The 233,416-nt window shown below is 64.5% G+C and overlaps 10 protein-coding genes, 1 long non-coding RNA gene and 1 other non-coding gene across 37 annotated transcripts; 9 read left to right on the plus strand and 3 right to left on the minus strand.

Moving 5' to 3' along the window:
* Positions 1 to 1,371: 1,371 nt before the first annotated feature.
* On the plus strand, positions 1,372 to 3,475 carry LYNX1 (Ly6/neurotoxin 1). 3 transcript variants are annotated; one of them, XM_053208203.1, is made up of 5 exons: positions 1,376 to 1,522; positions 1,961 to 1,998; positions 2,415 to 2,616; positions 2,826 to 2,927; positions 3,141 to 3,475. In XM_053208203.1, exons 1-5 carry the CDS (start codon positions 1,405 to 1,407, stop codon positions 3,335 to 3,337), a joined length of 657 nt encoding a protein of 218 aa, XP_053064178.1. In that variant the 5' UTR covers positions 1,376 to 1,404; the 3' UTR covers positions 3,338 to 3,475. The 3 variants fall into 3 exon arrangements, with proteins under 3 accessions (XP_026919551.1, XP_053064178.1, XP_026919552.1); XM_027063750.2 differs by lacking the exon at positions 1,961 to 1,998 and having other exon boundaries at positions 1,372 to 1,522; XM_027063751.2 differs by lacking the exons at positions 1,376 to 1,522; positions 1,961 to 1,998 and adding an exon at positions 2,013 to 2,178.
* On the plus strand, positions 3,475 to 13,121 carry SLURP2 (secreted LY6/PLAUR domain containing 2). The gene is made up of 3 exons (XM_027063755.2): positions 3,475 to 8,335; positions 12,484 to 12,582; positions 12,813 to 13,121. The coding sequence occupies exons 1-3, from the start codon at positions 8,239 to 8,241 to the stop codon at positions 12,947 to 12,949; spliced, it is 333 nt and encodes a 110-aa protein (XP_026919556.1). The 5' UTR covers positions 3,475 to 8,238; the 3' UTR covers positions 12,950 to 13,121.
* Positions 13,122 to 17,758: 4,637 nt separating this feature from the next.
* LYPD2 (LY6/PLAUR domain containing 2) lies at positions 17,759 to 19,708 on the plus strand. The gene is made up of 3 exons (XM_027063753.2): positions 17,759 to 17,929; positions 18,893 to 19,012; positions 19,438 to 19,708. The coding sequence occupies exons 1-3, from the start codon at positions 17,869 to 17,871 to the stop codon at positions 19,641 to 19,643; spliced, it is 387 nt and encodes a 128-aa protein (XP_026919554.1). The 5' UTR covers positions 17,759 to 17,868; the 3' UTR covers positions 19,644 to 19,708.
* A 4,064-nt stretch (positions 19,709 to 23,772) lies between these two features.
* SLURP1 (secreted LY6/PLAUR domain containing 1) lies at positions 23,773 to 25,018 on the plus strand. The gene is made up of 3 exons (XM_027063525.2): positions 23,773 to 23,904; positions 24,262 to 24,381; positions 24,685 to 25,018. Exons 1-3 carry the CDS (start codon positions 23,838 to 23,840, stop codon positions 24,870 to 24,872), a joined length of 375 nt encoding a protein of 124 aa, XP_026919326.1. The 5' UTR covers positions 23,773 to 23,837; the 3' UTR covers positions 24,873 to 25,018.
* A 3,114-nt stretch (positions 25,019 to 28,132) lies between these two features.
* On the minus strand, positions 28,133 to 31,194 carry THEM6 (thioesterase superfamily member 6). Its single transcript, XM_027063756.2, has 2 exons — positions 30,540 to 31,194; positions 28,133 to 28,407 (listed from the first exon to the last, which is right to left on the minus strand). Exons 1-2 carry the CDS (start codon positions 31,050 to 31,052, stop codon positions 28,294 to 28,296), a joined length of 627 nt encoding a protein of 208 aa, XP_026919557.1. The 5' UTR covers positions 31,053 to 31,194; the 3' UTR covers positions 28,133 to 28,293.
* A 4,989-nt stretch (positions 31,195 to 36,183) lies between these two features.
* On the minus strand, positions 36,184 to 39,401 carry PSCA (prostate stem cell antigen). The gene is made up of 3 exons (XM_015087881.3): positions 39,035 to 39,401; positions 37,612 to 37,719; positions 36,184 to 36,960 (listed from the first exon to the last, which is right to left on the minus strand). Exons 1-3 carry the CDS (start codon positions 39,084 to 39,086, stop codon positions 36,746 to 36,748), a joined length of 375 nt encoding a protein of 124 aa, XP_014943367.1. The 5' UTR covers positions 39,087 to 39,401; the 3' UTR covers positions 36,184 to 36,745.
* A 5,971-nt stretch (positions 39,402 to 45,372) lies between these two features.
* On the plus strand, positions 45,373 to 50,573 carry JRK (Jrk helix-turn-helix protein). Of its 2 annotated transcripts, none has more exons than XM_027063757.2 (2): positions 45,373 to 45,521; positions 47,390 to 50,573. In XM_027063757.2, exon 2 carries the CDS (start codon positions 47,826 to 47,828, stop codon positions 49,449 to 49,451), a length of 1,626 nt encoding a protein of 541 aa, XP_026919558.2. In that variant the 5' UTR covers positions 45,373 to 45,521; positions 47,390 to 47,825; the 3' UTR covers positions 49,452 to 50,573. The 2 variants fall into 2 exon arrangements, with proteins under 2 accessions (XP_026919558.2, XP_053064117.1); XM_053208142.1 differs by lacking the exon at positions 45,373 to 45,521 and adding an exon at positions 46,870 to 47,017.
* A 5,226-nt stretch (positions 50,574 to 55,799) lies between these two features.
* Positions 55,800 to 58,255, plus strand: LOC113600534 (uncharacterized). Its single transcript, XR_003421519.2, has 2 exons — positions 55,800 to 56,269; positions 56,717 to 58,255. It is a non-coding gene; the product is annotated as an uncharacterized LOC113600534 (long non-coding RNA).
* Positions 58,256 to 80,164: 21,909 nt separating this feature from the next.
* On the plus strand, positions 80,165 to 81,699 carry ARC (activity regulated cytoskeleton associated protein). Its single transcript, XM_053208086.1, has one exon. It carries the CDS (start codon positions 80,315 to 80,317, stop codon positions 81,503 to 81,505), a length of 1,191 nt encoding a protein of 396 aa, XP_053064061.1. The 5' UTR covers positions 80,165 to 80,314; the 3' UTR covers positions 81,506 to 81,699.
* Positions 81,700 to 81,952: 253 nt separating this feature from the next.
* Positions 81,953 to 83,549, plus strand: LOC113600536 (uncharacterized). The gene is made up of 3 exons (XR_008292681.1): positions 81,953 to 82,109; positions 82,368 to 82,492; positions 82,698 to 83,549. It is a non-coding gene; the product is annotated as an uncharacterized LOC113600536 (transcript).
* Positions 83,550 to 103,947: 20,398 nt separating this feature from the next.
* On the plus strand, positions 103,948 to 134,617 carry LOC106989384 (maestro heat-like repeat family member 5). 11 transcript variants are annotated; one of them, XM_053208236.1, is made up of 29 exons: positions 103,993 to 104,121; positions 107,550 to 107,590; positions 107,747 to 107,864; positions 109,798 to 109,946; positions 111,019 to 111,102; positions 112,036 to 112,152; positions 112,532 to 112,651; positions 113,181 to 113,330; positions 113,429 to 113,548; positions 113,656 to 113,732; positions 114,157 to 114,292; positions 117,965 to 118,060; positions 118,533 to 118,680; positions 119,035 to 119,170; positions 119,254 to 119,344; positions 120,565 to 120,714; positions 121,546 to 121,700; positions 122,220 to 122,327; positions 122,715 to 122,859; positions 123,178 to 123,362; positions 123,725 to 123,862; positions 124,052 to 124,163; positions 124,407 to 124,550; positions 125,113 to 125,289; positions 126,102 to 126,257; positions 128,301 to 128,423; positions 133,822 to 133,924; positions 134,123 to 134,197; positions 134,448 to 134,617. In XM_053208236.1, the coding sequence occupies exons 2-29, from the start codon at positions 107,573 to 107,575 to the stop codon at positions 134,546 to 134,548; spliced, it is 3,432 nt and encodes a 1,143-aa protein (XP_053064211.1). In that variant the 5' UTR covers positions 103,993 to 104,121; positions 107,550 to 107,572; the 3' UTR covers positions 134,549 to 134,617. The 11 variants fall into 11 exon arrangements, with proteins under 11 accessions (XP_053064207.1, XP_053064211.1, XP_053064208.1 ...); XM_053208233.1 differs by lacking the exon at positions 103,993 to 104,121 and adding an exon at positions 105,816 to 106,178 and having other exon boundaries at positions 133,864 to 133,924; XM_053208228.1 differs by lacking the exon at positions 103,993 to 104,121 and adding an exon at positions 105,821 to 106,178 and having other exon boundaries at positions 113,184 to 113,330.
* Positions 134,618 to 149,873: 15,256 nt separating this feature from the next.
* Positions 149,874 to 228,899, minus strand: ADGRB1 (adhesion G protein-coupled receptor B1). Of its 13 annotated transcripts, none has more exons than XM_053208162.1 (32): positions 228,728 to 228,899; positions 214,727 to 215,717; positions 205,158 to 205,319; positions 203,774 to 203,884; positions 203,167 to 203,331; positions 202,868 to 203,032; positions 202,252 to 202,416; positions 201,809 to 201,973; positions 201,509 to 201,610; positions 200,174 to 200,280; positions 199,776 to 199,970; positions 199,558 to 199,626; positions 198,798 to 198,906; positions 197,438 to 197,581; positions 196,864 to 196,939; positions 196,639 to 196,741; positions 195,799 to 195,842; positions 180,446 to 180,587; positions 173,279 to 173,382; positions 171,074 to 171,176; positions 170,272 to 170,422; positions 169,496 to 169,547; positions 167,977 to 168,043; positions 165,851 to 165,936; positions 160,957 to 161,124; positions 160,306 to 160,477; positions 157,210 to 157,305; positions 155,585 to 155,639; positions 152,683 to 153,365; positions 151,470 to 151,505; positions 151,163 to 151,267; positions 149,874 to 150,680 (listed from the first exon to the last, which is right to left on the minus strand). In XM_053208162.1, exons 2-32 carry the CDS (start codon positions 215,520 to 215,522, stop codon positions 150,480 to 150,482), a joined length of 4,899 nt encoding a protein of 1,632 aa, XP_053064137.1. In that variant the 5' UTR covers positions 215,523 to 215,717; positions 228,728 to 228,899; the 3' UTR covers positions 149,874 to 150,479. The 13 variants fall into 13 exon arrangements, with proteins under 13 accessions (XP_053064137.1, XP_053064135.1, XP_053064138.1 ...); XM_053208160.1 differs by having other exon boundaries at positions 169,478 to 169,547; positions 203,774 to 203,881; positions 228,728 to 228,898; XM_053208163.1 differs by having other exon boundaries at positions 149,874 to 150,677; positions 151,184 to 151,267; positions 169,478 to 169,547; positions 228,728 to 228,898.
* Positions 228,900 to 233,416: the final 4,517 nt, after the last annotated feature.

Below are 233,416 nucleotides of genomic sequence, written 5' to 3' on the forward strand. Positions count from 1 at the left end.
ATCTGCCCAGAGAGGTGGCCTGCTTGGATCCAGAGGTACTCCATCTCCTTCAAATGAAGAAAGAAAAAAAAAAAAACTTTTATGGTCAAAAAAACCGTGTGTGTGTGTGTGTGTGTGTGTATGTGTGTGTTCACATTAGAAAAAAATGGAAAAGGGCGCCTGGGTGGCTCAGTCGGTTATGCCTGTGTCTCTTGATTTCGGCTCAGTTTCATGAGGTTGAGCCCCGTGTTGGGCTCTGCACTGACACCGTGGAGTCTACTTGGGATTCTCTGTCTCCTTCTCTCTCTGCACCTCCCCTGCTCGTGCTCTGTCTCTCTCTATCTCAAAATAAATAAACACGAAAACAAAACAAAACAAAAATTAAAGAAAAAAATGAAAAGTTTAGGGCCCATGAAAATCCTAAATTTTGCTCAAAACAGAAGAAAACTAAATGTTGAGAAAGTTGTATATTAAAAAAAAACACCACAATTATTTAATACTGATATTATTATGGTGGGAGGGGTCCGTGAAATAATGGGATCCTTTCAAGGCTTGATTTTTCACTTTTCTAGATGGGACCAGGTGTGGGGACGGAAGCCCAAAAATGCTAGGTAAAACGCAGAAGTCACTCAACAGGGAAGGCAGGGCCAGGTGGGGACGCAGGCAGACTGAATAGGGAGCCGGGTCCAGGGGTCACTGCGCTCCTGGGGGGGGGGGGGGGCGGTTGTTCCACGCAGCAGCTCGGTTGAACTGGGCTCAAGGAATGAGGAGCCCGGTGATGGCGGGGGTGAGCAGGCGAAGACAAGCTGCCAGAAGCAGGAAGAAACCCAACATTTGGGTGGGTGACAGCGGCCAGATCCCATGGAGGTAGTCCCTGAGCGGTGCGCGTGCATCTGAGGGGATCGCGTGGATGTCACTGGGGGGCAGCATACATATCTGGGCGTGGCTGGCTCTCCGCGATGCCAGGGCTGGGTGGGGTTCGAGTCCACGGGGAAAGAGGAACCCGGAGGCGGCGGGAGGGACGAAGCTGAACAGGACCTTGGACGGAGCCTGAGCGGAGAGGCGGCGGGCCTAGGGCGGAGTCGGGACTGGGCGGGGCTGAGGGCGGGACCGAGGCGGGGCTAAGGCGGGGCAGGAAAGGGGATAGGCGGAGCCTGGGCGGACGTAGGGCGCGGGGGAGGGGGAGATGGGCGGAGCCTGGGCGGGGCCTAGATGAAATAGAGTTGGGGGCGGAGTCGGGAGGTTCCAAAGCCGGCCGGGAGCGGACCGGGGCGGGGCTGGGGCCTGTCCGAAGCCGGCCGGGGGCGGACCGGGGCGGGGCCCAGGGGCGGGGAGGGTCCAAAGCCGGCCGGGGGCGGACCGGGGCGGGGCTGGGGCCGGTCCAAAGCAGGCCGGGGGCGGGCTGGGGCGGGGCCTCCTGCGGGGATGTCAGGCCTGGCTGGCAGTTTCTGGAGGCCGCAGAGGGGCATTCCGGCGTGGTCACTGCGGGGCGCCCGTCCGGTCGCGCCTTCAGACCCAGGGAAGAGCTGGCGAGCGGCCGCGGGTGAGTCCTGGGCGCAGCGGAGGCTCAGCGTGCTGAAGGTCACGGTTTAGGTTATCCCGAAACCTCCCCCACTCTGCTTGGGACCGCAGTCTTCGGGGCGGGGCTCGCGGGCAAGGGGCGGGAAGCGGAGCAGCCAGGCCAGTCCTCCCTCCGCCGCACCCTGAGGGTGACTCTTGGGAACTGGGTTGACGGGTTGGTTTGCTGTTCTCCGGAGGGGCGGAGGCTTGGCCCTCTGGGACGGGACGCTGGGCCCCGAGAATCCCCGCAGGGGGAGGGGAGGGAAGTCGTAGTCCAGACTCCCCCCACCCCCCCAGCCAGAGGTTGGACGTGTCCATCCCGAGCACCATGTAGGGACAGGGAAGTTCCTCCTGCTCTCCTGCCCGCGTGGACGCCCCAAGCGCATTTCCCCACAGGCTGATCAGAGCCTGTTCCTGCCAGGAGCTCCCGCCGGGCCAGGACTCAGACCTGAAGCCCAAGTAAGACTGGGCTCCGGAGGTCTTCCCGGGAGAGCGGCCCCCGCCTCGGCCCTGAAAGTAGCGGAAGTGGGGGACCCACGCAAGGACACCCCAGGGGCAAAGCAGAGGGGAAGCAGTGAGGAGAGGCCCACCCTGGGGCCTAGTGGTGCCCTGGCCGCTCACCTGTACTCAGGGCCCTCGGTGAGGAGGAGCTGTGTGGCAGGCTCGGTGGGGCCCCTGCATGAACCCTCCTCCTCGCACCACCCCTTCAGCCTGCACCACAGATCTGTTTGTAGACACCAGTCTCTCCACTTGGACTGTCCCCCCGCCCCCCGCCTCCTTCTCTTTTTGTGTCCCCGTCTTCAGGAAACCTTCCCACCAGCACCCCTGCCCGGGTCCCCTTGGGTGACCACCCTCTTTTGTCCTCCTCTGTGCAGGGCCACAGTGCCTCCAGTAAACCAAGAGCCGGGGAGGGCAGGGGGCTGTCTGACCCGCTCTGTGCCCCGCCCCTGACCCAGCCTGAGTTGAAATCAAGGACCAGCTGCCATTCAACTCCCCACTGCCACTCTGTCCTCTCGCCTCCATCCATGGCGCCCCTGCTCACCCTGTTCCTCATGGCCCTGGTGGGCCTCCCTCTGGGTAAGATGGAGAAGAGACAGATGGACAGACCCTTGTTGGGGGCAGGATGGCTGGGAGTGGGGAAGGAGGCCAGGCTTCCTAAAAACCACCTCTGCCTCCAGCTGTGCCGGGGGGAGGGGATGGGACCTGGGGCCTGCCGGGCTGGAGGAGGGGCCTCCCCCCTGTTGTGCGACCCCCATCCAGCTCCCACCCCATCCCCCGGCCCCCAGCCCAGGCTCTGGACTGCCACGTGTGCGCCTACAACGGCGAGAACTGTTTCAATCCCATGCGCTGCCCGGCCATGGTCACCTACTGCATGACCACACGCACTTGTGAGTCACTGGGGTGTCCCCGGGGAGCAGGAGGGGGTGTTCTGCCTGCCCCTAGGAGCGGCGGGGCGGGGGGGGAGGGGGGGACTGAGGAGGGAGGCCCCACCTGCCCTGGGGTTCTTTCTGGGAGCACCTGGCTGAGGGAGAGCCTGCCCTAAAGGCCCTGCATGTCAGAGTCGGGCCAACGTGGGGTCCTAGCCCAGCTCCCCCATGCAGACTACACACCGACCAGGATGAAGGTGAGCAAGTCGTGTGTGCCCAGCTGCTTCGAGACCGTGTACGACGGTTACTCCAAACATGCCTCCACCACATCTTGCTGCCAGTATGACCTCTGCAACAGCGCTGGCCTCGCCGTGCCGGGGGCCCTGGCCCTGGCCCCCATCCTCCTGGCTACTGTCTGGGGTCTGCTCTAAATCCCTGCCCCCCACCAAGACCCACTCAAGGACGGAGTTCTGAGAGGCACAGCCCTACCTTTTCACCCTGCGTCCCCCACCCACCTGGTGCCCTCCCCCCAGCCACACCCGGGACCGTCAGCTTCAGGACTCGTCAGCTTCAGGACTCAGGGACTCGCGGCCTGGGGCCTCCTCCCAGACCAGGACTTTCATTCTCAAAAGGTTGATGTGGGACCAGCCCTCCCAAAGTTGTCTGGCCTTGGTGGGAGAGCTCGCCCCTCCTCTGCCCAAGGAGAGGGGTGTCTGGCAAAATGTGCTGCTCAGTTGGGGTTCTCAGTTGGCTGAGGAACACTGATTTGAGGGGAGACTTGGCCCACCTTCCTGGCAGCTGCCGCAGTCTGCCCAGTAAGGGTGCGGAGGGGTGGGGGACAGTAGGGACCCAGGATGGGTGGGGGGCACCCTAGGAAGAAGGGCTTTCTGGAGGCGCACGAGGGCTGTCTCTGTGGGCATGCGAGGAAGGCCTTTGTCCCTGTCAGCCGTCCCAGGGAGTAGTGCAGGGAAGTCCTGTGTCTCCAGGCGGCCCTGGGCAGGGGAGGGGGCGGGCCCGTCCTGAAGAGAGCCCTGAGGCCCCCAGCCCCAGAAGCCTGGTGAGAGGTTCTTCCCCTTCTTGCCAGGCCAAACCCTTGACCTGCCGCATGCCCCACCCTGGCCTGACACTGCAGGCACTTGGCAGGGCAGGCAGGCTATATTTGGTGGAGCCTGAGAGCTGACCGGGGGCTATTTTTGGCAAGGAGAAGGTGGGGCCAAACAGCTTGGCCTTTCAGCCCTCTCCTGCCCCTTCACGGAGTGGGTTGAGCAGCAGCACGCATCCCGGTTGGCCTGGGGTGGAGGGGTGAGTGGGGCAGGGCGGGGGGGCGGTGGGGGGGGGCGTGTTCCTAAGAAGAGAAAGAGGAGGTCGGGGACAGAGGCTGGAGGAGGCAGGGTCTGAGATTCAGATGACCAGGCTCCCTCCAGAATCCCGGAAGTCCCTCTGCACCTTCCAATCCAAAGGACCACTGTCCACACCCACTCGTGGCTGGTCCCCACCTGCTCTGGCCCGAGGGCCTGGCTGAATGAGAGCCGGTGAGCCGGCCCCGGCCCAGAGGCTGAGCCCACCAGCCTGAGGGTCTCCATGGGACCCTTCACCCTCTGACTGCCCAAGGGGAGAAAGAGAAGTCCTCTCCGGGCTAAAGAGCTCCTTCCTTGATTTGGGGAATGGTCTCCAGGTGCCCCCAACCCAGTGGGGTATTGGGGACTCTCGGGGGCCCAAGAATTGGCATTATTAAAGGGTACCCAGCCTAGGTGAACCCCATCTCTGGCCTGGTTTAGGAAACAAGAGTCACCCAGCAACAACAATCCTGGATAAGGGTGGCCCAGGAAACATTGGCCCTCCTTCCAGTGAAGTCAGACTGGACATGCGACATTGTGGCCCAGGTCACACGGGGCCTGAGCGTCCTTACCTAACCAGTGTCCCCAGCTCAGCATCTCTGGAGGGGCCCAGGAGTCCCTTCAAAGCTAGTTGGGCCCAAGTTGGCAGCATTACAACAAATGCCTGTGTGGTGGGACAGTCCCCGGGACTCAGAAGCCCTTGCTCCGAAGCATGGCCCTGATCGGGGAGCCTGTGCTAGAGATTCAGCCTGGAGAGCTCCAAGCTGTGATTCCAGATCTCAAGGGATCAGGATACCCTAGGAGAGCCTGGGCCAGCCTGGGTAGGGGTCCTCAGGCCGACCTGGTTGGACCTCCCAGAAGGTCTGGGAAGATGGGTCTCATCCTGGGCCAAGAGGCAGGAAGGAGCTGTACCCCAAGGAGTGTGAGGTCAAGAGCTCAGCCCCCACAGGAGACTTGGGTGTCTCCTCCCCCCGAGGACCGATCCTGTGTGAGCCCTTCCCTGGGGAGGCTGGGAGCAAGCCAGACCGCCGCCCTGAGCTCCCACAGATCCAACGAACCCCCGGGAGTGGTCAGCCTCCTGGAAGTGACAGCACTGCCCCCACAGAGCTGGCTGGAGGGCCAGCACAGGCCTCTGGATGTGGAAGGGGTGGACATGGGCCTCCAGCCCTAGCCAGCCTTGACCTCCTGACTCAGTGGGAGAGCCTTGGGAGCCGTCGTTATATCACTTGTGTAAGACCTTTGTCCTGGGCCAGCTGGCATCATAGGCCAGAGCTGGGAGGGGCACGGGGTCAGTCCTCCCTCCTCCATCACAGTGGGGATGAAGTTAGAGCCTCACGTGTCCCCCTGTGGGCTCCGGGGTCACTGAGAGCAGGGATCCAGCGAGCTGGGCTTGCCATGGTATGGGGGTGCCCACACCTGCCCTCTGCACCCCTCTGCCCATGCTCTGCCACGACCTGGTCCAAGGCCAACACCCACAACATCGCACCAGGTCCCCCAGGACCATGCCACCCCCTCCACCGCCACAGACAGGGCTCTGCCTGGCCTGGATGTCTCTGAAACCCAGCACAGAGCCCCCGGAAAGCCCTCAACCAATACTGGGCCAGGCCCCCAGTGGGAAATGCCAGTGGGGATGTCGCCGACGAGGATGCTAACCCACATCTGTCTGGTTTCCCTGTGGTCGTGGCTCTGAGCGCTCCACGACCACCCTGCAAGGTGGAAGCCATTATCGTGCCCCCTTTGCAGGTGAGGAAACTGAGGCACGGAGCAATGATGTGGCGGCCCGCCTGGCAGGCTGGCTGGCCACCTCGCCCGACCCCCACAGGCCCGCCCCACTGCGCACTGTCTTCTCCCAGCAGCTGGGAGCTTGAGAGGGCGAAGCCCAGGAGGTGGGTTTGTAAACGGAAAACAATCTTAGCCTGTGAAGTCATTACAAGAGTTTAGGGTCAGGAAAGCTTCGCAGGAGAAAAGTGGAACCAGAGATCTGAGAAGCCGTGAGGACCAGCGGCAGGGCGACCGGCCCGCCGTCTGTGTCCCGGGCCGTGGGCTGGCGTCGCCGACGGGGGAGAGCGCAGGGGCGCCAACGTGACTCCAGGATCCTTCCGACAGAATCGAGCACCCCCTGGGTGTGAATAGATGCTCGGGCTCCTCAGAGGTCTTTGTGGCGTCTCAAAGCGGCCTGGGGGTCCCTCGTGCTGGCTGTGCTGTGCCCCCTCCTGTGGCTGTTTTGTGCCTTGTCCTGGGGCACAGCTGAGAAGCTGGGGCTGTGGGTGCTCACCTAGAGACACCGGCCCTGCGCGGAGAGAAGGCGTCAGGAAGGTGTGCGTCCAGGGCTGAGGTGCCCTGCTGGGCGGGGGGCAGGGGGCGGCACCAACCGCGTCGTCATCCCCTTTACAGCGGCCGGTTTGTTCGGTGAGCGTGTATGTTGTTCTTGCTTCTAAACCTCTGGAAAGGGTACAAAGAAAGGGAGAGGCCTCTTTCTGCCTCGTGCCCTCTCAGTGCGTTTTGTTAGCTCCCACCACTGAACTTGCCGGGAGTTCCCCGTTCACATCTCTGAGCCTCCGTTGTCTCACTGATAAAATGGGAACGACCGTCCCCGCCGAGCTGAGGCCTCGTGGGGGTTAACGAGGCTGTGGGTGTAAGTGACCAGCACACAGGAGGCCTCAGACGGACAGATGGATGGGTTGACGGGTGGCGTCCCTTCCCTTCGTCACACTTCCCAGGCCGTGTCCCTGTCAGACGCTAATGCTAACTCCTAGCCGTGACCTTGACCTTGACCCTGACCCTGACCGGCACAAGCATCCGCCTTCCCCCCAGAGCTCCCTCCTCTGCTTACACTCTGCACCCGAGGGGTCCTCTCCGTATCTCACGGAGTGAGTGAATAAATGGATGAATAAATGTGTCTGCCCTGCTCTCTGTCCTCACCAGCCACCTTGGTCTGAGCTCAGGTCCACCTTTTGGGTCTGGCATGGCTGGTCACGCCGGCTCTGTCTGTCCCAGACTCCTGTTCACCCTGGCTCATCCAGTCGACGTCGGAGCCCGGACGGACGCAGGCAAGGGGACGACCCGCGGGAGGGGACCAAGCAGGACGGGAAGGAGGCGGGCCCAGCAACTCACCCAGCCCACCCTTTGAGAGGGGCCCCTAGAGAACGCTGGTGGGGGGGGGTGGGACCCCAGGAACCCACCTAGCACCCCAGTCTTCTGGCTCCTTCTCCATCCCTCCAGCCCCCAGCCCTAAGGAGCCCACCAGCTAGAGGGGTGGACAGAAGCCACCCGGGAGCCAGAGCAGATGCACGGGGATCCCCGCATGGTGGGGCCAGCTCCCCACGGACAGCCACCTGCACTGCCCCCGTGGTGCCCCAGCCCCGACAGCTCTTAGCAGAGCGGTGTGGCTTGTGGGTCACCCTGGCATGTCTGGCTGCTGTCGGGTGTCACCGTCACGGGACCCTTTCAAATACCCTTCTGCTCTCCCCCCACCGTGGGGGAAAAGAGCCGCAGGTCTTGGGCCCTGCGGCGTGACCACGGCAGCGAACGTGAGCCCTCAGCACTCTGGCCGGGCGGGCGGCTCCCAGCTGCCACTCGTGGGCAGAGGCCCACCGGACAGGCGGCCGGCTGAGGAGGCGCATGCTCCGGCCCTTCGGAGGGAAGCTGGTCACCTGACACCCCGGGGGCAGCGCTGGCCAGGGCTCCGGCCCGGCCGGCCTCGGCTTCCTCGGCGTGTCTAGGGGGAGGGGTGACCCTCCCGCGGGACACGAGAGGCCGCGTGCTGCCTGTGCCTCCTTGCCGGGTGGGCTGGCGTGATCCCCGCCCTACGACCGGAATTATCCTACCTGCTGGACAGGGAACGGTTGATGCGGTAAACTGGGCTCGCCCTCCAGCCTGGGGGCCGGGTGGCCCAGCGCCGCGTGGGCCCCAGCCTGGCTCCGTGGCTGAGTCAGCTGGCAGGCGAGTCAGACGGCGGAGCCCAGCTGGTGCAGGGTGGGAGCGGCAGGTATAAGATGCCAGCCTGGCTGCCCGGGGCACCAGCCTCTCTCCGGGACACCATGCGGCTGCTCCTCGGGCTCCTGCTGGCTGCCGCCCTGAGCCTGGAGCTCGGTGAGTCCCGGGTGCCGCCTCCACCCCCCACCATTGCTCTAAGCCGGTCCCCCGGCCTCAGCCACCACCGAGCCCCGGGATGTGGCTTCCTACCTCAGAGGACCCCGGTTCCTGCCCCCTTGACCCCCTTTTCTGGGGCACCGGCCCCGCCCCACCAGCCAGCTCCTACCCTCTGCCCGTGGGCAGCACCCGGTAGTTCCCCCGGCCCCTTCCGGGACCCACAGGCCCGTCAGCCGAGCCCCGAGCGCTGTCCTTGTGCCCTGTAAGAACCGCCCGCCTCTCTGTGCCCTGCCCCAGCTCGACACCCCTCCCCCGCCGACCTCCCCCACAGGCCTCTCCAACTCAGCAGCGATCCCCCCCCCCCCCCACACTGAGTCTGACGGCCCTCCTCCCTGGCGGGCACTGTCTCCTGGGCCCACCCTCTCCGGGCCCCCTCCTAAGTCCCTCCTGCTGGGACCCCGGCCTCCGCTCCCTCGCTCTGGCTTCCATCTGGGTCCAGTCACCTCACTCGGGCCATTTCCGCACTCGGCTGGGCCCACCTCCGCCATCGCTGGCCCCGGCTGGTCGGCTCCAGGCCCTTCGGGCCGGATGCCTGCCTCAGGGCTCCTTGGGGACATCTCCCTCAAATGGGGCTGTGCACACCCGGCCTCATCATCTTTCCTCCCGGCCGAGGTGGATGGCATCTCCGCTCACCCACCCAGATGCCCGAACGAACCCAGCTGGGCCCCTGACCCAACCCCGACCGGCCCCCGGCCCCCGGCCCCTCACCTGGCCAGGCCTCTGTTTCCACATCTGGGCTGGCACCCTCCTCGCGGCCATGGCCTTAAATGAGATGGACAGAGGGAGTGTCCGGACAGCCCCTGGCGTGGGCACAGGGCTCCACCCGCCACCCTCTGGGGTCTGCCAGTGTCTCTACCTGCTGGGACCCTCCCGACCATGCCCGGGCCCTGTGCAGGCCCTCTGTCCGGCGGGGAACGCATGTGAGGCTCGGGACCCGGGTCTCATCGATGGCCCCTAAGAACTGCTCCTGGGTCACCAGTGCCGACGGACAGAGGTTTGGGGACCTGAGCTCCACACGGGGAAAGTCTTTGTCACCGCCGGGACTAGGTCACGGTGGGGGGAGGGGGGGTCGGGTGGCATCTGGGAGGGGCCACCTACAGGCCCCTCCTCCCTCCCCTGGCTTAGCCCAGGTCCAGTGGATCACAGGAGCCCCACAGGCCACATCATCGTGGGCGCCCTCTCCCTGCTACCCCTGGGAAGCACACTCCCCCCAGTCCGCACGCCAGTCCCGGTTTAGAACCAACAGGGGCAGAGTGGGAGGTGTCCTGCCTGCTGCACCGATCGGGAGACGACACGAGCCCCCGGAAGCCTGCACACCTGGCCACCCTTCCCCCTCCCTCCGCCCTCCCTTCCCCCTTCCTTCCTTCCCTCCTTCCTTCCTTCCCTCCTTCCTTCCTCCTTCCCTTCCCCCTTCCTTCCTCCCCTCCTTCCTCCCTCCCTCCTTCCTTTCTTCCTCCCACCTTCCCTCCTTCCTTCCTCCCTCTTCCCTTCCTCCCTCCCTCCCTTCACCTTCCTTTCTTCCTACCTTCCTTCCTTGCCTCCTTCTTTCCTTTCCTCCTTCCTTCCTCCCTTCCTTCCTTCTTTCCTTTGTCCCTTCCTTCCTTCCTCCCTTCCTTCCTTCCTTCCTCCCTTCCCTCCTTCCTCCCTTTCTTCCCTCCTTCCTTCCTTCCCTCCTTCCTTCCTTCCCTCCTTCCTTCCTTCCTCCCCTCCTTCCTTCCCTCCTTCCTCCCTTCCTTCCTTCCCTCCTTTCTCCCTCCCTTCCTTCCTCCCTCTCTCCCTTCCCTCCTTCCTTCCTCCCTTCCTTCCCTCCTTCCTTCCTTCCTCCCTTTCTTCCCTCCTTCCTTCCTTCCCTCCTTCCTTCCTTCCTCCCTCCCCTCCTTCCTTCCTTCCCTCCTTCCTTCCTTCCTCCCCTCCTTCCTTCCTTCCTCCCCTCCTTCCTTCCTTCCTCCCCTCCTTCCTTCTTTTTTTCCCTCCTCCCTTTCTTCCCTCCTTCCTTCCTCCCTCTCTCCCTTCCTTTCCTTCCTTCCTTCCCTCCTTCCTTCCTTCCTCCCTCTCTCCCTTCCCTCCTTCCTTCCTTCCTCCCTCCTTTCTTCCTCCCTTCCTTCCTTCTTTCCTTCCTTCCTTCCTTCCTTCCTTTCCTTTTTCCTTCTTTCCCTCCCTCCACAAACTTCTCCTCAGTCCCACTAGGTACAGAGGAGGGGTGCTATGTGAGGGATGCTCTGGGTCAGAAGAGTGGGCGGAATGCCCGCTCCTGTCCGTCACATCGGAGGCAGCGGGGATGGGGAGCCAGCCCTGAGTGAGACCACGTGGGGGCAGGGACCCCATCACCAGGCTGGGGCAGAGGCATCAGCAGATCGTGGTGGGCGTGTCAGACGAGGAGCCATCAACTCTGCCCGGAACCGCAGGAGACCTCCCTAGCGGAGTGGCATATGAGCTGGGCCTGTTTTGCCGGAGAGCAGAAGGCACAGCATGGGCAGCGCAGGGAGGCATCTGGGGGTGGGGGGTGAGCAGAGGAGAGCAGGAGGCAGGAGCTGCTTCTCTCTCGCTGATGCCCTGGAGACCCAGACTGCCCGGGTCTGCCGGTGACACTCCCCTGTCTGTCCACTAGGTGGCGGCGTATGCAACGTACCACACCGTCCTCAGGCCTGATGTGAGGGTGGCTCCAAGCAGCTTTGCTGGGCTTTGGGACGGGAACCGTCACCTCTCTTGGTCACATGTGGGGTCTCGGATTGCTCTGTGGGGCTGGCGGGCGAGTCTAGGCTGACGGTGGGCGCCCCGCCATGGTGAACACGTCCTGTCTCTACCTCCGGCTCTGTGGCTCTGGGAGGGCGCCGCCCACAGCCACCGGGGGGCGGGGAAGGGAGCAGAGGGTGAGGCCGGGAGGGGGCCGGGAGCCCCTGCCCGGGTGTGCGTGCGAGTGCCCGTGCGTATGTGGTTTGGCTCAAGTGTGCCGTGCACCATCAGGGTCAAGGACCCGGGCCTGAAAGTGTGCCGACCCGGGGCAGAGCCAGGGCGATGGGGGGGCGAGGCCGGAAGGGCTGACCAGGGAGTGAGGGGGGCGGTGAGCGTGTTTTCCTGGACTCTGGTGCGAGCGTCCTGGGGCTCCGAGCCTGCACACGGTGCGTGGGGGCAGTGCGGGCCTTGCGGCTCGCCCCGCTGGCCCTGCGTTTGTGCCCAGATGCGCGGGCAGCCAGGGCAGGGCCGGGCGCCGTGGCTCGACCTCCTGCACAGAAGCTCAGGAACCAGAGAAGGGGGGGGGGGGACGGGAAGTGTGGGGAGGAGAGGGACAGAAAGACAGACAGCCAGGCAGGCAGAGCGGCTGTGGGGCCCCACGCAGTGCCCACGTGGGAGGGCAGAGCCGGCAGACATTTATGGAGTGAACTCAGTGTTCCAGAAGAATCTGTGATGGCCTCACAGAACAGAGCCATGCTGGCCTCCCTCCCGCCTCCCTCCGGCCCTTCCCTGCCCAGCACACCTGCCACCCTTGGTCCCCACTCCCCACGGAGGCTGGCAAGGCCCCGTGACTTTAGCCACTTGAACTAAGGTGCCGGTGGGCCTAAGGGGGCCTACCCAGGCCGCCCCCCCCAAGGTGAAAATGGGCACGGTCGCGTCTTGGGGAGCCCTCACCACCTTCCCTCCATCCCAAACTCCCTCAACTCTCAATTCCTTCAGGGTGCGGCCCTGCTCCGCTCCCCTGGGATGCCACAGAGCAAGCCCAGAGGACCCCATCCTGCCCCCACCCCGGGCCAGCGCTCTCCTGGCTGGGGGACTCAGAAGAGCGGCCTCCGGTCGTAGCACCCATCCAGTCGCGGTCCCAGGCCTGGCCCCCGCTTCCCGTGAAGAGCGCGGTCCCACAGGCTGGAGCCTCGGGACCTTGCCCGGCCCTGGGCTGATGCTTCGTACATGGTGACCTTCCCCCACCCCCCCATCTGGGAGGTCTTGAGGGCTCGGCACCCCAGGATGCGGGGCTAGGGCCCTGAGAATGACAGTGGGGTGCTGGGTAGGAGTAGCGGGTGCTATTAGGCAGGACTTGCCCACACCTGTGTCCCCGTCTGTCCATCCACCTGTCCCTCCGCCCGCGGCTGCAGCCCAAGCCTTGATGTGTCACCAGTGCAAGGACTTCGGAGGGTGCACTCGTGCGTTCAGATGTCCACGGAACTCCAACTACTGCGTCACCATCGCCACCCGTGAGTGGGGCACGTGTGGGGTGGGCCAGCCGTGGCCCCTTTGCCCAGAAGAGAGCCAGGCTCAGAGGGGGCGGAGCTGGTCCAGGCTCCCAGCAAGTCAGGAGCAGGGCGGGGGGAGCACCCCCTGGCCTCAGCCCCGGAGAGGGCCCGAGGGAGGGGGGCTGCGCTGGTGGCCGGTGGGGCAGGGGGCACGCAGTGCAGAGGCTCAGGGAGCCTTCCGTCCACCCCAGGGGTCCCCTTAAGCCTCATCGACCTGCCTATGGTGACCAAGTCGTGCCAGATCGGCTGCCCCGACGTCTCTACCCTGGGCCTCGGCCCCCACGTGTCCATTGTCTGCTGCCAGTACAGCCTCTGCAACCATGACTGAGCGCCCCTCCACCCGCAGCCGCTGCCCCTGCTCACAGAGCCGATGTCGCGCCCCGGCCCCCAGGCAGACCCTGCTCCACCCGCGGCTGAGATGGGGCCCCGGGGCCGAGGGGCGCTCCAGGAGCATCCCGGGCCGCGCAGGGGGGTCAGGGGGCCCAAGGGTGGCACTGCGTGGGTCTAAGGAAGGGGGAGGGGCCCTTGGCAGGGGGCGGGGACTTTGGGGGAAGCAGGGGAGAGGATGGAAGGGACAGAGCAGCCAGGTGAGAGGGTGAGGCTGGAATCAGCCCCCACCACAGGTGCACCCGCGCACACTAACCCACACCCCCACGTGCACACACACACCCATACACACGCACGCACACAGACACACACACTGGCACACTTTTAATCATGGCTCCCACCAGCCTCGGGCCGCAAAGTGGAGCACGGGCTCACCGCCCGGCCCTTTCCTTGTTCTTACCCCGGCCACGTTCTCCCACGTTCTTGAGAAGACGTGGAAAAGCCGGTGCAGTGCGGCGACAGCGTCCTAGCAGAGCGAGCGACCCCACACGGAGGCGCAAGGAGGGCCCTCGGCCCACGGGAGAGGCCCCTACGAGCCCCCAGGCGGGACTGACCGTGGCCACCACGGCGGTCACAGGCCGGAGGTGGGGAAGCTGACCCCGCGGGAGAAAACCACGCTGGCTCCCGGCCTCCGCTCCCCTCCTATCGAGAGGCGGTCCCACTGAACCCGAGCTTTAAATGTCAAAAGAGAGATAGTCAACACGATAGACGGCTCGGCATAGAAAATCAAGACGCGTTCTTCGAGCAGTTACACGCGGTCACAACACGCCCCACAACTCCATCCCCGGGGCACACACCCGGAGAGATGAACACTCACACGTTCACACCGCGCTCACGGCAGCGTCGTCACAAGAGCCAGACGGGGAAGCCGCGCCCAGCGCCTCAGCGGACGAGGGGACAGACACACTGGACTCCCCAGGCGCGGGGATGTTTCCAGAGGCACCGCCACGGCGGGGACGGGCCCCAGGACGTCAGGCTGAGGGAAAGAGGCCGGATGCAAAAGACCACCTCCTCTGTGAGTCCATTTCCACAAAATGCCCACAGCAGGCAAGTAGGCCAGGAGGCGGGTGGGTCCCTTTCTGAGGTGAGGAAAGTCTTACACTGACGGGGGGCGGTTGCACAAATCTGGGAGCACACCGAAAACGCTTGCAGTGGGTGAATCGCGTGCCATCAGAAGCGCATGCATTAAAAGCTCTTACAAATTAACAAGAGAAGGAGGATTTCGGAAACCAAAGCAAGATTGAAAATCCAGACTGAGAAAGAGTCATGATTCCACACAAATCTAAACAGAACGACACGAGGGGCTCCTGGGCGGCTCAGTCAGTCAAGCGTCCGACTTCAGCTCAGGTCATGATCTCGCGGTGCATGGGATCCAGCTCCGCGTCGGGCTCTGTGCCGACAGCTCGGAGCCTGGAGCCTGCTTCGGATTCTGTGTCTCCCTCTCTCTCTGCCCGTCCCCCGCTTGCCCTCTGTCTCTCTCTCTCTCAAAAATAAAGATTTAAAAAATTTTTTTAAATTAAAAAAAAAAAGAAAGGGACAACGTAAAAGCAAGTGGCACTTTAAATGCAGGGGAGAAACAGAGAGAAGCGGGAGGAGAGGGAAAGGCTGGAAGCCAGCCCCGTGCGCACCGTGCAGGGTGCTCCCCGGGGCAAGTCGGCCGCGTGCATGAAACTCTAAGATGCCCCAAGAATGTTGCTGAATGCTGGCCCCTGAAATGTCACCCAGACGCCTGTGGACGGGAGGGAGTGCCCGCCCCCACAGAGCCACCGCCTCCCGTGGTTGGTTTAAGGCAGGTGCCCCAACGTGGGGGCCCGCCGAGGGCTGGGTAAGCACCCGATAAGACCTTCAGGCTTCCCAGGCAGGGGTTCTGAGTCTGGAGGTACAACTGATGTCTAACGGTTTTCGTCGGAGAGCGGATGGGTCATTCCCCAATGCCTGCAATGGACAGTGGCCATTTGCCAGCTCTGCCTTCCTGCGAATCTCCTGGAAGGGTCAGTGGTGACGGAGAGCGGGGAGAAGAGAGCCTGACCAGGGGGGCAAGGAGCCCCGTGGCGCGGGGGGGACACGAAGGTTCCCAGCTCTGTGCCTCCGAGCACACGACCCACAGGGTGTGGCTGCAGTGGAAGGTCCCCGCCGCGGCGTGGACGCGTGCGGGTGCCTACCAGTACACGTGTGCCCACGCGTCAGGGCACCTCCCGCAGGGGCCTCAGGAAGGGCACGGCACCGAGGGTTCCGGGCCTGCCTTGCAGAGAATTGAACCCTGTGCACTCCCTTCACGGCGTAGAAACATCGGCTTACAGGGGAGCCGCTGAGCGGGAGCCTGGGCCAGGACACCCCCTGCCTTCCTGGGGCCCGAAGACACTGCCCAGAGGAGGTCACCCACAGGCAGGCCGGAGGGGAGGCCATGCCGTAGATGGGGCAACAGCAGAGGGGCCCTGGCTCCGGTCACACGCTCACCCTGACCCCGGTCACACCCTCAGCCCTGACCCTGGTGACACTCTGAGCCCCGACCCTGGTCACGCTCTGAGCCCCGACTCTGGTCACACCCTGAGCCCTGACACTGGTCACGCCCAGAACCCTGACCCCAGTCACACACCGGGCCCTGACCTGGAGGCATCCTAGACAGAGCCCACCCAGACCCTGCCCGGGTCACATCCCTCCCCGACCTAGGTGGACAGCTGACACTTCGCGGCCGGCTTCAGCCTGGCTGCCCAGGGATCAGGCGGAAACCGCGGGAGGAGCCAATACCGGGGGCCACGGGTGCGTTCAGGAGGGAGGGCACAGGCGGGGCCCTCGGGTCCGAGGCCGAGGGGTTGGGCTGGTGTGGCTGCAGCAAAGGAACTGGGCTAGACCAGGAGGAGCCTAGGGTGTGTGCGGCCGGTGTCTGATCCGGTTAGCCGCGTCCAACATCAGCGCCGAGCTGCAGCTGTGCGGTGTGGTGAAGTGTCAAATCAGACAAGCCCGGTCGCCGTCTCGGCTTCCCCAGCCCACGCCAGGTGACCCGCCCAGGGCAGCTCCCGCCAAGGCCAGGAGCCCCTGACCCTGTGTCCCGAGTACAGGCGGTGGTGGCGTGTGCCTGGAGGGCCGCAGCGAGGACGCTACGACCCAGCAGGTGAAGTGGCCGACACGCGCCCGGTGCTAAGGGTCACCACGCGCCTCGTCCTCAGGCCCCGCCAGTCCCCGCCAGGGACACACAAGCGCCTCCAGCTCCCTGGAGCCGATCTCAAAGGAAAAGTCCAGAGACCATAGAAAGGCGCTGGGGTGGGGGCGGGGGGAGTCCCCAGACAGAGAATTTCAACCACAGGAGAGCACGGGGGAGGGGAGGGGAGGGAGAGGCGTCTCTGGCGGTAGGAAGCAGAGCAGGGGCAGAGTCTAGGAGGGACCAAGGTTTGGACCCTGTGGGAGAAGACGGAGGAGGTGGGTGGGGTTGCAGCGTAGCCCCAGTGAGTCTGGGCACCACGGCCTTGACCGCCAGGCAAGAGGCGGAGGAACCTGTCAGCAACCCTCCCCACCCCACCCCAGCGTTCCCCATAGCTGCTGTGGGCTTGGTGGAGGGTGTGACGGGGTCCCAGGCGGAGTACATCCTGTGGAGGCTGACGTGCAGGCACCCTCGGGGGTGCACGTGTGCACGTGCGTACGCGCGTGAGTCTGCACATATGTATATGTGTGCAAGTTTGCATGTGTGTGCGGGCTTGTGAGTGTGCATTGTGTGCGCACGAGAGTGCACACGAGTGTGTGCATGTGTCTGGCACACGTGTGTGCACGTGAGAGTGCACTGTGTGTGTGAGTGTGCACGCGTGTGCAGGTTTGTGAGTGCATGTGTGCACGTGCGAGAGTGCACACGAGTGTGGGCATGTGAGTGTGCACGGTGCATGTGAGTGTGCACGTGTGCGGGTCTATGAGTGCATGTGTGTACGTGCGAGAGTGCACACGAGTGTGTGTGTCTGGCACGCGTGTGTGCACGTGAGTGTGCACGCGTGTGCGGGTTTGTGAGTGCATGTGTGCGCGTGCGAAAGTGCACACGAGTGTGTGCGTGTGCATGTGTCTGACACGCGTGTATGCGTGTGAGTATACGGGGGTAGCAGTGGCTGGAGCCACACTTGAGTCCTGTCCGAGCCTTGGGCAAAGCCCTTCCCATCAACTTCCTGACCTGCGCTGGGGCCCCGTGAGCCCTGCCCGAGGGGCAGACCCTTTGGCCCCATTAGAGATCAAGGTGTGCCCGCCCCTCCAGTGGACACCGGGATTAGCGTCCCCAAGGCGACTCTGGCCCTTCCCCACCTCCAACCTCCCTCCAGGACATTTTTGTTGACCCAGCACCTTCCTGTCTTTGTCCCCTTAAGCCTCCGAGTACACCGTGGCTGGTTGTCCAGGCGGCAGTCCGCCCCCATCACTGTGCCCCACGAGGGGGTGTCCCGGGGCACCCTGGTAGCATTCGAACCCAGAGCCACTAGACCCGGACTCTGCCCTGGAGATAGGCATGGGGACCCAAGGCGGAAAGGGTGCCGGGCAGAGGCAGGAATGGGGGAGGAAGGAGAAGATGGGGGGCCCAGGTAAGGGAGTCACAGGGAGGTGAGGGCCCCCAAACGGCAGGGAGGGGTCATCAGGGGCAGGGAGGGGCCCCAGGCTGTGGGAGGTACGGGAGTGGGGAAGGGGACAGGGAGGGCGGGAGGAGTGGGGTGTCTGGTGGAGGCGGGAGGGGCCCCAGGGGGCGGGGGGTGGGTCTCCACGCCCCAGCCGCCCACAGGAAACCCAATCGCACTAATCTGCTCGGCTGACCGGTCGGGTGGCTGCGCCGGTGTCTGCTACCCCTCGGGCAGGCCGAGGGTGAGGGAGCAGTGGCTGCGGCGTGAGGACTGGACCATGAGGGGGGCACGGCCGGTGCTGCTGGTGCTGGTGCTGGCGGCCTGCAGCGGCGAGCTCGGTGAGGGGTGCAGGCAGAGGGGCCCGAGCAGAGGCGAGGCGGGGCGGGGAGGGGGGTGAGTGCGGAGGGAAGGGCAGGGCCCTCAGCCCAAGCGAGGGAGAGGTGGGTGCAGTACCAAAGGGCCTGCGCCCAGGGCTGGGACTGGCTGGGCTGGGGCAGCAGCAGAGGCCCCGGATGCCAGCTGGGGACCTGCCTGTCACTGGGGGCCTCGGGCCGCAGAGGGCACCGTCAGAATCGTGCTCCCTGGTTCCGGGGCCACGGTGGAGGCGGGCCTTGAGAGGCGTCTTGGGAAGACCAGGAAGCCTCTGGGAGGTCCGAGTCACCAGCTAGGGGAGACACCCCAGCCCCTCGGGGCCCCCACACCCAACCAGGAAAGGAGCTGGGCGGAGGGGAAACTGAGGTCAACCTGAAGACAGAGGGCCACACGGTGGAGGGGAGGGCCCTGCGGCCTCACTGGGCTGGGCGGCCAGGCCCAGCTGGGCTCCTGCGGTGGGACGGGACCCAGCAGAGGAGGGGAGGGCAGCACACCCGGGGGCTCCCCCCCCCGGCCTGACCTGCCTGGCCCCTGGGGCCATGGCTCTCCCCGCCTCTGCTAAGCCGATGCCTGTGGATGCACGCAGCCCGCACCCCTCCTCACTTGTTCCCGAGGCCCCACTGCACCCCTCGGTCGGGTGCTGCTCTCTGCTGATGAGGACCCCGAGGGGGTGTCCTGCCGCACCAAGGCCCTCCCTGACCCCGCAGGCCCCCCCTCAACGCCTCCCGAGCTGCCCAGTCCCCACCTCGGCCCGCCTCCCCTGGGAGGGCACCTTGTCCCCAACCTCCTGCCCAAACCTCCTGAATCCTCCCAGAGTTTCGGTGGGCGGGCACCCCCCGGGTGGCGTCATCCCCCTCGAACCCGGGCCTCCAGGACAGAGGGCTGGGGAGGGGCAGGGCCTGACGCGTCCTTTGCCGCTTCTCACCCAGTGGGGGCCCTGAGATGCTACACCTGTCACGAGCCCACCAGTGTGTCCAGCTGTGTCACCATCGCCACCTGCGGTGTCAACGAAACCATGTGCAAGACCACCCTCTACTCCTTGGAGATAGGTCAGCGGGTGCTGGGCGGGGCAGGGCTGGGGTCCCAGGGTCAGAGCTGCCTCCCGGGTGTCACCCCTGGCCAGCTGTGGGGGCCCCGTGCACAGCGCGCAGCCACGGCCCCAGCCGTTTTGCAAAAAGGGCTTTTGGTGGAAGCACTTCGCGCCCCCCCCGCCCCTGCCCCCCTCTTTCCTTTAACGGAAACGCACCTTCAGCCTTGCTCGAGGCACCTGGAGAGGAACTGCCTCCTCCAGCCAGGAATCCCCGTGTCAGCCGCTGTGTCCCTGGCACGTAGGACCCCCACGGTGGCAGAAGGAAAGAGGAGGGGGACTGAGGTGCAGCAGTGACCCCCACCCCCACCCCCACCCCGGGTCACGGGGCCACGCCTGGGGGCCCTGGGGTTCGGGAGCTGACCGGGCACCCAACGTGGCCCACAGTGTACCCCTTCCTGGGGGACTCCACGGTGACCAAGTCCTGCTCCAGCAAGTGCGTGCCCTCGGACGTGGACGGCATCGGCCAGACGCGGCCCGTGTCCTGCTGTAACAACGACCTGTGCAACGTGGGCGGGGCGCCCGCCCTGGACGGCCGCCGCAGCCTGGCCTTCGTGCTGGCGCTCCTCCTGCTCTGGAGCTTTGGACCCTAGAGCCCTCCCCCCCCGCCACCCACACCCCTGCAAGCCAGCCCCAACCGCTCTTGAAGAAGCACCACCCCTGCACCAGGCGTCCTGTGTCTGCTTTTGGGTGCCCTGCCCACGGGGGGCCGGGGGGCCTACAGCTGCGTCTCCGGCTCCGTCAGCCTCCTCCTGTGTCCCCCAAGGTCCCTCCCCAGCCCCTCCCCTCCCCTCCCGGTCTGCCTCTGGGCTGTCTCTAGGGGCCTCCTCTCCAAGTCCCATGACGTGGTAAGCGAGGACAGCCACTAGGCCCGTGACACCCACGCAAACCCTGTGGGGGAGGGGGCCTGACTGGGATGGGGCAGAGAGGGGGACCCCGCAGGCAGGGCAGCACCTGCCTGCCAGGGCCGAGTCACCGGTGGCTTCTCGGAGGAGGGGCCCTTAAGACCAGGCTTTGGATGACTGAGACATTGGTTGGGTAGAGGAGGGCAGGCCAGGCGGAAGGAAGCCCCGGGCAGGAAGAGTAACCTGGGATTGGGGATCAGTCCACGAAGCACCCACCGCCCGCTCACCTGGCCCCCGGGCAGGGCTCTTCCCTGCCCGTGCTGACACGATCCCCTATGTTGGGTGGCGGAGAGGGCCACCAGGCACGTTCTGCCTTCTCCAGGCTCGCCAGGCCCCGCTCCCTGGGTGCCCAGGGTGGCCCAACTCCAACGCGGAGGGGACCTTCATTCCACCACGGCCTCAGGCCAGCACAGAATCCTCCAGACATTTTCCCAGGAGTCACCTGTCCGGCAGGCCTCTGGTCCCCAGGGACCCCCAGGCCTGCACCTATGTTGGGGCTCGATGCTCTCACGTACACACACACGTTTGTGCACACACATGCGGTCCTGGGGCACACACGGCAAGGGCTCCGTGCCTGAGGAAGGCAGGCCCCAGCCCCCCAGCCCAGTGCTGACCTGCCCCCAGGGCCACCTGAGGGACGTGAGAAGGGGAGGGGAGGGCCCTCAGTCACCCCGTTCCACCGGCCTCTCCTGGGCCCCTGGTGAGCTGGCTCAGTCCTGGGAGGGGACACAGCACCAGCGTCCCGCCACGCTGAGATGGGGCTGGGAAGGCCTCCATCTAGTGTGCCAGTGCGCTCCCCGCGGGCCCGTGGCCCCGAGCCCAGAGAGCCCTCACAAGCAGCCATCACCCCTCCCGGGGCTTCCTGCTCTTGGATGGGGGACGGCAGCAGCCAGGACCTGAAGCAGGTCTGTCCTGGGGTGAAGGACACCCCGGGCCTCTGAGAGAGGAGACGCAGGGCCTGAAGGCCCCAAATCCCCAGGACCCCAGGACCCCCAGACCTCTGCTTCTTGTGATATGACGTGCAGTCTCAGGGGCTCTGTGGTCCTGAGCCAGCTCCTGGGGGACAGGACCCCCACAGCCCAGCAAGCCCCACCCAAGTGGCCAGCACAGACTGGCCACGTAGCATGACCACCATCCTCCAGAGAGCCCAGGCAGACTCCAGGAACAGCAGGGAACTCAGAGGTCAAGAACGGCCAAGAGCTGACCAGATGCCTCCCTTTGGGGGTCAACTCTGAGCTGTGACTTTGTCACGAAGGAGGCGCTGTCCACATCCATTCAACACACCCTCACCTGGCTTTTCTCGCGTGTCTCACAAGAGTGAGGAGAGTGGTGGGGACTTGAGACTTACAGCCTGGGCTGAGACTCGATACACACACACACACACACACACGCACGCACACGTGTGCACGCACACACACAGCCTTCCAGCCAAACACGGGAAAGCTGTGCACCCCTGTCCTGGCTGTGCCCCTCCTCCCTCGCCCGCCTCTGCGGACGGCCGAGCACCCTCTCTGCCATCCACATCTTCCAGGCTTTCCCTGCCTGGGCAGGGGCTGTGCCATGCCACGTCCACCACGACTCCCTCGTCTTTACGGCTGCCCTCGCGGCAACGACGCTCCGCCTGGTTTACAGGTCAAAGAAAGGGGGTCAGAGGGGCTTATGGCCACACAGGTGGAGCCGGGACCCACTCAGGCTGCCAGGCTCCACACCAGACACTCCCTGGCTCCTCTCGCAACATCCTGGGCGCGACTGTGCACCAAGCCCTGGGGAAGGGCTGCCCTGCTGCTGCCTGTGCCTGCACCTGCCAAGTGTGGCCCAACTGGTGGTTTGCAGCAACCGTGGCCTCTTCCTTCCCAAGTAACGCCCTCCCTTTGTTTCCTCGGTCCACAAGGCCAGCTCACGCCTGCCCTCGAAACTGCCCTGGGTCCTTGGGCTCATCCTACAAACAGGAATGCAAAGTCCAGCGGGGCAAGGGAGTCACCCCGAGGCCACACACGGAGTCAGCAGCGAATCCAAGACCAAAACCTGGGCCTCCTGAGTGCCAGCCAAAGCTCCTCCCAGCACGCTGTCCCTTCTGGAGACTGGGATGTAACTCCATACCCTACAGTAGGGCCCACCCGCCCTCCACCACTGTGCCTGCTACGCATTCACACTCCTTCATCTGCCGGGTACTCCCCCGTCTACTCACCTCCTGCCTCCCCCCATCGCCCTCCCTCCACTCACGCACTGCCTTCTACCCATCCACTCCTTCAAACATCACCCACCCACCCATCTATCTACACATCCACCCATCCATCCATCTACCCACCCATCTACTCATCCATCCATCCACCTGCCCATTCACTCGTCCGTCTACACATCCACCCATCCATCCATCTACCCTCCCATCTACTCACCCATCCATCCACACATCCACCCACCCATCTACTCACCCATCCATCCACTCACCTACTGCCCTCCCCTATCTCCCTCACTCCATTCACACATTGTCCTCTACCCATCCACTCCTTCAAACATCACCCACCCACCCATCTATCTACACATCCACCCATCCATCCATCTACCCACCCATCTACTCATCCATCCATCCACCTGCCCATTCACTCGTCCGTCTACACATCCACCCATCCATCCATCTACCCTCCCATCTACTCACCCATCCATCCACACATCCACCCACCCATCTACTCACCCATCCATCCACTCACCTACTGCCCTCCCCTATCTCCCTCACTCCATTCACACATTGTCCTCTACCCATCCACTCCTTCAAACATCACCCACCCACCCATCTATCTACACATCCACCCATCCATCCATCTACCCACCCATCTACTCATCCATCCATCCACCTGTCCATCCACTCGTCTGTCTACACATCCACCCATCCATCCATCTACCCACCCATCTACTCATCCATCCATCCACCTGTCCATCCACTCATCTTTCTACACATCCATCCATCCATCCATCCACTCACTCAACCATCTACACATCCACCCACCCACCCACCCGTCTACCCAGCCATCTATTCACCCATCCATCCACCTGTCCATCCATCCATTAGGTCCTCAGAGGGCTGAGAAACCAGAGAGGCTGGAACACCAGGAAGACCTATGGATGAGGCAGCTCAGTGGGCCTCAGAGCATGTGGAAGATGTGGGGCTGGGATTGGGAGACCAGAGAGGGTGCCCGCCGAGAGGCCGAGCACAGGCAAAGGTGTGGGTACGGGAAGATTTGCGGTGGGGAGTGGGCAGTGAAGGAGGCTGGCAGGCCAAGCGGGGGCGGGGACGCTGAGGGGTGGGCAGAGCCCTGCTGTCTGGGGCCTAAAACTGAGGGAAGCCCAGGCTAGGTCTAAAGGTCATTTGCACGGAAGGGGCTGGCAGTGATTGAGGGGACTCTCTGGAGCCCCACACCCATCAGCCTGGGAGGAGCCTGGGGGGCCCAGACCATCCGACCTGACACGGTCCCTACACCTTACCAGGCAGGCACTCACCCTCCTCTGCACGCGGCCTGACTCCCCACTCCCTCCGGACCTCTGGTCTGGTGGGCACCTACGCCAGGGAGAGGGACACCTGGGTGTGAAGGACACTGGCCTTGGCCCTGGTTGGGCGTGACATACACCTGAGTCTGGGCCACAGGGGGCTCAGCACCTGTGTGGTGCTTGTGGGCCAGCACCAGGTGGCTAGAGCGAAGAGGGGTCCCGGTCCCCAGGGCCTGTGAATGATTGGCCCGCCCACCCGCTGTGCCGCCTCCCACCTCCGCCCTGTCCCGCACCACCCTGCTGACTCACACGCTCCCGCCACCACCCGGCAGGAACCACAGAGAGGGCAGGGTATAAGTGCCCACAGAGGCGGCCGCTCCCCGCTGCCGAGCACGGCAGATGGGGCGGATGGCCCGGTGCGGGGCTCTGCTCTGGCTTCTGCTTGCAGCCTCCTGCCTGCACGCTGGTGAGTGGGTGCCTCCTCTGCGGGGAGGGGGGCCTCCGACACCCCCCACTGGGCTCATCTCCCTCCCCCTAAATGAGCCTCCTGGATCCTAGAGCCTTTGCTCGGGACGGGCTTCGAAGCCCTACTCTCCAGGCAGGAAAACCAAGGCACAACAGAGGAATGCGGCGTTCAAGTCCACGGGTCGGAGCCCTGGGCCTTGCAGGGTCGCGGCGAGGCGAGCCGCGTCCCCCAACAGGGATGGCGAGGGAGACACGCCAGGGGGCACGTGGGGTACGGCCCAGGGGTTAGACCATACGTGGCCTCCTCCCAGATGGGTCTCAAGGCCAGGCGACGACGTCTGCCCCATCCCTCGCCCAGGTGAGGCCTTCAGATGCTTTACATGTGAGCAGCCCACGGCCATTCCTTTATGCAAGAACATCACTCGCTGCAAGCCGGAGGCCACGGCCTGTATGACTACGCTGGTGCTGATGGAGGCCGGTGAGTCTGGCCCACAACAGGCCCGGGGGGGCCGCAGTGGTCACCTTCCCCCAGAAGGCCCTCGGGACTGGGGGTGGGGCCCCGAGGCGGAGCCCCCACAGCCTGCCTCTGTGGTGCCGCACGAGGGCGGCATCGGCCCCGGGGCCCCAGGCTCCCACCTCAGGGCTGGGACAGGAGCACGGACGGCTTCCTGGCCCAGCCATCAGTTTGGGGGCCGCAGGGTCAAGGGCGTGGAGGTCGGGGCAGCCGGGGAGGGCAGCGGGCCGTGGCGGAGCAGGCGCTGACACCTGCCCGCCCTGGCAGAGTACCCCTTCAACCAGATGCCCCTGGTGACCCGGTCCTGCTCCAACTCCTGCTTTGCCACTGACCCCGACAGCATGGGGAGCACCCGCGCTGTCTACTGCTGTTTCCGCGATCTGTGCAACTCCGTGCAGGCCACCAGGCTCGGCGTCAGGGCCCTGGCCCCGCTGGGGGCCCCACTCCTTCCCTGAAGGGCCTGCCACCACCAGAGGCCACCCGTAGCCGCACGCTTCCAGAAGCTTCCGGTTAATCATGGGACTCAAGGGGTGAGAGCCTTGCCAGGGGCCTCCCTGCCCGCCAACCCCCACACTTGCAGAAAATAAACAAAGTCAGGGCAGACACGACCTCTTTCCTTCCCGGGTGCCGAGAGCCCCCGGAGCTGGCCTCCAGGGGAGCCGAGCTGAGTCGGGCCCATTCTGGGCACCTGGCCCTTTTCTCATCCAGGGCCGTTTGGACTCATTTCACAGAAGGGGAAACGGAGGCTTGGGAGGAGAAACGCATCCTGGGCCAGACTTCCTGCAAACCAGTCCCACGGCCCCGGAGACCAGGACAGGCTCCCTAGCCCAAGGCAGATCTGTCCCCACCCCCAGAATCTCCCCCGAAACCCCGGGGGCATCGCCCCCACCCCCGCCCCCTGGGTGGAAGGGAAACTGAGGTCAAGAGTGGGTACGTCTCGCTCCACACGTCCGGCACGGGGGTGCTGCAGCCGCAGCAGGAGGCGCTGGGCAGAGGGCACAGGGGGGGAACAGGCTGCCTGCCCCATCGGCCCAGGCCTTCCCAAGTGCACGTGGGGTGCCTCTGGGCCAGCTGACGCCCACACATCTCCCGCGCTTCAGCCACCCCGCCCCCCCGACATTGGGCGTACCATGACCTTGGCCCCGGGGGACAGCTGGAGTGAGAGACCATGCCCGTGGAGCACTGAAGACGTGCCAGCTCATCCCAGACACCCAGGGCCAGTGCTGGGCTCCCTGCCACGCCCCCAGCCAGCCAGCCGGGCAGCAGCAGCCTCGGCCGCAGCCGAACCTCAGACCCCTGCTTCCCCCTCCTGAGGCCTGCCCCCCACCCGCGGGCCACGGCCTGGCTCGGCAGCGCTGTGCAGAGGTGGAGGCAGGAGACACATCCAGTACACTGCACATCGGCAGCCTTGGGGCCTGAATGACCCCAGGGTGTCACTGCCCCTCTCCAGGCCCCAATTCCCCTCGCTGCCCTCTGGCTTAGGCACTTTCCAGACTCCGCATTATGGCCAGGCTTCCAGAGAGTCTCTACCAGGCCCGGGATTTGGAGGCAAGGGGCCCGGGCCCCTTGGGGACCACGGGGACAAAGTGAGACATCACTACAGCCTTTCTTGGCCTCAGCTTCCAGTGGGGCAGCAAGGATATGGCTTCTGAGCTCTTCAAGGTGCGGGGAGGGGGGCGGTGAGCCTGCGTGCCCGGCTCCACAGCCACCCCATCCCTGGAGGAGGCAGGTGGCTGGCCAGGCGCACCCGCGGGGTCTTCACACAGTGCCAGCCTGGCAAACAGAGGGCACCCCTGCCCCATCACCACCTAAGCACGGGGCTACCCAGCCCTCCCCTGGCGGGAGTTGCCAAGTGACCTGAGCCCAAGGAAAGCCCTTGCTCTGTCTGTAGCCCTGAGGACACCTGAGGTCAGATCTGCACATCCCTGTGTCCCGCCCCCCATCCCCAGGAGCTGGGGAGGCCACAGGTGGGGCCCCGGGAGGGCTGGCCCTGGGGTGGCCGCACCAGCTGTTGACACTTGGGGCCTGAGGATTGAGGAGGTGGCGTGTGGGGTCACAAAGAACGCAGAAAGAGGAGAGATACCCCCCCAAGGTCACCCGGTTCCTGGGCGGGGAGGGTGGGGCAGCCCAAGCCCCACCTTGGCCAGCCCTGTGCCCTGGACACGTGTCCCCTGGTCAGCAAGGACCCCTCTGTGGTCAGACCTTCTCCAAACAGAAAGAGCAGGAGGGAGCCTCCCCTCCCCTCTGCCCCCATCTGGCTGGGGTGTATCTCCCTTGAGCAGACAAAGAAACTACTGCGCCCCCAGGACACAGGGACGTCCAGCCCAGATGCCCCACCACCCTGAACACCTCACACAGACACACAGACCCGTCCTGCCCCCCCCCCCCCCAGCCCCTGCCCTGCTCCGGGATGCCAGCTGGCAACTCACCACCACCGGATGGACCTGCTGGGACCCAGACCCACTGTGCGCAGCTTCCCGTCCACAGTCCCCGTGGGGAATCTGTCCTGACACCTGTATGGACCCCCCAAGTTCCCCCGCCCCAGGTTGTCCCCGGTCCTTCACTCCCTGCAGAAGCCCAAACACCCTCGCGGGCTGCGGGCCGCAGGCCGGCTGCTCAAGGCAGGTGGGAGGCCCGGCCTCCTCGCCAGCCATGTGACCTCAGCCGGGCCGCATCACTCCCCCATCTCCGAATGCCATGTTGCAAACCCAACTTTTCCAACTACCCATTCTTTTCTGGGCCCCCGGACTGGGGCCCTCCTGAGCAAGTGGTCAGAGCACGACATGGCCCATGCCATTGCTCACCTGTCTTCTATCCCGGTGGCCACACTTCCTGTCCTCTTTGAGGGGCTTGCAGAAGGGCCCCTGTGCTGTCCCACCCATTAAGGTCCACTGACCTTCTGCCCCACCTGCTGTCCCACTTCCCCGCCCCAGCAACCCCAGAGTCTGAGGCCTAACCTCCCAAACTCTGGAGGATCACGGACTGGACCCTGGGGCCAAACCAGAAACTTGCACCAGCCATCCGCAGACTGGGACATGGGACAGCAAACCCCCAGAGCCGGGGACAAGGAGAGCACCAGGGTCTGCAGGGGGAGTGGGGCAAATCCTTCCTGGCCTCGGTCCCATGCTCTGTGCAAGAGGGGCCAGTCCTGCCCTGCCCACCTAGTCCCTAAGTTCGTGGGACCCCGAGAAGCCTAGCCAGCCCCCACACCAGAAAACACCTGTGGGGGCCCGCTGCTTCCCTGGGGGGTGGGGGCTTCAGAAATGAGGTCTTCCCCCAGCACACTGACATTAAAAACCCTTTAATCTTGGGGTTTCTTTAAATAAAACAGAAACATTGCAGCTTTCCCGTTGCAGCTGTAAGGCAGAGATCAGCGTGGGGGGCAGGCAAGGAATCGGGGGGCATCCCTGCGCTCCTGGCTCCAGCTGGCGGCGGGGTTCCGGGACAGGGTGGAAGGAGGCAGCTCTGGGGCCCTGGCGGCTCTGACCTACACCATGGGGCCCCAGACTGGCTTCACCCACAGGGTGGGGCCGAACTCCCACCCCCCAAAGCCCACGCCCTAAGGGTCCTGGGCCTCCCACTTTTCCCGTCACCTCCACCCTGAGGGCAGAGCTGTGTCAGGGCATCTGAGTCACCCCCATCCCGTGCCCAGCACAGTATGGGGGAAGGGGACATCAGTAATGGGCGGAGGGGGAGGCCTGAGCGGGCTGGGGCGGTGGGGGGGGGGGGGCGGTGCTGGGCCGACAGGGCTGGTCGTGGACCGCTCCAGCTGGGAGACGTGGGCCTGGCGGGTCCATCCCGCACCCTCTGGCCCTGGCAGGCAGGGACCGGCAGGCAAGCGCCCCCACGTTGAGGCTGGCGGGCAGGGTGTGGTGGTCATTGGTCCTTGACGACATCACTGAGGCCGCTCTCAGCCCTGAGCAGCTGGCTGCTGGCCTCGTTGTAGGCAATCCAGTGCCGTAGGTCCTCTGGGAGCTCGGGGGGCTCCACCTGCAGGGCGACAGGGGGACATTCCCATGGCCCCGCTGTCCGGGGGACAAGCAGGGGTGCAGGGAGGGGTGACATTCCCACGGCCCCGCTGCTCCGGGGACGAGCAGGGGTGCAGGGAGGGGTGGCCAGCCAGGGCACGGCCTTCACACCTCTGGGCCTCTGCTCACGCTGTTCCCCCTGGAACGTGTCCTCCGCCTCCCCTTGCAGGTGGCCCTCCCTGAGGCCCCCAGTGCCATTCATCCTCCTGTCTCGAGACACCATCCTCCTTCCTCAGGCCTGTCTCCCCAACAGGGCCACACCGGAGCCGTCCGTGCGTTCCCAGAACCCAGGCAAAGCCCTCTGAGGACAGCTGGTTGGAGAGGGGTGACGCGTGACCCGGAGCAGCCAGCGGCCTCAGGAGTCTGGAGCAGGGGAGTGGAAGGGTGGCTGTCAGCCACCCTCTGCTGGGAAAGTGCTGGACGGGGGCTGCCGTGAACCTCTCTTCTCCAGCATACCACGAGAAGCTGGACCAGAAGCTCTGGGCCCACTGCTGCGATCCCCCCGCCCCCCCTCCACCCCCATGCAGCCAGCCATCATGGGGAGGCAAGAGGCTGCCGGGCCAGGCCTGAGAGGTCACAGGCCTCGGGGACGGGCTTCGGGTGTTCCCAGGGGAAAGGGGACAAGTAGAGTGGCAGCCCTGGCCTCCCCCGGAGTGAGGGGAGCTCTGCTCAATGTCCAGGCTTTTGGGATCACTCTCCTCCCAGCCAGCGGTGGCGAAACCGGACTTGGAGCATTTCAGCCCAGACACTGGGCTCAGACTGCCCCGTGTAGGCTCTGCCTGGGGCCCACCTCACCTAGCCTAGGCACCTGGGTTCCTCCTGGCCATGCCCTGGCCCTCCCATCTGTGGCTGGGCATCCTTGGGCACACCTGCTGAGCCTCGCTATTGGCTCTCTTGGAAGTCACTTCCAGCCCCCACCGGCCACGCGGCACCCTCTGTTGTAGGAGAGACTCCCTCTTTTAGTCCCAACTCTCAGTCCCTCGACTTAAAGCCTCCGTGACCAGAGACTCCCCACGCCGGCCTCCTTACATGTGAAAGGGCGTATGGAGCATCTCTGTCCCTATGGGGTGGGGGACACCCAGGACCTTTGGGGGGGTGTCCAGAGACAGAAAACCAGGGAGCTATGCCCATGGCCTCTGTGAGCCTCAGTTTCCCCACCTCCAGTATGGGGGAAAGACCACGCTCTCACGATTAACATGAGACCATGTCCCCCCTTGTTCAGGAGGCACCTGTTCAAAGCCAGAGAGGGCAGCGCCCTCGTTTAGAGCACCCAGGGGTTGGGGCAGGCCCTGGCTTTGGCACGGAAGCTCCTGAGGCAAGTTTTCGGGACGCCGCCTCAGGCCGGAGCCTGCCCTGGAAACCATTCCAGTGGTGGCGCGCTGCCGTCCCCAGGGCTGCCGTCCCCAGGGCCCCGTTGCCACGCCGCGGTAGCCAGGCTGGGCTGCGCTGGAAGGAGCAGGCCCTGGGGAGGGTCCCTTAGCCCCACACGGGCACTGCGGCCCTCTCGCCAACTGGAAAAGGCAGAAGGGCTTGCAGCTCTGTGAGTTCAGTCCCCCAACCCCAAACCCAGGTGGTGGTGACCCAAGCCCTCAGCTCCAAGCTGTGTGCAAAGGGCGGGGGAGGGGGTGTCCTCGGGTCCTTGGGAACTCCCAGTAACCTCTCACGGACACCATCCCGCCTGTTGAGAACCAAGGACCAGAGAAGGTGGCTACACACTCCGAGCCACACAGCAGCATCAGGACTTAGATCCCCGGGAGAGGCCTGGTCAGGGCTTCCCTGTCGGCGCAAAAGCGGGGGGTACCGCATGGGGTGGCATGGAGTCCTGAGAGGCGAGCTTAAGAAGTGGCGGGCGGGGAGCACGCTAAGAACGTGTATGAGGAGTGGATTCAGGGACCCTGGGAGCTCCCAGGGAGAATGGCCATCAGTGAAGTGAGGCCCTGGGTCCAAAAGTAAGGGCTGGAGTGTGGCACTCAGCGGGACAGGAGCACCCCAAGGGGGTGGCCTTCCCCAGAGGAGGGGGCAGGGACCAGGAACCCTCAGGGCCCCGCGGAGGGTGTGCACCCGGGCCCGGGGAGGGGGGAAGAAGGTGCTCACCCTGTGTTTGCACAGGTGCTGCACGACGCGCTCCGGTGAGGTGCCCAGCACATGCTGGCGGGAGCGCAGGAGCGCGCACACGAAGCCATCGCGCAGGCTGATGAAGCGCGCCTCCAGGTAAAACGCTCGCTCGTCCCAGCCCAGCAGGCGGGTGCGCACCTCGAAGGGCTCGAACAGGCGCAGCGAGCGGCGATAGCGCGCGCACGAGGCGGCCAGCACGGCGCGGGCCCCGAGCGCGCGCAGCGCCCCCAGCACCCCGCAGCGGGTCAGGTGCGCGGCGCGCGCCACGTCGGCCTCGCGCAAGTAGCGCGCGTTGTTCATGTGCAGCAGCAGGTCCAAGTCCGAGGGCAGCACGCGGCCCGCGTAGCGTTGCTCGGCCAGCAGGTCGCGGACGCGCGGCTGCAGCAGGCGCGCGCGCAGCACGGCGCACGGCACGCGCACCAAGTACCAACCGTCCAGCAGCGCGAAGTAGACGAGCGCCAGGACCAGCGGCGCCACGAGCAGCCCCAGCATCGCGGCGGCAGGCGCGGGGTGCGGCGGAACCCGCGGCGCCGGTGCCGACCGGGGCGCGCTGCGCTGGAGTCCGCCGCGCCGGTGCCCGCGCCCCGCCTCGCCCGCTCGCCGGAACCGGCGAGAGCCGAGCTACCGGAGCGAACCACCTCGCGAAGCCGGCTGGGGAGGGACGCGCCGGAGGCGGCTGGTGCCGCAGGCCAGGGCCCCGCCCTCCCCGCGCCAGCATCCCCCCCCCCGGCGCCCTCAGTGGTCCGTCCCCCCCCATGTCCGCGCGCCTCCCGCCCCGCTTTCGCTTTCGCTGCGCGCCGCGCCACAGCGGCATCTGGCGGTCGCGGCCCGCGATGCAGGCGCAGGAGAGGGCGAGCTGGTCCGCGGCGTCTCCCCCCCCCCCCCCCCCCCCCCCCCCCGCTCGCTGCGAGCCCTCTTGTCTCTCCCCAGCCGTCGAAGATTCGGTCCCTGATCTGAGCAGAGGCAAAGGCTCCAGTACCTCCCGGCCCAAGTTGCAGGACTTTGCAAAAGAAGTGGACGCCGCCGTCCGCAGCGGCACTGCTTCAAGACTGTCCTGGAAACCGACCTTCCGACGCTCCAAAACATCCAGGGGCTCTCCACCTTTGCAGGGCGCCCCAGCCCCAGCGCGCATGCGGCCGATTCAGGGCGCATCACAGTCTGGCCCCTAAGCCTTTCAGTCCCAGCTGGTAACCTCATTACCCCCACCAGCACCACTCCCACCCCCAGGTCCTGGCAATCTCAAACTCATTCCCAAGCATTCCCGTCCTTGGCCCGTTCAGAAAGGGAGCATATAACGCCCGCAATGGGGGGAGAGGACTCTGCAAATGTAAAGGGCTCGACAGGGGCCTCATAGGTGTCACGAGCACATGGGATGCGGACCCAGCAGTGTGCAGCAGGCACTCCAGCGTCCTCTCTGTCCCCTTCTCGGCAACACTGGGCAGGAAAGCCCGGAAGAGGTCCATCCAGCTTTCCCAGCCCGCCCCCAGCTTGCCAGTGACCTGGGAGGCCACCTCCTTAGGTCCGCACTGGGGCCCTGGAGAGGTGGAGGCGGCTCTGAGAACAGCACCCCCCAGCGGCCACACTGAGAGGGCTTTGGTCCAGTCCACACCGGGTTGGGCTCCCGGCGACCGCCAGTGCCACAATGGCAGGTGGCTTCCCTTCCCTCGGGCACCATCGGGGCAGAATTCTTTGCTTTTCTGGCTTTGCTTCTGGGGCCAGCAGTTGGGCAGAATGGGATCTGGGTTTTCCTGGGTCCTTGGATCTGCTTGGATACTCCGCGGACAGGAAGTTCATTCTCAGGGCGGACCCAGCTGCCCCAGGAAAGCCTGGGGGTAGGAAAGGCCTTCCCCACGCATTGTTCAGCCTTGTCCCTGCCCTGGCTCAGCTCCACACCATCTGTCCCTGAGGCGGGACAGCTTCTCGGGATGAAGGTGTCCTTCGAGCCCCCTTGGCAGCTGCTCTGTGAATGCAGCCTGGTCACCTCCTTGTCCCACCCCCACAGCGGGGGCCTGCTTCTAGAAGCCTGTTCTGGAAATGTCAGTGAAGGTTGGTAAACAATAGAATGGGGGAGGGTGGGGGATGCTTACAAGACCCCTGCCCCCATCCTCTGACAGCCGGGGCTCCCTCTGCCAGGGACCCTCCCCTTCCATCTTCCCCTTCCCTGACCCCCAGACAGTCTAGATGCCCAGAACCTGGTCTCACTGTGCCTTTACGCACGATTGATTATGTCAGCAGGGACTGCCATCTCCCCGCTGGACCCCGAGGCCAGGAGGTCGCTTTGATGGCCCAAACCCAGGGCCAGCACAATCGATGCTGGCCAGGGGCTCCCCAGGAACCAACTTCTTCTTAGCCGCCCACGTCCGGCTGCATCAGCACCAGATGCGGGCATGCTGTGGTGGTCATGGCAGACTGGTGGGGGTCTCGGGCAGGTCAGGGACTCCTGGGCATCAGACCTGGAACCCCTCTGCTCTGGCTTCGTATCTGAGAGGCAAAGAGGGAGGAGGGGCTGGGAGACAGCTGACAAAGGTGGGGCCCCACTCCCCCGCTGCCAGAGAGTCTGACATGTGACCCCTGCGCCCCCTCCAGTAGAGCCCCTGCTGCACCCCAAGTCCAGCCAGGGAGGAGCAGGACTCACAGAGCAGCGCCCAGGCCGCTGACAGACACTGCGCCCTGCCCACCCAGTACTGTCTTTACAGACACCTGAGTGGTCGAGGGTGGAGACATCAGCAACCTGGTCTGGGGGCGTCAATCCCAGCCCGAGAGGGGCCAGGCAGACGGGCCTGGGACTGGCGTTCCGGGGAAGGGAGGGCTGCGCCAGACCACCTCCAGCCTGGGGCTGAGGGTGCTGCTAGGGTCAGAGATGACCGCTCAGGGAGCGCCCTTGGAGGCCTGACCTAGGTGACCGAGCCCACAGAGGAGGATGGCTAGGCGCCAGCTGTGTGGCCTCAGGTCAGTTCCTTCACGTCTCTGTGCCCTGCCTCACCGGGTGGTGGTGAGAATCGATGAGTGATTGCACGGGAGACCCATGAGAGCGCACCTGGCCTCTGGTAACGGGGATACGTGCTATATTATCTCCTACTGTGACAGCCGCAGAAGGCTCGGACAGTGTCCCTAACACGGAGAGTGCTCGGGAAATGGCACCTTTTTTTTTTTTTTTATGTTTTTTTATCTAATTTTGAGAAAGAGAGAGAAAGAGACAGAGGGCAAGCAGGGGAGGGGCAGAGAGATTGGGAGACACAGAATCCAAAGCAGGCTCCAGGCTCCGAGCTGTCGGCACAGAGCCTGACGCGGGGCTCGAACCCACAAACCGTGAGATCATGACCTGAGCGGAAGTCAGACGCTGAACCGACTGAGCCCCCTAGGCGCCCCTTGGGAAATGGCATCTTAAAAACTAACGTAAGTCTGTCTGTCCAGGAGACCACCTCAGCCACAGGTGCAGCCGTGAGGGTCTCTGTTCCTTACTATGGAAAGATACATGTTTAGAAAGCAGTTTGTCGGGGAGCGTGTGAAGCATGACCCGGGCACAGATTCACAGTGCATCTGCGCGTGTTTGCACGTGATGCGTCACGAAGACGGAAAACGGTGACCCACGTTATCCTAGGGTTTGGGGAGCCGAGTCCTGTATGCTTTTCTTTCTCGCCGTTCCCTAGTTTGCGAAGATGAGGCGGTGTGGGGAGAGGGAGGTGGGGGTCCCAGCCAGACCCTGCCGTGGGCCCGCAGCTGAGGGGCCCTGGGCCTCTGCAGGTGGACCCCCTGCCGTCCCCACCCAGGGGAGCAGGAGGAGGCCCCAATGCGCTGCATGTGCGGAGGGACTCCTGCCCTTCCCTCTGTCCTGGAGTGAGGGAGGGGCAAGGCTGGCCCCCTCGGGCTCTCAGTTTGAGGCCACACGAACTTGGGAATGGCTCAGGAGGTCAGAGGAGTCCCCAGTCCGGGGAATGGAGGACCCAGCGAGGTCTCCCACTTCTCAGGGCCCGCCGTCCCTCTCCCCTCACCCTGGCCCAAATGTTTCAAACCCAGAAGCCTGGGACAGGGTCTGGGGGTCTGGGGCACTGCCTCACTTCCCGGAACCTCACCCCGGAGGAGGACCCCTGCCTGAGAGTGTGGCTGACGTGTGGGTCGCCGTGGGCTCCCTTCCCTGCTCGGTGGACGGAGGCCTGTCCCTCCGGACTTCCAGGCCCTGCCGTGGCCCCGGTCACACTGGTGTTTGAGATCCTCTCTGTGCTTTATTCCTTTTCGAGCTCCACCTGCTAACATGGCACATATTTCTGTATTTACCCTGTTCACCTGACCCCCTCGTCCGGTAAGCTCGGTGAGCGGGGGTGGCTCTAGGGCATGGAGGGAGGTTGGGGAAAATGCATCCCAGCGTGGGAGACCGCTGATTCTGGCGTGCCTGGAACAGCGCCTGGAACGTAGTAGGCGCTCCACAACCACTGGCAGGACAGATGCACCAGTGTCCTCTACGGTCACCTGGCCAAGGTGGACAAGCCCAAACTCCAGCCTGGCCAGACCCTCATGGGCCTGAAGCTCTGCCTGAGCCCCCCCTCCCCCCCCCCCCGCCCCGACCCAGTTCTATGGTGCCCTCTCAGGAAACAAAGCCCCAGCCCTGGACCCTGGACCCTGGACCCTGGACCCTGGACCCTGGACCCTGGACCGGAGCCAAGCCAGGTCTATGTGCTGAGCGTGCCTGGGGCCCCAGAGGGGCGGGCGTGGGAGAGGCCAGAGCCTGCGCGGAGCCGGATCTGAGCTGGGCCCCGGAGGCAAGGAAGAAGCGGGGAGGACCAGCACTGGAGGTCACTCGGGACGTGCACAGGGAGACTCTGGGCCTCCGGTCTGGACTTGTTGGTCAGTGTGGCCCTGCCCCAGCCCATCCCTGAGCTCCAGAAGCCGGGCTCTAATCCTGCCTCACCCACCACTCAGTAGGGGTCTTGGCCAGAAGCGCCCCCCTGTGCAGGTTCCCGCCCTGGCTCCGCTCACACAGCCCACCCCACGTGGCCGACAGGTCCTGGCGCTGGAGCCCCCAGGGGCAGGGAGGCAGCCCCTGTGTTTCCCAAGGGGCTTTCCCAGGAATTGAAAAGGCGAGGCTGGGACCCTAGGCTCACAAGCACTGTGAAAGGAACCCCGCTCCTGGACAGGAGGGACCTGAGGTCACGGGGCAGGGGGCAGCTTCGCTGGGGACCCTTTTGCATAGTTTGAATTTTTCACCGTGGGTGTGGAGAACTTACAGCGGACAAAACAAAACATTTAGGAAACAGGCAGAGGGAAAGGACAGGGCGGGGACGCCGAGGAGGCCTCACACAGTAGCAGCCCCTCCCACCCAGAAACCGCTGAGTCCTGTGGATCCTCAACGCTCGCTCGCAGCAGAGGGGGGTCCCAGGTAAGTATCTGAGGCTCAGAGAGGTCGAGTGATCTGAGTGAGGCCACACAGCAAGAGACGGGGTCCCCAGGGATGCCGCCCTACCTTCTGCAGCTGTGTCCTCCCTTCCCGGTGTCTGACATCTGTTTCTGCCCAGGCTTGGGCTCCACCCCATGTGGCTGGCTACGGACATGGCCACAGCCCACGGATGTGGATCCAGGTGGCATCCAACACAGCCCTGGACCCCAACCCTGACTCCCACCCAGGGGCGCGCGAGAACAGAGCTGTCTGCAGGTAAGTCAATGGGACTTTATTAAGGGCCTACTGGGTGCAGGGGTTACTGCTCCAGGACTCCCAGGGACATTGGGAGCTGGACCCCCTCCACACCCCATCTCTTGGGGCTCCCAGGACCTCTCACTCCCTGCCCCTAATTCTACTCAGTACATCTCATCTCAGCCTTTGTGGGGCCCTCCTGAGTGCCTGCTCCTTGCTGGTTACAGGTGACCCTATGACTGGGACATGGCTCGGCAGGTAGAGGTGGAGAGAGTGGTCAGGGAAGGCTTCCTGGAGGAAGAGTATGCCTAAGCGAGGATTAAGGAGTGGGTTGGAATGTGGGGGTTGTGTGGGCCGTGTGCAGGCTGTCGCACATCAATACAGCCCAGCCTGCTGGGCAGTGGGAGCTGGGCAGGAGTCCTAGGGAGCCATGGAAGGCTAGAAAGGGCAGAGGGGCATGGCCCGACCCGAGTTAGGGTCCAGGAGGGGCCTCGACTGGACCAGGTGTGTATGAAGAGTGCCCTGGGGCCCCTGGGACACAGTGGGGTCCTCCTGCCTCCTACATCCGGCTAGGGCCCCAGAGCAGCAGGCCACCGAGAGCCGTGAGCAGCGCCAGGGTGACAAGAGCTGGCTGCAGGGCATGGGCCCCGTTGGCATTGCACAGGTCACTGGAGCAACAGGTGATGTTCTTCTTGCCCAAGTAGTAGTTCTGGGAGTCATCCACACAGTGCGAGGTGCAGCCCTTGCTAATGACGGTCAGGAAGCCAACAGCACCTGGGGGTGGGGGCCGCTCAGCTAGGGCTGGGTCCCGGGTGTTCGCCCACCCGGCCTTGTCCCAGCTCCCACGGCCCTCTTCCTGTCCTGACTCTGAAACTCTGGAGTCATCCCAGGTGACTGCCTCAAGACCGCCAGCAGTGCGAGGGCAGGCGCTTGGGCTCATCTGTATCCACATGCCCAAGGCAGCCAGACCTTCTGCTGGGCACTAGACATGCCTAATGAATGGGTGAATGCAGGGATGGATGGATGGATGGATGGATGGATGGATGGATGGATGGGTGGGTGGATGAATGGGTGGATGAATGCAGGGATGGATGGATGGGTGGGTGGATGGATGGATGGTAGATGGACAGATGAAGGGTGATGGGTGGACAGACAGACAAGGGATAGGTGGGGGGGGGGGATGAACGGATGGGAGACAGAACACCTGTATCCATGGGTGGGTAGATGAACAAGTGGCCAGGTGCACAGAGGATGAGCAGTTCAGTGGCGGAGACCTAAACCCAGGTGCTCTGAGTCCCTGCCAAGGCAGGGAAGGAGATGGCAAAAGGCAGGGCAGAGCCACACCCAGCCCGGGGCGGGGTGGGGGGTGGGGGGGAGTCTGGGCAAGGTCACGCGGAGGACTCGGGGGGCAGCAGGGCCACTCACGGATGCGCTGGGTCCAGCACTGGGTATCAGAGTGGGTGCAATTCTTCACGTGCAGGCAGTTCTGGTTGCTCACCTGGGCCTCGCAGAAGTAGCACTGCAGGGCACCGCCTGGGGGGTGGGGGCGTGCTCAGAGGCTGCCCTCCCACAGAGCAGGAAGGAGCCTCATTTTCTCGTCTGTCGCACTTTCCAGGCTGCTGGGAACGTGCAAGAGCACAAGAGCCTGCCGCAAACTGGGACATCCTCACGGGGAGGGCACTGCGCCCATCAAAGCCCACCCGGGAAGGCTCCAGTGCCCGCTTCCTGTCATGGCGTCTGGAATCCACCAGTAGAGCCCCAGCCCACCCCTCCGGGTTTTAAAGCTCTGTTAAAAAGCCTATGGTCCAAGAGGGAAGGGGGTGACGCACCCCTGGGTGGGAGCTAGCTGGCTCACCCCACTTGGCAGCCAGCCCAGCTGGGCACGGGGCAGGTGGGCGCAGGGTGGACACACCTGCTCACGTCCTTCCGTCGCTGTCCCTAACAGCCTGCGCAAACCCCACCCAGCCTCCCAGGCCTCCCTGGTGCTGCGTGATCGGCACGGGCCCCGGCCTGGGTCCTGCTCTGTCCCTGGGAGTAGCGGCCCCAGCTGTCACACGATGTCTCCTCCGATCAAAACAATGGTGGAGCTGGGATCCAAGTCACCCAACTGCAAGCAGGCCCCGTGCTGCCAGCCCTGTGCTCGGGCACCACACACACCAGCTGACCTCCAGCAGCCTGTCGGGCCATTGTCATGATCCCCACTCTCTAGCAGAGGAAGCTGAGGCTCTGAGAGGTTTAGCGATTACCCAGGATGGGAAGAGACCGAGCTAGGCCTGGAGTCCAGGCCAGAGCAGCGAAGGCCCACACCTGCCCCCTCCCCCCACCGGGTGTCTCCTGTCCTTGCTGCCCACAGTGGACCCCAGGGCTGGGCCTGGGGAGGGGACCTGGGTCCTCTGAGGACAAACCTCAGCCCTCTCCCGGTTCACTCTTCCCTCCTGCCTCTGTGGCACTTCCTAACTTGAGGCTTTTTGCCCCCGTGCTTCCTCTCTACTCTGCAGGCTCTCAGTGCCTCCCTTGTCCGTCTGCCCTCCGAGCGCCAGGCCCTGCGCACGGCGGTCAGGAGAAGAGCCCCCGCGTGCCCTGCCCACTCTGGGTGAGCCATTACTCCATCCTGGCTGCACTGCGAGCCGCCCCAGAGGGGGACGCGGGCAAGGACAAAAGTCCCTTCTTCCTGCCGCCGCCTCCGCTTCCTTCCACCTGACCTCCCTGCTCCCTGTCCCCCTCCTCCACCTCCTCTCTCTCTGTCCTTCCGGGTGGGTGCTCTCTCTGAGGGCCCCCCGGTCTCCCTGGATTGCCCCCACCCCAGCCCTGTTCCCGTGGCCCTGCCCCGGGCTGGGGGAGGTCTCACTTGGCTGCAGGGCCAGGCCGATGGCCAGCAGGGCGAGGACGACAGCCTTCATGGTCACCAGCGGGCAGCGGTGGCGTGGACCTCGGGGTGGCTTTATATCGCTTCGGCTGGCAAGGCGGAGGCTCCACTGCCCACTGTCAACACGGACGGGTTCCCCGCGGCCAGCAAGCACCACGGGTAGATCCCAATCTCCACCCGCCCGGCCGGGCTGCACCCGCCACTCCCTCTGTCCTCCCGTCTGCTTCCGGAAGGCAGAGCCTGCCCAGGGAAGGGGCCGCCCTCCCCACCTGTGGCCATTTCTTAGCCACCCCAGGGCGAGGCGCCAGGCTAAGCCTCTGCCCACCTCACACCAAGCGGTGAAGCCAGAGAAGGGTGTGACCACCTTGTGCAAGGTGGAGGGCGACCTCCCTGGGCCTGTGGTGCTCCTAGGGCTCCTGGTCCCACAGGAGCGACAGACCTTGGACGGCTGCAAACAAGAAGTGCCTCGGGAGGGGGCCGCCCTGGGAAGTGCCCCGGAGGCTTGGGGGTGGGGGGCTGGCACAGCCAAAGTGCACTGTCCTGCTGCATTGGGCTGGGTGCAGGCTCACCCCTCGTGACCTTACTTAATCCCCATACAACATGGAGCTTTAGCTGCAAGAGAGGCGGGGAAACGCAGTAGGAGGAGGAGGGGGGGGTGGCAGAAGGCAGGACATTGCCTGCACGCCAGACCCACTCTCCCCCTGTCTGTGTCCTGGGGTCCCACAAGGGTCCCAAGGGCTTCCCCTGGCTGGTGACCTGAGGGCGGGAGGTTCAGAGGCCAGGCCATCTCTCCTGCTGTGCCCTGACCGCGGGGTGCTCTGTGCAGTGAGTGGCTGCATCCCCATGGGCCAGCCTGCTCCCCTCCTGCTAGCCCTGCCCGGCCTGTGCTGACTGTTCTGTGCCCTCACCCCTCCAAGCCCAGGGGCCCAGTGCCTTCCTGCTGCTGTTGGCCTGGGGCCCTTTCTCGGTCCCCATTGTCCCTCCAAACTTGCCCCTCCCTTTGTAAACAGTCTCCCTGTGACCCCTTGGAATGTCCCGCAGGTGCTGGCAGGTACAAGCCACGCTCACTGCCTGCTGACCCCAGTGTGTCTGGGGGCGGGCGGTGAGGGGCCTCTCCCATGGGGGGAGAGGACCTTTCACTTCCTGATGCCCTCCTGGCCCAAAGATGGCATCTTTGACCTCACTTTACCATCTGACCTCATGCCCTTGGGCTCCTCCCTGGGAGGAAGCCCCAGGGTAGAGCAGGGGCTGCGCTGTGGTGCTGGCAGGTCGCTCCCGGGGATGTGTCATCTCCCAGCCCTCTGGGACAGGGATGGGGGTGGGGGTGCGAGAGCAGAGCGACCCTTCCCGGTGGGGACAGCTTCCATCCTCTCACCCTGAGTCCTGGATCAAGATGACACAGTGACATGGGCCCAGGGTGAGACCCACACCTCCCCAGCACTCGCTGCACCGCTGGGGTCTTTCCTGCCCAGCCGCCTGGCGCCCGCCAGTTTGCACGCTTTCCCCGGGAGGTGTCTCTCCTGAGGCCCAGGAATGGACAGGACCTTGCTCAAGCTCACACGGAGGTGAGCACGGTCCCCCCACTCCAGCTGCCTTCCTCCTCTTCTGCCTGCTCCGAACTTTCTCGCGGAACACCCCCACCCCCACCCCCCCGCCCCCAGCCCGCGATCCCACCAGCTCAGGTGCCTTGGAAGGTAAAGTGTTTGTGACTTCACTGCGCCTGGCCGTCTGCCTGTCTGCCCACCCCCAGCTGACCGGGACTGGGGGCGCCCCAGACTGGAGCCTTTCTTATCTGTCTCTTTTTACTCAAGGCACCCGGCACCTAGCACCAGCCTGGGACATTCAGTCCTCAAATATTGACAGGTGTATGAATGTTTGTTAATCTGATTCGATACGAGGCGATTACTCTCTGGCCGTGGTCTCAAGCAGGGTGCTTCTGTGCCCCGGGGCACGTTTGGCCTAATGCCTGAAGACATGGTCGGTTGTCCCAACAGGGGGGTCATCCTGCACAGGACGCCCCCACCACAGAGGCGCTTCCAGCCTGAGGCCAGCAGAACCACGGGGCAGGAGGCCTGCCCAGGGCCGTGGGCACGAGGCTGCTGTCCCAGCGTACGGGCGGCAGAGAATTAGACCAAACAGGATCGCCTTGAGTCTAAGGAGCCAATGAGCTCTGCTGGGCTTGGGACTTGCCTGGGACCCACCCCCGCTTCCTTCCTTCCGACTGCTCCTTCTTGGTGGGAAGGTCTATCCGTGTCTGTCTTGTCGCTGCATTCTGGAAGCGCATGACTTGTCTGATTTCCCAAGTGTGCAGCCGGAAGGAATCATCGTCTCCCCCAGACCTGATGTTGGGGCCGATGCTGGCATGAGTTAAGGCTTCGGGGCTGTCGGGGAGGAACGAGTGAGTGCACCTTGCCTGTGAGAAGGACGTGGGGTTTGGGGTGCCGTAGTCAAATGCTACGGTCTCAATTGTCCCCCCCAAATCCCCACACTGAAGCCATAACCCCAATGGGATGGTACTTGGAGGCGGAGCCCTCGGGAGGTGATTGGGTTCAGACAAGGTCATGCGGGTGGGGTCCCCCCGATGGGCCAAGTGCCCTCATAAGATCAGACACCAGAGCTCCCCCCACCCCCTGAGCCCACAGCGGGGAGGCGGCTGTCTGCACGCCAGGAAGGGGGCCTCCCCCTCACCCGGCCGGCCGACGCACCGCTCTCAGACTCCCAGCCTCCAGAGCCGCGAGAAACAAACTGTGTTGTTTACAGCTCCTGGTCTGTGGTGCTGTGTTCGGGCCGCTGACTGAATATTGAAGCCCATGGCACGATGCCCTAGATAGAGTCCTCGACTCCACCTTTGACCCTGTCAGCCCCAAACTAAGTCCTCACTAGGGTCACAGCCTGAATCCTGACCCTGCTCACCGAGTAAGCCCTGACCCTGACCGTACCCTGAACCCTGACCCTGGTCACTGACTGTGCCCTGTCCTGTCATCCACGCTTTGGGCACACACTGAATACAGCCCCTCAGCCTAGACTGAGCCTGGAAAACCTGTCACAAAGGGATGGGACTCCCTGCAGTGGACGGGGTCAGGGTGTGGCTTTGACATGACTCACCCTTAGCCCTGCTCTGGTGTCACCTCCCTGGGCTCCAGATTTTCCTGTTCTCTTTTGGCTTTCCACCTACCTGCCCAACCGGTTGGGTTCCCTGGAGATCCTGCCCGCCGCATTGCCCCCCACCCCCCGCCAGGATGGGGGGCTGGTGGGACCGGAGCAGGGCCAGGCCCTGGGAGGAGGCAGGATCACTGACCCCCCCCCACGCCCGTTTTGCAGACAGACCGTGACCTCCTATGGCTGCCACCCTGTCCCACACTTGAATGGATGCCCTTTTTTTTTTTTTTGGATGAATCTTACATTTTATGCAGAATTAATTAGAAAAATTAAGATGTTATGTGAATTACAAAACCACAGTTGATTTCACCTTCTACTTTTATAGACCTTTTCCTTTAGAAAAATGCATCCGTAACTCGAGAGGATAATTCTACTTGCTGCCAGGCCACTGACGGTCAGGGGACGCATGCTCCGTGCCAGGCCTCCCGTTGTGGGTTCTGGAAATTAAGGCCATGTCTCGCAAGCTCCGTGTGTGTGTGTGTGTGTGTGTGTGTGTGTGTGTGTGTGTGTGTGTGTACTGGGGGCACCGAGTCCCATCAGGGGCTCTGGGAGCCCGCTTCTCACCCCCAGCCCACCAGGGCCAGGCTCCCAGGGCATCCTGCCACCCCGGGCACCAGTCGGTCTCTAATTGTCTCAAGGGTCTTGCACCCCAGGGGAGGTGCCTCTTCCTGGTTCTCACAAAGGTGTCCTAGGCACCCTCAGTGGCTCTGCCCCAACCTGCCCCCTCCTGCTGTCCCAGCCTCAGCCCCTTGCTGGTTCTCCTCTTCTCCCTCCAGGAGTGCAGTCAGTGAGCCCAGGAGACCCGGCCCACCTCAGGCAGCGCCGCCCCCCTTCCAGAGGGTGTGGAATTCACAAACACCCTCAGCCTGGAGCCAAAGCCCCCCTCTGTTGCTATTAAGAGACTTGTCACCCCAAGACCCTCCCTCTGGGGACTGACTGGTTTCCTCACCCGAGGACTCCAGAGTCTCGGGGAGACTTTGCCGCCTCCAGGCTGAGTACAATGTATGCAGGTGAAACGCTATGGGCTCAAAGGAAGCAGTGAGAGCAGGGCCTGGTGGGGACCCTTGTGTGGAGCCCACTGGGAAGCCAGGGGTGGGGCAGGGGGTGACCTGCTCAGACTGACCCTCTCAAGGCCACTCTGGCTGCGAACGGCGATGGGGGGGGGGGCTGCGGTGGCGATCGGGGGTGGTCTGGGGGCCCGATCCTGTGCACTGGGGGTGCTCGGGGGAGTGGGGCCCTCAGCGCCAGCTCCCAGGAGACACCAGTCCTTTCCCCTCCTCTCTTTATGACCCTTTCGCCTCGGCCAGAGTTGGCTCCGTCCCTGAGATGAGCCCCAAGGGCCCCAGAGTGTTGGTGGGAGCATCTGGGGGAACCCCATACATCTTGGGGACCAAACCCAGGCCCCTGCCAGCCCCATGCCCGGGGCGGAGGGTGGGGGGAGGTGTGCTGCATGTGAGCCCGTGTCCATGAGGTGGCAGCACAGTGTCACAACACAGGGATGGAGCCAGCCTTCCTGGGGGGGCCACCTGGCTGCCCCAGGACACCCTGCTTGGTCCCCCTCACGTTCGAGTTCTGCTCAGTGCTCCGGTTTTCTCCTCTGTCAAACACGTCTGCCTCTAGCACGCCCAAATTCCTCACCCACAGGACCGTGTGCAGCAAAATGGCTACTGTTTCAAGCCCGAGTTTTGGGGATGCTTCATCGTGCAGCAGTGGATGGCTGATATGGGGGCGAAGACAGATGTGAGGGGGCCAGGGGGGCTTGGGCCAGGGAGAGAGCAGTTGGTGGGAGTGAGGAGGCCCGACGTGGCACGGATGAGGAGGGCAGAGCCAGGCAGAGCTCCTGGTCAATCTGGGTGTGGGGCGTAAGGGACAGGCGGGTCCAGTGTGACTGAATTTTTGGCCCGAGTGAATGGAAAAAGGACCCTGCCACTCACTGAGATGGGGACTGTGTGGGTGGAAAAGGCTGCGCGGCGTCAGGAGCTCAGGTCTAGAAATGCTGGGCATGAGGTCCTCACAGAGGTCCACGCAGGGATGCCGGGAAGGGCACAGGCGTCTAGAGTTCTCAAGAGGGGTCCCGGCAAGGAGACAGGGATGTGGGAGCGGCCAGCCCCTGCTGGTATTGTCACGGGAGTGGAGATCACGGAGGGAGTGGGTGTGGGTAGAAGGGGAGAGCCCAGGAGTGAACCCCGCAGGTCAGGGATCCTTGGGGGGGGGGGCGAGGAAGGAGGGCCTGGGGCTACAGCATCCTGGAAGCCCAGGGGAGAAAGTGAATGAAGCCGGAGACAGCTATGGACATCCGTCTAGGCTCCCTGCGGCTGCTGTGACAAATAACCCTACACTCGGAGGCTTAAAATAGGACACAAGGTGTCGGCAGCTGGATCCTCCCTGAGGATCCAGGAAAGAATATGCATCCGTCGCTGGCAGCCCTTCCTGGGTCTACAAAACACACACTCCGACCTGTGTCTGTTGTCACATTGCCTTTTCTCCCTCTTCTTCCTGAATCACGTTGTCTTCCCGACTCTGTCCCTCCTTCCTCCCTCTTATAGGGACCCTGTGATTACACTGCACCCCCCCCCCCAGTCCCCCACCCCTGTCCCTGTGATAATCAGGATAATCTCCCCATCTCAAGAATCTTAATCACAGAAGCAAAGCCCCTGAGGTCACGTGCTCATGGGGTGGGGGATGAGAGTGTGGGGCAAGGGGCGGCGGTGGGGGTGGTGGTGGCTGGGGCGGTGCTTTATTCAGCCGCCACGGCTGCCCTCTGGTCCCCAAAGGTTCACATTTGTCCCGCACGCAGAGCACATTCACCCCATCCCAAGGGCCCCCCAAAGTCTCAACTCCTCTGACTGCATCAGGTCAAGTGTGAGTCTCATCAGCTCTAAAGTCTCAAACATCAACACGCAACCCCTGCAAATTAGGTGCGGATGAGGCGCCAGCTCAGCAAGAGGCCGAGCGGGAAGGAAACCGCGCTGGCCCCTGGATTTCACCGAGGGAGGGGGGCTGCGTCACCGTCCTCCTGCCAACCCTGGCCGGGACTGCAAGGGCCCCCACGTCCTTCCGCGCAGGGCTCCACTCGCGCGAAACTCGAGCCTCCGACGCCCCTGCGCCCGCCCCACGGGTGCACAGGGAGAGGCCGCCCCGCGCCCCACCCACCGGCTCCGCACCGGCCCGCAAGGCCAGCGAGAGGCCCAGTCAGTCCTCCAGGCTGCCTAGAGCGTCCCGGAAGTGGCTGGGGGAAGGCGGCCAGGCGCGGACCGGCGGCGCGGGGAGAGGCGGCACTTCCGGCGGTGGCGGCAGCCCGGGTTTGCAGGTGAGCGGGACCTGGGGGCCGGGGGGCCGGTAGGTGGGTGGGGGCGCCGCGCAGTCCGTGCTCCCCGGGCGGAGGCTCCTCCCGTCCCAGCCCCGCCGCGGGGCCGCCCCTCGCAGACCCCCGGGGACCCCGCTCGAGGAAAGCATCGGCCACGGGCGCCCCGCCCCCCGGCGCAGACTTGCACTTTTTTTCGGTTTTCCCTCTTTGGGTTGTTCCCGTGCCCGGGACTGAGCTTCCACCCCAAACGTGGTCCCGGGAGAGAGACGCTCTCAAAGCCGGCGTGTCCTCAAACCCGACTGCCCCTCGGCTCCGGGTTCCCGCGGGCGCCCCGGGTGTGGCCGCTGCGCCGCGCAGACCCCCCCGCCCCAACCCCGCGCCGCGCGCCGCGTTTCTGCGGTCCCGGCCCTTCCTGCCCCTGCACGCTACGGCTGCTCCCAGGGGAAGGCGGTTGCTCGCTTTTTCTCCTGAATCTCTGCGGCTCTTTTCTAAGGACAGGTCCTCCCCCCCGCCCCGCGGTCCCGTCTCTGGCCCCTTATGCCCTCTCCCCAGCTTCTTCTCTATCCTTTGGGCACAGGAGGATAAGATGTTTACGTGCACGTTCGTGTGCTTACTTTGAATTCACAAGGCTACACCCTCACCCCACCCCATTCTCTCCGTATTAGGTTACCCTTTGGTTTGAGAAGTTGTTTCAGAATATCGGAGTATCTGCCTTTCAGTTGTAAAGGGAGTTTTGCCTCGCAGGCTGGTCCACAGTGTTCTCAGCTACCTTATGTTACTCTGCACACACCTGCATGTGCACAACAGGAAACGTCCTTAATGGCCCCATTTCAGGCGCTGAGCCTCCACCAGGAGGCCTTTTCCACAGTCCCAGCTCCTCCTCCTCCTCCTCCTCCTCCCCCGCCCCCCTCTTCTCCCTGCTGTGCTTAGAGTTAGTTCCTGTCAGGTTCCAGGCCCCTCCTTCCTGGGGTGCTGTCATATGGAACTCTCTTAGGGGTGGGTGGTGGCCTTTTACTTCCCCCGGTCTAGGTCCAAGCAATCCGCTCTCACACTGTCATTCCCAGTAAGTAGGATATAGGTAGGATCCGTAAAGGAGCAGCACCCTCACTTTGCAGACCAGGAGACTGACCCAGAAGGGGGAAGGGACACACCCAGAGCTGGCTGGTGATGTGCCTAGAGTTTGAGCTCAAAGGGCTATGTTTTTATGTTCCGCATAGGCTAGTCTTTGGCCTCACGGTCTGCATATCTGTGGGAAGACACGGCCCAAATAAGGGCTTGGGTGAGAGGTGGGGTGGGGAGTTGCTAGAAGCCCGTGGTGAGTACTGCCTGTCTTTCGTCGCGGGACAGCGAGCTGGGGAGGGGAGTGAGGGCCACATGACCAAGTCATGAAGGAAGTGAGGGGACCCTCCCGGCAGACACTGCACGGCTGGCGGGCCGGTCGGTATCAGGGCACCAGCTCTCTACTCCTCGCAGGCTGACGAATGTCAGTGTCTTCGCAGGTGAAGTGTGGTGGGTAATCTCGAAGGGTCCAGCAGGGATGCCTCTGCTCCGCCCCGCAAGTCTGCTCCGCGAGGCAGGGAGGGCTGGGGTGTTTGGGCAGATGTTAGGAAAGAGTGGAGCTGTCTGGCCTGAAGGAGCTGTGATGGCCGAGAGGTCACTTGTCACTTGGTAGGGCTGGGAAGAGCCAGCGCACCCGGCGGGGCGGCCTTCCCGGTGCCACGCCACCCGGGCCAGCTCATGTGCTGGTCTCCCGTACCACACTTTGGTTTCCGCTGCAGCTTCCCAGCGGGTCTAAACTAACGGGGGCATGTGTGCGGGTGGCCCAGGCGCGTGGTCAGTGACGTTCTTTCTCCCCTTGTTCTGCTTTCCAGTTCCTAAAGCGAGGCATGTGGGACCATGCCGTGAGCCCAGAGGGGTGTCCCCAGCACAGGCGGTGCAGCCTCGATTAACCAGAAACCGGCTCCCAGGACCCCTCTACTCTGTGGTCCATGTTTGAAGGGAGGGGCTGCCGTTGTCCCCCTGAGAGAAGGCCAGAGGTTCCAACAGTGTGGATGAGTAGGGGTGTCGTGACACCGGTCGTCTCCTGCGGAGAGCACCGGGAGCCGCCAGCGTCGCTAGGAGCCCGGAAGCCGAGGCGCCGCTGACGCCGCAGGGAGGAACAGAGGAGCCGCGGAGGCTCACGGTGGCCCCTGGTCAGAGGGACGGGGCAGGCAGGGGCGGAGCAGAGGAAAGGGGCGGGAGAGGCAAGAAGTCCGCCAGGCCCCGGGCCAGTGTGTCCCCACCCACCGGGGACAGGCCAGCCTCCGCATGGCCTCCAGGCAGGCTGCCGGCAGGAGCCCGGGGCAGAAGCGCAAGAGGGTGGTGCTGACCCTGAAGGAGAAGATCGACATCTGCACGCGCCTGGAGAAGGGGGAGAGCAGGAAGGTCCTGATGCAGGAGTACAACGTGGGCATGTCCACCCTGTACGACATCAAGGCCCACAAGGCGCAGCTGCTTCGGTTCTTTGCCAACTCGGATTCCAACAAGGCCCTGGAGCAGCGGCGCACCCTGCACACGCCCAAGCTGGAGCACCTGGACCGCGTCCTGTACGAGTGGTTCCTGGGGAAGCGCGCCGAGGGCGTGCCCGTGTCGGGCCCCATGCTCATCGAGAAGGCCAAGGACTTCTACGAGCAGATGCGCCTGACGGAGCCCTGCGTGTTCTCTGGCGGGTGGCTGTGGCGTTTCAAGGCCAGGCACGGCATTAAGAAGCTGGACGCGTCCGGCGAAAAGCAAGCGGCCGACCACCGGGCGGCAGAGCAGTTCTGTGGCTTTTTCCGGAGCCTGACCGCCGAGCACGGCCTGTCCCCGGAGCAGGTATACAACGCTGACGAGACCGGCCTTCTCTGGCGGTGCCTGCCGACTGCCAGCCCGGAAGGCGGGACGGCGCCCGGCGTCAAGCAGAACAAGGACAGGCTGACCGTCCTCATGTGCGCCAACGCCACCGGCTCGCACAAGATCAAACCCCTGGTGATCGGGAAGCGCGGCGGCCCCAGGGCCTTCCGGGGCATCCAGCACCTGCCGGTGGCGTACAAGGCCCAGGGCAACGCCTGGGTGGACAAGGAGATCTTTTCCGACTGGTTCCATCACATCTTTGTTCCCTCGGTGAGGGAGCACTTCCGAGCGGTGGGCCTGCCCGAGGACGGCAAGGCCATCCTCCTGCTGGACGGCGCCCGGGCGCGCCCGCGGGAGTCCCAGCTGGTTTCCGACAACGTCCTCACCGTCTTCCTGCCCGCGGGCGCCACCTCCTCCATCCAGCCCATGGACCAGGGCATTCGGAGAGATTTCCTGAGGAATTTCATCAACCCCCCCGCCACGCTGCAGGGCCGTCACCCCCGTTACAGCATGAACGATGCCATCGTCAGCGTGGCCTGCGCCTGGAGCGCGGTGCCCCGCCACGTCTTCAGCCGGGCCTGGAGGAAGCTGTGGCCCGCGGTCACGTTCGCCGAAGGCTCGTCTTCTGAGGAGGAGCCGGAGCGTCTCCAAACGAAGCCTCACGACCAAACTTTCGCGCACATCCCGGAGCTCGGGAGAGAGGCCCCGGCCCGCCCCGGCAGCCGGCTTCACCGGGGCGCGGCCGCCGAGGGAGACGGGCTGGGATGCGAGGCCGGGGAGGGCCTGGCCCCGTCCGCGGGGGGCCCAGAGCAGGTGGAGAAGGATGGCGACGAGGCGGCCTGGGAGCAGGCGGCCTCGGCCTTTGACTCTGTCGTCCGCTTCGCCGAGGGACAGCCCTGCTTCACGGCGCAGGAGGTGGGGCAGCTGCGCGCGCTGCGCTCGGTGTTCGCGAGGCAGCGGCAGGCGAAGGGGCGGCGCGTGGCCCTCAGGGCCGCGGTCAAGCTCGAGGCCCCCCAGGAGCTCTCCCCTCTGCCCTGCTCGTCCGCGGCGGCCGAGGACTGATGGCTGGGGGCGCTGTAGAGCCGGGCAGAGCTCGCCCAGGAGGCTGGGCGCCCGGTGTGGGGTCTCGGCGACTTGGGGCGGCCCATGCCGCGTGTTCTGGTTCGTCGCGGGCCTGTCGTGTTTTCTGGCGCGTGAACGTGAGGAGCCCTTTCTGGAAGGGTCCGCCAGACCGAAAGTCTAGCGGAACATCCTGTGACCGGAGCCCAGGACCGTGCCGGGCGGACTCTGGCCTCGTGCGCGCTGGCTGAGCCCTGCTGTGTGTGCGGGTGGAGACGTCTGTCCGTCCGGGAGGAGAAAAGCCGGTCCTTGGGCCAAGCAATGGCAGTACCTGCGGCCACTGGACCGGGTCAGCGTCACCCACGGCCTGCCCCTCCGTCCCCTCGGGCCCGGGTCTGCCGTGTGGCCGCCATCCCTGCGTCAGGTGGGCGCGACGGCTGGGACTCCGCTTCTGACCGTGAGTCGGCAGAGCCCTCGCCTGCGGCTTCGAAGGCACACGTCGTCACCCTGTTCGCGTGTCCCTACTTCAGTCGCGGGCTCACTCAGCCGCCCCGGCCTCCCGCGCGTTCCTCCTGGGACCCCAGGGCGTGGGGGCCGCACGCTGCGCTGGCGTGACAGAGTCACTTCCCACAGCGCAGGCAGGACCGTCGCCCCGGGCTGCCCGCTGCCCCGAGGGGCCCGTGGTGCACTGCCGGCAGGCCTGGTGTCCGGGCTCCAAGTTCACCATTCGCTCCCGGGGATTCTGCGCTTCCCGCCTTCACGCTGACGAATCTTGAGGAGGCGCTCGGAAATGAGGCTGAGGTTTGCGCACACGCGACCCGGCGCTGGAACGAGCTGCTTAGGTTTCTAGCGATGCTTGAACTCCTGCGGTCGGCCCTTCCCACCTCTGTGCCGCGTGCGGGCAGGAGCCGGCGGCACCACCTGGCCGTGGGAAGACGCGGTCCCTCCCGTGTCTCCCGGATGCTTCCGGCCTCGCCGGCACCGCTGCGGCCCCTTGCCGGCCGTGCTCCCCTCCCCACGTGTCCTCTCACCTCCGTGCCCCTGGATTCACGGCCTGGTGGCCGAGCTGGCGTGACGTTTTCCTTCCTCCGTTTGCCGTGTGTCCCTCCGGGAGCCGCGGGAACGGTGCTTTCACGTCTTTCTGAACACGGGAGACGGCTGCTGCTGCTGTGGGGCAGCACGTGGGCCGTGCGTGCTTTCTGTGCACGTGTGAAGATAGTGAACTAAGCACGGGCCTTTTTAAGAGTCTCGTCGCCGAGTCCTAGGGCCGGATGGCTCCAGGCAGGGCTGTGTCGCTGTCGCGTCCTCTCCTTCGTGTGTGTTGGGGCCACTGCTGTCGAATCGCAGCTGCCTGCGGCCTGGAGGGAAGTTCGGTGTCGGGAGTCACCGGAGCGCTGCCCTCGGCGGTGGCGATGGGCAGCGGAGAGGCGGACGGACGTCCTGAGAAGCTCTCCCCGCACAGCCCGGCGTGGTTCTCGACTGTGCTGGGCGGTGTCGTGAGGGAGGGGAGAGCAGATGGGGTTCCTGGCCGCCTCCTAGGTCCCCTGTGGATGCCTTGTCCCCGTCAGACCCTAGACCCCAGGCCATGGATTCTCTCAGCGCCCTCACCACCTGCCCCGTCCTGGCCGTTTTGGAACCTAACGATAAATGCTCGTCACCAGATGGCCTTTGGGGGGGGGGGGGGTGTCTGTCCTCCAGGCGCTCCTTCCAGAACCAGCCACGGTGCCGCGCTGCTCGGAGGTTCTGGGCGGAACAGGACAGGCAGGCCTCTGGCGAGCAAGCTTCCCTGGACCGCAGACCGAGGTACATGGCCACGTGCAAGGGCTCGCACAGGCCTCCACGCCCACCTGTCCTCCGAGGGCCCTCCCAGCTGCTTGCCCATCCCTCCTTGCCCAGCTTCGGGCTCGGTGGTCAGAACGTTTTAGCCTCAGAATCTTTTTTCCCAAACATTGCCGGGTGGAACCCTGTGAGACTGGATGTGAAATTGGAACAGGGTAGAACCAGTCCCCCCTTCCTTCCCCCCCCCAGTTGCTGCTGAGGCAGGAAGCCTGGGCTCCCTGTCCCTGCGAGCCCTGGCCATCTTGTCCTTCTGGCCCAGCCTGCACCTCTTCTGCTTAGTCCCACCTGGGCCAGAAGGCAGCCCGGGGCCACGGCAGTCAGACGTGGTTCTGGAGGGATAGGGGTTGGAGGCGGGGGTACGCAGAGAGGCAGACTGGGTTCTTTCCTGGCAGCCCGTGCCGCAGGGGAAGCAGAATTTGGGGCGAACAGGACCCACCCATGCTGCCTCCGAGGGCCCGCCTGAGCATCTCTGGGGAGGAGGTGCCCCGGGTGCCAGCTGTGGCGGGCTCTCCTGGCGTGGGAGCATGCGGACGGTTCGTTCGCAGGCGTGATGTGTGTTAAGTGCCCGCCCTGTGCTGGGCGTCGTGCTCAGCCTGGGGCCGGCGGGTGATCAGACAGGGCCCCTGTCCTGCCTTCAGAGAGCACAGGTTTCCCGAGAAGGGCCGGAAGTTGGGGAGGCCGGAACACAGGTGAGGGGCGGAAGGTGGCTCGGTGGGGGTGTTAGGGGGTCCATGAGGGCGGTAAAGAGAACAGAGGTCCTGCCTGCTTCGGCCCAGCAAGTCCAGGAGGGGGATCCAGGGCAGTGAGGCGGCCGTGTGCGTGCAGCCAGGCTCCTCTGCCATTTGTCACATGTGGCTCCCGCTCCACGTCAAGACTGGCCTTCCAGTCCCCATCCTGGTGTCTTCTTCCAGCCACCGGGAGCAGGAAGTGTAGCACCTCCTCCAAGAATTCCCTCAGCTGGCACACATCCCTTCTGCTCCCGTCCCTTGGGCCGGGTCCCAGGGACATCTGGGCCTGCAGTTGTGGAGGACGCGAGGGCCCACGCTGGGGAGCAGCCCGGGAAAGCCGGGGCCAGGTCTCCTCACCCCCACCCCCACCCCAGCACCCACTCTGGGCCTCGGCCCTGCTCCCCAAGGCCATGGAGGGCCCGGGGTGTGGAGGAAGGGGGCGGGCAGTGTGTGGGCCTCCACTCGTGGGGCGGGGACCCCGCACTGCAGCAGGCCCAGAGGACTGAAATTGCTGTCCCCACCCACCCACCCCCGGGGCCCAGGCCTTCCACAAAAGGACTGACTGCGTTTGCACAGAGGGTGAGGTTCAAGGGTGCTTGTGGAAAGTGGAGCTCGCAGAGAACAGCACGTGGGAGGAGCGGTGGATCGACTTGGGGACACAGGCTGAACTGTAGGCTGGCCAGGGAGAATGTCAGACACCGATCTCAGGAGCTGTTCTTCCAAAGGAGCCAAATTTGGCTGGGTTAGTCAGGGAAGCCGTTTATGCCCAGGGTGTCAGTAAGAAAGACAGCAGAGCACTCGGCCGGCAGGGAGAGGAGTTCAGGGGCAGGGAAGACAGCCAGAGCCTCCGTCCTCCCAGGGTGACTGCGGGCGAGCCCAGGGCTGCGCCCCTGGCCAGCAGTGGGAGGCTGGAGCAGAAGCTGTTGGGGGAGGCCGCCCCACCGCCCCCGAGATGGGACTGCTAACACGATCTGGCCTGGGTGGCCCATGCCCAGAACTGCTGCAGCACATTACCTAAAACGACGAGTCTCCTACCTGGACGTGCAAGGAAACAGCGCATGTGGCCCAGACCCCAGGAAACAAAGGCCACAGAACTGGCAGCGTGTGAGTTAGATTGAGCAGAGGAGACTTGAAAGTGGCCGCCGTAGATACAGTCAGAGGAAAGAAAACCAGCTTCAAACAGGGAAGGGAAAGTAGTGAAGGAAGGTGCCGTCACAGCGACGCAACTAATGGAACCAATGAAAAGATCAGAATTAACTGAACCAAGTGGGAATTCTCGAGTTGTGAAATACAGCAACCACGATGCAAGGTTCACTAGAGGGGCTCAACGGTAGCCATGAGCTGGCAGAAGATCCATGATCTTGACCTAGAGACCCACGGATCACACAACGCAAAGACAGTGACGGGAAAGGAGCAAACAGTCTCGGAGAAACAGGGACACCCAAGTGCATCGTCGGAGCCACAGGACGGGGAGGGCAGGAGACAGAAGGGAAAGAATACGCAAAGAAACAGTGGCTGAAAATCCCCAGATTTATCAGGAAACGTCCACCGACAAGTCCAGCCGGCTCGGTGAGCTCCAGTGGGACCAGTGCTACGATCCAGAGTCCGGGAAAGCCCTCCCTGGCCACGAGAGCGCCCCACGAGGCTGGCAGCTGACCCCAGGCGCAGGGACGGCATCGTCCGAGTGCTCGAAGAGAACCCACAGCCAAGACTCCTGCGTCCACCAAAACTGTCTTTCCGAATAAAGAGAGAGAACGACGTTTACAGATACACAAAACCCGAGAGGGTTTGGTACCAGTGGACCCACCTTCCGAGAAACACTGAAGTTCCTCAGGCTCAAAGCAAGTGACCCCGACAGTAGTTCAAATCCACTCAGAACAAAAAGAAGCTTGGGGAAGACAGTTCTGTTCTGATGGGAGACCTAGGACACTGTGTCCAGTTGACCCTCGGGCATCTCTGCGGTTGGGGTGCCCCCCCCCCCCCCCGCTATCCTTTCCTCTGGCAGCTTCTCTAAAAGGCATGCCATTGCACAAGGTGGGCGTCTTGGCCCCGTGTCGTTGAGTTCATCGCGTTTACAGTGTGCTGTGTCTCATGGTCACACCGGGAAGGGGTGTGGGGCTGCCGTCTCCAGCAGGAAGTGAGCGAGGGCACATCCGAAGTCCGTTCTGGCCGGCCTGAGAGCGGCTGCCCAGGAGGTAACTCAAAAGTAGCGACAGATGCATCACAGGAATTAAAGTGCTACGTTAGAAGAAAACATAAAAGCAGCAGATGAGGGCTGGAGGGACCGGGAGGCCTGGGACCCTCAGCAGCGGGACCTTCCAGCCTCCCTGGCCCTGGCTGAGGTGACAGCGTGGTCCCCGTTGTGCAGAGCAGGGGTCGAGGCCCTGAGCTGGTCCGCGCCATGGCAGAGGTCTTGCTGCGGCCCCTGGAACCCGTCATCCCGCAGAGGGGGGCCCCGGAGTGCGCCAGCCGCGGCCGTGCTTGTGGCCTCAAGGGCCAGCGCTGCTGTGCTCCTGGCCGCTTGTCCCTCTGGGAGCCAGGAAGGACGCCGTGCCGCCACTGCCATCTCAGGCCGCACGGAGCCTCCAGGCACGCTGATTTATTTAAAATTGACCTTTGTCGGTAAACTTGCCTTAGAGAATGTGCTCTACGTTTTGGCGACGAAGCGCATCTCGTGATGGAGTGAGACAGGCTGCTGTTCTGCAGGCACCCACACGGGGCAGCGTGCGCTTACCGCCACCTGTCCCAGCGGGGGCCCAAGTCCTCACCTCCGCAGACAGCGCCCCCCACCACCTGTGCCCCTCTGTCCCACCCCAGCAGTTTCCAGGGGGTCAGGCACGCGGAGCAAGATGAGAGGTCTCCCACGGAGCACCGGGAAGGGCGCTTCAGGGCAGGGGGCGCGGGGTGGGGTGGCTCCCCGCGGTGCTGCAGGACCCCGGAGGGGCCGATTGCCTCCTCCCCCGGCCAGTCCCTGCTCTCCAGCCTGACGCTGGGTGTGCTCCCTGCTCGAGGACTGGGGTCCTGGATATCTACACCTGTGCCTATCCATCTGGACCGGGGACTTCCGGGAGGCCGGGACAAGCTTCTCCTTACTGGATGCCATGTGGGCCTGGCACAGGAATATTCAGGGAGGCGGGGGGGGGGGGGGGTGGCAGCTGTTCTCGTAACCAAGAAAGTTCTTGGCTAGGAGCCACAGGACAGGAGGTGTGGCTCTGGCCACCCAGTCCCCAGGGCTGTGCGTGCACCCCACCCTCCAGTCCCAGAGACCCACGGGGTGGCAGGAGGGAGAGGGAGCCGGATCCGAGGAGCAGACGCCGAGTGGGCACAGCTAAGAGCCAGACGAGGTTTAGGGACCCAGCCAACCGCCCGGCAGAGAAGACGGGCAGCATCACAGAGCCAATATGGACTTGGGAGCCAGCGGGGCCTAGGACAGTCTCACGTGCCCAGAGTGAGCAACGGTGGCTCTCCCAGCGCCTGTAGCTGAGGATGTGGGTCACGTACTCATTTCTCGGGTCTTTATCGAGGCTCTTCGGGTCCTGGGGGCTGCCTGGCCGCTGGGACAGAGGTGATCGGGATGAGGGCTCAGAGAGCTCGCGGTGTCGCCCGAGGCAGGGGGTGCTCAGCCTCGGAGCGGGGATTGGGGTGCAGGAGAGGCCTGTGGGAAAGCAGCCTGGAGAACAGAGAGGGCTTCGTGGAAGCGGCAGGCGTAGGACTGGGGCCCGGGAGGGTGTGGAGTTCTCCCGCTGAAGTTGGGAGCAGTGCCCTGTGGGGTGAAGTGGCAGGGCAGGACCCTTGGGGCCCAGCGGGTGGGGTCACGGGCTGCCTCCCACCCTGCCCTTCCCAGTACTGCTCTGGCATCTGTCTGGGCTCCTTCCTCGCCCCACCCCCCCACCAGGGCAGCCGGCCAGGGAGCCCCCGTCCCCCGTGCTGCAGCTCTCCTTGTCCAGGGGCAGGTGGCACCCCTTCACTGTTTCAGGCCGTGACTCCTGATGACCGAGAACCTCGGATCCGCAGCAGGATCTCTGGGAGAGGCAGAATCTCGGGGGAGATTTTGGATACCCTAGGGACCTGAGTTGAGTTGACTGAGGGACCCTCGGATGGACAAGAGGGAGCCTGGGCAGGAAGGCAAGGCCCTCGGGAATGTGACTGTGGGACCACCTACTGATGTAGGGCCCCTGTGTGGACGTGGCCCCCCCAGAACTGGACATCAGAGCACGGAGGTCACCAGGCTGCCTGCTCGGGAGAAGCCCCACAGTAGGGCCAATGGTCTGGGCTCGGCCACCCGAGACGGACATGGCCTTCTCTGGTCCTTAGGTTCTGTTGGAAATGAGAAGAGGTCTGGGGCCTGCCAGACCCCCTCCCCCTCCAGTGCAGACAGGTGATGGGCTGGGGGCTAAGGGGAGAAGTAAAGGGGGTGGACTGTGCTGTTGTCATTTGTCAGGAGGTTACCCAGCTGGGGCCAGTCCCCTCGTCTGGACAGCTACCAGGTGGGCCAGGCGGTGGCCCTGTCTGGCTACAGCCCGCCTGCTGCTTTCCTGGGTCAGCACCTCTCCGGCCGGCCCCGGGCAGCGAGGGGCTCTCTCCTCCACCTCAGAGGCTTCTGGGCCCTTAGGGGACCCCATGTCCTGGTTTGCCAGGGGTGGAGCTGGTAGGCACCTGTTGTCTGGGTATAATCGTCGGTAACACCCCTTCACTCTCCAGGGTCTGAGTTTGGACAGTACATTTCCTGGGGACACCCCGCGGAGGCCCTCTCTTCACGTGATGCCCCACCCCCGGTCAAGCACACAGGCCATCTCACGCTACGGAGGCAAGCCTCGGCCTGGCCCGTGTGTTGAGAACCATTGTCACGAGGTCCACCTTGAAACGTGAACCGTGGGCTCGCTGGGCTGGGCGGGCCCGGTGCGTGGTGTTGCCGTGGGCGCATCAGCTGCTCTGGGGGCCCGAGGCCAGCACTGTTTGCAGCTGGTCCAGAAGGGTACAGTGGCTCATAGACCCCGTCGGGGAGGCTGCAGGGGACTTTTGAGCACGTGACCCCCAAAGTCAGTGTGAGCCCCCACCAGTGAGGGGGCCCCTGTGGCCCCCAAGCCAGTGGAGGAGGTGCTGTGTGTGGTGACACTGAGGTGGCTGGGGAGGGAGGCGGATACACTTCGAGACCTATTTCGAGGGACCTGATCTGCACAGCAGGGACTCGGCCGCCGGGAGGAGGGGAGTCCAGTCTGGAGACGGGCATGTGGGGGCGGCCCACTGGTCGGCCCCGGGTCAGTGCCCCCCTCACCTGGTCGTTGTGGGCTGGCACTTTCCCTTCCCCCTCCCCCTTCCCTGCCAGCCACATCCCTGTCCCGCTTTCTGCTTTGGGCCCCGCTGCTGCAGGGGGCAGGGGTGGGGGTCCTGGCCGGACACGGGGAGGGGGGTGACAAAGATGGCGAGACACGCAGTCTTTGGGGGAGCTCTGGTCTCCCCGGCAGGAGGCTGGTTGAGGGGCCGTGGCGGCCGAGGCTGGTGGGTCCCTGGGGCCGCCTCCCACTCCTCTGGCAAGCCCACCACAGCATGCTCCTGCTTCCCACTCGAATACGCCATTCTGCCCCTTCTATGGGGCAATAATTTTAATAAACGGCTTTTTTTCTGTGAGCCCAGAGTGTGAGGCTTCCTCTTAGCTCAGGAAGATGCCTGTTGCCAGCAGCTCTAACGAGGGCACCCATAAATCTCTTATTTGTGGCTCCAAAAATGAGGTCATGGGCTCTCACTGTACCTCATTATTTAATTAAACAGATATTAAGACAACAGAGTGGGGCCAGGGCTCCAGGTGGGGGGAGGTATCAGAGGGAGGAGCCCGGGACTGCGGGGAACGTGCTGGGGGTTCGGTTCGTTCCCCCACCCCCACCCCACCAGCCCTGCGCCCTCGGAGGTGCTGACCCTGTGGCCTCCCGGGCTGGGCCAGCCGTGCCCTGTGCAGGACCCTCCGCCCTGGCCCGCCCACAGGCTTTTGACTGCGTGGAGGATGCTGGCCTGGAAAGAGAGCTGCCCCCACCCCCGGCTGCCCTGCAAAGAGAATTGCCGGCCCCCCACCCGCCACCTCCGGAAGGACGGGAGATTCACGCGCCCGCGCCTGTTTTACTGCCACTGAAACAATTAAGTTAATAAAACAGGCTTCCTGTTTCTTGACCTCCATCAAAGACCATCAAATTGTCTTCTCCAGCCTGCCGTCTGCCAGGTAATAAATTGTTACGGGCTTCTCTCTCATCAGTATTCACGTTTTCTGTCCCTACTCTGGGCGCCGCTGGGCAGCACTGGGGGGGGGGGGGGGGGAGGTCCCTGGGTCAGGAGGGGTGGGGAGCAGAGTAGAAACCGAGTCGGGATTTCGGTGCCACTGTTTTCCCAGGGAGGCAAGCCTGGGAGAGACGGGGGCACGTGGCTGAGCTCGCAGGAGGGACCGGCCAGAGGGCAGAGGGCTGGGGCGGTGGGGAAGCACTGGGAGTCTTTTGTTCAGTCCTTCTGTCAGCAAACGTTTACTGAGCACCTACTGTGGGCAGTCTAGGCCCCGGAAAAACCGGGAGGGGCTGGGAGGTCAGACGCCCCTCCTGCCCCACCCCTGGTAGCGCAGAAAGAGGCCCTGGGAGGCAGGGCTCCGGGAGCCGTGTCCTCCCTCCCGGCCCAGTCGGGCGGGGTGAGCCCGGGCCGAGCTCTGGGAAGCCGTCCGGGCCTGCCTGCCTCTGCCCACCCCCACATCCCTCCTCTGTCCCTTTCATCACATGTTCAGAGCCCGGGGAGCACAGAGCCTGGGGACTCTGCTGTGCGTGCCGGCAGGCCCCTGTGGCACAGGGCTCCCGGCCAGGGGGAGACAGTCAAGGAGGGAGGCCGTGGCTCTCACCGCGTCTGCCATGGGCCTAAGAGGGTCAGAGGCAGCCTTCTGGAAGAGGTGTCAGCCAGGAGTGAGGACCCGGCTGTCCAGCGACATGGCGCCCACAGACAGGACCTCGGTCTTGCCCTGCTTTCTCGGGTTTGTGCCTGGGTGTTTTGAGGCCTTGACCTGATAAATCTCTTTGTGCAGCCAAGAGCGCGCTGCCTTTGCAGTCACAGAGACCTGGGTCTCGGTCTTACCCCTGCCACATATGTGACCCTGGACCTGAGCCCTGAGACCTGTCTTCCTCCAGGACAGCTGGGAGGCCAAGTGAAATAACATGTGGGAGCATGTCCACCACAGAGCTGGCACTCACCTGGGCTCAGCAAACAATCATTCTCTCATTCATTCACTCCAGTCGTTCATTCACTCATCCATGAACCCCCCATCCATCCACCTAATCATCTACTCACCCTTCTATTCACTTATCTAGCCTCTTACCCAGCCAACCACCTATGCATTAACTCATTCACTCACCCACCTACCCACCCACCTACCCATCCGTCCATCCATCCCTCTGTCTGTCAGTCCATCCTTCACTGAGCAGCCTGCTGTGATTTTGTTCACTCCTAGAGCTTAACTGCATTAGGTCTCCTTTACTCTTGGGAACAACTGGGCCCATGCCTTTCCCATACTTAGAACAAGAGTCCACAGTGTGTTCCCTGTCGATCACCTCCTGCATTCACAATCCCCTTGTAGGTGTTCCTACCTCAGAGATGGGAGCAGAGGCCCAGAGAGAAAGGGCAAATTGCTGTCAGGCTACAGATCAGCCCAGCTGAGATGCTGGGCTTCTTCTCAGACTGTGCAGAACCTTCTTGAATGTCCTCCACTTAGACTTCTCCTCTGCTCCCTGTGGGGACCAGGATGTGCTGGGCCCTGGCACACCCTATCTTGCTGCATCCAGTGAATGAAAGTATTCTCACCCCTTTACAGGTGGGGAGCCTAAGGCCCAGAGGAGCCGGGTGCCCTGTGTCCTCTCATCTGGGCACCCACTGGGAGCAGGGGCAGCCCTTCAAAATCCTAAGTCGTGTCCATGGCTGGCCCACTGCCCTTGAAAGTCTCCTGGGCCACCAAGAGATCATGGCCCAGAAAATCTCAGAGATGGAGAAAAGGCTCTGGAGCCTTGGGGTGGTGGGTGCGGGTCTTTTAGTAGCAAATCCACACAGCCAGTCATCACCCCACTTCTTCCCATAGAGCTGTTCACCTCCTCAGACAGCCCAGAAATTTCTGGCATTTGCATGCCAAGCCACAATGAGGGACTTGACCTGGCCCCACTCCCTGAATCAGCTGCCCTTGGTCCCCAGGCCCAGACGGTAAATGGAAACATCCATCAGCAGCCACGGCGTCCAGGTGACCACGGCAATGTGGGCAGAGGCGACGTGGTGGGACCAGAGTGGGCAGGTCGAGTGTGCCCCATTCCAAACAGAGGTGCCAAGGCCTATGCTCCAGCCTCGCCCGATGGGCACTGAGACTTCCTGGTGCAGAAGTGCTGGTGGGTGGGGGCTCACGATGCCACCCTGGGAGGTGCCCTCACTCTACCATCCAGAGTCACCCCGTGAAACTGGGGGCAGTCAGCACGGGGCCTCTCTTGGGGTGTCTGCTGCCCCTTGACCTGGTTCTCTGGTCCCCTCACCCCCGTGCCGGTTCATCCCATCCTCCTCGGGGGATTTGTGTCCGCCTTGTGCCATTCCTGGGCACCGGGGCACTTGAGGGGCCATGATCTGAAGGGGGTGACAAATATGTCACCAGCCAATTCCAGAACATTCAAGAGCCTTAGGACCTGGCACGTGTGATGTGCAGGGGCGGCATCATTGAGGGCTCTCTGGAAGGGGCCACGAGCCAGCGGCAAGGAGGGATGGGCAGTCTAGGTGGGGGTGCAGCATGGGCAGAGGCAGGGGGCTCTCCCAGGCTAGACAATAGAGGACAAGGGGAACATCTGTGGAGGGACTCAAGCAGGGAGACACCACCTCCTTATCCATGCTTGGCAGCAGCTTCCAGAAGCACACTCTCATGCCTCGTGTCCTAGGCTGTTGGACTCCTGACACTGGGGCCATTGGTGCTCCGAGGCAGCTTCCTGTCTCCTTCTTCACCCCCACAGACACGCTGGCCTGCCCCCGGCCCGGGAACTGCCCACTCCTGGGGACAGGCCCTCTCCTGGGGACCACGCCCACTCCGGGAGGCCACGCCCACTCAGAGGACCACGCCCATTCCAGGGGACCGCACCCACTCCCGGGGACCACGCCCACTCCTGGGGACCTCACCCACTCTAGGGTACCTCACCCACTCCCGGGGACAGGACCACGCCCACTCCTGGGGACCTGCCTTCTCCTGGGGACCACGCCCACTCCAGGGGACCTCCCCACTGCCGGGGACAGTGCATGTTTCAGGAGTGAGGGGTCGGTCTCTGCCCACCCTGAGTCTACCAGCCAGCTTGTGCTCTCAGGGTGAGGGACCGAGCAGGACCCTGCCCTGCCTGCCCTCTGCCCCGGTGTGAACTCTTCAGCACAAGCTGCTGGGCTATGCAGCCAGGCCGTGTGGTCACCGGTCACAATCTTCTTTGCCTTATTTGAGGCCCACGCCACTTAGTGGTGGGGACCTCGAGGCCAAGACAGTGAGCAAACAGGACTCCTGGGCCCAAGGGACCTTGTAGACTGCTGGTGTCTCTCTGCTCCTCCTTACAGCCTGGCCCAGTGCCCGCCCCCACCTCAGTGCCCCGCCCCCCCCCCAGAGCAGCCCACACAGAGAGGAGGAGGAGGAGGGGCTGGGCCCGGGGAGCACACCCCAGGGAGGAGCCCAGGAGTAGGAGGAAACCCGGCAGAAAATGCACAGAGGTGGGATTTTACTGTCGTGTGTGCTTCGGGGCTTGAAACAGTGCCTGGTGCACAGAAGGTGCTCAGGGGACTCCCGCCTCCCCGCGGCCGCCCGCGCCCGCTCGCTGTCTGCCCTGCCCTCAGCCACCCGCCTGGCCACTGGTTGTGGCCACAGAGCATGGGCTCCCTGGGTCCAGCCTGCGTCCAGCTGTGAGGTCATGCAGTTCAGGCGCCATCACACGGCACTCACGTGGCAGGCAGGGGGGATGGGTCCGGCGCCCAACCCCAGACATACCTGGACCCCTTAGAGGGGACAGCGGGCACCCACAGGGGCAGCGTACCGGTGAATGCTGTCACTGGGGGGGGGGGGGAGCCCTCAGCCAGGGTGACTTGGGACTGCAAATTCCAGTCCCACCCCTCCCTGGTTGTCACCTCCCGCGGCCCCTGCTCTGCCACCCACGGCACTTGCCGCCCAATGCCGGGTGCCTTCGTGCTCCCCGCCCCTCTGCCCAGCCCCGCCCCTCCTGCTAGGCCCTGCCCCCCAGGACCCACCCCCAGTGGGGGCAACCAAGAGGGCCAGACGGTGCCAGCCTGGTGCAGGCCGCGGCGGCGGGGGACACAGGGGCTCAGGGGTGCGCCTCCTTCCTTGCCTCTTCTCAGTGACCCTAAAGTGGACATGGGGACCCAGCAAGGGTCACGGGCAGGATCACAGGCAGGAGCTCGTGAGGTCATGCTGGCCCCAAGGAGGCCCCAAGGAGGCTAAGGTTCGGCAGTGCCTCAGCGACCTGGCCTGGCCTGGTGGTCCCTCCAGACCAGAGGCAGCTGGCCTCATCCCTGAAGGTCTACCAGGGGGGCAGGGCGAGGGTGTGGGCGTGGCCGGGAGGGGGTGTGGCGGCCACCAGAGCTGTGCTCCTGCTCTGACCAGCCGCGTGGTCTTTCTGAACTGTTTTCCAAGCCGCAGGGATGATCAGCCTCAGGTGACAGGCAGCCTGGGGGACAGGGGCTGGCCTCCCCCTCTAGGACCTCTAACCCATAGAGACAAGAAGGGGGCAGTCAACCTGGACCACAGCCTTGCAACCCTCCCCAGCCCCGGCCCCCCCACCCTTCTCCCACAGAGGCTAGAGCACATCCTCATCTGACCTGGAATAAGTCCCCACGGCCCCCAGGCCACAGGCCCTTCACGGCTGGACCTTGCGGCTGTACCTCCACTTCTTTTCAGGATACTCAATGCCTCCCCTCCTCCCAGGGCTCCTTCCTTCTGCTTCTCAAAAATGGCAAGCTTGTCCCTGCCTCAGGGCCTTTGCACATGCTTTCCCCTCAACCTGGAAATCTCCCTCTGAGTCCATTAAGTTCCCTCCTCGGAGGCCTCACCCGCTATGGTGCACCTGCTGGGGACCGGTTTCCTGGTGTAGGCGTCTGTCTCACCAGGCCAGCACAGAGGGGCTCCTCTCTTGGCTGACGCTCAAGGGCCCCAGAACAAGGGTGGCCCACCAGGAATCAACCCATGCAATACAGACCTTGTTCCCTCTTGGTTGGAAAAACCAATTGTAAAAAAAAGTATCCTCTAGTCACCTGGGAAAAAGCGAACATGGTCAGGCCTTGGACCCGAGCAGGGACTGTGCACATTTTTTAAAACGGTTATTTCTTCTGAGAGAGAGAGCAAGCGGGGGAGGGACGGAGAGAGAGGGGGACAGGGAGAATCCCAAGCAGGCTCTGTGCTGTTAGCGCGGAGCCCCACGGTCCAGGGATCATGACCTGAGCCAGATCAAGAGTCCGACGCTCACGACTGAGCCACCCAGGCGCTGCTGAGCAAATTTTTTGGAGTAACAAGTAATGTTTGTTTATACTTCCAAAAGGCTTTGTTTCACTGATGCATAACGAAGGATTTGCAGCTAAAAGGCTGTGGTGCGTGGGGTCTGGGGTGGGCTCTGAGATGCTCCAGGACAAAGGGGAGAACCAGGAGATGGGGCAGGGGAGGAGGCGTGCCGGGCCCTGATCCCGCCTTCCCTACCTGTGTGCGCTGCGTTCGCTTAGGGAAGCGCCTTCCCGGAGGCACCACCGCCCAGAGCCTCCAGGCTGGACCACACCTGCCACCTCGCTCAGCAGGGCTCTTCAGGCCCAGGCCCAGGGGCTCTTCCCCTGCCCCCACTGCCGCCGGGGCTCCACAGTGTGGCTGCTCCACGCGCGCGTCCCTCGGACCCACAAAGGCCTCCCCTGAGGAGGAGGCCCCAGGAGGTGCCCGGTGGGGGTGGTGGGGAGCCAGCCACTGCCGGTGGTGAGTGACTGCTGGTGGGCCTTTTCTGTCCCTCTGGACCGCATGGGACCAGCACAGGGATGGAGGGGGAAGAAGGGGCGGGGTGGGGGGTGGGGGGCGATGAGGAGGGAGGTGGGGCCGTGCAGAGGGCGTGGCCCCCACGCTGGAGGCTCGGCTCTGGGTGGGATGCCACGCTGTGTGACGCCCTGTCCTGCGGCCTCGCCACCCGCCTTTGCCCCTTCTTCCCCAGCTTCATGCCACCACATCCCTCCGGCGCACGGACACAGCCTCGCACCCCCTCCGTGGCAGCGGCTTCCCCCCAAGCCCTTCGGGAACGGGGGGCAGAGGCTCGCCCCGCTGGACTGGCCCAAGGACTCCGGGTCAGCAGCCCTCTCAGCGCGGGAGGAAGCCAGACATCTCCAGACTCCCTGCGACACGGGGGAGCTCGGGAAGTCCTGCTCTGCCCATCCCCGCGCGTGTGCGGAGACCAAGGCCTGGTCCGGAGGGAGTTCATGGCTCTGGGCTTCGGTGCCCCCTGAGCAGTGACCGCTCCCTGCCACCTCTCTGGTCCCGACCAGACCTTCCGGGCACATGGGCCTTTGGAGGTGGAGAAGGCCAGTCCAGGGGGCTGCATGTGTGGGTTGTCCCCACAACTGCCCGGTTTCACGGAGGTTCCCCAGGCGCCCCCGGGGCCACTGACCTCCCCCCTTGCGCTGCCCAGCCAGCCAGTGTGCCCGCCTCTCTGGGCCGTGGGCGGGAAGGCATTGTCCCAGAGGACAGGCTGGCGACCCTGGCCCGTGGGGACTTGGCCATAGCCCTCTGCGTCGGCCAGCCGTCCTGGAACTGGGCTCTGGGACCGAGCCCCACCTTCTGGCCGTGGCCGGCTTCAGTGGGACCCGGCCTAGCCGGAGGCACAGCAGGGTGGGTGGGCAGGTGGGGCTTCTGTGCGATTCTTGGGCTCCTCCCACGGCCCCCAGGCTGAGACTAGGCGGTAAGGCGTGACTGTCGCCCCTCTGTCACACCCTCTCCAGCTCCAGGGAAATTCCCCAACCCCGGGCCCAGGGGACGTGTGAGCGGGGCACCCCCACAGGGCCCTCGCAGACCAGGGGCTTTCTTTGTTCTTTCTCCTGGTCTGCACAGCGCCCTCTGCTGGACGCAGGAGGGAGTGCGGGCGACTCCAACCCACAACCTGGGCCGCAGCAGCTGCGAGGGTGCCGTCAGCCCGCAGTCGGGCGTCTGCTGAGCCCGGCCTGGGTGGGCGCGTGTCTGTCTGGGTGGCTGAGGGATGGGGTGAAGGCCAGGCCTCCCGCCCGGCCTCCGAGGGGCCCCTCGTTTTCTGGGCCAATACCCTCCTCTCCTCCCATCCCTTTGGTGGCCTCCTCTCCTCTTCTGCCTCCACTGTCCACCGCCCACGGTCAGCCGGGTCCCTGTCACTGCCCACAACACTGCGCCCTCCAATACCCCCACCCCCTCCCGGCCTCCTCCCCACCCCAGGGAGACCCCAGCGCCCAAGCACGGACCCCCATGTGGTCCCACAGCTCCTCAGGGCTTCGGCAGGCCAATCCCGCTGGGCGACTCTGTGCCCACCACAGGGCAGCCATGTGCTCCAAAAATGTCGGAAGAAATAAACGGAAGTCACAACTGCAGAGGAGGAAGGCACACCTGAGGTCCCGCAGAATATGGACAGGTATGGACCAATCAAGACCCAGGGGGAGCACGGGTGCCCGATGAGACTTCCTCCTGACAGCAAGGACAGCAGGGTCACATCCAGCCCGCACTCCTGACTAGGCTCCAAACCCAGGCACAACCCTGACCCTGGTGACACCCTGAGCCTTCCCTTGGCCTCTGTACTCTCTCAGCTCTTGAGAAAGACAAGATCCGGGAGCCTGGAGCCCTGTGTGTGTTTCACTCTTCGCCTAGAGAAGCCACGAGCCTGTGCTGGCCTCCTGCGTCCTCCCCGGTGTGGACTCAGTGCTGTCCCCTGCCAGAGCACTGCCCCTGTCACGGCTCCAGCCTGCAGTGTGGTTCCAGGCCCTCTGGGTGACAGGGGGCTTGTGCTCCCCACGAGTCCACACCCCAGCCGCTCCCGTTGGCTCCTGGGGGAGTGGCCAGGGCTGTGCTTCCCTGCACAATGGATCAGGTCCAGGTTGCACGGTGAGCAGGGGCCCGCAGGGACCAGAGCTGAGACCCCTCTGTGCCAGACTCCACCCTCAATGGCCACGAGTCTTTAGGGTCCAGTGGCCACCTGTCCGGGCACCAGCTGGCCTGTGGCAGCAGAAGTCAGAAGGCTGTAGGTCCCAGGGTGGGAGTGAGGCTAGAGAGCCAGCCGGGGGCCTCCCGAGGGGCCGGGGAACTCTCCTGTCTCCGCAGCATCTTGCCGGGCCCTGGGCTCGTCTGGACACAGCTCCCACCTGGAGGGACCTGTAGATAGACGCGGGCTGGGCCCCGGGGCTGCGGGGCTGCGAAAGAGCCCGAGAAAGCTTCCCAGAGGGGACTCTCGGAAGGCAAAAGAGCCCTATGAGGGCAAAGAGCCAGTGTCCAGGAGGGCGTGGGGCCATCAGATAGGACGGGGTGGAGTCCGCACGGAGGAGGAGGCCCAGATCCCTTCTGAAGTGCTCTCTTTTCCTCCCTCCCCTGCCCCCACCCCCACGGGCGGCCTGACTGACAACCAGTGAGGAGCTGAGGCCCCCTGCCAGCAGCCACATGGGAACTGAGGGCCAGATGTGTCCTGGGTCCCTCCCTCAAATGATGCAGGTAGCCAGCTTCCGGGGGGCCCCGAGCAGAGCCCCGAGGGAGCCCAGGGCCTCCAAGTTCCTGCTCCTTCGACGAGAATACGATGATTGCTCCGGGCAGCTCGTGGATAGCAAGCATTCCTAACACGCCCCGTCCCGTGGGCACCCCCGGACCCCTTCGCTCGGGTGGCACCCCTGGCTGCTGTGAACACTGGCCGGGAACAATTCGCAGGGCTCCTTCCTCTGGAGAACAGCCCTTGTCAGTGAGGGACCGCCGCTGGGCAGATGGAGGTCACCGACTGGCAGAGGGTGACAGGGGGGCGGGCTGGCCCCAGGGAGCCCCAGGGCCCCAGAGAGCCAGGCTCAGCCTCTGGAGCGCCAGTGGGGTCGCCGGAGCTGGTCTTCAGCTGAGTACAGCCCTTCCTCAGCGCTGCCCCCTGTCCTGCCTCTCCTGAGAGCCCCCCTCAGCGAACCACTGGAGCGGACGTCTTCACGCTAGGCCCTGCTTCTAGGGAGCTGACTGGGGGTCATGGCCACCCTCAGCCATTGCAAGAGGCTAGCCCTTGGGGTCCAAGCCCATGGATGATGGGAGGGCCTTGCCTTTGAAGTGCTGTTGGGGGACAACTCACAGCTGGGCACATGGTCAAATTTGTTCTGCCCAGGGCTTGGCTGAACGCCCCCTCACACGGAGGGGAGCAGGGGGCAGGTGAGAAGGAAAAAACTTGGCCAACATGCTTGAAGACCCCGGTTCAGCCTCCTTTTCCTGCTGGCGCTGGGCCAGGCCTCTCTGGGGAGGAGCTCAGAGAGGGAGAGGGAGAGAGAGAGAGAGAGAGCGTACACGGGTTGGTGGAGGCAGGGATTTCGCCCCGCAACCCAGACTGCAGCTGGGTGCCAGGGCTCAGTGACATCTCTGTGCCGCGGTGATTCAGCAGATGACCACCCCCAGGGCACTCCTCTGTGCTGGCAGCCTCCCTGCGTGGGGAGCACTATGCCAGCACGGGCGGGGCCCACAATTCTGGGTGCTGGAGCTGGCCTGGCGGAGCAGAGTCGCACTGTGGGGGCGCCGTCAGGCCAGGCAGAGGCTGCTCGGGCTGATGGGGGCTCTGCCTGCCTTGGGGCACCTGCCAGACCCAGTCCTCCCTGTGAGGTGGCTGGGGTGGTCTCTACCCAGCCTGGCCTCCCGGAGATCCCTCTTCTTGGATGTGTGCCCTCCCCGGAGCTGAGCCATCTGAACCCCTGGACCTCCACAGCCCTCAGCACCCCCACCCTGAGTGAGAGCCCCCGGTGAATGAGCCCAAACGCCTCCAGGGCAGATATGATGAGTCACTCCTGCACTCCCCCATGTGGCCAAAGCAAATCAGCAATGAAGATTCGCTGAACACGAAGGTGAATCTGTGCCTGCGACTGAGGACGGGGCAAATTAGCTCTTGCCCTGCGAACCTCAACCCTGCAAGGTCCGGGGCTCCCTTCAGAGCCTCTTGACCCTTGTCTGGATGGAGGGGAAGGCTCGGCAGGACAGACACTCGCAGGCTCACGTAGCTGCCCATGCTCGGCCACACTCACCATCCACCCACTCTTTAGTAGCTGCTCTGGGACCTGTCCCTAGGACACCAGAAGACCAGTGGTTCCTCTTCTGGTCCCTGGAGCCCTGATGCACACTTTTGGAACACTTCGTGGGCTGTGCCTCAGAGGTCTGCCTACATTCGACTCTGTGAGGGCTGTGGTTTGATCATATCCATCCTTAGACTCCAAAGCTTGAACAGATGGCTGGGCAGAAACTGGGTGGGGAAGGTCTTGCTAGATGGAAGAATGGAAGGTCAGGTGGTAGAGGGAAACATGGAGAAGGGTGGGAGAAGGATTAACTGTGATTGTGGTGTTCGTGGTTGTACAGACGATAAGGGTGGTCAAAATGGGGGTGGGCTGTTGGGGATCAAGAGTATTGATGATGAAAGTGGTGATGATGGTGTCGATGGTTATAATAAAGACATCACCAACAAGGATGGTGTTATTGACCGTAATGATGGGAAAGGTGACCATAGAATGGTGGTGATGATCACGTCATCATGATGAGAAGGATGTGGCCAGGGAGGGAAAAAAAGGATGTGACCACAATACGGAAGGGTTATTAGTGATCATGATGAGGTTGCTAGTGTAGTGATGATAGTGATAATGATAGTGGTGCTGAAGGTATTAAGGATGATGCTTTTGATGGGATGATGACGATGGAGATGGGGATGGGAATATGATGATGATGATGCTGGTGATGGTGATGCTCGTGGTGATGGAGATGATGACGATGGTGGTGATGGTAATGGTGTTGATGGTGATAATAGTGATGATGATGGTGATTATGGTGATGGTGATGGTGGTGATGGTGATTATGGTGATTATGGTGATGGTGGTGATGACAATGGTGGTGATGGGGATGATGATGATGGTGATGGTAGTGATGGAGATGATGGTAATGGTGTTGATGGTGATAATAGTGATGGTGATTATGGTGATGGTGGTGATGACAATGGTGGTGATGGTGATGGTGATGATGGTGATGGTAGTGATGGAGATGATGGTAATGGTGTTGATGGTGATAATAGTGATGGTGATGATGGTGATGGTAGTGATGGAGATGATGACGATGGTAATGGTGTTGATGGTGATAATAGTGATGATGATGGTGATTATGGTGATGGTGATGGTGGTGATGGTGATAATAGTGATGATGACGATGGTGGTGATGGTAATGGTGTTGATGGTGATAATAGTGATGGTGGTGATGACGATGGTGGTGATGGTGATGATGGCGATGGTGGTAGTGATGGAGATGATGATGGTAATGGTGTTGATGGTGATAATAGTGATGGTGATTATGGTGATGGTGATGGTGATAATAGTGATTATGATGATGGTGGTGGTGATGGTGATGATGGTGATCATTGTGTGTCCAGGGTGATGTGGTGAAGGAGGAGATGACGTTGTTGGTGTCAGTGCTGGAATTGGTGATGGTGGTACTGATAACCGGCACTTGGTTTTGGTGTGAGTGATGAAGACGTTGGCCAGGTGAAGGCCATGGGTGACGATAGGGGTGATAATGGTGGTACCAGGCTCTGAGTGGATTGAGAACTTTTCCCAGGACTGGCTTAGACAGCCATCCACAGGTTTAACTGCCTGCCGCCCAACCTCCTGCCCCAGATGTGGGCTGGCAGGGGAAGTCACTCTCATTCTCTTACGTTTGTCCTCCAGGGAGGCTGTGGCATGGCCCTGGGCCTCTCCCCAGTGGCAGTGGGTCTTGTGGGAGCGCCTCTTACTGAGGGTGGGATCGGGTCACGGCCACACTGTTCCTAGCACAGGCAGCCTGAGCCTGCAGTCTATGGGACGGCCCTCCAGACGCCTCCTCCCGCCTCTCGGGGCTCACTCTCAACTTGACACTGAGGCCCTTGTGGGCTCCTGTCACGAGATTTTATTTTTATGGGGAAAAAGGCAGCATCCACTCGGTTCAGGGAACGTGGTTTCATTGTGTGGCGCTTAGGCTATAAATCGAGGGCTCGTTTCCAGCTGGGGTGTGCAGGGGACTGGCGGCTCCCCGAGCAGCTCCTGCTATGGAAACGGGGCCGTGTGCCACGAATCCCTCACTTGAGGCCTCTGCTCCGGTGATGGGCCCACCTCGGCTGTCTCTGGCCTGGGTGGGGTCCGTGGGCTGGGGCCGGTGGGCTGGGTGGCGCCTAGGGAGGGGAACCCCTTGTCTGCCTGGTCCCCAGTGTCATTGTCTGCCTCAGGCACAGAAATCTGACTTCCCACGGCTGAGGCCAGTGTCCGGGGGTGTCCCTAGGTTCCCGGGATTCCCAGACCCTGCCCAGACCAGGTCTAAAGGAGCCCAGACTCCAAGCCCCACCTGTGGGGGACCCACAGGGCCCTGGGGATAGCCCGAGGGTTCTGGGATCAGTGGGTGAATATCCCTTAGTGGAGGTGGGGCAAGGGCCTGGTTTATACCTCCCATGACCTCAGTGTGCCCCACCATCACCCCTGGGCAGGAGGAGGCCAAAAGAGCAGGCCCTGGAGGCAGTGGCGTCAGCGGAGGTTTTGGCAGTAAAGTAGGGAGGGGGGTGTTCCGGGCCCTTGCAGGAGTGGATCTGGGGGCCTGCCGGGCAGAAGGGCCCCTGTTTCCCAGCTCAGAGCGAGCATGTTTATGGGTGTGGGTGCGGTGAGCTGAAGCTATGGTAGGCGGGGGGCATCCCCAAGGGGCCCTCCATTCTCACCCTGAAGTCCAGGGTTGGGGGTCAGACAACAGCCCCCAGGGCCACAGCCAGGGCCCTCCTCCTGGCCTGCTCCTTCTCTCGCCTAGTGGTTTGGCGCCAGCCCCAGCCCCAGCCCCCACAGGGAGGGCCTGGTCTCCTTCTGGGGTGGACCGAGGGAAGTGGTAACGGTGACTGCCCTCTGCAGGGAGGTCTGAGGGGTCAGGCCAGTAGGCATCAGGCCTGCAGCCGGGGAAACTGGAGCGCAGCAGAGGGAGAGGGCATGGTGGGGAGAGGGGAGGAGGGGAGGAGGGGGAGGCGAGAGAGCGTGCTAGGCAGGCACGCAGCCGGCAGGTGGCGCCCAGGACTTGGATGGGCCTTGGATGCAGGCAGCCGGGTCAGGGACAGAGGAGGACGGAGCAGAGGGCAGGGGCGGCCGTGGGGCTGGGAGAGTGGGCTGCGTGGGAAGACCCTGGAACCCGCCCTGCCTCCACTCAAGGCCCCAGAGCCTCCCCACCCCCAGGTAAGGGACAAGCACAGCACCTCCCAGGGGGACCCCTGCCCACAGGGCGGTTTTCAGGGGGCGCTGACCCCGCCCCCGATGGCTGGCTCCGCCCCTTCCTCACTCTGTGGCCCAACCCAGCCTGAGCCCGCAGGCAGCTTGCCCTCCACGCCCTGGCCCTTGTCTTAGGGGCCGGCCCCCCCCCCTCTGAAATGCTGCCCTTCCAACACCCCCACTCTGGCCAGGGCTCCGCAAGTGTGCCTGCGGGCCGGCGCTCTGTGTGGGGAGAGATCTAAACGAACCCATGAAGGGGAAGAGACTCGGGCAGCGGTTGGGGGTGTGGACATCCATCATGGTCTGTGCTGTGCACCAGTTTCTCAGCAACCTTGGACATTTCCTGACTCCCGGGACACTGGACGGCAGCCTGGAGCTCGGCCAGGGAGAGGAAGGAAGGGACAGAGGCCGGGTCCTGTCCGGCAAGGGTGGGAGAAGCCCGCTGGCCCCACCCTGCCTTCCCAATCAAGCTCCGCAGTCCACAGTGGCCTGCAGCGAACAGACAGGTGGCCCGAAGCCAGGAGGGGGCACGGTGCCCGCAGACGTTAGAGGGGTCATCTCCCACCTCAGAGGCCCCCCCCAGCCCCTCTGTACGGCGTCCCCCCGACCCTAGGGGTGGCTCCAGAGGTTGCTGCCACCCTTCCCAACCCCCCCGCTCAGGCACCTGTCCCGGACATGGAGCTTAAGACCAAGAACGTAGATCAGGGCTGTGGGTTGTGAACCAGACGTGCCGGCCAGGTGTCCTGACCCACCTTGGGGTCGGTCACCATGAGCAGAGTGACACCCCCATCCGCTAAGGAGGCCGAGGCTCAGAGGGCATCTGGGGTTGCTCAGTCCACCTGCACAGTGACAGATGGGCAACGACAGTAATAAGGGGGCCGCTGGCTCCCCGGCAGGGTCCCCGGGGCCCCACCCCACACCGCCAGCCATCCCAAGTCTTCGTGAGACGCTCAGCGTGCGGCGTGGGTCCCCTTCTCCCACGTGATCTTTGCCGACCATCTTTCCAGAGAGATTACAGAACAGTGGACCCCCAACCCCAGGATGGCGGGTGGGGCTGGCCACATAATTGGTGGGGGCCACAGCCAGATGGAAATAAGGGACTTTTGCTCAAAGTTAGTAGGAGCTGCAAGACAGCTACGGCAGAGCACGGCCTGGGGCCGAGAGACAGGTGCCGTCGAGGCACCCCTGTGCGGCAGGCCCTCGCAGCTGGGGACACAAGTTGACATCTGGGAGCCCAGGAGGCTTTGGCCCGGCAGACACTGGGCCCCCGAAGGCCAAGGATCAGCACGGCCCACGCCTGGCACCCCACAGGCCTGCAGCAGACGGGGAGGGGCCCACGCCCACGAAGCGGGAACGGGGGAAGGCGCCGGCGTGGGGCAGCAGTGGGGCCTACAGCCGAGCAGGGTGGCCAGGCCGGCTGCTGGGGGACATCCAGGTCAGGACCCCCGGAGAGAGGCCTCACCTGGACAAGGTGTGCCCGGGCGGAGGTGACAGCTGTGAAGGGCAGGGGCCCAGGCCCCAGCCGCGAGGAAGAAGAGGGAGTAGCTCGCAGACAGAAGGCAGAAGGGGACCCCAAGCCACTGCCCCGTTTCCGGCAGGGGGTTGGCGCCGGGCAGGGGTCCCTCCAGGGCGGCCCCTCTGTGGCGCGGAGCCTGCCTGCGTGGGGAAGCTCCTCGCTGCGTCACGCTGAGCTATTCTCAGCCCGTCTCCTTCTATGGCTCCGGAAGTGTGCTTGGAGGCCGGCGCTCTGTGCTGGGGAGAGATCTAAATGGAGACGCAGGGAACGGCAGGAAAGTTGGCCACCACCCCCTCCCTGGCCGTCCTGAACCCCCAGCTCCGGGGGCATCTGGCCAGGGCCAGCTGGCAGCACACCCCCCATCCTGGCTGGGCCGGCCACGCTCGGGACTCCTGCCGCATGATCCGGTCTGAGTCCCCTGGGCGTCCACGGGGGCGGCGCGGGAGGCACAGCCTGGCTGGGGGCCCAGTAGGGCAGAGAGGAGGGGGCGGCCGCGGGCTCCAACCCCGACAGCTGGGCCCCCAGCTGCTCCTGCCGAGTCCCCACAGGGCTTCCACCCCGGACTGCCAGGACACCGGGCCCCTGGCTCTCCCCATCCCTGAGACCCGCCTAACAGCCCTCAAACAGGCCCTGCCCACCCATAGCTTGGCTCTCCAGCACCTGCCCCTGCTCGGCCTAACGTCCCCCCTGCGGGCCACAGACTCAGGTCGGCGGCCTTGGTCCCCACCTTCACCCACGGCCCGTCTAGTCCCGCTCCCCTCCAGCTCTGCCCCTGGAGAGGGACAGAATCCAGCAGGGCCCCCTGCTTCCCCCTGCCCTGCCGGCGCACCTGTACCCGGCCCACCCCTGCTCACCCTCCGGCTCTCCCCACCCTTCAGGGCGCCTCTGGGCTGCTGGCCCCAAAACATCTGGGGTGCTGGGGAACTTGACTGGAGTCTCCTCAGGGTGGGACCCGGGTGGGTCTCGTCCACCCATGTCCCCAGAGCAAGCTGAGAGCCTGATGCAGTCAGCGAGCAAGAACATGGGTTCGTTGGACAGAAGACCAGGAAGGTGCAGTCGCACACACATACACACTTACACGCCGCACACAAATGTGCACGCGCACACACACGCACACTCAACTGACACACCTCGAGGACGACATTGTGCTCGGGGGCTCTGAGGCGGGCATGAACAAGGCGGGGCAAGGTCACAAAAGACTCCATTAACACAGCGCTAAGAGGCCGGGAAGACTTCCTGGAGGTGGTGACAGTGGGCTCAGAAGTAGAAAACAGGTAAAACCATGATGAGTTTTTATGCTTAGGTTTTAAAACCCGAGAGGCCTCTGTCATTTGAACCGGGGGTGATGTGCGCTCGGCTGGATGGGGCACTCCGGTGGAGGGGACAGACCGGCCACAGGTCCAGCCTCCTCCCTGCCACCCACCATTGCCGTCAGCCTCTGAGCCGCCCGAGAACCTCGGCCACCGTTTAGTACAGTCTGCCTGTTGTGTGACAAGGACACCGCTGGGGCCAGAGGGGTTGAGTGATGCGCAGGAAGCCACATGGCGCCCCCAGGAGAAGTGGTGTGAGGAGGCGGGTGGCCCGTGGAATCTCAGACCCAGCCAGAGGCACCTGCCGGGCCGAGGGGACATTTTAGATCCAGACACTGCGTGGGTGGCCCCACGGTGGGAAGCGTGCATGGAGCGTGTCCCGGGCCCAGCTCCCTGTCCGGGGCTCCTGCCCCGCACACCTGCCTCCTGGAGTGGGGACACCGAGGACCCCCCACCCTCGATGCCACAATGGCCTCCCTCCTGTCCTGTCGTGGGTCACAGTGGGGCGCCAGCCGGACTCCCTGGAGGCCATGGGCTGCTCCTTGAAGGGCAGAGTCATGACCTACGGGTGCCTGCAGTTCGCACGGGCCACACGCAGCCCGTGTCCTCCGGGGCCTATGGGGGTCGTGACAACACCCCATTTTAGGGGCAATCTGCACCTCCTGTGCCCCACCTTGCTTGGCACCTCCCTTGTCGGGCTCAGGAACTGTTCTGAATGGATTACTGACTCGCCCCATAGCTGGAAGGGCAAAGGTTCTTTGCAGGGGAGAGTACTGATGCCAGGAAGGGGCAGGGCCGGGAGGACTTCAGAGGACTTACCCGCGGTTGCACAGGGCGCAGACTGAGCTCGCAGACGCCTCCAGGAGCCTGCAGCCTGTCCTCGCACGCCCTCACCACGGTGCCCTGGCTCTGCCTCCCTCGCTGTGGAGCTCGGACAAGTCCCTGGCCCTCTCTGGGCCTCATCTTCCCCGTTCTGGAGGGCGGTGGTGAGGCGGGCCTCGGGCTCTGGGGCCTGACCTCCCGGCCCGGAGGGGATGCCTGCAGGACCCGAGGTGCGGCTGGCTGAGGCACCTCGGTGCCAGCATCTTGGAAAAATACAAAACTTTCCTTGGAGGCTGGATGGGGAGGGAGGCGCGAGGCAGGAGGCAGGAAGGAGGGAGGGGGGAGAGGGTCTGGTGTGTGGGGGCCCAGAATGAACAGGCTGCCTGTTCCAGGGACAGGACGCAGCACACACACCCTGCCAAACCGCAGGGAAGAGGAAGTTTGGAAGGGGAGGATCGGAAGGAAAATGTTCCCTGGGCTCTGAGTGCTCGCTCACATACCTCTGCCTCCCGTGGGCAACCCCCCCCCCCCCCAAGCCAGCGCTCAGCCCCCCAGCTCGGGTCTCTCAACAGGACGCGGGCCTGCACCGCGGGGTCTCCTGACACCCCTGCCCCCAGCTGCCCTGGCCTCCCGGGGTCTCTCGGAGGCTGCTCTGGCTGTGGCAGGTGCATCAGGCAGGTGTGCCTGAGGGACCCCCCCCACTCTCATTAGCAGGTCCCCCCACCTCTTGAAACCTCCGTGAAAACAGGGCAAGAAGTCTTGAGAAGTGAAACGGAGCCCTTGTCTCTTCCGCTATCCTGGCGCCCCCAGCTCTCTGCCCCTCCACCCACCACCCTTTCTTCCTCTTTGACCTTGGCCCAATCTCACCTCTAACACGTTGTGTCGGGGGCCCCCCCTGGCCTCTGCCTCTCCAGGCCTCCTCTGTGCCCCTGCTCCCTGCGCCCCGCTCCAGGGCAACAGGCCCCCAGGGGAGGGCCGCTGGGTAGGGGCAGGGCAGGGCCCAGGTGTTGGGCTCAGACCCCAGGCCTTTCTTCCAGCTGCTTCCCCCCCCCCATGCCGCCCCACATCGCTGGGGCCTGTGCAGCCGCCCCAGTGCTGCCTCGGAAGCAAGGAAGCAGCGAGGCCGAGCGCCCCCTCCCGAGGAGATGATGGAGGCGCTGGGCCGCCAGAGGGCCCAGGGGACCCAGGATGGGCCTCGCCCTTCCCTCCAGGCTCCACCGGCTGTGGCTGTGGCGGCAAGTGCAATGAGGCCACGTGAGCCAGGAGGGACCACAGGCCAAGGCTGGGCGGGAAGGGCCAGGGGACCCCAGGCAGCCCAGCCCCCCCTTTCTCCTGCACAAGGACGGGGCCACAGAGCTGGCGGCTGGAGTGAGAGCGGGCGCAGGAGTGTCCCAAAGGAGCCTGTGCTCATAGCCTGGGTGCTAAGTGGTGTTAAAGGCTGTGGCCCCAGGAGATCAGCTGGGAGGGCCCGGTGCAAACACGGGAAAGCCTGAGGCCTGTGAGTCCCCGGGGCACAGGCAGCCTGGCGCCTCGATGAGGATTACCCGCCAGGCCAGCACAGCGGGGGTCAGGGGACCTGCACTCAGGGGTCCCTAGAGGAGAGGGCTGGGTCACAGAGCAGCCAGAGGAAGGCAGGTCCAGCGGAGGCCACAGGCTCTGCTTGGGGTGCAGTGGGGGATATGGCTCCCCGAGGCCGTGACTTTGGGAGGGAGACCTCACCTTGAAATAGGCATCCTAGCATCACAGACCAGCACCCGGGGTCTGGGAGCCTCGAGCCCCAGTGGAAGACCGGACCCCAGAGGGGACTGAATGGGGGGCGGGGTGGGGGGTGTTGCCGCCTGGATCCAGTGTTGGGCAGACCCCCCTGCCCCACGGAGCCCTCCTTCTAAAGTAGGTTCAAGGAGCAGCTGGCCACCTTGGGTCCGGCGGTGGGGGTGGGGTTCCCCAGGCCCTCCCTCCCTCCCTGTGCAGCTTACCCCTCCCCCCTCCCTCTCCCCAACCCGCAGCCCTGAGCGGTCCTGCTCCGGGTGAGGCCCAGGGCTGGAGGCCCTCACTCTGTGCCTTCACCCCTGCTTGAGGGGGAGAGGGGCACCGCGGAGCAGGGCAGGGCAGACCCCCCATCCCACCCCCCTCGCGGCAGCGGGGAGCCAGCAGCGAAGAATGGAGCCCAGGGCCCCAGTGCGGGGGTTTGCTGAGGGCTTCTGGGGTGATAATTGGGCGGCGATTAAGTGTTCCGAGCAGAGGCTGTCGTCGCCTGTCACCTGTGCTGGCCAGCACTGCGCAGCCTCCCTGCAGGTCCCTGGCCGTCTCCGCGTGACCCGCCAGCACCCCCTTCCCTGGACTGTGCCTCCTCACGCCCACAGCAGGCCGGTGTGACCGCGGCAGAGGGGGCACCGAGAGACACCCCCCCCCCCCCCGACAGAGGTGGTGCTCGCCCAGCCCCTGGCCCCCCACCCTCTGGGCCCTGGCTGAGCTCCCCTCTCCCGGGAGCCCTGCTGCTGTGTTGTGGGGTGCAGCCGGGGCTGGAGGTCACTGTGGGGCTGAGACCCAGAGAGCTGTGCCTGGCCGGGGCCACCCAGCTGGTCGGGAGACCTGGGCCCGAGTGTCACAGGGGCCACACGCGGTCTTTGTGGGCCGCTGGCCATCCAGGTGCTGGCTCTCTGGCACTCCCACGGGCACACGCGGCGTGCGCACACACACGTGTGAGTGTGGCCTCTGCCCAGCTGGCTCATCAGGTGTCCCCCTGACAACGGCCCTGAGACACAAGCCCCGGCTCACCCCAGACACGCGCAGACTCCCGGCTACGTGCGGCCCCCGTGGTGACCAGCCAGCCACACGTGTGGGCCGGGCCACACTCCCCACCACCGCACAGACACCTCACACAAGGCCACACGCAGGCCTGCGGCCTCCTGCGGCTCCCAGGAACCCAGCCGGCAGGGCTGGGCCGCCAGGGCTGGGCAGCTCGGGGATTCCTGTTCTCACAGCTTCTCTGCCCGGCTTCCCCTCCCTACTCCGCACTGCCCCGCCACCCTCCCTCTCTGCCCACCCACTCGCCTTTAATTAGAAATGCCAGGAGAGCGATTTTGGGCAAGCTTTTGCCAGCAAGACACCCCTCCCCCCCCAACCAGGGGTGGGAGCTCCGAAGGCGAAAGGAGACAGATTGGCTGGGGTGGGGGGAGGGCTTCCAGGAAAGCAGGGGGAAGGGGCTGGGGGGGCAGGAGTGGGGATTCCAGAGAGTGTGTGAGTCAGATGAGGGGACAGGTGGGGGTATGAGTGTGTCTGGGGGGAGGTGGGTGGGGGTATGAGTGTGACTGGGAGGCGAGTGGGGGATATGAGTGTGTCTGGGGGATGGGTGGATAGTGGGTATGGGTGTGTGTGAGGGGTGGGCGGGCGGGGGCAAGTGCCAGCGTGCGCCCTGTGTCTGAGGGAGGGTGGGAAGCTGGCCGCAAGGGGCTGCGGTCTCTTGACTCACTGGCCGTGTGTCTGCGGGCCTCTGGCCGTGAGCAACGTGTGCTACCTGTGCCCGCAGAACATCGCAGGGCCTGGGACCCAGAACCATCCATCCTGGGGTAACCCAGAAAGGGTGTCCCTCCCCCACCACTGTTGCCAGGGAGGCAGAAGGGGCCTCCCTCCCAAGGGAATCTCAGCTTCCGGAGCCCCATTCCTTATATGGTGTTTACTTCTCTCTGCCTCTCCTGACTGCTAGGCTGCCGGCACCCTTCTCCTCCACCCCCGCCTCCTCCTTCCTTCCCCCTCCCCCTCCCCCTCCTCCTTCCTTCTCTTCCTTCCTTCCTTCCCCCTCCTCCCTCTCCCTCCTCCTTCTCCCTTCCCCCTCCCCCTCTTCCTTCTCCCTTCCCTCCTCCCCCTCCTCCCTTCCCTCCTCCTTCGCCTCTCTTCCCTCCTTTCCTTCCCCTCCTTCCTTCCCTCCCCCCCCTTCTTCTGCTCCCTTCCCTCCTCCCCCTAACCCCTTCCATCCTCTCAGAAGTCTTGGAGCTTCTGACCAGGTTCCCTCTGTGTCTTGGGGGCTTCAGGGAGCAGTACCCCTTCATCTCCTCCACTGCCCTCACAACCCCCCCTCCCCACTCCCGCCTCCCCGCAGGGATTGGCGTCCAGACTTCCCCCGGAGGCACCACAGGGACAAGTCTTGGGCCTCCCCAAAGGCGTGGGAGTGGGGGTCCAGTCCAGCCATTGCCACGCTGGTGTCACACATCCACACCACTGTCAGGGGCCCGGGGCAGCGCCCAGGCCTGGGTGCACGACCCTCCCACGTGGAATGCAGGACCAGCCCAGGCCCAGGCCCCCCCCCCCCCCCCCCCCCGCCCCGGACTCGACAGCACCCCAGGGAACGGATAGGCAGGAGCTGGAGGCCACACCAGGGAACTCACCCCTGGCGCCTGGGAGCGCGTCCAGGAAAGCTAGGAGCCTTGGGCTCCAGGAAAGGAGGGGGTCTGGGTGTCTGTCGGGGTCGCTGCCGGGACTCATCCGCGGCTCAACACCCCGCGACCCCGGGCAGGACCGAGGCAGGGGTGGGGGCGCTGAGGCCCCGGGAGAGCGGAGTCAAGCACCACCCCGCCCCCCTAGGAAGGACCCACACCAGAGAGGGGGCAGCGGATCCTGAATCCCTGGGGGAGGGGCTTCCTCCTAACCTTTGGGCGCGTGGGGGCAGCAACCGACCCGCCCCGAGCCCCCTGGGGGCACACACCTGCGCTTCCCCGCCGGTCGCGGGCAGGGGCGTGTCGCCGGGTCCGGCCACCTTCCCTCGCCCCGCGGGCTGAATGAGCCGGGGAGGGGGCGCAGGGAGCCAGCCGGCGGATTAGTCACCCCGGCCGATGGCGCGTGCAGGGGGTGGGTGCTCCCTCGGCGCCGGGAGCGCGGGCGGGCGTGGGGGGCGGGGCGCGCGGGGCGGGGCGGCTCGCCGGGGCCAATGGGAGCGGGGGCTCGGCGAGGGGCCGCCCACGGCCGCGCCAGCCGCATAAAGAGCCCGCGCCGGCGGCTGGCCGCAGAGCTCGGCGCCGCCGCTCCGACCGCTCTCCGCCGCTCTCCCTGCGCTCCGCCGCGCCCGCGCCGGGGACACCGAGGACCCGGCTCCACCGCGCCGCCGGCCCAGGGGCACTTCGCAGCCCGCCGCCTCCCGCCCGTCCGAGCGCCGCGGCCACCTGCTCACTCCCTCCGATGGAGCTGGACCACATGAAGAGCGGCGGCCTCCACGCCTACCCCGGGCCGCGGGGCGGGCCGGCCGCCAAGCCCAACGTGATCCTGCAGATCGGTAAGTGCCGCGCCGAGATGCTGGAGCACGTGCGGAGGACCCACCGGCACCTGCTGACCGAGGTGTCCAAGCAGGTGGAGCGGGAGCTGAAGGGGCTGCACAGGTCGGTGGGTAAGCTGGAGAGCAACCTGGACGGCTACGTGCCCACCGGCGACTCGCAGCGCTGGAAGAAGTCCATCAAGGCCTGCCTGTGCCGCTGCCAGGAGACCATCGCCAACCTGGAGCGCTGGGTCAAGCGCGAGATGCACGTGTGGCGGGAGGTCTTCTACCGGCTGGAGAGGTGGGCCGACCGCCTGGAGTCCATGGGCGGCAAGTACCCCGTGGGCGGCGAGCCGGCCCGCCACACCGTGTCCGTGGGCGTCGGGGGTCCCGAGAGCTACTGCCACGACGCCGATGGGTACGACTACACGGTCAGCCCCTACGCCATCACCCCGCCCCCCGCCGCCGGCGAGCTGCCCGGGCAGGAGCCCGCCGAGGCCCAGCAGTACCCGCCCTGGGCGCCCGGCGAGGACGGGCAGCCCGGGCCCGGCGTGGACACGCAGATCTTCGAGGACCCGAGGGAGTTCCTCAGCCACCTGGAGGAGTACCTGCGGCAGGTGGGCGGCTCCGAGGAGTACTGGCTGTCCCAAATCCAGAACCACATGAACGGGCCGGCCAAGAAGTGGTGGGAGTTCAAGCAGGGCTCCGTGAAGAACTGGGTGGAGTTCAAGAAGGAATTCCTGCAGTACAGCGAGGGCACGCTGTCCCGCGAGGCCATCCAGCGCGAGCTGGACCTGCCGCAGAAACAGGGGGAGCCGCTGGACCAGTTCCTGTGGCGCAAGCGGGACCTGTACCAGACGCTGTACGTGGACGCCGAGGAGGAGGAGATCATCCAGTACGTGGTGGGCACCCTGCAGCCCAAGCTGAAGCGCTTCCTGCGGCACCCGCTGCCCAAGACCCTGGAGCAGCTCATCCAGAGGGGCAAGGAGGTGCAGGATGGCCTGGAGCAGGCCTCCGAGCCCGCCGGCCCCCAGCTGCCCGCCGAGGAGGAGGCCGAGGCCCTCACGCCGGCCCTCACCAGCGAGTCTGTGGCCAGCGACCGGACCCAGCCCGAATAGAGGGCGGCCCAGGCCGCAGCCCGCCCGCCACCCCCCGCCCGTGGCCTTTGCCAACCAGGACTGTCCGAGCCGGGCCGAGCCCCGTGCGGGGGAGCTCTCGTCCCCCGCCCGCTGGGCACCCCACCTCCGCCTCCCGGCCGGACTCGCACAAACACGCGTCATCCAGACGTGGACACTCTCCCCCCACCCCCCCCCCCCCCCGTCCTGCGGGGCCCCTGCCTCGTCACCTGCCTTTCTCCTGTCTGTCTTTCCCGGCCCCCATCCGCACCCTGCACACTCTCAGGCCGTGACCCGACTTCCAGGCTCCCTTATTCCGCCCCCCGCCTGGGCCCTCCGGGCGTTCAGAGGTCAAGTGTCCGGGCGGCACAGGCCAGTGCGCACCAAGCTCGAGGGACACCCCGGAACAGACGCGAAGACAGACCGGTGCCGCCGGAACCCTGGCTTCTGGCGATCGCTGCGCGGCCGGCTGGCACTCGCGTCGCCGCCTCGGGCAGCTGGCCAGCCTCGGGCCACGAGGCCCCTCCTCCTGGAGGACACTGAAGCGTAAGACGCAGCAGCAGCAGCAGCAGCAGACCTGGCGTCCTGGTGCCTCCTGGCCCCTCAGGTGAGCCCCTGCCCCACGGCACCACCCCGGGGGGGGGGGGGCGCTGTAGAGTAGGGAGGACCCAGGGCCCGTCCATTTTCCGGGTGAGCCCACTGAGGCTCAGAGGCATCCCCAGCGAGTTAGCTGCAGGGGTGGGGTGTTGGGGGGCCGCAGCGCAGAGCGGTGGGGAAGGAGCAGAGACCCCAGGGATCGGGGAGGAGGGCTGGGGGAGTGCTGAGCCAGCTCTCACACGACCCGACCCCGGTGCTTTCTCCTCAGCATCAGTGATTCACACCAGCCTGGAAAAAGATCGGCTGGGCTCGATGACTCACTCACGGCGGGCGGAGGGTCCCACAGGGCCCGAGTCCTCACACTCAGCTGAGGAGCCGGGAGACTGACGACAGGTAAGGGGCCCCATCTCTCCCACCGAGACCCTATCCCTCAGCTGTCCTTCCCGGGGCCCCAGGCCCGGCGGCCCCCAGCGGCGCTCTGGGCAAGCCGGGGGCCGCCCCATAACGTCCACCCACACCCTTCCTGCGGAGCTCCTCCCAGCCTCTGGCCTGTCCCTGACACCCCCCCCCCCCCCCGCGCCCCGTGTCTTTCTTTCAGGTCCCAAGGCTCCCACAGAGTCTTTGCTGCTTGCCTGGCACTTCCCCTCCCCTCTCCTCCTGCAAGCTGCCTGCACACGAGGAGACGTTGAGGTCGGCGAGAGGGGCTGCAGAGAGAGGACAGGCCCGGCGGAGAGCTGGAGGTGAAGACGGGCCAGCGTGAGGGCCAGGGCCTGCCGCCAGGCCTGCCCCGCTGGCCACCAGCCCTCCCGCCCCCAGGTCCGCTGTGGCTGGAGTCGGGGTCGGCCACCTTCGGCCCTGCCTCGCTCCGGCCCAGGAACCCCCCGGCCACGGCACGGCGGCCGTCCTCTCCTACCAGAGCTTTCCGGGAGCTCTGACGCCGAGGCCACAGCCCCTGCTCCCGCCCGCAGCCCCAGGCCCGCAGCCTCAGCAGTGCCCCGAAGCCTTTGCCCCTGGGGCTTAAGCGGGCTCTCTGCCAGGCCCCGCCATTGCCAGGGTCCGGACCCCCACCTCTCCAAACACCAGCACCCCGGTGCAGACTGGCCACTCAGGTCTGTAGCCCCAGCAGGCCCTGGCTGGGGGTCCTCCTTTCCACCTGTCCAGTGGGGGTTCCCAGGTTCAGAAGACTGGTGTCTGCAGAAGATTCTGTCAACCCCGACATCATGCACTCCTGCCAGCACCCCCAGATTTTATTTTTGCACATAAGCCATAACCCACACTCACAAGCTGGCAGGGGCTGCAGGGAGGCCCCAGGGTCCTCAAGAGGGTGTGGCCAGCCCTCCCTGTCCCCAGTGGATCAGGCCTTGATGTCAGGCCAAGCTGTGTGCAGCCCCCTGTCACCTTCCCTGAAGACAGACTTTTTAAGTTTTTGTTAATAAAACACTGAAACTTCTCGGTGCGCGCTGTCATTTCTCTGTGGACTTGGGTTGGCGGGCATGGAGCGCGGAGGGAGGCAGCTCGGGGTGGTGGGTCCCTGGAGCCCCCACAAGTGCAGACTGAAGGGTCTCTGGGGACCTAGGGAGCACAGGCCCATCACCCCACAGGCCAGTTGGTCAGGGTCCTGGATCCTCAGGGTAGAAGGGCCTTAGGGGCTCCCCCCACAGAAGCGAACGCCTGAGGCAGCCGGCAGTGGGTGAGACTGGGCGGAGCCCTCGCTGTAGCTGAGCTGAGCACTGTGCCCCCAAATCCTCCGCCCACTGCCTGCTGGGGTGTGTGTGGTGGGGGTGTCCTAAGAAGTCTGCTGCCAGGGCTCAGCCCACACGGAGGCCTAGGGCTAGAAGCCAAGGGGGTCTTCTCGGGCATCGAGCCCCGGGGACCCAGACAAGGCAAGATCCCCACTGGGAGGTGACCCTGACAAGTCCTGGGTCATAAACTTGGTCTCTCCAAGCCTGTCTCCTCATCTGCAAAATGGGCATACCATCACTAATCTAATCCACGCGTGGGTTCGAGAACTGAGACATGAGGGCCGTTCGATGCCCCGTGGGCGGTTGGCCTCACCTGCCTCTGTGGGGTCACCAGGCCCCCAAGACAGAGGGAGAGATAGCCTGGTGGGGGCTCAAACCCCTGTTCCAGCCAGCGTTCAAGGAGAAGCAGGCCCAGTGGGGGCGGATGGTGAGCGGTTGGTTGTGAGTTTTCTTGCTCAGTTGTGGGCCCGGCTAGGCCAGTGCATAGGCCGTAGGGCAGGCTGGAACCCCCCTCCCCTCCCTACACCCCCCCCCCCGCCGGGCTCAGGCTGAGCTACTGTGGGACAGCTTCTTCCTAGGTGATGGCTCAGCTCTGCTCTTAAGACCCATCAACGGATTGAGCCAGACCCACCCAGATTGCCTTGGTGATGATCTGCCTTAAAGTCAACTGACGATAGGCTTCGGTCACACCTGCAAAAGGCCTTCATGAGAGTTTGATTGGATGCCCGGGGACGGTTCCTTAGCTAGGCTGATGTGTATAAGTGACCAGCCCCAGTGCCACAGTCATGGACAGGGGCTTGTCAGGTACCCAGCACAGGTCCTGCCCTTCCAAAGGGGATGCTCTGCTCCGGGGGCGGCGGGGGGGTGGGGGGGTGCTGGGCCAGGCGGCGGGGGCAGGGGCAGGGGCAGGGAGTGTGAGCCCCGCCCAGCCTGGGGAGGGCTGCCCCTGCTAGAGCTTCGATGCAGCATCGTGGTGGAGGACGCGGCCTGCTGGGCACACAGGGGAGGCCCGGGGCGGGCAGGAAATGAGCCGGAGCAGAAAGCAACACCTGCCACAAGGAAATGTCGTCACCCTCCGCATGGAGAGGGCTGGCGGCCCTGAGCACGGTGCTCCCGTGGCGAAAAGGCAGCCTCTTCCCTATTCTTCCCTCGTGTTTCTTTTAAATAATGGCAACTCTGACAAGAATGGGGAGAGGAAATTGACGGGAACAGGAGGCAGGGGCACCATGGTGATGCCTGGGAGGCAGGGATTTCTCCCGGAGACAGGCTACAGCTCACATCAAAGGCTGGAAACTGTAGGGGCCTTTTCTTTTCAATAAGAAGTTACTTCCGGTAATCGGGTGATTGTGAAACAGGCTCTCGGAGCACTTGCAGTAAGTAAGGGAGATGTGGTTGAGTCCCTGTGTCCTCAGAGCCTGGCGGAAGGCGGAGCAGGGGGGGCTCGTGGGGTGGAGGGGCCCAGCCCCAGTGACTCTGGGCACAGGATGTTTCCCATAAGGGCCCGCCTCACCCCTCCCCGGTCCCGCCCATCCATTGTCACAGACCACCCAGCCTCCTCTCCTGACTAGGGGATGGGGGAGACTGAGGCACGGGGAGGGGCTGTGCTTGCCTCCTTTTGGGGATCAGTGCTGGGACTGGAGGCAGGGCATCCAGGAGCCCTGGGGGACTCACCCTGCCAACCCAGCTTGGTGGGGGGCTTCTGAGCCACGTGGACGTGAGCTCAAGTTCCCAGGGATGCCTTTTCTAGAAAATCAAGTCTGCCCATAGCGCTGGCGTGAGGGTCCGTGGGCAGGGTGCCCAGGCCGCAGCGGGTGCTCAGTGGGTGCCCTGCTGCCCCTGCAGAGCTCAGTGGGGACTTGGGCCTTGCATATCCCCTGAGGTGCTGTTGGGGATGGGCCGCTGGCCGCAGCAGTTAGGAAACTGCCTCAAAGGGGCACCTGGGGGATTCAGTTAGTTAAGTGTCCGACTTCGGCTCAGGTCATGGTCTCACAGTTTGTGGGTTCAAGCCCCGCGTCGGGCTCTGTGCTGATGGCTCGGGGCCTGGAGCCTGCTTCAGATTCTGTGTCTCCTCCCCTCTCTGCCCCTCCCCCATTCATGCTCTGTCTCTGTCTCTGTCTCTCTCTCTTTCAGAATAAATAGACATAAAACAATTGTTTTTTAAAAAAGGAAACTGCAGGAAGAAAGGGGCTGGGGAAAGTGTAGCAGTCAGAGGGAGGTCAAGCTGCTGTAACAAAGAGGCCCGACAAACAAAACAGCTTATTTTCTGCCACATAAACATGTGGCTGGCAGCTGGGCTCTATCTGCTTACTCAGGACCTTCCGAGGGCTCTGCCGCCCCCAGGCCACTGTCTCCGTCTGCTGGTGAAGGCCAGAGGAAGGGCCCAGAGACAGGAAAGGCATACCGTAGTGTTTAGGCCCAGGGAGGCCCCGGGGAGGAGGCCCATCGCTGCCAGCCACAGCCAGCACAGGGGATGCTGTCTCGGGTCCACAGGCAGCTGCCAAGGGCCCACACGCGTGCAGGAGGGAGGGAGAGGTCTCGGTGGACAGCCGGAGGACAGAAGGCCACATGGAGGACCGTTTGCGGTGATGTGAACTCCACCCTGCCCAACGAAGGTCTGGCCTCTGGCCTCGGCTGCTGGGAGGTCACCGCCAAGCCCGGGGACATCCAGAGTCCAGCGTCCTTGTTTCCCCGGGGCTCTGGGCCACACGGGATCGGCTCGGCCTCCTGAGGGGCCGGAGACTGAGGTCAGCCACGCGGGCAGTGAACCGGGTCTATGCGACGGAGGCCAGATAAAGGCCTCGCACGCCGGGGCTGGGGGCTTCCCCGGGTGGCGACGCTGGTGCGTGCCATCACGTCGCTGCCCACGGCCCCATGGGGAGGGGACAGTTTGCACCCTCCTGGGCCCTGCCCGGTGCGCCCCAACCCCTGGCTGATGGTGGTGTGTCCTTTCCCCGCGATAAACCATGACTGCGAGCGTGACGCCCCCAGGGGGTGCTGGGAGTCCTCCTGGCGGACGATCCCGGGGACCCCAGAGTCTACAGCTGGCATCAGAAGTGAGGGTGGTCCGGAGGATTGTTCCAGGTGACATCATTTCACAGGTGATGTGACTCTAGTCCATAGGGGACTTTTAACTCCAAGAGGATTTAGGATTAACGTAGACACTTAAAAGAGAGATGGGGCGCCGTGGTTCAGTCGGACTTTGGCTCAGGTCACGATCTCACGGCTCACGGTTCAAGCCCTGCCTCCGGCTCTGTGCTGACAGCGCGGAGCCTGCTTCGTATCCTCTGTCTCCCTCTCTCTCTCTCCCCCACTCGTGTTCCCTCTCTCAAAAATAAATAAACTAAAAAAGAAATTTAAAAGAGAATCAACCTCAAAACGTTACCATCTTTGCCAAGAATTTGTATGTGCTTCATATTTTAAGCATTTTCACACTGCAGACAATTTGGCTGATAGAAATGATGCCGACGCGGACTGTCTCACTGGGCCCCTGGTTACGCTCGCGGCTTTGGGTAGAAACCATATACGATTTTATGTACAGTGTTGGAACGTTGGGAAGAGCTTAAGAACCACCATACCGTTCAGCATCATTTACTGAGTTTATAATAATTAAGTTTTTGGAAACTTCACAACGTCTGACAAAGTAGATTCCATGTAGAATATGTTAATCTTATGGATGTAGCTTAAAAGGCTTGAAGACAGGGGCACCCGCGTGGCTCAGTCAGTTGAACGTTGGACTTCGGCTCAGGTCACGATCTCACGGTTCGGTTCATGGGTTCGAGCCCCGCATCTGGCTCTGCACTGAGAGTATAGAGCCTGCTTGGGATACTCTCTGCCCCTCCTCTCCCCCTGCCCCTCTCCTCCTCCCTCTGCCCTTCCCCCCCACCTCCTTACCTCTCCACCTCTCTCTGCCCCTCTCCCCACCCTCTCTGCTCCTCTCCCCTCTGCCCTTCCCCCTCTCTCTGTCCCTTCCCAGAGTGCTGGCCTGCCACAGGCAAGGTCTCTCTCTCTCTCTCTCTCTCTGTCAAAAAGAAAAGGCTTGAAGACATAAATGGGACCAAACGTTACTTTGAAGTGCCCTCAAGTGGCTCTGAGCAGTGAGGACTGCAAGTGTAACTTGGAATCTGAAGGGAAAGCTTGGTTGGGGGTCGGTAATTGGCCTGTTACAGCACTAGTTTAAAGAACAAAGTGGCCTCTGAGCCCTCGGCCCAGCACAGGAGCGCTCCCTCGCAGGGGACTGCCGTCCCCGTGCCCCCTGAGTGACTGGTGGCCACTGTCCAGCTGACCTGTCCTGCCCCCGATGCTCCCACTCCCCATCTCGTCCCCTGCTCTGCTCCCCGGGCTCCTACTTTTCCTCCTTCTTCCCTCCTCTTCCTTTCAGTTGGATCTCTTTGGGGTCTCCGGGTCCCTGTTGTCTCTGTCTCCATCTCTCTCTGTCTCTCTCCCTTATGACAGGATTCCCATGATAGGGTCCCCTAAGATGGGGTCCCTAGAAGAGGATCCCCTAGGACAGGATCCCCTAGGGCGGGCTCCTCTAGGACAGGATCCCCTAGGACAAGATCCCCTAGGACAGGCTCCTCTGAGACAGGCTCCCCTAGGACAGGATCCCCTAGGACAGGCTCCTCTGGGACAGGCTCCCCTAGGACAGGATCCCCTAGGACAGGCTCCTCTGGGACAGGCTCCCCTAGGACAGGATCCCCTAGGACAGGCTCCTCTGGGACAGGCTCCCCTAGGACAGGCTCCCCTAGGACAGGATCCCCTAGGACAGGTTCCTCTGGGACAGGCTCCCCTAAGACTGGCTCCCCTAGGACAGGATCCCCTAGGTTGGGGTCCCCTTCGACAGCCCCATATTCTCAACCTGGAAACTGAGGCACAAGGAGGTACAGGGACAAGACCAAGATTGCCATGAACCGGCTAGACTCTTGCTCCCCATGCCTCCTGCCTGGAAGATGCTGGCAACAGTGTCCTCACCGGAGGGATGTTTCTGAGCCCACACCCTCCCCCACTCCGCCTGGCACACGCTCTCCCTCCTGGAGGCAAAGGAGCAGGTGGTCCTGTGTCTACAGGAGAGCGCTCTGCTTCGGGCCCTGCCTTTGCCCCCACCGACCCCTGGTTCCAGATCCAGCCCGGACCGTGAAGCTCCCCGTGCTTCTTCCTCCCCTGGGCTCCTCCACCAAAGTCCCCGCAGACCCGCCACCCAGGGGCCCCAGGGGCTCCCCCACGCTGCTGCGCTCCCAGCCTCTGCCCTACTTTCCGGGCAGTAGCCGTCGCCTGTTTCCTCCAGGAGGGAGGCCGGGCAGACGCAGCCCCGCGGCCCTGGGCTCCAGCGGCCCCAGCATGGGGCCAGGAGCTGCAAGGGGGTCCTCCGGCCCGCAGCCCCCATTCCCCTCTCCGATGGAGCCTCAGAGCCGGACCGGCCGCCGTATGGACCGGGAGGCGGAGGCCCCGGAGGGGCAGGGAGTCACCAGGTGAACCAGACGGCCCCCTTCGAACCTCTGTCCGCTTCAGGCTGAGTCTTTGGGGCGGTGTGAAAGCCGGACATCCGGAGGCAAGCTTTCCTTCCTGGGCCTCGTCCTCTCTTGTCCTCCCTCCCCTCCCTCTGCAGCCCCACCCGGGCACCTCTGTGGGCACGCCGCTCCCCTCCCTTAGCCACGCCAAAGCCGCCCTGCCCAGATGACCAGACGACCCCAGCGCCGACCCCGGGCCACCCTGGGGGACGCGGGTGAGGGCAGCGTGGCCTGAGCCGGGAGCTGAAGCCAGACCGCGTGTCACCGCCAGGGGCACCCCAGACGCTTCACCGCGGCTGACCAGTCCCACTCTCGACTCTGCACCCGAATCTGCACCCTTTGCCCCGGGCCTCGCGATGCCCCCAGTCCCGGCCGGAGCCTGCTTGTCCTCCCACAGTCTCAGACTGCGTCTGCAGGGAGCCCCAATTCCAGACCCCTGCTCCCAGCCGCCACCCCGCTGTGCTGGGGGGCGCCACCTCACGGGCCAGAAGCCCCTTTGGCAGGCCTCCCTGGCCTCCTCGTCCCCCTCCTTCCCCGGCCCCCCTCTCTCTGTCTCTACCTCTGCCCCCTTCTCTCTGTGCAGCCTCCTCTGGCCCCTCCCGTCCTGCCAGCCACTTTGTCCTTCCAGAATCCCTTAGAAGCAAACCTCCTCCCGCCCCCCCCCCCCCCGCCCCGTTCTCTCCCGTAGGCGCCCGCCCTCTGCCTGGCTCTTCCCAGCTATTTCCTGCCGCCCACCTCTGTGCACACTGCTCCAGAACGCCTCCTCCCTCGGACCTGCCCTCTGCAGGAGCCCTGGACCTTGGGCACAGCCCCACCTGAATGACTTCTGAGCACAGCATCCTCGGCTCAGGCCCAGAAAGGGCCGGTGGGGGGGGGGGGGGGCGGCGTCCCTCTCCGAGTCCCTTCCCCCGTCCACAGCTGGGCCCCAAGCTTGGCTCTGACCCACGGGAGGACACGCGCCAGCCGCGCCCCCCTCTGCCCCGCCTCTGAGCCTTGGTGCCACACAGAGCGTGCCAGGCTCCGGCCCAGGCGCCCGGAAGAGGGGCGTCTTGTTTAGAGGCTGCTCCCCAAAGACAGCAGCTACTTGATCAGGGAGCGAGCACCCCGCCCCAAGGGTAACCGGATGGCTCTAGAAGGAGGGTCAGACCGGGGACTTCTGAGGCCCTCTGACGCCTCACTTGCTCAGTCCTCTGGATGGCGCACCAGGAGCCACAACGCTGCCTCCACCCCCTCGCAGGGACCGGCCACCGTCCGCCAGACTTCTATTCACCCTCCAAAGCCCTGCTCTCTGTCGTTCTCTCCTCCGTGTCTGGCGTCTTCCATGCCAGGAGTCTGGGCTGTGAAGGAGGCTATTTTTAGCCTCTGTTATCCCCGTAATTATCTTGTCTCTGTTTTGCCCTGTACTTGGTAGAGTTCTGCCGGAAAATGTCAGTCTGTCTCCACACTCGGGAAATGGGGGCGAGGGAGACCCTCACCATGGAATGGGAGGGCGCCCCCCGCGGCGCTCAGAGAGCCCCCCGGGGAGCTCTGCTCTGTGCACGACCCGCCAGAGACGTTGGCCCCACCTAACCGAGGCCAGGAGGACTTTACAGGAAACCGTGACCCCTCCGGCCACAGGGAGCTGGGGATCCCAGGCCGTGGGGCTGGGGAGGGCCCCCACGGCCCTGGAAGTAGGGCCTGGCCTGGATGAGGCGCCCTGAAACCGCGTCCGTAATGAATTCTTGTCGGTGCGCGTTCAGACCTGTCCCTGGAGAGCAGAAGCGTCGCTTTCCCCCGATCCCCGGCTGAGGCAAGATCTGGCGGTCCACTCAGACTCCCACATCTCCTGGAGCCCGTGGCGTGCTCCCGCTGCTCCTCGAAGCCTCCAAGGAGACCCTAACTGGGGCGTGCTCCTTTGCGCAGGTGAATCGCCACTGTGCGGGGCTCCGGGTCAAGAAGAGATAGGGTGGGGGCCTGTGCGCTGCTGTCTGGGGCTGTGGGGTTCCGAGTCTGGCCGCGGGCTGGAGATAGGCGCCTGTGGGGACAGAGGCACGGGACGAGGCTGCTTGGCCGGCGGGGGTGGGGGTGGGGGTGGGGTGGGGCGGTGACATGGCCCGGGGTCTGGGGCTGGGACACCCCCTAGGACTCCAGTTCCTGGGCCCCGGACCTCAACAGCTCCCCGAAATCTGACGTGTGAAGCCGTCGGGCATCTCTGCGTCCAAGCTTCCCTTGGCTCCCGCTGGCCTGGCCTTAAAGGCCCTTCCAGGGCCATCCCTCCGTGGTTATTTCTCCCTGGATGCTCGTTTTTGGAAGTTGTTGTTCCTTATTCAGTGTGTTCCTGCATTTCTCCCCTGCCCCATCATCCAGGTGTTGCCATGGGAACCAGGCTGTGGTACCCATGGCATCCTTGATGGATGAGTTTCAGGCACCTGTGTGTGTGTGTGTGCGTGTGTGTAGTAGGGGGTGTGTGTGGAGGGAGGGGGTAGGCGTGTATGGGGGGCAGCGGGGGCAGGGGCTGACAAGGGCCCCTGGGGTTCCAGATCCATCAGGAGGCGCAAGGGGGTGGTGATCAGAAATCTCCATTCGTGGTCCCATCACCGCCACTGTCCTGTTCCTCACGGTGGCCCCTCCTGCTGTCACCATCCCAGCCGGGCTGACATCAGTGTCCAGAAAGGCCCCCAGTGGCCTCACGTCATCCCCCGTGCCCTCACAGCTGCCCCCTCCCTCCGCCTCTCCCTTGACGACCAGGACCAGTGGCACGGCTGAGCCCCCTCCTCGTGTGGCTTGGGCAGCTGTGGCCTCCGCGCTGGCCGCGGGCCCCCAGCAGTGACACGGGTCAGAGTGCCTGCTTCCCGCAGACTCACTGGGCTCCCGTCCTCCCCCTCAGTCTCCCCATCTCTGCGGTGGCAGCCGTGAGGTCACCCTCACACCTGCAGAGTCCTCCCCTGGTATCCGCTCCTGGGACCCAGACCACGGAGGGTGGGGGACGGAGGGGAGAGGGGCTGCCGTGGGGGGGGGGGGGGAGTGGCTGCGGCGCTAAGAGCAGCTCCGCGCTGTCTCGGTGCCAGCGTCCCGATGAGCTGCGTGGGAGGGAGAGGAGAGCCAGGAGCCCGCAGGGCCGCAGCCTCCTCCCTCCTCCTGCTCTGCCTCCCCCCTGCCCGCCCCCTCCCCTGCCCCCACGCCAACGCGTGGGCCGTTGGGGAGGGGATGGGGGCGGTCTCTGGAGAGCCAGAAGGAGGAGGGGGGGTCTCATCCCAGGGCAGAGCCGGCCCCCAAACCACGCTCTGCTCCCAGCCCTGCAGACCCCACAAAGGACGGTCGGGGCCGCGTGTCGCCTTACGCTGACCACTGCCTCACTGGCAATGCTGTGCATTTACCGGGTTAAATAAAATGCGTGATTTAAATGAATTTCTCTGGTTGCCAGAACGTTGTAAGTCACATTCGCGGCTCGCTCTCTGTTGCCGGGTGCTGGGCGCCTCACCCAGGGGACATCCCCGGGAGGGGCAGGGGCTGGTCGGCTGGGCCTGACCGCCGGGTGAAGGGGCCGGGTCCCAGGGTTGCGGGAGCTCTGGCTTCCCCGGCCTTCATCCGGGAACCCTAGGGGCCCCAGAGGCTGTGAGGGGTCTCCGGGAAGAGGCCAGAGTCACCGCAGGGGTGTGGTTCCCGAGCTCTGAGGGCGCAGGGAAATGTTGCCAGGAGAGATCCCAGGGGAGCCAGCCTGCTTCCCGCGCAGGCCAATTGGGTGCTTATCCAACCGCGGGAAGGGATCCTTCCCACAAAACCCACACCAGCTGAGATGCGGGGCTGGGGCCGAGCCTGCAGCCACCCTGCCCCCACAGTGGCACCCCAGCCCCGCTCCAGGGCAGGCCCTTCCTCTTGCCTTCTGCCCTCCCTCCCTGGGCCTCAGCCCCCCTGGGGGCAGCTGACCCACTCCCCCCAACCCAGGGGCTCCCGTCATGGTCACCCCAGCCCTCGGGGACCTGGGTTAAAGACTTCTGGGCTGTGCCTGAGGCCTGCTCTGTGGACTCTTGCGAGGGAAGGAGTGGAAAGTGAATTTCTCACAGGCCTTCCAAATGTTGTCATGGTGATGCGGATCAAAGCCCCTGGGGGGGGGGGGGACTCCCTGTCCCATCCCCACATAGGAGGCCACACTTCCCTTGCCTTCAGTGCGGGCACCTGAAGGACAGTCAGGTCAGTCTCAGGGGAATGGCCCAGGGGGCTGTGGATGGCTGCTTGCAGCCCCCCCAACTAGCTGGTGATGCCTTCGTCCAAGAGGTGCCACCTGCCTGTGAACACGGCAGTCCAGAAAGGGGCTGGGGGCCGGCGGGGCCTCTGGGCCCGGCCCACAGACTGAACCCTTGCTCATGGCCTCCTCTGTCCCCTGGCCTTGGACGTGGGGCTGGGTGGTGCCGGTGCCCAGATGTGGTTGGGGGGGGGACTCGGGGCCTGCCCCCCAAGATGCCAGCCCGTCTCTGCCCTGGACTCGGCTGTTGAGAGAGCCCAAACTTGTGCGGCCAGGCCTTCTGCGCCCGGGTCCCCCGGCGGGGGGTGCGGCCGCCCTCCCGGGAGACCTCCGACTTCCACCGACGGGCAGCTCTGTGGCCGTGGGACACCCATCAAAATGCACATAACTCTTGTCCGTGGAAACCCCGCTAAGTCTGGTGGCAGGCAGGTGACCCCTGCCCCATCCACCTGCAGGTTCATTTCCACATTCCTTCTTCCCTGTGTCCGTGTGGGGCTCTGGTCGGAACATCTCACGGGGTTTGACGGGGAGTCAACCCTTCCCGGGCACGAGCTCTGGCTCACGTGCGTTTCTTCCCCTTTGGCCAGAAAACCGGAATATGTGCTTCCCTTCACCTGCAGCGACCCGGGCCCCATTGAACCTCAAGCCTTCCTGGAGCCCCAACCTCAGGCCTCCCTAGAGGTTTTCCTGGGGGATCCTCAGCCTGTCTGGCTCCTGCTACCCCTCCTCTCTCCTCCTGGACCCGCCTGCAGCCTCTGCCTTGGCCCTGTTTCCTGCTGTCCTCACAGCTCTGCGATGGCAGGTGGGCTCCCCAAGGGGGGCGGGGCTTAGGTATGCTAGAATGACCCCATCCCCCCTTACTTCTGGACCCTCACTGTCAGGACCAGGGGCAGGGCCGTCACACCCTTCCTGCCCCCGAGCCTCCAGCTCTGGTCCTTGCAGCAGTTCTGAGATCAGTCCAGCCTTCCGAGTCCGTTCATGCGGGCTTCCTCCTGCTCTTTCCCCTTCCTCCCGTGTGCGGGGCCCGCTCCTGCCATGTCCCCAGGAGCACCCCTTATTCTTTCCCTTCCCTCTCTTCCAAAAGGCTGGGTACTTCCATGTGCACCCCTCCCAGGACAGCCCCACCCCCCACCCCCTACCCCCCTACACTGCACCTTGTGCTACATTGTGTTGCGTTGTCATCTTCCTTCCTGGGCTCAGTTCCTCACCTCCTCCAGGTTTGTTTTATGAAGCTAGTACTACCAGACAGAGACAGTGCAAGAAAGAAAGAAAGAAAGAAAGAAAGAAAGAAAAGACAAGAAAGAAAGAAAGAAAGAAAGAAAGGAAGGAAGAAACAAGGAAAGAAAGAAAGAAACAAGGAAAGAAAGAAAGAAAGAAAGAAAGAAAGAAAGAAAGAAAAGACAAGAAAGAAAGAAAGAAAGAAAGGAAGAAACAAGGAAAGAAAGAAAGAAACAAGGAAAGAAAGAAAGAAAGAAAGAAAGAAAGAAAGAAAAGACAAGAAAGAAAGAAAGAAAGAAAGAAAGGAAACAAGGAAAGAAAGAAAGAAACAAGGAAAGAAAGAAAGAAAGAAAGAAACAAGGAAAGAAAGAAAGAAAGAAAGAAAGGAAGAAACAAGGAAAGAAAGAAAGAAAGAAAGAAAGAAAAGACAAGAAAGAAAGAAAGAAAGGAAGAAAGAAAGAAAGAAAAGACAAGAAAGAAAGAAAGGAAGGAAGGAAGGAAGGAAGGAAGAAACAAGGAAAGAAAGAAAGAAACAAGGAAAGAAAGAAAGAAAGAAAGAAAGAAAGAAAAGACAAGAAAGAAAGAAAGAAAGAAAGGAAGAAACAAGGAAAGAAAGAAAGAAACAAGGAAAGAAAGAAAGAAAGAAAGAAAAGACAAGAAAGAAAGAAAGAAAGAAAGAAAGGAAGAAACAAGGAAAGAAAGAAAGAAACAAGGAAAGAAAGAAAGAAAGAAAGAAAGAAAGAAAGAAAAGACAAGAAAGAAAGAAAGAAAGAAAGGAAACAAGGAAAGAAAGAAAGAAACAAGGAAAGAAAGAAAGAAAGAAAGAAAGAAAGAAAGAAAGAAACAAGGAAAGAAAGAAAGAAAGGAAGAAACAAGGAAAGAAAGAAAGAAAGAAAGAAAGAAAGAAAAGACAAGAAAGAAAGAAAGAAAGAAAGAAAGAAAAGACAAGAAAGAAAGAAAGAAAGGAAGGAAGGAAGAAACAAGGAAAGAAAGAAAGAAACAAGGAAAGAAAGAAAGAAAGAAAGAAAGAAAGAAAGAAAGAAAAGACAAGAAAGAAAGAAAGAAAGAAAGAAAGAAAGAAACAAGGAAAGAAAGAAAGAAACAAGGAAAGAAAGAAAGAAAGAAAGAAAGAAAGGACAAGAAAGAAAGAAAGAAAGGAAGAAACAAGGAAAGAAAGAAAGAAACAAGGAAAGAAAGAAAGAAAGAAAGAAAGAAACAAGGAAAGAAAGAAAGAAACAAGGAAAGGAAGGAAGGAACAAGGAAAGAAAGAAAGAAACAAGCAAAGAAAGAAAGAAAGAAGCAAAGAAAGGAAGGAAGGAAAGAAGGAACAAGGAAAGAAAGAAAGAAACAAGCAAAGAAAGAAAAAAACAAGGAAAGGAAGAAACAAGGAAAGAAAGAAAGAAAGAAAGAAAGAAAGAAAGAAAGAAGAAAGAAAGAAAGAGGGAAAAACACAGATCAGTGTCTCTCATAAATATAGGTACAAAGATCCCTAACAAAATAGAAGCAAATAGAATGTCGCAGTGTATAAAAATAATGATGTACTGTGACCAAGAGACTTGTTCCTGGGGTGAAAGGCTGGCTCAGCATTTGAAAATAAGCAATGTAATTCACCATATTAATGGGCCAAGATGATAAATCACATGATCATGTCTCTTGATACTGAAAGAGTAGTTGAGAAAATGTAACACTTTGGTCACGATAAAAACTTGCAGAAAAATAGGAATCGAGGGGAGTTCTCTCGACCTGATAGTCTACAAGAAACTTACACCTAACATCACACCAGTGGTAAAAGACCAAACGTTTTCCTCCTAAGATCAGGAATACTGGAAGTCCTAGCCACTGCAATAAAGCAAGAAAAATACGTAAAAGGCATACAGATAGAAAGGAGGAGATAACACTATCCTCATTTACAGATGACACAATCGTCTGTGTAGAAAATCCCAAGGAATTTACCAAAAAAAACCTTTCGAGCTAATAAGTGGGTTCAATAAGGTCACAAATGAGATCAACACACAAAAATCAGTTGTGTGGGGCGCCCGGGTGGCTCAGTCAGTTAAGCATCTGCCTTCAGCTCAGGTCATGATCTCACGGTCCGTGAGTTCGAGCTCCGCGTCGGGCTCTGTGCTGACAGCTCAGAGCCTGGAGCCTGCTTCAGATTCTGTGTCTCCCTCTCTCTCTCCACCCCACCTCTGTTCATGCTCTGTCTCTCTCTCTCTCAAAAATAAATAAACATTAAAAAATAAAAAAAAAAATCAGTTGTGTATTTCTATGTACCAGCAATGAACACGTGGAAACAGAAATAGAAATATCATTTACAGTTGCTGGGGAAAAAATGAAATACTTAGGTGTAAATTTAATAGAACATGTTCAGGCCTTGTCTGCTGTAAGTACAAAAGATTGATGAAATTCAAGAGGCTCTAAATAAAAGGAGCGACATACCATATTCATGGATTAGAAAAGTCAACAGGGTGAAGATGCCAATTCTCCACAAATTTATGTAAGTTTTAAGGCAACTCCTGTCAAAATTCCACAAGGACTTTTTGTAGCTATGGACGAGATTCTTCCAAAATTCTAAAATTTACAGGAAAAGGCCAAGGAACCAGAATAGTTCCTAGAATAGCTGAAATAGTTTTCAAAAAAGAAGAATCAGGCGTGAGGGATCGATCTACCCACCTCTGAGGTTTATCACGACGTGGCTGCAGTGATCAAGACCGTGCAGAACCGGGGGCGGGAGGGGTGCACAGGTCAGTGGAACAGGACACAGGACGCAGCACCCAGGCGGGGACCCCCGTGCGGCCCAGCTGGTCTGCCTGCCTTGCAGGGAGGACACGTGTGAACACCCAGCGCAGCTGGAAACCTCCCCCTCCCTCACCCCGTGGCTCCCACGACCCCACGACCCCCACAACCCCCCACCACTGTGTAGGCAGCCCCTCCTGGAGGCCCCCCATCCCTGACTGCACGCCTTGGGGAAGGGAGGGGAGAATGGGGATGGGACAGGCCCTGGCTGGGCCAATGGGGGCGTGGCCTGTGGTTGGCCTTTTCCCACCACTGCTGCACTAGGATTTGAACACAGCTCCCATCAAGTTCCTCCATCGGGCCAACTTGCCTGGTTATTTCCCTTCGCTGAGCGCACCTTCCCTCCTCTGTGCCAGTGGCTCACTTCTTCTCTGGAGACCGGCAGGGCTGCCCATGCCCACCAACTCTACGCAGGGAAAGGTCTCGTAAAGGGGTCTCTTCAAAACCTCTATGGCTTTGGGGAGACTGGGGGGTTCTACATTACCATTGCCCTTGATGGGTTATCTGGGGTCTTAGATGACCCCTATCTTGCCTCCTTCCCTGCTTCATTTACATGTTTGGAGAGATAGTGAGTTCCCCAGCCTTGGAGGTAACCAACCAGAACCTGGAACGCCAGGGACGCTGTGGAAGGGACTTCTGTCAAGGAGGCAGGAGACTGGTCACGAAAGTCCTCTCTGGGCCTGAGAGAACTTCTCCCAAAGCGAGCTGGTCCTTTGGAAGGAGCCTGCTGATGGGGTGGGGGGTAATTTCAGCCTTGGGGAGATGGCCAAGGGAAAAGTGAAGGAATTGTCAAGTGACTGTCAAACCCTGGGAGGTGGAGGGACATCACCCTCGTGGCTCTGCAGCTGTCACCTCACGCTGTCACCAAGGTGGTCCTTGAAGAAGCAACACCTTTGTGATCAGAGCTGCTGGATTATTCATGACAGAGCAGTGAAGCATGACCGCCCCAATAACTTGTTAGTGATGGTGGGTCCCCTCCGCTTGGTGTCTGGGAGACCCGGCTGAGCCGGAGAGAAGCTGGTGACAGGCTCCGGGAAGACTGAGGGTCTGACCTCAGGGCCCACGCTCCTGGGGGGTGCCCAGCCCGCAGGAAGCCCTTGGAGGTGACGGTCTATTGTCCCGCGCATCATCTGGTCCCTGAGTGCCATTGACATCGCTGCGGGGTGCTGGGGGCCGGAGGTGATTTCAGGGCTTCATGGTCCAGTGAGGGGACAGACCCCAACTGGCAAACACAGTGCGAAGGAGGTGTCCTGGCAGTGATGAGGACGTGGTATCCGTGGAGCCAGTGACGACGGGGTCAGGCAGTGAGGTGGGAGAGGAAGGGGGTCCCCACGGAATCCCCAGGAACAATAACGTTGACTCTGCAGGTCCCGCCGGCTTCCCGCTCTCAGCCACACGAGGCAGGAGGAGCACGGACTGTCTACACGGGCTCCAGGCTGCCTGCTCCGACCTCGGATGCTGTGAGAGGAAGACGCTCTCATCCGGGCAGGCTTGGGCTGCGTCGGCTGACCGCACTTCTGGCTGGGCCCTCCTTGGCTAGCTCAGGGATACCTGACCAGGTGGGGGCGCTGCTGAGTGCCAGCCTCTCCAGGGGCCCCCAGGCCTCGACCCACACCGCTGCTCCCGGTCATACTGGCGGCCCCAGCAGGGAACCCTCTCAACAGCAACAGGCACAGAGGCCCTTGCCATGTCCCAGGCCATCGTTGGTGAGGCGGGGGGGGGGGCGGGGGGGGCAGCGGGGGGTGACAGCAGCAGCATTCGGAGCCAACACGCTCCGCCTCCCCCCGGTGGGGGGGTCTCCTTCTGATGGGGTTCCGTCAGCAGGGGAGGGGCCCAAGGGGATGGGCACAAGAGTGTCTCCACCTGATATGGGGACGCGGCCTGAAGGCGCGCGCCTGTCCCTCTGCTCGCCTGGCTTGGCCCCCGGCCTTCTGGGGACTTCCACGCTCCTGGCCAGCACACCGGCGCCCCCTTCGTCAGCCCCTTTGTTTCTCCCCTCCCGCTGGGGCTGGCGGGCAGAGTCCCCGCCTTCTTTCTGGTAGGCTCCAGTGGTGGCTCGTGGTGGGGACCCGCTGGGACCCTGCAGGTGAAAGAGGGACATGGGGGAGGGGCGTCCTACATCCGCCAGTGGTGACTGGAGGTGACCGCAACTCGGCTTTCAGCGGATCGGCAGCAGCTGGGAGGCGAGCCCCTCGACACGGCTCTCCCTCACCCACTGTGCTCTGGGTGCCCAACGCTGGGTGCTTATTTGATACTCGAGGGAAGAAAGGAGGGGAGACAGGAGGGAGTGAGGAGAAGCCGCGCGGCCCGCTGGCCTCCGGTGGCCCCCCAACCGCAGGCTCCTGCTTCTTCCTGAGTCTGCCCAGACGTCACCGTCCTGGCCACCGTTTCCCTGATTACCCACTCTGAGGACAGGACCTGGCCCAGGTCGCCCAGCCACCCCACCCCCCCAACGCTAGCCTGGTGAGTATCAGCACCCAAGTCCTCAGTCATCCTATTTCGCTGTCTTCCTGCCCCAGCACGCTGACGAGCGGCTTACAAATAAATGCTCAGTTTACCTTCATCACAACCCTATGCTGCGGCTGAATTTTACAGGCGACTGAGGCACAGAGTGGCTCAGTGACCTGCTCGAGGCCACACAGCATGCGGTGCGGGAGCACAGCTGAGCCCAGGCCCTGAGCAGGAGGGGCCCTGGGGGATTTGGCCGTGGTCGGGCTGACCGCTGGAGGGGCGAGCCCTGGCCTGGGGTTGCTTGGCTGCAGACATCTTGAAGCACCCCCCCCCCCCCCCCGCCGCCCTCCCTCCGCCGAGAAGGCTGCCCCTCCTGGCCTTCCCTCCCTCTCCATCTGCGGGCAGAGCAGGACCCAGGGCCGGGACCCGGGAGGAGAGTGTCGGGAAGGGCCTCTGAGGCCTCTTGCCTTGTCTCAAGTGCGGCGTGAAGCCCGAGTCTGATGGCGACCGGGCGCCGTCTCCCTGTGGCCGATACCCTGCTCCTTCCTGCTGCTTTGAAGCCCCAGAAGCCTCCCTTCTGCCAAAAGGCAAAACCCGAATCCCAAGCCTTGCATTTGCAAAGGATACTCGCCCCCTGCCCCCGCCGTGGGGGCCACATGCGGCCCCCCAAGCACCCCCTTCTCCGGGCCCTGGACCGGCTTCCCCTGCTGTATGCCTTTGTACGCTGTTCCCTCCCGTCGCGTGCCGCGGTCTGGCAAGCTCCTCCCTCTGCTTCAGGCCCCAGCTCCAATGCCCCTTCCTCCAGGAAGCCTGCCCTGATTCTCCCCGGCAGACCTGGACGGTTTCCACTGGGCGCTTTTGAATGACTGTTGGTTTAGGAGTCTGCCTCCCTGGCAGGCTGAGCCCCCCTTTTCTTCCTTTCCCGAGCTGACGGGGGACAGTACATTCTGGGTGTTCAATGATCATGTGTGGAATGAGTGAGTCAGATGGTGACAGCCTGTCGCGGGGAGCCGTGGGCTGTGACGGGACTCAGCGGGGCCCGCGTCTTTCCCATCCCACCTCTTCCCCACAGGGAGGGGTCCGTCCATCTGAAGCCGTGAGGCCCCCACACCCTGCCTCCCCAGCTCCGTGCGGACCTTGGGCGGCAGGGAGAAAGTCAGCCTGGTAAGGCTCACAGAGTCACCAACCACAGGTGCAGAGGCGGCCCCCTCCGTGGCACACGCTTGGGTTCCCAGGCTCCCCAGTGTGACCCCGGGGCTCCTGCGGTTCAGGGCCTCCCTCCGCCCAGGGGTCCCTCCGGGTGGGGGTGCCGGAGCCCCCACACTGTTCCGTCGGCCGTCTCCATTTCTGTGCACCTGATTCTGGGTTTTCAAACTCCGGCAGGGACGGGTGCGCGCTGAGGAACGGACACCGGGTTCAGGGGCCGTGAGGACGTGCGGCAGGCAGGGGCCTTGTCAGCTGCAGCCCTGAGAGCGGATCCCCTCCGAGGGGCCGGAGGGTGGACGGCCCTTGGACGGCTGCCTGGGAGGCCCCATGAGCCGAGCCTTCCCCGAGCACTCTGTCCACTCCATGCCGCCGACTCGGGACCCCTCTGCCCCTGGCTGCCTTCCCCCAGTACCCTGCGGTCACTCACGTGCAGCTCGACCTTGGCCACAACGGGGCTTGTCCCCACCTCTCAGATTGCTTGTCCTGCGTCGCCCCGCCCCTGCCACCGAGCCGCCACACAGCCCACCTGTCTCCAAAAGCCTCGCGGTTATGGTGTGGAGGTGGGATTCCTTCCCCCCAGCCCCACCCCGTGCCCCTCCCCTGCTCCCCACCGCTGCCATTGTCAAACCCCCCATGACCCCCCCACCTCGGCCTGCCCGTCCTCGCCCCTCCTCTCACAGTGGTCCCCCCAAGAGCACCCAGGGTCCTCTGTCCCTCTCTCGCCTCCTCCAGGACGCCCCTTCCTGGCAGCACGATGCCTCCCAGCCCCCATGCCGTGCTCCCAGCCTCGGGAGGGCACCCACTGAGCACGGGGCCCGGGGGCACCAAGCCCTTGGGCTGGGCAGGGACCTGCCAGTGGGGGGTACTTCCCGGCGCCCCGGCGCCCCCCACTTCCACTCAGAACCACCACTGGCCCCTTGCTCTACCCTCCAGGTGGCTGCCCGCCCAGTCCCGGTGCGCCCGCGGCCCCTGCCTGTGGCCTTTCTGCTCAGAGCTTTGAAGCAGAGGCCAGCCAGTGCCCAGTCCCTCCCCCCTGACCAGCCACTCTTCCCCAGACAGCCCTCGTCACCACAGAGATGGCACGTGCCGCCGGAGGCCCAGGAACGGAGGTCCCCGTTCAGATGCGGGGCCCTCGAGGGCCACGTGCCCACAGTGTGGCCTGACTGCAATCTGGAGGTGTTGAGCGTCTTTAACGAGGCCCCCCCCCCCCCCCCCGCCGCCCCGACACATCTCAGGGCCACTCTGGCCCCTCTTCTCGTGGCAAATGGTCCAAAGGGCTTGTGGGGGTTGGGAAAGCCCTTTATGTGTCCCTACAGTGCCCCAGAGCCTGGACAGGGCTGCATCAGGGTCCCCCACCCCGCCCCGCCCTCCCCACCAATACCCTCCAGAGCTAAGAGCTGTGGGCCTTGACAGGGAGTGGGGGGCACAAGTGGGGAGACAAGCACCCCCCCCGGCAGAAGGTTCCTCGGGCCACAGCTTTCAAACTGCCCAACAAAGCGGCCGCTGCCTGTCCTGGGGGAGGCCTCATTCTGGGGCTTTCTCTCTACACCGGGCTCCCAGCCTCCCGACAGCCTCACAGGTGGAGGCCTCAGGCCGGCCACCCACAGGCCCAGACTCCCCATTCTGAGCCCGGGACCCACCTCTCCCACGGCACTCATGGCAGGAACCCCCCCATTGGACCGCTTGTGGGGTCACCCCCAGGTTCCTTGGGGCCCCATCCCTTATCAGCCCCTGCTGGTGGCTACGGTGGCCTCAAGGAGCCGGTTCGCATTCTACTCGCCCGCCTGCCTCTCCACCAGGGCAGCGGCGCCTTCTGGGGCCTCACCGCGAGCTCATCCGAGGGGAGGGGGCCTCTTTCTAACTCAGCGGTCTGCAGCCCTGGGATTTTCTCTGCCTGGGGAATTGGAGAGCCCCACTGTTGATCAGGGATGCCCTCGAGAGCGTCCCAGAGACAGTGACGGACCTACAGCACTCTCAAGGGGACCTCTTCCAGCTGCCCCCAGGGGTGGCTGGCGGGGGCGTCTCTGGAGGAGAAAGTTCTTGCAATAAAAACTCTTAACAGGTCAAGGCTCCTCAGGGGAGTTACGCGTCACGCTGTTCTCGGGAAGGCTCAGGAGTGCACCTGCTGGTGGGGCTGGGGGGGGGGGAGCCGGGGGGGTCCCGGGCGGAGGGCACGGCCGAGGCCCCCTGTGGCAGTTGCCAGGGAGGGGACCCCTGGTCTGTTCCGGCCAGAGGCTGCTTTCAGTCACTGAGCAGCCCTGGGGGATGGTGAGGTGGGTGGGCGGGTGGGGAGAGGATCCCTTGGGGAGCACTGCCAGGGAGGGGCTCGGCTTCCCCCGGGGGCAGTGGGTGTGGCTGCACCTCTGAGTGCCCGTCAAGGGGAGGCCGTCACGGAATACGCCCGTGGGCAGGTGGGAGCAAGTCTGCACCCGTTTTATATTCTCGGGGCTTTTGGGGGCCTGGCCCCGGGCAGCACCCGGATGGTGGTGCCGGGGACACACGCCCCCGAGGGTCTTCAGGGTGCTGGTCAGAAGCAGGCAGGGGTCTCTCCAAAGACAGGCCCCTCGAGCGAGGCCTGACTGCCGCTTCCTGGCTGCGACAAGGCAGGGTGGGCACCGCCGTCTCGGGCCCGTCTGTCTGGGTCAGCGTCCAGGCTGGGGTCCCTCTCGGCCTCAGGAGCAAACCCGCGGCCACGTGCGCCTGGAAGGCCCTCAACTGCCCACGATGTCGGTTGGGGATGGAATTCTCAGGACAGGGTGGCTGTTTGGGAAACAGGGTCAGCCAGGGAAACGCGGTTTCTGGACCCACTTTCTCAGGAGACGTGTCCCCACTGAGCCCTGGGATCAGAGACTCGAAGACTCACAGAAGGAAGGCCGCCCAGAGGTATCCACCCTGACCTGAGGCACAGCTGAGCCGCCCGTAAATGCGCAGCTGGAGCCACACCCACAGGCCTTTCGAGATTTTTTGTTAATGTTTATTTCTTTTTGAGAGAGGGAGAGAGAGACAGAGAGGCAGAGCAGGAGCAGGGGAGGGGCAGAGAGAGAGGGAGACACAGAACCCGAAGTGGGCTCCAGGCTCCGAGCTGTCAGCACAGAGCCCGACGCGGGGCTGGAACTCACAAACCGCGAGATCATGACCTGAGCCGAAGTCAGATGCTCAACCGACTGAGCCCCCCAGGTGCCCCCACCACAGGCCTTTCTAGATGCCCCCCAGCACTCAGGGCACCACACTCACAATCACAGACGATTTTGACGGGGGCCTCCGGTCTGCATGACGTCCACGGGGCCTCTGCTGACCTCCAAACATCATTGGGGAAAGCCAGACACACAGCTGCTCCTGCCCCCCGCTGCGCGGTCTCCCTGGGTCACTGGAGGAAGGCCCTTCTGGGTCACCTCGGCCTGGCTTGGCTTCCAACCCCGTGAATCCATAAATGTCCTCCAAATCTCCCCCAGGCTTTCTCGGAGAATAAACCCTTTGCCATCTGGTGGCGGCCTGTCAGGGCCTCTGGGGCTGGGTGACCTCGAGCTGTCACTGCCTCCCAGCGGCTCAGATGTCTGCAGGACGCTGCTGGTTTGTGCAGGGGCTGGGGCTGGGCTGACATCCTGTCCCCTGTGAACCTCTCCCGGCCTCTCCCAGGCCCGAGCAGAGCCCCACCCTCGAGGCCGGGGCCTGACCCCTCCCTGTCTCCTCAGGGTCCCCGGACCTCGGAACACAGGTTGCAAATTGTTGCAAAGGGTACAGGAAAGAGAATCCCCTGGAAGCCCGACACCCCGAGATGACTTTTGACTGTAAATTTGAGTCCTCGAATTTTTTTATTCCCTGTGGGCTCCTAAGCATTTCCCCACGTCGTTGAAGAGTCTTTAGAAACCCGACTTTTGATCACTGCCCCTCCTTCCTCTACTTTGGAACATAGCTTTTTAAATCCACGAAGCACCCTCGAGTAGGTAGATTTTTCATGCATTTCTCGTTTTCCAGAGATTAAATTCCCAGAAATGTGCACCTGTGTGCACTCTGGGGGTCTTAGCTGAGATTCCCTCTTTTGGGGGCTGTTATCTTTCACAACCTTTTAAACAGTCTTCACTCGTGAATAACATCTTTTACACGAGATTTCGTGGATTAGCCTGAAGCTCGTCTCTGAGTTGATTCCCAGCGTCCCCAAAGCGTGTGTTTGGCAAGGCAGGCTCCCCGTTGGGACCTCATGGCCCGGGGAGGGAGGCATAAAGGGAACCCCGGGGGGGAGTGGGTGGGGGCCAGAGCAGAGGGCCAGCAGGTTAAGGGAGCACGGAGTGGAGGGGTATGCAGGCGACAGGGAAGGCGTGCTCCAGGCAGAAGTAGCTTGTGCCAAGGTACAGGTAGGGGTCTGAGTGTGGACCCTGGGGACCAGGCAGGGAGCAGCAGTTGACAGGGTCCTGGGGGCCTGGGGTGGTTCCTTCCTTTGAGAGCAGTGGGTAACTCGGAGGGTGGGTCACCGCACCTGGTGGTGGTGGCGGGAGAGGAAGGGCCCTGCAGGTGGGGGGCCATCCCTGTTGGGGGAGATCAGCGAGCAGCAGGGGAGCCCATGCTCTCTCCTCCCCCAGCTGCTTTCCTACCTAGCTGACTTCTGCCGTCTCTGGCCAAATCACCCTCTTTGGGATTTGATTACTTCGGGGCCCCTGAACATTACTTCCTGGGGTCCGCTGTCCCCTTCACGGACTTTGGGGTCTCACCTCACCCACTCCAGGAAGCCTCCCAGGCTTGTTCCCACTATCACTGCCAACAACCTGGCCCCCACCCCAGGCTGGGAATGGGTGACAGTGGCCCTTGTCTCACCCATGGAAAGGGCTTTGGGGACCAGTTCAACCTGGGGTTCAACCTCCAGGAAGAACTCTCTCCCCCAAACACCAACATCCTCTTGGCCAGAACCCATAGCCAGAGTGCAGGTCACAAGGGCCTTGGAGGAGGTGAGCGCCTGTGCATGGGGTGTTGAGGGCGCCCTCAGGAGTGTATCACCAAGAGTCAGGCGGGAGCAAAAGTGGGGCCTGCTGGGGTCAGGAAGGAGTCTCGGGGACCCTAGAGGAGGGAGCAGCCAGCTCAGACCAGGGTGGGGAGGGAGGGGGCTGACGCGGGCCCCGAAGCGACAGGGTGCTGAGGGTCTGGGCGAACAGGGGGGTCAGATGTTGGGATCTGGGGTGCCGGCTGCAGGTGGCCCCGGGAAGGAGGGCAGGGCTGGGCTGTGGCTGTCGGTTGTCACCTACTCCAGGCCTGTGCACAGGACACCGGACATCTGTCGAGTGAGGGAAGGAGGAGCGGGGGTACTCGGGAAGTACAGGAGGCTCCCCCGAGAGCCGACTGGCACCCCTGTTCCCTGGCGCTGTGCCGGTGGGTGTGAGAGCCCAGACGGACGGGGCCCCTGCCCCTGCCCCTGCTTGGGGAGAGGCTTTCTCTGGCTCACCCTCAGGAACACCTGCTAGAGGGCATGGACTCACGGGTTCACCTGCCTTCACGTATTCCCGTACACACTGGGGACTTGGGGTGCAGACACCCCTGCCTCTGGTGGGGAGGGACCCAGAGCGGGGCCCCAGCTCTCCGGGAGACTGGAGCAGAGGCCGGGAAGGGAGACTTGGGCTCAGGAGATGCGCGAGGCTCCTTTTGGGGCCCAGGGAGAGAGGGGGCAGTGGGTGGAGGATAGGACAGTTTTGGGGAGTCACCAGGAGTTAAGGTGGAGGTGGGAGGGGTCAAAGGGACGCCAGAGCCCTAGTGTGGCTGATGGTCTTGGAGGCGCTCTCTCCCGGAGGAGGAGCCCCCGGGCCAGGGTCCTGGGGGAGAGCACTTGCCGGGGGCCCAGCCCAGAGAGGGATGGCCCAGAGCCCAGGCTGGCAGCATTGAGGTCCCCTGGAGGCTTCTAAGAAATGCACATTCTGGCCTGTCCCAGGCCCTCTGAACCAGAAGGTGCCCTGGAAGCGGGCCCCTCGCCATCCCCTCATGCTGGGGAGCCTGGTGGAAGGGTGGGCGGGTGTGGACGGCCCAGGGAGATGTGCCGGCAGAGGAGGGCCCCGGGCTGCCATGGGGCTGCAAGGCCGGTCAGAGCACATGACTCCTCCACACAGGCCCAGGTCAGAGGGGGTGGTGGGTGCCTAGGCTCTGGTCCCCCTGAATCCTGGGAAAGCTCCGGTGAAGCTCCTTTGACCCTCCACGATGCCCCTGGGCTGTGGGTGTCTGGACAGTGGGAGGCCCGATTCGGGATGTGGAACCCGAGCCTCTGGGAAGGGGAGCCTGGGGCTGGTGAGCACCCGATGGCCTTGAATGTCAGCTCATCCTTCCTCCTTCCCTAGGTCCCCAGAGCTCACGGAGCTGCATGACTGAGGGGGCCCTGGTAGGTTGGGGTGACTGACTGGGGTAGGGTCCTGATAAGGTTGGGGTGACTGGGGTGGGGCCCTGGTATGGTTGGGGCAACTGAAGCGGGGGCCCCAGTGTGGTGTGGCCTCTCTTCGGCAAGTCTGACTGGCCCTGCCCTCTGTCCCCGCCCCAGAACCTGCTCTCCAGGGAGGTGACGCTGTCCATGGTGGCCACACCCAGTGAGGGTTTCTCCTGTCCCCACTGGAGGTCCAACTGCCTGTCGCCCACAGGGGAGCAGAAGCTGGATATTGGTGAGCAGGTGGGCTGGGGGCTGTGGGGATCGGGGGCCCAGTGGGCGGTCTCTGGACAACACTGTCCTGGTCCCCTCCAGGCTCGGAGCACGTCCCTTCCCCCGGCCGTTTGTTTCAGGTCACTTGGCTTCCATTTGCCAAGTGTCCGCTCTGTGAAGGGTGTGGGTGCAGAGCCAAGGGCGGCACGGAGGGTGCCGTGGTCTTGTGTCTGCCGGGTGCTGAGGGCCGCCTCCATGCACACCTGACAGAAACTTCTGGAAGGGCTTTGTCTCTGGAGTCTGACAAAGCAGGTGAGGCTTGCTCTGGAGGCCTTGCTCTCCCTGCTGGCCTGCAGCACCACGGAGGATCGCAGCCACCCAGGCCACCCCCAAGAAGAGACCAGGGTCCACAGCTGCTCGGGGGCAGGTCCGGGGGGGAAGGGCCCTGCCTCTGTGCCACCGGCTTCCTGTGGCCCTGACAGGGAGGGGCAGGGTGGTCCCCCACCTGCTCTGGGGGCACAGGCCCCTCAAGAGTGCTGTAAACATGAGCATTTGTTGTTTATTTGCGGTTCTAGTGCTGGGCAAGTAATAGATTCCCAACAAGCTTTCATTGAATGAATGAATGAATGAATGAAACAGCAGATGGACCCAGACGGCAGCGGGTCAGCACCACGAGTGAGGCCACCTCACAAGCCGCCTTAAGCCTGGGCCTGGTGCTGGCTTCGAGCGGTGGCCGTGGCTGTGGGTGTCAGCCAGGGCTGGGGGGGTCCTGAAGCGGGGTGTGCGTGGGCCCATCAGCAGCCCCGAGATGGTGGGGCACCGGGCGATGCTGGCTCCTGGCCCGCGGTAGGGACCGGCAGCGCGGGACCCACCCTGCGGCTGACCCCAGGCCTGACTTTGTTTCCATTCCCAGGGGGGCGCTGGCCTCGCACCCCCCACCCCCGCTTTCTCCTGATCAAAGCAGCACTGATCACCTCTGTAAACCGTGTTAGAGGATTTGGTTCTCAGAAGGCTCCCAGGCTGTGCCTCGTGAGCCGGGAAGCTGGTTGTCCGAGTGGCTCGGAACACGGTTTTGATGTACGCTCAAGAAAGGAGTACTGTCAGCTTTCAAAGAGGACGGGTCCCTGCGTCCACCCCCAGTGCTGGGACGGCGTCTCCACCCCTCGCTCCTCCGCACCTGTGCCTCGACAACCTGACGGGGAAAGTCCTATCTCCTTGTGGTTTTTATTTGCTTTCCTTGTATCGCTGCTGAACGGCCTTCTCGTCTCTTTACTGGTCACCAGGGTCTCTTCTGGGCGCCTCTCCACCCCTTCCCTGCGGTGGCTCAACGCTCTCCTGACCTAGAAGGGTCTGGAGCATCGATACTGGCCTTCTGTCGTAGATGTCCCGTGTAGACGCCTCCTCAGTTTACCGTTCCGTGGGCTGTAACGATGCTTGGGCCCTAAGCCGACGTCGCTGACTCTAAAAGCGTTTTCCCTTTTGCCTCTTTGTGTCGTATTCAGAACCTCTACTCTGGGGTTTCCGGATAACAAAGCCACGTCTGCTCGGCATGTTCACAGCTGCCATTCGGAAATTCAGGCTTCGTAACTGCCTGCTATTTATTTTGGTGTGAGAAGTAGGGCAGGGACGTAGGTTACTTTTCTCACTCCAAACGATGAGCGACTCCTTTGGGACCGCGTTCTCCTGGGCTGGCGTTTTGTGCGTTCCCATCACGAGGCGTGTTCTCTTCGCCTGGCTGGCTGGGCTCTGCGGGGGGCTGTGCCCTGGCACCCGGGGCGGCGTCTGCCCTCTGTGTTTTGCCTCCTGGCTGTGCTCACACCGGTTTCCCTGCAGACACGTTGTAAAGAAAGTCCTGTGGGCCCTGTGACCTAAGGGCCCGGCCGGAGCCAGAACTGGGGGGGTCTAGGCTTCCGTCTGGCACCCCTGGCACCAGACTGCTTTTCTGTCCTCTGCAGAGCACCTAGGCAGGGCGAGCACGAGCAAGCCCCCCGATGACGGACCCCTCTGGGAGGAAGCGCTCATCGGCAAAATCAGGACCATGTCGGCCTTGCAGAAGAGCCAGGCGTTGGAGGCCGTCCAGTGCCACATCCGGGAGCACACCCAGGTGGGACCCCAGGAGCCCTGCTTGTCCGTGCGGGACGCTACCTTCTGCCACTCCAGGGCTCACAGGGGGTGAGCCCCAAGGCCCGCACTGCCGCTTGGCTCCTGCCGGCCTCGGCAGCCCCAGAAGCCCCTGACCTTCAGGGACGTGTGGCAGAAGGTGCCGGGATGTAGGAAGGTGTTGGACCACAAGCAGAGGGGCAGGTGGGGCACAGAGGCCCTGCCAGCTGGTGCTCAGACGTTGTCACTGGGGCCTGGCGGCAGGTACGGGCCAGGGAGCCACGTGGAGCCAGCCAGCCTGCCCCCCGCTCTAGGCCCCGGGGACTGGAGAGGACAGGGTGGTGTCTGATCCACCTCTGTGCCTGGGGACCTCCCAACCTGTGGGCCACAGGAGGCTCCCCAGCTCAGGACTCCTGCCATCGTGGGGGGCCAGGCCCTGCTTTTCCCTGACGCCCCACACGCTCTGGCCTGTTCAGCGTGAAGGCCTGAGCCACCACCGGCGGTGGCTGAGCTCCCAGGTCGGGTGGGGCCCCCCCGGCCCCTGTCCTCCACCTTCCTGCTGCAGAGTCTTCAGGAGTTCAGGGCCGACAGACAGAATCGAGTACAAGGGACAGCAGCATGGACGTGTACCTAGAGGGAGACGGGCTCTAAGCACACACACAGCTTGGCTTCGGGCCCCTGGAACCTGGCTGATGGCCAGGTTCCTGCTCTGCTTCAGAGCAGGGGAGGGAGGGACATCCGGCCAGTGGGAAGAGCCCGTGCAAAGGCCCTGAGGTCAGCAAGATGGCAGAATGAGAGGGCTGGGGGACACTGGCAGGGCCAGAGTGTCACGGGCTCCCCAGCCAGCTTAAGGGGTGCAGGGGTATCCCGCAGGTGGGGGGGCTGCCAGGGACCAAGCAGAGGTGGGCACAGCCCTCTGGCAAATATCTCCTTACCCTTTGGGGGGTGGTTTGTCTTCTCTGCTCACCCACAGGTGCCCACCCCGCGTTTTCATCCCTGGGGCTTCCCAGCGGATGCGGGGGTCCTGCTTCCCCCGGAGGGTCGGGTGGGGCCTGAACACTGTGTTCCGCCCACAGCTCATCAGGAAAGAGGTGCCCAACGCTGGCCTCCAGGAACTCCTGGCGGCCTTGAACCTAGAACTCAAGCAGCCTTTGGAGAAGGTCAGTGCCTGGGGTGGGGCTTCCCGGGGTCTCCTACGTGTGCTCAGAGCCCCTGGGAGGCTGTGACTGCAGAGAGCCCGTGGCCGCTCAGGCCCCTTCCCCGCTTCCCAAGTGATTGTCGCCATCTGAAGCTCTGCACACACGATGCCGGGAAGGCACGAGGGGTGCTGTTGCAAGGGGACGGCAGCCTCGGGGCCACTTCGTGTTCGCTGAGCCCTGGCTCCCAGCTGGCCAGGCCCTCTTCCGGGCCCCAGGGACGCGACGGAGGCAAGGGCGGCAGGATTTCGCTCTAGTGAGGGAGCCGTGCTCGACAGTGGGGTCATCGGTGACAATCAGGAGTGCACTCTGTTCAAGTTGTGTTGCCCGATGTAGAAACTACACATTTTCATCGGGAGAAAGATAAAGGGGAATTCTGGAAGACCCTGAACGCAGCCTCCTGCGCCCGCACGAAATGAGGCTGGGGGGCAGGGGGGCGCAGCTCTGCCCGGGACACCTGAGGTGGGCGGGAGGGGAGGTCCGCTGTGACCGGTCGGCCCTGCAGAGGACGGCGCTCAGGCTCGGCTTGGGTGTGCCCGGGGCGGGGTGGGCGGGTGGGAACCGCGGGAGCCTCCGGGGAAACCGAGGCACCGCAGCCAACACGGCGTCTGGGTACTGCCCTGCAGGACCCACGAAACTTGGTGCTCAGGGTCTGGCGGCAGCCCCAGGCGCGGTGAAGAAGCAGTTCAAGGTGGGCGGGGAGGGGGTGCTGCGGTGGCCCCCGCGCCTCCTGCGGCCTCAAGCAGACAGTGGGCGCAGCAGCCTGAGGCAGGAGCCGCGCAGCTCGGGAAGGTGCTCAGGACAAGCTCCGCGAATTCATTCGCCCCTCGCCCTGCGGTGGTGGCACCCCTGCCCCCGTGCCCCGTCCCACACCCGTCCCCTCCTCCCTCCCCCCAGACCTTCCTCTTCCACTTTTATGGGCTGATCCTCCGAGAGTGCGCCTGTGTGGACCTGGTGAGGAGGCACCTGGCCAGCCTCCTGGAGCTGTCCCACCAGTCATCCGGCCAGCGGGAGGTGGGTGGCAGCCTTCGGCACCCCCGCCCCTCCGCCCCGCCCCGCCCCGCCCCCCGCGCGGACGTCGCTGCTTGACGGCAGATGGACACCCCACCCTTCACGCCACGACCTGGTGCGGCTCCCGCGGCCCCCGGCGCTGTGCCGAGCAACAAGGGGCTGCGGTGCGGGTGCCGCCTGGAGGTGACCTCGGGCACCTGTCCACGGCCAAGTCCTGGTTCCATCCCGCCCCGGCGGCCCCAGTGGGACACACGCCCTTCAGGGCAGGGGTGGGGCTCGCCCACCTTCCTTTGCGGGGCCCCCCGGGAGGGTGGGGAGGAGACGGCAGGCCGCGTCCAGCACTGCCGCGTGGGGACGAGCTCACGGCGTCTCTGGCCCACAGGGCATTGCCGTGGCCATCGGCATTGTGTCCTCCAGGCACATGCAGGAGGTGTGGGCCACGCTGGAGCACGTGGGCCGCACCAGGTTCCTGAGGACTGTCTTCACGTCCCCAGACAGCCAGGTAGAGAGGGCAGCGCGGGGGCGGCAGGGGCCAGAGGCCCGGATGGGTGCTGGCTTGCTCTGAGCCTCAGTTTGCTCGTTGGAAACGTGGGGGTGACCCCTGCCCTGCCCACCTTCCTGAGGGGCTGGTGTGTGGGTGTCAGACCTCCGTTCTTGCTGCGGCCCGGGAGTTTTGAGCCTTGTCCTTGGGGCCCCACACGGGATCCAGAGCCTCCGCTGGGTCTGACGGTCGGGAGCCGTGTGGGCTTGCCTTGATTTTCAGGTGGGGTGTGTGGCCCGGGTCCTGTGTGTCCACCTATGCTTCCGCCCTGGGGGTTTACGTGGAGCATCTGTGCTTTGCTAGTCCTGGGCACCCCGCTGGGAAGAGACATGAGCGACAGAGACCCCCGGACGAGAAGCAGTACCTCCAGCCAGAGGGCGGGGAGCCTGGGGCCCGGGGCTGCGGTCCTGAGGCGCACGCGGGGAGGGCCCCCCCGCGGAGGGCGGCAGGTAGAGAGCCGATTCCCCAGTGGCCACCACTCTGTCCGCAGCAGCCGGAGACGGACACGCACTGGAGATGGGCTGGCAGCACCTCCCTGCTCTGCTACGGGCAGATGGCCGCGCACGCCGGGGCGCAGATCCTGCCCTGGGTGGACAACATCGTGTCCAGGATGGTGTACTACTTCTCCTGCAGCCGCTATGTGAGCGCGGCCACGGCCGGGGCGGCGGTGGGTGTGGGGGCCGCGCGTCCTCTGACTGGGGCCGGCCCACTGACCCTCCCCGGACTCCACACGGACAGGACAACATCCTCAAGACCAGCTTCCTTTCGGCCACCATCATGCTTTTGAAGGCTCTCAGGCAGAACAGCACCCCGAGCTACAAATTCTCTCAGATCCCAGAGCTCATCCAGTGCCTCCTGGTGAGCGATGCCTGCGGGGGCTCCCGGGGGCTCCCAGGGCCGCCAGCGGGACCAGGAGGCTGAAACGACTGGGCACTCTGACTCCACCCCCCCCCCCCCCCCCACAGTGCATCCTTCAGAAGGAGCCCAACTTCCTGACCACCCTCTTCCGGGAGAAGATCATATTGGTCATTGTGGGACTGAGGTAACTCTCCTTGGGGTCCAGAACGAAGACAGGCCAAGTCATTGCGTGGGGGTGGGGGTCCACATGTGAGGAGACGGGATGTGAATAAGGGACCAGGAACACAGGGCTGGCCCTGCTGAGGCCGCGCACCGTCAGCCTCGTCTCCTATCCAAGACAGGTCGTTAATGTTGACACAGACCGATCCCCAACCTGGTCACACACCAAATCCAGGCCTCAGTCACAACCTGAGCCTGACCCTGGGCCACAGGCTGAACCTCGACCTTGACCCCGGTCACATTCTGGGCCCTGATCATGGTGACACCCACTCGTAAATCTTAAGTTGTGTAGGCCTCTCCCCGCTGGGAATCCATTTCAGCCTGGTGTCTCATTCCTGAACCGTGGTCTCTTGTGAAAACGTCCAGAATTTTCCCCGTGTTTCTTCCAGCAACCTGCGGCCCGGTCTCAAACCCATGGTCAAGTCCCAGATCCTGCAGACCTGCCTGCAGAGCCTGTACATGCTCCCACCCACAGAGACGCTCAGGAGCAGTTTACCTCCATTGGACGTGGCTCCAGACGTCATGGTGACTGCCTGTTCCCATCTCTGGGTGCTGGGTTCCGGGTGCCGGGCCGGCCTGCCAAGCCCCGGCCGCGTGTGTGAGCGAGGGGAGCACCGGAGAGAGCTCGCCCGGCCTGGGTTTCTTCCCGGCTTCGCCACAGGCTGGTCTTGACCTTGGAGCCCGAGTCTTGAGTTCTGCCCTCAAGTGGGGCTCTGGTCTCCATGCCGCCCCCTGAGGTGCTGTGATTCAGATGGGACAAGGAAGTGACAGCACTCCGCAGATGTGTGCCGCTTCCGGCCGCCTATTCAGCAGCTTCTGCTGCCTGAACAGGGCTAGCGTTTCTTCCTTGGGTGGGGCAGACAGAGCAGCTCGGATCCCCACCACCAGCAGGCCCAGTGTAGGGTCTTCTCCCAAGACCCTGCTCCCTACCTGGAACCCCCCGGTGGGCGGGGACACACACATGCACCCACATGCCACCAGCCAAGCTCCTGGGAATCCCCGGTCAGCAAGAAACAGCAGGCCGGCATGGAGACGAGCCACGGCAGGGACCTGAGCTATGGCCAGGCTGGGCTCCCAGGGAGCAGACTGTGGGCCCAGAGTTGGGGGTACACTCTCAGGAGAGGCCCGGTGGGGAGCTGAGAGGATGGGGTGGGGTCACAGGAGAAGCATATCTTGGTGTGGCTCAGGGAGGGCTCAGCCGATCCCCTGGGAAGCTCTGGTACCGAGGGAGCTCAATCGTGACATCGGCCGGCCCATCGCTGGTCCGTGGACAGCCCGCTTTCGGGGGAGTGTGAGCTTGGAGGTCAAGTCCTAAGCGTCCAGCAGCCGGGAGTGGGTGCCTGGCCCCCGAGTCTAACATCTAATTGGAGCCCTGTCCCAGGAGGGAGGGGCCAGGGCACCAGAGGGGAGGCCACGGGTCGTGACACGTGACACGGGCGGGAGCTGGGTCTGGGTGACAGATTTAACAACCGAAGTGTCACTGCCACGCAAAACATGGCACTTTTCCAAGTGTATGGTTCTACACGTTTTGACCTGGATTTGTGAAACTATCCTCAAAGCCAAGATGAACACGTTTATCACCCCCAGAGCCTCCGTGTGCCACCAGGGGACTCCTCCTTGCTATTGTCATCATAGTTGGTATCTCGTAGAATTTCACGCAAGTGGGATTATGGGGGTTCTGCTAAGCTTTGCCTGGATGCTTCCCGATCAGACGACCTGGAGATTCGTCTACACTGCAGCCTGTACGGATGGCTCATTCCTGGTTCCTGTGGCACGGTATCTGACTTTTCGGATGCCCACCGGGTGTTGATGTGCTCGCCGCATGAGGGGCACTATGTTATCTCCAACCTTGCACTGCTAATCAGGCTGCTGTGCACATTTGTGTGCAGGTCTCTGTACAGACCTGGATTCTGTTTTTTGGGTAAACACCCAGGACTGGACGTCTGGGCCATAAGGCAGGTGTGCATCTAACTTGCCAAACTGCCTTCTAACCGGCTGTGCTGATTTGACTGCCAGCAGCAGGGACGAGAGCCCTGCTCCTCCCACATCCTTGTCAACACACGGTGTAGTCGGTCGTAAGTGCTGGCCATTCTCCTAGGTGTGCAGCGGTGAGTGGTGGTTTCAGTGTTCGTGTCTCTACTGAGAGGAGCATCCCCTCGTGTGCTTTTGACCATCTTTGTATCTTTTTTTGGTGAGCTGTCTGTTCAAATCTTATGCCTCATTAAAAAAATTTTTTTTAATGTTTATTTTTGAGAGAGAGAGCACGAGTGGGTAGGGGCAGAGAGAGAGGGAGACCCAGAATCCCAAGTAGGCTCCGAGCTGTCAGCACAGAGCCCGACGCGGGGCTCAAACCCATGGACGCAGGATCGTGACCTGAGCCAAAGTCGGACGCTTAACCGACTGAGCCACCCAGGTGCCCCTCTCATGTCCAATTTTTAAGTTGCATTATTTATTAGTTTCTAGAGTCCCTTTTAGAGTTGCTATGGGGGTCCTTTATCACCCAGGTGGTCTGAACATATTTTCTCCCGGTCTCCAGGCTTTCTTTTTATCTTAATGGTCTTTTCTGAAGAGCTGAAGCTCTCGATTTTGAGGATGTTCAATGTATCTGTTCTTTCCTTCGTGGGTTGTGATTTTGCCGTTGTATGCAGGAATTCTTTCCTTAAGCTAAGGTCGCAAGGATTCTTCTCTGCTTTCTTCTGGAAGTTTTACGGTCTTAGGTTTCACAATGAGGTCCGCGACAGCTTCTGAGCCAACTCTTACCTGCTGTAAGGAACGGCCTGAAGCTTAGCTCGTTGCGCATATACGGACACCTTGGTTGTTCAGGACCCATCCGGGTCCCAAGTTCGCCTCTGTCGAAAGCCAGCTGCCCGCGTGTCTGTTTCCGTTTCTGCCCGTTTATTCTGTTCTGAGCCATGTCTGCCGATGCCACATGGTGTTGGTCCTGGTAGCTCCACAGGAAGGGGTGAAGGCCCCCAACTTGGGTCATCTTCTTCAAAGCTGTTTTCTGCTCTCCCGGCTTCTGTGCAGCTCTGCGCGAGTCACAGAATGAGTGGCTCAGCCTCGAGTGAACGGCACCCTGGGGTTTCGATTGGCGTTGCACCCAATCTACAGACTGACTTGGGGAAGACCGACACGTTAACACCGGTTTGTGTTGCGAGCTGGGCGCTGGCGCACCTCTCCGTTTAATTAGGTCGTCTCCAAACCCCCCAGCAGCGTTGGCCGGTTTTCCATGTGCTCGCCTCGGACGTCTTTTGTCAGAGTCTTTCCTCTCTCTGTTTTCTTCTGGTATTGCCAATGATATTTAAATGTTTAGCTTTCAGTTGCTCGTTGCTGGTTTATAGGAGCACAATCGACTTTTTTCGTATGTTGACTTTGTTCCTGAAACCCCGCTAAACCGCGTGTTAGCTTTTCCGAGCCTTCTGTAGATTCCACAGGGTTTTATACGTGACGTGTGTGAACAGTCTCCTTTCTTGTCAACGGGGACGGTGCTGTGCTGTCGCCCTCCTACCCCACTGCCCTTGCCAGGACCCGCCAGTGGTGGGAACAGACACCGCGTTGTTCCTGATGTGATCAGGAACGCATCTGTCTTCGCCATCGAGTCTGCTGTTGCCGTGGCTTGCTGTGGGTTCTCTGATGCCCTTAGTTAGGTGGGGAAAGTTCTCTGCTAGTCCTGCTTTTCGGACAGTGCTCATCAGGATGGATGTTGGATTTTGCCCACTGCTTTTGCTGGGTCTATGCAGATGATCGATTTTGATATGCTGTGTTCATTTTCACTCAGTTCAACGTACTTCCTGGTTTCGGCTTCAGTGCTGGGGGGATACGCCCAGGGGCGCCGTCTGAGGAGCCCTGAGCTGGGCAGCGTGCCCACAGCAGCATCGGGAGCTCACTGAACCCTGCCCCCGTTCTGGGAAATTAGGGGCAGATTCAACACCCTCAGCGGTTAGGACCTGAGGCCCGGCAGCCGGGAGGGCACTGTGTGTCCCCACCAGGGACCGAGTGGGGACCGGGCCTGGAGTGGACATTATGATCATTTCCGCAGGCCCCGCAGGGAAGGGTGACTGAGCCCTCACGGGGGCGAGTCCCAGGGCACCAGGGGAGAGATGGGCGAGGGTGTCGGCCAGGGAGGGCCACGGTGCTGGCGGGTGCCCCCCCCCCTCCCCGCCCCGGGGAGTGACACCAGGCCACCGGCCCCGCCAGGCGCTGTACCGGAAGTCGATGCAGGCACTGGACCTGCTGCTGCAGAGCCTCATCTCCGAGAACAAGAGTGTGGACGAGCTATGCTTCATCCTGCAGGTGAGGCTTGGGTTGGCGGGGGGCACACGACTGGGGCTCCGCCCGTCCGGGGTGCGTCCCTCGGACACAAAGGCGGCCAGGTCGGCGGGCGTGCCCCACGCCGCTGACCTGGGGGCTCTCGTCAAGGCAGGGGTGGGCGTTTCAGAAGAGCCGAGGGCCCTGCGAGGAGAAGGTGACCCTGGCTCATCTCCGGGCACCGCCATGGGCAGGGAGGAAGTCCCGGGGATGGTCTGTGGGCTCCCGCACAGCCGTGCAGATGTAGGCCCTCAAACGCCCTGGCTTCCCTCTGGGCCCAGACCCGGCCTCGCCCCGGGGAGCTGAGCCGTTGGCCAGGCACGGACGGGCGAGCCATCTGGGGGGCACGCCCGGCTGCGGCCGGCCCGCCATCGCTCCGCGTCCCAGCGGCCACGTCCGGGAGGGGAGGGTGGGTCCGTGCGCCGAGCCGGCCTCAGGCTCCCCTCTCCCATCGCAGCACATGGAGCCGTGGCTGAAGTCAGACAGCAGCGACGAGTGCCAGCGGGCGGTGCAGACCATCTTCCTGTTCCTCAAGTATGTGGTGGACTACGTGGGGCTCACTGTGAGTCGCCTCACCCGGCACCCTCGGGAGGGCAGCCAGGAAGGTGGGCCTGAGCCCAGAGAGGGACCGGGAGCCCCCATGGCGCGGCCCCCCCGGCCCTCGCTCCTGATTCTCGCGGCCGTATTCACGGAGCGTCTCGGCTGCTAGGCACGGGGCTGGGGGGCGAGACGCAGGCCCTGGGGTGCCCCCAGTCCCGGGGCAAGGGTCAGAGTTCAAAGAGGGCGGTGGGGGGAGCTTGATGGCCAGGCCGCCTCAGAGCAAAGACTTGAAGGAAGCGGGGAAGGGAGACCGGGTGGCGGGGGAGGTGGTCCCGCCGTGGGACGAGGGCCTGGGGGCGCCCTGCCCACGAGACACCTGGCAGCCGGGCCTGGCCTCGCTCACTGCCCGCCCCTCCCAGGAGGAGGCCACCCCCTCCATGCTGGGCCACCAGATAGGCCTGCTCATGCTGCTGTGGAGGGACAAGGAGCCTGTCACCCAGAGCCACGCCCACCAGTGCGTGTACCTCCTCCTGAAGCTGCTGACCCAGCAGAAGGGTGAGCTGGGAGCCCCCCCACCTCCGGGGCGCTGGCCGCTTTGCCGCCCCAGGCCCCCTGACTCGGTGCCCCTCACCAGGCAGCACGTCGGAGTTCACGTATTTGAATAAAATGAAGAACTTTGAAGCAAATGCCAGGAGGGAATCAGAAATGAAGTTCTACGACCTGGTGAAGGTGGGGCCCGAGCTGCACGCAGCCCCAAGCTGTCCAGGAGTGGGGGCCTCTCCGGCCTCCACCTCCCTGCCCATTCTGCAACCTGCGCAGGGGAGCTGGGGGGCGGGTCAGGCGTAGCCGGGACGTGGACGCCTTCTTGCAGGGAAAGCACCCCATCACTCTGCCCCTTGAAATCTCGGCCTGCACCCTCCCGCCCGTGACTTGGAGGTACGGCAGGGCCCCTCTGGAGCCCGGTCCTGAGGTTCTTGCTGACCTCTCCCTTCTCGGCCCCCACTCCTCTTGCGGCCTCACCCCTGGGGCCCCTCACTAGGGCGACAGCTGGGTTTGCCTGAGGCTGTCCCGCGCGCACTACTCGTGCACAGTCCCGGGCAAGCAGCATGCTGTCTGTCTCCCTTGTCCATCGCCTCTGCCCTCCCTCCCTGTGTGTGCCCTTCCCGGGCCGGCCCTCCCCTCAAGACGGACGGCGCATCAAAGCTTTGGGTTTGAGTCCAAGCTCTGCCTCCAACTGCGGGGCGGTCATTCAACCCTTCCATGCCTCAGTTTCCCCACCTTCCAAGTGAGAGTCCCTGAGTCTGACCCCCTGCCTGCTCTCAGGACAGGCTGGGACAGGAGCAGCAAGCCCTCAACGCCTCCGTGTAGAGGGTCATCCCCTGGGAGCCCCTCCTAGGGAGCTGGCTGCTTAGAAGCCTGTGGTCCTGGTGGGTTCCCTAGAAACAGAGCCTGGGACAGGAATTTCAGTGCAGTTTAGGGGACAGAGACTCACGCGCAGGAGGAAGGAGTAAGGGAAGCAAGCTGGGGATGGGAGCAGCCAAGAGGGGGTGGTCTGTCTGACCCAGGGGAGTGTGGCAGCTTAAAGCGTCCCCCACCTCGAGGCAGGGGCTGGACCCTGTACCCCGAGTCAGTGACTGGCTGCGGGCTGCAGGGTGGGGGGGGGGGCACCTTCCTGCCTGGACACGACTGCTTGCTCCCACCATCCCCACAGTGATCCTTCAGCCCTCGGCGGCCACACCTCCCACCACTGAGGCAGGAGGGGCGGGGCCCCAGCAGCCTGGTGCGGGGGAGGGGACAAGTCTGCTCGCCTGGCATTTTTTCCACCTCTGAGTACGAGAAGCACCCCCACCCCGGCCCTGTCTCCAACCCCGACGCAGGAGGGGCTGGAGGGCTGAGGACCACCAGGGAGGGTGCCGCCTCGGCCTCTCACCGCAGCCCCCCTGGCCCAGGTGCTGGATGGGAACCTGACCGTGGCCCAGCACACGCAGCTCGTCCTCACTCTCCTGCGAGGGCTCTGCAGCCACAACCACCTGCGCTGTGACCTGGCCTCACAGTTGCTCCTGATGATCGTCGAGGACCACAGCATCAAGGCAGAGCAGGTGGGCGCTGAGCCCCGGCTGCGGGCCACCTTCTGCAGACCTCCCCACGGGAGTCGGGGGACCCGCTAAAGAAGGACTGGGGTGGGGGAGGCGGGCTGGCCCCGCGTCAAGGGCTGCCCGCGTGCACGCGGACGCACCCGTGTCTGTGCACACACGTCTTCACAGAGAGCGCCCGGGCCTGGAGGCCGTGGGTCCCGAGCTCAGTCCTAGCCATCCGCAGTCCACGGCCCGCCTCCCGCTCCCTGAAATAGCACAGCCCTGTTAGCAGGGCTGAGACCCAGCGATGCCCCAGGGCCCCGGTTCACCCCTCCCGGCCGGTCGGGACCCTCAAGGTCCCAGGGCCCTGACAGCAACACCCTGCCTTGTTCATTCAACCTTACTCAGGAGAGAAAAATTCCCTGCCCCCACCCCCTTCCCCACCTCCCTGGGGATTTCACTGCCTTTCTTGGGGCAAGGGGGCGTGGCCAACCTAGTTCACAGCCCACACAGACAGGACCGTCTCTCAGGGGCTGCCAGGCCCATCAACCCTCCTGGCTGCTCGGGGTTGATCCTCACTTTTTCACAGGCACACAGGGAGATGCGGTGAGGCCGCGGGGACGGCGGGGCCACACCAGCTGTGAGCCACGGTGCCGCCGACCCCACCGGGTCCTGTACGTGTCCAGATGGCTCATCGTGGGGCAGGGATCACGTAGCGGTCAGGCTACTGGCTGAAGGCTGACGAGGCCATCAGGATGCCTCACGGGGGAGGCAGACCCCGGCCCCAGCAGGGGATGGAGGCGGGAGCTGGGGGTGGCTCTGACGCCTCGTCCCGGTCTGCCCGTCCCTGCTCAGGTGGCTGAGATCCTGCAGGGCTTGTTCCAGGAGCTGCCCTCTATCATCTTTAAGAACACCCTGCAGACCGTGATGCAGGCCGTGTCAGTGTTGGGGACTCAGCACACCCAGGAGACAGTCAAGGTGATACTGTCCCTGTGTCACCCCTCTGAGAGGTATGGCACCGGCACCCACGACCCAGAGGTGAACACCCATCCTTCCTCCGTGGTCTCCCCTCCCAGGCCACAGAATCCCTGGCCAGGCAGCGGCATGCACGACACTGGCCCTTCCAGTGAGAGAGACTCCACTCTCCTTCCCAGACTCCCGAACCAGGGCCAGGGGGTCCCCGGAGGTGTTCTAGGCTGAGGGGTTAAGGTGGAGGCTCCATTAGTCCCCGGAGGGGGCTTTCGGCATGGGAGTGTCCCTCAGACCAGGAGAACCCTGAGAGACCATCTGGCAGAGGAGCCGGAGGTCAGCTGGCCCCCAAACAGCCCCCTCCAGCTGCCCAGGGCCCCAGCACACATACGGGCCCCCTGCCCTTCCGGGGCCAATATTGGGTTTCCAGGCTGCACCGTGTGGACGTCATGAGCTCCAGCACCGTGATGCTGGGCCTGGCCTGTGAGTAGAGACCCCGTTCTAAGCAGCCTGAATGGTGTGTGTGTGTGTGTGTGTGTGTGTGTGTGTGTCCCCTGAAGTCTGAGGGCCACTGGAGCACCAGGGTGTCTCCACAGCATCTCAGGGAGCACCGGCTTGTCACAGGCCCACAGCACCTTGGACAGGGAACAGAGTTCTGGGGGATGCAGGTCTGTGAGCCCCACACGCCCCCCACCCCGCCCCAGGGAGACACGCCCAGTGCAGACCCACTTTGCCCGCTTTGCCTGAGGGGTGAGCCCCCACCCCCACAAGTTGGGGGGAGGACGGGGGCTCTGTTTGGGGTCACGTGGCAAAGGAGTGCGGCAAAGCGGGAATCAGCACCGACATCAGGGAAAGCTAGCCTGTCCTGTGCTCGGGGCTTCGAGCGGGGGCCCCATCCGGATACAGCCTCCTGGACCCCGCAGATGGAAGGGCTCACTGTCCCTGGGGGTCCAGGCCATCTCAGGCCATCCTGCTGTCCTGAGGGTCACGTCCCGCCCGCCCCTCCACCCTGCATGGCCAGCCACCTGCAGGCACTGGGCCCCCTGCCTCCCCAGACAGGTCATACCCCTGTGGAAGGCCCTAGCCAACAACACCCAGCTGGCCCGCAAGGTCCTCACCCTGCTCTACATGAAGCTGAGGCTGCGACCCCCCAAAGAGCTCGTCAGGTTCACCCAGCAGGCAGAGCTCATCTCCCTGCTGGTGAGCAGCACCCCCCCACGTCCCCACCTGGGCCCCCCGCCCCCACAACCACGCTGTCATCCAGGTGCCCTGTGGGATGCCTGGCTGAGCCGGCAGGCAGAGGGTCTCGGCAAGAGTAGCCGAGGCCTCTTGACTGCTGAGTGGCCAGCAGAGCGGGGCCAGCGCCCCCGGGAGTGTCCCGGCCCGAGGCAGGCACAGGCGACAGGGGCCTGGGCCTGGGGGGGGCGGCGCCCGTGCTTGTGGCTCCCCACTCCTCTGCTCACTGGAGCCGGCCCTGGAGAGTTGCCCATCTGAGTCCCGCTCTGTCGCCCGCCGCAGGCCCTGGGTACCATTTATGAGCTCCTGTACATCCGGGAGTACAAGGCCACGGTGCGCTGGGCCTTCGCAGGGGTCCTCGTGGGCCTGCTCACGCAGCTCCGTTACCTGTTTGAGCTGGATGTGGTGGACGGCATCTCAGACTACCAGGAGGATGTCCTAGACGGGAAGCCCCTCAGCCCCTGCAGGTGACATCTGTGATGGGCCTCGGCGCCCAGCCCCCTGGGGAACCCCAACCGTGCCCTCTTTCGGGTTCCTTCCACATACCCACAGAACCCCTGGCGGGCACCAGGCCCTGGGCTCAGGGCTAGGGACCCGGAAAGGAATGCACTCTGGCCCCACCTGGAGGCTTTCAGTCCCAAGTAGGGAGCAGGGGGCACAGCCACCAAAAGCCAGCGGGAGTGAGAATCCTGGGGCAGAGCAGGCTTAGAAGGTGACAGCTCACCGGGGCCCAGATGGGAGAGGAGGTCGCCGATGACCTTACGGTCCAGGCAGAGAGCCCAGCCCCGAGCCCCGACTCACCTCTCCCCACACCCCCACCTGCCCCTAGGACATGCCTGGAGGCCCTGAAGGGTCTCTTCTGGACCACCAACTACTGGGAGGTGTTTGCCTACCTCAAGCTGCTGAGAGGCTGGGAGCTCTTTGAGCACATGGAAACCTACACCGAGGGGGTGACCCTCTTGGCTAGGTGTGCACAGCCGGGGGTGGGGGGGTGGTGCTGGCCCCAGAGAGCATTCCTCATGGGAAGGCTACACCCCATATTGGGAGCTGGGCTCCAGACTCAGTTGCCTGGGCCATCTCCCCGAGTGAGCAGGGGGTTATGGGGGCCAAGGATGGAGACCTCAGGGCCCCCGTGCCTGCCTCTCTCATCTGACAGGGCCATGGCCCACTATGACTGTGAGGTCAAGGCCGTCTTGGGACAGGCGGTCATCTCCCTGAAGAGCTCTGAGGAGCGGGACAACATTGTGGCCATCCTCATCATCACGGAGGTCAGCCCCTCCTCGGCCCCGCCCTGCCCCTGCCCCTGCCCCTCACCAGCGTCCTCGGGCCCTTCGGAAGCTCAAAGAATTGGACTTCCGCTCCAACCCTCCCACGTAAAGGTATCCTAACTTCTGCCTTCCGTGTCAGACCTGCTTGCTCTCTGGAAGTGCTTCCTTACGTCTAACCCCACTATCTCATGCTGCGCCACAGGCCCATTTTCCCTGGTAGCTGACAGTGCCAACAATACTCAGTTTCTCAACAGCCACGAGCTCACCCAGTACATGTCTCGGAGAACCGTGGACAACTTCCTGAGCCTGGGTCTGAACAACCCCAACCAGCTGGTGCGGGCCATGAGCCTGAAGGGCCTCAGCAGTGCCCTGATGCATCCTGAGAAGGTGAGAGCAGGGGCTGCTCGCTCCTATCCCAGGAAGACTTCAGGGAGGAGGAGGCATGTGAGAAGAGCCTCCACAGCGGGTCAGATTGGAAGGGGTGGGTGGGGAAGGCAGGGCAGTCCAAGGCAGGAGGGGGGGGGAACGTTTGGGGAACGGTGCTGCGTTGCATGCAGTGGGGATCCTAGAATTTCAGGGCCGGAGGGGGCTCTGAGGTCTGCGACTTTGGCCTCCTTTCTAGTAGGGGTCTCTTACCCGACAGCACACCTGCTAGCTGGTCCTGTTCACGCGCCACCCGTCACATAGAGGACTGGCACCTGGCTGGGTGTGGATGCACGTCCTCCTTCTGCCCTTTAGGCCTTCCAGAACAAGTCCATGCCGCACGGTGCAGGCCGGGGGGCTGGGGCTGAGGCCCCTGCGGATTGTTAAAGGAGGCAGCGTGGGCAGGGAGCGGCAGCCACGGCCCCGCCGAGTTGCCGACACCCGTAGAATAGAAACGGTGGTGAAGTCGGGAAGGGCACTTTCCAGGGAGTGGGGCAGGCCCCGGAGTGGCTGCGTCCGCCCGCAGGTGATGCTGCTCCGGAACCGGCTGGCCGGGCTGCTGGACGGCTTCGTGGGGCCCGAGCCCAAGGACCTCATGGGCCTGATGGACATCCTGGGTGACATCCTGCACCGCCTGGGGGCCCAGGGCGTCGGCGCCACCAGCCTCAGGATGGCCCAGCACCTGCTGCAGCTGTTCGACGATGTGAGGAGCGCAGCGGCGGCGCAGCATCTCGCCTGAGCCCGCCAATCCCAGCAGCCGCGTCTGCTACCCCAGCCAATCCCAGCAGCCGCAGCGGCCACCCCAGCCAATCCGAGCAGCCGCGGCCGCTTCCCCACCCCCCCCACCCCTTCCCATCCCCGGGGCTTGTGGGTAAAGTCCTGTGGACCTGGGCGGGAGCCTGGCCCCAAGGAAGGTAGGTTCTGGGAGACCCCTGGGCCGCCTCAGAAATGACCTTGCCCAAGCCTCGTGCTCCCCCACGTGGAGGGCGCGGGCCGCGGCCAGGAGAGCAAGGATGGGCGGGGGCGGCAAGGGGGCGCAGGCCCGTGGTGCAGGTGCAGGGGCTGGTTCGCAGCCTCGAGGCGTCCTCATCGCCCCCCTCCCGCCCCCAGCACAAAGCCCGAGGCCTCTTGCTGGGTCTGAGAGCTCAAAGTGACCGGTCTGGCCGCAGGGTGCGCCTGGTCCGCCCGGGAGAGGGGGTGAGGTCGCTGTGGCCGAGGAAGGGTTGGCCGCAGCCACCGGAGGGGGTGGCAGGAGGAGAAGGCGCCCCAGTTGCCCAGAAGGCTGGGTTGTGCGTGCCAGTGGGCGGCCCGGGCAGCAAGGTGGGTGCGGTGGAGGGGTGCGGTGGAGGGGCGCAGCCGACGGTCCCAGAGCTGGAGAGGGCGGGCGTCGGCGTCAGGGCGCATTGGCCACCGCAGGTCCCTGGGCTGGAAGAAGGGTGAGAGATGGGCGGTGGCTGGCAGAGTGGGGGGGGGGCGGGGGGCCGCCCTGCGGCTGAGGGCTCTACCTGCCGGCAGGAACAGGCTGACGTGCGCGGAGGGGCCATCCTCCTGTACGGAGACGTGCTCTACAGCGGCGGCAAGAAGTACCAGCAGGCACTCAAGAATCATGCTTTCCAGGCCCTGGTGCCACTGCTTTTCCACCTGGCCGACTCCTGCCCCAAGGTGGTCATGGTGAGTGGCCACCCCGCCTTGCAGGCGACAGGCACAGGGAAGGAGAGGGCCCGTCCAAGGTGGCGCTGCCCTCACCTCTAGGTTCTCCCCCCAGTCTAGGAGCCGGCGAAGCACCCCCCCACCCGACACACACACACACACACACACACACACACACACACGCAGTCAGCCTCAGGAGCCTGGAGTTTGGGGCCCTTCTCGCTCCCCGCTCTCCCCAGGGCCTACTGCAGACCGTGCCCCCCTCAAGGGCACTGCCCCCAGGGAGGCACCGTGTCTGACTCCCACAGAGGACCCATAGGGCGGCCCTGGAGCTACCAGCCATTTCACAGGCCCCAGGTTTCCCAGATCATCCGTTTGAGCGGCCGCTCTGGCCTCGGGGAGTGCCCCTTCCCCCCTCTACACTGGGAACACCTGCTTCTCGCCTGAGACCCCATCCAAGTGCCCCCCCCCTCCCTGCTCAGGGAAGCTTTCCTGGCCTCCACCCCTCAGCAGCGTTCTGCTGGCCCTGGGTCCCCATCCCTGGGTCTCAGCTCTCACTGTTAGGGTCACCTAACAGCTTGGCTCGGCCAAGTAGGCCCTGCCTGCTGCCCTCTTGATCGTGGCCACCTCCTTCCCTCCAGCCCCTCCTGGGGCCCTTGGGAAACTGCCTGAATTCCTGCTTCCTCCTCACAAAGGGACTTCCTTCAATCCCAGGGCTTCTCTCTGCCCCTGCCCCAGACCCACCAGATCCAGGAGCCCTCCGGACCCATCACGGGTGGTGTGACGGGCTGGGAACGCCTCAAGCCTGGGAGAGGGTCCGCATCAGGTCTGGGTCTGCACAGCCAGCCAGCAGCCCGGAGCCTGGCACAGGGCAGTTGCTGAGTGAATGTGCAGCTAAATGAAGGGGTGAACGGAAGGGTGGATGGGAGACCAGTAGAAGGCAGGGGTGTCGCCAGGTGGGGGGGCTAGAGGGGTGCAGCTGGGAGTTCAGAGGAGAGTGTCAAAGAAACCAGGAGAGGCTGCCTGGGGGAGGCCGGCCTACTCAGCCTCACAAGCTGTAGTCTTAGGATAAGTGGCCCAGAGGCCAGGGGCCTCTGAGTGAGGTGGGCGGTGCATTCTGTGAGCTAACGGGAACACAGGAAGTTGAGGGCAGGCCTGGGCCCGGGGTTGGGTCGGAGGGTCCTCTGTGATCAGGGCCTCGTCCTAGATGCTGAAAAACAGGTGCTCCCCCCCTCCGGAGCACAGTGTCCTAGGGACAGAGGCGTGGTGGACTCAGGAGGAGGTTGAGGGCTTTGGAGTGAAAACCAGGTGGGCCGATCCCCCCTCAACTCAGCAAGGGAGGGAGAGGTCAGCTTGGGGACCGGCCTGTCTCGGCTCAGGCCACCGCCACCAAGTGCCGCGGACAGGGCTGCTGGGTTGAGGATGTGGCAGGCTGGTCCCCTCCGGCCTTTCTCCTGGGCACATGGACGGCGTCTTCTCCCCGTGTCCTCACATGGTCGTCCCCCTGTCTGCGTGTCCAGATTCCCCTCCTGGTGAGGACACCAGACAGCTTGCCCTAGGGCCACCCAGGGACCTGATTACCTCACCTCTGTTGAGACCGTGTCTCTGGACAGTCACAGCCTGAGGTCCTGGGGGTGATTTCCGCCCATTGTGGGTGGTACAGGGGCCCTTTAAAGGAGTTCTGAGACTAGAGGCGGGGCTGTTGGGTACTGGTGAGTGAGGGACCGGCCTTCCTCTCCTGGGTGCCTGTCCCCCGGCCCTTGAGAGACTCCCTCAGGGTCAGGAAGGAAGCCTGGGTGGCCAGGGTGACCACTGGCCTCTCGAATTTTCGCGTGAATTAGAGCACGGCACCCACGGGGCTTGGGGGGGTGAAGACACTGTGGCGGGGTACCCTGTGCCCCCTCCGGGGTGTGAGCAGGCTACACGGCCCGGGCGCGGCTGTGAGCGGAGTCCTTGCTGGGCCAGGGCCCTCAGTGCCTCTGGGCCACTTGTCCTGCGGTCTCTGCCCAGGAGGGTGTTGATGCGGAGGGAGGTGACCCGTCTGTCTTTGCGTGGCGCCCACAGAAGACAAAGCTGACCTTCCTGCGCTGTGCTGTCCTGCTGAAATGGGAGTTCCGGAAGGAGCTGTTTGGGAAGCTGGCATGGGGTCGTGGCCTCAGCGCCGAGAACGACGTTTTCATCTACACGGTAAGGTGTCGGCACCCTCCCGGATGAGGGGCAGGGAGGCCGGGGAAGTGGATGGGGGCCGTGCGCAGTGAGGGTCCTCACCCCCAGCACCCAGAGGGGGACGGGCGTGATATAGGAACCCTCTTGGGTGGCATCTGACTCGGTCCCGCGGGTGTTGGTTAGAGGCCCACTCCGTGCTGGGCTGGCCCCTTCAGCCTCCCTCAGTGGGCCCCCTCTGTCAGTAACCGAGCTGGGGGCCTCCAGGGCCACGTGGGGACCACCGCACCTGGACGGGGAAGCCCTACCTGGAGGCAGTTCCCATGGCCGCTGCGGAGGGGCCTTTGGGGAGCGTAGCGCCCACTGATGTCCCAGTGCAGACATGGGGAGGGCCCCGTAGCTCTGGGAACCCGGGAGTGGCCGCACCGGGACCCCACGGACGTTCCTGGGCCCACACGCCTTGCTGAGGATTCGTGTGAGGGGACCCGTGTGCGTGGGGCGGGTGAGCAAGAAACCACAGCTCTGATTTCTGGTGGTCCGTTTATTTCTGAGTCCAGACCCTCAGCGCCCGGCTGGGACCCCTCCCCAGCGCTCGGGGACCGCGGTCCCCATCCCGGGCTTTTCTCCAGCTGGTGGCGGGCAGGCTGGCGCACCGGGCCACACTGGATCTGGTCGAGGTGGGCGGGGGCTTGGGGGTCCCCGCCGCGGCTGGGGGACGGCAGACGTTTCCTGAGAAGTGGGGAAGGCTACGGTCTGGGGGTGAAGGTGCCCGGAGAAAGGGAGCGGGGCTTCTCAGGGTCCGGAGGGCAGTGACTTTGGTAGGCGCCACCTTGCTGGGGAGCTGGCGGGGGCTCCGTGCCGAGCGCTTCGCCCGCCGCGTGCCGGTGGTGTTTTTTTGTGCGAATGAGAAATTCTCCGCAGGCTCCAGGCGTGGGTCCTTGGCCAGTTGTTTGTACTGTGATTGCTGTTGCCCAGTCTGTGACTTCTTGCACCGTGCTTACTTACTGTGTCTCTGCTGGCGCGGAAGTTCTGTGGCCGGACGTGTTACTTTCCCACGGTCTGTGCTCGGGTCTGATGGAGAAGCCCCTCCCCGCCCTGGAGCCGCGCTGGTGCCCGGAGGGGCGCGGGGTGGCTGTGACCTTCCACCAGCTGCAATGCCCAGCTCCCTGCCCGCGGGAAACTGCGTGCAGCGCTTCTGGGCATTAGGCTGTCCCCCGTGGTTGATGACGGTGACGCGTCACCCGAGGCACAGGCCGCGGGCGCCCGCGGGGCTGCCGCACTTGACCCTCGTGGCTGTGATCGGGGCTCAGCGTCTGTGTCCCTAGGATGCGTTCAGGAGACAGACGTCACAGCGATTTGAGCAGGGGGAGGTCAACGTGAGGGGTGGTTAACCGCTGCCGGGCCCGGGGGCTGCGAGGGGGCTGGTCGGTTTGCGGGGGAGCCAACTCTGAAGGCCGCGGGACCGCAGGGATGGCGCGTGGACGTGGACGGGAGTACGTGATGTCGCATGTCCCAACGTAGTGGAGGAGAGCCCCTGCCCCGGGCCAGGAGGACCCCTACCCCCAGAGCCGAGGGCATGGCTACGCCCCTGCGTGGCAGAGAAGCTGGTGTGGCACAGAGCCGAGCCCGCCGAGATGCCGGGACACGTCCCGCACGGGGAGGGGTCACAGGAGACCGGCTGTGAAACGGCCCCGGGGGGTGGGGGAGGAGTCCTGGGGGTGCCCGCGGGATCGAGGGCGGGAGCCCCTCCTGTGTCCCCACGCTGCCCCCGTGCCCTCGCGCCAGCTGGCGAGGATGACACTGGGGCCCAGGTCCGCTTTCACAGAGTGCACAGCAGGGGTGAATTTGGAGCTGGGAGGGGAGAGAACGCTCCAGTGGGCGCCAGGGCCTCCGCCTCGGGGGTGTGGCCCGGGTTGGGTTTCCTGCCCTTGTCATTTTGGGTTGCGAGTCTCTCTGTGTACGTCTGTCAGAGACCTTTGTGCTGCCGCGGGGTGGATGTTACAGTGACATCCCGTCTCTGAGGTGTCGTGGGTGCGGGCGGCCCGAGTCCCGCCCCAGGGCCTCGTGCGGCTCCAGGCCGTGGCTGAGGCTTTTCAAGGAACTTGTCTTTTCTCTTGCTCCTAACTCAGGCCTGGGGTGGGGGAGGGAGAGAGAGACTCCCTTTTGGTGTCCCTGTGCCTTCCCTTGGGGTCCTTCTGGTCTGGTTCCCGAGGTGCGTGGGCGATGTCAGGTCCCCCCCCTGCCTCTGGCGTCCTGGGCGTGAGGTTGGTCTTTCCTTCCACGGAGACACCTCGGGCGCCCGGACTCGATGCCCACCTCAGCCCGTGTGCAGGGACAGCGGGGCCACCTGTCACGTGCTTGTGGTTCCGGTCTTGTCCTGCCCGCTTTTGCCCTTGGGGACTTGTGTTTAGCTGGTTGCTGAGGAGAGCGCGTGGAGAGGTCCGTGCTTGCCATCGGTGTCTCGGTACCTAGTTGACCGATCTGACCAATTTATTTTTTTTAACGTTTACTTAATTTTGGGAGAGAGAGAGTGCGATCAGGGGAGGGGCAGAGAGAGAGGGAGACAGAATTGGAAGCAGGCTCCAGGCTCCTGGCTCTCAGCGCAGAGCCCGACGCGGGGCTCGAACTCAAGAACGGTGGGATCATTACCTGAGCCGAAGTCAGACGTTTAACTGACCGAGCCGCCCGGGTTCCCCTGATTTTACCAATTTATTAAACACTCCGTCTGTTAGAGTCTGTTAGAGCGTCAGCGTTATTGAGTTATACTCACAGGTTTAACCAAGTACGTTTCCCTCAAACATTTATTTTTCTGTGGGTTTCAGACCCATTGAAATGGCTCTGAGCCCCCACTAGCAGCCTCGCTGTGACAGGGGTCCCGGGGACAGCTCAGGCACCGGGGGGAGCCCGGAGACCATGGGCACGTGCGTCCTCCCCGCCTTCCGTTCTGGGCCCCCCTCCTGCTCTTCTCACGTGGACTCTCCTGGCTTTGCACATTTTTCCCCTTTTCCCACCTTCCAGGAGTTGGAGTTTTAGGAAGCAGTTGCCGCCTCGGCTGGCAGGGGCTCAGGACGCCCCTAGTCGGGCAGTGCGGCTGGGCTTGCTGGTGGCAGGGGCTCCTCCCGCAGTGACTGTCCTCTGCCCTGGCCCGCTGCCTTTGGGCCGCTCGCTGCCCCGTATGGTTTCCTTTCCACGCGGCAGCGTGGTTCCCGGAAGCCTCACGTGAGGTCGCGCACGGCTGGCACTCCTTCCCATCATCCCGATACTTCCAGTCCGTCAGCTTTGCTAGGAGCCCCTTCTTCTGGAATTTTCTAAGATTTGAGACGTGTGGATTAGGGCTTCTCCAGTCCCGATGCTCCCAGCCCTCCCCGGGGACGTCTTCGTGCCCCATTGTGGGGTGTGCCATTGAGCCCTGCCCCCCTGCCCCGGCTGACCTCGGCCACCGGTCGCCTTGAGCCCCGGGCCCCCTGGGCCACGTGGGCCACGTGATGTGCTCATAGCTCTGCCTTCCCTCTGTCCCGATTCCTCGTATGGGCCCAGGCTCACGGCCAGGCCTTCTTTTCAACAATCACAGAGAAAAAAACCAAAACGCCGGTGTTTAAGTGCTCCCTCACTTTTAAGCACCGAAGTTAAATCTATTATAGTTTCCCTTCTCTTACAGAAACCTCCTTCCTGTTTTCTTCTTGCTGACTCCTGCCTCTGGAGTAGTGCTGCGAGTTGATGGCCTGCTGGGTCCCCAAGGCCCCCGTGCCACGGTTCCGCGAGCCTAGACCACAGACGTTGCTGTCTCCCGGCTCTGCAAGCCCGCGGCCTGTGGCACGGTGCTGGCCAGGCCACGGCCCCTGCCAGGCCCCTCTCCCGGGCCCGGCGCTGCCCTGGCTTCGAGTGTCACTGCGCCCGAGGTGCTCTCTCTGCACGCTGGCGCCTCCCCTCCTAAGGCACCACCTGTAACGCGTCGGGGCCACTGGGGGACCCCATTTCACCGCATTGCCTCCAGAGGCCCCATCTCCGAGTGTTGTCCCATTCTGAGGTCTGGGGGTTAGGAATCAACAGATCTTTTTTGGGAGAGGTGGTCCAGCCGGTCCCTCAGCTCACGAAGGACCCCGCTCCTTCCAGGGAGGCACTGTTACCGCTGCTGGTGTCATTGCTTTATTGTTCAGACTGTCACACCTGGCCTGTCTTGAACTTGGATCCTGTTTCCAGTGAGCTCTGTCTCTGGACTCTCTGTCCATAGGCATCCTTGTTTCTGAGAGCATTAGAATGTTCCAGGCCCTTCCTAGTGCCTGTTCTCTCCAGGGATCAGCCTCCTCCAGGAAGTCCTGGTGTCTGAGTGGAAAAGGGTGTGAGAGCCCAGAGTGCGTCTCAGGGGGCTCGGAGCTCTGGGGGTGGTCCTAGAACGGGCACAGAGCAGGAAGGCGGTTGTCTTTTTAAGGTCACGAGCTGACGGCCAAAATCCCAGAATGTGGGTCTGTGACAAGAAGGCACAGGCGATCACGGTGGTTGGGGGGGAGCGGGGGTGAAGGGCTGGGGCCTCAGGCCGCCTGGTGCCTGAACCTGGACCTCCCACCTGCAGTGTTGGTCTGACGTTTGTGGAGGGAAGCTGGTGTGGGCGGAAACGCAGCTCCGAGGGTCAGCCCGGCCAGGGCGCAGCCAGAGAGAGGACGGCCAGGCCGGGCAGGGGTGACCTGAAGCGGGCGCCCCTCGGGGGAGCACGGCCTGGCGCCACAGTGGCCAAGGGTCCCTGCGGGAAGTGCGGGCACCAGGGTGGCCTGGGGGCTGAGGCGAGGGGGCCACCAGGGTGGCCTGGGGGCTGAGGCGAGGGGGCCGGCGTTCTTGTCATGCAGGTGGCAGAAAAGCCGGTTCCAGCAGGCTTGGACGGTAAAATAAACCGGTGTATAATCCTGCAAAGGCCCAGAGGGTGCTGCCACAAAGCAGCTTGGGCCAGCAGTGGAGACGAGCAGCCTGGGCTGCGTCCGTCCCCTGCCCCCCGTCCTTAGATTGGTCTTATCCTCGGTCCAGGGGCCGTCCCGTCCTGAGCCTGCTGTCCCCTCCTAGAGCAGCCGCACACCCCACGTGTCCACAGCAGAAGCCCAGGGGAGCGAGCGAGGGCGGCAAGAGAGGCTGGGCTCCAGTCCTGGTGCAGAAGAGCCCAGCAGACCTCCCTGCCTCCTCTTGGCTCTGACTGGCCCTGGGTCTGTTGCTGAAGCTGGGGAGGGTGGGGGGTGGGAGGGGCAGGGGAGGCCTCCCGGAGGACATGTCGGGGAGAGGTGACAGAGTGCAGGGTCCCAGGTCCCTTGACACAGGCCTAGCCCGAGGTGGGATGGGGGGTGGGGCGCCATGGGTCTTGGGACTGCAGGGCTGGCAGGGGGCCTCGGGCAGAGCGGCGTCACAGGGAGCTGTGGGGCCCATCTCTTCCCCTCCCCAGGTGGAGAGCAACCTTGGCAACTACCACCAGTTTCTCATGCAGGCGTTGACTTACCTGAGCAGCCCCGACAGGAACCTGAAGCAGGCGGCCATGAAGTTCATCCGTGGGTGCTGGCCCCTGGTCTTGTGCTCCGCCCACCGTGCCCACCCAGCCCCCACCACTCAGAGCCCAGAGCTGCCCCCGGGAGGGCCGGGCTCCCGTGTCCGGGGGTCGGGTGGGCCGGTCTCCTGTCGGGGCCAAGCTGGCCTCCCCCAGGGGCCAGGGAGGCGCCCGTGCCCACCGCCCTCCGTCCCTGGTGCAGGGGGGATGCTGCAGGACTACTTTCCCGACCTCTGCATCTGTCTGAGGAAGGCTGACGTGAGGACCCTCAGGAAACGTGAGCCCTGGCCCAGCACAGGGGGCTCTTTGTTCCCCAGCTCTTAAGAAGGCCCCTTAGCCGGCCTGTCCCCAGAACGGGGCATCGTCTCCTCCTTGAGACTCGGTTCCAGGACAGGGCTGTGCCCCCCTCCCCACATCCACCCCACAGGGCTCCTGGGACGGCTGTGCACCTCCCCCTGGACCCTCCTCCTTCAGCTCCCGCAGCAGACTGCCCCCTGCCCTCCCCTGCCCCGGGGGTCTCTGTGCAGACTTGGAGATCCTGAAGCAGGACCCAGACTCCATGAGCCGCAGATTCTACAGCAGCTTCCTGGAGGACATCTGGGAGCTGTCCCAGTACGTGACCCACTGAACCGTGGCTCGATGTCGTGCTGGTTCCCGGCGTGTGTTTGACGTTCTCTATTAAATGTGACAGAGTTCCCTTTGGCCTCCCTGGGCTCTCGCTGCCTTGCAGCCCCCTCAGTAGGGCTGGGTGGCCTCCCCTCCAGACGCAGACGCTCAGGATGTGGGGTCCTCAGCAGCTCTGCTGGTACTCGGCCCGGAGCCCTGGGGGTCAGCCTTGACACCTCTCCCAGCCCTCCCCAGGTCCGGCGATCCCCAGCATCTAGAATCTTCCCACTGCCCTGCCGTGGTCCAAGCCCCCCAGCCTCCCCTCCTGCACCACGCGTGGCCCCGAGACCCTCGGGGCCCTGTGTCCACCTTCCTGTGCTGCCCTTTCGGTGCCTGGTCTCACTGGCCTCCCTGCCTGCCCCGCCCCCTCTCCCTAGCCCAAGTGGGCAGGGCAAAGCCTTCCCTCCTGCTCCGGGCCGCAGCGAGGGGCCCTTCGGTTGTGTCCGACGGCCCCCTTACCCACTGTGGCTGTTCTGGGGATGGCATGTGGGCACGTGGTAATCGCCTGGTAAACGTGAGTCAAACCAGCGAGTTAAGACCATGCCTGGGACACAGCTCGCGTCCTCCCGGGGTGCCCCTGGCCCTCGGAGAGAAGTGCAGGTGCACCCCAACAGCTGTCCGGGGGCCCAGGGACCACCCCGAGACTCCGCCTCCAGCCAGGGAAGTGAGGGGAGCTTTGTGGAGAGGGCCAGCTGGAGGCCAGCCTGGAGGACGTGACCAGGGAGTGGTCAGGGGCGGAAGGCACCGAGCGGGAGCCCGTCTCGGCAGAGGGTGCCGTGTGAGCCAAGGCAGGGGCCCGCGCTCTGCCAGCCGCGGGCAGGGGGCGGAGGGCTGGGCAGCTGCCGATGCCTTCGGGTCTGGGCCTGCGTGTGCCAGAGCCGGGGAGCCCATGGCGGTGTTTGGTGGGAGAGAAGTGTGGCCGCACCCCACGGCCTTTCCCGGCAGCCGGGCACGGCCCGGCTCCTGCCATCCGAGCACCGCGTGGTGGTGGCACTAGGTGGCCAGGGCGGGGAGGCCGGGCGGGGAGCACCAGGGCGTGTGCCCCCTGGAGGAGGGCCTGGGGCAGGGGGGCGGTCCGAGCTGGGGGGGCGCTGGGGTCTGGGGAGGAGAGGCAGGCTGGCTGTGAACGAGAAGCCCCGCTTGTCGTGGTTCCCCTGAGGAGGGTGTCCCGGCAAAGAGTACTTAGGATACACGGCAGCTGGCGGGGGGAGGGGTGGGGGAGAGGACGGGCAGTGAGGCGTCGCAAGGGCCTGGAGCAGAGTGTGCCTCCAGAGAGGGCGTGGGGACCGCGGAAGGAATCCGTGTCTTGCTCCAGAGCACTTTGGGGTCGGCCGTGGGGACACGAGCCAGAACAGAAGTTTCCGACGCCTGCGGCGTGCAGACTAGGTGTTCCAAAGTGGCCTCCCGCGACAATACAAGTAGACCTTGGCTAGATTACAATAAATGTGCTTTCGGATGGGTTGCTGACTCTTGAGAACAGTGAGGGAAACCTCCAAAAGCTTAAAAGCAAAAAGCAAAAGAATGGAAGTAGCCGAAAGCCAGCCAACAATGGGAATGGTGGGTGGAAAGACACTGAGGACTGGGGGCCCCGGGGTGGGGCCAGGGCCTGGCTCCCCAAGTGAGGGAGGAGGGAGCGGGGGCCTGATGCGCGCAGCCTGGACTCTAGGGGTGGGGGGGGGGGCTGGGGGCCGCGTCGCCCACCGGTTGCAAGCAGCGGTGAGCAGGAAGCTGCCTGGCAGGACGGAGCTCCACCTCCCGGGCTCAGCGCACAGACGCCTGATCGGAGCCGCTCGGGCTCCGGCCAGAAGGTCGCAGACGGGAGGAAAGCAGCCCGTGAGCGAGAACAGGAAGCCCCGTGGTTTCAGGCCCCTGGGGACTGCAGATAGATGTTCCCAGGACGAGGAACCGCAATGAACAAATACGGTTCGCAAAATGATCCCATAGGAAATTTTTAAAGGGACAAAAGGCAACCATACGATGACCAAAGGGAGAGAATTATCAAAAATAGCCCAGCAGATTTGGAAAAGAATCAGAACCTGAGAGAGGAAAAATGCAGTCCCTGAATTAGAGTCTCAGGGGCCAGAGGTTCTCCCTGTGAATTAATGACTGGAGGCTGCACGGAAAACGAATAGAGATTCCCCAGATTTGATGGGAGACCCGCGTCCACCGTGGTAGGAAGCGCAGCACCTACTAAGCGCAGTGAGATACCCCCGGACACAGACCGCACAGAACACTAAAGAAAGCGATCTCGCCCGCGGGTGCGGAGCCCCTGGGGCCGACGGTGCTGCCTGGGGCAGCGGCAGAGGACAAGGCTCAGTGACTGTCCGCCTGGAGCTGTAAACCCAGTACTGCCGGGCTGCAAGCGTGGAGGTGAGGTGCACAAAGACCGGATGCGCTAGGCGCCCGCCTGCACCAGTCGCTGGCTCCCCGGCCCAGGTCAGCCTGTAGGAGCCAGACAGGCCCAAGGGAGACACGGAACCGAGCAAGACGTCCTGAGCGCAGAGGAACCAGAGAGCTGTGTCAGCAGTCTGGTTAGCTGGCAAAGTGGAGTCCGAGACGCAAAAACTGTTCTAATGGGCAAAACCGGATGTGGGTACCAGTCAAGGGAGGGAGCACACGAGCTGTACCCATCATAAATACGTAAGCACCAAACGCTCAGCCTCGAGATAGGCAAGCCACCGCTGCTAGGCTCTTACCAAATGCAAGACATCCTGTAAAGTCATGGCAGTAAATTTAGGAACCGGGAAGAGCAAAAAATAAGAGTGTGTTTTGGCTGAAGAACAGATCCACAGAGCAGCAGACATCTCGCAGACAGATTCGTGTTCACACGCACCGTAGTCAGCTTCCGGGAAAGACCGCAGAACGAATCAATAGGAAAAGGGTGGGTTATTTCAGTGGCTACGTCGGGAATAACCGTTTCACTGGGTGGACAGAAAGTAAGCTGGTTCCCGACCAGCGCCACGCAGGAGGCGGCTCCAGAGTGAAACGTGCAAGGACAGGCTTGCCAGTTAACAGAATAAAATGTGGACAATGAAGGGCCTCAAAAACAAGCTTCGGAAGAATAAACCGTAAGGCAAAAACGGGTGTATGCGATTCCACCAACACGAGCCCCAAAGACCCGATACTACAGCTGCAGAAAGAGAGAAGGCCGTCACCGCGACGCTGGAGCAGCGTTCCCCACGGCGGCACCGCAGCCCGGCCTGTGAGCGGCGACGGACGTCGCAGGTAAAGAGCAGACACCGGTGACAGCACGAAGAAACCTGCGGCGGCCGGAACCGAGATCTGGGGCAGGCAGAGCGGTCGGTGAGGAGGCAGTCCCACAGAAAACTTGTCCCAGGTATGAGCAGGCGAGTCACACGGGAGGGGCCCCCAAAGCCAACAGGCATTCACTCGGAAAGGTGCAGAAACTCATTAATGATTTGGGAAGGTACACGTTCCACCAAATGATGCTTCACTTTATGCCTTTTTGGGTGACAACAGCTAGGGAGTCGGCCGATGCCTGGTGCTGGCGAGAACTTGCGGTTATGAGGGGCCTGGCACGTTCTGACAGCCTCACACTGGGTTAAGAATGCACCTACCCGGTAAGCCGGCAGTCCACACCTGCATTTACAAAGGAGAGCGATGCTCGGGGTGCCTGGGGAGCTCAGCCAGTTAAGCGTCCGACTTCAGCTCAGGTCACGATCTTGCAGTTTGTGAGTTTGAGCCCCGTGTCAGGCAATCCTCATACAAAAGGGGGTCTGTGGGGGGACATACACCATCGTGGTGCTTGTGACGACGGTTTGAAAAGTGGACAGATGAAGGACAGGGAACGTAGGCCACGGGGAGCCACGGAACGGTGGGAAGTTCCGGTTCTGGGCAGGGTGGGAGCCCGCGCACTCCACATGGCCTCTCTGGTGAACGTGGCTGAAACTCGCAGGTGTCATGCATGGAGGGCTCTCTGAGGGCTTCGTAAATACCAGCAGGTGGAGTGTAGACCTCAGAGCACCACTGAGCTGGTGGTATGTCCCCTGTTTTTTCCCCTGGTACTTCCTGGACTGCACTCAGCCAGCCCCAAGCCTGGGTGTGTGCAGCAGGTGTAGACAGAAGGAGCTTCGAGAGAAAGCCCCCTGTTCTGCGCAGGGAGCTGGAAGAGGGGGGGGTCCTAACGTGACAGGGAAAGGAGAGGCCGTGCCCTTGTTTTTCTGTCTGCTTTCTGTCTCTGCCCCAGTCCCCAGCAACTCTGAAAAGGAGGCGGTACAGACACCTGAACCCAAGGGGGTTGCGGGGAGGGAGTTGCTTTTTTGTGTTTCTCCTTCTGTGGTCTTGGCTTGGGAGACAGAACCAGTTAGAGCAGGTGCACCGCTGAGGGGCGAGCTGAAGTCCCAACTCTCTAGCCAGAAGGCTAGAGTGGGGGTGGGGGCCCCCTAAGAAGTATTGGGAAGTTCCACGAGGAGGGGTCTGGGGGAGCGACCACATGAAGTCATGCGCGTACCCTGGGCTCACCCTGCTCTGGGCCAACCAGAAACAGCATGTAGAGGTTTTTAGAGCTGATCTAAAGGGCAGACCTGCCCAGGTCCCGGGCTTGCCCCGTGCACAAACAAGGCAGGTCTCAAGAGCTTGGGGAACGATTTGAAAACCCACCTGGTCTTAGGACCACAGCTCATGGAAAGTGGGGCTGGCAGCAGGAACCTAGCCTATCTGATTGCCTGCAAAAACGTCCCCTCCCCCAAATCAATATTCCTCTCAGAATTCAAGTAGGACTGGGCGTCACAACCAAATAAATACCAGTGTCCGGGATGCAATCCAAAATTCCTTCCATGTGACAGGACAGGAATATCTCAAGTGCAAGGGCAAAGGCATTCCGTAGATACCAACTAAGAGATAACACGTGTTGAAATTATCAAAGACCTTGAATCAACGACTTAACCAAGCCCTAGGAGCTCGTACAATAAATGGAAAATTAGAACGTCTCAACAGAGAAACAGGAGACAGAAAAAGAATGAAATGTCAAGGCAGTGTGGTTTTGGCACGAGAAGACACGCGGTGGTCAGTGGAACAAAATAGACCCCCCCCCTCCCCCCCAATTACAGCCAGCTGATGTCTGGCAGAGAGAAAAAGTCCATTCAGTGGGGGAAATGATAGTCTTTCCAGCAAGTATGCTGGAATAATTGGACCTCCACGTTCAAAAAAGAAGAGAATCCAGACGGAGCCCACACGCCGGTCACAGACGTGAATTCCAGTGGATCTGAGCGCGAAACGTAAAATACAGATCTGTAAAACCTCTAGAAGGTCCCACAGGAGAAAACCTGCATGGCGTCGTGTGTGACCGTGAGTTTGTAGATTTAACACCGAAAGCACAATCCACAAGGGAGAAGAGTGGATGTTAGACTTCTTAACAACTTGTGTTTTGCCACGGCTTCGTCTGGAAGGATAGGAGCCCGCAGGCTGACGGGGGACGGCCGCCCACGAGACACAGCCCCGAGCCCCGCAGGAGAGCAGCCGGCGCCCCGTCCCCCTGCGCGTGCAGGTGTGGGTGTCTCCCGGCAGCCGGCGCACCCTTGACCGCGGGGCTGGCTCTGCACGTGTGTGCATTTGCCCAGACTCCTCAAGCACTTGAGGTGGGTGGGGCTTAACTGTACATAATGTGTGCCCCAGGAAAGTGGGGGTAAAGCATGGAAAGTTCCGGCAGGCACATCGGCGCCAGCATGCACGGAGTGTGTCGTTACATGTAGCTTCATCAGGATATACGTCGGGCAGTATTGTTTTTATTAAATCATGTGAAGAAAAAGAAAAAAAAAAAAGAAAACGGATCAAGTACACACATAGCAACCCAAATCTTTAAAAAAAAATTTTTTTTAAAAAGTGCTTAGTGGTTGGGGGCGCCCAGGTGGCTCGGTTGGTTAAGTGTCCAACTTCCGCTCAGATCATGAACTCACGGGTTTGTGAGTTCTATGCTGACAGCTCGGACCCTGGAGCCTGCTTCAGATTCTGTGTCTCCCTCTCTCTCTCTGCCCCTCCCTTGCTCATGCTCTCTCTCTTTCTCTCTGCCTCTCAGAAATGAATAAACATTAAACAAAAGTTTTTAAAAAATGCTTAGTGGAAAAAAGTCAAAACAGATGAGGTATATAATATAATTTAAATAAATTTAAAATCCGTACACTTTGATAACTGTCTCACAGTTTATTTTTATTTTAGACGGTGTGCGAGACGGTGGCAGGGGTGGGGCAGGGCAGAGGGAGAATCCCAAGCAGCCTCCATGGTCAGCACGGAGCCCGATGCAGGACTCAGTCCCACGACCCTGGGATCATGACCTGAGCCGAGATCAAGCGTCAGACGCTCAACCGGCAGAGCGACCCAGGCGCCCCTGTCTCACGGTTTTGTAAGACGTTAACGTTAGAGGAAGCTTGTGAGGGGTATACAGAGCCTCGGTACTATTTTTGTAACTCTTCTGTATGCCTAAAATTAGTTCCAAAAGTTAAAAAAACCTTTTTCCTTTTTTTTTTTTTCCTGAGAGCAATTACAAAGGAAATAGACACATTAACTAAACTAGAGTAGTTGTTTATGGGTTAGGGAGGGTTATGGGGAGAAAAGGGATAAATAAACACCCAAGACCGGGACTGCAGGGGGCAGTGGTGACCACATGGCAGGGGCAGTGGGCCGGTGGGCCCGGAGTGGGGGCAGCTCAGTCTTCTGCTTGTGCAAAGAGAGACCATTACCATGGACAGGCTGCAAGGACTTTGGAAGAATATGCTCAAGAGGGAAGGCATGAAATTTAAGGGGACTTGACGTAACATTGTGATTTGTAACAAGCATCATTAGGTCTCGGGCCTCCTTTCTGAGATGGCGTCTCCTAAAACCCTGGGGTTCATAAGTGAAGAAACCCCCCGAAAGGTATCTTTTGTTGTGTAAATGAGACGACCTTCGGGCCTCACCTCAAGATGGTGGGGGGGAGCCACGGTGGGATTAGACGTTTGGAATTTTCAGTCTCACCCCTGACATCTGGGGAGAGGGGAAGGGCTGGCAGCTGAATCGATCACCAATAGCCAATGAGCTCATCGGTCATGCGTACGTAACGAAGCCCCGTTAATGCCCCCAAAGGAAGGGGTTCAGGAAGCGTCCTGATCGGTGAACACTGGTGACACGGGGAGGATGGCTGCGCCCCTTCCCCACACCTCGCCCTGCGCACCACTTCTGTCTGACTGTTCTGAGTTACATCCTTGTACAATGGACCAGCGATCGAATGAGTACAGTGTTTGAGTTCCGGGAGCCGCTCTAACAAATTAACCAAACCCGTGGCGGGGGTCGTGGGGACCTGCCGCGTAGGCTGGTTGGTCAGAAGCGGTGGCGACAAGCTGGGCTCGCAGCTGGAGCCTCAAGTGGGGGCGGCCTTGTGGGACGGAGCCCTCAGCCTGGGGGCGCTGCAGCCGCGTGCGGGTCATGTCGGAGTCGAGTTGACTTGTAGGACACCTGCTGGTGTCTGGAGCGTTGCTTGTTGGTGGGCCCTCCCCCCTCCAACACCGCCAACACGCACACCCACAGATCGGAATTGGGCACAGAGCCCAATTAAGTGGTGAGCAAAGTAACCGTGAAGCACATAAGTAAATACAACCAAATATTGTCTACTTTTTAAAAATAATGTCTCGGTTATGCAGTTTCAAAAATACAGAGCTAAAATAGTAGACCACGTAAGTCCGAAGAGAATGATTAAAATGTTCTGAGGTCCTTGTATTGTTTGAAAAGGATTTACTATTTTGATAAATTTCAGACCTCATAAAGTTAAATAACTGGTGAAATGTCAAAGGGAAGCTGAAAAGGAGTAGAAAGGATCTATGGTTTCTGGGCCAAATACAAGGTAAAAGTGGGTTAAAAATAAGTATTTAAAAAGTGCAATTGTTTCAAAATTCAAGGAAGAGGATTTTTATTTTTTTTAATGTTTACTTATTTTTGAGAGAGCGAGAGAGAGACAGACAGACCGAGACAGACAGACCATGAGCAGGGGAGGGGTGACGAGAGGGGGAAACACAGAATCCGAAGCAGGCTCCAGGCTCCGAGCTGTCAGCACAGAGCCTGACGTGGGGCTCGAACCCACAAACTGCAAGATCATGACCTGAGCCAAAGTCGGCTGCTCAACCGACTAAGCCCCCAGGCGCCCCAAGAAAGATAATTTTTTTTTTTTTTTTTGAGAAAGAGGATTTTTAAAGTGCCGTTAAAGCAGGACGAATAGGGAACACTGAGAGGAGTGAGCCCCCACCCAGCAGTGGTTACACTCAGTGTGATAAAAAAACAGTTCAAAAACAGAGATTCTCTGGTTGGATTTTAAATACTATTTAACAAAAGATAGTTAGGGTATTTACATTAATATCCAACACGAGGGACTGTAAGTCAAAGGATAAAAACATTATTATGTAGAGAGGTGGTCCCTTCAAAAGAATAAAAGATTTGATTTGCTGGGAAGATGCGACAGTTCTAAACTGTGTTTAGACATATAAACAAGGCAAACTTTGGTAGAACTACAAAAAACTCTATCCTGGTGGGGATTTTCAACATACCTTTTTTAACTATTGGCAGGTCACAGAGAAAGAAAACCATTGGCTGCATGGAAGACGAGCACTGAGACTCACAGGCTTTTCACTTTACAACCATATTAACTATTGTGTGCTTAGCAGTTAGAGAATACACAGGGAGTATTTTTTTTTTTTTATTGGTACCTGCTATGCGACAAAGCAGGTCTCCTACGGACTAGCTCGTATGCTGGCATTATAGCTAGCATAGCTCCTGTGCTCCTATGACAGCATTATAATTAAAATGGAAATCACAAAAAAGCAGATTTAAAAATTTCCATGATTCAGGACTTTAAAGCACATGAAATTATCAAAGAAAGTAACCATTAAAACAACGATAATGGAAAAAGGTGGAGCTAAAGCAACACCTTGAGGGAAATTTGTAGCCTAAAGGCTTACATCAGATGCATATCGAAAGCTAAAAGTTTGATGTGATAAGCATCCAGCTTAAGGAATTAGTTATTTTTGTTCATAGTGAACCCGAGAAGAAAGGAGATAAAGATAAGAGCAGGAATTAATGAAAGAAAATGAATACAGCAGGCCCACAGAGCTAAACATTTGTTCTTTGCAACAGCCGATAAGAGGGCATGCAAAAGAGAGGAGGAGGCACGATTCAAACAAAGGCCAGATGAAAAGGGGACCCAGCTACAGACACATTAGAAACCAAAAAAGGCGATGAGACTATTAGGAGAGATTTCATTCCAATACATTTGGAGACTTAAGTTGAAACGGACGGATCTCTAAAAATATATGGCGTCCTAGAAGTGACTCAAGAAGTAGAAAGCCTGAATGGTTGTGTAATTAAATGCAGTGAGAAGGCCTAATTAGGGGAGCCGTGGAGGCGTGTGGCGAGAGGGGAGTCCCTGGTGTAAGGGGCCCGGAGGGAGGGAGGGACAGGGGGCGGGGCGGGAGTCTCACGGTGGGGGAGGGGCGGGTGTCTCTGCCCGGCGTTCCCGGGGAAGGCAGGGGTAGATGGGTGCAGAGAGAAGGGCACGTCGCCCTCCTGCCCGAGACAGCATCAGGGCCTGGCAGGTGTGCAGCCCGGTAGGCGCTTTAAAGTAGGCCAGGCCACGGCGACGAGTACGTGGGCGTCACGTCTTGCTTTGCTTTAAGTTATGCAACGGAAGTGACTCCTTTTCTTCCTGACGATCCTCCGCTCTCACAAACCTAGGGGGCCAGTGTGACCTCGCTTAAGCGCACAGCGACCGTAGCCTGAGCGCCTGGTTTCAGAGCTCCCCACGGACGCGCCTCTGCAGCCTTGGGCAAGGCGCTCACCCTCTCTGTGCCTCCTGTTGCTCTTCTGCGAGGGGGGATGGGAATAGTAGCCCCTGCCCCAGGGGGTCTGCCCTTCCCCGCTGCCAGCAGCTTGACTCGTCGTTCTGTGATGCCCTGGTCCTCCCTGAGGTCCACCTGCTCTGTGAGCCTCCGGCAGGAGCCCCCTCTCCTGCCGCGCCTGCAGCCCGGTGGCTCCCCGCCCTGGCGGTATGCTTCCGCTCCTCAGCCTGGCCCTCGGCCTGGCCTTCACTGTCCCCTCTCCCTATCCTGCCCACTTGGCTTACTCCACTGCCCACCCCCCCCCCCCACACACACACAACCTTGCCATATCCCGGGGCGTGGGTGAAAGTGGCCTGCACACCCTCCCCAGCGTGGTCCTGGGGGGGCTCCTTCCCCAGCGGCCCTCCCCGCTGTCAGAGGACAAGATCTCATGTGCGTGCCAGAGGGAGGGGGGACTGGACCCCCACACCAAAACCTGAGGCAAGACCCGTGGTGGCTCTAGGGAGACAGGGAGCCACGGGTGGGGTGGGGGCGGGCGGCTCCAGCAAGGTGAGGCCAGGAGACGACATGGCAGCCATGGGCAGAGACTGCGGGGGCCAGGATGGTGGGGGGTGGGGGGGAGCTTCCAGTGCGACCCAGGCAGCGGTGCAGGCCTCAGCCGTGTGACCCTGGCCACACCTGCCCCCTAGTGACTTGTTGGTGTTCCGGGGGAAGCCAGAGTCCATTGTGGCCCCTGGGATTCCCCAGGGGTAGGGCCTGAGAGCAGAGTGTCCCTCCCCAGCAGAGAGGCCCCTGCCCGGCTCTCAAGCCGTCTGCAGCCTCCAGCCTGGGGTCTGTCTGCCTCCCCGGGTGCCCACCTCCCACCCCGATGACCTCCAGGCTCAGCCTAGCTCCCCACCCTCCTCCCCACCGCCAGAAGCCTTGGGGGATGGTGTCCCTGCTCTGGCTCTCAGGGCACCGTCACCGGGCCGTGTCCCCTCCTCTCCTCCACCACAACTCCATCCCCCCTCTTTCCTGTCCTGGCCCCCCTCGCCGCTCCCCTCCCCCCCATCCATCCGGGAGGTTAAGTCCCTTTTAGAGGGACTGGGCTGGAGCCTGTCAGCTGCCTCCCCTCTGAGGATCCGGGAACCCTGAGCCTGGAAAGGACAGGAGAGGACAGGTGGGGCACAGGCTGGTGAAGGAGGCACACCAGCGAGGGGACAGGCCCCCTGAGGTCACAGGCAGCCCAAGTGTCCCGGAACCAGGCCACTGCACCCACCGCTGCCTCCCAAGGAGCTCCCCGTGATGGAGAGAGAGAGGGGTGCCGCTGGTGGGGGTGCTGCCTCCTGCCTCCTCCTGACTCCCCTTCCTGGGCAGGATCCATATGGTGTTCCCAGAGAGCCATATTGAGTCCAACAACACCTCCTCTGCCTTCCTGGGACGGCTGGGGACGCCTGCGCCCTGCAACTGGCCCAAGCAGGGCTCTAGGCTGCCCCCCGCCACCGTCTCCAGTCGGGGTACCCGCTGGCTGGGACGCCAAGGGGAGAGCCGGCCGACAGCCCACCCTACCTTCCTCGGGGGGCCCTGCACTTCCGTCTTCGGAGATTTGGGGGAGGGGTCTGAATGTGATTGTCCTAAGATCCCACGCACGTAAAGGGAAGTTTCTGGATGAGCAAATCTTCGATTCCGTGATTGTAACTGCTCAGACCCCAGTACTCTTTGTCCAAGGAGCTGTGCTCTACAGGGGCCCCCCCAGGACCCCTGCCCCGTGCCCTGACCGCTCTGGGGGGAGACCCCTGGGGCCCCGGGCTGAGGGCTGGCTGCGGTGGGAGGGAAAGTTCTGGAGCAGCACAGCTGGGAGGCTGACGTGAGCAGTGACTGTCTCAGGGCTTCCGGCTGTGCCAGATCCTTATTTGGAGGTGGTTCCGCTGGAGTGACTGGCACATTCCCGAGCTATTCAGAGACACCCTTCCCCTCCTGGTTATTTTTAGACCCTAAGAGAAGTACTTGGGAAGCCCGCTGCTCCCCGCCTCAAGAGGTTACAGGGCCACAGACTGCTGGCCTTGGAAGGGATCTGTCAACCAATCCTGCTGCCACAGTGCCAGAGGGGAAACCGAGGCCCAGAGGGGCGGGGCTCGTCCAAGGTCAAGGCCTTCTGCCCCTAGCCGGCCCACCTTTGGGCCCCTCTGTGGACCGTTCTGAGCAGACCTGGCCAGGACCGTGGGACACCCCCGTGCGGAGAGGTGCACCAGGTGGGGACCCCCACTCTACAGGAGGTCTGAGAACTCCCTTGGTCACTGGCAGTAGTGGGCACACTGGTGACGCAGGCAGAGGCCCGTGTGACCCCTCCTGGCCCTGACCGGTGTGCCAGCCCTTCCGTCCAGGGCCTCGGCGTCCTCCCCAGGGGGCGGACACTCCTCAGGATGAGCCCAGACACCTGCAGGGGTCTGGGGGGGGCGGTAGCAAGGGACCCCAGATTTTACATCTGTCAGAAAGGGCTGCCGGTAACCTCCCAGGGCAGTAGGATGGCCACCAGGGGTGGGTGGCAGTTTCTGGACTTTTGAGGTGGGACACCAGCTGCCTTGTCACCCCAGGGGAGCCACACAGGTCCCGTGTTCCCCAGACATAGCCTGGAGGCTCCAGGAGGAACTGGGGGTGGGTGGAGCAGGCCCAGGAAGGGCACTCCCCGCTGGTGGAAGGTTCTGGAACAGTCCCGGGGCATGAGGCCTACCGTGGATTTGCTCCTCTGTGGAGGCCAAAGCCGGTGTCGGGTGCGGGGCCAGGGGAGGTGACGGGAGCCTGGAGGCGGGCCCTTCATCTTGGCTGAGGCCAGGAGGGGTCGGAGGGTGTTGCGCGGCGGCCGGCACGGCAGTGGGAGGCTGGCCTGGAAGAGGGCCTTCCAGATAGTGGGGGGCTCGCTGCTGGTGGGGGCCAGCTGGGGGCTGGGCCCGGGGGTGGTTGTGAAGGCTTTTCCAGGGAGGGTCTCCCCCTGCCCAGGGGCAGGGCGTCTCCACCGGGCGAGCAGGGACTGCCTGGGCTTCCCTCCGGGCTCGGCCCGGCCCTGCTGGCCTTGGTGACAGGAGGACGTCGGGTGAGGAGGACCTGGGTGTCAGGAGTGTGTGGCCTGGAGGAGGCTGCCTCCAGTTTGCCCTCCCCTCCTTCCCCCCGGGGGACTCAGGCTCTGGTCTTTGTCCTCGGGGAGCCTCCTTCCTACCCTTCTGTCCCTCCATCTGCCAGATGCCCCCCCCCCCCCCCAGCACCACCACCAGCCACACGGATCATCGCCACCGTCAGAGCCACCGCCAGCACCGCCAGAGGAGCTCTGGCTGCACGTGCTCCCGCCCCTGAGGGTGACCACCGCCATCCTGGGCGCCACCCCTAGGCCACGATGCACTGCAGGCAAAAGGGGGCAGCGGAGGCATTCTCCGAGCGCCTGTGGCGGGGTGGCACTTGGACAGAGGCGCCCGGACAGTGAAGAAAACATCTCTCTGGTGGCCCGACCACCTCTGGAAAGGAGTGGCTTCTGGCCGTGGGAACAGCACGGGGAGCCTCCCGGCTGCCACTGGGTGACCTGCCAGGGATGAGGGCTGGGAGAGCTGGGCTCACTACCTGGCACCCGGACCCCTCCCCGGTCCCTGAGGCAAGAGCGCAGCAGCTGCGGCAGGCCCCCCACGGAAGGTGGCGGAGGCGGACCCACGCAAGGCCCAGGGGTTTCCATGAGTCTGGGGCGGGGGAACATCTCCGGCGGGCTTCCTGCACCGAAGCCTGGAGAGAGGACAGCCATTTCTGCGACCAGTCACTGTGCCAGGTGGCCGTGCAGCACGGAACAGCCGTGAACGTGGGGCCCGGGGCAGAACAGGGAACGGGTCTTCTCCTGGAAGGACACAGCCTTCTTGGAGGGAGCCGGGACGGGGGACCTGGGTCCGCTGACCCTGAGCCCCCGGGTTACTGCCATCGCATGCAGGGAGCGTTTGCTTGGGTCCATCTTGGTTTGCTGTTTTTCCCAGCTTTTCTGTTGCACAAGCGAGCAGCACAGGGGAGGGCAGGTCACCGGCCGGACCCTGCCCAGGTCACACCACGAAGGCAGTGGTAAACCCTGTGCTCCGTGCGCCGTCCCCCAGGAGTGTGGCGGGGGGCTCAGGGCTTTCTGCACCAGGACCCCCTTCCTGGGGGTGCTCCGGCTTCCTTCTGGGGAAGGATGAGGAAGGCAGCCAGTGGCCGCCCTCGTCCGAACCGCCCCCCGCCCCAGGCCAGATGCGCTCGGAGTTGGAGGCTTCTCTGTGTCGGGAGAGCCTGGGCGCACCCAGTGTTCGAACCAACCTTAAGCCTCAGCCGGGGGAGGTTTGGCTGCCACATCGCACCCACAAGAGTTGGCTTTTTGAAGTGTCCAGACCGTGGCTGAGAGGCTGGTTCCTGGGGACGTGCGGGCCCGTGCCAGGGCGCTTGTGGCCGCGCATTCCCCAGCCCCTCACAGCCATGCCTGGTCACCACCGGTCCCTCTCCCTCCTCAGTCACTTGTGGCCGTGACCCGAGGGGGTCGTGACAAGTGGTGGGTGGGGCGCCGTGAGACCCATGCCAGCAGCTCCCCCACTTTTCGGGGGGGTTGGCATTTTTTCATCTTGAATGATGCGTTTGGGGGGCCATAATCCGGGGCGCTGGGACCCGCAAACAGACCACTTGCACACCCCTTGTTTGGGCCGGTGGTCACTGTCTGCCGCCTCCCGGGGTCCAGCGGGGTCTGGGGGTCTGCCCCCAGGGTGGGAAGCGCAGCCTGGTGGGGAGAGCCTGGCTCACGGCCCCTCCCAGCCTCGCACCTGCCAGCCTGGCTCCCAGTGGAGGCGCAGGCTGCCCCCTGCTGGAAATACAGAGGAGAGGCAGGACCCGGCATTTCCCCTGGAGAGACAAGCTTCTCAAGCTGTGTGCCCCGGGCCTAGGTGGGAGGTGGCAGAGGGCGGGGCAGGATGGAGAAGGGGGCACGGCTCTGGGCGTGTCCACATTTGTTCCTCACACCTGCCCCAGGACAAAGGGGAAGGTTCGGGGGACACAGGTGATGCAGAGGGCAGGGGTCCTGGAGGAGACAGTGGGCACACCAAGGCCAGGCGGGAGGGGCCTTCCTCCTCCCCCCCCCCCCCCCCACCACATCCTCTGCCCCTGCATTTCTTTGCAGTCTTGGATTGTCCCTCCAGCCATGACTCAGGGCGCAGGGAAGTCACACGCCAAGCCCCGTGGGTCTAAAAGTCTGCGGGCAGGGGAGCAAGGGAGCCCAGCATCCGAGGGTCCCCCTCGGTTCCCTCACGGCATCCCCGGGGACCACGTGACTGCTGGCCTGGGGACCGACGCCCACACAGGGTGAGCTCCTGACACCCAGGCAGGGTACGAGGCGGGAGTGGAGGCCAGGTGCCCACCAGGCCTGCCCCGCCCTTCTGACCCGGATGGAGGGACCAAGGCGGCCTCGGGGCTCGTGCCGCACAGAGAAGGCCCACACAGAGGGGATGTGGGTTTTTAATTCTTTTTATTGAAGAAAAGAAAAGGAGAGAAAAAATAGATTCCCCACCCCTGCTTCTTCCCGGAGTGGGCTTCTAGTCCTGCCCCTGGGGTCAGCACAGGTGGGAGAGAGGGCTCTCCACCTGGGTCTGGGGAGGGGCCCCGGGCCCTGGAAAGGTGGGGGGGGGGGGGCTGGCTGCTTCCCGAGGGGTAGGGGTGTCTAAAAAATGGTGCCAGGCCAGCTGGGCCAAGCAGGCTGGTCTTCTGCCGCGGCAGCTCAGGCAGGTGTCCTGGGGATGCTGGCCGCACCCGTCCCGCCACCGTCCGCGGCCGCCCGCCCGCCTGCCCGCCGGCGCCGGGCTCGAGGAGGGCAGAGTCTGAGGCACCTTCCGGCCTCTGGGGCCCTGTGCCCACCCGGGGCCGCCGGGGCCTCCTGTCCCCTCTGGCTCTGGTCCCAGCGCCGCGGGCCTCCGCCCGGCCGCCGTCCGAGCGCCCTGAGGCCGGGGCGCGGGCCTGGCCCGCAGCCCGGGAGCGTGTCTGTGCCCGTCCTGCGGCGGGAGCGGGCGGAGCAGGATGTCCTCCTCGGGGCCCGGTGCGTGGCCTCCGCCCACCCGCTCAGACCTCGGTCTGGAGGTCGATGATGTCCTGGCCCACCAGCGGGATCGTGGCGCCCGACTTCTCCCACTCGACGCTCCGCAGCTCCAGCGGTGAGGGCGGCAGCGGCTCCAGCTCCTTCTTCACCCACGCGGGCGTCCCGTGGGCCTTCCGAAGGCTCTCCCAGGGCCGCTTGTTCGGTGTCTGCTGCTTTTCCGGCTGCTGGCCGGCGGGCGGAGAGGGGGGCAGGGGCCGAGAGGGAGGCCACGGGGCAGGAGCGGAGGAGGGGAGGAGAGAACGCACACGGGAACCAAACAGAGAGGAAGGGACCTGAGCGGGCGGAGAGGCGGGCTGCAGGGGCCCCCCCGGGGCCGAGCGGGAGCGGAGCGCTTCCCGCCGCCGTGGGGGCCCCGCCTGCCCGGCACCCCTCCCTTGGCTGTTGCCTTCCTTGGCAGAAGCCAGACCCCCCGTGCACCGCCCCGTGCACCCCTCCGGACGGGGCTGGGCGTGGGGCGGGTCCCCGGGAAGGCCGGTGTGCGGGGCTCTGGCGAGCGCTGCGTCGGGCCAATCTTCGGGAAAAGTTGAAGCGAGGGGAAGGAGCGCGTAGGGACTTCAACCAAGGGCTCTCCCTCTGCCGGCCCCGCCCCAGGGCCCCGCCCCACCACCCCGCCCGCAGCCCCAAGGCCCCGCCCCGTCCCCCAGACCTTGCTTTCTGGGCCCAGCACCTCCTTGTCCTTCTCCGCGTGCTGCAGCTTCCGGTTCAGGTCCTGGAACATGTCCTGGTGCCGCTTCCGGGTGTGCATGATTTTCTGCGGGGCCGGAGGGGCCGGGCATCCTGAGCCTGGAAAGGAGCCGCCCTGCCTGGCAGGGCTCCTCCCCCCCAGCCCCTCCCTGCCCCTGGTTGGACTCCAGCTGCATGTCCCCGACCCCCCCCCCCCCCCCGCCCCCGGGGCTCTGAGCACCTCCGGCTCCGGGTGTTTGGGGAAGGGGACACCAGGAGGTGGGACCCACCTCAAAGTCCAGTTCTGCATACCGCGACTTCCGCCGCTGTGGGGAGAAGGGGGTTGTGCGCATTTGCAAGCAGTCGCCCCAAACCTCCCAGACCACAAGTCCAGGCCTCTCCTCGCCTGAGACAGGGGGAGACTGGGGACCCCCTCACCCCATGGCTACTCGGGTTCTCCACCAAGCTGGGGAACATGCCTCTGACTGCCCTATAGTTGGCAGCGCCCAAGCCGCTTGTAGGCCCCGCCCCTTCCCCGGGGACAGCGCGGGCCCAGCCCGAGGGCTCTGGCGGAAGAGGGTGGGCAGAGGGGGCGCCCGCTGAGCCAAGGGGAATAGAAGCCCAAGGCCCCAGACAGCAGTGACAGTCACACGACCGCCTGGGGCTCCGGTATTGCAGCTCCAGAATGGGGGTAAGCCTGCAGATGCTTTTCATCACGTTCTGTCCCAGACTGTCCCCAGGGCCATCTCCCGCTTCGAGAGACAGAGGACAAGGGTGATGCAGAGGGCAGGGGTCCTAGAGGAGACTGTGGGCACACCAAGGCCAGACGGAAGAGCAGGGCAATGCCTCCACATTCTCTGCCCCTGCCTTTCTTCACCGTCTTAGATTGTCCTCCGGCACTGGCCAGTGACGAGGAGACGAGAACTGGACGCAGGGCGGGTGGCACGGCTGGGGGACCACAGAGAACCGGGGCCTGGGGCTGCTTCACCAGAGGCAGTGAGCCAGGAGGTGGGGGAGTGGCCTGGGGAGGGCGGGGGTCCCTGGGGGTGCTAGGCAATGCTCCCCCCAACGCACTCCGAGCCCCATGCCGGACAGGCTGAGTGTGGTCACTTCCAGGCTTCAGGCCGACCTAAGGAGGGACTTGCTGCCATGACCGCCCGACCATGGAATGGACTAGATTGCAGCCAGCCCAAGTCCAGCTGGGTGGGCCCCACTGCAATGGCACAGGCCACCAGCCCCCCGTCGCCAGGGCCCAGCAGGGCCAGGGGCAGCGTGGCCAGAGAACAGGGTGAGGGCAGGCCCTGCCAGGAACCAGCTCTCCGGCGTAGGCCTGTCCCCACTCTTGCCAGGGGACCCCTTCCAGCAGGAGTGAGGCCAGGATGCCGGCCTCTGGCCTTCCCAGGCCTAGCCTACCTAACACTGGCTGCAGCCCAAACCAGCAGCGCCCACAGCACCCCTGCCCCGACCCCCCCCGCCCCCCCGGGACCCTTGGGCTGCCCTCACCTCCAGGGAGCTCACGGACAAGGTGGAGACATTCTCGTTCCTGGTCCCGGTCCCCGAGCTGGGCCCTGGATGGGCAGCGGGCTCCCCGGGCTCCCCCAGGCTGGGGGGAGCTGGCTCCAGGGTGGGTGGCGGGGGTGGTGGGGGCGGGGGCGGTGGGGGCTGGGCGGGGGGTGCCTCCGGGGGCCCACCCCCTGGGGGCTGGCGGGAGGGTGGGCTGCGGGCGGGGAGGCCCGTGTCAGGTGCCATGTTGAGGTGGATGAGGCGGGTCTGGGGCATCTGATCGATGTGGATGCTGTGCTTGGGCTCCTCCTGGGGCTTGGGCCGCAGCGTGGCTGTGGCCGTTGGCAGGATTACATAGCTGGTGTCCAGGGCCTTCTCCTGGGCCCGGCTCAGCTCCGAGTCCAGCTTCTTGAAGATGTCCCCGTCCCCGGCAAAGGAGGACTTGGGCGCCCTGTCCTTCTTGAGGGTCAGTGAGTGGTTGGGGAAGTCGGGCAGGGGGCCGCCCGGGCAGCGGGGCGAGCCGTGCAGGTGCAGTTTGGACACGTTGGCCGGCAGGCTGTTGAAGTTGGCGGGGGGCGCCTTGGCGTGGGCCAGCTTCAGCTTCTCCTCCTCGGGCAGCGACGGCCGCTTGAGCGTGCCTGTGATCGTGGCCGTGCGGCAGGCTGCGATGTCCTTGTTCAGCACTGTGGGGACAGGTGAGGGGATCAGCGCGGCCTCGGGGATGCCTCAGACGGTCTCGATCCGGCGCGCCCCTGACTTGTGTTTGGTGCTGCTGCAGCTGGGAGTCCTTGGCGTTTTCAAGCCAGGCTGGAACACGGGGTGCTCCTGTCTGCCCCCGCAGACAAGAGGACAAATGGCCGCCACCCACACACAGCCCCTCCCAGCAGCTGAGCGGGCCCCAGTCGGCCCTGGAGCCAGCCCGCACTTCTCGGAAGTTCAGGGACACGCTCCTGCGGCGCGGGGCCCTGTATGCCTAGCCTGCTTCTGTGCGGCTGCAGTGGGTGGGGGCGGGCCACCGCGACCTCCGACCCGGGCTCCAGCTTGCCCACCACCTGCCTTGCTCTTACCCGTCAATCCAGCCTCACTGGCCCATGGAGAGCCCAAAGCGGCCAGGCCCACGCGGGGCCCGTCCAGGGGAAGCCCGCTGTGAGCGCGGGAGCGCTTTCCCTGCTGGCTGGCGGGCACCCAGCCACACCTTCGTCCAGCCCCCAAACGCTCACAGCTCCTGTCAGCGGCTTCCTGTGCCACCCCACCGGCACCCGCCCTCCGAGCGGACGGTCACTCGCCAGTCCCCGGTACTCTCCCTCCTCTCTGGCAGAGCTTCCTTCTGTTCTGGCCCTTTCTCTTCTCCGGCCTCCATACGCTGACCCCCTGCGCCCATGTCTGCCACCGTCCCCCGCTCCAGGTCGACCAACAGGGGACCTGCCGTCTCGCCCGCCAAACCTGTGCCCCTCCGGGGTCCCCCCTGCAGAGATCGCCCTGTTCACCTCACAGCGGGCCGTCGCCCGGACAGAGCTGGGCACCTCTCCTGCAGAAATCTGGCTGCGGGTCCCCTGTGTGCTCGGCCCCAAATCCAGACTCCTTCTAGGCCCCCAGCCCCCCAGCCCGTGTGCCCACCTCACCCTGTGTTTGTGACACCAGGCCCTCCGCCATGCCTCCAGTCGCTAGCTGCCTGAGAGATCACGGGCCAGGCTGCGCCATCTTACCGATGAGGAAGAAGTGGGGGCCTCGGAGGCCACTACCACCCAAAGGGGGCTGGGCCCGAGCCTCCAAAAGCCCTCAAGTCTTGGGGTCACCTCTCAGGGAGGCTGCCTAGACTACACGAGACCAAGGTGGGAAGTGAAAGACCGTTCTGTCCAGTTCCCACTCAGCCCAACCAGAGGTCACCTCCTCCAGGAAGCTCTCCCGGGGGCCACCGGGCAGCAGCTGACACTCCCAATCTGGGGCTGTCTCGACCCCCGCCCCCATGGCTATCTCTGGAGAAGACGCTCCTCAAAAGTATCTGACAGACCAAGGCAGTGCGACCGGCTGGTTCTCCACCGCTCTGAACGGCATTGCCTGTCACTGCCGGGACCCGGCTCTCAGAACGACGACGTTAAAGCGGTTTCCTTTCATTGGGCAGCTGATTCCCCTTTTCCCCTTGCTTCCAGGAAACTCAGCATTACTCTAGGGCCCAGGGTTGGCTCCTCCGCCTTGCTTTCCTCCTGCTCCCACTGATGTCCCCCCAGAAGGCTCGGCCAACCCTCCGCCATGGCTGGATGGAAGATGAAGACGCGAGGACAACACAGAACGCGGGTCCTGGAGGGACGCAGGCAGGGGCGGGTGACGAGGTGGGTGACAGGTGGAAGCGGGGTGGCTCCAGTGTCTCACAGCTGGTGCAGCCTCCCCCCGCCCCTACAGAGAGAGCGGAGACCGCAGACCAGAAGTGTCGGAGGTGGCGGGGCGGGGGGCACAGGGCTTCTTGTTCAGGGGCTCGGCGGGGAGAGGACAGGGCCAGGCCCAGGGCAGCGGGCCCCAGGGGTTCGCTCCAGTGCTAAGAATCCCACCAGCACGCATCAGCCTGGTGAGCCCAAGCTCCCGGACAGCTTTCTGGCAGTTTCTTCTGCCCTCGACCCACAGGCCCTGCCTGCTGCAGCCTCAGGGCAGTGGGTGGGGAGGCGCAAAAGTGGCTGTGCCGCCAAGGTTGGGGCGGGCCAGGCCCCGGAGGAAGGCCCGTGTCTGCCTGTACAGACCAGGCTTCCGGGCAGTGGCCCCTCCATCTGGGCGGATGTGACCCAACCTCACGGCACGGGGTGTGGCGGGCAGCGGAGGGATGAGGGCAGACGGATGGACAGACAGACGCACACACAGAGAAAAGAAAAAGAAGCAAGTGGCCCGGGCGAGGGCCACCTGTCGCTCTCACCTGGCAGGCGCTCACCTGATCTACAGGCCAGATCCACGTCCTTCTCGAAGTCGGTCTGCAAGACAGAGGCGGGGCGGGGTGAGGCCCCGGGCCGAGCGGGAGCCGCACCTCGAGGGGTGTGCGTGTGCGCACGCGCGTGCCCGCCACGGAGCGCCAGGAGGGCTCCAAGCTCACGGCCGGGGGGGCGGGGGGGCGCTCCGGGCTCAGAGAACCGCCGGCGGGCGGCCCCGCCCCTGCGTACTCCGTGTGCGTGCGCGCGTGCGTGCGTGCGTGCGCGCGCCTGCCAGGGCGTTTGTGGATGAGCTGGGAAGGCCGGTCCCACTGCAGCTCAATCGTGCTCCTGTCCCACCCCGGCTCTGTCTCCCCCGGCCCCCGGCCCCTGGGACTCCAGCACAAAGACCAGAACCTCTGCCAGGGCCTCATGTCCCTTCCGGGGGGCAGGGCACGCAAAGGGTGTCACGCCAGAGCCCCCGGGGCCGCCGCCTGCTGATGTGCAGGGCGTGGGGGGCTCCGCCCCCGTCATCTGCGTGGTCCTCCCCACAGACCCGGGGGTGAGGAAACAGAGGCCAGCCGACCAGATAGGTGGAACGGGTTCAGGCACAGATGTCCGGTGCCAGGGTGAGGCCAGCTGTCCCGTGAGCGGTGGCTGAGATCCCCGCTGCGACACCTGCCCCACCCCAGCCCAGGAGCTCGGTGGACTGGGAAACCCGGCTCGGGCCACCCCAGGCTGTGGCGTGCACTTCTCCAGGGGCCGTAGGGCTGGGTCCTAATCCCAAACCTGGAGGCTCCTTCTCTGCAAACCAGAGGTCGGGTCGGTGGGAAGACTACAGAATCTGAGGGGAGAAGTGGGGCCCGGAGCGGTATCGGGGGCCCCTGCCCACGACCGTGAGGGTACAAGCCTCCTCCCGGTGCCGGCCGCTGGCATCTGCTGAGGTCCCGGCTGCGAGCCTCGCAGCCGCCACGAGGTGGCTCGGCGCCCGAGGACTGAGTGAGCAGCTCCCGGCTGCCAGGCTCACTGCATACCGGGGGGCACCCAGCGGGCAGCAGGCGGCGAGTGACAGCCTGGAGAATTCACCCAGGGCGCTGCCAGGACCTGAACAGGAGGAGGCCTGATGGCACAGGTGGGGGCGGGGGTCAGGGAGGGCTCCCTGGAGGTGATGTCTTAGCAGACACCCGCGGGGTGGGCAGTACCTGGACCCGAACGGCACGTGTGATGCCGGAGGGCCTGAGTGGACCCGGCTGGGGACAAGGCCACGCGGGGTGGAGGGTGAGTGGACAGGCCAGGGCTGGTCCGCCCGATGGAGGCTGAGTGAGCCAGCGTCCCACCCCGGCTGAGCTGGAGAACAACGAAGGGGGCACGGGAGGTGCAGAGATGGGGGCGCCGCAGCTGAGGCGGGGGCACTGTGGCACCGGGGGTGGGCACGGGCCAGTGGCAGCCTCGCCCAGACGCATCATCTGGGCCCTGCCCGTCCCCAGACCCCGGACCAGGGATTTCACCTTGGTGAGCCCCAGTCTCCCCAGTGTTGGACTGGGCTCGGAGCTCTTCCTCAGGGGCCGCTGGAGCCTAGAGCAGCTCCGAGCAGGGCGAGGAGACACCGCCGGGGGCACCGCGCGCTGAGCCCTACCATGAGCTGGGCATGGCCGTTCTGGAAGGAGCCCCCCGAGTCCCCGTTGCCCTCCTCCTGGCGGTCCACCACGCGACACTTCACGGCGTCCTGGACCTGGCGAGAGAGAGCAGAGCGGTCAGCGGCAGCCCTAGACCGCTCGCCCGGCAGGGTGGTGGGAAGGCAAGGGCAAGGACCGTGGGGCGGCCCCTCCGTGAGGGCGGCCTGCGTGCCGGGGCCCTGCCTCCCTTCCCGTCTCTGAGATTCTCTCCGTGCCCTTTGGGGCATGGAAATTCCAAACTCAGAGAGTTCCAGGCCTGCTGAGGACACGCTGCAGCCCTCCGGGCCGGGGTGTGTCGTGAGATCCGGCCGTCAGGCTGAGGAGGGGCCTGGAGTCCACACCCTGTGCCGAGTGACCACAGCCTCCGCTGCCCCCACTGCCCTGGAGGCGCTCCGCCCGGGCTCCACGAGGGCCCTGGGACAGCGCATCTGTGGTGGCGGCGGGTCCCAAGCTGGGTCACTAACAGCACGCTCCACTGAAGGGGATCTCACCCATTATGGCCACGGACTCTTCAGAAGGGCGGGGACGGCGGCTCTGGGCCAGAGGCCACCCAGGCAGCCGGCACAGAGCGCTAGAGGAGACCTGCGTCTGCAGGGAGGTGCTGGTCCGTGAGCGTGAGGAGCAAAGGCCGCACCTTCACCCGCGGCTGGGGCAGCAGCCAGCAGAGCCCCCCTCGGGGAGCGGACGCTGTGGGGCCATGATGCGCAAAGGGAGTAAGTGAAGGCACGGGGACAGTGAAAGCACAGAGGGCTTCCTGGAGGAGGTACCTGGAGTGAGGTGGGCAGCTCTGGGAGGAGGGGGCGCTGAGGCTGGGGCTCCTGGCTCCCAGACCCAGCACAGACCCGCGGACCTGCCCCCACTCACTCCAGGTGCTGAGCCCAGGGCGCCCCATGCTCCACGGCTGATCGGCGGTGGTGCTGGGGTCTCGCCGGCCTCAGGGCCACTGCCTGGGCCTCCCCTGGCAGGTGCACCTTCTTCCATCCTTGTGACTCACTGAGCCACCTAGCAGACATCTCTAAGCACCTACTGTGCGCCCAGCGCAGGCAGGCCATGGGCCAGGAGACAGCAGATGGGAAAGCAATGTCTCCATTGGCACAGAGAGCAGATGTTCTCCCAGAGGGCCTCGTGGCCCCTCCTCCAGGTAGGCCATCCGGCCAGCCTCATCCCCTCTGCTGCCCTCAGGAGACTCACGACCACGTTGCTCATCGACCTGCCAAATGTTCCATGCCCTCCCCACAGAGGCCCGACTTTCCCCTGGTGGCAGGGTCCCTGTAGCATGGGCCCTGCAAGAGGGACCCAGGAGGTCACAGAGAGCTTATGGGGAAGTCCAACCATCCTAGGAAATCATGCATCTTCAGGGGTGCCTGACTGTCCCCCAGAGCAGGCCCCTGAGGCAGACATCCCTGCTCTCCACCTGGCAGCCTGTGCCGGGTCCCTGGAGAACCTCCTATTTGGGTCAGGTGGGCCTGCAGAACGCACCTTCTGTTTTCCAGTTTCTACCTTCTCTCCTTTGCAGGACACAGCCTCTGTTTTATCCGGTTACTGAGCTTCTCCGCTTCTGTTCTCATGCTTTGAATTCCCACAAGCTCCCTTTCTGTTCTTTTTGGGTAGCCTGCTGTTCTTGTTTCACAGAAGCCGGGCAGCTGAGGGCCAAGGGCGTGAGCTTAGAGCCCGGTCAGTGACATGTGCGCACACCCCACTGAGGCGACCACCCCTGTGCTGGCCTTGAGCCGCCCCATCCATAGAAGATGGAGTAACTAGCAGTGAGAATTGCTGGCACGGATCAGTCAGGCCAGAGCCGGGCATGCGTGGCTGCCAGGCTGGGCGCGCGAGCGCTCTCTCTGAGGACGTCGCCTCGGGGCTGTGGAACGGCTTCTTCCTGGGCTGTCTCTGGGGCCCACGGCTGCCTGGATCTGAGACTTGTCCGGCACAGGCTCCCCTCCGGTCCTCAGGATTGCAGAGTGGACACGCGGGACCAGCCAGACGTGGACGTGTGGTGGAGACTGTGGCGGCGGCTTGCCAACAGGGCTGTTCTAACATCAGAAGCTTCGGGTCTTTGTCATCCGGTCTTTCCCTGTGGTCGGAGCCCCTGGAGGGGGGTGCTCACCTCTCCCCCAGGTGGTCTGAGGCTGGGGGCCCCAGCTGTCAGGGTGACCAAGGGCCAGCACACAGGTTTACACACCCCTGTCTCGCCAGGGCGCCCCCAGACCAGGGCCCCAGAGCCCCCACCCGGGGCGGTGGAGCTGCATGTGGGGGAGGTGGGGTGGGGGCTGTGCTGCCAGCCCTGGGCGGGGGCGTCCAGGCTGCTACCTAAGCGGACAACCAGCCATCCACCGCAGACCTTCCCTGGGCATCCAGGGCCCCTGCAGCGCCACTTCTGGAAGCTCTCTGGCCTCAGTGCGCCGGGCCTGCCCCACCGCCAGCTATAGACCCGGCTTCCTCAGGCGGGCTGAGCTCCTGACCCCCGTTCTTCTCCCCGAACTCCCAGGCTTCACTGCGAAGCCCTTCTCCCGCTTTCTTTGCAATCTGTGCTTTAAAATCGCTTTGCCATCTTTCTAGGAGGTTCTAGGAAGGGGAGGTAATTCTGCGTGTCTGCCCACCCGCTCCGGCCCCTTCAGCCTCTGTGGACATCCCGGCCTCCTCTGGCCTCACGAGGGCACCTCTTCCGCCCACGTCCGGACGCACGTTCTCCGCGTGTCCGCCTTCCCGACGCGAGAGCGTGTCACCAGAGCTGTGGCCACCGGGCAGGTGGCCGTCGGGAGAGTTTGGTGAAAGCCCCTCTGGAGAGGCCCAGAGACACCGGGCCAGGAGTCTCTGCCGTCGTTGAAAGCTGCTGACGTTTCCGGTGGCTCTTGGTCCCACCGAGCCCAGGAGGACAGGACCCCTCCGGTCTGAGCCGGCGAGGGGCGCAGGGGCGCTTCCAGGAGGGGGCCTTACACAGACCACGGCCCTCAGCCGCCCCAGCTGTGCCGCGCATCCCCGCCTTATGGAGCGGGGAGGGGGGGGGTCCCGAAGCCGCGCCCCCGCACCCCCCGCCCTTCCCGCAGGCCGCGCACCTCTCGGCGCAGGATGCAGTGCACCATCACTATGACGAAACCCTCCAGCGAGTCGAAGACAGCGAACAGGATCTGGAAGAGGGCGGAGCGGCGGTCGGTGACGGCGAGCACGGCCGACATCCAGGTCAGCGCCAGCAGCGGCAGCACCACGCAGGAGCTCCACAGCGACGCCCTGCGGACAGCGCAGCGGGGGGCCGCGTCAGGGCTGCCCCGGCCGCCCTCCCGCCGGGGGCCGCATTCCTGGGGGGCCCTGCTTGGCGCCCCTCTCCCGGGGCTCTCCACCCGCTCGGAGGCCCGGGCCCTCCTGGGGAGCAGAGTTCTGCCCGGCAACCCGCCCGGAGTCCAAGAGCTCCCAGAGACTCGGGAGGGTGGTCTGCGGGGGGGCGGGGGGGGGGGCTGGGCAGTGGTGAGAGAGGAACTCTCTGGAAGACCCGGGTTCCTAACTGTCCAGGAGGCCACAGGAGGGGAGGTGCACTGGAGGCAGGAGCTGGGGGGCTACAGGGTGGCCATTGTGGGGCGGTGTTTGGCCAGGCCTCTGAGCTCTGGACAGAGAGAAAGAGAACGAGAGAACTACTCCAGGAGATGACAGACAGACAGGGCCAGACAGGGGTGGGGGTGGGGACAGAGACGAGAACAGAGACCCACAGGCACCTCATCGTCTCGGCAGGCCCCGCTCCGCTGGTGCCCCCAGGAGCCCCCCACGGCGGCACTGCCCTCTGCAGCCTGGCACCTCCTGGTACCACTATGGGCCACGCTGTGGCCGCTCGGAGCCTGTCGTGTCTTCCGAACGGCGCAGTCACTGTTTCGTAGCCTCGGGGCCTGTCGTGAGGGCACCAGCAGTGGGGCTGGCTCGCATCCGTGTCTGCGAATTGTGCCTGACCCCACCCTCACCACTGTTACAACTTCCGGGGCTCTGCCCCCATGGGCAGGTGACTGCCTTGCAGGAGCTCCAAGGAGCCTCTGGGGCCATGGTCATTCCCACCAGGAGTGGGGGCTGGGGTCCGGGCCACCTGCTCCCCTCCTTACAGGACACCTTCATCAAAAGGATGAGGCAGACGCAGGTGGAGCAAGAGAGGTGCAGGGGCCACAGGGGCGAGGGGCGAGGGGCACGAGGAGGGGAGGCAGGGGCGAGGGGCACGAGGAGGGGAGGCAGGGGCGAGGGGCACGAGGAGGGGAGGCAGGGGCGAGGGGCACGAGGAGGGGAGGCAGGGGCGAGGGGCACGAGGAGGGGAGGCAGGGGCGAGGGGCACGAGGAGGGGAGGCAGGGGCGAGGGGCACGAGGAGGGGAGGCAGGGGCGAGGGGCACGAGGAGGGGAGGCAGGGGCGAGGGGCACGAGGAGGGGCTGCAGGTGTGAGGGGCACGAGGAGGGGAGGCGGGGGTGAGGGGCACGAGGAGGGGCCGCAGGGGTGAGGGGCACGAGGACCCTCAGGCAGGGGCCAGGGCCACCAGGAAGCAGCTGGGGGTACGGGGGCTGTTGGGAGAGAGGCTGGGAGGACCTGGGGTCCGGGCTGGACCTTGCTCACCGGGCGGGGGCAGGAGCCCTCCCCAGAGGTGCACCCTCTCTGCCCTGCGGTGGGGAGCCTGCCACAGGCCCTGCCCGAGCCATCGTCCTCCTCTCTCCAGACCCGTCTGGGTGGCCTGCACAGAGGACAGGCCTGTCTCCTCCCTGTCTTCTTCCTCCTCCTTTCCCCTCCCCCTCCTCCCCCTCCTTGCTCCAGGACTCAGGTCCCCATGCCAGCCCCAGCCGCAGCCCCATTTCTTCTCCAGGACAGCCCCCCGGCCAGCTGCCCAGTGGCTCGAGCCTGAGCCAGGAATCACCCCGAAGCCCCCACGCTTCTCTCCTGACCACTGCGTGGGCTTCAGACCTAGACCTGACAGACCCGCCTCCCCTCCCCTCCCAGGGTGGGGGACCTGCCGATCCCCGGCCCCCCTCCACCCCCGGGTGCTGAGGCCCCCAGCCGCGGTGCCCGTGCCCACGAGGGGTGCTCTGCCTGCACGAAGGGCACAACCTGAAAAAGTGGGCCCTGCAGGACTGTGCACACACTGCCCGGCTGTCCTTTCCCTTCCCGGCTCTGAACCTCTGTGTCTCCACCGTGGCTGGCAGGGCTCCCTCGTCTCTCTCCTCCCTCCCAAAGCGGACCCTCTCTGGCCACCTTCGGAGCAGGAAGGCAGGGCAGAGCCCCTGGGGCGGGCAGAGGGGCAGTGTCATCCGGCTGTGGGCCATCTTCCCTCGGGCTGGAGCCCTGACATCTACAGCCCGAGGTGGCTGGCAGATGGCCCGGGCTTGGGGACCCTGCCTTAGTGGCATCCCCGTAGCCCCGAGTTCTGCCAGGGCCACGAGGAGGAGCCCGTGCGGGCCTGGGTGCGATCAGTGGGCAGGAGAGGGGCTGGCGGGGAGACCCGCGGGCAGTGGTACCGCCTGACCCTTCGGAAGGTCAGATGCCCCTGATGCGGAGGAGGGGCATGAGCCTGGCTCAGGGTGGGCCGGGCCACTGACCGGAACCTGCTGCGTGACCTAGCAGGGAATGTCCCCCAGGGCTCTTGTGACAGGCCCAGGATGGCACCCTCCACCCGGAAAAGACTGGCGTGTGAAGCAAACAGCGCGTATTCCCGGAGCCTCGTCCCTGCCTGGGCCTCCCAACTTGGTTTCTGCCTCAACGGATCCGTCCCGACCTGAACCCGGGTCCCCCCACGGCCAGGAGTGCCCCGCACACTCCCCCGTGCTCGCTCACGGGACACTCCCCCACCCCCCGCACCCATCCACTCACGCACACATGCGCTTACAACACTCAGCGCACAACCCAGACCCCGGCACAGCCACACGCCGATGGCAGGCCGGTGCACAGTGTTCCGACGCTGACCCGGCCCCATCCCGTCCCTGGCCACACGGAGGAGGGGAGCCTGGCGAAGGGCTGGGTGGGGAGGATCCCCAGAGTGGATGGCAGAGGTGACAGAGTGACAGAAAAAGCTTAAAACAAACAAAATGTGACTCAGAGAGCGGAGCCGGGGGCGGGGGCACTGGCGAGGAGAGGCACTAACGTGGCGTTACTGGCGGCTTCGGAGGCGGTGGCGGCCGCCGACAGGACTCCCCACTCGGCACGTTTGAGGGCGCGCCCAAGGGGGGCCCCGGGCGGCTGACTGCAAGTGAAATGCAAAGGCCGAGACGAGAGCAGACACTGTTCTCACGGAACCGGGGCGGGCAAAGCAGGCACACGGACCGGAGCAGTCCTGCCTGAGCCTTCCTAGGCCGGCCGGGGTCCCGGGAGTGGGCTGGGGGTCGGGGGTCGGGCGACCGGGTCCCGGGTCCCGGGTCCCAGGAGTGGGCTGGCTTGTCAGGGGGAGGGGGCACCGGGTCCCAGAAATGGGCTGATTGGGGTGGGTACCGGGTCCCAGAAGTGGGCTGGTGGTGGAGGGGGGGGGGAACCTGGTCCCAGGAGTGGGCTGGCTGGTGGTGGGGGACCAGGTCCTGGAGGGGAATGGTGGGGGGGGGGGGCCCGGTGCCAGGAGGGGCTGGGGGTGTGGGGACCGGGTCCTGGGAGTGGGCTGGCTGGTCGGGGGGAGGGGGCACCGGGTCCCAGAAATGGGCTGATTGGGATGGGTACTAGGTCCCAGAAGTGGGCTGGCTGGGGGGCGGGGGGGGGTGGGACCCGGTCCCAGGAGTGGGCTGGCTAGTGGTGGGGGACCGGGTCCTGAAGGGGAATGGTGGGGGGGGGCCCAGTCTGGGAGGGGCTGGGGGTGTGGGGGGACCGGGTCTGGCGGGTGGTGGGGTGGGCTGAGTCCAGGGTTGGGGTTGGGAGGCTGGGGGGGACCGGTTCTGAAGGGTTGTGGGGGGGACCAGGTCTGGGAGGTGGTTAAGGGTGGGGGGAGGGCACCAGGTCTGAGCGGGGGGGACCGGGGTAGGGGGTGGGGGCTGGGGTGGGGGACTGGGTCTGAGTCGGGTGTAGGATGGGCCCAGATGGCTCCTAGGGGAAGGAGGGTTGCCACAGGAAGTGGGTGCAGACTGGGTCCTGGGGTCAGAGGGTTTGGGGTCCACGAGACAGAGAGATAAAACAGGGTCCTGGGGGACGGCAGGGCCGGTCCTCCCACACGTCCGTGTTAAGCAGAGGGTGAAACGATGTGCCCACGTTCACACGAAGAACTCCCGGAGTGAGGCCATGGCCACTTCCCTCCGGTCCCCCGTATCTGCTCCGACCGTGCACTACCCCAGGCGGCTGCCCCAGCCGGGGAGCACGTGCTGCACCCGACCACCACCAGTCAGCTACCTGGGCGGCACCCTCCCACAGGCCCTGTGTATGCGCAGGTGTGCGTGCGTGCGTGTGCACACGAGTGTGTGAGTGTGGGGAGGACTCCTCCTGCGGGGGGAGGTCTCCGCGCAGCCGTGCAGGCACAGCTGGGAGTGCGTCCGCACCAGGGCACCGGCTGCACGCCCAGGAAGGGGCCCCAGGAGGCAGGTAGCCCGACGGACGCCCTGGGCTCTGGCAGCTCAAACCCGCTCTCCCCGCCACTCGCCCCACTCGGCTGCAGGGACGGAGCGGAACGAGGGAGCCCGCCCAGGGGCGACTGCGGAAGCCGGGGGCCGAGCCAGCTCCGAGTGAGCGCCGCGTACCCATTGCTGCAGTGCTCTGACGGGTGTGCAGCCCTCGGCCGGCCAGGGATGTGCCTGGGGGGCGGTGTGTCCTGAGGGCGGGCGGGGTGGGGCGCGCCAATCCCCACTTCCAGGGGATGAGGCCCAGGGAATGGGGGACCCAGACTCCCAGCCACCGTGGGCACTCCGGGGTCGTCGTCCACTTCCCCTAAAGCAGTGTTAGCGGCTTTCTAACCAGGACCAGAGAGGATGGTTTCCTGAAGCTTCTGTTCACTAGGGTTAGCAGGAGGAGCAGGAAGAGGAGGAGGGAGACAGAGACAGAGACAGAGACAGAGACGGACGACTGGCATGGAGGGAGGGGAGTAGGCACCGGCGAGGGCAGAGGGATGTGCAGAGCGGCAGGCAGAGGTGAGGTGCGGAGGGCTCAGAGGGCTGGGGCAGGATGGAGTCAGGGGGTCAGTCTCAGCCAGTAGCTGCCCCCGTCCGTGACCTCAGGGCTCCCATCCCCTGGGGGGCGGCCGGGGCACACTCGGGACCAGCCTCCTGCAGAGCCACGTGCCCTGTGGCCAGACGCTGCCCTCTGGGCTCCGGCTCCCCAAGTAGGAGGAGCATCCTACCTGTCCCCTGTCCCCTCCTCCCATCGCTGAAGCCACCATGAGGATGGGCAGGTTGTATCCTCGCTCGGGGTCACCCAACCCCAGGGTAGGGAAGCGGGGGGCCAGGTGCACCCTTCCACCGTCCCTGTGGTCCCCGCGGGGGTAGGGTCTCCAAAAACAAGGGGCTTTACTCTTTCTGAGGACTAGACGGAGAAACTGAGGCACAGGGCAGGGCAGGGGCTGGCCGTGAGCCTTGCACGGGCCTCTGAGCCTCCTTTGTCCACCTGCTCTGGGGCCCGGGGGCAGTGGGTGGGCTCTGGGTCTTTGACTCAAGGCGGGTGAGGCGCCCGGGGCCGGCCCTACCCTGCCCGTTCCTTCAGCTTCTTGTCCGTGATGCCGTCTTTGGAGACGAGCTTGTTGAACACGAGGATCCCGATGACCATGTTCACCTGCAGAGAGGAGCAGGGCGTGGGGGCGGGGCTCCAGGGGAGAGAGCGCCACCCAGCAGGCTCGCCAGCCCCGCCCACCTCCCCCCGGAGCAGCCGTCAGGTGGGGGTTCTCCCGCCACAGGGCTCCGCCCAGGGCGAGGTGCTGCTGCTCAAGTCCCCCACGTGACCCTCCCACGTGACCTGCTCCCCAAGGATTTGGGAGCCCTGCCGGCAGGGGTGGACAAGAGAAGGGGCCGGGCTGACCCAGCTGGGGCTCAGAGGGTGACGTGCAGGGCGCCCTCCAGAGGCTGGACCCCGGGCTGGCCTGCACTGGGCAGCCCCGAGGCCCATCTGCTGTCCCCACTGTGGTCGGCAGCGTTTGCCGAGCTGGGATGCCATCTGTCCAGAGGTCGCAGGTCAGGGATCAGGCTGGCTCTACACACAGGGTGCCTGCCCTGCTCAGACCACAGAAGGGACCTCGTGTGATCCAGCCGCCATCATGCTTGGGGGTGCCCTGTGCCCCCGCAGCCGCTTACCCCCCCGCCCCGCTCCTTGGATTCCTCCCACAACAGGGAGCTCATCCCTCGCTAGGGCCCAACCGGAGGGCCGTCTCGGGGACACCCTCCCCGTGCTGGGGCCACACTGCTCCTGTGCTGCCATGGTGCCCTTCCTGACCCCCTCCCGCCAGCCACCCGCACCCTACAAAGTGCTTCCTGCTGTTATCGTTGTGTGAGCCACCGCCTACGCAAAAGAGAAGCTGTCCCCAGGGTGTGCCCGTCGGCCCAGCCACGACCCTGGAGACCTTGGGGGGTCCCTTCTCCTGGGTGGGGAGGCTCCCAGCTCATTTCTGTGCTCCCCTGAAGGCCCTCCCCTTGGCTCCCACACAGCTGCCTGACAGCTGCGAGGACTGGCCCCACACTGCTCGGATCTGGATATGGGGCGCCCCGACGCCCTGCAGCCCCTCGATCTGAGCGCTCATGACTCCACACACAGCAGCGGCCAGGCCCTGCCTTTCATCCCCGTCTGAACGGAAAGTTCCCGGACTCCGGCACCGGGGCTGGAGGCATGTTTCCTGGGTGACCTCATTTTCTGACAAGGCCAGGGGCAGAAGGGGCAGGACAGCCGCTGCCACCACCCTGCCTGTAGCAGGCTCTGTGCTGTCTCTACCTGTGTGTCCCCGTGTCACTGAAGGGGCCCTGGGCTGGGGTCCAGCCGTGCCCTCCGGACGCACCCTGGGAGGGGGTGTGGGGGATGGGGGCTCCTGCCTCCACCAGCTGAGCCTCCCATCCGTCCTGGGTCTCGCCTGTTTGTAAAACGGCGAGCCGGCCCGGCCTCTGAAGAGCGGCATTGACATGCACAGCACGCAGGCCTCTCCCTTCAAGGAATAAAGGAGCCGGGACCCTCAGGCTAGGCCCGCTGCCCACCGCCTCCACCCTCACACGCGGGGCCTCCCCCGGGCCTGTGCCCAGGTGCCCCCACCAAGGCGGTGTGGCCCTGCGTGGAGAGGGCTGGGCTCGGGCAGGGCGGGCGGAGGCCCCCAGCCGTGCCCAGCTCCCCCTGCTCAGCCCTAACTTGGGGACAATAACCCTGTGTGCCACATGGCACGGTTTCACATCCGTCCCCAAAGGAGTGTGGGAAGTAGGGGCGAGGGAAAACAAGGAGGTGCTTCCTTCTCGAGAGGGTGACAGCTGGTGGCAGCAAGAGACAGGCCCCTGGCCCCCCAGCCTCAGGCTCTGCCGGCTCCTCTGCTCCTCACCCAGGCCTAGCTGGCCCTCCCTGCTACCCCGTCAGCCATCCGCCCACTGTCCCCACTCGGCCAGTCGCCTACCCGGCGAACTCACACCTATCTCCTGGCAGGTACACGGCCGGTGCCCGATAATCACACATGCTGTGCTCACAGAAATAAACGGCCACTCCTGCAGCCCAGCCTCTGTACTCCTGCACCCCGAGGGCAGGGCAGGGGGACCGTGAACGCCATCCACCCCTTGGTGATCAAGGCGACCCAGAAAGGGCAACGCATACAGCCCACGGCCACCTGGGACGGCGGGGAGGGTTCAGTACCAGCACGACAGCGGCGGCCGGTCCCACGAAGGCATACAGCAGTCCCCCCTCCAGGGAGAGCCAGCAGCTGGGGAGGGAGACGGGCTGGTCAGTGGCCAGGCGTGGGCCCAGCCCCTGCCCCCCGGGAAGGCAGGTGAGACGCAGGGGAGCGGCAGAAGGAGCCGGGCGCTTAGCAAGCCCTCCTGTGCGCACGCCGCGCACTCACGCTGGCTTCCCAGCCCTCGGGGCCCCGGGCGGCACTGGCGGGCCCGGCTCACAGACGGAGAAGCGGGCGCAGGGCAGCGGCACGGCTGCTCGGACCCACACAGCACAGGGCCGGGCTGGCCAGGTAAGGGTGCCTGACCGCCCCAGGCTGCCCCCCACTCTCCTCCTAGACCCCCCCCCCCGGCCCCGCCCCGCCCCACGCCAGCCTCACACACAGACCCTTCTTCCCGACAGAATTCCAACATTCTGGGTTGGGCCCCTGGTCTGGCCCTCCACCTGCCCACTCAGCCCAGGCCCCACGGCTGGGGGCACCCGGTGCTCTGCTCACACATCTGGCCTGGTCCTGCCTCATCGCACACATGGTCGCCAGCCCCGCCACCCACGGTGGCCCACGGGAGCCCCGAGTCCAGCGAAGACACTATTCTTCTGCACTGTGGCCTCTGCCCTGAGCATCCCACCCCATGCTGTCAGACAAACTCCTCTTCATCCTTCAGAACCCCCACTTTAATGGCCTCACCCTCCCCTGATCCACCCCTGACCCTCTCAGCGCTGGGGACAGTGTCCATATTTACCTCCTGGCACTCACGCTACTGGGGTTTCCGGTAAATGGGTTTTCATGTCCACTGTCCCTGCTGCCCACGTGGGGCACTGCTTCAGGGCCCAGCCATGGCCTGTTCCCCTGGGGCTCCACAGAGAGCCAAGCCCATGCAGCCTGCATCAGTCCCTCCCCTTGCCTCTGGCTCCCCCGTTCCTCCCCTGTGGCCTGTAGCCACAGCTCCCGGCCTTGGTTCCTCTCCCCCAACCCTGGGAATCATCACACTGCTTTTAGGATAACCCCAAGCTTCCTGGCTTGGCATTCAAGGCCCCCGGACCTCGCCCAGCTGACCCTTCAGGGCCTCCCTGACTTCATCTGCAAAACAGGCCCCTTACCACCTGCCTTGCCCTGGAGCTATGCGCCACCCCTGTCACCACAGTCATGCAGGGGTGCACACGTGGGTACAGAGGGGAAAACAGGCCACCGGAGCTGTCCGAGGTACCTAAGGAGGAGGTGCAAAGCTCCAGTGGCCCTGAGCCTCATTTTTCTCCATTCTGCTGCCCAGTCCGGGAGGAGCTGGCTGATTAGGGGAAGCAGCCCCTCGAAGAGCCCAGCCTTCAGCCCCGGGGCCCCCACCCTCTTCCAGCCTTAGGTCTCTCCTCTGTGAAACGGGCACCCAGCCAGCTGTCACCTTCTAGGGCAGTGGGAGGGTCTGGGGGAGCCGAGCGGCCTCCACCCCATCCCCACCCTGCCCCGACTCACTAGTTCATGGTGCTGTACCCTTTGGCCTTGGTGAATCCCACAGAAATGGCCACGACCAGCGCAGGGAGCCCTGGGGAAGGACCAGAAAGAAAGGGAGTCGGTCCCCCCACCATCCGAGCCCCGTCCACCCTCTGCCTCCTTGCAGCCCCACGGGTGGGCTGAGGCGGGGGCACAATGTGCCTCTGAAGCCCCTGAACAGGGGGTGACACCTAGCATAAGAGAAGGGGACAGGAGGTGGACGGGGATGAGGGCCTATGGAACCGTGGTCGTGACAGGCAGGTCAGCAAATGACATACAGGACACCGAATCACACTTGAATTTCAAATAAAAAAGGAAACATTTTGGGGGCACCGAGGGACTCAGTTGGTTAAACACCTGATTTTTTATTTCAGCTCAGGTCACGATCTCACGGTTCGTGGGGTCAAGCCCCGCGTCAGGCTCTGTGCCGACAGCGTGGAGCCTGCTTGGGATTCTCTCTCCCCCCCCCCCTCTCTCTGCCCTGCCCCAGTCATGTGCACACGCGCTCTCTTTCTCAAGATAAATGAATAAGCGTCAAAAAAAAATTCCAAAAAGAAAACACGTTTAGTACGAGCGCATCCCAGATATTGAATGGGATGTACTTCAAAAATCAGTCGTTACCTGAAATTCAAATGGACTTGGTGTCACGTTTTATCTGGCAACCCTGTGGAGGCCCAGGAGGACGAGGGCAGGGCAAGGGGGGAGGGGGAGGGGCTGCAGCAGGGCAGGCCCGGGGAGGGGCAGCCCCACCGCCCACCTGCCCCGGCACGGCTCACCCCAGCCCAGGCAGAGGAAACGCTTGCGGATGAGGCGGTTCCGGAGGCGGCCGGTCACGGCCATGTAGGACTGCCAGGCCTCGGTGAGCACCCAGCAGAAGGAGGACAGGAAGAAGAAGTGGAGGAAAGCAGCCACCAGAGTGCACACCACCTGGGCGGGGCAGGCGGGCAGGTTAGGCCGGGCAGGTGCCCACTCACCCGTTCCCTGCCCGCCCCGAGTGAGGCCGACAAGCTCAGCGTTTGCAGCAGCAATGAGGTCAAATCCCCAGGCGCGAAGCCACCGAGGGGTCCCCCGGTCCACTGCCTGTAGGAGGGCTGCTGATCGGCTAGCCGCCCCCTCCCCACCCCCCAGGAGTGCTTGTGTCACCCGGGCCACAAACTGCCGGGGACAGAGCCCCCTCTCCCTCCAACTTTCCCGACTACCCAGAGATACACCCAATGCCGGCGGGAACCCGCTCAAGGGCTCTGGGTTCAGTCCACCTGTTCAGCAGGTGGTGAACCTGACACCCAGGGAGGACAAATCACCCTCAAGCTCACATGGCACAGACAAGACCCGACGGTCTGGGCCCCAGTGGTGGGCCAGGGCCCTTGAACCGGCTCATCTCAGAGCGCCAGTCCAGCTGGAGACTCCAGACGTCGGGTCCTGGCCAGACGACAGCTGCAGTCGGAGGAGAACGCGGGACTGTGTGTGGCCCTACGCTCTCCTCCCCGAGCTTCCTTGGGATCCTTCTGGGGGGCATCACCGTCACCCCGTCCCACCTGGGCACGCCGGGGTGTGCACAGTAGGGCAGAGATCACCTACCTTATTGCGGGTCTGGGTCTGCCCGATGAGGATGAGGGCGTTGGAGGAGATGATGGAAAAGCAGAAGTTGATGAGGATCACAGACCGCTCTGAGCGGATGTACCTACGGGAGACAGGGTGTCAGTGCCCCACGGGGCCTCATCGTCACGGGAACTGGGGTCCTGTGGATGTACCAAGACTAGGGCACCACCTCGTCCCTGCAGACCTTGCTGCGGCCACTGTCGCCACCACCGCCCCTACCACACTTCCTGCCTACTGCACACTAAATTCCAGCATGTAGTCAGGTGCCAGGGAGGGTTGTGGGGAGACATTGAGCGCAGTTGACCGTTCCCGCTGGGGATGGCTCATCCTTAGAGTTGCTTCCCCTTTTTGCGTAAGATCTTCTCCCTGTCACCGGATCCCTTGGACACGGATCATTTCTGGGGTCTCAGTCTCTGCCTGCTCCTGGTTTTCAACCTAGCTTTCCCCCTGTCCCACTAGCCCTTCCCACCCCGTTTGATCCTGACTTTGAGGCCAGAAGACAAAACGGTTCCGAGTGGGGGCTGCAGTGGCTTAGCTATACTCCAGCTGTGCAACACTGGGCGAGTGGCCCAACCCCTCTGTGCCTCCATCTCTCCATCTGTGAGACTGGTGGAGGGAATGGGATCTGCTGCTCGGGACGGTGACTGAGATTCAAGGGGCAGGATACAGAAAGCATTAGCCCCCATCACTTTTTCTCCCATTTTCCAGGGCAGCCAGCCTCCCAGTGGCCTTGGGGGCTGAGATCCAGGCAGGTGGTGAGCAGAGGGTACAGGGCTGCCCCTCAGGGGCCATGATGCGGTCTGATGTGGTGTGTGACCTTGGTGGGGGGGTCACTTTCCAAGGGGTTGGGGTCCTGACTGCGGCTCACAGGGGCAGTGACTCAGCCAGCAGAGCTCAGAAAGGAGGCGCTTTGAAAACCTTCAGCAAAACCCTCAGAACTGCAGCAGGCAGGGCTGGAGGGCGGGAGCTGTCCCAAGCCTCCTTTCCCAGAAGTCTCTGGAAACCAAGGCCTCAGGGGAGGGGCTGGCCCAGTGGGCCAAGCACGCCCACGGGGATTGGGACAGATGGTCTGAGGAGGGGCTGAGTGGGAGGAGCACTGGGTGCTGGTTAGATGCGGGGGGGGGGGGGGGGGGGTTTGGTGGTTCAGTGCTCCTGCCCTAGGGGAGGATGGGGGTGGGGGTACGGGGAAACAGGCCCACCCTGCCCCGCCTACACGACACATCGATCTCTCCTCGTTGGCCTTAGGGTTCGACATCAGTTCTGCTGCCCACGGAGCCCAGACACCAAGAGGCAGCTGCAGGGCTATGGGCTGGGTGACCTTGACTCACACTCCCAGCCCGAAACCTCAGTGGGGCTCACAGCAGGGCTCTGGGGGCAGGGAGGTGAGAGCTGCCCGCAGGCGCCCCCGTGCCCGCACACACTCATGCTCGTCTGTGGCCCGTGCCTGCGCATACATGTCCCTTACCCCAGGGCTGGGGATGGCTGGGGACTGCTGCCTTTCCCCCACCCTGCCCGGCCGGGGGAGCAGTCCAGGGGTCCTGTGACGAGGCCCCGCGGCCCGGGCGAGGGGAGTGAGGGGCAGGGAGGCCAGGGGAGGCTCTTGCCCTGAGACCTGACCCCAGGCTCAGAGAAGACCTCGCACGCCCGTGCGGCAGGACACAGAGTTTGGGGGCTGCGGGGTCCCAGGGCAGGGCGCTTGGCTGGGGAGTAGGCTGGCTGGCATCTGCCGGGGTGGGGGGGGGGGCATTCCGAGGGCAGGAGGACGTGTGGCCACCTTCTGTGTGCAGCAGCGTGGGCACAGCAGAGGGCAGGAGAAAAGGGTGACCGGTCGATCCCTGACCGACATCTGCCCCACCTCTCCAGTGCTACCCGGCATCCAGGCAGCGGCCCCCGGGGAGCCCGTGGGGACTGTCGGGGAGGGAGGGGGACAGAGGGAGGAGGGTGGTGGCAGAGGTGCGGTGGGGGTGCGGTCCATCTGTGATGGCGGTGGGTAGGGGGAGACAGGGGCGGGGTGGTGACGACAGAGGGGACGGTACCGCCGACTGGGAAGGGGGCTCTGGACCAGCCTGTCCCCGTGGCCACCCTCCAAGAAGAAGGGACAAGACTTGACCCCGGCCGCGGGGTTCCTGGGGCCCACGGGGGCCGGCCCCCCAACCCCGGCCCCTGCCCGCGCTCAGGCAGCACCTCCACACGGAGACGTAGATGATGATCAGCATGAGCAGGGTGAGGGACGACACGCCACAGCCCACGATGAGCGTCACCGATGGCACGGTCCCCTTGTCCATGTTCTGAGGGTTCCAGGGCGGGAGAAAGCGGAGTGAGGGCCCGGCCTCGTGGGCGCTCTGTGGCCCTGAAGGCTGGGGGGCGGGGGTGCCAAGGTGGAGCCTTCCCTCTGCACCCCCAGCACTCCCCACCCCCCCACCCCCGTGCTGCCCCTACCCCTGGCCTGGGCAGTCCCGTGAGGGGCTTCTCCTCTCTTGCTGGAGGCGGGGCCTTCGCTGGCGTAGGTACAGTCACCTGCTGATGAAGCCTTTGCCTACACTTCACAGACCTCCCACCCCCACCCGATTCCAGAGGAGGCTCTCCCCGTGTCACAGGCAGGTCACAGGGCCCCCCCCACCCCCCACCCCCCCCCCCCCCCCGCCCCAGACAGCTCTCCCAGCCTGCACGCCTCTGGAAGGCCAGCCGACAGCAGAACGCGGGGCTCCCTGCACCGGCCCCTTGGCTCCCGCTGCATCCGACCGGCATCCGACTGGCACCTCCAGCCTCCACTGCCTCGAACCCTGTTCCCTCCACCGACACCGCTGCCCCGCAGCCCCTCCAGGCGCCCCGGCTTTACGCTCTTCCCTCGACGTCCCTTCTGCTCTGCCAGGTCCCTGTGTTTCACCTACCATGCTTGGCCCGCTGATCTGCACCCCCACCCCTGCCCTGGCCTGGCCCCCACAGCTCTTCTCCAAGTGGTGGCCAGAGAATTTTGTAAAATGCCATTAGAGGCCACGTCCCTGCCCCGCTCAGAATGCCCCCTGCCCCGCTGGGAGTGCTCCCTGCTTCGCTCAGAGTGCTCCCCTGCCCCGCTGGAAGTGCTCCCTGCCCCACTTAGAGTGCTCCCCTGCCCTGCTCACAGGGCTCCCTACCCCCCTTGGAGTGCCCCCTGCCCCCCTCAGAATGCTCCCCTGCCCCAGAGTGCTCCCCTGCCTTGATCACAGCTCTCCCTGCCCCGCTCAAACTGCTCCCCTGCCCCCACTGACTGCTCCCTGCCCCACTCAGAGTGCTCCCCTGCCCTGCTCCACGAGTGCTGCCCTCCCTGCCCCGCTCAGAATGCTCCCCTGCCCCACTCAGAGTACTCCCCTGCCTTGATCACAGCTCTCCCTGCCCCGCTCAAAATGCTCCCCTGCCCCCACTGACTGCTCCCTGCCCCGCTCAGAGTGCTCCCCTGCCCAGCTCACAGTGCTCCCTGCCCCGCTCAGAATGCTCCCCTGCCCTGCTCAGAGTGCTCCCCTGCCCAGCTCACAGCGCTCCGTGCCCTGCTCAGACTGCTCCCCTGCCCCACTCAGAATGCTCCCCTGCACTGCTTACAGCACTCTGTGCCCTCCTTGGAGTGCTCCCTGCCCCACTCAGAGTGCTCCCTGCCCCACTCAGAATGCTCCCCTGTCCTCTCACAGCGCTCTGTGCCCCACTTGGCGTGCCCCCTGCCCCACTCAGAGTGTTCTCTGCCCCGCTCAGAATGCTCCCCTGCCCTGCTGGAAGTGCTCCCTGCCCCACTTAGAGTGCTCTCCTGCCCTGATCACAGCGTTCCTGCCCCGTTACAGTGCTCCCCTGCCCCCACTGAGTGCTCCAGTGCCCTGCTCATAGTGCTCCCTGTCCCGCTCAGAGTGCTCCCCTGCCCCGCTCAGAGTGCTCCCGTGCCCTGCTCAGAGTGCTCCCTACCCACGCCCCACCCCCAAACTGTGAATGCTCCCGAGGCCACTGGGCCTAGCCCTGCCCACCTTCTGCCTCCGCCTCATGAGACTGCCCCGTCACCTGGCTGCCTCCTTGTTCCCACCTCAGAGCCTTTGCACCAGACGGTCCCTCTGCCCAGAACACCCTTGCCAGTATGTCGGTGGTGGTGCCTCTGGTGCCTCTCAGAGGGACCTCAGGCTGGAAAACAGACCAGTTTCTCCCCCCCACGTAGCTCAGCGCAGCCCTGAGCGCCTAGCTGGCCTGTGCTTACGCACGCACCACGTGTTTGCCCCGCCCCCCGCGTGACTGCCGGCCCACACGTCCACGTCAAGGGCCACGCCGAGCCCCAGCGGGCAGGGCACCCTGGTAAGCGGCATGCTGGCACGTGGCAGGGGGACGGCACGCTTGTTGAGCACTGACCGCGGCTCCTCGGCGGGAGGGACCCAAGAGGATGGTCTCTGCGGGCCCTCCCCGGCCCGCTGCCTCTGGGCTTGAGGGGCAGCGGGTGAGCTGGGGACATGATCAGGAAAGCACGGCTGGGGGACAAGGGGCTGCTTAGGGGCCCCCACCCTAAGGGGGACACTCCTAGCCCTGCTCCAGTCTGACTCGGCCGACACCATTCAGGGCAGCTCTCAGAGCCCGGCTGAGCCCGGCACGCTGCACCGGGCCTCTCCCACTCCGCTGGCTCCTGAAGGCCCAGCCCCGCAGTTCTGCCCTCAGATGGTGCCTCCCGCCTTCCTCAGGCACCTAGAGTCGGAGCCCCCGGAGAGGGCACCCACACCCACCCGACAGCGTGGGGTCCACCCACGTGCGTGCTGTTCCTGCGGCCTGGACGGCCCTTCCCCACACTGCAAACACCACTTCCCGCCCCCCAGGCCCTTCAGTTCCGGCCTGGGTCCCACTGCTGGGGGAGGCTGGCTGTCCCTGCAGCCGGTGTCCTCCTGTTCCTGAGCCCCCTTGGGCCAGGCCCGGCCCGGACGCTCAGTCGATGAGGCCGGCTGGGTGAACGGACACGGGAAGGCAGGCTCCAGGAAGATGAGGAAAGTCGTCCAAGGTCAGCCAGGCGACCAGCAGTCCCTGGAGGCATGACCCAGGGCGCAGCTCCCACACAAACTCGTGTGTCCACACAGGGAGGTGGAGAACCCCAGGGAGGCGGGGGCTCGAGGCCACGGCCCGCACCCTTGAACTTGCCAGGTAACCCCGAAGGCCGGCTGGCCACGCAAGTCACGGGTGGCCAAGCAAGTGGCTCGCACCCGCTCCGTGGCCGGCTGCGGCCCCGACCTCCGTGGCCATCTGCCTCCATCTGCCCTCATTAGGCCTGGCAGCCACGTGCCCGCCCACTCCCTCCCCCTCCACCTGGCTCATCCGTCACTCCTGACAGCCCCGGCCCCGCAGGTTCTAGACGACGTGGGGAAGAGAAGGGGACGGGATGAGTGGGCAGGGGTCCCAGGGAACTCTAGCTCTTGTTGGGGGTTGGGGGGCCAGATTAGAAATCTCCAGGGCAAGAGATTGGCTCCAACCCACACACAGAGAGAGAAAAGGTAGAAGCCAGCCGGCCTCCTACTGGAGACAGGCTCCCTAGCCAAGTTCGGTGCCACCCCAGGGCCTTTGCACATGCTCCTCTCACTGCCCAGTGCTCTTCCTCTGACCTTCACAGGGCTGGCTCTTCCCTCAGCTTAGATGTCACCACCTCACAGAGACCCTCACTGAACACTGAGTCTGAGCCAGCCCCTTATCTCTCTGCCCCCTCATCTCCTTTTGAGACTTTCCAGGGTCCCGGCCCTCCCCCTACCCAGGGGCTCTCTCTTTTGTCGTCTATGTGGTTACGTTGATTTCCACCACATCAGCTCCCTGCTTTCAATCTTCTCCCCAACCGTGTGCCCATCTGATGCATCCTAAACACAGATTTCCTCTTTCCGGCACCACCTCTGTTGTCCTGCTACTGCTCCAACACCACCCATGGCTCACAGCTCCCACGTAAATAAGTCCTCACGCCACCACAGCCTAACTCCTGCCCCACTGAGGCTTGATCCCAGTCACAGGCTGAGCCCTGACCCTGGTGAGGCTAGGAACACGGTTTCAGGCACATCACAGAAACACCACCAGCAACAACCGTGCTTTATAGAAGCCCGTACTTGCCAGGCCACGCTGAGTGCTGTGAATATCTCACGGAGCTCGGTCCCCGCTGCAGCTCGGAGGCAGACAGCATCGCCCCCTCACAGATGTGACTCAGAGCAGTTACTCAACCTTCCAGCGGTCAGCGGCACGGCTGGCATCTGACATTCTGCTTCCACGCAGAGCTCGGGCGGGAGTGGGGGACACCTGGGCCCTGTCTCCCTTCCCTCCTTGCCCTGGCCTGGGATCTCATCTGTCCCTGGCTCCTGGGGTGTGATCACAGCACCCCATCCATACCCCGGCTCTGGACTCCAGTCCCTTGTGGCCACTCCATACCGCAGGATTCCCGGCGCGTCCACCTGCTCAGACCCGGATCCCCACGCCTGCCCAACCCCATCCTGCCCCAGCCCAGCCCAGCCCACCTCTGCCACCACCCCACCTGCCAGCTGGGCTCTTGTGCCACCACTCCTGCTGGGATCCCTCCAAGACACCAATCCCACACCGTTCTCCAGCCCCCCCACAGCCCCCCGGCTCCCCACTGCCCTCAGGACGCAGCCCCAGCTCGCCCCAGCCCCGGCCTTGCCACGGCGTCCACACCCCTGCCCTCTGAGCCCCACCTTGTTTGTCTCCTGCTTGCTTTCTGCCGTCCTCACTTTGCCCGGGACGACTGTCACTCCTCTCCTCTAAGCTCAGCTGCTGAACTCCTGCTCACCCCTCAGGGCCCCACTCCAAACCTCCTCTTCATATGTGCCTCCCGAACCACCCCCCCCAGGAGGGAAGGAGGCTGCTGCCGTGTCCCCCGCCTGTCTGAACACACATCCGTCCCCCGCATCGGACCCCGTGCTCCTCCAGGACGGGACTAGACCTGGCACGGGCCGCCCCCCAGGCACTCACAGGGCTCGGACGGGCTCATGGGGTGCACGGCAGCTCAGTCCCTCCCGCTCAGGATCTCTGGGGTCACCCCTCGCTGGGGCCAGAGCCGGCCGGGAAAGGAGAGGGAGACGCTGGCAGGCGAGCACGGGGTGGGGGTAGAGCCCACCCCAGCTCTTCTGGCGCTCTGACTCGGAGCTCCCCCCATGCCCTTGAGGGGGTCACACGCTCAGGCAGAGCCAACTCTGGCACCGTCTTACAGATGAGGAAACCGAGGCTCGCCGTGGCCAGGCAGCTTGCCCTCGGTCCCGCGGCCAGTGGGGGAGAACTCCCGTACCTTCAGCCTCAACTCCTTTCAGGGGGACGGGGACGGGGTCCCACCTTTACGCACACAGACACGCTGGGTCCGCAGCTGCCGACCCCCCTAGCAAACAAATCCTCAAACTGTTCACAGACCGAGACTCTGTGCTCCCGTCTGCCCGCCCCGGCACAGAGGCCTCCGGACGCTTGCCCCTGGAGGCACCCGGCGCAGGTCGGTGTTCCGGGAGAAGTCCGGGACACCAAGCCCTCCGCTCCTGGTTTCAACAGCACCACCACCCACCCCTCACTGGAGCTCGGCCCCCGGCCCGGACACCGCCTTTCTGTGGGAGGCTCTGTCCGCAGCACACGGGGGCCCTCCCACGCTGCAGACCCTGGTGGAGGAGACCCCCCCCCCCATCAACCGGTCGCCCCCTCACAGTCACCCTGAATAACACACGGCCACTTCCGTTCTATAGGAGGGGAAACAGAGGCTCCGAGGGGGGGAAGGCCAGGCCAGAGTCACTGTGTGTCAGGGCCAAGCCAGGGTTTCAACACTAACTCCAGGCACGCATCCCACTCCGGAACCCTCCCCTGCCCCGTGCCTTCCTCCTCACGCTCCAGAGAATGAGCAGCCACCTGGGGGTCCTGTTTGCTCTGGCCTCGCAGGGAACTCAGAAAGCCCCCAGCCCCACTGGTGACAGAAGAGGCCTGCTGCTTAGCGCTGACGACTACCTATGCAGACAGTCACCTCTTCCAGGGAGCCCCCCGGATGGCCCTGGCTCCTGCCTGCAGGACCCAGGCCCAGAACCAGCAACACCAACAGCCCTGTCACAGGGACAGCCGGATGGGGGAGGGTACACTGAGGTCAGGCCCAAAAGCAGAGACCCCCGTCCAGCCAGACTTGCCCCAGGACCTAGGGCCTTCCCCAGGAAGGCTGTAGACCCTGAGAGCACACTCCCCAGGCCTCAGTTTCCCTGCCTGTTAACGGAAGGTTTACGGCAATGACCTCTAAGGTCCTGTCCAGCTCCATCCCCATCAGGGACCCTGGCTGACGTCACTCTCCGTACCCACATCCCACTGGACAAAGGGGGTGGTGGGCAGAACATTCCCAGAAAGGCCTGGAGCTATTTTCCACAGGGAACCCAGGGGTTCCTGAGGAGAGATCTGTGATACCCCCATCCGACGAGGGCCTGCTACCCCAAACACCCATGGAAGCCCGGTCCCCCCTCCCCACGGTCCGTCCTCCACATCTGCTGCTCAGTGATCCTTCCCCACTGGGCCTGGACCCAGGGTCTCTGTGGGCAAAGACCCCTTCCCTCCTCGGGGGGCCCAGTGGATGGGGGGGCTTCCTGGGACCCCGTGAATGGAGCCCAGCACTGGGCAAGACGGCCCATCAGCTCCAGTGGGCCAAGCCCAGCACCCAGGGCTCCAGCCTGGGAGCTGGCCCCAGATGCCGTCGCCATAGAAACCGGCAGCCCCCACAAGAATCACGGGAACAAAAGGGAGGCCCCTGAGATGATGGGGCCTTCCCCAGGAGGGCTGGGGACCAGGGCCAGACCCAGCACCCTCAGGCACTCCAGGACTCCTACCTGGGGACACGGCTGCCTCCAGAGGCCAGGGTCTACTTGGGGAGGTTGGGGAAGGTCTCCCATTTAGGTGGCAGCTCCTCCCTCTCCCAGGCGGGCCAGGACCCTGCCCCCCAGCTGAGGGGGACGCCGACCAGGTGAAGGGGGACGCCAGCTCCGTCAGGCCAAGCCTTCCCCTCCGGGCCCCCAAAAGCCTGGGCCCAGCCTGCCCGGCTCCCCGAAGGGTCGGTTCCCTCCAAGGCCCCAAGCCCCCAAGGAGAGTGGGGGAGACTCACCCATCAGTCACTGGGGGGGGGGGGGAGGGGAGAGGTGCCCAGCCCCTCCCCGGCCAGTCCCCAACTCCACACCGCCACCCACCCGGCTCCCACCCGCCGTCTCCAGAGGCCGGCCCCGGCCAGGCCGCGGGGGGCGGCCGGGCGCACGGCCCCGGGCAGGGATGAGTCCGGCCCCTCCCGCGCCAGTCCTGCGCCGGAAGCGCCCGCCCCGCGCCCCCCGCGCCCCCCGCGCCCGTCGCCCCCGCGCGGCCCGGCCGGGGTCTCACCGCGTCGGCGCTGAGCTGGGCTAAGATGGCGAAGGTGGAGAGCCGGTCACAGAGGCAGCGCGTCCGGAGGGCGTCGAGGGGCACCGTGCGGCAGCCGCGCCACGACCAGGGCCCGAGCTGCGGGGGGGCGGGGGAGGAGGGCCTGGGGGGGGGCGGGACACACGGGGAGGGGGGGACAGGGGCGGCGTGAGCGGCGGGCGGCCGGCGGCCCGGCCCCCTGTCCCCGCCGGCCCGCGCCCGCACCTGCGCCCGCAGCCGCGCGCCCGCCCCGCCGCCGGCCCCCGGAGCCCCGCGCCCCATGGCCGCCGCCGAGCCACGGGAGAGCGAGTCGCGGGAGCGCGGGGCGCCGGGCCCTGGCCCCGCGCCCGGAGAGCGCCCCGCCCGCCGCGCCCCCAGCGCCGGAGCCGAGCCGAGCCGGAGCCGAGCCGGAGCCGGAGCCGGAACCGGAGCCCGAGCCGGAGCCGGAGCCCGAGCCGGAGCCGAGCCCGAGCCGAGCCCGAGCCGAGCCGGGGGCGGCGGGCGGGGCGGGGGCGCGCCGGGAGGGGTGCCGGGGCCGCCCCCGCTACTCCGCCCCCGAAGCCCGGCGCGGCGCTGGTGACCTTGGGACCGCCCCCGCCCCCGCATCCACCTCCGCCGGGCTGGTCGCCCCCCGGTGTGCGCCGCCCGAGGCCTGGGACAGAACGGCCTTCCCCGCTGTCTAGAGGCCCTTCGTTGCGCCTTGCCATTTAAACACGGGGACTGAAGGACTCCGGCGCTCTGCGCACCGGTCGCTGTGGATGCGAGTCCCCCACCCTTCAAGGCCGGCCCGCGGGTCCGGGAACTTAGGAGCCTCCGGCCGGCACACCTGGTCCTGGGCTGGGCCTGCCTTCCCTCTGCCTGCCGGCCGCCCGGCAGAAGGTGCCCATGGGGCGCGGGCCCCGGGTTGGGGAAGGGGGCGCCGGGAGGTCTGAGGGGGCCAGACTGCAGCTCGGCACTTGAGGCCCCACCAAGCTGCGCGTGCCCTGCCTCTGAAGCCGGAGCCGCAAAAGGCCTGCCCTCTCCCCAAGTAACTCGGGCCCGTGCCTGCCCCCAGGACTTTCGGGGAACATTCTAGGTCTCGGCAGCGAGGGTCTTCCCAAGGCCTGCCCCAGAGTCCCGCTTCAGCTCCACTTCCTCGGAGCCCGAGGGAGCCACCGAATGCCTCCAGAACCTTCCGCTCGCCTGCTTCCCCCACACCAGCCAGCTCTCCTGTGTGCGGGGCAGGCTGGGGGCCCAGCCGCTCCCTGCCCAGTGCTCCCCACAGGAACCCTGACCACGCGCGCGTGCACGCACACACACTCACACACACACCCCGAGTGCCAGTCTGCTAGCTGTGTCCTGGCTGTGTCACCTCGGGAAGGTTCCTGTCCTCACCCCTAGCTCGCTCCCTCAGCTCTAAAACCGGGGGGCGGGACAGCCCAGAGGGTGAACACGCTTGAGGCGCCTGGCACAGGGCTGGCGTCTGCAGGAGTGCTCAGACTCCGGAGCTGCAGGTACCAGAGAGCCCAGAGTCTGTGGAATTGGAGATGTTACACAACCCCCTTCCAGAGCTCCAGGCCCAGGGGAGAAGGGATATACTCGGAGCTGGGCCGGAAGCCAGGGCCTGGGCCTTTGTCCCTTCTCCTCCCTCGGGGAAGGACACGCCCCCTCGGTACCTTGGAGGAAAACTGAGGCCTGAGGGGGCTAGGCCCAGGAGCCAGCCCTAGGCTCTGCGGGCTGCATCGGGGCTCTGTGGCCCCGGGAGTGCCCCCCACCCCCAACCCTGTGCTCCAGCCGGGCTGCTCAGTCTCTGAGTTCAGTGAGGAAAGAGGACGCCCCCAAGGGTTGGGGCCCTCCGTAAAATAAACGCAGGAGTAGCCATTAGCCGCGGGGGGGGGGGGGGGGGCAAAAATCAAAGCCTACTGAGGCTACGGCAGACACCTCTCCTCTTCCTTCCTCCCGAGAGGGAAAGACCCCTCACCGCAAACGAGAACCGACGACACACGATGGCAGGAATGCCAAGGGAGTCCCGGAGCTCCCAGTGACACCCCAGGTCCAGCCTGGTCCTCCCCACACCATTGGCCAGAGGTTCGTCAGGGCCTCGCTGGGGTGCCCTGGTGCACCCCACGCTCCCCCTGCGTCCCCCAGCACCGCGCAGGACAGGGCTGCGGGGCGCAAGGCCCTGGCTGACCCCAGCCTCTGCTCCTGCCGTCTGTCCCCGCTCCTAGCAGGAGCGGCCTGTTCTCACGCCCGGGGCTGCATGCGTAGCTGCAGCCTTCCAAGCGCAAGCCACTGACCAGACCCCGAGACGGCCGACGGCACAGGCAACGCGCTCCGAGAGAGAGTCCCGCAGGCCGTTCCCGTCTGGAGACAGAGCCCGACTGCTTGTCCGTGACATTAGCCCGGCAGCTGCTCGGAAGAGCAGGCGTCTGTGGCCGGCCTCCCGGGTTCGGGTCACGGCTGTGCTTCTCACGATTCAGGCCCGGACACTGCCTCTGCTTTCGGGCACTGAGCAGAGTCGGGCAGGGGGGTGGGGGTGGGGGAGAGACCTGGAACCGGGCTCTCTGCCTGGGAGGACCAGGCGGGGACAGCTCCCTGAGGCCTGGGGTGAGAGGAGTCGGGCTGGCTGGGGCCGGCAGTCTGGCAGGTTCCCAGCCGGTGCTGGAGAGTCTGCAGGGCGCCAGGCTGAGAGCTGCAGGCCACCTCCTGGGAGAATGGCCTCGAAGGGCTCCTGATGAGGACGCTAATTAGCTTATCAGCCTCTCAGAGGAGGGGGTGAGGGGCCGCTGCCCACTTTGCCTGCCCGGCAGCCTCGGGCCACGGAGGGCACAAGAAAACACCCACGCCCGCTTCAGAGAACCTCCCTTCGGGCTGGCAGTGCAGGAGGCCGGCAGCTGCTGGCGGATCCGGAAGGCGCCGGACCTGGAACCAGGGGGCTGGGGCTCATCCAGACCCCGCAGGGCCATGGTGCACGCTCCCTCAGCTGCGCCTCTCCCCGGCTCCGGCAGGCCCCTGCGGCCTGTATCAGGCTTCGGCTCCTGACATGCAGCACAGGGACAGGGACCGTCTTCCGGCTCCCTCTCACACATGGATAATAACCGCGCCCTGTGCGTTTTATTTTAAGCTTTGCAGTAACCCTCAGCTCCACTGTGTAGATATAGAAGCTGAAGCCCAGAGTAGAGAGAGAGGTGGCCCACCCAAGGCCCCAGCCCAGGCCAGGGAAAGAGGTCGCTCCGATGGTCAGCCAAGCCTGCCGTGCTGCCCTTCACACCAGCCAAGGACTGACATCGAGCAAGACAGGTGGCTGGGTGGTCCCTGACCCGACCACCCCATCGGCATCTTAGGCAGCCCCCGACCTGGGAAAGGCCAGGGAGTTCTCGGCCCTTCTGGCGGCAAAACCTCTAGGAGGCATGTTCTTATACCTCAACATCTGGGAGCTCTTGCCACATGTGACCGGAATCCTTCCTGCCTCGGGGACACCTGTTCTCATCTCTGCAACACGGGCAGGTCATTGCCTCCTCCTGCACACAGCGACCGCACTGGGAGACCGTTTGCTGCCTCTCGTCTGAGCTTCAGAAACTCGGAATACTGGGTCATGGAGCCAACCCCCCACCTCCCTGAGCCCAGGCCTGAGGAATCTGGGTCACTGACACCTGCCCCTCCCCTCATCAGGCCCAGGGTGACAGAAGGAGCTGGGGCAGTGGCACCTCCCAGGACCAGGAGGGCAGGGGGTCCAGGGGTTAGAGCAGGAGCCCCTCCCTGCCTGGCTTGAGGGGGTCGCTGGGCCCCTCGGATCGGGGCTCCCCTAAAACGTCTATGTCTCCCCCATCAAAGCAGGGCTTCCAGGGCAGAGCCACGCCTCCCTCGTCGCACCACCAATGTGCTGCGAGGCCAGGCTGGTTCTGCCCCTATGGCCCGCATGGCCACCACGGCTACCATGGCCATCATGGCCACGGCCAGCTCCCAGCCCCCACAGCCAGGCCGTCCCTGACCCACAGCTTCCGTCCTCGGGGACCTTCTCCCATCACACACTCCACACTGCTCACGGCTTCGGGGTCCTGTTCGGCCTCCTCCTCTGGGAGGGCAGGCCCGGGCCCAGCCGCTCGGAATCGGCACGCAGTGGGGGTGGGACAGCCCTCTGCCCCTCTAAGCTCCCGCTGCCAGAGGTCAGCCTCCAGGCCCCGCCGCCTCCCTCCCACACCTGCAGCCGGCCACTCAGCAGACCCCACTGGCCTCCATGCAAAAGGCACCAAAGTCTGACCGCCGCTCGCCGCCCCCCGAGGCACCACCCTGGTGGGACCCCCACCGAATCTCCCGGCCACTGTGGCCGCTGCCCCCCACAGTGCCAGCGCCACGTCGTCCTCTGCTCAAGCTCCCCCAACCCCCTCCTCCCTCAAGGACCCCCACCCTCCCTGAGCTGACCCAGCACTCTGACCCTCCAGGGCTCCCCTCTGGCTACTTCTGGGAGCTGGACCCCAGCTCCCAGTGCAAACCCCCACCTCGGTTCATGCTTAGTTCAGTGAGGGGCCACCACCTCATCCCTGCATCCCACGCCAGAGCGCCTCAGAGAAGACAGGCTGTCTCCCATCCGCCACGGGCCTGGTCCCCAGCCTGGCTCAGGCAGCACCCCCAAGGCACCTGCCCGGGGCCCCAGGGTGGGTGGGAGCCAAGGGGTGTCAGAGACCCTGGGAGGAGGCTCAGCCCACGAGGGGGGAATGGGGCAGCCAAGGCCGGTCCCCCCTTGGGCAGATCCCATCCTGGCCACTCGGAGCTGAGGTGCCCCTCCTGTGAAGTGGGCACAGATCCTCACCCAGCACCCTGTTCGGGGAGACACAGGGACACACGGCCCACAGGCCTGGCGCTCTCACGGTATATCAGGGGACGGTGATGGGGAGGGTGTGCCGAGAGCCCCCACCCCCACCCCCGTCCCCTGCTCCACCCACTGCTCCAACCAGGGCATTCGCTGCTGGTTCACGATGCCTCCTGCCAGCCCACGAAGCAGCTCTGTTACAGGACTGTGCCCAGCAGAGTCCCCTGGGGTTTGATGGGCTAATTCGCACCAGAGTGTAAATGACTCACGGGTGTCCTCCCACACAACAGGAAGAAGGGAAGAAGCCAGAGTGGCACAGCACAGCCGGATGGGGCAACAGGGAGCAGGCAAAGTGTCTCTGCAGGTGGGGGCTTCTAGGGGCTCCTCAAGGCTTCTCAGCCTGGCCTTGGAGGTCCTCAACAGCCAGACCTCGACTTGTGCTCCCCAAACCGACTATGCCAGGCACAGGCCCTGCTAAAGGATGCCTCACCCATCAGGAGGCCCACCTCCCACCTCTGCCTATTGACTTTTGAGCCATAGATCAAGGCTCGTGCTGAGTGTCCTCCTCCTGGGGTCCTGCCGGGATAGCCTATGAATTCCTGAGCATTGTGCCTGACCCCTCCTTCGGGTCCTGCCCTGCTTCTGTGCTGAGACTCCCCTCCTGGGTCCTACCTCACCCAGCAACCAGAGCTCATCATGACTCCCAAGCCCCCTGGGCCCGGCAGGAACCGCTGATGACCCAGAACACAGCTGCCCTCTCCTGCTTCCAGGCCTTGGTGGTGGCCGGTGCCTCTGACCACATGTCCTCCCGTCCCGTGGCTGACTCACTTGGTCCTCCAGGGGTCCCCAGAGCCCCTGCTGCCTCTGGGAGGTCTCCGTGAGCGCCCCCGCCCCTTCCGTGCCCAGCCCCTGTCTGCTGCCAGCTTGTGGGAACCAGCAGGGCTGGCTGAATCTGCTGCCCCGGGGCTTGGCCCACATCAGCCCCATCCTGTCTTGGTTCAGGGCCTGGGAACGACACCCGTGGTCCTGAGGGGACCCTGGTGTCTGTGACCCGTAGCCCCAGGGGGATGGACACCCGCCTGACCTGGGTCTTGCTAAGTGAGCCGCCAGGTGAGGCCTGTGCTCCTGCCTGTGGGGCCGTCTCTCCTGGTGCTGACAGCGTCTGGGCCTCGTGGCTACAGCACCCGTGGCCGCTCTCGTTCCTCACGACGCCTGGTGCCAGCCTCCCCGCTCCCTCCTGGCGCAGCGGGCCCGCCTGCCCCAGAAACGTGGCTCTCCCCATGGTCTGGACTCTCGTCCTCACCCCCTCTACCCACCCAGGCGACCAGGGTCCCCGGAGAGGCCGGGACTCTGGGCTCCCCGGCCCTGCAAGAAAGTGATCGGGCCTCAGAGGCCAGGCTCCCGCCGACCCCGTTCCCCTCCCTGGCCCCTCCCAGGTTGGAGGCCGCCATCCTAAGGTCCTACCTGAGCCTGTCGCTTCCCTCAGAACTTTCCCTGGTGCTCATCCAGCCAAGCCGTCCATCGTGTCACCTACCCCTGCCAACCGAGGGGCCACTGCCCTGACACCCAGCCCCGCTCATGCTCCAACCACGGGCTCCTTCGCTGGTCATTCGGGAAGCGTCTCCCCAGCCTGTGTGTGCGGGCCCTGAGCTGAGTGTCCCCTGACTGCGACAGATCCCAAACCCGGCCACCCGCCCCAGCCAGGCCCGGTCACGTCCAAGATGCCCTCACCGCTGCCCCCACCCTACGGTACCAGCAACATCGCCACGTCGCCGCCACGTCGCCGCCACGCTATTTCCAGCCACGCTGTCCGTGTGCATGGGGCCACCGCCGCCGTGGGGCACGAGAATGACGTCATCATGCGGCCACCGGGGCCATCGCCACCGCCAGCAGCAGCATCGAAGCCATGGATGCCACCGTATCTGTCCCCTCCGCGACAGTGTCAGTCCTGCCATACCCGCGACCGCCGGCCGTCCAGCCCTCGCGGCCACCGTCACCACCCACCACCCACGCCCGCGCCACCAAGAGCGCACTCGTCACCACCACAGTCACCGCCGCGGCTTTGGCCGCACGGTCCCCGGTGTCACCTCCACCGTTAGCATCACCATCACGCCCGCCATCACCGCCTCAGAACCAGCCGCACGACCAAGACGGACGCTGGCTCGCAACCCCCGTCACCGACACGCAACGGCGTCTCCTCGGCACCCGCCACATCCGGGGCGCTGCGGAGGCGGAATCCTCACGTCCCGCCAGCCAGGACAGAGCGCACAGGCGGCCGCACCACTGCCGTGGCCAACCCCGGACCCCACGCCGTCGCCCTGGCCTGTCCCTGACCCCACCTTCCAGGGAATCCCCTGACTCCCAAAGGCCCGTGATTCAGGCCGCCTCACGGCCATTCCACCACCCCCCCTTCTAAGGGCCTCTGCAGCGAGGCGTAGAAAGGAGGGCGGATGGCCACGGCCCCTGGCCGACCGCCTGGGCGTCCTTCCCGGGCCTGCCCCGCATGTGGCCGGCCCACGGGCAGGCGAGCAGCCAGTCACCGCCCCCCAGGGCCACCAGCAGGGGCATGAGGCCGGGGCCACCCGGGAAGTGGGACTAAGACCTTTCTGCCACAGAAAACGAACAGTTGCGCCCCGGCAGAGGGAAGCAAGTGTCTCACGGGAGGAAGATCACCTCCCAAGTCCACCCCATGGCACGGACGCCTGCCTCAGTTCCTTTGCACGTGCTGCACCGGGGCCCAGAGAGCCTCTGCCACCCGCCTCCGGGTTTTGCGCCCAGCCCAGGAGCCCCCTACCGGGAAGCCTGTCCCCCACCGCTTTGGCCCCTCGCCCCGCCCCCCCCCCCCCCGAGGGCACGTGCTATCCCCACAGGGCACCGTGCCAGCTAGTGACACAAGCCCCCTGGAGTAGGGTAAGGATGGCACCTACTCACCGGTTATTTCCCGGCCCCACAATCTGTGCTCGACACACATCACCTCGCTTCAGAACTGTAGCAACCCGTTTACAGATGTGGAAACTGAGGCTCAAGGAGACGACAGGCTCGTCCACGGCGACCCCATTAGTCAGAAATGGGGCCGAGATCTGAGTCCAGGCTGCGGCAGATCAGACGCCTGCCCCTGCCCCCCATTAGCTGCTGTGTCGTGGTAGGACCCTGGTGGGCACCCCAGACATGTGGGCGTGGGCGTGGACAGGGACGGATGCCCACGCAGGGCAGCCGGTGGTGTGGGTGGGCCTGGGAGGCCATGGAGAGCGGGGCTCCCAGGAGGAGGAAGGAGACTGGGCTCCAGCGGGAGGCGGCAGGATGGGGTCTGGGCAGCGGGCAGCCCCCAACCCTGACCCCTCCTCCGGGGAGGACGATGTGGGGCCACAGGGCTAGTGCGGTGAGCCTCACTGTGAACGCAGAGTCTCGGCAGGGCACGCGTGGAGGGACAGAGGGACGGATGAACGGAGCCCCACTAGGAGCACCCTAGAGCAACTGTGTGCTCGTCAGGCCCAGGCCCTCCCCAGAGCCCCCTGCTCTGTCCCCACACGCACCCCTTCCTGCGTGTGCCAGCATGGCCCCACAAGGCAGCTCCCCTTTCACCCCGAGGCACCCACCCCTCCAGCCCAGGGTCCTAGCGCCAGCACGGCTTCCTGTGGGCCCACCCCCTCCTCCCCGAGGGTGACTCCGGGCCCCTTTTCCTCACTCCCCACCTGCCCCCAAGGCAGGGCCTGGCACGGGCTCACGGAGCAGGGCCTGTGGGGTGGGGGTGCTGAGGGAAACGGCCCCGCCTGGTCCCAGGCCCCTCTTCCAAGGCCTCTGGCTGCTCGGTCACGTGACCAGGGACAGGCAAGGTGGTTGACTCAGTCTGCACCCACAGCTGCCCTATCTCCCACCCCTACAGGCCTCCCACCCCAGCCAGCCACGTGCTACCCAGTGTGACCCCACTTTACCAGGCAGATCCCATGAGCCCCGGGGCCTGCCCTCCCTGACTTGCCACCTTGGCCCCCCTCCCCTTCGCTACGCTCACCGGGCCGCCTGCGGGTGTGGAGACGCTAGACGACGGACATCAAAGGGGGACCCGGTCACAGCTGGACACAGCCCAGCAGGAGGCTCGCGGGCCCTGACCCTTCTTCCAGGAAAGGCCCCCACCCCCAGATGCCCCCTCCACGCCAACGCCCGCGGGTCCTCGAGCACGTGTCTGCCACCCCCACGGTGCCCCCGGCAGGTTCCGCCCCTTCCCCCGCGGAAGTCCCCCTCCAGACGCGCCTCACCAGCACTGTCACAGGCCGAGCAGCAGCTGGCAGTGCTTTCCCTAGCAGAGAAAGAAAGGAGAGCAGGGGAGGGGGCTGGGGGAGGGGGCGGGCCAGGGGAGGGCTGGGGCCAGGGCCAGCTCTGGGCCTTCACTGGCAGTTTCCACCCTCTGCCGTCGCCTGGGAGGCGCCTGGTGGGGGCTGGGGGCTGGTGGGCGCTCATCTTGTCCATTGCACGGTCAAGGCAACTGAGGCCGGGGCTTGCGTGGCCAGTGTGAGCAGAGCCAGGGATTCCTGAGCTGGAGGGAGGGGCCATCCTGACCAGCCAGCCGTGGCTATTGGACCCCCACAGACCCCCAGTCGTTGGGACAAGCAGGTCCAAGAGGACCCCCAGTGGGGACAACTTGGAGCCGTGTCACGGGCAAGCTCAGGTCCTTTGACCCTGCCCTCCCGGGAGGGCCCCTCTCACCCCATATGTGAGAGTGGGATGGGGGTAGGCTCACCCGGGTGGATATCCTATTGGGTGGGTGCTACGGGGGCACCTTGATGGCAGGACATTGTCACTGAAGTCAGACCACGCTGGGCAGATTGGATGCAGGAAAGATGTGTTCAGGGAATGAATGAGTGAATGAATGAATGAATGAATGAATGGACAAATTTTCAGTCCCCTGAGGATGAGGGGACCCCCCTCAATGGGGCACATGCCAGCAGCCTCCTCTGTTCACCTCCTGAGGATCCCTGGCAGGGGAAACTCTTGGGCAGCAGAGGAGACCCTGCCCTGGGGCGGGGCCCACATCCTGCAGGGGGAGAGGCAACCAGGAAGCTGGAGCTCGGACACCCTCGGACTTGCTGCTAACTGGGGTCTGAGCTGGGAAGTGGTGGACAGGAGTGTAGGAAAATGGGCGGGAAGGTCTCTGAGCCTCTCAGAGCAGGCGGCGTTTGAGGCAAGAGCAGAGCTGGGCACAGATGGGCTGAGAGTCCCGGCTGCCCCGAGGGGGGGGGGCCGTGAGGGGGCCCGTGGGGTGCAGAGCAGTGGCTGGGGCAGCCGGGCTGTGAGCCGGGGTGCAGGACACAGGAGCTGTCGGTGGGCCACGACCTGGGGACCTGTCCGCCCCCTCCAGCTCCCGGCCCTGCAAGGAGACTCAGCAGCCCCTTTGGGAGAGGGCAGGCCCACAGGAGGGCCCCGCCAGCCCCCTACCCCCCAAGAACAAAGTCAGGGGAGACTCATAGGAGGGAAGGGCACTGGGGAAGGGGCTGGGCAGAGTCCAGGGCTGCGGAGGGTGGGTGGTTTCGCCATCCCCTCCCATCTCCCCCCTGCCTGCCTCCTCTGCTCCCATCAGAAACCAGCCTTCGTGGGAGGAATCCATCTGGGAACCAGCCGCTGACAACGACCCGGGGGCCCTGCCAACTCTCCCTTCCGCTCACGCCCCCCCCCCCCCCCCCCCGCGGCCTGCCCCTCACTGCTCTCTCCAAGGAAACCAAGGATGGGGGCAAGGCTCTTAAAGGGACCAGGACACACACAGGTGCAGGGACCCCAGGGAAGGGGCCGGGCCCCGGGGCCTGAGTATCCCTGTGTGGCAGGGTCGGGGAGGGGCTGGGGGTGGGGGCTGCAGCACAGACTGGCATGGGCCGAGGGGGGGCCCCCGCTTGTCAGACAGCACCCTGGGTCTGCCTCCCCGGCAGACCGAGAGCTTGTGTGCGCAAACGAGGCACATCGGAAGAGCCTGCAGTGGGGTCAGGCTTTAAGACAGGAGCCCCACGGAGCGTGCAGGACGCCGGCCTCTCGGCCAGCCTGTCCCAGTGTCCGCCGTGCCGGCTCAGGTGGCACAGAGTAAGGGTGCCAAGAGCCACCGCACGAGGGAACCCCCAACCCGGTGGGATTCCCAGAGCCTCCACGGCCGAGGTGAGCGTGGGTCCCGGAGCTGGGGACGCGGTGGGGGTGGCACCCGGCCCTTCCCGGGGCCCCTGCGTGGCAGGCCCCCAGCAGACACCCCCAAACGCTGGCGTCGCAGGAGGAGCCCTCTCGGAGAGCCCCTGCCCCCGGCCGGCACGCTGGGCCTCAGCGTACCACAAGCAGGTCAGGGCAAAGCCCACGTTCTCTGAGGATCCCACCAGCTCTGACTCTCCCGCTCTAAGTCAGCGACGGCCGAGGAGGACAGCAGCGGCTGGCTCAGGAGCACAGGGCCCAGGGCCCAGGAGGTGCTCCGGGCCTTCGCGAGCCCCCATCACCCCCTGGCCCGCCCATCCCGCGCTCATCAGAGTCCTGAACGGAGCTCTGCGAGAACCCCTCTCTCTCCCTAACACCCCCACTCCGCAGGCCCTCACTGCTGCCGGGGCCGGGCCGGCGGAGGGCTGTGGGGGACGGCCCTGAGCCACGCTGCCGGCTGAGGTCCCGGAGGGGGCGATCGGGGTCTTTGGCGGGGAGGGCGGGATTCGGCCACATGACTGGGGCTGCTGGGGCAAGGGGGACTCCAGGGGTCGGTCAGGGCCCATGTTTACAGAGACGTCAGGCGTGGGCGTCGAGCCTTCGTGTGGAAGTGTGTGTAGCTGGGGGCGAGGCAGGTGGAGCGTCTGTACTGTGGGTGGAACCCTCTGACTCATTTTTTCTAAGACAAGCGAGTCACATGGTCAACTGTCGCATGTGTCTGGAGGAGGCGGTGGCCCTGCAAGCATATGACACACGTTTCGTTATATGTGCACAGGCACGAGCGATTTCAGATAAGACACAGGGGCAGGACTCAGAGCGACCAGGGTCAGGGCTCAGCACGCGAGCAGGGTCAGGGCTCAGAGGGTGACCAGAATCAGGGCCTGGAGTGTGACCAGGGATCGGGGCTCAGAGTGTGACCAGGGTCAGGGCTCAGAGGGTGACCAGGGGTCAGGGTTCAGAATGACCAGGGTTAGGGCTCAGAGCGACCAGGGTCAGGGCTCAGCACGTGAGCAGGGTCAGGGCTCAGAGTGTGACCAGGGTCAAGGCTCAGTGTTTGATGAAAGTCAGGGCTCAGCAGGTGACCCGTGTTAAGGCTCCATCTATGATCAGGGCATGGTTCAGTCTTGGATCGAGAAATCACTCTCTCTCAGCTGTGGCCACTGGCTCCCTCTCCCCCAGGCCCCCACCCACAATTCTGCAGATGCCTGGCACTCTTTCTCATCCTGCCTGCACACGCAGGTCCACGCCAGCACAGACTCAATTCCTGGGCACACGGGTGGAAGCGGACCGGGGCCCCTGCCCCTGGACCGTGTATCAGGTCACCTAGGAAAACCTGGGCTCTCGCGAGCCCACTCACGTGGTGAGGAGCCGCCCACCCGGCCGTGGAAGGAGAAGGTGTCTGGGGCAGAGCAGAGGGGGGCCCGGGGGACAGAGCCAGCTCCCTCCAACCCCCACCCCCCCAGCCTCTGACCCTCCCCCGTGGGCCCCGGCTGCCCAGTCCTGGATCAGACGCCTCAGCTCCCCACCCCGAGCCTTCAGCTGAGTCACAGGCCTCTAGGAGGCTCGGCTTCCTCAGAGGTGACAGGCACCGTCACCCAGGGCTCCCAGGGCCGTGCCCAGGACCAAACAGGGAGCCGTGTGCAAATGCCATCCTTGGGGCCCTGGGCCCCCAGGCACAGATGTGATCCCAAGCATCCAGAGGTGACCAGGGATGGATGTTGGAGCAGTGGGCAGACCCCCCCACAGCTGAAGGAGGATGGGCAGGTGGAGTTCACGGCCAGAGGTGGGAAGTGGGGACCCGGCCACAGTGCTCTCCCTGCTCCCACCCAGCTCCTACCTGTGAGCGGGCGGACTCTGGCCACAGGATGGGAAGCCGGGGCTCTGGGAGTGGGGGGTCTGCCCCAGGCCGCACAGCCACACGGTCCTCCTTGGCTGCACGAGGGCCCCCGGGACAGTGAACTGGACACACTCTGGGCTGGCCTGACCTCCCACAGCCTGCTGTCCAGGAAGGGCGAAGGGGATGAATCCCACCAGTCTGGAAAGTAATTTACTTCCCAGAGCTTAAAACTGTCTGGGGACTGGACGCCAAGGAAACAATCAGAAATGCGGGTGCCGCTGTCCGAGAGAGTGTCGTGTTTGTCTGGAGAAAGCAGGAGGCCCCTCCAGCGGGTGTCAGTCAGGTGCCCCAGGGGCTGCAGGTGGCCTCTCAACAGCCCCCGGGGAGCAGGATTCTAGCTGTGGGCAGGGGCCAGGCACCATGGACTTGAAGTCACAGCACAACCCCACCGCCCGCAGACGTAAGGCTCTGGGGGCTGGTGGGGTGGGGGGCGCCGCAGGCCTGTGGGCCCCACCTCAGTCCAGTCAGACACAAGAGGCTGTGCTGCTTGTCAAACCCGGAGAAAAGCAGTGGGACAACGACCAGAGCCAGAGTGCCAACTCGCCAGGGCTGCAGGTGACCCAGCCCCCACTCAGGCCCGTCCCCACGCCCCAGGCCCAGGGCAGGAAAGGCCGGTGACGTCTGCTGAGTGGCCCTGCACGCCCCCAGAGCAGAGACCTTGTGCGGCCTGTCCCTTTTGCCAAAATGCCTCTCTCCAGATACCCACATGCACATGCTGTGTCAGGCCTCTGCTCAAACATCATCTCCTCAGAGAGGCTTCCCCACCTGCCACCAGATCCATCTGGCTTTGCTCCTTGGCATGTGGCATGACCTGACATTTTCATAGGAATCTATACATTCCTGCTTTGCTGTCTGTCCTCGTTGGAGACAGGACAAGAGGACAAGGCTGAGGATACAGCAGTGTCTTCTCCATGGTCAGTAATCACTGGAGGATGGATGGGTGGATAGGTGGATGGATAGGGGTAGACAGATGGGGATAGTTGGATGGATGGATGGATGGACAGGTGGATGGATAGGTGGATGGATGGATAGATGGATGGATGGATTGATAGGGTGGGTGGGTGGATGGATGGATGGATGGGGATAAATGGGTAGGTGGGTAGATGGATAGATAGATGGCAGTGGATGGATGGATGGATGGATGGATGGATAGATTGGGATGGATGGATGGATGGGGCTAGCTGGATGGGTGGATGGATGGATGGATGGATGGATGAATGGTGTGTGGATAGATGGATGGATGGATTGATAGTGGTGGATGGATGGATGGGTGGATGGGTGGATGGATGGATGGGGATAGATGGGTGGGTGGGTGGATGGATAGATAGATGGCAGTGGATGGATGGATGGATGGATAGATTGGGATGGGTGGATGGATGGATGGGGCTAGCTGGATGGGTGGATGGATGGATGGATGGTGGATGGATGGATGGATGGTGCATGGATAGATGGATGGATGGGTTGATAGTGGTGGATGGATGGATGGGTGGATGGTGGATGGATGGATGGGGATAGATGGGTGGGTGGGTAGATGGATAGATAGATGGCAGTGGATGGATGGATGGATGGATAGATTGGGATGGATGGATGGATGGTGGATGGATGGATGGATGGATGGTGCATGGATAGATGTATGGATGGATGGATGGATGGGTGGACGGATGGATGGGGCTAGATGGGTGGGTGGATGGGTGGATGGTGGATGGATTGATAGGGGTGGATGGATGGATGGATGACGACACCATCTCAACAACTTCCATCGTTCCTGACACAACCACTGCCACAAACTGGCGCCACCCTGTTTTCCAGCCACCTGCTCTTCCTGGCCACACCTCACGTGCCACCTGTACCTTCCAAATTCCATGTTTTTGCTCAAGTTATGCTTCTGCGTCCCCTCCTCTGCCAGGCAAACCTGTCTTACTTTAGTGTCAGCTCCTCCGGGAGGCTCCCTGACCTCCCAGGACACACACTTCTCACCGCACCGCCCAGAGCACAAGGGATCACCGCACATACCCCCAGGCGCAGGGGACCAGGCTGCACAGGCTCCTGCTCCTGGCCGGCCTAGGGCAGGGGTGCAGGGGAGCCTAAGAGAAGGTGGTGCCAGGGCTGAGAGAGGCGGGTGGTGGCGGTGTCATCCAGCTTCCTGACCACACCCTCCCCAGCAGGGGAGGCCTAGCTGCCCCCAGGCTCACCTGGCCCACCGGGATCCAGCCACCAAGCTCTCTCCCGCACCATGTGCCCCCAGTTCTGACCCTCCTCTGGAGGCTGCTCCCTCTCTGGGGCCTTTGCACAAACTCTTCCCTGGGAGGGCTGGGAGGCGGGCTGGGGTGGGGGGCTCCAAGCTGCCTCAGAGCCAGACCTGGGCAGTGGGGGATCATTCAAGACAGACGGACGGGAGGACACGGCCTCCAACCTGAAACCGCAGCCCCCCCCCGCCCCAGTCCACCCTGGAGGCCCCCCCCCCAGGCCACAACGTCCACGTGAACTTACACATCTGTCTCGTCCCACAGGATACAGGTCTGGTTGGTGGTGCCCTGGGGGAGAGAGAGGAGTCAGGGTCATGTGCCCACCCTCCAGGACCCACCCAAGGTCACTGCCGGGACCCACCCCCAGGCATGCTAGGCGGGTGCTGGGACTGTGCGATTGCCCCAAGAGGTGGAGTTTGAGGAGGAGGAAACTGAGGCCCAGAGTGGGGAAGGGACTGGCCCAGCCCCCAAGCCCAGCTGCATGGCCTTGAGCAGCTCTTGTCCCCTCTCTGAGCAGCTCCCGGCAGCAATGGCTGCGGCCCGTCTCTGGGTGCCCAGGCGGCCAGCCCAGCTTAATACAAATGGTGGAAGAGGGAGACCCCTCCCCAGGGGCCCTGAGGGGTAAGCGAGCAGGAATGAGCAAACGCGCCTGTCCTGCAGGCCTGGTGTGCCAGCACTGGGACCACGGAGGTGAGAGCGGCAGGGTCCGGGGGCCCTCGTGAGGGGTGGTGCGCTCTAAGCACTGGTGGTAATTGCTCAGTTCTCAGCCAAGCCTCTAGCTCACATCTGATAAGGGAGAGAGCCCAGGCACAGAGAGGTTGAGCAACTTGCCCAAGGCCACACAGTGGGAAAGAGCAGGGCTACGGGAGAGGACTGAAACCTGTCTCCCACATAAGCTCGCTGTGTGAGCCTGGGCAAATCACTATACGTCTCTGAGCTGCAGTTTCTCCTCCCTCGTTTGGGGATCAAAGCGGCTCTCCCGCGAGGCCGACGTGAGACCCAAGGAGGCCGTGGGATCCCCCTGGGATCAGGTGGGAGGAATCAGGGACGCGTACACAGACGTACACGCGTCAAGGGCACTCACGTTATACACGTGGGCAAACTCGATCTCCAAGGGCGTGAGCAGGGAGCGAGGCGGGGGCTTCACGGTCACCGAGATGACCTTGGAGTTCAGCACAGTCGTGTTCCTGGGGCAGAGCCAGCAGGCCGCGTCAGCGAGCCTTCCCCGAGGCCCAGGCCCACCCCGGAACGCCCCCCGCAGGCCCGCACCCCTCGCTCAGCCCCGTCCCTCCCAGGCTGGGCCCCCCACCTCTGCAGGGCCAGGAAGCTGCCCAGGTTTCTGTAGAGCACGGTGCCCACCACGAACACAGATGAGTCGTCAGCCTCTGGAAGAGGGCGCCGCAGTCACCTCTCCCGGCCGCCCCCGCCTGGACCTTGCTCCGGCTAGGGAAGTGTGTGTCCCCAGGCGGAGGCCCGGGCTCCTGGGTCATGTCCACCCCCATCACGCGCACAGCGCTGCAGTCGGAGAGCTGGGGTGGCTGCCTAGGTCCCTCTAAGTGACCCCCGAGGGCTGGGGGGGGGGGGGCGGGCAGGGCGGGCCTCCCGTCCCAGAAGCCAGAGCGGCAGCTGTGCGCCTCCAGGCGGACCCCTCTCCTCCCTGCGGTGAAGGTCCCTGGTCCATTCAGCAAAGGTTGTCTGGGAGCCTCCAAATGCAGGAAGGGCAGGGAGGGCTTCCTGGAGGAGGCGCGACCTCAGGAACACGGAGAGGAAACGCACACTGGCCTGGTCCTTGAGGCGGCAGGCCAGACTCCAGAAGGAACCTCCCGGGGGGGGGGGCGGTGAGTCTCCCGTGAGGACCCCTCCCGCAGCCTGGGGCCCCTCACCTGCCAGCCCCGTGGAGAAGACACTCTTGGACACGGTGACCCTGTCCTCCGGCACCTTGGCCCAGTCGCCCGTGGCCCGCCAGCCCTTCATGGGGAAGCTGATGTCTGTGGCTCCGCTGGCCGGGAGCTTGTGGATGCTGAGGACTGGGCGGAGGGGACGGCCAGAGACACGGGGACGGACGGACAGAGGCGGAGGGCAGTTACACGACAGGGGCCTCGGCCCTGGGGAGCTCCCGGCTCAGAGCGAGCACCAACAGGGGCAGCTTTCCCGCCTCGCCCGAGCCCTCAGACAGCCCCCACCCCCCGCCCCAGCGGGAGCCCCCCCGCCACTGTGAGGACCCAGGCTTGGATGCGGCCCCCAGGGCCCCGGGAGGGGTCGAAGGCGGCTTCTGCAGTCAGGCCTGCAGCCACGAAGGGGTGCCGGGGGGCCGGGTCCCCTAGGGGGCCCCCCTTCCTCCCTGGGAGGCTGGAGCCCAGGCCACCTCCCTACGGGCTCTATAGAAGGGGTAGGAAGAGACCCCACCTCACAGGGCATCCCTGGGGGCCGCGTGGCACACCCGGGACGGGGGTAGGGGGGGTCCCGGTGTCTCCAAGTCCCCTTCACCCCGGCCCACCGGTGTCGGGTGGACGCCCGCTCCCCTCACCCCGCACCCCGGGGCCGGGTCGGGGCCCGCGCGGAGCTGCCCTCGGCGGGTGTGGGGTGAAGGGGGAGGGCCTCCGGGGCCAACGGCCTCCGCCACGGTGCCCGGACGCCTGGGCCTTCACCCACCTCCGGGCCCGTCCCCCGACAGACACCCACCCCCGTGGCCAGTTCACACCTCCGTCCGTGCCTTTGTTCACATGGGGCCCCCTGCCCACACGCCCGTGCCCCTCCAGACCTGGCTACCTGCCTGGGCCCTCCTTCACCTGTGGGGCCAACTCTGGGGACCAGGGCGTCTTCCCTCTATGAGGACGTGGGGACAGATGGGGCCCACTCTCTGAGTGCGCAGCACACGGAGTATGGGGTGTGTAGGTATGTGAGGTGCATGGGGGTTGGGGTGCGTAAGGTGTGTGGGCGTGAGGATATGAGGCGCGTGCGTGTGAGGCGCGTGGGGTGTGAGGCGCGTGCGTGTGAGGCGCGTACGTGTGAGGCGCGTACGGGTGAGGCGTGTGGGGTGTGAGACGCGTAGGGGTGTGCAGGTGTGAGGTATGCAGGTGTGAGGCGTGAGGGGTGACGACGGGCACGGCTGTGGCTGCGAGCACAGGTCCCGATACCCCTCAGGCGGTCAGGGGCGCGGGGCCGCTTGCGTGAGGGCCACAGGGAGGCCGCCGGGCCCGTCCCCGTAGATGAGGGGACGCAGGCGGGAGGGCCGGGGCTCACCCAGGTTGTCTGTGACCTGGTACGCGTCCCGCAAGTCCTTCATGCGGAAGCCGATGACGTCCACGAAGTCTTCCACCAGCCGGAAGAGCTCCTTGGCGTTGGGGCCCATCTGGGGACCGGGGGGAGGGGTGGCGGGGGGCCCAGAGCAAAATGAGGGTGTCCCGGAACACCCCGCGCCCGGCCCGGGTCACACCCTCCCGTCCCTCCACTCCCGCATCGGTGGCCCCCTCTCCGGGGTCCCGGTGCTCCTTTCCCGGCGCCCCGACGCTCCGGACCCAACTCTGGAAGCAGAGTGGGGCGTCTGAGCACCCAGCACCTCTGAGCACCGGCACCGTTCTGTGGAGCAGAACCTTGAGCCCGGGGGAGGGGGCTGCCGTGCTGGCGGGCAGGGGTCCAGCCCACGGAGACCGGAGGGGTCCCCGGACACCCACGGCCTCCGCGCTGACTACTGTCCCGGGGTCAGTCCAGGAGGAAGGGAGGCTGACCCTGTCCCGGTGGCCCTGACTCGCGCCACGAGGCCCACACATTTTCCCACGCCTGCCACCAAGCCCACGAGGTGAGCTACCGTCCCCTGGCAGATGGGGAGACGGAAGCTGGGCGGGAATCAGATTCCTCAAAGTCACGCCGGTGCAGAGGCCGTGCTGGGACGGGGACCCAGGCCACCACCCTCCGCCCCGCTAGCCCGGGCCCCAGGGAGGGAGGAGACACGCCCGTGCCCACCCTGCTGCCGTGACCGCGGGGCCCAGACTGGCATCCGTACCAGCTGGGCCTCCTCCCACTTGTCCCGGTTCTCCTCTGCCAGCAGGTTGCTGATGATCTGCACAAAGTTCTGGAAAGAAGAGGAAGAAGGACCAGTGAGCCGAGAAAAAGCGCCAGAATGTGGCTCGGCGTGTGAGTGGGGTCGGGGCTCTGCAGGGGGCCAGGTCGGGGCCCACTCCCCCTTCGTCCTCCCCGGGGCTGCCCTCGGGGGGGCCCCACCTGCGCATCCCCGGGGGTGGGGCTATAATACGCCCTCCGGAAGATCTCCGTCATGTTCCTCAGGACGTCGATGGTGGAGAGGAGGTCCCCGCTGTAGCTGGTCCCGTCCTGGGAGATCTCCACCAGTGTCTGGATGACCTCGGAGACCCCTTCCCCGGGCAGCCCACGCTGAGCCTTCGCCAGGTGCTCCCGGGTCTGGGGAGATGGAGGGCAGGTGCCACGAGTCTGCAGGATCCGCCTGGGCAGGTACCGAGGACCCCCACGCCCGGGCCCTCTGCAGCCCCCAGCCCGTGGCCCCAGCTGACTCGCGTCCGCGGGGCAAGCCACGGGGGCCACGTCTGGGGTTAAAGGGCAGCGGAGTGCCGGCCAGGGCAGGAGACCCCAGCGGCCACCCTCACCATCATCTGGATGTTCCGGTAGTCGATGGAGACGCAGCGGATGTAGGTGGGGGGCTCCCAGTAGGCGATGCCTTCCTCGTCCAGCTCACAGCGTCGCAGGATGAGGCCTGGAGAGAAGTGGGTCATCTCTGCCTCCAGTGCAGGGGTCCCACCCGTGGCCCCCCGGCACACGCCCCTCCCGCCCCGGAAGCAGGGACTCGCCCACGGCCTTCCACGGAGAGCAGGGCCAGCACGCGGCCCGGCCTCCCTGTTCCTTTCCTTCCACACAGGTAGCAGCGGCTCCTGAAGTCAGGTGCCCGGGACCCCACGTGCACGGGGGCGGAGTGGGGGGGGGGCTCTCCTGCAGTTCCCCCCAACCCAGAGCCCCCGGAGAGCCAACGGCCTGGGTCCCTGCCCAGCGTCACCCACAGAGCACTAGAGGCCTCGGAAGGCCCTGACGGCCCGTCGACACTGAGGGGGCACCTGGCATCAGTTGTAACCCAGAACTTACTCCCAGGAAGCGGCCAGGGACCTGGGCATGGCTGCGTGTCCAACAGTGATGGCCCCAAAGAACTGTCACGACCCTGTCACCTGGCAGGAGCCACTGGGTGGGAAGGGACCCCGTCCCACAGCGTGGTGCGGGATCACGAGTGGGAACGAGGTCATGGGGGCAGGCAAAAGGCCAGAGGTCACACCCCTGGGACCTGTATTTTCTTGCTTCTGTGAATTTGCAATAGGCTACCAGGAATGTGCAAACAAAGCAGGAATGGGACCCCACCGTCGCCTCCACCGCTGTCCCCACCCCGTGTGGACCCCTCTACCGCTCGCTTATGACAGCCCTGTAGGGAGAGCCCCAAACACCCTCCTCTTGTAGAGAGAAAAGGGAGGCTCAGAGAGGTCACGGCACTTCCTAAATGTCACACGGCACATAAGGGTGCGCAAAGTGCCGCGCTCCTTCAAACAAGAGGGGAAAGACCGCCAACCCCTCAGGGCGCTAAGCCCCTTCCCCTAGGAGCACACCCCGCTTTTCCACACACACCCCCAAACCCTCCACAAGAACGCATGGGGGTTAAGGCTGCTGGCTTCCCACGTATTGGCCCAGCAAGCCCAGGGCAAGTGCGGTAACTTCTTTGCGCCTCAGTTTCCCACCCATAACTGGGCACCTTCGAGGGGCACGATGTGCAGTGGGTGCAGGTGCCGTCTCTGGGTGAGCGCTCAGGACACCGCAGCCGGCGGCGTGGCTCCTGGCTGGGCCGTCCTGGCTTCCGTGTGCCAATGGAGCTGCCTGGGCACAGCCTGCAGGGGCCTCTCAGGGCCTCGCGTGTTATCTCTGAGAGTGGGACGGGAGTCCCTCACCTGTGGCATTGCGGGGACACCGGACCGCGGCCACCTCTCCTGCCGGAGTCTCCTTCCAGATCACGGTGCCGAAGTTGTCCTCGTCACAGATCTCGTGGGGTTCTGCCAGGGGCCGGAGGCAGTGGGTGCGGGAGGGCGCGGGGAGGGGGGCCGTGAGCGGGCAGCAGGCTCGCGGAGGGCAAGACCCCTCCGGAACATCTGCCGTCCGGGGTTGTTCCCGGCAAAGCGAAGCCCCAAGCCCACCCAGTCGCCGGGGTGCCCCTCCCCCAGAGCCCCGCCGCAGGGCAGGAGGACCCTCACCAGGGCACCGCTGGGCACTGCACTGCCGGTACTCATCCTGCGGGCCCTGGCACGCTGCTCCCCCGAAGAACGGACCGGAGCAGAGGCGCTCCCTTCGCTGCGTGCCGCCCCCACACGTCACGCTGCAGCCGCCCCACGATGCCCAGGTCTGCCACTTCCCATCCACTGCGGGGCACGGCCAGGCATGAGGGCACACAGATGGCGACCAGGCGGGGACAGGTCCAGGAGTCACGGGGAACCAGGGGTCCAGCAGCAGGAAGCCATGAGGAGAAGAGACACGGGGACCGACGGAGCGGAACCGGAGCTCAGCTTGGCGCAGAGGAACACCAGCGCCTCCCGTGTACCAGTCCCCACGGCCACCCCCGTGTCCCACGGACCCCCACACCCCCGTGGCTCACGCCCTTCAGGCCCCCCACCCGCAGGCCCCGGGGCGGGACCCTGACCTGGGCACTGCTGCAGGAAGCAGTCTCGAGTCTCCACCCAGTGGCCCTGGCACTCGGCGCCCCCGTAGGAAGGCCCATTGCACTCCCGGGTGCGCTGCTGCCGGCCCTGGGAGCAGCTGGCAGAGCAGGTGCTCCAGCTTGACCACTCGTTCCAGTTTCCGTCCACTGCCCGGCCCGGGGGAGGAAGGGGACAGGAAGCCAGCGTGGATACCCAGGGCCCCACGTCCAGCCTGGGCCGCAGGTGTGACTCCGGGGGCCCGCCCGCCACCCCACCGCCCAGCCTGGGCCACGGGTAAGAATGCGCCCGTGGTCTCACCCCACACCAAGCCTGGGGCACAAGTGTGAACACCTCTGGGGCCCACCACACCGTCATGAAGCCTGGAGCATGAGCGTGACCACCGGGGTGGGGGCGGGGGGGACACCATCCCAACGCCCGTGACACGTGAGTGAGAATCCCCTAGGGTCTCCAACCTCTAAGCAACCCAGCAAGCTGGCCTTGGACTCCCGTGACCCGGCCCTGTGACCTGCGCCAGTGGTCCAATGGGCCCTTCCCCACTTCCTTTTCGCCGCTGCCCAGCCCCCCCCCCCCCGCCCAGCTCCCCCTTCTCTCACCTACCAGGACACAGGGCAATGTTGCAGAACTTGGTTTGCTTCTCAGGGCCCTCACAGGGGTTGCCTCCAAACTGGGGGGGCCGGCAGGTGCGCGTCCGGTCCCGGAAGCCGCGGCCGCAGGTGCTGGAGCAGAGGCTCCAAGGCGACCACTCATCCCAGGCACCGTGCACTGCGGAGGGGACCGGAGGGCGCCCGCCGCTGGGCTCAGCAGCCCCGGGTGGGACACGGCTGCCCCGCCGCCCCGCCCCCTCCCAGCTGCTCCTCCCCCCGCCCCGCCTCCTCCCCGCCCCCTCCCCGGCCCACCTGGACACACCGCCGAGTTGTTGCACAGCCGCTGCTCGCGGAGAGGCCCGCTGCACTGCGTGCTGTAGGAGGAGGACACGCAGAAACGCGTGCGGGTCTGCCAGCCCTCGCCGCAGGTGCTGGAGCACACGCTCCACGGGGACCACTCCTCGGCCGCGGGGTCGCCTGCGGGCCCACACCGACATCCTCGCAGGCCTGCGGCTGCCTCTGTGCTGAGGCTGCGCTCAGACCCCCAGGAGCAGGACCGCCGCGCTGGGCAGCCGGCACCGCAGCCAGGCTCCTAAGGCCCTGGGATTCCAACCCGGGCTGACCTGCGGGACTCGCCGTCTCCCCTACAAGGCTGAAAACCCCTGGGGGCGGCTCGTGCCCTCTCTGGGTCCGCGGGGTCCAGCCCCAAACAGACCCCTTCGCCTCACACCAATCTCCGAAAGCCGACAAGGGCCTGGCACCCAAGAGGTTGGCCTAATGGTGAGTTGTCGCGGTTATTACTTAGAATTGGCAGCAACTAATAACGTACAGTATCTGCCCAAAGACCCAGTCTCCGAAACCAACCTTCCCCACTTTACGGTGTCTTAGTCCAACTAAAACGGCCCATCCCGCGGCTCACCTGTCTGTGGGGACGGGAACCCGAAGTGCTGCAGCTCATCCCCCAGCTCCTCGCGCCGCCGGGCATCCGTAGACCGCAGGGACTGGCTCCGGGAGCTGGTGCCACCCGCTGCTGCAGGAGCGGCTCGGGTCAGTGTCCAGGCCACAGCCTGCAGCACCGACCCCAGAATGTGAGAGCGGCGCCCTGGGCCCTGTGGCCCTCAGTCCCTGGCCAGGCTTGCCACACCAGGGCTATTTGGCCCCACTGGACAGCTGGGAAAGCTGGAGCCAGGACAACCCCAGCCTGACACCAGCCCCTGTCCTGTCACCATAAGACCCCTTCCTGTGGCTCCCCTCTCCCCCTTCCTGTACCCCTTCCCTCTCTTCCCCCTGGGGTCCACCTGCAGGACTGTTAGTCCTAGAGGCTGCTGCCCTCTCCTGCTCAGCGTCCCTCCAGCGCCCCTGTCTCCCGTGGCCTGGCCTCCCGACACCCCAGAGCCCTCCCCAGGTTCTTGAGATGAGCTCCTCTCTCCAGGAAAGGTTCGTCAGGGAATAAACCACCCGAAAAATGACAGTCTCATTATAACTTGATTTAACGTTATGGAAGCGACTAAAATATGCATAAAGACATTAGAGCCTTATTACAGAAATTCATTCTGGAGTCAGGATCAGGCTGGGGCCAGCAGGTCTGGCCAGGGAGAAAGGGGCAACCCCACAATTAGCCCTCCCGGAACACCCCAAAATTCCCAATCCGCTCAGATCCGAAGAAATCTCCACCCAGTTCCCGCCTAACTCCGGGCGGGGTGGGGCGGGGCAGGTCCCACCCCTCCTCCTGAGCCTTTAGCTCCCTGGTCCTGGCCCTGCCTGCTCCGGGCCTCGGCCCCGCCCCTGGCTAGGCTCCACCTTCCTGGCCCCGCCCCGCCTCTTTCAGGCCAAGCCCCCCACCCCCACCCGACCTTGCCCTGGGGGTTTCCGCTACCTGGTCCCACCCCGCCCCGGTCTCCACCCTCCTCTCCCTTGGCCCCGCCCCGGACTCCTCCCTCCTCCCCAGGATCCTCCCCAGGCGCCCCCCCCCCCCCCCCCCCACCCCGCGCATCTGTCCCCTGGCCCCGTCCCGGACCCACTCCCTCCCTACTCCTGGCCCCGCCCCGGGCTCCTCCCTCCTCCACTGGTTTCTCCCCTGGCCACGCCCCGAGTCCCACTCCCCTCCCCTGGCCCCGCCCCGGTCCCGCCTTCCTCTCTCCTATCCCCGCCCCCGGCTCCCTCCCTCCCCGGGCCCCGCCCCGGGGCCCTCCCTTTTCTCACCTGGCCCCGCCCCGGTCTCCTACCTCACCTGCTCCCCCCGCGGGCCCCCTCCCTCCACCCGGCCTACCCAGCCCAACCCGCCCGCGCGTCCGCGCACTCACGGCCGCAGGCCTTGCGGTTGCACAGACGGCCCTCCTCCAGCACCCCCTCGCAGCCACCGCCCTCGGTGCCGGGAGCCGGCAGGCAGGTGCGCGTCCGCGTCTGCAGGCCTCCCCCGCAGTCCCGCGTGCACTCGCCCCAAAGGGACCACAGCTTCCAACCACCTGGGAGGAATCAGAGGGCGGGGGTCAGGGCCAGGGGTGGGACAAAGGGCTGGGGTGTCTTTCAGGGAGTGACCTCTGGGAGTGTCTGCTGGGCGGGAACCTTGGGCACAGGCCACCACCCCCTGCCCTCCCCAGGCACGGAAGACCCGCAGGTATGAAGCCAGCAAGTCCCCGGCTGTGGAGGCAGGGCTAGGAGGCGAGTGCAGGCCTAGACAGGCCATCATGGCCTGTGAAGCAGAGGCAGGCAGGGACAGGGAGGGGCAGAGGTGCTGGGGTAAGGGTCTGCTCTGGGGGGATGGCCTTGGGGGCCTGGTGTCCCTCTGGGGTGCCAGGCCTCTGCTCTCCAGCTCTCTGTGTTCAGGTACCTGTGCCAGGGTCTCTACTGGCTTTGAACCCAGGTCCCCAATGTAGGGGCTGGACACAGAGCTGGAGCCCCAGGGGCGTCTGAAGAATGAATGAATGAATAAATGAATGAATGACACCCCTGCCCACCCCAATGGCTGCCTTATAAGCTTCTGGTGATAGGCCCTAGGGCAGCAGGGGCCCTCCTTCCTGGACACACATCTTCAAGCCCTGTTGGATCCCTCCCCATGGTCCTCAGTACAGTGTTCCCTGAGGCCCCCACCCCTGGCCACGACCTGTGTGCTCTTTCCCTCACCCCGCGCAGGGACACCAGAGGAGACCAACGTCCCATAGCTGGTGGCCGCACTGGGGCAAGCCTTCCCCAGACCTGACCTGGCTGGCCTCTGGCTGCTGAGGGACCCTGGGGACAAAGGCCTCCACACCCCTCCAGCTACCCCCTGCTCCGACCCCAGCCGCCCCCTTTCAGCCCCCGTCATGAGCCTCCTTCATCTTTGCCCTGTCCCCCACAAAACTCAGGACCTCATTTCCCTGCGGGGCTGAGCCCCCTGGTGGCCCTAGTGGCTAAGGGCACTGGGCAGGAGAGCCTCCAAGCACTGGGGGCCGCTGAGGGGCGGGCAGAGTGTGGAGGCTGCATTGGTGGGCTGAGGAGGGGGCTGCTTCTGTCCAAAGGCCATGCTTAAGGGGCCCAGATGCCCCCACTGCACTGGACTGTGGCCACCGCCATCTCGTTTGTCCTCAGGGGCGCCAGGGCCCCCTCACCCTCAGCAAAACAAGATCAGAGCACCCTCAATAAGGGTAACCAGCTTCCCCAAGCACCTCCTGTGGGCGGGCACCCTGACCTCACACCCACTTACGAAGTGGCCAGGGAGAGGACACTGCCAAAGCCCAGCACGGGAACCCGCACTCAGGCTGGGCCGCTGCCCCACCCCACCCTGCCTGCTTGCCTGAGGCTAGAGCAGGGCAGTTGGGCTGGCCAAGGGCAGGTCACACTTGGCCTGTCAGAAGGGCCCCAGGTGCCTCTTGGAGTCTGGATTTATCTGTGGCTTGGGGAAGTAGGCCCTGCCACATGGGGAGAGAATGAGGCCTGCGGGAGACCCCGGAGGACAGGCCCCAGAACAGGGGCTCAGGGCGGGGCGGGAGTGGAAAGACCAGGTTTATGCGGCGCCCCGGCCCACCCCACCCCCGGCTGACCCCGGGATGGTCCAGTCCATCCCACCCTGGCCTCATGCATCTCATCTGAGGACAGTAGGGGGGCTACTTCCCAGAACTGAGTGCGTGAAGATAAATGGCCCACAAGGGCTCGGAAAGGGAGGGAGTGGCAGTCGCTGGGGTCAGAGTTGACCCGAGAACCCACTTTGATTTGTAGCAAACTTGCCGGGTGCCGATCCGTTCCCCAGACGGCCACTTTTAAGGTGCCGGCCACCTCCTCATGGTCTGTGTGCCTGGAGTGGGAACCGACCAGCAGGGGGAGCCAGGGGCAAACACATGGGAGGCACAGGCCTGAGGGCACCGCGTCCCCCTGGGCCCAGAGAGGCAGGACACGCCTGCCAAGGGCACACAGCGGTTAAGCCTCTTGTCCTCCAGGGCACGCGGGCATGTCGGTGCTGGATGGAAGGGGAAAGCAGGTCAGCTAATGCATCCAGACCACAGGGACCAAGCCCGAGGGGCTGGCTCAGACCTTAGCCACTGCCCCTCAGCGGGCAGGCGCGGACCCTGGTCGCTGGGGCTTATAACACCGTAACACGGGGCTCCCAGATGTGCTGTGGGGGGCCTAGGAAGGCGCTCTCCAGGGCCACACGGTGGGTGCAGGGCTGCGTTTTTCGTGGTGCCTTGCCCTAGGGGGCAGAGGGGCCTGGTTTGAGCCCCTTCTTGGGGTCTGGGACAGATGCTCTCATCGGTCACTGAATTCCCACAAGGGACACCTCGTGGGTCTCATTGTTCATATGCGAAAACCAAGACCCAGCAGAAGTGGAGAGGTGCCCGCGCCTCCCAGCGTCCCCCCAGCGAGGAAGAGACAAATGGGAATTGAGCCAGGCTGTTGGACCCTGCAAGAAAGGTTGCTCCTCCCCCAGCTACTGTGGCCAGTTCCCCCCAGGGGACGGACCTCCTGGGCGGGGAACTCTGCCCCTGCCTCTGCCCCTCCCCTGCCCCGTGGGCTCTGTCTATGACAGGTGCCTCAGCTCAAGGAGCCTTGAATCCCAGCCCAGCCGGGAAGCAACTTGCAGCCCATTTACAGCGGAGGAAACCGAGGCTCAAAGAGGGACGGTCTGGGCTGCCGGGGGGCTAGGGCGAGGCCACCGCCGGAGGGTCTGCCTGGAGGGAGCCTGAGCCTCGGAAGGTGGACGGAGCCAGGGTCTCAAGTGCTGGGTAAGAACCATAAATACAGAGGATAGTACCTCAATGCCACTTCCTCTCAAACTGCAAATCTGCGAGGACTCCAGAGAGGTGGGGCTGGAGGGCCCTGGGAGAGGAGTGGGGAGCCCCCAGCATGGTCTCCGCAGGCACGCGGGTGAGCGGCTCAGGTCGGACGGCGGAGGCTGCCCGGACATCTGGCCCGCATGCGGGGGTCTCGGCAGCCTCACGCCCCTGCCGCTGGGCGGGCCGGACGAGGAGGCCAAGCTACCTCCCTGGACCAGGAGAGGGGCCGGAACTGAGCCCATAATCAGCCTCCAAAAGCCCCCCTGTGCCTCCAGATGAAGGCCGCCTGCCTGGACTGACCACGAGCCCCAACCCAAGGCTCCAGGCCTCAGTGCTGTCACCTGCTGAAGCCATCCCGTCCTGAACCGCGGACCCAAAGGAACAGAGAGCGCTGGAGTTCAGGGAGCCGGGCCTGGTCACAGGGTCAGGGGGCGTGTCCTGCCTGTCCCTCCTGGCTGCCCCAGCCCAGCCCCCACAAGGAAGCCTGAGTGACGTGGAAACTGGCAGTGGGTGGGAGAGAGAGGGTGTCCAAGCCAGGCTAATTGGAGGATGCCACTCGGTTCCCATGGCAACTGCTGCAGAGCTCAGTCTTTCAGGATAGACTCAGGTTAGGCCTCAGCTGCCAAAGCACCCACTATTTCAGGGCTGGTTACCTTGGTGACCCAGGTGGTGAGGATGGGGGGAGAGGGGGTGAGGAGGAGGGGGGCGCACCGGGAGAGGCTGGGGAGGGGGGGCCACCGGCTCAGAGGACAGACTGGCCCCAGGTCTAGCTCTGATCCTGGTCCCACACTGATTCCTGGCCCTGATCACACACTGAGCCTTGATCCTCATGACAGATTAACTTGTGATCCCCGGCACAGGATCCCTGTTCCCCCATCACGTTTGAGACCTGGTCCCCAACCTTGGCCATACCCTCACTGCTAATGAACACTCAGGACATGGAAGCTGCTATTTTTGTTGTCATTTTTATTTTTAACGTGGGTCCCCACACACGGCTGACGATGTTTGTTGAGCGAACACGTCCGTGACAGGAGTCCCCGGGCAAGCACTCCTGGCCCCTCAGTGCTGGGTGGCCACGGCGTTCCTGGGCTGAGTGGGCTTCCAGGGGCAGCGGAGGAGTGGGCAAGGCTGGGGGGGTGGGCTGCCCCTCCAGGCGCGGAAAGAAGCCCCCATTCTTCCCCACTCAATGCCCCTCTGTCTCAAAGCCTCATTTCCATCTCATTAAAGGATGAATGGAGCCAATTAATGGCCGCCAGGCAGCCTGGCCACCCAGGAGAGAGGGCCGGCGAGGGGGCTCCCGGCCTCCTTCCCACCCCGGTGCCCCAGCCTGGAGGCTGTGGTCTCCCCAGTCTCGGCTGGGGATGGGGGCGCTCCCCCAGCTGGGCCGCGCGACTTCCGGGTTCCCCAGGCAGGCGGCCCATGTACTTCCCGTCTCCTCCAGCAGAGGGCTCCCCAGTCCGGCACGTGGGGTCAGCCCCTGCCAGTTGCCCCTGCAGGGCTCCCCAGGGGCCCACCGCGCAGTCCAGCTCCCTGGGAGGCCCCTGCCCCCCCCCCCCACCAAGTTAGGGCCTATCCAGGGGCACCCAGGCTCCTCCTGTCCGACCCTCGCGTGGATGTGCAAATGGGGACCACAGGGGACAAGACAGCTCTCTGATGCCCCTCCCCAACCCAACCCCCGTCCACCGGCCCCTCACCCCACACGGCCCGACACTGAACTGATCCTCCAGTGGGGCCCACAGCTCCCCCTGCGAGGGCCCGAGGGGCCAGCAGCCCACCGCACTGCGGCAGGTGCCATCAGGCCTCAGGACGTGGCTGAGAGCCGTGCCCACGGGCCACTCCCCGAGTAAGGACAGGAGGGCTCCTCCAAGCACGTGCGCTAGAGGCACCACCTCCTTTAGCCTCGCACAGACCCGGTTCGTCTCAACCCGGATCACAGAAGGGAAGCTGAGGCTTGCCTAGGTGGCCGGCTTGGCCGCAGCTGCAGGGTTACATGCTTTCTCGTTGCTTCTCTCTCGCGGTCAGGCAGGCGTCCCCTGTCCCGGGAAGGGTGTCCTGTGAAAAGCCTGGTGGCCGAGCCCCAGCTCTGCCATTTGGCGCTGCGTGGCCTGGACACACTCCCGAGTCCGACGGACCCCCGTCTCGCCATCTTTCCGGGACATGGGACCCAAGCAGGGCCGTACCGCTAGGCATCCCTGGCGTCCTGGGCCGGGGGAGCGTTGGGGGGGGGGGGGCTCTGGCCTCAGGGGGGCTCGTCCTGCTGTTCCATCTGGAATGGGCAATGTCTACAACGGGGCCTGAAACCTTGTTTTCCCAGAGTTTTATCAACTGGCCCTTGTGCACTGTCCCTGCCACCCCCCAACCTCCAGAGACATCTGGGGACCCCTTTCTTGCACCCGAATCCCACACCCAGCCTCCTTCTGTAGCCTGTGGACCCCAGAGAGGGGCTCCAGACACTTCTTCCCAAGGGAAGTTGGGGCGGACCGAACTTAGGGTTGGGACGACTCCCGCGCCCTGCAGGGGTCATGTGTGCCACGGCAGGGGCCACCCCAGCTGAGCGTGACAGGCCTGGAGGCAGGGCCGCGTGGCCTTGGGCGGGTCTGGCTCCTCTGCCCAGCGCCTCAGTCTTCCGGCGCCCGCACACGGCCCTGACCTGCGCACCTGGACCCCACTCCCGTTCAAGCCCGACAGCCCCGGCCTGCGCGGGCACACGGAGGCGGGGCGCACGCACACGCGCACACAGGGACACACACAGGGACACGGACACACACACACACGCTTGCTCCCAGCCCCCAGGATGCTGCTCTTTCATTATCTTACATGTCGCTTCTGCAATAAAATTCTTTAATTAAAACATGAATATTTAAAACAGCCCTTGAGAGAAACGGCCCCATCTCACCAGAGGTGGAAAAGCACACAGAGAGACTGTGGGAAAGAGACGGGGACACGGGACACGGGAGCCGGCCCTGCCTGAGAGACCCCGCAAAGCGGTGGCCAGGCGGGCAGCCGGCCGGCAGCAGGGAGGAGAGGGGACAGTTGCTCTGGCCTGAGGAACGCTCACTGGGTCGGAGGCGTGACGTGGCCATGTGGCGTTTGGACAGGCCAGGCTGGGGGAGGGCTGAAAATGGGCCACGGGCTGGCCAGGCCGCCTGCTCGCTCGCAGCTCAGCCGTGCACCGCCTTCTTGGGGTGCAGATGGAGAGGACGTGCCTGTCCCAGCCTCCCCTGGCCAGCGTGAGGGGGCGAAGCTCCCTGGGCACCAGGCTCAGCAGACGAGATCTGGGGTCTGGCACCTGCCCAGCTCGGCTGCAGGCCTTGAGTGATCGCTGTACCTCCTGGTCCAAGCGCCCCCACACGTGCGCACGCGGCCCTCCCAGAAGAGATTATTGTGGGCGAAGCCCCCGGGCGGACCACCAGGAAGCCATAAGCCGGCTCTGACGTCAGCCTACCCCTTACAAGCTGTGTGACCCTGGCTGCTGCCTCAACATCTCTGTGCCTTATTCCAATTCACCAGCGTTCATCAGGTGCCTGCTGCGTGCCCGGTGCTGTTCCACGTGCCGGGGGTTACGTGGATGACCACGCAGGCACACACCCTGCCCTGTGGTGCTTACAACCCGGCAGGGACAGAGAAGGGGGTGCGGACCTAACAAATAGAGGAAATTCTCAGTGCGCTGTGGACAGAGAAAGAGACACAGTGTCTGGGGGCGGAAAGGGGGGCTCTGGCTGCTGCCACTTTACACAGCACGGTCAGGGTTTGTTGAGAAGGTGATGTCTGAGCAAGGACTTGAGGGAGGGAGCCCCGAGGGGATCTGGGGAAGAGTGTTCCAGGCAGAGGGGATGGCCAGTGCAAAGGCCCTGGGGCAGGAGGGTGCTTCGGTGGGCCTATCTGACCGGCTGCTAGAGGGAGTAACCTCGTTACTATGTGGATGCTTCCGGCACAGAGGAAACCCTCAAGACGTGGCTGCTGTTACTACTAAGATAATTTTTAGTCCCAAGGTCCCAGAAGTATCAGGGCCCTCTGGATCCGGGGACAGGCACTGGGGTCCGAGCTATCTCTGGGCCTGGGTGACCACCGTCTGGCCCACCTTGCCCAGTGCAGATGAGCCCCCCGCCGCCCCGTCCACGTGGCGGGCAGTCCCAGCCCACACACACTCCACATCGCCTTCCCACAAGACCGCCAGCCCTTGCCACGCAGCCCCCCGCGCTGAGCTTTGTCAAAAGCGCTGAAATCAGCCCTGCGCAGAACCCGGCTCAAAACACGCACGTGCACCCCCACCTTCCTACCGTCCTCTGAGCACCACCTCCCAACGTTCCCTTTCCCGGAATCTGTGGGCAAGCCCCCCGCCCCAAGCGCCCTCCTCCTCCTGTCTGCCTCTTTGCCCCCGAGCCCTCTGTCTCCCACCTAGTGATGAACCCGAGGCCTCGGCCGCATCGCTGCCATCGTTTTGGCTTAGACGCACTTCCTCCTAGGTGTCATCCCTCGTGCCGTCCAGGAAGGATTAGTTTTGCTGTTTCTGTTTTAAAGACAAGGGGCCTGAGGGGCTGACAGCTGCTGGGATTGGCCCAGGACTCAGGCTGACCCGGCCCTGTGCTCCAGGCCCCAGAGTGCCCCACTCAGATGCAGCCCCACCTGGGAGACCCCCGGGCATCCCACCCTGAAGTCCACTCTGACCTCTGGATCTTCCTCCCCACTGTGTCTCCACCCAGTGCTTCCCCAACCCGGCTGATGTCCTCATTCCTAGCTGGGAATCTGGGGGGTGGGGGTGGGGTGTCTAGCCACCTCCTTCCCCAAATCCTGCTCCTACCCCCCCCCCCCAGACCGGCATCCTCCCACCCTGCTGCTGCCCTGCCCCCCCCCCCCCCCAGGCCAGTGTCAGCTCCCTCCTGGGTGCCGGCCCAGCTGCCTCCCCGTCCCCGGCTCCCCCTGCCCAGTTCCAACGCTCTTCTGCATTTATAGCCTAGGACCATCAGCCTGTGTCACTCTTCTGCTTCAAGCCCCTCGATGCTAACAGAGACCAGCTCTTTCCCACAGGTGCCAGGCCCTGGGGCCGTCATACCCCATGTGGCACGGCAGTCCTTCAGGGGGGACATGGCCGCGGGGGATGACCCGGCCCTCGCTGGTCCTCCCACTTCCCAAACCAGCCGCTGCCCGGCCGCTCTGTTCCTCCGGGTCCCCTGAGGACCACTCCCATTCTGCCACGCCTCAGAAGCTGCCCAAGCCAAGGTCACAGTGACCTACATTTGCCCAGCCCACGGATCAGCCCTTCCAGACTCCTACCCTACGGCTTTCTGCTGCATTCCTGAACACCCCGTCTGCCCCTGCCCCCGGGGGCTGTGCCTGCCTCCTCCTGAGGCCACTGGAGAGGCGCTGGCCTGCCCCCCTTCCCCTGCTCCTCTCCAGTTATGCTCACGGCTTCACGGAGGTTTCTGGAATCTACAGCCGGGACCATGATTGGAACCCTTTGGGGCTTCTTTTCTGCCTTTAAAGACCCTGTTCCGAGTAGGGCGTTGACCTCATTGGCTAAGGGCCCTGGACAATGTCACCCGGCCCCGCAGTGACCCACCCAGCGTGGAACACCCAGCCAGGCCTGGCTCCTGGATGCCCAGCCCCTGTATTCCGCTGGCAGCCCCGAGGTCTGAGGCGGGCTGCCCCCTGCTGCTCCAGCCTCCCAGGGGCGCCCAGGAAACCCCGGGCAGCCCGCCAGGGGTTCTCGACCACCAAGCGCACACAGGACTGACCTCCTGCCTGCTGCCCACCGAGCCCCACCCACCTCCGTCCCCCTTGCCACGTCTTCCACTCAGGCCCCATCTCTCCGAGGGCTGACAGTCACACAGGACGCCCCGACAGCTGTGCCGGGCACCCCGGCACCATCCACTTCTGGCCTCTGCCCTGCCCGTCCTGGGCCTTCACTGCCCTTCCCACCCCCACGGCGCTCACGTGCACCCCTCCCAGAATCTTGAACACGGTCCCCTGGTGCAGGTGACCCTGACCTCCAGGCGAAACAGAGGCCCCACCCCACCGGGGACCCTTCCCCTGCGCTGTTTCCCAAGACGCCCTCCCCTGTTGCTGCCTGCTGCCTGGCACCTTCCCCTCCCCGCCCCCCCCCCCCCCCCCGGCCGCAGCCTCACAACAGCGGGTCTTTGTGGTTGTTTTTTGTCACGGCGTGTCCCTGGCGCCTGGACACCTTGCGAGCGCGGTAACCAGCTGCTGGGTGAATGATCTGTGCCGCCGAAACGCACGCGATCCCCAAACCTCGTCCCCTGGCCGCAACTCCAAAGGGCCCGCCCGGCCCACTTCTCCACGTGGCCCGCAGCCCGAGGGGCCCCCGCAGACCCCGGCCACGGGCCTACTGGCCCCATAGCGTCGTCTGCCTGCCACAGCGGGAGGCCCCTCCCCCAGCCAGGAGTTAAAGCTCCTTGGTCCGCGGTTCGGTTCGGTCCTTCACTGGCGCTCAGCACGCACCTCCGGGGCCGGTGGCGAACACCTCAGGTCGCCTGCCCTCAGCGCTTGGCTTCCCCGGGGAGAGGGGGCTGCCCAGGGGCAGGTGGCCAGGGCAGCCCCCCGCAGAGAGGACCCTCTCCCACCGCCCTGTGCCCAGACAGCCAGCCCTCTCCCACCGGGCCACTCACCTGACACGCCGTCCCCGCCCCGATCCTGGGTCAGGCTGGTGAGGCAGTTCTCGGGGCCGCCGGCCACGCCGTCCCTCAGGCAGACGTCCCCTCGGGGGGTCAGGGAGCCAGAGGCAGGGTCGCCGGTGTCGCCGCCCAGGCAGGCGCAGGGGGTCTGCATGATGCCGCAGGGGTGGGAGCTGCGGCTGCCGGCCAGACAGGCGTCCAGCCAGCGGCACAGCATCTGGCAGGCGGCCCGGCTGGGGTTGCGGTTGCCCACGACCAGGTACTCCACGGAGAAGTCGTCGCCGGGGCTCTGGGGCGCGGCCGGCAGCCCGGGGCCCCGCTCACGGGGCGGCTGCTGGCGCAGCATCTGCAGGAACTGCTTGCTGGCCTGCAGGAAGGCCAGGGGCGCCGAGGGGTCGCAGAGCTGCAGCACCTCGTCGAAGCTCTCCACGCCCAGGTAGGTGCGGGTGGACTCCAGGAAGGAGTCGAATTGGTAGGTGCGGACGCGGCCGGGGCCGCCGCAGGGCACGGGCGCCTTGGCCACCTTCATGTAGAGCGTGTAGCGCCGCGGGTCCGGGTTGCGCAGGGTCCAGGAGCAGCGCGAGGCGTTGGCCGGGAACACGGCGGCCGCCTGGAAGTACCCGAAGAACTTGCCCTGCACCAGCGTGGCGCACGGCTCGGCCCCGGGCCCCGCGTCCGCCCCCGCGGCCGCCCGCGCCCAGCGCCCCAGCAGCAGCAGCAGCAGCAGCAGCAGCAGCAGCGACGGGCAGAGGGTCCGGAGGGGCCCCGGGGCGGCGGCCTGGCCCCTCATCCTAGCTCGCGGGGCCGCCGGGGTTCCGCGGGCTGGGCAGGCAGGCGCAGGCCAGGCCTTGACATGCCAGGGTCCGGCGACGGCGGGGCTGGGCTGGCGGGAGCCGGGGGCGGGGGCTCCAAGCGGGGGCGGGAGAAGGCTCCGGACGACCTAAGGTTCAGGGCCCCGACGCTGGCCTGTGGCCCTCAGCAGCAGCTGGAAGAAGAGGAGAAGAGGGACGGTGTGAGGCCACGCCCCCCCCCCCCCCCCCCCCAGCCCTGGGGAGGCTGGGACTCTGGGCACTGGGGGACCGTGCCTGCAACCCGCCAACGTGTCCACCTGCAGGGGGACGGTGGCCTCCTCCTCCACCTGGGCCTGAGCAGGGAGCGGTGGGCAGCCCCCGGCCGGGGCCCGGGGCCCCGGAGGCCTGGGCCGGGCCTGCCCGGCTCAAACTGGCCACGCGTGGCCCCTGCGGGTCCCGGGGCTGCCTGCTTGCTCATGCCATCATGGCCACGGCGGCCACTCGGCCCATGGGCCTCTGTGTCTCTCCCTGGCCCTGTGGTGGGGGGCTGGGCGCTCTCTCCTGGCCGTCTCCCTCATCGGTCTCCTCTCTCTGTGCCCTTCCTCCTCCCTAGTCCCTGCCCGTCAGGGAGGAGAGTGCAATCCTCACAGAAGGGGAAGGGGAGAGGTCATTCTGGCCATCCCCCGGCAGAGGGAGCGCAGACCCTGTGACAGTGTGATGGGGGTCACTGCCGCCTCTCAGGCAGTCTTCCTCCCCCTCTGGGACCCACTGGCCCCTGGGCCCGCGGCTCTAGGAAGGCAGGGCTGGGCATGGAGTCACCCAGAACCGCACACATCCAGGCCTCGGCCTACACTAACCCCTTCCCTCACCCCTTCTTTGTGACCCACCCCTCCACTTCACGACGAGGACACCGGGGCTGAGAGGGTAAGTGGCTCGCAGGAGGTCACAGTGAGAGGCGGGAAAACCCACACCTGAACCCCTTCGCGGCCCCAGCCTTGTGCCGCTGGGTCCCCTCCCCTGCTCTGGGAGAGAAGGTGCCGGCTGTGTGTCGCCCCCTCACTCCTGGGGGAAGGGGACGCAGCTGCCAGCCCATTGGAGCAGGGACACAGCGGAGCCACCCGGGGCTCAGAAAAGGACGGTGCCCCTGCTGGACCTGCCACCATGTGGACCCCGGTGGGTTCCTTCTGCTTCTGGGCCTCACTTTCCCCAACCATCCCCGGGCTCCTAGCTGGGCCAGGCGCCGGCCCCATGCAGCCACTGAGCCGGTGGGTGAGGAAGACAGCAGCCCCCCCCCCCCAACCCCCCCACCCCTGGCTGCTGGGCCTCCTGGTGCCCGTGGCCTCCACTATGCAGACCTTGCACATGACGGCCGCCTGCCCCCAGGGACTCGCCACTTCCTGCTGCCCAGCGTCCTTCCTGCGTGGGCTGTTGGCGGATCGGGGAGCTGGGCACAGGTGGCCTTGGGCCCTGAGAGGACTGGCAGCCCCTTCGTGGCTATGTGGCCTCGGGCAGTCCTCACCCCCTAGCCTCAGTTTCCTCATCTGTATAATGGGGGAGAAGCCTCACTGTCTCAGCAAGAGAGTAAGATCTAGACCTGGGGGTTTACCCATGTTTGGGGCGGGAGGCAAGGAGGAGGAGGGGAGAGGAGGCGAGAGTGAGGTTCTGGGTCACCAGGGGGAGCTGGGCCAAACCCGGCCCCCCAGGGCTCTTTAGTGGCAGACATTCAGGTGCCCTGAGGAGGGAATTCCCAAACTTCTAATCCTGGCACCTGTCGGCAGGGCTGAGCAGACGCTGAACTTAGACCTTACCTCTGGGAAGACCCTCGTCCCACCTCTAGACCACCTGGGGCCAGCCCTGGATGTGGGCATGGCAGAGCCCGCTTGCCCTGGCCACCTGCCCCCACATTACGGGGACGGACAGGCCATGGCAGGGTCCTACAGCCAATCCCAGACTTGGGAGGTCCCCGCCATCTTGTTGCAGAGGGGTGGCCGTGTGTTCCAAAACCTCATCTGAGCCCCACTTGCACACCCCCCCCCCCCCCAAGTCCCGGGCTGGGACCTAATGTGGAAGCCAGTCCCCGGCCCTGGGACAGACTCTCCCTAACGCCCAGAGGGTCCAGGGGACTCAGCCCCCGTCCCAGAACAATGTCGGCACTGATCCCAGCTTAATGCTCACCTTGCTGCACCCCATCACTACCCCCAGGGGGCCTGCGTGGTCTGAAATGACCCACGTGAGGGCCCACGTCACCTGTGTCCCCTCTCCGGCCCGGACACTCCCTCGGGGCCTCGGGGGGAGGTAAGGGAGGCAGGCTGGTGCAGGGGACGGTGGTGGAGAGGGAGGGGGGGACGCTCGGAAGAGGGGCTGGTTCTGGGGGACCTGGGGGGCCAGGAGCAGGTACAGGAGGTGACGTACACAAGCACCAACCACTGAGGGCCTGTGCCGGGCGCGAGTTCTCCAGGGCCTCAGCCAGCCCCTCTGGAGAACGGTCAGCCATGGGGCTGCGGGTGAGAGCACGGCCCCCGCCTTCCGCACCTCCAGGAGGACTCGGCATTCTGGTGAGCCCCGTCCTGTGCCAGGCCGTCGCATCTGTACAGCAGCCACCCCAGGGGCACCTGTTAGGGCTCCATTTTGCAGATGGCATATTTGGGACCACAGAGGAGCCGTGTCTTGGTGGGGGCCGGTAGGCGCTGAACGCCAGAGCCAGGATCCAAACCCGAGTCTGCCAGTCAGAGCTGGTGTCCTCTGCACCGCCCAGCACTGCCCTGGGGCGGGCAGAACCGGACCTAAGCCTGCTCCCGTCCCAGGCCACGCTGAGGTCCTCCTGGAATGTCTGCCGGCCAGCCCTCCTGGTCACTGGCTCACTCCACAACCGGAGCACCTGCCGGGGGCGGAGGCCCCCCTGCAGCATCCCGCGTGGCAGGACAGAGGTGGCAGCGGGGTTAGAAGCAGGACAGTGCTCCAGTCAGAAGGGTCCCTCACGAGGGCAGCCCGGGCGGCCCATGGTGGGGGGAGTGGGCCTCGGGGGGAGGCAAGGGAGGCACGGTGGGGCAGGGGGTGGTCGTGGGGAGGGAGGGGGAAGATGCTCAGGAGATAGGACAGAGAGGCCCCAGTGGCCAGCTGGGGTATGGGATGTGGAGGGGACACTTCCGGCCTGGACACTGAGGTGGCAAGTGCAGGGGTGAGTGTGTGGTAAGGGCAGGTCAGGGCAGAGCTCAGAGCCCTTCCAGGCGGCGGCGCCCCGAGACCGAGGCCCCGAAGCGGGCCTTCAACAGACTACCAGGGCTGGAAGATGGCCTGTGAGTGTTCAGCCATGGGGTTCTCAAACAGGGCTCCTATGGAGCTCTGGGGCTCCAAAGGGGGGACCCCAAGGGCCGTCAGGGAGCCAGGGCCAGGTGGGAAGCAGTAGGCGTCCTCTAGGACATCTCGGCCTCGAACTGCTCCATCCACGCCCTGGACGTCGGGAAAGGCTCTGCCAGCCAGAGGGCTGTGCCGGCTATGAGGACACCAGCCCGGCCTCGCTTCTCCCGGCTGGGTCGCAGGGCAGAGCTGGGCAGGAGGCCCGGGCTGCCACTGTGGATGGCCCCTGCACCTGCCAGTGCGCACTGTCCCCCTGCCTCTCCACGCCCCATCCCCAAGCGGCTCACCAGGCCTTTCTGGCCACACGAGCCTCCTTTATCCTCATTAACTACCTACCTGACCCCCAACGAGGCCTCGGATAAATGGCCCAGAGGCCCCTCCCCTCTGAGGCTCCTTGCACCAAGGCAGGCCCAGGCAGGCAGAGCGCCGGGCAGGCTTGGGGCACGCTGGTGTCAGGCCCCAGGTCACATAGCCACGGTGGAGGACAGGTCAAGTCCTTCCCAGGCCGGGGCAGTTGGTGCTGAGACAGGGTAGGGGCATACGGCGGGGGGGGGGGGGGGGGAACCTGGCACTCGGGGTGGGGTCCTGGAGGGAGGGGACAGCGTCTGGGAGGGGTCCTGGGACGAGTGGGGGCAGGGCCTGATCTGACTTCATTCCGGGGTCCCTCTGACCGCTGCGGGTGGGTACAGGCAGGGAGAGCCGAGGATGTGGCCTGTGTGGGATCTGGGGGGGGGGGGGGGAGCGGGGGGAGCCAGGGTCTCAGAGACGACCAGGCTTCCAGGTTGGGCAAGTGAGCCATGGGCGGTGGGGGCCCTCACTGAGATGAGGGGCGGATGCGTGCACACACGTGTGCGTGTGTGAATATGCGTGGCTACACGTGCACCTGGGCGCAGATGTTTCCCCGTATTCGTGAGCACACACGTGACCGTGTGCACGCGTGTCTCTGGATGTGTGCACGTGTCTGCATGCACGCACACGTGTAGCATGCTTGCACAAGGACACACCGCAAGAAGAGAGCCGGGCTCAGTGTGTGCTCACCGGGACGTGAGGGGCCGTGGGGTGGACACCAGAGCTGGGACGGGAGGGCTTGCCCGGAGGGGGCCGTTTAGGGAGCGCCCCGTGGCCGGGCCAGAGCCCCGGGGGGCCCAAGGGCCCCTGAGAAGGAGGGCCGGGCGGGGTGGACGGCCGGTGTCTCTGGCAGCACCTCCACTGTGTGTCCCCGGGCTGGCTCAGGCCCCCACCCCAGCCTCACCTGGCACCCGGGCCTCCACTGGCCGAAAGCGAGGCGCTGGGGGTCCCTGGCCGTCCCCAGCGATGGGCTCTCGTGTGGCCACAGGTCACTCCTTTCCGTGAACGCTCACAGTCTCTCCCAGGGCACTGTCTCCTCCCCAGACACAGGCCACTTGTCCTCCGATCCCGGCCTGGGTCACTGAGGCTTTTGTTGCCCACTGCCCCCCTCGGGCTCCCAGGGACAGCGACGACTCACGCCCAAGCCCCCCTGGTTCCTGCGTGAGGGAAACTAACCAAACTGCCCTTGCTGCCAGAAAGTTCCTCCCGGTGTCCGGCCCCCACCCTGAGGCCCGCCTCAGCCCCGGCCCGTCGTCGCAAGGCCTCCCAGAGGCCCGGGGGCTGGCCTCGGGATGGGGGCCAGGGAGCCCTGTGGGTGTCTGAGCAGGGTCGCAGGGTAGAGGCTGCTGGGACGGGAGGTGGGTGACCGTGCGGGTGAGGGACTGAGAGCGAGCCGGGCCGGCACGGGAAGCTGGGGGCCAGCCGAGGAGGACCCCTAAGAGTCACCGCCAGTTCCTGAGTCCCGACCACAGGCTGGGACTGGCCTAAGCTCCACGGGAACCCCTTGTTGGATGTCACGGCCCCGTCGTGAGGTAGGGGCAGAACCAAGCCCCCCGTGAGGCTCGCAGGGTCGCCGTCAGCCGAGGATCCTGCGCCCACCTGCCACACCGTCCCCGATGTCTCCCTGCACAGGCAGGCCAGCGGTGCCCCCGCCCCGACATCAGAAGCCCTGGGTGCCTTGGTTTCCCCGCTCCCTCGGGCGCTATGATTCTCCAGCCCCACTCCAGTCTGTCCCACCCTCCTCCCCAGGCTCAGCGCCCTCCCCCGCAAGGCCCGGCGCACACGCGCAGACCCGCCCCGCGCCCTGCCTCCACATCCCCTCCCCACCCACCCCAGGCCGCCAATGGCATCCCCCGATGCCAGCCACAAAAGGCACTCTGTTGTCCTGCCCGGCCCCCTGAACAGTGCCTGCCTGTGTGTCCTGGGAAAAGGCTGCGCTGGGGGAGGGGTGGGGTGGGCGCCCTCAGCACCGAGGACAGCCCAGGGGCTGGCTGGCAGGCAGGGGCCGGGAGAGCAAGCAGACGAGGCCGTCCGGGGACGCGCGACCGCCCCTGCCCACGCAGCCTGCCCTCCCTGCCCAGGGAGCCCAGGGACCCCTACGGATCCCGCCCGGGCAGTGGCAGCCTGGGCCCCAGGGGGCCGCGTGGGCTCTGGGAGTGGGGGGGGCGGGCGTAGATCCAGGACAACCCAGGACGAGGGGCCTCTGTCCGTGAGCACAGACGCAGGTGGGGCGTGAGAACGTGGCTTCCCACCCCACAGTCACCGTGTGTTCGTGCTCCCAGCCTGTGCGGACCGGGCTCCCCTGAACCCCTCTGCTCACCTGCAGGGAGTCCCACGCCTGCCCCGAGGAGCCCCCAGGTCACACCGCACTCAGCAGAGAGGTAGGGGCAGAGCAGGGAGGCGCCACCACAGGGCCGCGGTGGGGGCCGGGCCCCGAGAGGCCCACCGCATCACCCCGCCTGCCGGCCCGGCCCCTCGGGAAGCCCCCTTCCCTTGCGCCCCTGCCTGGGCACAGGTGCCGTGGCGGGGAGTCTGCCCAAGAGAAGAGAGAAAGGCCCCCCGCCACCCGAAGGGCCGCTGCTGGGGGCTGGGAGGGGGGAACCCTGTGTGGCTCGGCCGCAGCCCCCCACCCCGCAGCCCCACGACGGCGAGGCGGTCTTCACCCGTATTTCACAAGGGAGGCTGACGGACTCCCCGCACCAAGGGTAGCTCAGGAGCTGGGGCCTGGAGCTGGGGGCCAGCTCCCTGACGGGCCTTGTCACGCCTCCTCTTGCCCAGAATCCCATCACCCCAAACCCCTTGCAGGCCTCGAAGCCACGCCGGCGCCAGGAGCTCCGCCCCCGTTCCTGGCCGGCCCGGCCTGGGGAGCACTCCTCCTCCAGGACACCGAAGCGGCCTGCGCTCGCTCGAGGGCCTCACCTGCGCCTGCCGCCTGCCCGGCCCTCCCCAGAGTGGGCGTGTCCTGCATCCCAAGCGCGCACGCCCCCAGGCACGCAGGCGCAAGCGTGCAGTAGCATGTGCGTGCACACAGCCAGCCTCTCCCGGAGACAGTCCTAAGCGGGGACGCGACGGCATAGGTCCCAGAGTGGGGGTGGGGGACTCTCACGAGGAGGGGGTGGCTGACTGTGCTCTCCTCTCAGGGTCCGCCGGCTTGGCGCCCCGGGGGGAGCCGCTGAGCCCCGAGGCTGCCCTGGCCCCCCGGCTGCGGGCCTGTGAGTGATGCCCCGATCCACACCCCCACACCGGGATCTGTGCTCCCCGGGTCTCCAGAGGGAGGGGCTCGTCCGAGGTCACCTGCCCAAGGTCGCATGGGAGAGGGCAAGGGGACAGCAGGAAGGTCGGAAGAGGGGGTCAGGAAGGGGCCCGGGGGCACACCTAGGCCCTGGGGCCGCTCTGTGCTGAGGCTCCAGGGCATCGCGGGCGGCCCGACTGGGTGGCGTCAGCAGAGTTCCTGACCGCTTGCGAGGGGGGGGCGGGGGGCGAGCAGCGACCGGCACTTAGCCTGCACCTGCTTCGTGGAATTGAGGTCCTCCGGCTCCCAAAGTCCCCTGTACCTGCTCCAACAGCACAGCTGGGGCGGCAAGGCTGACCGGCCCGTCCCACTGCTCAGAGGAGCAAAGGCTCCCCCAGCTGGAGGCTGCACCCGGGGCCTCCCCCGACCCCCCCGGGGTGACCTCTCCCCTCTGTGGGGCGCAGCTGAGGAGGAGGACGGCCAGCGAGGGTGGGGCCGGGGCTCAAGGTCACCGCCTCTGCCCACGGTCCCCCAGCTCTGGAGGGAGGCGGGAGCAAGCAGACGCGGTGCCCCCCCACCCCCGGCCCCGAGCAGGACGGTGGGGCCCACGGATGGACAGGCCGGGTGCTGAGGAGCGGGTGTGGGTGCAGGGCGGGAGTGTACCTACGTGTGCACACGGTGTAGGAGGGAGTGCATGTCCGAGGACAAGTTGGGGGGGCTTTGTGCGGGTGAGGGAGCGTGTGCGTGTGGCGTGAGTGGACCGCGTGCAGGTGTGTGTGTGTGTGCAGGCGTGGGTGTGCGAGTGGACGTGCTGCTGTCCACAAAGGGCTTCTGGAGGCGCCACGTGTGAGGTGGGGACCGGGGGCCGGTCCAGCTGGGAGCAGGGGCAGGGGTGGCAGAAGACGCGCTCTCCCGCCTGCTGATTCCCTCTCCTTTCCGTTCAGGTCTTGCAGCCATGGTCACATGCCTTTCCCAGGGCACCAGATGTCACCCCCCCGCCGGATCAGGTCCGTACCAAGTCCTGCCCTCGACAGCCCCGAGGCTGCCCTGCCTTCTGCAGTTCTAGGCTCTCTGGGGCACAGGGCGGCGAGGCTCCCAGCCCTGAGTCACCAAGTCTCAGAGAAGCGGCTGCTCCAAAGTCACCTTGCCACGCGGGAGGGAGGTTGGGGCCATCAACTCCCTTGCAGGCTCAAGCCTTAAAGGGGGGTGGGGGTGGGGGTGGACGGAGGCACAGGCTTCAGAGGGTGGGGCCTGGTGCTCTCTCCACACCCCCCCCATCTGGGTGGAGGTCAGTGATGAGACCAGGCCATCCCTGGGTGGCCCTGCCCACCAGCCCTCGGCGTCTCCGCCTCAAAGACCTTCAGCCCTGAGACAGCCCCCCAAAACTGCCTGGGCTGGGGCTCAACTCCAGTGCCTGCCCTGGAGCCTCTCCTGGCTTCTAGTGGTTGCTGGGGCCACAGAGATCGACGGGCTGGAAGACGGGTGGCAGGACAAGCACAAAGATAACGGAGGTGCCAAAGGTGATAACTGGGAGTGGGAGTGTGGGGGCGTAGGGGGCGGGGTGTCGGGGCACGGCGGGTGAGCCGGGTGCCCATGATGTACACTGAACACTTCCACTTGCCCATGCAAGACATAGGCAGTTGTCCTGCCGAAGCACAGAGCATTCTGGAAAGACAACAGGGAGTCACTAACGGGGTCACTCGGGGCAGAGGACCTGCGTTTGGGGGCAAGACGGAGACTCCTATTTGCTCCCTAGCCCTTGGTGCTTCTTTAATTACGAGGCAAGGGTCCCTACGGAGAAGGGGGACAGGGGAGGTGGGGGCAGAGCGGGACAGATGTGCCCCCGTAGCACACTTTGTCCCTGAGCCCGTCTTTGCCTCACCCTGCGAGCAGGACTGCGTCCCCCCGCACCCCCAGCTGAGAACACCGAGGCAGGGAGGCTCCTCAGCACCTGGTGTCAGAAGACCCGAGCCCAGGGGTCTGCATTCAGCTCCCTCTGCGGGTCGTAGGGGCTCCTTGCCAAGACCTGTCCCCTGCGGGGAGGGACTCAGGCTCCATCCCCGGCGACTGTGCGACTGAAATGTTTTCCCCACAGTCGAGCAACACAGTGGGGCCCAGAGTCCAGGGCGTCCTGTGCGCTTTTCTTTATGGGATCTGTGCACTGTGACGATGACGTGGGGGGGTCTCGGGTGGGTCAGGGAGGTGGGCATTTTGTCACGATGGCTGCGGTCTGCAGTGCAGGTGTGGGCACCTAGCGTGACTAGGCGTGTTCTGCCTCCTGTAACCCCGCTGCCCGCAGGGGCCCCCCGCCGTTGGTCGGGCCAAGTCACCACCCCTATTTAAGATCCCCTCGGTACTCCCCCAGCTCCCGGGACACGGCCCAAGGCCTCCAGGGCTCAGGTCTGGCCCGCCTCCCCCTGCAGCCGCCGTCCTGCCATTCACCCTCCTTTCCAAGTCCCGTCCGTTCCTCGCAGCTGTCCTGTCGCCTGCCACAGGGCCTTTGCGTGGCTGTTCCCTCCCCTTCACCACCACCCACCCACCCCTTCTGTGGGTCCCCATTAGCCCGTCGCTTCCTTGCAGCAGCCTCCGTGGGAGCCCCACATCTGGACGCCTGCAGGCTTCTCCTTATCCTCCACCGTCTAGAGCTGATTCACAGAGCTTGTCAGAGCCTTTTCACTCCCAGATTCCCGTCAGCCCTCATCCTGCGGAGGGGGGGGGGGCGTGCCCTCCTCACGGCCCTCACTGCACCCCCAGTGCAAGGGTACACACGTGGGCACCCACACGTTTAGTGTATGTGTGCACGAGGGCCCCCGGGCCATGCGTGTTTACCCAGCAACCACGGCTCTGCCCTATGGCGCAGCTGCAGCCAGGGAGGCCGGAGGTGGGAGGGTTCCAGAGGACAATGGGAGAGTGTGGGTTCGCCGGCACAAATGGGGTTACCGAACCCCTCCAGGTGCGGGGTCTTCACGACAGAGCTTTAGTCTCCGGCCCAGCTCTTGCGCACGGAGCCGACCCGGGGCCCGCCCAAGGGTAAAATGCGGCTCACTTCAACACAGCCATCCGGGCTCACATTCACGGCAGACCCGCACCGCGCCACGCACACAGATGTGACAGTTTGCATGCCTGCACACACATGCGGGCAGCGTGCACGGCGCACATGGACACAAACACGCTCGCCCGTGGCCGCGCACCGTGCGCCGGGGCACGGGGGCCGGGCGAGCCGGGAAGAGCCAGGTGACGGGGCCGGCCCGAGACGCCAGCGAGCGGCCCCGGCGGGCGGGCGGGCGGCGGCGGGGCGCCCGGCGGGAGGGCGGGGCGGCCGGGGGCTGCCCAGGATGGGGCGGGCGCGGGCGGGCGCGGAGGAGACGGAAGGGGCGGGCAGGCCGGCGGGCGGGCGCGGGCGCCCTCTCCCGGCCGTCCGGGGCAGCGCGCCGCCCTCTGCCACCGCCACCGCAGCCCCGCGCCGGCCGCCCGGGCCCCGGCCGCGAGTTTGTCCCCAGGGGGCGGGCTCGGGTCCCCGGACCCGCTCCGGGAGGCGGGGCCGGCCAGGGGACGAAGGCGCCGCGCGAGTCGGCCCGCGCGCGGCCGCTCGCCCGGGGCCTGCCGGGGCCGCCTGCCGGCGAGGCCTCGCAGCCGAGTGTCCGCAGGCGCCCCGCTGCCTCGGGACCCGGCCGGCCCGGACGCCGCAGCCCCAGCACGCTGCGGGCCCAGCGCGTTGGATCGCGGGACGAGCACCAGGGGCCTCGGCTGGAAGGGCTCCGGGAGCACAATCCGTGCTCCCATTGCACGGACGCGGCCGCCGAGGCCCGCGGCGGGCCGGGGCCCGCGGACAGGGGAAGGGACCTGGAGGGCTCGGCAACTTAGCCGTGTCCCCTCCCCGCCCGGGGTCGGCGGAGTGCGGCGTGAGGCCGAGGGCAGCGAACCGCCCGGTGTCCGCCCCCGCGCGGGAGCGCGGCGGGGACAAGCGCCCTTCTCCGGGGTGCGAGGCAGAGAACGCCCCGCTCGAGCCCCCAGCGCCGTGCCCGCCCGCGGAGCCGCGCGCCGCCGGGGCGCATTCCCGCCGGCCTCGGGCTCGGCCCCCCGGCCGCCCGGGCTCCGCGGCTCGCGGGCCGTCCCCCGCCCCCCAGATGCACGCGCAACAAGTCTGAAAGCAGCGCGGAGGAGCAGCGAGCGAGCCGGGGAGGAAGGCGGCGGGCTCGGCGCGGGGCGCTCCGGGATCCCCGAATGCGCGCAACGTCCGCCTCCAGGGACCGGGAGCGGGTGGCGGGTGCTCGGGTGACTCGGCGGGCGGCCCACGTCCCCTCCCTGAGCTGCGACTCTGCGCGGGCGGGGGCGCGCCCGAGAGCCCCCGCCCCCTCCTTCGGCGGCGTGACCTTGCTCGGGTACTCAAAGCCGGAGCCGGCGGCACCCGGCGTCCGGGCGCAGAGTTTCTCCATCGCCCGCGGTCGGGGAGGGAGCGGCTCCCTCCCTCGACCTCTTTCGCCGCCTCCTCGGCTGCGGGGGTCGCCGGGGAATGGAAGTCTTCAGGGTTCTAGGAGACGCCATGGCCGCTGCTCCAGACCCCAAAAACCATATATCACCTCCCGGATGCGACAAGGGACCCCAGGCTCCGGTTCCTCCCCCCCCCCCCCCTCCACCGCCCGCGCGGCCGCTGCTCAGAGGGGGTGTGTGTTTGTGTCTGTGGGGGAGGGCACCAACGGTCTCCTTGGGTCCCGAGGGTGGGGTGGGAGAGCAGACCTCCGGGCCACCTCCCCAACACGTCCGCCAAGAGGCTCTTCTGGGGCGGGGGTGCGCGCCCCCTGCCCTCCCACGCGCCTTCACGCCTTTCAACTCCTCCCGAGTTGCAGCTAAGGAACCCCTGCCCCGGACCCGGGGGAACCGGGCGTGATGGGGAGTGCGCCACGGGGAAGGGAGCTAGGGTGGGGTGGGTTAGGGCTCGTCAGGTCCCAGGCTGGGTCCTCGCGCTCCAAGAAACTTGGAAGCCCAAAATAAAAGTGGGAAGGGTAAGGTGCCCAGTGGGCCGGGGCCTGGCTGCCAGGCTGGGCTCTCTCTCTGAGCTGCCTGGGAAGTGACCCAGCGGGAGCCGCTGGGGCTCGGCGGAGGGACCCGGGCTCAGAGCCGCAGCCTCGGACTCATCCTCCCGGCCGCCTGGCTCCCGGCGATTCTCATCTTCGCCGCCCCCTCCGAGGCAGGCCCGAGGCGCGCGTTGCCCGGCCCAGGGGGCCACAGGGACCCAGGAGAGGGTGTCTGGCTGGGCCCGGCGCCCCCAACCTCCCCAGGAGGGGGCAACGCTCATTCCTCGAGGCAGCTACCCGCGGCTCCCAGAGAGAGCAGCCGTGGCGGAGGGCCGGCGGCCTCTGTTCGCTGGGGATGGGGACCGACCGAGGAGTGCCGGGCGCCTCGCCTCGCTGCCTCGCAGGGAGAGGGAGCAGGGCAGACCCAAAGTTCGAAGCGGCTTATCCGCGCGGCCTGTCCGAGCGAGTGGAAAAGAAGACGACAACGGAAAGAGCCAGGTCGTTTGTGTTGGGGGGGTGGGGAGGTGGTGGGGGGGTGGGGGGCACTAGGGTAGTCCTCCGCCGCTTTGGGGTGGGGGGAGAGAGCCTCCGGGGGTCTCCAAAGCCAGAACCGGTCTAAGGGTGAGGGCTGAGGGGGAGCCTGGAGGCTTCGCACCGCCGCCCGGGGGCTCTGCGTGGGGGGAGGACACCTCGGGCCCCTACGCTGTCTGTAGGGGGCTCTGAGGGTGGTGAAGGGAAGGAGGGACACACGGGGGTGTCTCTCCTCAACCTACCTGGGTCTGTGTGTGGCCTTAGGGGTCACATCTGGGTCCCCAAGACCCCTGCCAGCATCTGTCTGTGTCGGGGACACAACGGGAACGCCTTCTCCAGCCTGCCCCGGGTCTGTGCATGTGACGGGAGGGATGCCTTCCCCAGCCCAGCCTGCCAGGCTGGCCAGGCTGCGTGTGTGGACTGGGGGGAGGTGAGCAAAGCCAAGGAGCCTCTACTACCTACGTCCAGGGTCGCCCCCTCCTCAGCCCGCCGGGTGCGGGCACGCAGAGACCTGCCAGATTCCCTGGCTGCCGCTGGAGGAGGCAGGGGGCTGGGGGGGGGGGGCGTCCAAAGTCCCGAGCTCCGAGCGCAAACCTCGGAGCTGCGAAGCCCCAAACGGCGAAGTTAGGAAGTCCGGGCGCCCGCCCCTCCCCCGACCCCCTCCCACCCTCGCCGCGCCCCCGGCCGCCGGCCCCCGGTCCCCGGCCGGAGTCTTCCTTACCTTCCTCAGCAGCAGCGGCACCGCCGGCGAAGACTTGATCCGGCGAGTTGCAAATCCCCAGGAGCGCCCCGCGTCGCCGGCGGCCGAGCCGGGCGCCCGACCCGAGGAGGGGGGGGGGGGGATCCTCCTGCCGCCGCCGCCCCCGGCCCGCTCCAGGCCTAGCCGGACGCACCCCGGGGTGCCCCCGCCGGCGCACGCAGGCCCCCTCCCCTCCCCCCCGCCTGCTGGAGCCCCCCGGGCGCCGGGGGGTCCGGATGCCCGGGCTGCAGGCGATGCGGGGCGCGCGGGCCCGGGCCCGGCCAGGACGCGGCGCGGCCGCCTGTGCTCCCGGCTCGCCGGCTCCGCGCTCGCTCCGCCGGGGCCGCCGCCAACGCCGCGCCCGCCGCCGCCGCCGCCTGCGCCCGCCGCTCCCTCTCCGGCCGCCGCCGCTCCGCTCCTCTCGCCTGCCCCGCTCTTCTCGCCTTTTTTCCCCTTCCTGAGGGGGGGGGGGCGAGCCGAGCCGAGCCGGGGGCGGGGCGGCGAGGGGAGGAGGAGGAGGAGGCCGAGGACGGGGAGAAGGAGGAGGAGAGAGGCGAGCCGCTTCCCCCCACCGGGCTGCCGGCGCTCCCCAATCTCTTGCTCTCTGAAACTGGATCCCGAATCGGGAGCCAGAGACTGCATTACGGATTACATCAGGCTTTATAGAGCTTCCAGATCACACATTAGAGGGGAGCGCGAGCGGGGGGCGGGGTGTGGGGGAGGGGAGAGAGATAAGGGGGGGGTACGGATAAAATGCACACACGCGCGCACACCGAGGAAAGCCTAGCTCCTGCCCCAGGCAGAAGGAACACCAAGAGTTGGGTCTCTGCTCTCTGTCTCTTCCAGGAGCCGAGGAGTGGCTAGTCACCGCCTGGTTGGTGGGTGGATGGATGGATGGATGGATGGATGGATGGATGGATGATGGGTGGGTGTATGGCTGGGCGGGTAAGTGGATAGATGGATGGGTGGATGAATGGATGGGTGGATGGATGGATGGGTGGATAAATGATGGGTGGGTGGATGGGTGGGTGGGTGAGTGGATGGATAGATGGGAGTGGATGGATGGATGGATGGATGAGTTGACGGATGATGGGTGGGTGGATGGCTGGGTGGGTAAGTGGATGGATGGATGGATGGATGGATGGATGGATGAATGATGGGTGGGTGGATGGCTGGGTGGGTAAGTGGATGGATGGATGGATGGATGGATAGATGGATGGATGGATGAATGGGTGGATGGATGGGTGGGGGTAGGGTAAGTGAATGAATGCATGACTGGGTAGGTGGGTGGATGGGTGGGTGTAAGGTAAGGGAATGGATGTGTGGGTGGGTGGATAGCTGGGTGGGTAAGTGGATGGATGGATGGATGGATGGATGGATAGATGGATGGATGGATGAATGGGTAGATGGATGGGTGGGGGTAGGGTAAGTGAATGAATGCATGACTGGGTAGGTGGGTGGATGGGTGGGTGTAAAGTAAGGGAATGGATGTGTGGGTGGGTGGATAGCTGGGTGGGTAAGTGGATGGATGGATGGATGGATGGATAGATGGATGGATGGATGAATGGGTAGATGGATGGGTGGGGGTAGGGTAAGTGAATGAATGCATGACTGGGTAGGTGGGTGGATGGGTGGGTGTAAAGTAAGGGAATGGATGTGTGGGTGGGTGGATAGCTGGGTGGGTAAGTGGATGGATGGATGGATGGATGGATGGATAGATGGATGGATGGATGGATGATGGGTGGGTGGATGGGTGGGGGTAGGGTAAGTGAATGAATGCATGACTGGGTAGGTGGGTGGACGGATGGGTGAGAGGGTGGATGGGTGGGTGTAAGGTAAGGGAATGGATGTGTGGGTGGGTGGATGATGGATGGATGGATGGTTCAATGGTTGGATGGATGAGTGGATGGGGGGATGGACAGAGGACATACAGGTGGAGGGAAGTTGTAGGGGCTTGTGCATAGACAATACAGGCACATGGAAGGAAGGATGAGGTAAGGGGGTGTAGAGGAAGGAGGTGTGTGGGAGGCTGGACGGACCTGAAGCCTGGAGAGGCGGGCAGGATATGGAATGGAAGGGTGGAGGGCGGGTGCATGGAGGAAAGAGGCAGGAGAGTGCGGACTGAGAGATAGGCACATAATCAGAAGCACGGCGGCGTGGTGTGCATGCAGGGCCGAAGAGGTGGGGGGGGCCTGTGAGGGTTGGCGGGGAGGATGCATGGGGAGGCGGATGAGAGTGGGTGGTCGGTTGAATGGAAGGAGAAAGGAGTTATGGGCAGAAGGTGGAGTCAGAAGCACAGACTCTGGACCCCGTCCAGAGCATCAGAGCGGGGGAGGGCCGACTGGTCCTGTCCAGGTTGGGTCTGTCCAGTGTGTGCTCAGGGGACTCCTAAGAAACACTGAGGGAGGGGCCTTGGAGAAGAGCCAGAGGCGGCGGGTCTGGAAGCAGGCCACCGTAGAGCCAGCGTGGCTGCCCACACTCACCCCTCGCCATTCTCACCCCACGCCCATCCTCCTTGGACCTGGTGACAGTGGGGACGTCCTGGGTCTATATTTGGATTCTGTTTTCCATAAACTGAGGGAAGCGGCCCCTTTAGCTGCTTTATCTTCCGCCTTAAAGTGTCCATAACCCCTCTTCTCCGGGGACCTGTAGCCAGTTACCCACAGGGGGCCTCTCTAGAATGAAATCCAGAGTCTTGGAGGAATGACCTCAGGGAAATTACTTCCAGATTCTTCTCTACTGGGATGCTACTGCCTCCCAGCTCCTTGCTCTTTTTACTCAACTTGTGGTCCACTCTGAATGCAAGATCCTCTTTGACTCTGCTTGAATACTCAACACTTTACACACCTTACCGTCTTAGCGCTTTACCACTTCTGCTCCTGCTGTCCAAGCCCACTCTCTGGTGCAGCTGTCTGCTTTTCTCAGCAGACTCAGCGGGACACTGAATCGGGGTGTCGTCGTCGTCACCACCAAACGTTAACTCACAGTCCTCGCTGTTCTCGACCTGTAGGTTGGCATCCAGCCCCGTACTGTGCTCCTCGTGACCATCACCACGACCCCCGGCCAGTGCCACTGTAGCACCGTCACCGTCAGCACCCCCCTCACAAGCGCCAGCCCTTGGTGGGGAGGGGGAGGGGAAGGCAATTCAAGACGGCTTGGGCGCCCAGATGGAGCGCCCTCCGGGGGTGGAGCTCTGTCCAAACCAGTCCCTCCTGCAAGGCCAGCCTGGGGCCTAAACCTCCCCTGGTCTCTCCAAGGGGCTGGTCGGGAGGGCCGCGGAGACAAAGACCACAAGGCCGCGGAGGGCCCTTCCCGGTACAACCTGCAGGCAGTCTGTGTCTTGCCTTCCCTCCCGAGGGAAAGAGCCTTCCTCCCCAAACCCTTGAACTGGGGGAAGACATGGGGGTGGTGCTGGGTGGGGGGCTACCTCCGGGGCCCCCCAGCAGCGCCCGCCCAGCCTTCGCATGGCCAGTTCTCCCTGCAGCGGCCTGGCCTCCGTGTCCTCGTGCAGTAGCAGCCCACGGCCACCAGGGGGCCTCTGCTATTAGGCCATGAGGCAGAGCCAAGGGTGCTGGCGGCTCTGAGTCAGGATTTCAGGGGCCGCTGTGCCCACCAGCCCTTCTCCCTGCTGAGGGGGGAGGGGCAGCCATCCCCCACTCCTCTGCTTCCGGGCTTGGTCCCGGCTCCCAGGGCAAGGCGGTGTCCCCGTAGACGGGGGCTTCGCAGGGCCATGCCAACCCCCCTCCTCGTACAGGGACTCCTCGCCTCCTTCCCTGACCTGCCCCTTTTAGAAAATTGACCCCTTGTTGCAGTTCCCGATCCAGGATCCAGATAGATCGCCCACCTGGAGGCAGAGAGGACCTGTACCCCTCATGCTCCTCCCCAAGGAGGGACAACAGTCAGCTTGGAGCCTGAAGATCAGATGTAGGTAATTCTGCCCATTGTCGATCGTCCTCCCGACCCACCCCCCAGCTGTCAGCTCCATGACCTGAAATAAAGAGGGTCACATTCAACCCACGGCAGCCTCAGTTTCTCTGTTGGTGCATAATGATCTTTTCTCAGAGCCCAGACACTCCCAGATTCTAGAGCTCTGAACTGATGGCCACGTTACCAGAAATTTGTTACCAATTTACATCCAGCAACCTCTTCCTAGACCTTCGACCCTCACCACTTGCACCTAACACTGGGGGCCCGGCCACAGCTGGGAGAAACCCTGGGTGGACAGGGCAGCTTGAATACATGGTCCTCGGCTGGCGTTACCTTATCCAGCTGGAAGCCGGCTTCCAGAACCTCCTCATACAGCCCGAGGGGGATATGACACTTGGCACCTAAAAAGCCCTCTTCATGGTCATAAACCAGTCCCTGACCACAGCCATTGACTCAGCTGAGACTCCTAAATGACTCTGAACTCATTGATCACTGACCCTGTCACATTCTGAGCCCTGACCCTGGGCACACACTGGCCCCTGACCTTGGGCACGCTCTGGGCCCTGACCCTGGTCACTCTCTGGGCCCGTTTCCTCGTCAGGTTTATGCATCCGGCTCTTGAGCAGCAAGGCTGAGCCTACCCTGTACAGCATCCCTGAGGGATAGAGAACGGATTGTTGCAGGGCTGGGAGGAACCAGCGTGGAGCCACAGGAAACACATCTTCGGGGCCTGTCCATTTCCAA

Source organism: Acinonyx jubatus, chromosome F2, assembly GCF_027475565.1.
Source record: "Acinonyx jubatus isolate Ajub_Pintada_27869175 chromosome F2, VMU_Ajub_asm_v1.0, whole genome shotgun sequence".
NCBI lineage: Eukaryota > Metazoa > Chordata > Mammalia > Carnivora > Felidae > Acinonyx > Acinonyx jubatus.

Excerpts from the sequence above, each read along its gene's own strand:
- LYNX1 (XM_053208203.1), top strand. The coding sequence starts at position 1,405 with ATGTCAGGCCTGGCTGGCAGTTTCTGGAGGCCGCAGAGGGGCATTCCG. Across the intron at positions 1,523-1,960 it reads GAGCTGGCGAGCGGCCGCGG|GAGCTCCCGCCGGGCCAGGA; the intron begins GTGAGTCCTGGG and ends TGTTCCTGCCAG. Across the intron at positions 2,617-2,825 it reads CCTGGTGGGCCTCCCTCTGG|CCCAGGCTCTGGACTGCCAC; the intron begins GTAAGATGGAGA and ends CCCGGCCCCCAG.
- SLURP2 (XM_027063755.2), top strand. The coding sequence starts at position 8,239 with ATGCCAGCCTGGCTGCCCGGGGCACCAGCCTCTCTCCGGGACACCATG. Across the intron at positions 8,336-12,483 it reads CGCCCTGAGCCTGGAGCTCG|CCCAAGCCTTGATGTGTCAC; the intron begins GTGAGTCCCGGG and ends CCGCGGCTGCAG. Across the intron at positions 12,583-12,812 it reads CTGCGTCACCATCGCCACCC|GGGTCCCCTTAAGCCTCATC; the intron begins GTGAGTGGGGCA and ends CGTCCACCCCAG.
- LYPD2 (XM_027063753.2), top strand. The coding sequence starts at position 17,869 with ATGAGGGGGGCACGGCCGGTGCTGCTGGTGCTGGTGCTGGCGGCCTGC. Across the intron at positions 17,930-18,892 it reads GGCCTGCAGCGGCGAGCTCG|TGGGGGCCCTGAGATGCTAC; the intron begins GTGAGGGGTGCA and ends CTTCTCACCCAG. Across the intron at positions 19,013-19,437 it reads CCTCTACTCCTTGGAGATAG|TGTACCCCTTCCTGGGGGAC; the intron begins GTCAGCGGGTGC and ends CGTGGCCCACAG.
- SLURP1 (XM_027063525.2), top strand. The coding sequence starts at position 23,838 with ATGGGGCGGATGGCCCGGTGCGGGGCTCTGCTCTGGCTTCTGCTTGCA. Across the intron at positions 23,905-24,261 it reads AGCCTCCTGCCTGCACGCTG|GTGAGGCCTTCAGATGCTTT; the intron begins GTGAGTGGGTGC and ends TCCCTCGCCCAG. Across the intron at positions 24,382-24,684 it reads GCTGGTGCTGATGGAGGCCG|AGTACCCCTTCAACCAGATG; the intron begins GTGAGTCTGGCC and ends CCGCCCTGGCAG.
- THEM6 (XM_027063756.2), bottom strand. The coding sequence starts at position 31,052 with ATGCTGGGGCTGCTCGTGGCGCCGCTGGTCCTGGCGCTCGTCTACTTC. Across the intron at positions 28,408-30,539 it reads AGCACCTGTGCAAACACAGG|GTGGAGCCCCCCGAGCTCCC; the intron begins GTGAGCACCTTC and ends GTCGCCCTGCAG.
- PSCA (XM_015087881.3), bottom strand. The coding sequence starts at position 39,086 with ATGAAGGCTGTCGTCCTCGCCCTGCTGGCCATCGGCCTGGCCCTGCAG. Across the intron at positions 37,720-39,034 it reads CGGCCTGGCCCTGCAGCCAA|GCGGTGCCCTGCAGTGCTAC; the intron begins GTGAGACCTCCC and ends CCCACCCCCCAG. Across the intron at positions 36,961-37,611 it reads GTGCTGGACCCAGCGCATCC|GTGCTGTTGGCTTCCTGACC; the intron begins GTGAGTGGCCCT and ends CCCCACCCCCAG.
- JRK (XM_027063757.2), top strand. The coding sequence starts at position 47,826 with ATGGCCTCCAGGCAGGCTGCCGGCAGGAGCCCGGGGCAGAAGCGCAAG.
- ARC (XM_053208086.1), top strand. The coding sequence starts at position 80,315 with ATGGAGCTGGACCACATGAAGAGCGGCGGCCTCCACGCCTACCCCGGG.
- LOC106989384 (XM_053208227.1), top strand. The coding sequence starts at position 106,022 with ATGGGTGACAGTGGCCCTTGTCTCACCCATGGAAAGGGCTTTGGGGAC. Across the intron at positions 112,153-112,531 it reads AGTCATCCGGCCAGCGGGAG|GGCATTGCCGTGGCCATCGG; the intron begins GTGGGTGGCAGC and ends TCTGGCCCACAG. Across the intron at positions 134,198-134,447 it reads CGTGAGGACCCTCAGGAAAC|ACTTGGAGATCCTGAAGCAG; the intron begins GTGAGCCCTGGC and ends GTCTCTGTGCAG.
- ADGRB1 (XM_053208157.1), bottom strand. The coding sequence starts at position 215,522 with ATGAGGGGCCAGGCCGCCGCCCCGGGGCCCCTCCGGACCCTCTGCCCG. Across the intron at positions 201,974-202,251 it reads CTTCCTGCAGCAGTGCCCAG|TGGATGGGAAGTGGCAGACC; the intron begins GTCAGGGTCCCG and ends CGTGCCCCGCAG. Across the intron at positions 199,627-199,775 it reads CCACCCCCGGGGATGCGCAG|AACTTTGTGCAGATCATCAG; the intron begins GTGGGGCCCCCC and ends TCTTCTTTCCAG.